Source organism: Eretmochelys imbricata, chromosome 6 (assembly GCF_965152235.1).
Source record: "Eretmochelys imbricata isolate rEreImb1 chromosome 6, rEreImb1.hap1, whole genome shotgun sequence".
In the NCBI taxonomy this organism is placed as follows: domain Eukaryota; kingdom Metazoa; phylum Chordata; order Testudines; family Cheloniidae; genus Eretmochelys; species Eretmochelys imbricata.
Window position 1 is genome coordinate 68,639,711 of NC_135577.1, and position 226,552 is coordinate 68,866,262.

Sequence of the window (226,552 nt, forward strand, 5' to 3'; positions counted from 1 at the left end):
TGGGTCACTGTTGGGAGAGAAAAGGCAAAGACAGAGCACACTGCCTCTCTTTAGCTCTGTCTGAAGAAGAAGAATAGAGCAGGACTTAGACACACATACACATTACAATTAGATTTGAGTTGCTGATATACATTACAGCATTATACACATCAAAAAGTGTGGTTAGCACAAACCACAGTGACACTTTGTGTGAAGGCCACTGTTGCAGACCTATGTTATGGTCAATACTGTCTTTAATGACATCCAATCACACTGAGTGGTTTTGTAGACCCATGTGTAAACACGGAAATAAATAAATAAATAAATAAATAGCAGCACAGTTCCAACAACGCATTATAAAAATCCACTCCTGAATTTTTTCCAATGTTGTAGAATTAGGAATTTAATACATTAAAATATTTTTTCCATTCAGTAATCAGGAAACAATTCCATCTGTCAAACACAAAGGTCCACTCTGTACCACAGTAAACCCCATTATCACAAAGTTCTGAGGCAATTCAGGGACAGCTTCAGATCTTACCATTTAATTGCTTGCGCTGTACTGAAATGCAGCCATACAAACCTGCAGTTCACAGCTTCCCTCAAAAGAACTTTGAATACCTTCATCAGACATTAAGAGCTCTGACAGTTTTTCATCTCCACTATGTAAGTTCGCAGCTCAGAAGAGCTCAGTGTCCAGGTTTTATGGATAAGAGCTAGGGTCAGCACCACCAGCCAGGTCTTCATTGGGGAAAGGAAGAAAGCCAGAGTTCCATAGGTCCGTTGCAGGAAGTAACAGGAATAGACTTGCCAGGCCAGCAGGAGCAGCATGGTTAGATGGATTGGCACAGCCAGGAAGTGCCTGGCATGACAGATATGAGAGCAGAAGCTATGCCCCTGGCATCGTAGTAACAGGCACCAGCACAGGTAAGCCATCAAAGGCAAGTTAAAAAATATCACCTGGAAAGGCAAGCAGAGAGAAAGGAGAATTTAAATGTGTCAGGAATGTTATATTGAGCAAGTCAGACCATGGGAAGATACAGGAGGGCACAATAACTATCCCATAGACTGGTCTAGTAGCCAGCAATAGCATTCCAGAGGTATAATTCCTGGAGTTAGATTCTTCCACAGAAACTATTGCTGACTGGTAAAATTGGGAAGGCATTAAACTCAGACTGGTGAAAGTGGGAGCTCATATCTATTTAACACAGAAACCTACTGACCAATTTGAAGGGTTTGCAAAAAATCTTAACCACTCAGTCCTCCTTGGCTGGAACATGGCTCAAGTGTGATGGATCGCAGCAAGAGGAAGTGGAAAATCCTTTGCTTCCAACTGGTGTACAGAAGAGTCAAAGGAAAATTAAACAGAGAGAAGGAAAAGAAAGAAAAGGTTGAGAGAGAGAAGCAACATTGCTTTTCCTTTCTGCTCCCTCCCTAAGGCAGAGAAGAGGTAGTGTGAATTAATGATTGCTAACAGAAAGCCAAGATTTACTGATGATATTTAAGAAGGAAAACAAAGGAGCATCAATAAGTCAAAACTTCACAAGGGAGTGGGCAAAAATTGATAGAACTCCCTAATGAATGTTCCCCCTTTTTACTATTTGGAGTTTTCTCTTGCCAGTTCTAAACCCTATTCCTTCCTCCACTTTATCTGGCATGGACGATTTGGACGTTTATGTGTGTCGAAATATCACCTCTATAATACATCTAACTACCACTAAGGCAGTGGCAGTTACTCTACTAGATACCAGTTAAAACTGCATTCTGCATCACATCCACTCTCCCTAGGACCCAGAAGTGTGCATACCCCCATGCAAATTTCAGCTGAAAATTTTAATCTGTTGTCTATGATTTCTGTTGTCCAACTACACTTTGAAACAGAGCAACAGGTCCATTGGTCTTCCAAATGGAACCAGAAGTCTGTTGAAGAATTCTGTTTTCTTCTGTGGATAAAAGAGGGCAAAGATGAGGAAGCTGAAGGGAAGAAAAAAGGACTGAAAATTAACCAATTGGTAAAGACTAAAAAAAAAAAAAAATAGAATTTAAAAATTAAAAAGAAAGCAAATAAAGTAGAGTTTCTGGAAAAACACTTGGGTAGGTGTTCTGTTGAGTTTTGTAGAGGAAAACCCATTCATTTGCATACTATGCTGCCAAGCAGTTCTTTTCTATAGTGTTTTTAGTCCCTAAGAAGTGATGTTGTCAGAGGAGGGAACAGTGAGCTTTCAAATGCTCTTCTGGATCTTATAATGGCTAGTTGTATTCTGTGTCATGTGTGAGTTTCAGCACTGACACAGATTCAAAAAGAGATGCTAGAGTTTTAAGAGTCCCTTTTGGCAAATACTTGAGGGCAAGAGCAGGGGAGCAAAATTGGGGTTCTGGTGTGACAATTTCTAGGACTCTGATACTGCAAAGGGGAAGGGAGGAAGGAAAATACTTAAATTTAATGAAAGAAATCCTACCTCACACCTGAAGCATAGAAAAAAAATCTGATGATTAGGAAAGGAGAAACAGCACAGATATATTTAGCTAAACAAACAAACTAGTAAACAGGAACCTTGTTGGCAAAATAGAGGAAATAAGAGCACCAACACATTAAGGATGTTTTCCTAAAAGATATGCTCTAGGAATTATTTTGGGGAAGTTCTATGGCCTTTGTTAAAAAGCCTTCTATCTTTCCTTAATCTAACATCCAGGTTACAATGCCATCTCTCCTGCAGTATCTCAAATGGTCTCCGTATTTCCCAGGCAGAAAGCTCCAGGGTTAGCTCACATTTCTTAACCCTTTGACTCCAGGACTACAGATTTCCTAACAGATATCACAGTCAATAAAGATATGCCCTATAAAACACCTATGTTGAATTGGCTATACAGACAAAGAGCAGAGACTACTAAATGTGCTCCATGTAACTTACCAAATTCCACTTAAACTGTGGTCTCAGTTTGAAAGATCAGAGTTTTGACCACCATATCGTCACTTCTCCCATCTGCCACAACCCTCCTCCTCCACCATTTCTAAAATTCAAAGAGCTTGAAAAAAATCTCACAGGCTAAAGCAGCTTGCCAATGTTCATATCTAAATTCTCACCTGTAAAATTCCAACCACGAATGTCAAGCTGCCTTGCAGGAAATGTCCACCAACAATTACCCCAAAGGAAAAACAGGTGCCCACCTGGCCATCTATCACCTCGCCAATAAACCAGGGTCCTGTAGGAGAGGAAATAAATTCAACAGCAATAGTAAATACAATACAGAGATGACTTACTCTGCCAGCCCAAAGCATGAGCTAGTATTAGGAAAACTACTTGTTTGTCTAGTGATCACTTTAGAATGAACACCATGTATTGAGCCTGATAAACATTCCTGGGTGAAACTAACAAAGCATAGTGCATCATCAACAGATGCCACCTAAAACCCTGCAATGAAAATATTCTTATATAAATCTAATCTCTAACAATTCTTATACCACACAGAACATTTTGCTGCAGGTAGAAATGGTGTATCCATAGAAACTATCCTTCTGAAACACAGATCTTTCACTAGGGTTACAGTGTGTTTATGCACTAGTCTTTCACATGTTGTTTTAAATCTGTCTTGGGTTACAAATGAAAGTGAGCTTGGCACACTCAGTTTTAGTGGATATTTTACATAATTGGTACCATTTTCTTAGGGAAAGACCAGACTAAGTAAGCAGGGTGTTTCGATGTCAAAGCTGAGGTGTCGTCATAAGCTATAATGTGAAACAGACATACCATGTGCTCACACTTTGCCAAGCCATAGCCAGGCCTCAGTCTTTTATTTTAAAAAGAATAAGTGAGTCCTAAGTTAAACAAAGTGAATTTGTTTTAAATGTTCACAGAATACTTTAAGAATACAAAGTCATGACATTCTAAGTTTGGAATACTTAACAAATAAGCCTTCAGTTTTATTGTACAAGAATTTTTAAAGTCACAACTCAGCTTTGTAACCCAGCTAACTTTTTTATTTTGTATATAATCTAAAGTTTTTATTGAGACACCTCTGAACATCTCTGCACATTTTAAAAATACAATGTACATCCTCTAGTATTCTAAGCTACATACCCAGAGCTGTATACAAATTCAGTATCAGAACAGAGTAAAAGAAGATGTTTGTTTTGCTCAAGACGTGAAGTGAAAAGGAGGTCAGCATTACTAATCCTGGAGGTCCTGAACGAAGGAAGCAGTTCAGAAAAATTATTAATTCAGAGCATACAGAATACATATAAAATGTGTCTGTTTAAAACAAATCTACACACTGTTTAAACAGAATATATAAAATAAGAAAAATAAATTAACAGAATATTGAGTAAGTTTTGAGCACCAACACAAGAGAATAAACAGGTAGCTTCTCTAAGAACATCAGAATGATCATAGTGGATTGGACCAATGGTCCAGCTAGCCCAGTATCCTGTCTTCTGACAGTGGTCAGTGCCAGGTGCTTCAGAAGGAATGAACAGAACAGGGCAATTATGAGTGATCCATCTCCTGTCATCCAGTCCCAGCTTCTGGCAGTTGGAGGTTTAGAGACACCAGGAACGCATGGTTGTTGCCCCAACCATCCTGGCTAATAGCTATTGGTGGACCTATTCTTCATTAATTTATCTAATTCTTTTTTGAATCCAGTTATACTTTTGGTCTTCACAGTATCCCCTGGCAATTAGCTCCACTGGTTAACTATACATTGTGTGAAGAACTACTTCCTTTTGTTTGTTTTAAACCCGCCACCTATTAATATCAACATGTAACCCTTAGTTCTTGTGTTATGTGAAGGTGTAAATAACACTTCCCTAATCACTTTCTCCATACAATCCATGATTTAATAGACCTCGATCATATCCCCCCTTCTGTCACCTCTTTTCCAAGCTGGACAATCCCACCCTTTTAAATCTCCTTCTATGGAAGCTGTTTCATACCCCAAATCATTTCTGTTTCCCTTCTCTGTACCTTTTCCAATTCCAGTATACTTTTTTTTAAATGGGGCAACCCAAACTGCATGTAGTATTCAAGGTGTGGGCATACCATGGATTTATATAGTGGCATTATGATATTTTCTGTTCTATTATCTATCCTTTTCCTAAAGGTTCCTAACATTCTGTTAGCTCTTTTGACTGCCCCTGCACACTTTGCAGATATTTTCAGAGAACTATCCACAATGATTCCAAGATCTCTTTCTTGAGTGATAACAGGTAATTTAGATCCCATCATTTTGTATGTATAGTTGGGATTATTTTTTCCAATGTGCATTACTTTTCACATATCAACACTGAATTTCATCTGCCATTTTGTTACGTAGTCACCGATTTTCTGAAATCCCTTTGTAACTTTTTGCAGTCTGCTTTGGACTTAACTATCTTGGGTACTTTTGTATCATCTGCAAATTTTGCCATCTCTCTGTTAACACACTTTTCCAGATAATTTATGAATATGTTGAACATCACATGCCCCAGTATACTTGCAGGACCCTGCTATTTATCACTCTCCATTATTAAAATGGACCATTTATTCATACCCTTTGTTTCCTATCTTTTAACCAGTTACTGATCCATGCCCTGGTCTACACTAGGACTTTAGGTTGAATTTAGCAGCATTAAATTGATGTAAACCTGCACCCGTCCACACGATGAAGCCCTTTATTTCGACTTAAAGGGTTCTTAAAATCAATTTCCTTACTCCACCCCTGACAAGTGGATTAGCGCTTAAATTGGCCTTGCCGGCTCGAATTTGGGGTACTGTGGACACAATTCGACGGTATTAGCCTCTGGGAGCTATCCCAGAGTGCTCCATTGTGACCGCTCTGGACAGCACTCTCAACTCAGATGCACTGGCCAGGTAGACAGGAAAAGAACCGCGAACTTTTGAATCTCATTTCCTGTTTGGCCAGCATGGCAAGCTGCAGGTGACCATGCAGAGCTCATCAGCAGAGGTGACCATGATGGAGTCCCAGAATCACAAAAGAGCTCCAGCATGGACCGAACGGGAGGTACGGGATCTGATCGCTGTTTGGGGAGAGGAATCCGTGCTATCAGAACTCCTTTACAGTTTTCAAAATGCCAAAACCTTTGTCAAAATCTCCCAGGGCATGAAGGACAGAGGCCATAACAGGGACCCGAAGCAGTGCCGCGTGAAACTGAAGGAGCTGAGGCAAGCCTACCAGAAAACCAGAGAGGCGAACGGCCGCTCCGGGTCAGAGCCCCAAACATGCCGCTTCTATGATGAGCTGCATGCCATTTTAGGGGGTTCAGCCACCACTACCCCAGCCGTGTTGTTTGACTCCTTCAATGGAGATGGAGGCAATACGGAAGCAGGTTTTGGGGACGAAGAAGAAGATGATGATGAGGAGGTTGTAGATAGCTCACAGCAAGCAAGCGGAGAAACCGGTTTTCCGACAGCCAGGAACTGTTTCTCACCCTGGACCTGGAGCCAGTACCCCCTGAACCCACCCAAGGCTGTCTCCTGGACCCAGCAGGCGGAGAAGGGACCTCTGGTGAGTGTACCTTTTAAAATACTATACATGGTTTAAAAGCAAGCATGTGAAAGGATTACTTTGCCCTGGCATTCATGGTTCTCCTAGATGTACTCCCAAAGCCTTTGCAAAAGGTTTCTGGGGAGGGCAGCCTTATTGCGTCCTTCATGGTAGGACACTTTACCACTCCAGGCCAGTAACACGTACTCGGGAATCGTTGTAGAACAAAGCATTGCAGTGCATGTTTGCTGGCATTCAAACAACATCCGTTCTTTATCTCTCTGTGTTATCCTCAGGAGAGTGAGATATAATTCATGGTCACCTGGTTGACATAGAGTGCTTTTCTTCAGGGGACACTCAGAGGAGCCCATTCCTGCTGGGCTGTTTGCCTGTGGCTAAACAGAAATGTTCCCCACTGTTAGCCACAGGGAGGGGGGAAGGTTGAGGGGGTAGCCACGCAGTGGGGGGAGGCAAAATGCGACCTTGTAACGAAAGCACATGTGCTATGTATGTAACGAAAGCACATGTGCTATGTATGAGTCGAAAGAATAGTAAATATGGCAGGCGACCAGCTTGGCTTAATGGTGAAATCCTAGCGGATCTTAAACATAAAAAAGAAGCTTACAAGAAGTGGAAGGTTGGACATATGACCAGGGAAGAGTATAAAAATATTGCTCGGGGGCATGTAGGAATGATATCAGGAGGGCCAAATCGCACCTGGAGCTGCAGCTAGCAAGAGATGTCAAGAGTAACAAGAAGGGTTTCTTCAGGTATGTTGGCAACAAGAAGAAAGCCAAGGAAAGTGTGGGCCCCTTACTGAATGAGGGAGGCAACCTAGTGACAGAGGATGTGGAAAAAGCTAATGTACTCAATGCTTTTTTTGCCTCTGTTTTCACTAACAAGGTCAGCTCCCAGACTGCTGCGCCAGGCATCACAAAATGGGGAAGAGATGGCCAGCCCTCTGTGGAGATAGAGGTGGTTAGGGACTATTTAGAAAAGCTGGATGTGCACAAGTCCATGGGGCCGGACGAGTTGCATCCGAGAGTGCTGAAGGAATTGGCGGCTGTGATTGCAGAGCCATTGGCCATTATCTTTGAAAACTCGTGGCGAACCGGGGAAGTCCCGGATGACTGGAAAAAGGCTAATGTAGTGCCAATCTTTAAAAAAGGGAAGAAGGAGGATCCTGGGAACTACAGGCCAGTCAGCCTCACCTCAGTCCCTGGAAAAATCATGGAGCAGGTCCTCAAAGAATCAATCCTGATGCACTTGCATGAGAGGAAAGTGATCAGGAACAGCCAGCATGGATTCACCAAGGGAAGGTCATGCCTGACTAATCTAATCGCCTTTTATGATGAGATTACTGGTTCTGTGGATGAAGGGAAAGCAGTGGATTTATTGTTTCTTGACTTTAGCAAAGCTTTTGACACGGTCTCCCACAGTATTCTTGTCAGCAAGTTAAGGAAGTATGGGCTGGATGAATGCACTATAAGGTGGGTAGAAAGCTGGCTAGATTGTCGGGCTCAACGGGTAGTGATCAATGGCTCCATGTCTAGTTGGCAGCCAGTATCAAGTGGAGTGCCCCAAGGGTCGGTCCTGGGGCCGGTTTTGTTCAATATCTTCATAAATGATCTGGAGAATGGTGTGGATTGCACTCTCAGCAAATTTGCGGATGATACTAAACTGGGAGGAGTGGTAGATACGCTGGAGGGGAGGGATAGGATACAGAAGGACCTAGACAAATTGGAGGATTGGGCCAAAAGAAATCTGATGAGGTTCAATAAGGATAAGTGCAGGGTCCTGCACTTAGGATGGAAGAATCCAATGCACCGCTACAGACTAGGGACCGAATGGCTAGGCAGCAGTTCTGCGGAAAAGGACCTAGGGGTGACAGTGGACGAGAAGCTGGATATGAGTCAACAGTGTGCCCTTGTTGCCAAGAAGGCCAATGGCATTTTGGGATATATAAGTAGGGGCATAGCCAGCAGATCGAGGGACGTGATCGTTCCCCTCTATTCGACATTGGTGAGGCCTCATCTGGAGTACTGTGTCCAGTTTTGGGCCCCACACTACAAGAAGGATGTGGATAAATTGGAGAGAATCCAGCGAAGGGCAACAAAAATGATTAGGGGTCTAGAACACATGACTTATGAGGAGAGGCTGAGGGAGCTGGGATTGTTTAGCCTGCAGAAGAGAAGTATGAGGGGGGATTTGATAGCTGCTTTCAACTACCTGAAAGGGGTTCCAAAGAGGATGGCTCTAGACTGTTCTCAATGGTAGCAGATGACAGAACGAGGAGTAATGGTCTCAAGTTGCAGTGGGGGAGGTTTAGATTGGATATTAGGAAAAACTTTTTCACTAGGAGGGTGGTGAAACACTGGAATGCGTTACCTAGGGAGGTGGTAGAATCTCCTTCCTTAGAGGTTTTTAAGGTCAGGCTTGACAAAGCCCTGGCTGGGATGATTTAACTGGGAATTGGTCCTGCTTCGAGCAGGGGGTTGGACTAGATGACCTTCTGGGGTCCCTTCCAACCCTGATATTCTATGATTCTATGATTCTAATGTTAACAGCAAGGTTTACCCTGAAAGAGTGTAGCCACTGTTTTATAAAATGTGTCTTTTTAAATACCGCTGTCCCTTTTTTTTTCTCCACCAGCTGCATGTGTTTCAATGATCACAGGATCTTCTCCTTCCCAGAGGCTAGTGAAGCTTAGAAAGAAAAAAAAACGCACTCGCGATGACATGTTCTCCAAGCTCATGCTGTCCTCCCACACTGACAGAGCACAGACGAATGCGTGGAGGCAAATAATGTCAGAGTGCAGGAAAGCACAAAATGACCGGGAGGAGAGGTGGCGGGCTGAAGAGAGTAAGTGGCGGGCTGAAGACAGGGCTGAAGCTCAAATGTGGCGGCAGCGTGATGAGAGGAGGCAGGATTCAATGCTGAGGCTGCTGGAAGACCAAACCAGTATGCTCCAGTGTATGGTTGAGCTGCAGCAAAGGCAGCTGGAGCACAGACTGCCACTACAGCCCCTGTGTAACCAACCGCCCTCCTCCCCAAGTTCCATAGCCTCCACACCCAGACGCCCAAGAACGCAGTGGGGGGGGCCTCCGGCCAACCAGCCACTCCACCACAGAGGATTGCCCAAAAAAAAGAAGGCTGTCATTCAATAAATTTTAAAGTTGTAAACTTTTAAAGTGCTGTGCTTAAAATGCTGTGTGGCATTTTCCTTCCCTCCTCCACCACCCCTCCTGTGCTACCTTGGTAGTCATCCCCCTATTTGTGTGATGAATGAATAAAGAATGCATGAATGTGAAGCAACAATGACTTTATTGCCTCTGGAAGCGGTGATTGAAGGGAGGAGGGGCGGGTGGTTAGCTTACAGGGAAGTAGAGTGAACCAAGGGGCGGGGGGGTTTCATCAAGGAGAAACAAACAGAACTTTCACACCGTAGCCTGGCCAGTCATGAAACTGGTTTTCAAAGCTTCTCTGATGCGTACAGCGCCCTCCTGTGCTCTTCTAACCGCCCTGGTGTCTGGCCGCGCGTAACCAGCAGCCAGGCGATTTGCCTCAACCTCCCACTCCGCCATAAACGTCTCCCCCTTACTCTCACAGATATTGTGGAGCACACAGCAAGCAGTAATAACAGTGGGAATATTGGTTTCACTGAGGTCTAAGCGAGTCAGTAAACTGCACCAGCGCGCCTTTAAACGTCCAAATGCACATTCTACCATCATTCTGCACTTGCTCAGCCTGTAGTTGAACAGCTCCTGACTACTGTCCAGGCTGCCTGTGTACAGCTTCATGAGCCATGGCATTAAGGGGTAGGCTGGGTCCCCAAGGATACATATAGGCATCCCCAACAGTTATTTTCTGGTCTGGGAATAAAGTCCCTTCCTGCAGCTTTTGAAACAGACCAGAGATCCTGAAGATGTGAGTGTCATGTACCTTTCCCGGCCATCCCACGTTGATGTTGGTGAAACGTCCCTTGTGATCCACCAGAGCTTGCAACACTATCGAAAAGTACCCCTTGCGGTTTATGTAGTCGGCGGCTTGGTGCTCCAGTGCCAAGATAGGGATATGGGTTCCGTCTATGGCCCCACCACAGTTAGGGAATCCCATTGCAGCAAAGCCATCCACTATGACCTGCACATTTCCCAGGGTCACTACCCTTGATATCAGCAGATCTTTGATTGCGTGGGCTACTTGCATCACAGCAGCCCCAACAGTAGATTTGCCCACTCCAGATTGATTCCCAACTGACCGGTAGCTGTCTGGCGTTGCAAGCTTCCACAGGGCTATCGCCACTCGCTTCTCAACTGTGAGGGCTGCTCTCATCTTGGTATTCATGCACCTCAGGGCAGGGGAAAGCAAGTCACAAAGTTCCATGAAAGTGCCCTTACGCATGCGAAAGTTTTGCAGCCACTGGGAATCGTCCCAGACCTGCAACACTGTGCTTGTTTCCCGAGCCCAGAATCGGCGTTCCACAGCATGAACCTGCCCCATTAGCACCATGATGCATGCATTGGCAGGGCCCATGCTTTCAGAGAAATCTGTGTCCATGTCCTGATCACTCACGTGACCGCGCTGACGTCGCCTCCTCGCCCGGTATCGCTTTGCCAGGTTCTGGTGCTGCATATACTGCTGGATAATGCGTGTGGTGTTTAATGTGCTCCTAATTGCCAAAGTGAGCTGAGCGACCTCCATGCTTGCCTTGGTATGGTGTTCGCACAGAAAAAAGGCGCGGAATGATTGTCTGCCGTTGCTCTGACGGAGGGAGGGGCAACTGAGGACACGGCTTACAGGGTTGGCTTCAGGGAGCTAAAATCAACAAAGGGGGTGTCTTTACATCAAGGAGTATTTCAGGCAGGACTTCACGGAGGGTTCCAATAAGAAATGGTGCACCTAACTTATTGTTCTTATTGGAACAAGGAGGTTAGCCTGGCCTCTGATTGATACATGGCTAGATTTACCTCGCTGCACCTTCTCTGTGAGTGACTGCAGTGTGACCTAGAAGAATGAGTCCCCTAGATGAGGGAGGGGGGGAAGCAAATGAATACAGAACAAATCTGGTCTATTTCTTGTTTTGATCCACTCCATCTATCTTTTACATCTTTGCCTGGCAGCAGACGGTGCAGAAGGACTGCATGCCATCCACATCTCATGGCTGCTCGGCAGAAGATGGTACAGTACGACTGCTAGCCATCCTCATCTCTTGCCTGCCCGGCAGAAGATGGTACAGTACGACTGCTAGCAATCCGTATCGCCTGCCTGCTCACCATAAGATGGTTCAATAGGACTGACTGCAGGACTAAAGAGAATGACCTGGTCAAGTCACTCCAAATTTAGTCCCTGCACCCATGTCTGTCCAGGCGCTCGCAGCCGACGTGGGCAGGAGCACCTCGGACATGACGATGATGGCTACCAGTCGTACTGTACCGTCTGCTGCCACAAGGCAAGGGGTTGCTGCTACTGTGTAGCAATGCCGTACCGCGTCTGCCAGCACCCAGGAGACATAGGGTGACGGTTACCTGAGCGGGCTCCATGCTTGCCGTGGTATGGCGTCTGCACAGGTAACTCAGGAAAAAAGGCGCGAAACGATTGTCTGCCCTTGCTTTCACGGAGGGAGGGAGGGAACGGGGGCCTGACGATATGTACCCAGAACCACCTGCAACAATGTTTTAGCCCCATCAGGCATTGGGATCTCAACCCAGAATTCCAATGGGCAGCGGAGACTGCGGGAACTGTGGGATAGCTATCCACAGTGCAATGCTCCGAAAGTCGACTCTAGCCTCGGTACTGTGGAAGCACTCCGCCGAGTTAATGCACTTAGAGCATTTTCTGTGGGGACACACACACTCGAATATATAAAACCGATTTCTAAAAAACCGACTTCTATAAATTCGACCTTATTCCGTAGTGCAGACATACCCCATGAGAGGACTTTCCCTCTTAATCCCATTACTGCTTAGTTTGCTTAGGAGACGGTGGTGAGGGACCTTGCCAAAGGCTTTCTGAAAGTCCAAGTACTTTATATCAATTGGATCACCTTTGTTCATATGCTTGTTGACCCCCTCAAAGAATTCTAATAGATTGGTGAGGCACGATTTCCCTTTATAAAAACCATATTGACTCTTCCCCCAACATATTGTGTTCATCTGTGTGTCTGATAATTCTGTTCTTTACTATAGTTTCAACCAATTTGCCTGGTCCTGAAGTTAGGTTCAATGACCTGTAATTGCCAGAATTGCCTCTGAAGCCTATTTTAAAAAATTGACATTACATTAGCTATCCTCCAGTCACCTGTGCAGAGGCTGATTTAAGTGACAGACTACATACCAGGTAGTAGTTCTGCAATTTCACATATGAGTTCCTTCAGAACTCTTGGGTGAATACCATCTGATCCTGGACTTATTACTATTTAGTTTATCACTTTGTTCTAAAACAGGGGTGGGTAACCTACAGCCCGCAGGCTGGATCTGGCCTGCCAGCCATCTTAATCCCACCCTCGAGCTCCCGCTGGGGAGCAGGGTCTGGGGCTTGCCCCACTCTGGTATGCTAGCCGGGTAGCAGGATCTGGGGCCACTCTGCACAGCTCCCAGAAGCAGCAGCATGTCCCCCCTCTATGCGTAGGGGCAGTCAGCGGGCTGTGCTCCGCACGCTACCCCCACCCCAAGTGCCGCCCCTGCAGCTCCCATTGGCTGGGAACTGTGGCCAATGGGAGCTGCGGGGGCAGTGCTTGCGGACGGGGCAGCATGCAGAGCCGCCTGGCCGCGCCTCCACATAAGAGCTGGAGGGGGGACATGCCGCTGCTTCTGGGAGCCGCTTGAGGTAAGCGCTGCCTAGAGCCTGCACCCCTGACCCACCCCGCCTGTGCTCCAACCCCTTGCCCCAGACCTGATCTCCCTCCTGCCCTCTGAACCTCTCAGCCCCAGATCGGAACACCCTCCTACACCCCAAACCCCTCAGCCCCAGCCCAGAGCCTGCACCCCCAGCCAGAGCCCCCAAACTGCCCTCCGCACCTCAACCCCCTGCCTCATCCCAGAGCCCCCTCCCACACCCTGAACGGCACATTTCTGGTCCCACCCCAGAGCCCGCACCACCAGCCAGAGCCCTCAGCACCCCCTGCCCCAACCCCCTGTCCTAGCCCTGATCCCCCTCCCACCCTTCGAACCCCTCGGTCCCAGCTGGAACATCCTCCTTAACCCCAAATCCCTCATCCCCCTGCCCCACCCCAGAGCCTGCACTTTCAGCCGTAGCCCTCATGCCCGCCCGCCCCCGCCCTGCCCCAGCCCGGAGCCCCCTCCCGTACCCTGAACTCCTCATTTCTGGCCCCACACTGGAGCCCACACCCCCAGCCAGACCCCAACCCCAATTTTGTGAGCATTCATGGCCTGCCATACAATTTCTATACAGGTAAGTCGCATCATACATGCATTTAACTTAACGCGAATTCAACTATACGCATGCAGCAAAAAAAAAAAGAAAAATAACACGATACCTGTAAATAGTGCAGGCAATTCCACCCACCATTCCACTCAATGAGTGTATGCCCTGGAGTGAGCGTGAGATGGGAGACGTGAATCTGCTGTTTCCGCGTGCCTCTCAGAGTGTGAGCATCTCGCCGCGCTGAGTGTGGTTCTAGTGTTTAAAGATACTGTACGTATTTTTCGTACAACATGGCCCCTAAACGCAAGCCAACTACTTCATCTGGTGCTCAACTAAAGAAACAGCGATCTGTTCCAACGCTGGAGGAAAAACTGGCTGTGTTGGACTTATTGAGAGACGGTATGTCAGTCTCCAAAGTGGTGCATAAATATGGCCGCAACGAATCTAGCATCTGTGCCATCAAGATTCGAGAGAGAAAAATTCGTCAAGCTGTGGCATCAAGTGCTCCAATAACTGCTAAAGTGACGAGCCAGGTGCATGGTAAGACTTTAGTGAAGACTGAAAAGGCATTAAACTTATGGCTGGAAGACATGAACCGTAAACGTGTGCCTATCGATGCCAACACGTTGCGAGAAAAGGCTCTTAGCCTCTATGCGCTGTTCAAACCTCCCGCCGAAGAGGGACAGCCTTCTGATGAGAAGGAATTCAAAGCCAGCCAAGGTTGGCTTAACAGTTTTAGGAACCACTTCAACCTCAAAAACGTGCAGACTACTGGTGAAGCTGCATCTGCCAATGAAGAGGCAGCAAAAGACTACCCCGAACAATTAAAGAAAATCATAAAAGAAAAGGGCTATCTCCTGGAACAAGTTTTTAATGCCGACGAGACTGGGCTCTTCTAGAACAAAAATGCCCAACCGCACTTACACTTCGAAATCAGAAAGACAGGCCCCTGGCTTCAAAGCAGCTGAAGACCGTGTGACTGTGTTGTTTTCTGGCAATGCGGCTGGGCATTTAATAAAGCCGGACTTGCTCTACAGGGCTGCAAATCCCTGTACCCTAAAAGGCAAGAAAAAAATCTCCTGCCTGTGTTCTGGCAATCAAATAAAAAGGCTTGGCAGCATTATTTCTGGATTGTTTCCACAAGTGTTTCATTCTGGAGGTCAAGCGGTATCTCGAAGAGAAAGGACTTGACTTTAAAGTGTTGCTGATCATAGACAATGCTCCTGGCCACCCTGCGGCACTCCGGTTTGCGCAGAACGACGTTGAAGTATTCTTTCTCTCCCCAATACCATCTCCATCCTCCAACCTCTCGACCAAGGCGTGATTCGCTGTTTCAAGGCCACGTACACGAGGCTTACGTTCTCACGGATATGTAGTGCTATGGATACTGATCCCAATCTTAATGTGATGGAGTGTTGGAAGTCCCTCAACATTGCCAATTGCATCACTTATATTAAACAGGCAATAGATGCAGTCAAGCCTGAAACAGTCAATGCATGTTGGTGAAACCTATGGAAAGAATGCATGAATGATTTTAAGGGTTTCCTGACCATTGACAAAGAAGTGAAATGCATTGTTCAGGTGGCCAGGCAAGTGGGTGGTGATGGCTTCGTCGACATCCTTGAGGAAGAAACTGAAGAATTAATTGAGAGCCATAGAGAAGCACTGACTAACAAAGAGTTAGAGGAACTGATAAAATCGTCTACAGAAGACGAAGATGATGACAACGAACAGGAAGAGCCAGCAAGTTTGCTTAAGTGTTCCAAGTGTAAATTTGCTGAAGTGTTCCAAGCAGCAAAACACTTGAATGACTAAATTTCTGAATATGATCCCTCTATGGAACGAAGCCTCAAAATCACATGTAGTATTACGAACGATTTGAGACCGTATGAAGAAATGTTTGAGCAGCTCAAGAGACAACAGCGACAGTTGCTGATCACCATGTTTTTCAAGGAAAAACAACCAGCAGCAGATGAGCCTACGCAATCAACTTCTCAAGCTGAACCAGAGCCAACCATTTAGTCTACGACTCACTCTCCATCCCCCAAGCTCTCCGTCACCTCCGTCTCCTGGACTGACATCAAGCCCTGGAGACCCCCTGTAATTACCCCCTGTAATTAAAAATATAGTACTGTAAAATTATATTTTGCATATGTACTCTATTATATACTGTACATTACTGTATACATTATACATTTATACATATTACTGTACAGGGTTGTATACACAAAACCATGTACAGTATACTGTACTTTATGGGCAATTTAAGGGATTTTCAAGAGTAATTTTGACTATACGCGATTTTCGCCTTACATGCTGACTTTAGAACCTAATCCCCATGTAAGATGGACTCCACTGTACCCAGATATGACTCTCAGGCCAAAAAGTTTGTCCACCTCTGTTCTAAAATCTCCTCTATTGACACCCCGATCTGGGAGAGTTCCTCAGATTTGTCACCTAATGGGGTCGCCAGGGCTGGCTTAGACTTGCTGGGGCCAAGGGCTAAAGCCAAAGCCTGAGACCCACTCCCTGGGACCAAAGCCCAAACCCTGGGTGGTGGGGCTCAGGTTATAGGCCGTCTGCCTGGGGCTGAAGCCTTTTGGCTTCAGCTTTGCTCCCCCCTAAAGGGTATTGGGGCTTGAGTGGGCTCAGGCTTTGGTCTCCTCTCCTGGGGTCATATAGTAATTTTTATTGTCAGAAGGGGTCATGGTGCAATGAAGTTGGAGAACCCCTTGACTAGACCATATTTTATTTGACATTTCAGAGATTCTCTGAGCCCTTCTGGAAACAAAATGGCAGCTTCAAGGGACCGACTCAAGCTGAGAGGTGCTACATGCAAAGCTTGCACAGTAAACAGCAGTATAATTATTATTAGGGTTTTTTTGCTGTCTTGATAGCACAGGATAAATAGTGAATAGAGTGTGGAAAAAAATCAAAATACTCTTAAAAAACACAGACAAAACACTGACTCTTACCTTTGAGCATTGGCTTTCTAAGGTACCTGAAAAGAAGAAGCAAGGTGATCTGAACCAGAACAGTCAGCCCAAACAGTACTCGAGCCTGAAAACAAGCACAATTATTCCAATAAATCAAAACTTTAAATGGTATCTATCTTCTTAGTACAGCTGTGTGAAAGTGAGAAAAATAAATGGTTTAATTAAAACAGGTATTTTGAGATTCCAGGTGCCATCACATTTAAAAGTAACAATGAGACTTCAGAAACAGGGGAACTTGAGAAAAGTCAATAAATTCAGGTTAGTTCTGGTTTCTATCAGAAATACTTTCACAGTGAAACAACACTGACTGCGGTAATACATTTATAATAATTTGCAAATTAGTACAACAGTTGTAAGAACTACCAGTAATTAAGTTTCCATATCAAAGCAAAATGGAAGAGGAATTTTGCAGTTGGTTTCATTGGGTTTCCAAGCTATTGGGATCACACACATGCCTTGCTTTCTTCAATAAACACAAAAAGAAAAAGTAAATTAAAATATATTTCACATAGGAAGACACTTATCACCATATACATTTTCAGATTGCTGTGCTAAGTAAAACTACAGTTTTCTTTTAAGTGACTCTGATGAACATCAGAGTTACAAATTTAGAGAACTAATATCAGAGTTTTCAGAAAGTCACAGGTACAACCTAAAGCTTTCTTCATATAATTCTATTAATACATATTAATTGTATGATTCCATCCTCCTGTTTATTCCAGTTCTGGTCCTTTGTAAGTGTGAAATCCTGTAACTGTTGAAGTCAATGCGATTTTCTACTTTAACAGGGCCAGGATTTCACTTTTCATGTTATCTAGTGTTTGTACCAAGCACACCTTGAGCAGATGATGTACAAATTCTTCCTATAATCCTGCTAGTCCACTTCTGTAGTAATCTATTTTCACTACTCTTCTTTAAATTTAGTTTGGGCTTCACTTTACTCCAAGCCAGACTTGGTGGCTTCACTTTTGTATAACCACTCCTACAAAATACATACCTAATTCATGCACAAAACATGCATGTGTGCAAAATGGACAGCTGTGGATACAAATGTGAGTTTTTTTTCCATGTATAATCAGTGCATGTTCGTCTCTGATTGGTGCAATTTGGGAACTGAAGTCTGAAAATATCTGCAAAGTTTCTTATATGACCCCATCACTGTAATATCTGAACAACTCAAACATTACATAATTTATTCTCAACATGAGGTAGAAAAATGGCTCTGACAGTCTCTAGGAGAAAGAAAGTAGGTATGACCGCTATTTTGGCTGAAAGCACCCACCAGGATGTAGTGGTCTGTAAGGAGAATGAGAGATGACAAGAAGCCAAATCTGAGAGAGAGGTTTTCGTTCACAGCAAATGTATGACCTTGAGTGCTGCTCTTCCCAATGGCATCCTGGTTGGGAATAAAACAGAGAAGTAATCAGATGTAAATTGTGCCAAACAAGCATCTTTCAAACCACTTTCCAGAATAATTCAAAATTTCAGGTTAAGGCTCCTGGCTAGGATTGCTAACTTCTCTGGAAAGATCTCATTAGTATGTACACAGACTGGTAGATTGCTGTACTAAATACATATTATTGCACAGGTATATTCTTTTTAGGTGAATTATGACAATTTAGTTTTATGTTGCAAGCAAATGTTTAGCCCTGAGTTTATAATCAGGAAGTGTTGCATGGGAAAGGGACCCCTTCAGAGACTCAGCAACTTGCAGAAGGGGCTAACTTCAGCCATCAGTTTTTGTTTTTTGTACACAACTCCAGAGACCCTCACCTCTGAAACAAGTCTGGGGGCTGTGTTGTGTTCCATTTTTGATATTTTCTTTAACTAAATTGTAATTGCTGTGCTCTCACCTATAAACCAGAGTATGGTAATACATTTTCTTCCCAGTACTGCTAGTATATTTATTCAACATAATTCCATGATTTTTATTTGTACATTTATAGCACTGAGAACCTGTCTCCCAGGACATAATAAATAGGATATTTATCAAATTGTCAGGAGTATATAGTACATGTTAAAATATAGGTATGATCACAAGGATTTAAACTTTGAACAGTCTCATAAAATTGTGAATATTAAATACTAGACAAATTAGAAAAAATTATGAGAATTCACATTTTCTCCAGCTAAATAATCAGAGTTAAAACCTGACCCCTCTGCTCCTCCACTGGGACATTAGCTTTTCAGAGCATTCAGTTACTGGATGCGTTAGTGATGTATGACTGGAGAGGACCAAAAGTTCATTTTTATACAGCCCCAAACTATTAAAATGGTTGTAAATGCATATATTCGCACACTGTACTACTGGTAGACAGCCAGTCCCACTCAATCCTACTTACATGTTATCTAGTGTTTGTGCATGTGTGTAATGGGGCACACAGGTCCCACACTGGCAAGGAGGAGGGTTAATGAAGGCTTGTAGACCCACTGAGCCCTACCCAACTACACTTGCAACAGATATCAGCTGTGGAGGTGGGAGTTAAAAGGAGAAGGCCCAGCTCAGATCACAGCTGGCCAAGAAGAATAGAGTTTGGCTTGTCCCATGCTGAGGAAAGTTTGGTTTCAGCCAAGAGTCCGAGGCAGCTTGCTGCCTGGACGAGTCTCCTGGTGGATGAGACGACAAGGTCCAGGGAGACTGACCAAAAGGACAGAGTGCATGAAGACAAGCCCTGCATAGAAGGGTGAGGTCCTGCTGACGACTCATCGGGTGGTTTTGAGTTTGAAGCATTTCTTTATTTTTGGATGCAAATATTGAGGAAAGGGTGAGGTTCAAGTGTGTTTGTCTTAGCTGGAGGGCTAAAGCACCATTGTAGTGGGCCTCATGAGAGATGGCAACCAACTGTTGGAGGTCCTGTGACAGAGTGAGTAGTGCCCTATAGAGCCACAAGGGGGCAATCTGGAAATGAGCCCTGTAACAATGGTGGCTTTCCCGCTTCGTTTGAGAAGAATCAGTTCTGAAATTTTAATGCTTTCTTTAGGAAGAAAAAATAAAAGGTTAACAACAAGCTAGGATGTCCAACATTAACAGTACAGCAAGTTGACTACAGAAAATCCTTACTGTCCTTATCTTGCTGTGTGACAAAGAGAGAAAGTTACATATATGGATGAGTACACTTACCCTAACCATTAAAATCTCAGAATCTGAAGTCTGACTCCCTTAAAGAAGAGAGTTTTCTGCCCTACAGAAATGCTGTCTGGCTAGGCAATGCATGGTCATAGTGAGGAAGAAACTGACTTTCTCAATACTATTGATTTCTATGCATAAATGTATACAAAGATGGAAGAGTTTGCTCAGTTTCTATCAGAGCTTCTTAAAGGCACAGTACTAAACTACAGCTGCCAAAAGGAGAACTGTTCCTCACAATGTTATATTCAAACAACATAATGTCAGTAACAATTTGGTGTTCTGTGATATAAAAAACATGTTAGGTGTTAGCCTTTGACAAATTTTTAGATGAATTCCAAACAAACAAACAGTTTACTACAACTTCATCTCCAAGGCCCTTGAGATTTGGATCCTTGCCCTTACTAGGCAAGGATCTGCCTCTTTCTTAACTGTCTAAAAATTTGCTTGAAGAAACATCACATTAACATATTTATTGTCCAAGTTAGAGTGCCCCTCTTTTGAGGCAATCCTAAAATAGCACTTGTGATTTGAAAAACCTTGTTTACCAATGATCTGATCTCCCCTTGTATCTGACATCAATACATTTTCAGTTTGAAGTTTAAATCCTTTTGTACATACCCTTAAATAAAGTCTCAATATTAGGGATTCAGACTTTTTCATTGAATAACTCTGATTTCCATTTCTGATGCCTGGCAGACAAAACTGGAACGTATGAATATTTATTTAAACTAAACTCATCCCTACTTACATGAGGCAGTATGTTGATAGTCTAGGACAGTGGTTCTTAACCTATGTATCACTGTGGGCTGCATATGCGGCCCACAAAGTGTTACCCGGGCCACAGGTTGAGAATCACAGTGCACACCACCTGACCTCCTCCCACACAACCCCCTATGGCCAGCGCCCTCCGCCCAGAGACCCCAACATAGAGTGGGGCCGGGAGTGGAGAGCTGGGCATGGGGCGGGGACCCTGACCCCCGACCCTACTGCAACCCTAGACCTCACTGGGTGGGGCAGGGCGGCAGCCAGGACCTCAGACCTCGCTGGGTGGGGCCGGGCAGCACCCGGGAGCCAGGACCCTGCCATGTAGGGCCAGACAGCAGACAGCTCCCAGGACCCTGGATTCCACCGTGCGGGGCTGGGCAGCAGCCGGGACCCCGGACCTTGTTGTATGGGGCCGCGCGGCAGCCCAGAGTCCAATGTGGTGGGCTGAGCAGCAGCCAGCAACCCAGACCCCTGACCCTGCTGCACAGAGCCAGCAGCAGCAGGCAGCCCGGACCCAGGAGCCCACTGTAGGAGCTAGCAGGAGCCAGCCACCCGGAGCCCGCTGTGGGGCAGGGCAGCGGGGAACACACAGCCTTTGGCACACAACTGAGGTGGGCCACAGCTGTGTGCTAATTGGGTCGCATGCAACCCGCAGGCTGAGAAATGCTGGTCAAGGCATTATAGGTTAAAGTAATGAATGCCAGTAGACAGCTCACCTGGACAGTCACATCTATGTGATGTAAACCTTCACTGTAGTTTTGAGGGTTCCACTTCAGTACGTAGAGAGGACCAGACTCATGATGAGCATCCCCCAAATGAACTCCATCAATACTGACCTTCACAGAGGTGATTAAAGAAGGAGTGAAGACCAGAATTCTAAGAAGTAAAAACAAACAGGTTCATCATGAGATTTGCAGGAAGGTTTGTCATTACCCCTTGGAGACAAGTCATTAGGTTATACTTCCTAATAGCTAAAAGTTCAAAGGATTAAAAAAGGGAAGAGCTGGAGTTATTGTGGGAAATCCTTGAGATATTAGATCCTGGCTGTAATTTACAAAAGAGGTGGGACACCATCCCTAGCTATACCCCTAATCATCCTCGTCAACTTACTGGGAGCCAAGAGTGAAAAGGAATGTGGCAGCCCTCTTCTAAAAAAGTGGGAACAGTCTAGGAGAAGAAGGTTTTTTTTAATAGAGAAAAGAAAATCTTAACAAAACCGTTAATACACAGGGTATATGTAGTTCTGCTGAATCTATATATGACATCAATTCACATGATCTCCTCAAATATCTTTTTACTGAAATAAAAATTTAACCAAAGTCTGTATTGGTGATTTACTGGTAGCACAATGCCATGCAAGAGATTCAAGTACAATTCTCAGCCTGGATTTCTGACTCTCTATATTGGCATCCCCAAGGAGAGATGCTCTGGAAAGGAGGCTTTTTTTATTGTATTCAACTATGTCTACAATTTACCTTTGCCAAGGTCAGATGGTGCAAAACTGGACTGTAGAATTGATAAAGTTATAGGTATCCCTAGCACCCTAACTGGAACAGACTTAGCTAGACCAGATAAAAGCAAAGGGGATCCATTTATGTCAAATATTTCATACCACAATTGGCAGACATGGGTGAACACGCATACTTGTGCACACACATGCATAGAGATTTTGCTGACATTTGTCAGTCCTTTTTAAAAGTTCTTTTTATTTTTTTTCCCCAGCAGTAGAATAATTTGGTTTATATAGCTCAATTTTATGAGAAACATCAACACCCAAGTATTTAAACAAGAGGACGCTATTTTAATGGTTTTCCCTTCAGTACTGTTGCCATTTCAATTACAGCATCGCAGTTTGCTTTTTCCCCCATGGTAATTTTGTACCCTAAAATCTTTCCAAGTTCTTTCATTTCTGGTAATGCAATAGGCAAAGTGGAGTAGGGCTCCCTCAAATGAAGTAGGCTATTATGCACATATGGTGAAATACAGCTGTGTTTTCCACCAGTTAATATACGAGGTACTGTTGGGATGATACTGAGTTAGTTGGATGAAAGGTTCTAACAGGATTGGAAAATTGGAGGGGGGCAGGAATGGACAGCTTTGTCTGGGCATTCCTTTCTAACTGAAGAGGGCAACACATTTCTGTATGTTCTAATTCTACCCATACATGATTTAAATAAAGAACCAAATTCAAATATTTTAGTGCTTTTAAGAGGAAACCCCACTCCACCCTATCAAAGATCCTAGAGTCTAAACTTCAGATAGCTCTTCCTGTTGACTGAATCCTCTGTTTTATTTAGCATATGAATACTGACTAAAATTACTTTCTGCTACAAAGCCTGCTTAAGTTCAATGTACAAGTTAATACTTCCTCAAGTGTTAAGACTACAATTTTCATGCAAATGTGAGAATCCTGATTCAACATGGAGATTGTATTACAAGATGCGCACCTCACTGGATCTCTAGTTTGTTTTTAAAATACAGATTGCAGACAAAGTTAACTGTTGAGAAGAGATTTCTTCCTCAATGATCTAGCTGAAAGTTTTCATAAGATTGTAGTGATTTTGGCAAGTAAGCTTTTGTAAACTTCTGTAAAACTATCTGCTTCAAGTGCTTTCACCAAATTAAGATGAAATACAGCTTTAGAAACTTCAGCAGGTGTAACACCTTTTCATAGTTCCTATTTCTTTTCCTTTGTAAGTTTACCTTTTGCATGTTATTTTATATCTGTTGTTGATTCACAAAATTCAGATGTGTAATAAGACTTGAAACATTATCATACACTACAGACTCGTTTTTTGGATCTGGTAATTCCCCAAATTCATCCAACAGCTCATTAGTTGTTTTTAGAGTTTCTTTCTTAAATTACTAAATGAGAAGCTTTCATGTTTTATTCCTTCAATCAAATTCTCTTGCTTTATTAAACTGTAATGATTTCTTCCTGCCATTTCAAAGTTAATTTTCCTATATTCTTGCCTAATATGAAGTTATAAACATTCCCATCTCTGCGTGTGCATGCACGTGCACGCCCCAAGAAACCCTTAATGCCACCTGGCAAGGGGGTTACAGGAATGTCCTGATTCTGGTTTGTACATTCTTGTTCACCAAATGATGTCATGTGAGGTGTCAAATGAAAGCCAAGGGTCTCAGTGGACATTAATATCATTGTGAAATGTATGTACAGATACTATGCAAAGAGTATGTTTTAAAGTCTGTGTTAAGGCAGAGTTGACAAACAGGTTTTCTGTCAGGCAAGAGTTGTTTATTCACTTCTCTCTCTGTTGAGATGTAAATTAAGCATTGTAAACTAACACAATGAATGTCCATTTACATATAAAGTCAAAAGGGAGATGTGAAATCAACAGGGAAGCAGCACATAGGAAAAATAATCCATGGATGGTTATTCTGACTCTGAGAACAGTAAATATAAGTAGAAGGCAAAAATACACCTCTTTATCTTGCACTTAAGAAGTCAGTATTGATTACATTTATGAAAACAGGATCTCAACCAACTTGGTTGAAATGCTGCAGAGAACTCTGGGGGTGAGGTAAACTTCTGTAGACAGGAGGTTAGCTTGTTAAGTTTATTCTCTAGAAAGCATGTTATAATTTTGTTTTATATGTAACCTTTGGTTTCCATTATCTTTACTCAATACCTCTTGAATCTTTCGTAATAAACTTATCCATGTTTTCACTATAGATATATCTTAGTGCTGTGATATTTAGCAAGGGGCTGATCCTGAGTTGATTCATACAAGCTGGTGTGTACACTGTTCCCTTGGGGACAGCAGATCTGGTATTCCTATGAGTGTTCAGTAGATAAGGGACTGGACACCACAGAGGAACGCTTCAAAGGAGCTCAAGGACTGGGGTACATCTATTGTTAACCTGCAAGGCAGAATAAGGGTTGGCATAGCCCAGAGGAGAGTGCTTGGGTGGCTAACAGACTGGTGGTGTCAGAGAGTTGACACCAAGTTAAACACAAGCAAGTCTCCATTGTAAACAAGGTTTCAGAGTAGCAGCCGTGTTAGTCTGTATTCGCAAAAAGAAAAGGAGAACTTGTGGCACCTTAGAGACTAACAAATTTATTTGAGCATAAGCTTTCATGAGGTACAGCTCACTTCATCGGATGCTCAAATAAATTTGTTAGTCTCTAAGGTGCCACAAGTACTCCTTTTCTTCTTGTAAACAAGGTGACTCTCAGTTCTGGGTACCCCAAGGTGTAGGTGTAGGTGTGTGTGTAGTAACTGGCAATTAGAGATTAAACCATTTATTTCCCCCTGCCTTTTTTTTTTTTTTTTTTGCATCCCCAAGAGGAAGCAGCAACCGGGTATACCGGATCCGCATGAGAAGGTCTCATCACTGCCCTCCTTCTAATTTCTAAAAAGGCTTCTAGGGAAGTAGATACTGAGCCACATCCCCCTCATCATATGGATTTTCTCTCAGGGAACAGCTTATGAAGGTACTTACTCCCCTCAGAAGCCCCAGTTACATTATCATTTTATAACTATGGATGTTTTAAGAGAATTGTCTGTCTGTGGAGGAAGATGGAAAGGGCATCCCCAGGAGAACAGGAGTAATCAGGAAACAAACTGTATTATTCAGTATTCTTATAAAGCCAGCCATATTAACAATTTAAAAGTAAATAAAAATAGAAATAAAGTAGTAGAGGTTTAAAAATACATAAATATGGAAATAGGCAGAAGTAGAGGTTTTTTTATAAAAAAAAAAATTGAAAATAGGCAGATGCAGGCTAAAAAAACCTGATGAAAGCAGAGGCATAAACACACACAGAAACACTCAGATGAATATAAGCAAATATAAAAACTGAAATTGGTAGATGCAATGGTATACTGAGAGATTAACAACTATTATCAAGGACTGATTATGTGCCTAGTTCTGCCCGCTTTGATCACACAAACAGTTCCATCAGCTTCAGTGGAAACACTTGCATGAGTAAAGCAAATGTAACGTGGCTCTATATAGCCTGCTTTTATCATACAATAACCTTCTAGAGAATTGGATTTGGAGAAGAATGAACATATGTTAACTTATGATACATCTACACTGAAGAAAACAAACAACCCAAAACCAAAACATGGCAGCAAATCTCAGAGCCAAGGTCAACTGACTCAGGATCACGGGGCTTGCACTACAGGGCTAAAAATAGCAGCGTATATGTTCCTGCTCAGGCTGGAGCCCAGGCTCTGAGACTTCCCTCCCTTCACCAGGTTTCAGAACCTGAAAGGGAACATCCATACTGCTATTTTTAGCCTTGTAGCATGAGCCCAAGTCAAGTGACCTGAACTCTGAGGCTCGCAACGGGTTGGCTGGTTTTTTGCAGTGTAGACATACCCATATAGACACATCTACATTGATTTAGTCACAGAGAAACACCCAACTGTAAAAGAACTTGTTGAAAGTTTCAAGAGACCCCATGATACCTGATGTGGGTGGAGTGAAGAATTTTCACTAGTGGTTCATGAGTAGAGCTGCTATAAAGTAACGATTTGGGGTTGGTGATGAGAACAGCTGGCCATTTCTCAAAGTTCATATCTGCAAAGCTAAGGAGGTCATGATCAAATGCAAGGATCCGGTACCTGATGATAAGAAGTTAAAACAAGACAATTTTGTTAATGTGGGCTATTGCAAGGGCAGAGAATTCACAAATTGCTCCAAAGCTTTTAAATAAGACTGATGCATTTATTTTCCAATTTGTGTGTGTGTGTGTGGAATGAGTAGCAGGTGATACAGTTTTTAGACTGAGACTTTCAAATTCATTTTACTTATTGTGGAAGCGCCATGTGCAGTCCCATAGTTAAGACTGAGTTGAGTTTTGATCTTGTAGCAGGCATTCAACCATTTTGTTATGTATGAAGAATTATTCTTACTAATTATTTGTATTACCATAGTACTTAGAGCTCTAGTCATGGACAAGGACCCCACTGTGCTAGGCGCTGTACAACCACACTTATCCTCCCTAAAATCACAGCATTTACTTTTTGAGCACAGAATGAATTTTCTGATAATTTACAAATCAATGGGTTAGTTTAGGATTTAACAATTAAAATGGGTCCTTTTGAGATATTTACATCCCATATCACACAGTTTCTGTCTCACAAATTATCTTAATAATAGGCTAAGGTGGATGCTTCACACTTCCGTTATAGTTAAAACTCACTGAAATTTTGAGCATAGGCTACCTGTGAAGACTTAAAAAAACCCCACATGATTAAAGTTCATTCCTCCACCCTCCCCGACCTCCCATTCTTCATAATTGAAAGTTTCCTCTTCAGCAGGATCTGACAAACTATGTTCTACTACAGAAAATTCTATGTAAAACTGCCCACTTTTAAAACAATTGCCATTTCCTGTTGTTCTCAATGGGACTGAGGACATAACTTGCCCACAGTTAGACACCTTTCTGAAATGGCCACAGGCTGCTCATGAGGATGGCTGCTGGCTTCACTCTCACTGGGAACAATGGTAGGCAGTGGCCATTTTGAAAGAGGACACCTTTCATTGTAACAGTACAATGAGAGTAAGAACAAAAAAGAGAAAATCCAATGCATCTTTAAAAGTTAGCTTAAATCTAATCTGAGACCACAAATACTAACATGTTTTAATTATATTGTTATTGCATGGTGTCACTACTTGACAAAGTTAAGGTTGTTTGGGTACCTTAACTGTGTATTTCCACACCTCAACATTTTCAGATTTCATTTAAAATTAACCTGATCTCTGAATTGCCTCAGTTTTATAATGATTGGGTGTTGGGATAATTACAAAATCCATGCATGACAGGGTGTGCATCCCACACCATCCCTGATGCAGGCCCTCATTAAGCCTACGGCCAATTAGGTTACCTGGCGTCACAAGCGAGAGGGAGGTCCAGGGTTAATTTAAGAGTCAAGCCCAGCTGGAGAAGGGCTGGAACAAGACTATAAAGCCAGGTGGCTGAAAGCAGAAGGGGGCTGCAGGGGAAAGGGCTCCAGTCACTCCCTGGGATGAGCAAGGTCATCAAGGTCAAGAAGAAAGTCCAGGGGGAGAGTAAACCCTGAGATCCTGTCCTGGCGTAAGGAGTCTAGCAAGAGGCTAGGAGAGGGTGAAGTAGCCACGGGAAGTAGAGTAGACTCCTGTGGTAAACCCAGAACCAGGCAAGGGAAGTGAGACAAGATGGGTAGGAAGGAACCCAGGGAAACACCAACAGGGATGGGGATTGAGCAGACCTGGATTGTTGTGTACAGGGTCCCTGGGCGAGAACCCAATGTAGTAGGTGGGCCCAATTCCCATGTTAGCCACTGGTATAGTGGCAAAGTGCCCCAAGCAGGGGCTGAACACATCCAGAAAAGGCATTGGACAGTGGTCCTGTTGGACTTTGTAACCCTGGAAGGGGTGGACTGAATGGGGACCTGGCTGGAGGGCCATCATGTCTGCTGACCTCTCCACAAGGAATAAAAAGAAAGGGTCACCACTTCACCAGGTAGTGTCTGTGTATAACATTTGCTTTTTCACTGGAGGTTTACTTACTTCCTATTTTCCATCCAATCTCCCAGCTCCAGTTCCAGAGTGCCCTGAGGGTGCCGACTATGCAGGACTGGCATCAGTCCACCCAGTGTATGGAAGTGCCCACACAAATAGGCTGTGGCAGAGCTAGTCAAAAACAATATGATTATTATTTTACTGGGAAGAAAATGCCACCTCAGAATAGCTGATCGTTGAAGTGGGGTAATGCTGGAAATATGCAGAAAGAGAAGAGAGATCTTACCTCATTACCATTCGTACTCCTGGAGATGGGGAGATGATTGTTGAAGTGGGGTAATGGCCAAACCAGATGGTTTGGTTGCTATGATGACTTTCTGTGGCCAAGGAAGATAGCTCTTCCATTTGACTCTGAAATAGCGGACAAATTGAAAAGGCGTTTCATTAGCATTCAAGCTATTTGGATCCAAGAATCAAACAAGACATACCAGAAATCACCTTTAAACTATAAAGAGTACTTTTTTTAATTCCTACAGAAGCATGCACATAAATGGAACTTTCAGAACTTCTGTCAATATCCCCCAATTCAAACAAAATAAAATGATCAGACATTGGAAAAAATAAAGTTACATAGCACTCAAAGTACTCCTTTCACTTAAGCAGTGGCAAAAGCAGCATAAAGATCTGCATTTGATTTGTTTTTCCCCAAGGAGGTTTTTGCCCATTTTTGCTTCAGCGTAAAGAAGGCATGCAAGTTAAGAGAGGTGACAGAAGTCCAGAGGAATGTGCTAAAATGTTGAGAATCCTTCCTGGAGAGACAACCAAAAAGCAGTGAAGGGAAACTACACTTTCACCACTAGAACCCTCACTTGTGGAGTCCCATAAGGATCAATTCTCTCTCCAGTCCTTTTCAACATCTGCACGCAGCCATTAAGTGAACAGACCCTAGTGTCAGCAGTATGTAGATGACATACAGCTCTGCCTATTCTCTACACACAACCATATTGCTACTGTCAAGATGGCCCATAATATAAATGGGATCAGCTCATGGATGAAGAGCAGCTGGCTGAATCTAAGAAAGACAGAAGTGATGCTAATGGGTAAAGGAAAGCATTTTGGAGAGTTTGCAGCTGCAGTGCTGCTTCTGTTGGTTGAAAGTACACACTCGCAACTGGCCAATTCACTCCATAGTTTAGGACTACACTTGATTCCTCACGGATGCTAAAGCTCTCACACAGCAGCATCCACAACTAGTGCCTTCTATCATCTCCAATTGGCTAGGAGACTCTGATCCATCCCAACAAATGGAGAGCTGGCTTTATTTATTCATATCTTTGACACCTCTCAGCTATACTACCACAATATGATATACCTAGGCACAAAACTTTCAATATTTAGGAAACTCCAACTAGTACAGAATGCTGCAGCGCATCTCCTTAGCAACACAGGCTACCATAATCACATCAAACCCATTCTCCACTCCATACACTAGCTTCCCATAGAATCTTGAATCAAATTAAAGGTCTTGTTCCTTATCTTCAAAGTTCTCCATAGTTTGGGCCCAGGATATCTAAAAGTTCGCCTAAAGCTCCAGGATGAAAACAGTGGTTGACAATTATACTCCTCTGGCACAGTTGAACTCTCTTCAGCAAAAGTAAAGCTTTTCTGTGTGGGGAAGTGTCTTGGGAATAGGTCTGAAAGTGTGGAATGAACTTCTCCAGAAACTAAGGACCATCACTAACCTCATCACTCACCCCTCCAAGATAAATACATCGCAACACATATTTATTAAAAAACCACCCAAGTCTCTATTTGGGGAGAGAACAAAGACATGACAGCTGTTAGTCACATCGCTTAACGCAGTACTGGACAGTGCTCAAATACAATGGTGATGCGTGTGGTATAAGAACCGACACAAAATAAAATAGAAGCTTTGGGTTTTGTTTTGTTTTTTAAATCTGCTTATTTTTTACCTTAGAAGTTTGAAGTCTGGTCATCTTTGGTACTGCCAGGGACCTACTGTAGGGATGAAAGGGCTCAGAGAATGTGCATTGTCAGCTCTAACACCTTAATTGAAGGGGCATAGGTGCTGAATCTTTAACAAAGACATTCTTTCTCCAAAATGTTTGACATTAGAGTTAAAATATTAAACAAAAAGTTTTAAATAGTGACTAAAATTCCTTTCCCTCAGTTGTTCAGCTTTCAACCTCTTGACTCTTGTGATAAAATTTCACAAGTTCCCCAATTATCAGAGTTCAGAGAGACTTCCAGGATTGATAACACCTCAATTTCTAACATAAAAAGGTTAGAGAAAACAAAACAGGGCACAAGTTTTCCCCCTTTGCAAGTGCCCTTTAACGGAGTCCAGGAGGACAGCCAACATATTTTTCTGCCTTCTCACCTGAAGGTAAATGTTGCAACATATAAGCAGAGAGGGGAGAATCTGAGTTATAATCATACAAAAATGGGATGAATTCTGGATGTCAAACTATGTTAGTATAACAATGCTTTAGTAGCTACAACTAATATTTCATTTGCCTTGAAGGATTTGTGTATTTTCTGCACCCATGTTAAAAACCCCAGGTGTACAATCAAGTCACTGATAAAATCATAGATACATAGCGACAGATGTCCACTGATCCTGAACTACCTATTTTTTCTCCATCCAACAGTTTTGTGCAAATGTTTGCAAATGACACTCTTCTTACTCCCATTTGCTTGCTCCTAAGTAAAAGCATGCTTGATTCACAGCAGTCAAGGACAAGAGATCAGACTCAGAAATAAACAGTCTCATCTTGAATTCTGCCTGCAAAGCTAGTGCATCCAGCATTAATTAGAACAAACAATAAGAACAATAATACTGTATTTTTGCACTGCTATAGCACCTTTCCTACAATTATCTCCAAGTGCTTTACAAACATTAACTTACTTAGGGTTTGTCTATACATGGAGTTATTCCAGAATAACTGAATAGTGTGTCCACTATTCTTGAATAGCTTTTTGGCTTTAAATTTATATCCTAAATTATTCCAGAATAACTGGCATGTGTACATGAACCCTTAGCCTCAACACTCATTTGGGGGTCGGTAAAAGTTAGGGAACATTTTACTCATCACTCAACGCAGTCATCTCAGGGGCAGAAGAGGACATCTGTTTAACAGAACATAGCAACACTAAACAATATTTTAGGAGAATAAATGAAAAAGAATACCATATCGATCAGAAACTAGAGAGGGAATTTAGTGAACCAAAATGCAACTATTTGAACTGGAATTTGACCTAAACATCAGGATTAATATTCCTACTCTTTCAAATATTGCCATAGCATCTTTAATGATCACAAGAAACAGGACCTCAGTTTTACATCTTATTCAAATGGTCCAAATATCTATACCTAGGATACAGACCAGCTTTCACATAAGCTTCATGGACTGCAGTACCACATATTCTCAACATAATTGATGATGCTCATGCGCAAATAAGAACATAAACAAAAAAGAAACAAACACACAAGGAACATGTTTAACAAATCAAAAAGGACAGAATCGGGAAGGAAAGCATTTTTATTTTAAAGCTTCTAAGGAGGTGATACCAACATTGATGTGTAACAAAAACAAAAACATAGGAAGTTCTTGACAGTGTCCTTTAAAAAAAAAAAAAAAAAGGCCTCTCAATCTTCGTTTTGGTATCAGAACAATACCAAATTATTTCTTGCAAAAGAGAGAGAGGGAAAAACATTTTCTCCTACTTTTAGAGTATGGTGTAAGAAACATTAATTTTCTTAAGGAAAAGAAAAAACAATATTAACATACAAAGACTATCTTTTAGACGAATGGTAGAGTTTGAAGTGTTGTTGTAGCTGTGTTTGACCCAGTATATAACAGAGAAAAGTAGGTGAGGTAATATCTTTTATAGGACCCACTTCTGTTGATGAAAGACACAAGTTTTCAAGGTACACAGAGGAAAAGCTCCATGAAGCCCAAAAACTTGGCTTGTCTCTTTCATCAACAGAAATGGTTCCTATAAAAGATATTATCTCATCCATTTTGTCTTTCTCATCAGTTTGAGACATTTCTCTCTTTAAAAAACAACAAACAAATACCAAACCATATATTATTTAAGCTCAGTACCAATGTGGACACAAGAACAAATGGATATAAACTGGCCACCAGGAAGTTTAGACTTGAAATTAGACGAAGGTTTCTAACCATCAGAGGAGTGAAGTTTTGGAATACCCTTCCAAGGGAAGCAGTGGGGGCAAAAGATCTATCTGGCTTTAAGATTAAACTCGATAAGTTTATGGAGGAGATGGTATGATGGGACAACATGGTTTTGGTAATTAAATATTCATGGTAAATAGGCCTAATGGCCTGTGATGGGATGGGATCTCAGTTAGCCAGGAAAGAATTTTCTGTAGTATCTGGCTGGTGAATCTTGCCCATATGCTCAGGGTTTAGCTGATCGCCATATTTGGGGTCAGGAAGGAATTTTCCTCCTGGGCAGATTGGAAGGGGCCCTGGAGGTTTTTTGCCTTCCTCTGTAGCATGGGCACGGGTCACTTGCTGGAGGATTCTCTGCACCTTGAAGTCTTTAAACCATGATTTGAGGACTTCAATAGCTCAGACATAGGTGAGAGATTTTTCGCAGGAGTGGTGGGTGAAATTCTGTGGCCTGCATTGTGCAGGAGGTCAGACTAGATGATCATAATGGTCCCTTCTGACCTAAATATCTATGAATCTATTACAAGAAGTACCAGCAGCTTGTGAACTGGAATGCAAATTCTTCTACAGTACCATGTTTAATATCCCAAAGAAATTGTATGGTCTCTTGGGGCCTGGGCTGAGGGTGGCATCCACACAGATGAATGAATAGTTTCCAAAAGGCGTCCTGTGCACATAATGGAAAGAGCCATCCTTATGCCAGGCAGAGTATCTCCTGGCAAAACAAGATGGAAATATTGCAGTCAGAAAAGTTTAGAGCAGTGGCAAAAGAGAAAGGATATAGAACAAATGTAAGATTTCCCATTTACCTCAACAGGAAGACGGAATTTAAGTCCACTCTAAAAATCTAACAGCATTGGAAGGTCTGTACTTCAAAGAGGACAAACATTCTGACCCATGTACCACATACTGGAGTTAAAACCAGATTAGCACTCAAATGGTTAAAACAGGGGTCAGAGTAAGTAAGTTTTCCCTGTGCAAAATGGTGCTCTTTACAAATAAAGGACATGGACAAATGCAGGACAACACCAGGCAGCTCAGCTGAATGACAGGGTAGCAGAGCCACTCGCAACCCTAATTAAAGGAGACCTGCAGAGGATACAAGTTGGGTTTGTATCCTGTGTTTATTTTTGTTATACAGAGAAGGCCTGAAAGAATTTTTTTTTTTTTTTGGCGGGGGTGGGGGGGAAGGGGGATGAAATTGTGCTTACTTCCTTAGAAATACTAGGAATGTCAAGTCTTGTCTTCCCTATGTTACTGGAGTTCTTTCCTAGATCATTCTAATATGGACTATAAAAAAATTTAAGCCATTGCCTAAAAGGATTGGGTATTGGATTGTTAAGTTTCAGAGTAACAGCCGTGTTAGTCTGTATGCTCAAATAAATTTGTTAGTCTCTAAGGTGCCACAAGTACTCCTTTTCTTTTTTGGATTGTTAAGTGTTTTCCAAAACAAAACAAAAACAAAACAGACCACCACACAAAAACTTTTAAACAATGAATAAAAATAACTTCCCCTCTCACTCAAGTTTAACTTTCCTGGTTGCTGTGCTACCATAATCCCATCAGTTCTCCAGTCACCCACAGAGTCACAGGAAAAACAAGACTTGAATTTCTTATGTAAAATACAAGCAAATTTTTTAAAAAAAATTTCAGACCTTATGGGAAGCTTTCCTTTTCACATTACTTAATACAAGTGTTGGAATTAATTTATTTTAAAAAGAGGTTTTTAAAAATAGGGAGAGATGGAAATAAATTTTCCTGTTCAAGGCATTATACTAATTTGTCATAAAGAAATGAGGTATAGAATAAATGTTTCTTCCTGGTATACAGGTGTCCTTAACACTAGACATTGCTGAGTTCTAAATAAAGATCGATGAAAGTGTCATCTTCTTGAAAGATTTTAGTGATTTGCTCCATTAGGACAAGAAGTCAATCTTCCAGCCAATGGCATTTATTAAGATGCTCAAATGAAAGTTGATAAATTCTATATGACATCTAAATTATAATTGTGCAAAATTCTACAATTAGCTGAGTTTTTTGTTTTTAATTCTGGCATTTTCTAAGTCCCATGGTAGGTACAGGGTAAAGTGTCCATCAATTTAAATAAGGAATATAATTTGTTCTGTTCAATTAATGCATCCAGAAAACGGAATTTGTAACCTCCACCAATTAAAGTAATTGTAAAAGACAAGAAAAAAACAATACCTTAAAAATAAGTTTACTGAGCATGTATCAGCACTGCAATTGGAATGATCATCTTCTAATACAACATAAGACTATTTTACCAAACTTATTGTTAAGGACTGCCTTAACACAGCACCTCATGAATTGCAATAAGAAAAATCTGGGAGTTTGATATCGCCACCCTAAGAAGGCTCTGTTTTTCCTCTCACTTAAAGTATGGTGAACAGATTTGAGTTTTACCCTCACTATGTTCATGAGGCAGAGAAATAATAGGCACTGCCATTCTTGAGTTTAAAAAAAAAAATCACATCATTTTGCTAAATCTTTGCATTCTAAGTACAATTGCTGCCTTTTACAATTTTAATACTGAACACTTAACAGAAGCATGTAATGTTGAGAAAAAACATACTCCCCCACCTCTCCCCTATTTTTGTTTTTAACATCCTGCAAGCCATAGTACTATAAGGTGTGCAACAAAAACAATGTTTTTTTGGAAGTGTACAGGGGATTCATCTTCCTTTGACCCAGACAAAAGACCTGTTGTTCTGAATCATTGCCTAGTCCTGTTTAAATAGGAAAATGCCTCCATAATTCTTCATTCTATTCTCCCATCTCCTTCTCCCTCATTCCCCACCCCTTAAGCCTAATATTATTTAATTTGGACACCCGATGAATGAGCCTCATCCTCCAATATACCAGCATGCCTTGTACTGATGCTTAACAGTGTTTAAGGATTTCAGTGCAGTTTTTCAGTCCAATACAGGAGGAACCAGGAGTCTCATCTTTAGGACCTGCCACAACAGCAAGATAACTAAACATAGTTACAAAAATTTACTAAAACAAAAGTAATTTATATTTAAGGATGGAAAACTTTTCCTTCCCTCACTCCACCTCCAACACCGGAGTGTTCAGAAACTGACTATCTGGAATTATAATAGCACCTTTACATAATTTTCTAATGATGGATCCAAAGGAGTTTATAGTGTATGGGCCAAATTAGTCTTGGTGTATAGCAGGTGAGGTCGGAGACATGTATGCTTAAAACATATATGGGAATATCAATCTGCTGTTAAGTGGACTAAATGCAGTTGCTTAATAAGGAATTTACCCAGTGCCAAAATAATTCCATAAAAACAAGTCAGCTCAAAGTTAATGAGCAGAATTCAACATCGTCTCTCCTCCTCTGTGCTTTTCCAATCTCCTTCAGTAAGGATATGTCTGTGACATTGCACTCCATATGATTTTATGAAAATATGCTAATAAGTGTGAATATAATGTAACTGGAATATGCTTCATGCAAAAGGTCTCTTGTAAGGTATCATTACAAAGCTTATAATCTACTGAGTGTGGTCATCCTCCTTTTATAAATGTATTATTCTTGTATCTGAAACTAGAAGTATGAAATATAACTCTGAGTCCTATTGTAATTATGCAAAGTGTGGGCCATTAATGGTGGTTTGGAATCTTGATGGCTCCCATTAACCAGGACAATTAACTATAGATGACTTCTGTTTACTCGCAAGCGAGAGTCAGGCCGGGAAGAATGAAGGCTTGGGGGTCTCACAGGACATGTGACCATATCATCTGGTACTGAAATCCATCTTAAACCTGGTGCTTTTCCATTTAGAAGGTGGGGTGGGGACCCAGAGAGACAAAAGATTCCTGCCTTGTGCCAAAGCTATAAAAGGGGGTAAAACAGAACAAAGGGGACTGCAGTCATGAGAAATCCCCTAGCTACCACCTGAGCTGGAACAAGGACTGTACCAAGTGAAAGGACTGGGCCCAGACTAGAAAGGAGTCTAGTCTGTGAATGAAGCTTGTTGAAACATCTCTGAGGCTGAGATTTACCTACATTTAGTTTCTTAAATGTATTGGGCTTAGACTTGCATGTTTTGTTTCATTTTGCTTGGTAACTTTGTTCTGTCTTTTATTACTTGGAACCACTTAAATCCTACTTTTTATATTTAATAAAATCACTTTTTGCTTATTAATTAACTCAGAGTAAGTAATTCCTGGGGGAGCAAACAGCTGTGCATCTCTCTCTATCAGTGTTATAGAAGGTGGGCAATTTATGAGTTTACTCTGTATAAGCTTTATACAGAGTAAAATGGATTTATTTGGGGTTTGGATCCCACTGAGAACTGGGTATCTAGGTACTAGAGACAGGAGCACTTCTTAAGCTGTTTTCAGTTAAGTCTGCAGCTTTTCAGGGATGTGGTCCAGACCTGGATCTGTGTTTGCAGCAGGCTAGCGTGTCTGACTCAACAAGTCAGGGTTCTGAAGTCCCAAGCTGACAGGGAAAACGGTCTCAGAAGTAGTCTCAGCACATCAGGTGGCAGTCCCAAGGGGGTTTCTGTGACCCAACCCGTCACAATGTCTTTACAGCAGAGGTAGCCTGCATGTTCTGTTCCCAGTTCTGAGCAGCTGGCTTACCCCAGAGGTAAGGAGCAAGACTGCAAAGCTATACCAAAGCTACCAGGTCTCAATGGTGCTGTATCCTCTGTGTGTTTCACTAAGATTTATGAGGACATAGCCCATGTTTTTGTGCTACAGTAAGCTCAGCTGCTCTGATTCTTTCCCACTGAACTGTGGGAACACTCATCTGTCCTTCTGGCACATGGGAGGAATTGTGGGAAGGCCCTGGAGGACTATCTACACTCTAGTGTTTTAGCCTGTGCTCTCACTGCAATGAAGGTGGGTTCCCAGCCCAAGTGAAATTAGAACCCGTGTTCTAACCTACATCCTCCAGCTGTTTCAGCTAGCCCAGTTGAAAGCATCACTAAATTCAGATGAGAGATTGGTGAGAGAGGAAGGACCTGGACGCAACAGCCAGATAAGACCTCAGGCTAATTTTAGCAACAATGAAGACCCTACCTAGAAGGCTGACAGAATCAGAGTTTAAGCACTTATGTATCTTTCACACCTCTAGCCTACGAATGCATTGTTGTCGTCCTACTTACTAACAGAGAATGATTTTCTTCTGACTTTCATCAGTTGCTATTTATAGGGTGTACATTTCCTGAACCATCCCACTGAAAGCTTTATACTTGAATCTCCAATTTATTCCTTAGGGTTCTCTCTTTCTCTCACCTGTGTCTATACTCATTTTCTCAACTCCCTCAGAGCTGATGAACCAGCTCAGGTAGGGTCCCTCCTGTTGTGCAGATGTAAATATTCTTGGGGATGCAGAAGGGAACACTAGAAAATGAAAAGGATGATAAGGGAATCCTTCTAAAATGCCAATGGCACACAGGTTAGTCACTCAAGTGCTCTGGGAGAGAATGATTACATGATGTTCTGAGCACTTCCTAGTTAGGGCAAGAATTGTTACAGGCATTGCTACAGGCACAGCTACAAAACATACAGGAGGGAGATATTAAGAGGGTGGGCAAAAGATACTCTGGCTTTCTGTAGCAGCCCATTCAAATGTTAGTGGCTAATAGGGGCAGATTGGAAGACTAAAACCAAACAGAGCCCTATGCTGGTAAAAAATCAATTGGTCATGATGTGTATTTGGCAGAGGTGAGCTAAAAACAGACTATTCCCTGTCCACAACACAATTCACTTTACTCTTGAATGTATGGACTCAGTGAGGTATTTAAAAAAAAAAAAAGAGTACCTGTAGTAATTTTGGATGCTGTCCAAGTGTGGAATGTTGAAAGAATCTGTAGTGAAAGAGAAAGAAAAGAGACTATTCAAATGAAGCCAACTATTGCTCTGAGTCTTCTATTGCTCACTGTTGGACAGCAGTCTCAGCAGGCTTTGGCAGATTGTACTGACTGTAACTTATCTCTATTCTCATTGAAATTCATGAAGTATTGTTGCTTGCCATGTGAAATCATCTGGATCCAGTAGCCTCCTTTAGCTCTTTGTATATATGCATCTGGAGATACAGATCATACCTTTGACAAGCTCAAACCACCAGTCTGGGTGATAGACTAGCATGCTAGCATTTCACCTCTGGAGACTGGTTAGGTCACCAGCAAATTTCCCTCTAAAGGCTTGTCTATACAAACACTTAGTTTATGACAATCTGGTGTGTAAATCTGTTCAGCACTAGTCTGCCATGCGCTAAGTGTCTGTGTGGAACTTGCTGCCACACACTAATAGTTTCCCAATGTGCTTTAATCTGTTCCCTTTACAAAGCGCGATAGGTCAATGCACATTAGGTGCATGGCAAAACACACAAGCATGCATGGCAAGCACACAAAGTCATGGCAACAAGGTCCAAATGGACACTTAGTCTGCAACAGGCTAGATTTATACCCCAGTTTGCTGCAAACAACTCCTAAGCTACATGCATGCCCAGCTGCAGTGCCTGCCACAGAAAGAAGCTTTCTTCGCTGAGGCATCTCCCTCTTTGCCAGTGGGAGCTCTAAATGCACTGGCAGTCATATAGCCATATAAGTTGGAAGACAGCCACAAATATAGCTACCTTGATGCCATATGGATACTGCTACAGGAGAAAGATGAAACTGAGCAGTTACTTCTATATGAAGTAACTGCTCCTGGAGCAGCTTCACACAGTGGAGCACCACTTTTGAGCTTGGCCAACTATCACCAACTTGCGGGACAAGACAGTAATGCAGAACTAGGATGACCTGCAGTGGTGGCAGAAGTTCAGGATACAGAAGACTACTTTCTTAGAGATTTGTGTAGAGCTCACCGCAGAGCAGCAATGGTGGAACACCAACATCAGAGTTCTCATCAGCACAGAGACATGCATGTCTAATAGCATCTAGTGGCCCACCACCCCCAATTGCTACTGTCAGTAGCTAACCAGTTTGGTATTGGTAGATCAATTTTCAGAATTGCTGTCATGTAGGTTTGTGCTGCTATTAAGAGGGTGTGCATGACCCACATCAATGCACAGAGGCAATGCACACGAGGTTGATGGATTTGCATGACTGGTGCTATGAGTTGTATAGCGGCCACTAATGTGGGATGGTCTGAAAAGGTCTATAATCTTTAGAACTCATTTCCACTTTATGCAATGAAAAAAATGGGGCTTTTGCTCCAAAGACCATTATGGACATTAACAGCGTTGTGATCTCCTGTCATTCTGGGAGACACAGCTTACTGAAGTTATGAAGCCTTTTACTGGACACCTGAATAAGAGAAAGGAACTCCTGAGCAGCTGCAGAACAACAACAGAGTGCACATTTGGAAGAATGAAGGTAAGGTGTTGGTGTCGTATGACAAGGCTGGATCCTTTTGAGAAATATCTGCTTCATGTTATAGTTGCTTGCTATGTTTTGAACAACATCTACGAGAGCAAGGGAAAGTGCCTCATCAAGTCAGGAGTGAAGAGACTTGTAGAATTTTATCATCATCCAGTGATGGTGCCTCTGCAAAATGCCCCAATTGGTCAAAGAGGAATTGTACTCCTACTTTGAGATCAGGATGTAGCAGAGGAAAATGTAATGTAACCAAAGAAATTAATACTCTTTGTGTGATGATATTATTTAGGAACGGAGGTTATTAAGCGGGAGTTGTAACTCAATGAAATTTTCAGCAGAGTTGTAAATAAAAAGCCTTTATTGATTTAAACAAACACAGAACAAAGTTAAAACCATTGGAAATAGGGCACACATGCTCCAAGTGCTGAGTTCACACATCTTTATGCAGATAGAGTCACAAAAATGTATAGGTGGGTTTGTAGCTGTTTTCCTTCTCTTGAGCGATGGAATAGCATGGGAAGGGACTGTCCCTTCTAACCGGAGCCTTGAAAAGGTGTTCCCAATATCCTGTATTCTCAACAGACTGCAGGTTACGGCTAGGCTGGAATATTGGGCATGAGTCAAGCAACACATTGTTTTCCAGTAGATTCGTCTGCTTCTGTGATCATGTCCAACATCTTTTCCTTGACGGTCCCTTTCTCGGTATATAATCCCTGTCCTCTTCTCTCTCGTTTTTTTTCTGGAGCATGAAAATTTCCCTCTAATCTTCTGTCTTTTTGGCGCTCTGTTGGCATGCTGTCACTAGGTCAGCAACTGTCTCCTCCCTTGTCCTCTTTCACTTCCCTCAGAGATTTGCCAGGCATTGAACAACTGATAGTGCTCTTTCTGCAAGGGCAATGGCACATTGGGTGCTTAATGCCTGGGTCTCTGGCTCAGGTTGGGCGTATAAAGAGTTCTTGGCTGTCTTGGCGAATCTCCTTCTCGCAGGATTCTAGGATTGGTTTCCATACTGAAATAACTCATTCTGATATGAAGTTATGTCACTTCCTAAGTGGATTAATTAAAGTGGAATAAAAGGCCAGAAAAACTGTAAATATAACTTGTGTGTGTGGGCACAAGGCAGTTTATGCTGAAAAAAACCTAGTTTTACAGAAAAAACCTTTAAGTGTAGACAAATGCTAAGAGCTCCAGGAACAGCTGCATCCCATAAAGAGATGGCTGGTCAACAGTTGATTTTGGGAGGAGAAGGAAAAAAGAGGACAGAGATAAGATGAGGGAGAATGTGAATGAGGGAAAAGAGAATGAATGGGAAGATGGGAAAATGAGTAAATGAGAGGAAAACAGTGATAAAAGGAGAGAGTAGCGAACATAATGGAATTTAGGAGAGTGGGTAGGAATGGGAGAGATTGAACGAGAACAAGTGAGGAGAGTGAATAAACCAATAAATGTGAACATGGAGGGGGGAAAGAGCAGGTGTTCCTAAGTATTTAATTTGCACTTACACTCATTCCTTACACAGAAAATAAATTAGTCACCAATTAAAATTAATCTGGGTGACCTCAGATTAATCCTTAGCAATGTTCTTGACAACTGAAGAAAAAGCACTGAAAGTCTTCTGAGAGATACATGTCCAGCCCCTCTCAGTGAAGGGAATTCACTATGACAAGGGACCTTCAGGGTTTGAGGACTGTGGAATAATGAGAAGAATGCACCATGCAGTCTCAGTACAGTCCTTTATCAGTGATCAGTATGTTTTTGAATTTCCCTTCACAAAGAATTTCTTGTCAGGAGAGTGATGAGTTGTTGAGACTCCACATCGTAGTTTTCAGGGATATAACCAATACCCTTTCCTAAGAGGAAAGCTACATCAGGTTTCATTTCTAAATTCATTAACTACATAAGACTCCTACCATGTGGAAACAAGGGAATGAGCTAACGTAGAAACTAATGAAATTGTGAGGCTACATAACCAAGTGGATGAGAGGAAAGGCAGAATTCATTCTCTCTCACCGAGCAACGACTCTCATACTGGGAACAGGTAAAGAGACACTCTGGTAACAACCAGACAGAAGATTCACTTCCGTGTAATTTGTTTTACTGGGGTTCAATGTTGTAAAACAGTTTTAGCCTCAGAATAAGAAACTTAAAGAAAACATTTACCAAACAAAAATCCCTGGTGCAATGAACTTTGTAAACTGACCAGAGAGCCTGTCAGTATTTGAAAGTTTAACCTTTTTATTTATTTATTTATATGCTTCCATTTTTGCTGCAGTTAACTTAGCATTGGAAATAATTTGACTGCTAATTTGGGTTTAAGATCAAAAAGAACAAAGTAGTCATAAACTACATGTTTTACAAGTAGAGGTAGAGAAACTAAGGTAGTTTAGTTTTTTAATTGGTCAAGAAGGTATTATCTGTGAAAACTGCAGAAGTGTTTCAAAAACTCCTTCAGAAATCCCTTCTATGCGTCAGGAGCTAGACCTATCTATGTGATTGTTTATTTAAATGAGTTTCTTTAAAAATTTTACTCAGTTATGAGCCAGTCAGCAGCAAGAAGCAAGGGAAAGCCTTCCTCCTTGTTCTCTAAAGGCCCAATCCTACAATCCCTATAGACAAAAACACTTCTACCGACTTCAACGAATTGGGCCCTCAGTTGGCAAGCATATTTTAGGAGTTCATAACATATATCAGTTTATTAATGAATATTAGCATCTTAAAATGGAAGGTTGCCTAGAACTTCCATTTGACTAGGTTAAGTTTCTTCTTTCCTGGGATTATTTGGCTGCTTCATTAAACTATTAGTTTTTTGGCTCTCTCTTACCATGATTCCCTTTGATGTCTATCCACTTGGTTTTCTCCATGACTCTTGATCTCTTCAGGATCAACTGGTAAGTTTGCCACTCCACCTCAATCTGCTCAGAGCCCAGTTTATCTTTTGTTTTGGCATCTGTCAAATCACCTGTAAGGGCACAAGACCAAGACTGAACTACATGCTTCATTCTTCATAAATCACACAGAAGAGCTATATAATGCAAGCATTCAGTGCACATGCCTTACGCTCAACACAATGACAGACCTTCTGTGAACACATTCTAATGCCTACTGCCATTTGGTACTAGATTTATTATTGCAAGGTAAAGCCCTCTTAGCAAAGGCAGGCCACCTATAGTGTATCAGTTACATTCAAACTTGTGTTTAACATGTCATGGCAACACTCTTTAATGCCACATCCTTGCCTACAAGCAAAAAATATTTTACAAGAATGCATTACATTTTGAAAATACTAAGGCAGAATCCTCAATTACAAATAATGAAAACATCTTGTCACCAAGTTAACTGTTACATTTCCTGGTATAGAGGATCAGCCATCGCCCATTTTAGTACTGATTAAAATACGAGGTGTGTCTCCTGTTGCCTTTGTTCACATTTTCATTTTACTTTCCCTAGGAGTCTGTATTTTAAACCCTTCTTCCTTTACTTAAATGATGCACATTGTTTAACTATCTCTAAAAATAGATTAAAATGTTTCTGAACTGCTATAATTTATGCAAAAAGCTGTCTGGGAAGCAATTTTGCTCAACAAATGAGATATTCATTTACGGTACAAACTCTACTTAGTGACCCTGCTAGCACTTAGATTCTGGAGTCTTTCATACAGCTGTTACTGCAAAGTCTCCTCAGACCATTTAACAAATACTGATCCATATTGATAATTGTGGCAGAGCAGTTAAATAAACAGTTTATGTCTCTTTTATTTGTCCTGATATGACATATGGTCAAAAGAACATGAGCAATGCAAATAAGTAAAAATGAGTTCTCACAATTACAAAAAAGTTATATAACTGAACAGAGGTTATTCTTTTTACCCTCAGAATACAGACATAGTAAGCTCCACCACCAAATCTGATGCTTGTTTTTTAGCCTGTGTATGAATGAGTTGATAGGATCTGTACTGAGACCTAGGACTGATGTGCATTGGCAGAACTGTAAGGAAAACTTCAGAATGCACCCAATATGTGCACCACCTAGTTACAGTCAGTGATGATGAGCACTAAAAATTCACTATTAACCTTCTGCTTGCACCCGTAGAATAAATTAAAACAATGCTAATTCTGCTGGGCATAGGAAAGTATCTTTTTGTGGTCTAACAACTGTTTTTTCACCTGCAATTTGATTTTCATTACTTAAGATGCCTTAAGCTTGGACATTTTACTTTGAGAAGCTAGACATTTTACTAACCTGAATGTATTACCAAGGAAGGGGCAATAGGTAGAGAAATATAATTTCTGAATTGCTTACCTGTCACTAGAACAAGCACTGGTTGAATTATATCAATTGTTTCAGAACAGAACTTTTCGAAGTCAGGAACTCGTTTGGGATCCCGAAACCTACTGATGTGAATGTCTGATACCTACAGAAAGAATATATTGGATAAAGGTATTGTATCACAGACGGAGAGACCAAAAAATATATTTAGGGAGAGATCATTGCCAGAAACAACTCTAAATGTTTTGCAAAGCAAGAGCCATCTAAACAGGACTTGAGAATAAATTAGTAGTTTCATACCAGGACCCAAATAATTTTCCAGCAGCTTTACTCAAAGATTTCTAAAAATCACCCATGCAGAGATCAAGTGACAAGTCTTATCTCAAGAATGACAAAGACGGTTATTAAAACAACTAAACAGAAAGTGTACTGGATCAATTAGAAATGCCTTCATCAATGTGAGGGCTACCCAAAAGGGATTACTAGACCTTTCATATATTTTGAAGGCAGCTTTTCTTTTGAACCAAGACATTCAAATAATTCCACATTTGAAAATTATTAGGTTAGATAGGACTGACAAAAGACCAGACAGAACAAATTTGTTTGAATTATGGTTTACTTTTGTAAGCAGAGTCAGGATGAGCTCTACCCTGACATCTGTGGTGAGTTGTGGCGGGTTGTGGAAAAGAACTTCGGGGGCTGATCTCATTTGCATAGGCACACCCACCCCGCCTAGATGGTCACGTTGGCTGCTGTGGGATCCCCAGTTTCTCTGTTATTAAGGCAGGAAGAATAAAGTGTTATTATCCTGATTATGTGAATCAAGGACAGTGGAACTGTACTTGGCTTTTTGTTATGGTGGAGGGATTCGCCATCAACTAAGTAGCACTCGCCAGGCAAGGAACATGGGTTCCAAAACTCAGTGAAGGGAGATAGGCTGGGGACAGGCATTTGTACATTGTGGTATGGGCCTCTTCTGAGAGCCCTAAATGCCAGCTGCATCGCCTCCTCTCTCTACTGTGTAATAGCAGAGCTAATTTTGATTCCACTAGGAACCTGGTTACAGATTGCAGAGCTAAATTCACTTTGGGCCAATGGTACACCAGCACTGGGGCTCCCCTATTATGAGCTGAAATCACTAAAGAACTGAAATCACTGAGTACAGTGTTAAGTAGTAGGGGGCCTGAAGATATATTGGTGAGTGGCTTGCAGGACAGCTACTGGAGAGGAGCAGCTGGAAGAGTGGCTTGCAGGATGGCTACTGGGAATGAGCAGCTGGCGGAGCAGCTCAATGGACGACTAGTGGAGAGGAGCAGCTGGAGGTGAAGGCTGCAGCAGAAACCCACGGAGAGGCGGGGCAGCCGTTTACTCTCTCTCTCCACCCCCCCATTTCCACACAGGCCGGGGGGGGGTGGTAAAACTCTCCAGATGAACTTCTGAACTCTGGACTCACCAGAGACGGAGACTTTTGGGTTGCTGGACTCAAGAACCAAACGGAAAGGATACGGCCCAATTTGCTTGGGGTGGGTTTTTGCTCGGGGTGGGTTTTTGCTCATGGTTTGTGTTATGAATCCTGTTGGTGGTGTTTCCCCAACATAATACCACATTGTTTCTCTCGGTTATTAAAATGCTTTTGCTACACTCAGACTCTGTGCTTGCGAGAGGGGAAGTATTGCCTCTTAGAGGTGCCCGGGGGGTTGGTATATATTTGTCCCAGGTCACTGGGTGGGGGCTCGAGCCGGTTGTGCATTGTGTTATTGGAATGGAACCCCTAGATACTGAACCTGGCCCTTGTTGATGCCAACTCTGACAGGCAGAAGGGTTACATTTTGTCAGCAAAGACTTTCAATCACATTTCTTTAAGCTAGATATAATGGATTACTACACATTAGTCTTTCATCTCAGGAGACCTGTGTTCAAATCCTGAATACCTCACAAATGAAAATTAGATTGTCCATTTCACAGCTCTTCATTTGTCCATAAGGCAGGTTAGGACTGAAGTGCGTTGTTTGGAAGATTACACAGTACTTGACAACAATAAACCGGGCTCTAATTTAAGTTATTAGTTCATTTTTATAAGAACCAAACTCACACAAACACTTATAGCTAATCTAAAAAGCAGCTGAGGTGCAAAACAATAAAAAATAGTCATAGGTTCCTCTCTACTTTTCAGCCATTTGAAGGAAGACTGCAATGATAAGAATTCTTATGTCTTGGGACCTGATTCTGCAGTCCTCATACAAGAAAATCTCCCACCAACCTCTATGGGAGCTCTCTCTATATCAGAACTCGACCTCAAGACAGATAAATGTATATTAAACAAATAATATGTGTTATATTTCATATCTGTTTAAAATATTATGAACCTCACTAATTTGTACTAATGATGGGTATGCTGACTGCAAATGAATGAACTAGAGTGTAAAGAGATAGCACAATAAAAAAGTGAAGGTAATGAATACACCATAAGTATACCATATTCATTATTTGACATGTTACGTTTGATGCTAAATACTAATAAATATTTTGTGAAAATAATGAGGTCTTAGTAATATGAAACCTCACTACAACAGCTCAATTAGACCTTTGTTGAGAAGTGCTGCAAAACTGTCATCTTTGGTGTGCAAAGTAGTGAAGTTCTACTGAATCTGCAATTTGCTCATTTTTACACCTAAATAAAGTGATAACACTAATGAAAATAAGTTGCAGTTTTCCTTTAAATCAGGGATCCAAAAAAGTCATACTGCAAAATGAGAGTTTAATTCAAAGTTCTCTCTCCATCTAGTCCTGTTGTCATCAAATGTGAGATATAACTGATATTAGTAAAATGAAGACTCACTTTTTAGTCACTTATTTGCTGAAAAATTAAAGGTAGGTAATATTTTATTTTTTAAAAATATGCTGATGTAAGATTGACTTTTTGTGTATGTGTTCCTCACATTTATCACACACTGCATTACTGACCTATGGTAAGAAAAAAAAAAAAAGTAGTTTTCCCTACTCAATGTATATATCGTAATGTCCCCCGGAATGCAAACAAGAACCACTCCCTGCTATCTCCTTGAAAATAATCATGAACATATAACAGGGCCTGGGAGCACTGTGCAGAAAGGAGTGGTTTTTTTACACAGCAGTGACATAACCAGGCACCGGAAGGAATCAGTTTCAGTCCTCCTTAGCTAAAAGAAAGTTGGCTGTAATGTGGAGTATGGAGGTTGTTGAAGTAGAAAGATTTGAAAGTTATGGAGAGCCTCAGGACTCCATGAGAATCACAGAAGATCCCAGGGATGGGAGAAGGAAAAATCTCAACATGTGCCAAAATGACAGCTGAACTGGAGGAGTGACCATGTGGACGAGGGAGGTGATTCCATATATTCAAAATATCTATAACATAAGTGACAGTTTAGACTAGTGCACAACTAATATAGAAATGTCAGACATGTCACAGGAAACATTTACAGAACTGCAGGATAGCAGGAGAAAGCAAAGCAGGAAGTGTTCATGCAGATAAAGGAAGGGCTGTAAAAAAGGCCAGAATACTGATCATGTGGATTTATATCTAGACACTGACCTGGTATTAGCCTTGTGGAATCACCAGGGAGCCAGGAGCATATTTCCCCCAAGATCAGAAGCTATTTTGGATTTAGCCTTTGGAAATTAATCAAAGCGGGTTAATGATAAAGCAGCTGTTAAAGATTTATACATGGCTGATAAGATTGCAGATTTAGTAAAGATATATTTGAAAGTCAGGAATATTTCAATATTATTGAAATTAAAGACAAAACTCTCTCTGCAGAGATAACTTCAGTGTAGGTAACTTGAGTTCACACCTCTTTAATTAGCCTAGATTGAGTGAGAGCAGCCAAGCTGCAAAATAACACTCTCAGAAACAAAGGGCTGGAAGGGACTCAAGAGGTTAGTTCAGAGGTTCCCAAACTATGGGTACCCCAAATGAGGTCACGCCATCAGCAGATGGGATCATGCGTCCAAGAGGCCAGAGTTGCCTGAGAGACAATGCAATCTGCCTCTGAACCTGGCCAGACTTTCTCCACAATCACTATGCCAGGAGGCTACCATTTTTGTCTACAAAACTGTGGCCTCTTCATGGTGTTACCTCACATGTATGGTGTGTGCAAGGTCACACTGTGCAGAGGCCACTATTTTGTAGATCAAAATGGCGACCTCATGGGGTGGTATTTGTGGAGCAGTTCTGGACATGCTGGCTATGCAAACACCAGTTTGGACACTTGCACTGTCCAGCTATGCGAGCAGCCAGATGAGAGACTTCAATACAGAAGCTCCTTATCTGTGGGCAGCAGCCTTATCAACAGAGCATCCTCGTGGCTGGAGCAGGCAGGAGCCTTTGATAGCCTTTTCTGAGATGGGAATCTGCAGTGGCTTGTAAACTTCTTAAGGTGGGGCCTATATCTTCTTTTATGTCACGCTGAGTACCCTGCTGGCACTCGATAAAGAATAACTGTAAGTCACTGTCTCTGTGCTGCCCTAGTATCACCATGCAGGGTCTTCCTAAGTCCTGGCCTCATTTGCTTAACAGTGAATTCCTCTTGCTCATTTGTGATAAGAGGCACAATGGACTCATTTTTACACAGAGTATCTGCTTAAACCTCTGGCAGTGAGTCTAGTGCAAAGAAACATGTTTGCAAATACGACAAGGCTTTCTTTGAGTATGGCTTCACCTGTGTTTTGGTCAAGAACGAAGAAATGCCAAAGTGCCTGCAATGTCACACAGTGTCATCTAGCAAAAACATGAAACCTAATAAACTTGAGTCACATTACAAAACTCCACACAAGGAGCACATTGGAAAACCAAAGGTCATTTTTCCAGCGATGGAAAGAATTCTTTCACAACAACAATCACAATTCTAGAGAGCCATGTCAGCCTCTGACCAGGCTCTAGGCTTCCTTTAAGGTGAGTTACTACATCACACATGCCTAGAAGCCTCACACAACTGGACTTTGATTTTGCCACCTGCAAATCAATATGGTGAACATGTGTGGGGAAACAGACACAAACCAAACTCAAAGTCATACCAGTCTCCAACAACACAGTGAAGCAAAGGATTGAGGCAATAGCTGCAGATCAGGAAAACAAACTGGTGGAGCATCTGAAAAAATAGATTTGCTTTTGTTCTTCAAGTTGATGTGAGCACTCAGGGCCATGATGCACATTTCTTGGCTTATGTGAAATGAGAAGGTGCAATTCCCAAAGGCATTCTGTTCTCTCTCCCTCTTACCAGACATGACACAGCACAAGGGATATTCAATGTGCTACATGCAAGACAAAAATATACCATGTTATCGTCTGATGGGCTTTTGCACAGATGGAGCTCCATCTATGACAGGCCACAAAGCAGGTCTGTGTGCCTTGGTAAAGAAATTTGATCCTTCTGCTGTGTGATTCACAGAGAACACCTAGCATCTAAAGCTCTGAGTCCAGAGTTAGGGGAGTTTTGCACCAGGTCATGTCTATTATGAACTACATCAAGATTCAGCCTCTTCGCAAGTGTCTGTTTGCAAACTGTGTGAAGAAATGGGGTCTGATCATGACGTGTTGTTCCACACTGAAGTTCTTGAGAGGACATGCACTGGTATGATTTTTTGAACTAAAAGACAAGCTGCATGCACATGCAATGATCTGCAAAAAGAGTGAATTCACTGATTTTCTATGTGACCAAAGAAAGATGTGCCTTCTTGCCTATATCACAGACATATTTGGGAAACTGAATGAAATGAATACAAGTCTGCAAGGAAAGAACACCCACATCCTTCAGCTGAGTGATCAAATCACAGGATTCATGAAGAAAATTGTTTTCTGGAAGACTAATCTATTGAAGACAAACTATGAATCCTTCCCACAACTTTGCAGGTTCCTGACTCACAATGGAATTATTCAACATCCCACACAGGTGATGACTGAGCTTCTCAGCCAGCAGGAAGAAGAGTTTGCATCCTTTTTCCCCCCGACCTAGATGTGACAAAGTATTATTGGGTGCGAAATTCCTTTCAGTGCAAGCCTGATGCCATGGATTTGCCAGCTCATCTAAATTTCCTGCAATTGATTCTTGCGAGAAACATATGCCCAACTTTCTCTCCCAGAGTTCTGGTTCGCTGTCAAGAATGAATATCCTGCACTCTCAACATACACCTTCAAACTGATGATGCCATTCTCGAGCACATAGTTGTGTGAAGCTGGATTCAGTACACTTGTGTCCATCAAGTCTCGGTACTGATCTACCATTGATGTCATATCAGAGATTAGATGTTCAATTTCTACCACGCCACCGGATTTTGAGAGGCTGTGTCGCAACATGCAAACTCATGTCATATTACAGCATATTAATTAATGTACTTAATATGTAAATTCCTTGGATTCCTCCACAACTATGTTGCTTTGTTCCTGTCTGAGGTAATAGGAAACAGTAAGTCTGAAAGTGGGGTCACACAGGCAAAAAGTTTGGGAACCCCTGAGTTAGCTGTAGAGTGACTACTGAATAGAGTGACTGTGTTAGCAGCTGACAAGTTGTGCTAACCTGAGCTGTAGCGGATACCTCCTGGTAGGCCAATCACCTTGAGTTAAAAGCACCACCAACATTGACTCAAGGTTTTTGATATGTGGATGGGACTTGAGTTGGGCAGCACTTGATTTTAAACTGAGTTAACTCTACAATGATAACAAGCACTGCATGAGTTGAAGAAAAATAACTTAAAATAACTTATCCATAGAAGAGGAGTGGGAGGAAGAATAGGAGGACAAAGTTTGGGAACCGTGGTTATGCACAAGGAGCTCCAGTTGAAGTTAGTAAATTACTGAGCATATACAGGGGCAGATTTTTTCCCTAAACCTACCAGAATAAAAGTGAAGTGTCAAAGGTAGCATATAGCTCAAACAAAACAAAAACACATATCAACAATAAATAGGAAGCTATTACCACAGGAACCTATTAATAGATATGAAAGGTGGATGAATCATTACAAAACAGTCAAAGAAAAAATAATTACAAAGAAGAGTATAACTGAGCAGCAGCAACACAGGACATCTCAGCTGGATTTATTGTAAGTACATAAACAATTGGTGCACATTAAAACACTAAGTATCAATGGATCTAAACATTTATATAATCTTATGGATATGCACTGTATAACAGAGACTTGAGAAAAAATGAAGGCCAAGGAAAGGTTTCAGATATGACAACCCAGTTCAGATGCTATCAATGAGTTTTACACTAAAATCTTAAATTTGGTATTTTTAGAAAGTTTTATATAAAACCCAATATGAATTAAAAAGTGTTTTAACTTTTAATTATATTTAGAACTAATATTCATTTTTTATGCTAGAAAGGAATTTAACCATTTCCCTCAGTTATATAATTCCAAGAACAGCACCACCATTGAGGGCAGAACGCCTCTGATGTCTCACTAGAACAGGGGTGGGCAAACTTCAGCTCGCGGTCTGGATCCGACCCCTCTGGGCTTTGGATCTGGCCCGCGGATTTGCCACCCCCGTGGTACCGTGGACCAGGCGCTGCTCCGGGAAGCGGCCAGCACCACATCCCTGTGGCCCCTGGAGGAGCGGGGGCAGAGGGCTCCGTGCACTGCTTTTGCCTGTGGATACCTCCCCTGATGCTCCCATTGGCTGGGAATGGGGAACCGCGGCCAATGGAAGCTTCAGGGGAGGTACCCACAGGCACGTGGAGTCCTCTGCGCCCCCTCCCCCAGGGGCCGCAGTGACATGGTGCCGGCTGCTTCCCAGAGCGGTGCGGGGCCAGGGCCGGGGCCAAGGCCAGGGTAGCGAGGCAGGGAGCCTGCCCTGGCCTCCGTGTGCGCCGCTGCCACCCCGGAGCCGCTCCAGGTAAGCAGTGCTGGGTCAGAGCCCTCATCCCGAACCCCTCCTGCACCCCACACTCCAAATCCCTGCCCTGAGCCCCCTGCTGCACTCTTCCTGTACCCCAACCCCCGGCCACACCCTGCACCCCAACCCCTTTCCTGAGCCTCCTGCCGCACCCTGCACCCCTCCTGCACTCCAAACCCCTGTCCTGAGCCCCCTCCAGCACTCCGCAACCCTCCCTGCACCACTGCCCTGAGCCCCCTCCCGCACTGTGCACCCCCTCCTGTACCCCTACCTCCTTCCCTGAACCCTCTCGTACACCCCACACTAGGGTGACCAGACAGCACGTGTGAAAAATCGGGATGGGGTGGGGGGGCTAATAGGAGCCTATATAAGAAAAAGACCCCAAAATCAGGACTGTCCCTATAAAATTGGGACGTCTGGTCACCCTTCCCCCGCACCACGTCTGTGCCCCAACCCCTCGTCCTGAGCTCCTTCCTGCACACCGCACTCCCTCCCACACCCCAACTCCCTGCCCCAGCCCTACATTCATGGCCCTGCAAGCAATTTCCCCACCCCAATGTGGCCCTCGGGCCAAAAAGTTTGCCCTAGGGTATTAACCCTTGACTTAGCTGGATGAGTTCCCTTATCTTTCATATCTGCTTCAAACAAAGAGACATAGTCCTCCATCCAGTCTGGTAAACTGGTCAAGCCCCATCAGTTATAGTTAATTGTGAGAGAGACTGGGAACAGGAAAGTATTTTCCAGTTTACCAGGGGAAAGATGCCAGAATTTAGCCTAAGGAAGATCAACACTGTCAACTTGCCAGGAGTTTGAGAGCTGCAACAACTTGCATAAATAGGAGCAGCTTGCAGACACTCTCATCATTATATAGAGGAATAACCCACATCAGGGCCTGGCAAACACCTCTACACGTAACAGGAGGCCATGAGCCACATTTTGCTCACCCCAACACAGGGCTGGCACCTATCCTGATATTTTTGGTAACACGTCAACGCTGTTAAGAGATCTTGCATCCAGGAACCTGGCCTTGCAAGAGTATTAACGCTTCCAGGGCCTGCAAAACTTCAGCATGTTGCGCCATGATGACATTTCAATGCAACATTCCCCCAGTACAACATGAGTGACATGCGCATGGAACATCACACCAGAGGCCACTGCCATTTCACCATGATGTAGGCCATCGCCTCACAACTTCAGGGCAGAATCACCACTAGAACCGGTCAAAAGCTGACAGACATTTTGAGAGACTTTGCAAATGAAATACATTTCAACCAAACACTTCTAATCCCTCGCTCTCATGGCCCTGCATCACCATGGCTATGACATCCCCCGACGTCACACCAGTCGCTGCCACGCTGCTAGCACACGCCACCGCCGCGCCACTCTACCGCAGGGGAACCCCTCTGCCGCCACGGGGAGGCCGCCAAGCCAAGCCAAGCGGCCCCGCTTCCCCGCCCCGAGACATCGCCATGGTAACGCTCAGGCTGCCCCTCCCTACAGGCCTGAGAGCAGCGGCCACCGAGAGGGCAGCGCACCCCGCTGCAACCAGCCGCCCCCGAACGCGGAGCCCGGGATCCTGCCCCGCCCCCACTCACCTGCACCACCCAGAAGAGGTTGGAAGCCTCTGGCCCGGGGGCCGGCTCCCGAGCGAAAGGGCGGCGCTGGCCTAGGCGCTGAGGCCCCGCTGGGCCGTACCAGTCCAGCAGCAGCGCCACCAGGGCCGCCGCCAGCAGCCCCGCCGCCAGCCGCAGCATCCTCCCCGGCCCCACAACCATTCATCCACCCCGGGCAGCACCTGTCGCTGCGGCCACCGCCTGCCCTTCTCCGGGCCACCCTGCCGGCTTCACCGCTTCCGCCCCGCATCGGCCCGGCCAGAGCGGGCCCTCGCGCCAGGGCTTGTCAGGCCGCCACTTCCTCCCATCTATGGTCTTCTTGGAGGACTCCTGTCTCTCCCTACGCTAATCCTGTTCCCGTTGCAGTCAGTGCGGGAGGGGAGAGGTGCAAGTTAGTTGAATGGGATTACAGCTCAACGCATTGAGTCTAGCAGGCCTTGCCAAGCGTCAGTGCTGTGGGGGAAGGAGGCCTCCTTCCTGCGGAGCCTGTTTTTATATAACGTATCATGTTTTAACTCATGTACTCCCCCATTGTCAGGCTGATGGATTTTGCTGCAAATGTTTTATCTTTGATTCAAATATATCACCGATCATTATGTGAAATTTCCCCCACAGGTGTTGGTCCCAGCTTTGTCCCCACTGGAGCCAAGGGTGAAAGCGGGCCGCTACGGCGTACTGGTAAAAAGTGGCCGCCGGTACTGGCCTGTGTGCAGCCAAAGTTAAAGCGCTGTTGCAGCAAAGGACCCTGCTGCACTTTAAAGTCATTGCTCCTTATGCCCCCCTGGGCCACTGACCGGGGGGGGGGGGCAGCAAAAGGGGCATCTGCCCTGGGGCTAGCTATTTAAAAGGGCCCAGGGCTCCCAGCCGCTGCCACCGTGACCACAACAGCAGCCGGAGCCCCTGGTGACACAAGCTAGGCAGCACGGATGGGCTGGCTAGGGGAGGCTGACTCCCAGCCCTTCTACCCAACGCCCCACCCCTTCCGCTTGAGGCTCTGACCCTTCTGGGGGCCCAGAGCCAGGCCCCCATACTGGTAAGAGCTTAATGTTATCTTCACCCCTGGCTGTGCTGCTCATGTACTTGAAGGACATCAGTGTCAACTCTCCTGGTAGTTGGTGATTTTCTTAAAACCTTGTTGATTGTGTTAGCATATGTATTATGACTCTAGAGCCTAGGGCTTGAAGAAGAAGAAATCTCAGTTTACTGCTTTCAAAAAAACTAGTAACTCTCTAACCCTCAAAAAACTTGAAAATTTGCACCCAACAGGCTCAAAAGACAAGAAAAATAAAAAGAACTCAAGATATATTAATTTAAAAATCTCAGTTTTTAAATTAATCTCATGAATTTGGGGGCAGAGGAAGAGACTCAATTTTTAATACTTGGAGTTGGCAATATTAGGACTCACCCCCTCTCACTTCTGTATTACTTTCTTGCAACAACCGTCCTTCAAAAAGGATGGCTGCATGGAGATTCCTTTAGAACTTATTGGCAACTTATTGGATACCCCTTTCTTGGCCCAGGGAAGGAATCGCTTCAAAGCAACATTTGTGGGGACTTCCTTTGCTTGAGTGGCAGATGTGTTGAAGTTGGAATGCTTTTTTAACTTGTCTCAAAAACAATAATATCAATTTAGGGATCTGAGGCATTTGCTGGACAAATGGCCAGATTAAATTCACTTACATCACCCTCCCCAGCATGGTAGTTGGAGTCACTGTGTATTCTGCACATTACTGCAGCTAAAACTTGAATTTTAACCCTTGCTGGATCGCCACCTTTAGAAGTGTCATTTGTTCAGGGCAATTTTGTTGCATAAAATGTTGTCATTTATTTGTACAGTGATACTCTGAAAAAATGGTACATCAAAATGCAACTTCATTGCATGAAGTATGTCAAGGTTCCTTTCCCACTCTGAACTCTAGGGTACAGATGTGGGGACCTGCATGAAAAACCCCCTAAACTTATTTTTACCAGCTTAGGTTAAAACTTCCCCAAGATACAAACTATTTTACCTTTTGCCCTTGGACTTTATTGCTGCCACCACCAAGCGTCTAACAAATATATAACAGGGAAAGAGCCCACTTGGAAACGTCTTTCCCCCCAAAATCTTCCCAAATGCTACACCCCCTTTCCTGGGGAAGGCTTGATAAAAATCCTCACCAATTTGCATAGGTGAACACAGACCCAAACCCTTGGATCTTAAGAACAATGAAAAATCAATCAGGTTCTTAAAAGAAGAGTTTTAATTGAAGAAAAAGAATCACCTCTGTAAAATCAGGATGGTAAATACCTTACAGGGTAATCAGACTCAAAACATAGAGAATCCCTCTAGACAAAACCTTAAGTTACAAAAAGACACAAAAACAGAAGTCTGCATTCCATTCAGCACAGCTTATTTTCTCAGCCATTTAAACAAAACAGAATCTAATGCATATCTAGCTAGATTACTTACTAAGTTCTAAGACTCCATTCCTGTTCTGTTCCTAGCAAAAACATCACACAGACAGAGAGAGCCCTTTGTTTCTCTCCCCCACCCTGAAAGTATCTTGTCTCCTCATTGGTCATTTTGGTCAGGTGCCAGCGAGGTTATCCTAGCTCCTTAACCCTTTACAGGTGAAAGGGTTTTTCCTCTGGCCAGGAGGGATTTTAAAGTGTTTACCTTTCCCTTTATATTTATGACAAAGTATCAAAACACAATTTATGGTGATACCATAAATTCCGTTTTAAAATAACCCCCCTTACTTCCAACAACCTTCAGCCTGTGTGGGCTTTGGCACACACAGAGCTAGGCTCCTCCTGGTCAGTGCCATGGGCTGGAGGCTCTTGGGCTTTCCTGGGGCGCCGGCCCAGCCAAGAGGCAGTGGGGGAAGGAAGGAGCCTGCTGGCAGGCTGCTAGTGAGCTGAGCACTCCAACCAGGGGCTGATTCTCCTCACAGTGCTGGGAGCAGGACATGCTCCGCCGGGGGGCGTGGAGAGAATATGGAGGAGCTGGGAGGCAAAGGGACAAAGCAGGTGGAGGACAGCGAGAGGGGGAACATGTAAAGGCTGGCGCCTGCCAGCACTCACCAGCTGCCGCAGCTCACAGCCAGCACTGGCCAGAAATGGAACGGGGGGTGGGGCCCTGCTGGCCAAGAGCCGGCACGCAACGGGAGCTGCGCTGGCAGACTGGCAGTGGGAGTGGCCTGGCCCTGCACACTGCAGCTTCACCCTGCCACCAGCCTTGCATACCCACCCCCATTGCCAGCCACTGGACACCCCACCCTCCTACTTGTTGCTGGGGGGGGGGGGTGTGGTTGGCTAGCAGGGATCTCACCAGCAGCAGGACTTGCCAGTACTGATGCAGGGAAGGCAGAAAATATGGGACAATTTGCCTGTTTTTAAGAAATAGTCAGGACACTTGCAGGATGGCTTAAATATTGGACTGTCCCTTTAAAAACAGGACATCTGGTCACTCTAACTATGTATACATACAATAGATTTCCAAAGGGGTTCTGTATCTCCATTCATAATTTTTTAGGGGTCTGCAAATTAAAAAAGGTTGAGAATCACTGGACTTGATGACCCTTGTGCTCCCTTCTAATCCTATTGTTCTATGATTTCTACAGCAACAGCTCTGCCAAGCTGCTTCAACTAATCCTTCCACCATTCAATACAACTACACCCAGCTCTGAGAAAGAAGTTGGAGTGCATGCAGATAAGTATTGGAATTCAAATCTGTGGGGCCCACCACAGCCAATGGCGCATTCTCTTAGAACTTCCGCATCTCTCTTTATTAAGGCACCCCCCTTTGGACTCATTCCCAGTAGTGATTTGGAAGCTGCATTGTGAGGGTGGTGTATACCTTATCTTTCTATTTCTCTCCATATGCTGGTAGCCACCAGTCATCACTGGGCAACTTTAACTCTAAATGTTAAGAAAGTTTTATGGAATTTAATGTAGGTTGTCTAACACTTTTCATTATACAAAAGAGTCTTCTGACCTTTTGTGGAAAAGCTGTAACACCTCCATTGTTTGCAGCAGATCTTTGAAATTCAGTAGGTGGTAACACTTTGGGTTAGAGAAATTCCTTTCTTTATCCCATGACATTCCCTTCAGGTTTTGCCTTGGTATCGTCTATTTGAGAAATTTGCAACAGTTTAATTTAAATCTGTTGAAAAGCAATAAAGCGTTTGTCTACACAGGAAAACTATACTTACAAGATGTGAATGCAAATGGCTGATGTTATACCAGAATGACTGTGTGAACACTCTTATTCCAGAGTAAGGGCAGGTCTACATTTAAAATACTGACTAGGTGCAGCTGCACCGATGCAGTTTGCACCACTGTAGGGCTTAAGTGAAGATGCTCCTATGCCAATGGGAGAGCTTCTCCCACTGGCATAGTTAATCAACCTCCACGAGTCAGTAGCTACCTCGACAGGAGTAGCTCTCCCACTGACATAGCATTGTCTACACTGGGGGTTAGGTTGGTGTAACTGTGGGTATGTTTACACTGTGAAGCTGTTGACAAAACTTTTTTGTCTCTGGAGGGTACTTAAAAAAGCCCCCTCCTCCTGCGAAAGACAACAATTTTGCCAACACAAGTGGTAGTGTGAATGCGGCTTTGTCGGCAGGAGCGCTCTCCTGCTGACAAAGCTAACGCCACTTGCGGGGCTGGAAGTATTTTGTCAGCAAAAGTGCCGACAAAGAGCATTTACACATGTTGACACAGCCTTGTCGCGAAAAGCTGCGTGGTGTAGACAAGCCCATGGGAGTGTGGATTTTTCACAGCCCTGAGCAACATCGTTTATCCCAACATAGGTCTGTAGTGTAGTCCTGGCCTTATTCCAGAATATGTGTCCAAACAAGGAGCTATATAACCGTATCAGTTTAACTATACCTATATGACTGGTAAGAGCAGCTTCTTGTTAATCAACTTAATGTAAACCAAAATCCGAGTGACCACACAGGGCTCTGCACTGGTTTATCATCACAGTGCAGCTTCCTCCTATGGACAAGCCCTGACGAGAAGAGCAGCCTTTAGCGCCACAGCCCCTCGGAAGGGGTGTTGAGCAGAGGCACCGTCCTTCTGCCGTCCACCCGCATTCTGGCCACCCGCGCTGGCTGCTTCCGTCGAAGTTCGCTTCCGCCACCACTAGGCGTAGGAAGCTCCATCCCCCCTTCCCGCCCTTCCCCTTCCTCTGCCCAGGAAGCAGGAAACCGGATCGGCTCTGAGAGCAAGTAAGTGCAGCGGCTTCAGCGGGTGTGACTGAGCAGGCGCAGGTCGCTGGCGCATGGTCGGTGGCAGCCAGGTGCGCGCACTGTCTGGAGGCAGATTGGGGCGCTGCAGCTTGGCCCGTCGGCCCCAGCAACTTGTTTCCGATCGGCTCGGTGGCGGAGAGGCGGGGCGGGACTTGCCTTGGCGGCGGTGTCAGTTGCCCTCAAAATGGCGGATGGAGGCGGTGGAGGAGCCGGATCAGGAGCGGCGGCGGGAGCGACTGGTGGGATCCCCGTGCCGCCCCAGGAGCGGGCCATGGTGAGACTCCTGTCCTATGGGTCCTCCCGGGGGGTCGCCCGTGCCCGGCCCGTGGTGACTTGGTAACCTCCGCGCGGACAGGTTGGAGCCTCCAGCGGATGGGAGCCCGGCCCCTTGCCCGCTGGGGGAGTAGCGGAAGCTCTGATTGCCGCCCCTCAGGAGAGGTGAGGGCCCCCATCCGCTGGGGGTTAGCGCCCCGGGCTCAGTGTGGACGCACCTAGCCCCCATTGTCTGGCCTGCGGTCAATGGCTGTTTCCCGGTGGCACCGTCCCATGCGAGGGTGACACCCGTGCGCTGTGTAGTCTACACAGCCTAAGCCTGAGTTAGGTGACCAGCGACCATCGATTGTCTTGTAGAGATGAGCGTCAGTGACAGGCGGAATAAAGTTTTCATTGCGCGAACTTGAGATAAGGGATGATGGCGATATTTTGCTTAAATGCAAGTTTCCCTGGGTTTGTATAGCAGAAAGACTGCTCGATATGCTTTAAACAGCCACTCAGTGGCATGACAAGAATGGCCCTGATGCACCAGTAAAAGCAGAGTTGCAGCTGGGTACTCTCAGCAATGTTTTGGAACAGGCTGTTAAAACAAGCAGTTGCCTAATAAAGGGTGATCTCTTGTATAGGTTTGGGTCACTAGTGAAAAGTAATATTTTCATAAGGTCAGTTGTTGAAAGTGATAAAATTAAATCATCCACCTCATCATTCTGATCTGAAGGTTGTCTTGAAGAATAATAATCTGTTGAAAGGCTCTGTGATTTTTCCATCTTCCTAGATTTGCACAGCTGAAGTCAGGGGAGGGGCCTTTTTGTCAGAGGTAATACATGTCATGAAGTTACATTTAGGTTTAAAATGGAGGACAAATATTCACTGAAGTTCTGGGTTGCTATATGGAATTTACTCTTTGGGACAGGTATGTTTAGGGGCCCTTTATTCTTTATTGTTTGTATTAGTGTCTATATGCCCATAGAACTGGATCTTATTTTCTTTCATCAGCCCCTGGAAAGCTGATGACTTCAAATGAAAATAAAGGGAATGGTATTGAATCAAAAACTTTAACATAAAATCTTGCCTGAAAACTCTAGTTTGAGAACTCTTTTAAAAGCATAATAGTCTACTCTCCTATAACAGGACAATGTTAAGTGGGAGCTGCACATTTATCAAATAACTATTTTACCTATTTATCTTTTTCTTCTAAAGCAGACTTTAGAAATACCCGATAAGGCAGCAGTTCTTAACCAGGAGTGTGGGGCCCTGTAGGGGGCTGCAAGCAGGTTTCAGGGGGTCTGCTAAAATAGACCAGAGAGCAGGGCCGGTGTTAGACTTGCAGGGGCCCAAGGCAGAAAGCCTGAGCCCTGCCGCCCATGGTTGAAGCCCAAGCAACTTAGCTTTGCAGGGCCCCCTGTGGTGTGGGACCCCAGGCTTGCTACCCTCTAACGCTGGCCCTGGCTCTTAATCTACTGGATATGCAGAACAGTTGTGTGGTACACGTGGGCTGTGGAATTTTTATAGCATGTTGTGGGGGAAAGAAAAAGATTCAGAACACCTGCAATAAGGTAGTCAGTGTCCAATGCTGGGAGTCTTCTGAGCTATAGACTGGGCTTCAATGGTCACTGGCTTCTACTTTAACTAGCAAAACAACTGTTTTGTGCACTAAAGTAAAATTCAACCTTGTAAGAGTTTATTTTGAATGTGAGTTGGGAATTCCAGCTGCTTGACAGAATAGCAGGGAAAAGCAGAGTGTTAATGTGATTGGTAAAATGTAGTAGGATTGAACTGATTGATACCATTCAACTCTCAGCCCCCAAATCCACAGAATAGGATAAGAAATAGAAAAATAATAGATATGGTGTCATTGGATTTGGATTAATTTAAATAACAACAAGCCTATTGCAAAGCCTAAATGAGAGGATTTCTTTATCATAGCACTCAGAAATCTCATTTGATACTTTGTGATCTACAGATGAAAATCATTTTATAAAAGTTTGTGTTCCATTTCCATACACACCTGTTCAGATAGCCACAAGTAGCTTATGGAGAGGTGACCGTCCTCTTCTTTGTGCATTATACCATCTTAGTCTCCCTAAAGGGATGTTTCTGTATCCAGACAAGTGCAATTCTCTATCTCCCAACCCCTTCCAAGGTAATGATCATTTAAATGAGGTTTGGCAAAAACATCCACAATTCATTCCCTTCTATTTAGGGCAAAACTGCTCACCATACAATAGAGATTAACTTTTTGAAAGGTCTTAGTACATTTCCATGTGGAAAGACATTTGTCTGTTTTTACAGAAAAAGTGTCTGAATACAACATAAGATTCCTCTCCCAAGGATTCTTAGTGGTGTGTAATGCCATAAGACAACACTTCTGTAATCTTAAAAACCATATCCTTCTAAAGAGACACTAAAATTACTGGTAGAAGAGACCAAATGCCCTAAATAACTGTGGATTCTGCGTGAGCTCTTTTGACAAAAGTTGCAAAATGAGAAATTCCAAAGTTAGTCATTTGCAGCACATTGAGTTCAGGAGGAGTTGCCAAAATCCAAATCCAGATGCTGGAAGAGGAGGAAGTACCGAATGGGGAGGGAAAGAAAGAAAATGATGTTGTAGATGCAGTATTAACAAAGGCCAGGAAATATGGGAATAAATGCCATATAATAATCCTCCCCAGAGACCCCAGCTTCTTCTGTACGCTTAGCCACAGATATCTAAATACAACTTGTGCTGCTTATGCTAGGTGCAAAGTTGTGTTTAAAACTGTGTTAAATTGTGGTGGCTTCTGCTCAAATAAATTTGTTAGTCTCTTAGGTGCCACAAGTACTTCTTTTCTTTTTGCGGATACAGACTAACACGGCTGCTACTCTGAAACCTGGGGTGGCTAATGCATTTTTAAAATAGATCATTTTTTGTAGTTCAGACATTCTCTGTGAACAATTAGAAGGCAAAAATAGTACCTTCACTTCATGCATTTGATAGTACTGTGTGCACAAGCAGTTTCAGTTTCACTGCTTCCCTGTAGAATTGGTCCATTTCCCTGTTTGGGTTTTTCCCACAGCAACAGAGGAGAGAGAACATTTTTAAAATATAGGGAAACATGATTGTAAAGTGTAGGGAAACTCAGGGAGAGTGTAGTACCTGAAACTGCTGAAATTTCTGATAATCTGTTACCACTTTTTTTGTTTTCTTGTTTGACTAGATTTCACATTCATGGTGCCCACTAAACCAGTAAACTGTTCTGAAGTGATCCCCTGCCTTGGCAGGGATATGGTATTGAATTACTAATAGGTCTCTCTCTTTTCTAACTTTTATGACTCCTTACGGCTACTACTCTGATTTTCTTCATTTGCATTACTAAAATTCAGGAACTGGACATGCTAAGTTATGGAATTGGAATCTCTGACAAAGTACAGGGAGGCCAAGAGGATTTGTGCTCAGAAGCAGGAACAGGACTCCATGGGCTCTGAGAGAAGAGATGAGATCAACTGAAAGTCAACATTTGTACTACTATAGTCTGCTTTGCTTTCAGATTCAGTAACTGCAGCACTAGGAAGCTCACAGAATACCTGTTAAATTTAAAATAAAGCATTGATCTTATGACTGTGATTGTGTACAGTGAAAATTGAAGGGAAATCTCTCATAATTTAAACTCTGCTGTGAGAACAATGATGGCCAATGATTTGTTTTCTGCCATGTCATCTAGCTGCAGGGTTAGACTATGAAATGGTAAAAACACTGGTGGTCAGTGTACAGTAGACCTTTCACTACTGCCAGCATTATTGGTGGGAGATCACCTAAAGTTCTCAGTGTGGACAAGGACGTAGATATACTGATGTTGAGAAGATGAGGCACTTTATGGAAATTATGCAGTTTTTAATAGTCCGATGTTAATTATAGGTGGGTCTAATAGCATTGCCTATTATTAAGGTTGCTCAACACTTCTCATGATAAGATCCTGTTCAGTTGCTTAGAACTTTGCTAGTTTTTACCATTCGGCTGAAAATTTCTAAATGGTGTCTGGTTCAAGTTGAATTTTTTAGAAAATTCTAATCAAAATAGTTCAGCTGTTTCCAAGAATGAGGGTAGGGAAAAATGTGTTGTTTATGTTACATTCTTGTCTTTGAAATGCTCTCATGGTTTGGAGCAGGGACTTGACGTTTGCCTAGCGGTAGACTTTGTGTTGTGCCTTTTGCCATCCCTGTGAAAATTTGCCCAATTTTGGCCACATTACAAGCCTTTGAAAAAATTGTAGTTTGTACATGCATAAAGACTTGAGAGATTTTAGCTGTTGAGCTCTAGCAAGAGTCTGTCCTCACTGAGAATGCTCTAGCCCCTCACAGCTCTTAATACTGAGCAGACTGTACATGGTCCATCCCCACAAAGGGATTGAGCATGGTCTAGTTAAAGGCTGTGGGGCTCAGGAAGGACTACATTGTAATAGCTGCTCAGGACCGGGTTGGGGATGAGCATGGGAATAGATAGCCTGTCTCTCCTGTTCTCTCAGTGAATCCCCGTGGGCACCCAGGTTGAGTGGAGAAGGAAGCAGTCTGATTTGAATGCAGAGGGGCCAAAAGCCAGACTTGGGGAGGGAAAGGAGTAAGTAGGGACAAGTAGCCAAGGTGAGACTGGGACTGTGTGGGGGTGTATAGGGGGAAGAGACCTGAAGATAGGGAATTGGAGACAAATCTGACAAGGAGCTTGGGTGTGATTGAGAGAACTGTGGGTGGCTAGGCAAAGAGACTGAGACAAGAAGCCAGGGCAGGGGCAGAAGTGGAGAAACTGAGATTGGATGAGGAGTCCAGGGAGAGAGCCTGGGACTGGAAACCAGTGAGGGATGGAGAGACACATTGGCTGAGGACTCGGGAGCCAGGGGTTGTACAACGAGATTGGGGTGGAAGGATGAGACTGACTGGGCAAGGAGACTGGATCTGGGTGTGGGGAGAGACTGCGTGTCACGGAGATTGGGAAAAGGGACAGTGAGCTCAGAGCAGGAGACAAGTACTGGCTGGGCAAAGAGACTGACAAAAAGCTTGAGGAATGGACACTGGGAGTGGGTATGCAAGGAGAATGGGACTGGGACAAGGAGCCATGGATGGAATAGAGATATGCCTTGGACGAGGACAAGTTGGAGGAGAGAGAGGCAGAAAGTATTAAGTTCGGGGAAAATAGACAAGTCTGTGCCCATCACAGCACATTCCCTTTCAAAGACTGAAATGGAGCCCAAGATTCCAGAGTCTCAACAATCAGCTGCTGTTGGCACATATCTGTGAAATCCACTAACAAAGTGTGGTACCCCCCCCTAATGCTGGCCTACCGAGAGGATGACAACCTACTGCTGCTACCAGTTATTCTGTTAACTCAAGTGGTAGAAGTCTGTGTGGTGAATCTAAATGTTCCAGTCCTGTTTATGAACCATGAAGGTGTCAATATGGTGCCCCATGATTTTTCTGATTTTTTTTCAGTTGCTGGGAATAATTAAGAAAGGGATAGATAATAGGACAGAAAATACTGTGTTGCCTCTATATAAATCCATGGTACGCCCACATCTTGAATACTATGTGCAGATAGGGTTGCCCCATCTCAAAAACAATATATTGGAATTGGAAAAGGTTCAGAAAAGAGCAACAAAAATTATTAGGGATATGGGACGGCTTCCATATGAGGAGAGATTAATAAGACTGGGACTTTTCAGCTTGGAAAAGAGACAGCTAAGGGGAAATATGATTGAGGTCTATAAAATCATGACTGGTGTGGAGAAAGTAGATAAGCAAGTGTTATTTGCTTCTTCTCATAACACAAGAACTAGGGGTCACCAAATGAAATTAATAGGCAGCAGGTTTAAAACAAATAAAAGGAAGTATTTCTTCACACAACGCACAGTCAACCTGTGGAACTCCTTGCCAGAGGATGTTGTGAAGGCCAAGACCATAACAGGGTTAAAAAAAGAAACTAGATAAATTCATGGAGAATAGGTCCATCAATTGCTATTAGGTTTTATCTTTAAGTTAAATGTGAAGTTTTTTTGTCTTTCATGTGACAGATTTTCTTTAGTTGAGTCCACTAACAAGTTGAGCAGTCTATTCCTTCCATGTCAGACTCCCACCCTTTCCAAATTCCAATGGACTTGTACTTTTTGCTTGCTGGCTCGAGAAAATTTTATTGAGGGAGGATCATTTGTGAAAATAACTTGTATTTATGGGAAATATGCGTGTAGCTACCTTCTGACAGATGTATTTTTTTTGGCTTATGTTCACTAGAAATGTCTCCGACTTTAAAAAGAAATTAAAGAGTGGGAATACTATGAAAGAAGGCATGAAGTTCAGAACTGAAGAAAAGAAATTGAGCAGTTGGAAAGCACCTGTAGGAGTCTAAAGAGCTAGAATAGGAGCAAATAGCAGAGATGTGTCGTGGGGCAAAATATTAAAAGTCTCAAAGGTTCTAAAACTAAATATGAACTACTTTCTGTTGTTAATTTATCCTGTAAATGTGGATTTGTATTTTTCCTGGTGCACAGAACTTCAGATTGTTGAAATAGAAAATGCCCCTGGTTTTGTAGTAATCATTGTTTCTCCTTAGATATCCTCATTTCCTTAATTTTATTTCTCCACTGACGTATTACCCCAACTCTAATTTTCTTGCAGTGGTGGGATGAGAGAGTTGACTTTCAGGCTGCCTTTTTACAACAACTGGCAAAGTATGTTCCAAACATCTACTCTGCTGAAATGGACCCCTTGCTGGAGAAGCAGGAAGAAATGGCCCAGATAACCATATTCGACCCTCTGGAGTGGTACTTGTTTGGGGAAGACCCGGATGTCTGCCTGGAGAAACTGCGGCAGTGCGGAGCTTCTCAACTCTGCGGGAAGGTGTTCAAAGGTGGGGAGACTACATATTCTTGCAGGTAAGGCACTAGTCATCATGAATATTTCCTGTGAGGTCACTCAGCAATAATAGACTTCATAAAATTATTTTTGCTGCTAGATGGATCCCGCTAGGATCCTTGAGTAAGTGGCTATGATAATTGTTTTGCTATCACAATCTACTTTAAATTGAGCACAAATTATATTATATGTGAAAAGCAAAAGTTGAAGTTCTCTGGGTGTTTGCAAATCATATTAAGTTTCTTGACTTTAAATTGTCAATAGGTGTGTAGAAGACTTAGTCCCCAAAGTACAAGAAGTCTTTCAACTGCAGCGTGGTTTGATCTACAGTCCTCCTATCCTATCATCTTCTTTTGTCATACTCCCACAATGCACTAGTCTGGGGAGATCCCCATCCCTTTTTATTTTAAAGGCACTGTGCAAGCTGAAATAATTGTAAAATTTAGCTATACTTGCTGATTATTTTTAAAGAAGCTACATTTAATTTAGACTAAGTATGTGGGATGAATCAAATTTAAGATAGAAAAGGGTGAAATATACTAGTTCCATTCAATGACTATTTCATTATATGAGCCGAATGTTATTCTAGGTGAGCTGGGAGCACTGCCTATTATAAGGTTTCCTGACATTTCCCTGAACTTTTCATCTGCACTAAGCATGCTCCATCCATCACCTCACCACTCCTACATATGACCAGACCATCCCAACAGAGCAACTGAATGTGCCCCATCCTGGGATAGGGCAGGACTTTCCCTGCAGTTGTAGCTCTGGGCTGCTGCAAGTCAGGCTGGGGACTGTAATTGAGAGCAGGGAGTCTGTCTCTACTGTGATCTCAATAACTGCCCTGCTGGGCACAGACAGAGTGGAAACAGAAGCTCCCTTATTCAAATGCAGAGGGGACAAGAGCTGGACTAAGGTGGGGGTCAGGGAATGTAGATTGGGACAGGGAGCCTGGAAGGAAGGTGACTGGAACTAGATAATGATGGCTGGGGCTGGGATTGGAAGCAGAGGGAAAATGGGAATTGGGGCAGGTAGAGGCTGGGAATGGGAGATTGTGGTGAAGGGGACTGCTAGCCATTGGAGAAGGGACAGAAATTGGATGAGGAACCAGGAGGGAGGGAATTGAGACTTGCTGTGGGGGGAGAGACTGGGAGTGTGCATGGGAGACTGCAATAGGGAGTCCAGAGATTTGAGGCTACTATTTGCTGGGCAAAGGGACTGGTACTGGGGTGAGAAGCCTGTGGAGTAGAGACTGGAACTGCCTAGGTGAGGAGAATGGGACTGGGCTCAAGAGCTAGGGATGGGGAACAGACAGGATAGGGTTAGGTTAGCGAGTACAGAGCAGAAAGGATCATGCTTTGGGGTAAAGGGCAGAAAAGTCAGTGCTCACCAGAGAACTCTCCCATTCAGAGCCTGGAATGGATCTCATGATTCCAGAGTGTCTCCATTCCTGTGCTGTTAGCAAGTATCTGTGAACCCAGTGGCAAATTGTGTCCCCTCTCACTCCAATGCTGGTCCACATAGAGGATGACAACCGACTGTTGGTATCCATTACTCCTTTAACTTAAGTAGTAAAAGTCTGTATAGTGGATTTAAAGGTTCCAACCCTACTGATGACCCATATGGGTGTCATTATAATGCCAGATGATGGAATGTCAGTTGTTTTTGGTTTTTGTTTAATTTTTTTTTCCAATTTGCTTGTTTAAAACCTAGGAAATTGCACACACAAGGCTATGTTAAGATTGCAAAGTCCAGCACTCAAATATTAGGAAATGCCAGAATGAAAGTTGTCTGTGCAACCTTAATTCCATTCCCTTGTGGGTATGTATTATGATATAGTTTGTTACATGATCACATACTATTTTCTCCACTGGACCCCTTCACTATTCAGTAAATGGGAAGTACAGTTGCATATCTTCCTTACTCAGAATGCAGGGTGAACATCTATTCAATCATTTGTTTTATCCTCTTTGTTTTAATGTGTGGCCCTAGGCCTTATTTACTGCACATTATTAAAATCCTGCTCCGAAGAGACAATTATTAATTTCCTCATGGGCTTTTTCTGTGATGGTCATCACTATAGTATCTGAGTCCTTCACAAACATTAATTTATTTTCACAACACCCTTGTGAGGTAAGGGTTTGATATGTCCATTCTATGGATAAGGAGATAAGGCACAGAGCTATTAAGGTCAAAAGTATCTACTAAGCTTGGGTGCCCAATTTGAGGCACCATGACCTGACTTTTCAGTGTATTTAGCAATATGACGCACTTTGTATGTTCAAAACATAGCTCCCATTGACTTCAGTAGCACCAGTGAGTGCTCAGCATTTCTGTAAATTAGACCCAGGGTCTCAAGTCAAGCACCCAGAAAATGAGGAACACACCATTAATGATCACCTGTGAAAAGTTTGTTTTGAGTGACTTTCCCAGCAATAGAAACTCCGTGGCACTGGCAGAATCTAGTTCTCCAGGGCAGCGTTTATTTGTCTTTACCATGAGACCATATTTTCTCTTCCTGCAGTCCCCTGCCTCATTCCCTACACACCTTCCAAGCTCTGCATAAATGAGGCAGGGTCCTACAGATGACAGCCTTCTCTACACAACAACAATTCATTCCCAGCACAGGTCTGTCCAGTGCACTGAATGAGGCAGAGGTCCTGTGGAAAAAATATAGTATGAGCTCATGTAATTTAAAACTGTATCATAATGTATACACACTAGGGGGCTGAATTCAAGTTGAACTGGAAACATTAATTTTGGCATTTCCGAACTTGAGAGCTTGACTTTGGAACATTAAAAACTACATTAAAAGAACATATGTGTAATTGTATTATAAAGGGACCCTTTCCGTATTATAAATTGTAACTGATGTAACACAGATGTAACATAGCTTTTACATCAACATCTTGCATTGTTAAGATGATTACAACTCTATTCAGAAACCACATTATAGACTACCCAAGAGTAGTCTCTAACATCTTGTTGTTCTTTAAGATCCCTGTCCATGCTAGGCAAGGGAACACCTGTACTAGCAACTATTGTTGGAAAATGGTAGTCAGGCTGGTTTTAATAGAACCCTGCTTATGGATGTTTAAACGGTAGCATTGCTAATATGGTTCAAACCAAATGTGGAAGGGTTGGAACATTCATTCTATATCAGTAGCATGACATAGCCATGCTTTGATGCCTGAAATTGAGTTTGGCACCAGCCGTAAAGGTGTAACTATGGCAGCAGTTCTAGTATATGAATATTTTTCATTATTTTATTTTAGAATGGTATCCAAGTTAGTATTTTTGTTGCAGAGACTGTGCAATTGATCCGACATGTGTACTCTGCATGGACTGCTTTCAGAATAGCATTCACAAGAACCATCGTTACAAGGTATGAAAATCTGTACTGTAAAGTTGTACATGTTGCTATAGAGAAGTTTTCTTGTGTGTAATAGCAATACACACAGATTATGAGAAACTTCAATTCCTACCCCCTGAAAATTACCAATTTGTTGAAATGAGTGCTGGAACAAAAAAGAGCATGTCTTTCATAGATCTAATTATTGTTATCCCTTTTGACCAGAGCAGTTAGACAAAAAAGTGTGGTCTAGTAGGTTGCTCCACTTAGGAGGGGAAACTGGTGCTAGTCAGATATTTATTTGTTTGCAGTTTTGCTTATTTACAAGGCTGTACAAAGCCCTCTGTCTCTGAACAAGGAAGAAATCAAATAGCAGAAAACTGCTTCTTTTGCTCTCAGAACCCGAGAACACTTTTTTAGGCTGCATGTCTGACCCAGAAAACTCTTCCCTGGTTTCTTCCAGGATCAGACACTGTGCTTTCAGCTGCTCCTTCAGGCTGTCTCCCCGAGGGCTTGTCTCCCTGTGGGTTAATATGCACTAACATGTTTGTGCACTAGTTGGTCCGTGTAGACATTGCTAGTGCGCACTGCAGTGTACAGTGTCGTACTGCACTATGTTAAAGTGCACTGTGAAACACCAGCAGCGTTTACATGGGCCGATTAATGCACAACATATTGGTGCACTTTAAAAGTCAGACCCCTATAAGTGCATTTATCCAACCGTGTATGTCTTTCCCTGTTTTTTGTCTGTTCTGTCTTACCTGTATAAAACAATACTCAGCAAAATCTCCTGGGTGGGTTCACATCCTCCTTTTGTTTTAGGTGAGGGTTTATCCTTACTGGTGTGAACTCACCCTTCAACAAACATAACTATCAGTCTCAATGAGGTTTTGACTCAACACATAAAAAGGCTTCATCCAGCGCATAACACTATAATTGCATATTGGGAAAACTAGTTTTCAGGAAACTTTAGTTGCAAAGTTAAGCACTGAAAAGTAAGGTAATTGCAGAATTAAAATTGCAAGGACAACCTTAATGTGGCAACCTTATGTGTTGGCATTGTGATAGCTTTGCCCAAAATCATATACGGTAGACACCTGCAACTAGATACCCACAGGCCAGCCAACTCGGGCTCATGGGCTCCAGCTAGAGCCCGGAAGTCTTCACAGCAATGGAACAGCCTCATAGCACACGCCCAAGTTGGCTCTCACAGGCCAGGTGCTGGTGTCTAGTTGCTGTGTGGACATACCTATAGTAAGTAAATGTCAGAGCTGTGCTCTCTTGTCCTGAATCCCAGTCCGGTGCTTTAAACAGAAGAGCATGTCATCTCCCTACAACTGTCTTACTCTGTCTATGTTGTGCGCAGAGCAAACAGTATGTGATCACATAGTTAATGACTATATGATAACTAAGGCTATGATTTGGTCATGGCAGTCATGGATTGTGTGACCTTACCAGACCTCTGTGGCTTCTTCGGCTTCAGCCTCTGTGACTTCTTCGGCTGTGTGCCCCTGCCTTGTGGCGGGGGCTGTAGTTGGGGCCCTGCACCCCCCTCGTGGCTTCCGAGGGCCATGTGCATCCTCCCTTCCCACCAGTGGCCAGGGCTGTGCACCTGTGGTTGGAGGTGAGGCTGTGAGCCCCTGTCCCGCACTGTGGCCAACTCTGGAGCAGGGGCTGTGCGTGCCCCCGTTGCGGCTGGAGCCGGGGCTGTGGTGGCCCCCCCAGCCACCATGGCGAGGGGGCTCGGCCTGTCAGTCTCTGCCCCATGGGACTCCAGCTGTCATTCCTCCTGCCATACCTAGCTCAGCCGCCCTGTTATTTTTAGTAAACTCACAGACAGGTCATAGTCTCTTGTAAATTTTCGTTTATTGCCTGTCCGTGACTTTTACTAAAAACAGTGACAAAATCTTAACTTTAATGATACACACACACGCGCGCGTGCGCTGAACTAAGGTTGCACAGGCAATAGTAATAATCCTTGTAACTGGTAGATTATTCCAAAGAATTTAACAGACAGGTAGGTTGCCTATTAGATATAGAGGCCAGATTTAAATCTCAGAAATGCAGTGCACATGTTGCACATCTCAATTCCATCACTGTAGTTAGGGATGTGCAGGAGCAGGTTTTTTGGTTTTATTGTAGAGGTGTCAGTTTCCATCTCCACATCGGAGATTTAAATCTGCCTTTGATTTAGTAGAGTACATTAAACATGCAAAATAATAAGTGGGCAGAGGCACTTTTTCCTCTCCTCTTCTTTAGCTCTTAGTGGAAAGAACAGAAAATACTGGAGCTCTCTAACCTCTCTCTTGTTTTGATATGATGTATAACTTTTTGGGGTGTTTATGGCTTTTTGGGAATGTGCAAAAGATATCTCAAACTCTTTCATTTTAATTGGTTTCGCTGTGCTAATCAAGCAACTTTTTAGCAAATCTGAAGAGGATAATTTAATTCATAGAACTGAGACACTTGTTATAACTTACAATTGTTAAAATCCATAAGAGATTACTTGTTCCCTTTGTTACTCTGATTGTTATTTACAATGCTGAAATTTCAGTTAAAAAGCGCATGTTTATCGAGCTTGGTAAAGTACTATAAATAGTACTTAAAAATGACATGTTTGCAAGCTGACCTTGATAAAGAGGTTTCCAAACCCATATTTGGTAACAAAATAAACATGTATGTATGCACAGGGACCAGTACAGTCTTTTCACAAGTCAGATCACTATTGCAATCTACATACTGTTTTTGTCTATTTCTGCATTTGGATTTATTTAGTTTTTTAAACTGCTTTGGGCTTGAGGCAGGGGGTATGGGTAGAGAAATTAACAAATGTGTTAAGTTTCAAATGCAGGAGATTGCTTTAGGCCTGGATTTTCTCTTCCTGACAGCCTTTTGATGGTCTCTGAGCCAAATCCATGTGACCAGTGAGAAATTCTAACTGCTGCTCCCTTATTTGGGGAAGGATCATTTGAAGTAACTCCTCAGGCTGCTCTCTTCCTGAATTGTCCTCTGCTGTCCCCTTTTCTGCCTGACTTCACTGGTGGTGGTTCCCTTTCAAAAGCCATTGCAACAAATGCTCAGTTTTGTGAACTGAGTGGAAGCATACAGGGATCATGAGCCTTTAAAGCTGATGTACCTCTGCAGAAAAGTTACACTAAAGAGCATCTAAACCACCATATATTCAACTTAATTGTAATCTTTCACAGTTTAAAAATGTACTAGGTTTTTAATGAGATTCATTACTTTGGCTGTTTAACTTGCATCCACCTCAGAGGCTCTTTCTACCTGCATCAAATGGCCATGACTGCCCTTTAAAGAGGAAGTGCTGGCTATGCGTGCACCCATGTATTTAGTGAGTGCACCTTCACTGATAATCAAGTCAGGCATGCTAATCTAAGTGTATTATCCTGACCATAGGGTAGTCCAGACAAGGCGGGTGGTGAGAGAAACAAGCTTTCAAACTACACGGAGCTCTTCTTCAGTAGGGTAGCCTGGCAGTTTGGGAATAGGTTCAAAGAGCCTCCAAAATATTAGGGTATGTCTTCACTACCCTCTGGATCGGCAGGCAACGATCGATCCAGCGGAGATCGATTTATTGCGTCTAGTCTAGACGTGATAAATTGACCCCCGAGCGCTCACCTGTCGACTTCTGTACTCCAGCGCCGCAAGAGGCGCAGGCAGAGTCGACGGGGGAGCGGCAGCAGTTGACTCATCGTGGTGAAGACATCACGGTAAGTCGATCTAAGTACATTGACTTCAGCTACGTTATTCACATAGCTGAAGTTGCATAACTTAGATGGATTCTCCACTGCCCCCCACCCTGGTGTAGACCAGGGCCTAGGGAGTGGTAATGAGGAAGAAGGTGTGCTGAGAATAGCCAGATCAAGTACATTATTCTGCACTTCTGTGAAACTCTTCATCTGATGATCTTAAAGTGCATTACAAGTATTCTTTAAGCCTTATGCTATCCCCGTGAACTATATAAATAAAATATATGTAGCTTCCATATATTTTAGCTACATATATATGTTACATATGGATGAACTGACTCCCATAAAGGATACATTAAAAGGATAAATAGAAGCCAGGAGTTGAGTTTCCAGTCTTCTCTTCCTAGGCTCTTGGTAATTTAAGATGGCTTCTTTAAGGCCAAGTAACAGTAGTTGGAACATGAAGATAGCAGGTAAGTGGTTGTGATGTTTCCCCAGTTCGTAAATACATTCTAAACCTTTAAATTATGCTTTTTTTTTTTTTTTGAAGGGGCATTTTTAATAGCAAATAACATTTTAAAAAGTATTTTGTGTGATAAGGCCACTTATTATTACTTCTAATAACTGTTTTATAAGTACTCTTGTAACTGGGATATCAGGGCAAATTATGTACAATTACTGGTCTTTCCTGCACTTCATCTTAACTTTATGCTGGAATCACTAGCCAGTTCAGACTTCTCAGAAAGCATTGTGCAGACTCAAACTTGGGGCATTGCATTTAAACCCTGAACTTGGTTTTAATATCTCACAACACTGGTTAGAGAAAATGCTACACAGCTACTTAGTATACGAATTATATATATTAGTTTGCTAGAATAAGGATTTTAAACAGTACTTTGAAATACTTCTAAATGACTTGTAAATAAAGCTATTAGACAGCTTTGCTATCTGTAATCTTGTCTATAAAGACTTTCTATAGCAGTCTGTTTTTGCTACTTATGCAAAAGGTACCCCTGGAACAAATATGAATAATAACCTGCGTCACAACTGTAAAGGCTGCAGGGCATTGGCACTCCTTTTTTTGATGTGTGTGCATGTGTACGCACTCTGTCTTCCATTCAGAATCTTTTCCAGAGCTGAACTTGTGATTAACTGTGGGACCTAAGGTTTAATGCTTGTCCATGAGTTCTCAGACACTAAAATGAAAACGTAGTCGCTCCACAGTAAAAACAGTTATGCCTTTCCAGCATATAAAAGAAAACTCTAGTGCATGATATCCTTTCAGCAGCAGTTCAGTCTTGTGCTGATGGATGATTCTCTTGCCTCCCTTTCCCTATCTGATAGGAATTCTTGCTTGTAGCCGAAACATTACCTGTTTTGAAACACCACACACAAATTAATTCATCCCTTGGATTTCTGTAGCACACACACTCTGTAGGGTACTATCCTAAGCCACGCTTAGTCAAATAAGGAATCTACTAACCCTCATCTGTTGAGTTGTGCTCTTTTCTCTCACGTTGATCTAGAATCTCAATTTGAAACAATTTATCAGATAACTAAATGTGATTTCTATAGGCTTTAAGGATAATAAAAGCTCTTCTCACAGCTCTCCCTGTAGGCCCACACATCGTTTTTATTAAAGATTTCCATGGTGGCTTAAGGCTGGCATAAACACTTACCTGTAGCTAAAATGTTACAGGCTTTCAGATCTGCCCTGACAGTAGTCACATTCCTGGCCTATCTTCCATCCTTGACTCAAGTTTAATGGGAACTCTCATTAGCTGCTCTAGATATAATATTTCCCTTATCTGCCCACAAGCCCTCAATGGCTCTACCCCAGAGTCAAAGGCATGTTAAAATATGTAGAACTGTCTTAATGGTCACTTATATACTGGCTTCAAGCAGCTCCTGGGAGCTTTCAGAAAATACTGCAGTGTCCCACTCTCCGTTCTGCCCCTCTGGTCACCTGGGGTTCAATACATAGCCCTGCTAAAGGCAGTGCAGGTCCATGCAAATGCAGGGTTCTGCCTACGTGGAACAATTTGCAAGGTTAAGACCCAGCTGTGTTCCCTACTCTGCTCTCTGCACATGTGTAGACACATAAATAATTTCAGCAAATCCCACCCTTCTACCCCACTGAAGTTCTCCCTTTCTTAATTAAAAAATAAAATAAAATGCTGCAATATGAAAGCATATGGGTTACACAATGACACTTCCTACAGGATAGCTATTTATCACTGTGTTGGAGGCACATAAAATGTGCATGTATTGGCGTGACAAATACATACTTTTCTTGTATTCTTGATTTTTTTACATGCGTATTTGTATGTCTGAAATGCCTCTTAATTTTTCAGATGCATACTTCCACTGGAGGAGGGTTTTGTGACTGTGGGGATACAGAGGCATGGAAGACTGGACCACTTTGTGCTAACCATGAGCCTGGAGCAGAAAGCACTACAAAAGCGGTAAAAATAATACATAAAGAAAATCAGAGATGAATATTGTCTGTAAAGCTTCAGGCTTTGTAACATGCTCCCTACCTGTCTAGAAGAGTTACCATTTGCTCTGCGAGGGGCAGGGTAGAGAGGAATGATGGCAGTATGTTTTTCTGCATCTGTGATGATGAAAAAATGTGCTCAGGATCAGGCTGCTGGCTTTTAAAAGGGTAGACTAAAATTTGAGTTTGCTGAATGATCTTTTCTAAATGTTAAAGGACAAGTTTCAATACACTACATTCAAGAAAAACACTCTAGACAATTTTTTGCATCTTGTCTGTCGCTAGTATTTACAACATAATATAAGGCATGCACATGTAAAATTCAGTATCCTTGGGTTGGGGTGAGGGGGGAACCAACCCAAACCCCTCAAAAACCAGAACTTGCAATCAAAAGGTGCTACACAAACTTTTAGACATCTGAGTCTGGGAAACGGAGCCCAGAAAAGCAGATGCTTCAAACCAAACAGTGGCTAAAGAGAGGTTGTTCTGCTCCTCCAGGCTTTCTCAGGGCGTTGACTGCTCATTGTTGCCTTCCAGCTCCAAATGCCCTGCAGAGCTCCCTGGTCCCTAGTATCCCCTGTCCCATGCTCCCAAGGGTAGCTTGCTTCCTACCTTCAAATGCATGTTGTAAATAGTAATAACATTTTTGAAAAGCTTTAAGATCGTTAAATTTGGGTATACATGTCTGTAACTTAAGGGTAAAATCCTTTTCAGGAACATCATAGGGATTAAAAATACCTGACTACTAGCCAAGAAAATCAGTTAGTTTTTAAACTTAAAATCCAAACACACATTTTCGATACTTTCAAATATTTGCATTTCTTAAGTTTTAACCTAAACTTTGCTTTTTGTGACTTTCTAACAGTTCTTCTGGGTGTTTTTTTTTTTTTTAATTTTTGCACTTTAAATTAATGTTAGGCACTCTGTACCTTAATTCCATCTTCATGCAGTTCTTGTAACTGAATACGATATAATATCATTTACTTATTGCCTTTCATCGTCAAGCTTTCCAGCTGTCTCTGCTAACTGATATTTACTGTACAAATTGTTGCAGAGGTGAAATATAGCCACTTCTGAGGTGAAATGTAGCAGTTGTTTCATAAACATTGTGAAGTTAGCATAGGAAGTTAAGAATATTTTGTACAATTGATTACAGGATTGGATTCACAGGTATTTTTCCGGCTTATGCAGTTAATTCTTAATTAACCACAAGCTTTATGGTAACAGTTCTCACCATTTCCCTGAAAGAAAAGAGAGGAACCAAGCTGCCATTGCAGGGAGGGGGGGAGAGAACAGGCCGAACACATCCTCCGTTTCATTCCCTGTAAGTTTGTAATGGGGAGAGAGGAAAAAGATCTTGTCCTTTCTGGGTTTGGGTGTTTTCTTTTTTTGTCCCTTTTTAGGAGCCCAGAGAAACCATTAATTTACCAGGAGTTTTTTGGTATCTATTAGAGCGAGATATGGAGAGAGGTGCTCTATCTGCATACTTTCCTCACCTGAATGAGGGAGGGTGGAGGAAGACAAGGGGAAGTCTTTTCATTACAGGGTTGATTGCCTTTTGTTTGGAATATCCTTGTCTATAGCAGCCTGTTTTTATCCTTTACCAAAGGTCTGTGCTTGGTACGATTTACCCCTTCAGATGCCATACTGTAACTGAAATTTAGCTCAACACAACAGTGCTTCTATGAAGCCCAATTCACAAAGCTTCTGCCTGACACTTATCCTTTCTCCTCCAAATTTAAGAACATTAGTAGTATAGTTGGAGTAGGAAAAAAATTAAGCCCAGATATTTAAGACCTCTAATACCCAGGATCTGTAAGAACCTGACTTCAAATCATCACATGGGTGCAGAGAAAGATATTTATAAAATCATCTGTAGACATTTTAGTTGGCAGCCTTGACTTGGAATTCCTCTTCTAAAGCTCATCAGGACAGGAAAAGTCTCTAGGAACTGTGGAAGCCATTGGTCATTTCACTTCATTACTTGTTTCATTTCTGTTCCAGGTTTCCCACCACATGCACACTGTAGTTTTGATTTCTTTTTTTTATGCCACCTAGAAGCTTATGGGCTACGTGAAACTGCATGCTGCTTTAGGAAGTTTCCAAAGTCATGGTTCTTGACAATATCTAACTATATCACCAATATGTTATACCCACTTCTATCAAACCATATACTATTCCATGTGAATGGAATCTGGATTTGAGATCTTGGTTTTGGTAATTCTCTTTTCTCCCCATTTTCTTTCCCTTTCTCCCCATACAACATATATATTCTGAGATTTGCAAGCAGTTTAGTGCAACCATAAAATTAATGGAAAATGCATCCAGATACACTGGACTGCCTTGAAAATATCAACCGCTGTGTCTAGGTCACAAATCTCTGAAGTTTCTCCATTTACATCTCTAAACATGGATACCAGTATAAGAAGCCATTCCATATATTCAAAAGATGTAGTATTCCCTTATTATTTACGTCCCGCATATTCAATCCCTTCTTTTCACAGGGAAGGGTGACAGTGAAAGAGATCTGTGGCTGATGGCTGTATCTGTATGTTTGGTTACCTAGTGATTCATGAAAGGAAGACTTACAGACATTTTGGGAGAATATGCAAACAGACTGAAAGGATGAGACATCAGGGATTGCAGTTCAGGCCTGGATTTGTCATCTATGAACATCTTCATATGAGTCAGAAGCAATGTTGCCATCCTTTTTACTTTTGTAACCTAAGTTTCCTAACCCATTTAATGAAGCTTTTCACAGCCTGTGCTTAGATCAGAGAAGTTTACATGTTTTTCTGTATCTTATTTTCTTAATTAGTATCTTTAAAAATGCACCTATATCGTGTTTGATTTGGTGGATAAAACTGTTGTTGGATTATTTCTGAGAAATTTTGCAGGTAGTGATAGCAAGGAATTGAAAAGTGGTGTGTTTCACTTTTCCCCAATGTCACAAAGAGGCTTCAGTGGGGCTGTGTTCTTATACAAAAGATATCTTTCTGGTTGTGCAGTTCTCATTCATTCTCCTCAGCTTCATTAGTCTTGCTCCCTTTAGTGTAAAGTGAATATACCAGAGTGTATTGTAGGGCAATATATTTACCATTATGCCTGAGGTCAATATACCTTTCTAATGACACACACACAACTGTAATATGATTTCAGCCTTGCTTTGCATATAATCAAATTCAGTACTTTTATTGTTTCTTTAAATTATATTTATATGGCAAGGATTTTTTTCTGGAAAGGATATAATAATCAGCTGCTATATTACCAAGTTTTTTTCTCCGTTTTAGTATATCTATATTACATATTGATATCTTGTCCTATCTTCTTATAGAATTCTGAATGCCAGTTAAATGAAGAACTAATGGCACAAGCAAAGAAGATGTTCCCGTCGGTATTAAAATACATTGTAGATATGACTATCTGGGAAGAAGAGAAGGAGTTGCCTCCTGTGCTCATGACCAGGTGAGAGATATTGCCAATGATTTCTAAGTATTGGAACTGCCATTCAGGTTTTTTGCTACCCTATATAAACTTCCTAACACCCAGATCTCTAAATAGAACTATAACATTCCTGGACTATAATCTCTATAAAGGTACAACACTTCAGGGAACGTTTTGCATATGTTAGTGTCCAATTAACCACAATAGAAATTGTTCAAAAATCCTCCTCCTCCAAGATGGAAAGAGACCATTCATTTGATTGGTGACGAGAGCCGAATGGGATCCTTAAGTGCCAGCGGGAGAGGAGAAACAGCTACAGGATTAGCAGAGTACGTAAATACCTTGTTTCAGAGTAGCAGCCGTGTTAGTCTGTATTTGCAAAAAGAAAAGGAGTACTTGTGGCACCTTAGAGACTAACCAGTTTATTTGAGCATGAGCTTTTGTGAGCTACAGCTCACTTTGTCGGATGCATCCGATGAAGTGAGCTGTAGCTCACGAAAGCTAATGCTCAAATAAATTGGTTAGTCTCTAAGGTGCCACAAGTCCTCCTTTTCTTTTTTCATAAATACCTGGTTGTACTTGAGCTGGTTTAGTGTCCTAAGTAGACAGCTTGGGTGAGGTAGGATGGGGGAGGGGAGGGCCTTTTTTGCTTGGTTTTCATTACATGGTGTGAAAACCACTTGAGTCTTATCCATATACTAACACTAGCGCTTGCACTGGTATCAGCACCACAGTGTAGCTGCACAGTTTCTGGAAGCACTTACAAAACTTCCTAGGCCTATAGGAGAATGACAGTTTACCGTGCCCTTTAAATCTGTTGACAGTTCTCAAAACTTCACTGGACTGACCTCCAGTTTGAGCTAGGTGTGACAGTGAAGACCCAATTCCTAAATTCCTGAGTGGCATTAACATAAAAATATTGACCTTCTAGTTATCAACTGCAAGGAAAACTAGCATGTAAAAACTTTCCTTTGGGATGGAAGTGTAGTTAGTCTTAAATTTCCAAAACTTGTTAAAGTACTTTGTATCACCAAGAAGATCATGATGCCCCTCTTGTAATCAGTGGTCAGTGCATAGTTATCATGCTCTGTTCTTGTCTCAGTGAGAGGTGGAACTGCTTGCCTTTTTTCAGAACCTGAAGTTGATGAACTCAGTTTTCCCCTAGCATTTATTTGGATATATTTGTCACTTTCTCCCAGGAGTTTGCAAGTGATTTGTAGCCAATATCTGGATAGGAGATGGTTTTTATTTTCTCTTTGCTCATCTAATGAAATAACTGGCTTATCCCCAGTAGAGAGAAGACAGACCACTACTACTGTGTCCTTTTCAATGATGAACATCATTCTTATGACCATGTCATCTACAGTCTCCAGAGAGCGCTTGGTTGTGAGCTCGGGGAAGCCCAGTTGCACACTACTGCCATAGATAAAGAGGTCAGTGCACTGCGTGTGAAATAGAAATTCTCTTTTTAAGGATTATACGCTGGTTCTCTATATTCTCTCTCGTTCTCTGATCGTAGTAACTGTAGCTGTGATGTTGGAGCTTGGAAAGAGACAATGACGGTTAATGCAACCTAATTGTTAATTGGTAGTTGCATGGAATATGAATGCTATTAAAGAAGGTGATCTGGTTTTCATATCATGCTTATTTGTTGTTGAAGACACAAACCAGGGAGAGGAGAAGCAACTGATTTCTTAGCTGAGGTTGATCCACTTTCATCTATTGTCTAACACTGCCAACTTTCTTTAACTTTGTTATAAAGGTTAGTTTTATCTTATCTGATTTGCACTTCTTGGATGAGAAAACGACACATTTCAGACATATCACTAAAATAAAAATATATTGGTTTGCCTATCCAATAGTAGGTTACATTGTGCAAACACTTTTATAATTTTTCTGGTTCAGTTTCTGTCCTGTAATAATCTTTAAAGTTGTGATGCAAGTTATTAAAACCAGGGAAATTCCATGGTGAAGCTGATGTTGACCGTTCCACTTTTTGTTTCTCAGAACAACATTAAACATTCCTAATTATCTGTTCAAAAATTACTTGGGGGCATTCTGTATGCATCACAAAATTATGAAGTGTGCACATGTACGTATGCAAAGATTTTATACATATGGACGGACATATCCTTTATTAAAATTGGAAGAATTTTTAAAAACTTGCTTTTGACCATTAGTGCTGTTTACTTTCAATATTTGTCTTGGTTTGGACTATGAAAAAATTAGTTTATTTTTGTCTAGTCTCACTTTCAGCTTCTCATGTGCTCGGACAATGCTACATTGCTTGGGCTACATACGCTACAGAAGGCTGTTTTCCAAAAATAGTTCCATAGTAACTTTAAAAAAAGGTAATATTTGTGTTTTCAGGGGTATATAAATGGTTATTTCTAATAATAAAACCTAAATTTTAGGTCTAACTTGACTTGAGTATGCTTTTACAATGCAGTGGAAATTGTGGTGTTCGCTACACAAAATGTACCACAAAATGTACTTTGCTTTAATGGCAGTATGTTTACAGGAAGCTATTGCTTTCTCTTCATCTCTTCTCAAATTCTGCAATGTGGAAGGGCCATGTTAAAGGCCACACTTGTATTTTCTTTTCTTTGGAATTTGGGACCAGACAGTTCTTGTCAACGTTGTTCCAGACTCCATTAAGCGTGCTGTTGCATGTTGCTCTGAACATTCCCACTATCTGATCCTCAGAACTAGGAAATCACTTGATAGGCAAAGGTTGAAAGAAAAGAGTTCAGGAAGAGTCCACTTTCTGCTAGGATGAAAACTGACACTGCTTCTGGATGGGAGTATTTTGCAGAAGTCCAGTTCTTCCATTTTGTCGCACCAATTTGTTCCTCTTACATGATGATGCGAATGTGTTGTTTTTAACTTGCTGTTTTAATTTAATTCAAATTGGTAGGGTTATCCAGAGATTGTTTGTTTGTACCAAGTGGATTACTATCTCAGAATTCCTGGAGCACTATATTAAATGGACTCTAGGCACCACACAGAAGATGGGCCAAAAATCAGACCCTTTGTCCAAATTTATGCAATTTTAATATTCTTTTACTGAGAAGTTATAAGGTAATAAAGCAGTGACAAAGTTCACACTTGAATCCCGTATTCTTGTATTAAACCCTAACAAAGGCCTCATTTTTAGGTCAAGTTACCATCAGTTGAATCCTGAGATGTTTTAATTGATTTTATTACCCTTTTTCCTACATCATAAGGTAACTGACCTTTCTAACTATATGAATGTTGTTTTGTTACCTTCAAGAGGACTATATGGTTGTAAGGCCAGAAATAAACAAATGCCTCTTAGTGTCCCCACACATGCCAAACTGTTCCTTCTCCTGCTCTCTTCATTTAAATTTCTGTTTAACACTTTGAGTAAGCCTGCATTAAACTAAAACACTATAACATCAGAAATGAGATGTGACACACCAAAAGGTCTCAAAATATAATTAATATCAAAATAGAGGTTTCAAGTCATCTCCTAGTAAGTGACATAGAAATCTACATAAACTATGCTACATTCAGTTTTTCTGTGTCAATGCAGGCAATGACTCCTTGCTAAAAGGATCAAGATTCCACTTAAAGAAGCTATAGCTGGCAAAGTGAGACCATAAACCTCAGTGTGTCTAAATACACATCTCAAATTGCTTTTGGAAATTTTATTACCTTTGAGCAAACTAAACAATGGTTCCAACACAACCGTTAATGCACCTCTTAGCAATGTACAAAGGAATACATTAATTTAAGTAATCACCTCACAAAATACCCCAATTCAGAAGATTAAGAAAAGTAAACATTCGGTTTTTTAGCCATTTGGAGAACAATAGAATTTTAAGGCCAAATTGAATGACATCTCTATTAAAGCTAGAGGTGTTCAAACAAAGATTTTTTGTAATAGAGTAGGTATTTCTGGAAATATACTGTAGTTGGATAAATTCATATACATGAAGATATTTTTAATAACAGGTTTTGGTGGATACAATCATAGTGTATGCTTATATTAGTAAATCTAGAAATGTATAAAGATTAAGTGTAGCAATTGTAAAATTGTATTTAGAAGATATTATTAGAAGTAGGACTCTTGTTGTGTTTGCAGTTGTTTTGAAGTATCTAAGACCATGCTTAAAATAGCTAGAGTATTGTAACCATTTGGAATTCAAATATTGATTTTATAAGAAGTCTGGAAGTTGTTTACAATAAAAATCAAATTGGGGAAAATTCTTCCTACCCTTAAGAGGAGATACACTTAATTTTTAATTTGAAGAGAGTTTAAGAAGAAAAGAATAAAGCTTCTAGAAGGTAATTACCAAGTTACAACGAACTATGAGAGAAATTTTATTCTGTTAAATGTTTCAGGGATAGAGGTCTACTTGAGCCTAATTAGTAAACCAGACCTGAATCCATCCAACCTGACGTGAGAAGTTCCAGTTGTTTTCCAACCCAACCCATCCTGAATCCAGCACCTGTAGTCAGGTTTCATTGGGTCTGGTCTTGTTGCAGGGCTCTATTCCAGAAGTCACAACAGAAATTGAGCCAAAAGACAGTTCGGTTAGTGTATGCTCTAATTAAACAATGCTAAACAAAGATAAAATTAGGGAATTTGAAGGAGAGGCTGGAAACCCTTGGAAAGGTGACTTTTCTGAAGCTTGGATGCTATCTGCTGGATGGGAGGAAACATGTGATGTCACTGGATCTGTCAGGTCTTACTACTTGCAACCAGATCTGCATACATCCCAAAATCTTGGACTGCCCAATCAAAAGATGTCTGAAGCAATAAACTGCTCCCTTTTTGGAGTTGGGCTAGTCCCCCAAACAACAGAATGAAGAGAACTCATAAAAGTGTTGCAAAATCTCAGTTCGTTGTTCTCTCTCCACTTAAGAGATCCAGCTCTCTTCACCTTGGAGATCGTGTTCATTGCAAGTCCTGAGGTTTTGAATGCTGAGTGTCCAGATTCTGAACCAAGAAGAGCCCTCCTATTCATGTAAGCAGTGTTCAATGACTTTGCTCTCTAAAGAGAGAGTTTTAGTTAAAAGAAAGTCCTTTTTCCTGAGAAGAACCTGGGTTTTGGGACTTTGAACTTTTAAAGTCCCAAATATAAGGAGCCTTAGGGAAGAAAGCTGTCCTGAAGATGAAAGATATCAAGAAGAAATAGTCAGCACACCAGAAGGCTCCCTGGATGACAGAAAGCATAGAAAGATTTAAGAATAAGTATTTACTGCTGAGATTCCATAGGGAATTTCTGGGCTTTGAAGGAAGCCAGAAATTGGCCTTGGAGAGCAAAAATACTGCCTTTCTAGAATCCAGTACTTCCTTGTAGTTTAGATTCTGGTTCCATAAATCTGGACCATTGTTCTGGATCCTTGAATTGACATTCCAAAATAATAAACCCTGTTAAGATGTCCTTATTCCAAATAAATACCAAGAAAGATTATAGTAGAAGTAGGGAAGAAATAAAACTTTAAACTAGCCTTAAGATTTGAAATCTTCTACAGTAATCATGGTTGGATGTAACTTAATGCCTTGTAACAACATGTGCCTAAATTCAGTTGTTTGCTCCTCACCTAGAGGACACTGTAATTGTGAGGAAATTATATTTGCACTTTTTATGTTAAGCTGGTAATAGTTAGATCAGCCTTATTAAAGTTATTTTGCTGTTGCTTAAAGAACTAGCCTTGAGCTTATAGCTGTTTTTACCGTGTATTTCAAGTATCTGGAATTGAACTGTAGATTGTTAGATCTGTGAAAATACATTGTCTTGTTACCTTATTTAAACTCAGTTCCTAATTGTAAGTGCTACTGAGAACTAGTAACATAGTTTAAAATACTGTTCTGCTCTGTGCTGTGTCTTACTCACTCACCCCCTTGTAGCTGTGCTGTGGTTGCGTGTGTGAATGAGTTATTTGCCAGTGAAAGAAGCATCCTCAGATTTCTCTCCCTTCTAACATTACATTGTGAGTAAGAGAAACTATCTTTCTAACTTCAAAAACTCACTTCAAGCCTCATTGCTGTATGTTGTAAATTCAAGAATATTTTTATGGTGGCTTTAATTTTATGTTTCTAACCACAGAATTATCTGATGTGTTAATACCAGTGGTGAGCTGGAGCTGGTTTGCACCGGTTCACATGAACTGGTTGTTAAATTTTGAAGCCGGTTTAGAACTGGTAGTTAAAGGGGTGGGCAAACTCTGGCCCATGGGCCACAGTCGGCCCGCAGGACCATCCTGTCTGGCCTGCCTGAGCTCTCGGCTGGGGAGGCTCCCCTGAAAATCCCTTTTTAATTTAACTCATTCGGCGGTGCTCCGGGTCTCCGGTGGCACTTCGGCAGTGGGTCCTTCACTCGCTCTGGGTCTTCGGCGACGGGTCCTTCAGTGCCGCTGAAGACCCGGAGCGACTGAAGGACCTGCTGCTGAAGTGCCACTGAAGACCCAGAGCGAGTGAAGGAACCGGTTCTTCAGCTTTTGGCAGCTCATCACTGGTTAATACCTTTATACTTTAAACTACTTTCATCTTTGTGTGTGGTAACTTAAATTGTTGCAGGTTTATCTTTGTTTATTCCAATTACTAGGAGCACTGCGCTCCTTAATTATTTTTTTTGTATATCAGTCTTGCTAGTGTTTATACTTAAGAACATAAGAATGGCCATACTGGGTCAGACCAGTGAACTGTCTAGCCCAGTATCCTGTCTTCTGACAATGGCCGGTGCCAGATGCTTCAGAAGGAATGAAAGAACAGGGGAATTATCAAGTTGTGACAAAGTTCCTGCTCTACCTTGGTGGGTCTTGTGCTTATTGGTCGATTTGCTCGCCTTGGAGCTTCACGGCCGGCCTCAGCTTGGCCATTTTTCTGAACCCACAGTCCAGGTCGACGACTCCTGTGTCTGACCAGGAGTTTGGGAGGATTTGGGGGGAACCCAGGCCCGCCCTCTACTCCGGGTTCCAGCCCAGGGCCCTGTGGAATGCAGCTGTCTAGAGTGCCTTCTGGAACTGCTGTGTGACAGCTACAACACCCTGGGCTACTTCCCCATGGCATCCTCCCAACACCTTGTTTATCCTCACAATAGGACCTTCCTCCTGGTGTCTGATAATGCTTGTACATCTTAGTCCTCCAACAGTCCGCATTCTCACTCTCAGCTCCTAGTGCCTCTTGCTCCCAGCTCGTCACACGCACACCACAAACTGAAGTGAGCTCCTTTTTAAAACCCAGGTGCCCTGATTAACCTGCCTTAATTGATTCTAGCAGCTTCTTGATTGGCTGCAGGTGTTCTAATCAGCCTGTCTGTCTTAGTTGTCTCCAGAAGGTTCCTGATTGTTCTGGAACCTTCCCTGTTACCTTACCCAGGAAAAAGGGACCTACTTAACCTGGGGCTAATATATCTGCCTTCTATTACTCTCCTGTAGCCATCTGGCCCGACCCTGTCACAAAGTGTTCCATCCCCTGTTGTCCAGTCCCATCTTCTGGCAGTTAGAAGTTTAGGGACACTCAGAGCATGGGGCTGCATCTATTTCTTTTTTGAACCCAGTTATACTTTTGGCCTTCGCAGTATCACATGTAAACGAGTTCCACAACTTGACTGTGTGTTGTGTGAAGTAGTACTTCCTTATGTTTGTTTTATACCTGCTGCCTTTTAATTTCATTGGGTGACACCTAGTTCTTGTATTATGTGAAGGGGTAAATAACACTTTCTTATTCTCTTATTCACTTTCTCCACACCATTCAAGGTTTTATAGACTTCTATCATATTCTCCCTCAGTGGTCTCTTTTCCAAGATGAACAGTCCCAGTCTTAATCTCTACTCATATGGAAACTGTGCCATACCCCCCTAACCATTTTGGTTGCCCTTCTCTGTACTTTTTCCAGTTGTAATATATCTTTTTTTTTTTTTTTTTTTTTTTTTTTTTTGAGATGAGGCGACCAGAACTGCATGCAGTATTCAAGGTGTTGGCGTACCATCGATTTATATAGTGGCATTATGCTATTTTCCGTCTTCTCTATCCCTTTCCTAATGGTCCCTAACATTTGTTAACTTTTTTGCCTGCCACTGCACCTTGAGCAGATGTTTTCAGAGAACTATCCATGATGATCCTAATCTTTCTTCAGTGGTAACAGCTAATTTATATCCCATCATTTTGTATATCTAGTTGGGGTTATATTTTCAAGTGTGCATTACTTTGCATGATAAACATTGAATTTCATCTGCCATTTTGTTGTCCCATCTCCCAGTTATGTGAGAACTCTTTGTAATTCTCCTCAGTCAGCTTTGGATTTAACTGTCTTGAGTGATTTTGTATTGTCCTCAAATTTTGCTACCTCGCTGTTCACCCCTTTTTTTAGATCATTAGTGAATATTGTGAATAGCACAAGTCATTGTACAGATCCTTGGGAGACACTGCATTTACCTCTTTCCATTATGAAAACTGTCCATTTGTTCCTACCCTTTATTTCCTTTTACTCTGTTGCTGGTCCATGAGAGGACCTTCCCTCTTATCTCATTGCTGTTTAGTTCGCTTAAGAGCCTTTGGTGAGAGACCTTGTCAAAGGCTTTCAGAAAGTCCAACTGCACTATATCTACTGGATCACTTGTCCATACACTAGTTGACTCCCTCAAAGAATTTGAATAGATTGGTGAGGCATGATTTCCCTTTACAAAAGCCAAGTTGATTCTTCCCCAACATAGTTGCTGAACTGACTAGAGGGGATGCCATTTTAGATTTGGTTTTGGTGAGTAGTGAGGATCTCATAGAAGAAATGGTTGTAGGGGATCATCTTGGTTCAAGTGATCATGAGTTAAATCAGTTCAAACTGAAGGGAAGGATTAACAAAAATAAATCTGCAACTAGGGTTTTTGATTTCAAAAGGGCTGACTTTCAAAAATTAAGGAAATTAGTTAGGGAAGTAGATTGGACTGAAGAACTTATGGATCTAAAGGCAGAGGAGGCCTGGGATTACTTTAAATCAAAGCTGCAGAAGCTATTGGAAACCTGCATCCCAAGAAAGGGGAAAAAATTCATAGGCAGGAGTTGTAGACCAAGCTGGATGAACAAGCCTCTCAGAGAGGTGATTAAGAAAAAGCAGAAAGCATACAGGGAGTGGAAGATGGGAGGGATCAGCAAGGAAAGCTACTTTATTGAGGTCAGAGCATGTAGGGATAAAGTGAGACAGGCTAAAAGTCAAGTAGAGTTGGACCTTGCAAAGGGAATTAAAACCAATAGTAAAAGGTTCTATAGCCATATAAATAAGAAGAAAACAAAGAAAAAAGAGGTGGGACCACTAAACACTGAGGATGGAGTAGAGGTCAAGGATAATCTAGGCATGGCCCAATATCTAAACAGATACTTTGCCTCAGTCTTTAATAAGGCTAAAGAGGATCTTAGGGATAATGGTACATGACAAATGGGAATGAGGATATGGAGGTAGATATTACCCATACCTGAGGCAGAAGCAAAACTCAAACAGCTTAATGGGACTAAATTGGGGGGCCCAGATAATCTACATCCAAGAATATTAAAGGAATTGGCACCCGAAATTGGAAGCCCATTAGCAAGAATTTTTAATGAATGTGTAAACTCAGGGGTTGTACCGTATGATTGGAGAATTGCTAACATAGTTCCTATTTTTAAGAAAGTGGGGGGGGGGGGGGGAAAGTGATCTGGGTAACTACAGGCCTGTTAGTTTGACATCTGTAGTATGCAAGGTCTTGGAAAAAATTTTGAAGGAGAAAGTAGTTAAGGACATTGAAGTCAATGGTAAATGGGACAAAATACAACATGGTTTTACAAAAGATAGATCGTGCCAAACCAACCTGTTCTCCTTCTTTGAGAAAGTAACAGATTTATTAGACAAAGGAAACGCAGTGGCTCTAATTTACCTAGATTTCAGTAAGGCCTTTGATACTGTGCCACATGGGGAATTATTAGTTAAGTTGGAAAAGATGGGGATCAATATGAAAATTGAAAGGTGGATAAGGAATTGGTTAACAGGGAGACTACAGCGGGTCATACTGAAAGGTGAACTGTCAGGCTGGAGGGAGGTTACCAGTGGAGTTCCTCAAGGATCAGTTTTGGGACCAATCTTATTTAATCTTTTTATTAGTGACCTCGGCACAAAAAGTGGCAGTGTACTAATAAAGTTTGTGTACGATACAAAGCTGAGAGGTATTGCCAATTTAGAGAATGACCGGGATATCATACAGGAGGATCTGGATGACCTTGTAAACTGGAGTAATAGTAATAGGATGAAATTTAATAGTGAGAAGTATAAAGTTATGCATTTAGGGATTAATAAAAAGAATTTTAGTTATAAGCTGGGGACGCATCAATTAGAAGTAACGGAGGAGGACCTTGGAGTATTGGTTGATCATAGGATGACTATGAGCCGCCAATGTGATATGGCCGTGAAAAAAACTAATGCGGTCTTGGGATGCATTAGGCGAGGTATTTCCAGTAGAGATAAGGAGGTGTTAGTATCGTTATACAAGGCACTGATGAGACCTCACCTGGAATATTGTGTGCAGTTCTGGTCTCCCATGTTTAAGAAGGATGAATTCAAAGTGGAAGAGGTACAGAGAAGGGCTACTAGGATGATCCGAGGAATGGAAAACTTGCCTTGTGAAAGGAGACTCAAGGAGCTTGGCTTGTTTAGCCTAACTAAAAGAAGGTTGAGGGGAGATATGATTGCTCTCTATAAATATATCAGAGGGATAAATACTGGAGAGGGAGAGGAATTATTTAAGCTCAGTACCAATGTGCACACAAGAACAAATGGATATGAACTGGTCATCAGGAAGTTTAGACTTGAAATTAGATAAAGGTTTTTAACCATCAGAGGAGTGAAGTTTTGTAATAGCCTTCCAAGGGAAGCAGTGAGGGCAAAAGATCTATCTGGCTTTAAGATTAAACTCGATAAGTATATGGAGGAGATGGTATGATGGGATAACATGATTTTGGCAATTAATTGATCTTTAAATTATTCATGGTAAATAGGCCCAATGGCCTGTGATGGGTTGTTAGATGGGATGGGATCTGAGTTACTACAGAGAATTCTTTCCTGGGTATCTCTGGCTGGTGAATCTTGCCCATATGCTCAGGGTTTAGCTGATCGCCATATTTGGGGTCAGGAAGGAATTTTCCTCCTGGGCAGATTGGAAGAGGCCCTGGAGGTTTTTTACCTTCCTTTGTAGCATGGGGCACGGGTCACTTGCTGGAGGATTCTCTGCTCCTTGAAGTCTTTAAACCACGATTTGTGGACTTCAGTAGCTCAGACATAGGTGAGAGGTTTTTCGCAGGAGTGGGTGGGTGAGATTCTGTGGCCTGCGTTGTGCAGGAGGTCGGACTAGATGATCATAATGGTCCCCTTCTGACCTTAGTATCTATGAATCTATATTGTGTTCATCTCTGTGTGTGATAATTCTGTTCTTTACTATAGTTTCAACCGGTTTGCTCCCTGACCCTGTAATTGCCAGAATTGCCTCTGAAGACTTTAAAAAAAAAAAAAAAAAAAATTGTCATCACATTTGCCATCCTCCAGTCATCTGTGCAGAGGCTGATTTAACTGATAGGTTACATACCATTTAGTAGTTCCGCAGTCTCGTATCTGATTTCCTTCAGAACTCTTGGATGAAAACCATCTGGTTCTGCTGATTTATTAGTTTAATTTATCAGTTTGTTCCAAAACCTCCACTGCTGACACCTCAATGTGAGACAGTTCCTCAAATGCATCACCTAAAAAGAATGGCTCAGACATGGGAACCTTCCTCACATACTCAGTGTAGTCTGATGCATAGGATTCACCTGGGCCTTGTCTTCCTGAAGTGTTCCTTTAGCATCTTGATTATCCAGTGCCCCCATTGATTGTTTAGAGGCTTCCTGCTTCTGACTGACTTAAAAAAAAATTGCTCTTAGTTTCTGTGCTTTTTTTCTAGTTATTCTTCAAATTCTTTTTTGACCTGCCTAATTATACTTAACGTTTGGCAAGTCCAGTGTAAACGCTACTCTCTATGTCCCATATTAGTATTTTACTTAGGATACCTTTTTGTCTCTAACCACCTCTTTTAGTTTGTTGGTTAGCCATGGTGTGATTTTTTTGGTCCTCTTATTATTTTTTTAAATTATGGATTCACATTTTTTTTTCTTCCTCTGTTATGGTATTTTTAAATAGTTTCTGTGCAGCTCGCACGCATTTCTCTCCTGTGGCTTTTCTTTTTAATTTCTTTTTACCTCACTTCCTCATTTTTGTGTATTTTCCCCTTTCTGAAGTTAAATGCTACTGTGGTGGGTTTCTTTAGTATTGTCCCCTGCAAGGATGCTAAATTTGATTATATTATGGTTGCTATTACTGATGATTAAGCTATTCACCTCTTGTACAGTTCCTGTGCTCCACTCAGGACGAAGTCAGGAATTGCCTCTCCCCTTGTGGATTCCAGGATTAGCTGCTCCAAAAAGCAGTCATTAATTGTGCCTAGAAAATGTATCTTTGCATCCTGTCCTGAGGTGACATGTTGCCAGTCAATATGGGGTTAATTGAAATCCCCCCCTTTATTATTGGGTTTTCTGTTTTTGGAGTCTCACGTCTAACTCAGCTTTTCTAAACTTTTTGCCTTGTGTAAAATTGAGACCGCCACCTTACACAATACTTGGTTAGACTCTGTTACTATCTTTCACCATTTCCGTTTAGTCTATTAATTCAATCAAAACAGAGAGAACCCTACCTGTTCCTTCTTTGGGTGATTTATATCCCAGCTTGCATAGAAATAACAATTTCTAGCTAGACAGCTGTGTCTGAACACTGATTAATGGTGAGCTGTAATTGTCATATGACCTTGAATTCATTTAGTTAAATCCTTTGTTTAGTCCTAGAATTCTGATTTCTTAAGATAGAGTTGAGGAGAATTATTTGTTGTTTTACTAATCTTATTTAAGTTGTTATACTCAAGTACACTATCCTATTTATTTTTCCCAGTTTTATTCTTTTTCTTTAATAGTTTTATAACCTAATTTACTTTAATTGAATTTACCTTGGTTACTTTACACTTAATGTGTTTACTGAAATGTTAATGATGTTTAATCATTAGTCTCTCTCAGTAGGAGAGTAAGGGTATGTCTTCGATGCCAACGGTAAAGTGCTGCCATGTTAACATGGCTGTGTAGTTGTGGCACTAGCACTGTGCTCAGGGGTGTGTTTTTCAGCGCTGTAAAGTGGCAGTGTAGACAAGGCCTTAGGGTTTATCTACAGGAACAACTAGACCACGGCAAGCCGGGGTGTGAACCTGCCCTGCAGTAGTTGATCATGGCCTACGTTAACCGTTCATTGGAATGCAGCTCAAAACATTCTAACAAACTCAACAGATCAACAGAATGCATATGGATGTTAGACCACATTCACAGTAGTGTCAGGGTAGATTCACACCCCAGCTTGCCATGGTTTAGTTGCTCATGTAGAGAAGTTCAAATACCCATTGATATATTTAGTGCCTTGAGTAGATGACTGAATATAGCATGGTTGTTGATTCTTATAGCTTTGAGTTTTATTCTTCTATGATAGAAATTTTGCCAATATTTAATCAATTTTTGTTGTGATTTTTCTCTTACATTTTAGAATGACATAAGTAATTACAAGTTAATTTAAGTATTAATACTTTAATACTCATTTACCTTTTATTTTATATGCTTAACTCATTTGCCTATTCATTGCTGATTGAGTTGTGTATTAATATTCTCTTGTCACTTTATATACTTATTGATTTATTTTGTGTATTGATTTTTCTCTTTATTTTAGTTATTTAAATATTTTCTTAATTTTGAAGAAAATAATTGTTGATTATGAGGCGTCACCTAGTGCATTAAAAGAACCCCTGCTACTAAAATAATAGTCTCCTGAATAGTCTGTATCGATAATTCCATCTTTTGATTTTGGTTTCCCTGAACTAATTTCATGAGAAACAATTATTTATTAATTCCATCTATTTAATTGTTGTTTCTCCCACTTATCAACCCTAATTGAATTATTTTTGTTTAGTAATTTTTAGATAAAATTAATTGGCAGTCAGATACCTGTTTCCTCACCACACCTGCCTTGTGCTGCCTGCTTATTTTGAATAATATCACCTAGCAGGGACCTGGCCGAAGTGTCTTTTTTTTAAATTTAATTTAATTTAAATTATTCTTTTTTTTCAATATTTTATTAATTCATTTCTTATTTAATTCCTTGTTATTTAAACAGGGTCGTAGGGCTGTTAAAGAGGGACCTTATGTATCCTGTCAGGAAGCAAAGGAAGAAATCAAGGTAACTTCCTGAAATCTTTATTCCAGTCTTACAAATTTTGGTGTTCTTTGTATTTTTTTTTATTACCTTTTTTTGTTATTTGCAGTGATGATGTAGCCATGTTGGTCCCAGGATATTAGAGAGAATCTGTGTAAACTCAAAAGCTTGTCTCTTTCACCAACAGAATTTGGTCCGATTAAAATATATTACCTCGCTCAATTTGTCTGTCTATATTTTTGTTATGTAATCTTTATAACTTAATACATGCAGATTTTTTTATAATCTTTCTTTAAACCCCTTGAGATACAATTTATTCCACCATCTTTTGGTCAAGTTAGATACACATGTTAACACTGTCCTAAATCGGGAGTCAGCTGGTTTAGGTGTCTGAAGCAAAAATTTGCTTAAGTGAGAGGAGGGTTCGTGAACGGGTTAAGAAGATTAGAACTTCTGGGCCTTCTCTCCTTCAAACTTTATTTTCTTGTTTTTACCTGACTTGTAGAGGCACTCTGAGAATGTCTCCCAACGACCGCTTCATGTGGAGGTTCTGCATGCTGATGTTATGGCTCATCAGAAATTTGCTTTGCGTCTTGGTTCTTGGTTGAACAAACTTATGAGCTATTCAAGTAAGCATATAATTTACTTTGTTCCAGTAATGGGCTGCCAAAACTTTAGCAAGACGTACCCTCAAAAAATATCTCTTTAGGCAGCAATACATGTGATATTCCCTTGTTTAAAATACTCCCATTTTTCTCCCCTTAAAATAATCTGTTTCTCTCTTCTCTCTTGCAATAATATATCTATCTTTTCATCACTTCACCCCTCAAACTGTTATGGTGTGTTCCCCTCCTTTCCCCGCCTCCAGAATCTCATGTAGACTCTTTAGGTGGCTTTCCTGTCTGTGTGCTGATTCTTTGGGAACATTCCAAACCTAACTGACTAATTTTACATAAAGTGTGTGTGGAGAAGAGATCTTTAAAGTGTCTTGCTGCAGAAGCAGAAGCCAGCTGCTTGCTCCTTTCAGTCCTAATAATGTGTTTCTTTTCAAGATTCTTCAAAATGAAAATGGTTAGATTGTTTTTTGAAAACTCAGATTCTCCTCCCTGAGGCCCAAAGGCTGACTGTGTTAACAAGAGACTCTCAGGTCCACTCCAGACTCGTTATTTTTCCAAATTTAGAATGTTGCTTAGAAAATAAAACAACAAATCCATTCATAGGTCCCTTTCTCTTCTCAGAGAAGTGGGTGCTAGGTTTAGTCCTTATTAAACTGAATCAAATCACCACTGTTTTTGCTTCTTGATTGCAAAATTGCATTGCACATAAGAAACATCTAATATAAGGACTCATTTCCTAATTCTCTTTCACCAATGACTTTGTCTTTAGAAAAGTGGCTATCATACATTCATCCTACTTCTGCAAATAATTTGTTTATCAATAACTTTAAAGAAATATAAGATGACATTTTGGAATCTTACACAAAGCCTATGTAATCCAACTTCGTAAGAGTACCCTGTGTAGGGGCTGGAAGAGATCAAGTCACATCCCAAACTGGCCTGCCCACCTGTGTTCAGATCTGGTGTAGAATTTTCTGTGCAAGGCTCTCTTGACCCCCTTCCTAGTGAAATGTCAGTCCTCCACAACTCCCTAAATTTCTCTCGTAAGTAGGTAACTCTACTCTGTGGAAATTAGGGAAGTTATTCTGCAGAGCAACAAGGTATGCTGAGATCACACTTGTGTAGAAATATTAAGGTTAGTCAGTGATCTGTGATTTTGGTTTTTAAGATCAGAATCCAGAAGTAATTTCTGTATGAAATTATCTCTTAAACAGACTTGTATTTTGTTGGGTGGACCCGTTGATTATTCAATGACATTACACAAACTAATATACTTCTCTGTCTAGGTGACTTCCGCCAGATCTTCTGTCAAATATGCCTCAAAGAGGAAGCTGACTCTGAAAAGCCCTGCCTCATAAGCATGTTGATGCTTTGGGATGCAAAACTTCATAAAGGTGGGTGGGTGGGTAAGTTACTCTGAACTGAAGTTGCAATCCACTTTAATATATTTGTTAAATATGCTAAGTAAATAAATGCCCTAAAATGGAAGCCATAGTAGTATAAGTTAAGTCTTCAATGTAGTTCTTAATTCTAGGGCAGCTGAAGTTTAAGAATATGATTTGAGTTTTGTTAAGTGTTGGCCTCCTTATCCTTTCCTTTCAAATTTACATATTTTGGAGGATGTACTCTGGGAATGTAACATGACGATGAAAACCTGCTCTCAGTTTTCAAATGTAAAATGTTACAAAATAGAAGGTATGAAAACATTTCAGCTACAGTGACATAAGTATAATTGTTTATATATGTATCTATAATGGCTAAGTAAAGGACAAAGGGAAGACACACCTTCATTACTGAGAGTGGTAGGATATTCCATACAAAATAACCAGAGTAGAAAGTGTCTGAAGAGAATGATATGCCTGATTGGCATAAAAGATTTAAGAGCCCAGAAACTGTTCACAAATGGAGACGCAGCCCTGCAGAACTAGAACATTCCTCCTGTTTCCAAACTAAGTAAAACCACAAAATGTCAAAGAGGATGTGTTACCCTTAAGCAGCGAAGCTAAGAAAGCTTAACACGCATGACTTGGATGATTTAAAGAAACCTGTCTGCATACAATTCTTATACTGATTTAATTATCAGTTTAGAAACTAATATAGTTTGGTTGTAATCCTGTCATGTGGATGCAGTTACGCAGGTATATTGGTGCTCATAGCATGTTAGCTTATTTGTTTCTAAATTCTATATAGTGTAATTGCTACAAAAATTGAATGTGGACTGGTCTTAGATCTTTGCTCATTGGCTTTCAAAGAAAGCTAAAAGGAAGTTGAGCTCACTGTGTCCCAAGCGGGTGGGGGGAAACAGAGCCATGTTGGACAAGTGGATTCCTGTATCTACCAGAGTTCTGAAGCAGTTACCTAATGAATGTTGTTAAAATGAATAATAGGCTACTTGCCAGTGGGTTGATTATATGTGTATATGCATAACTGTCTTAATACTTCTAATGATATGGAGTTTCCTTCTCTTTCCACCTGCTCTTTTCCTGCACAAAAAGAAAATAGTGTTTAGTGGAGTAAGAGTAAAACAAATTTTATTATCTTCACAGGGGCAAGGAAGATCCTTCATGAACTTATTTTCAGCAGTTTTTTCATGGAAATGGAGTACAAAAAACTTTTTGCTATTGAATTTGTCAAGGTAACTAGATGTTCATATTTTCTTACATATTGTGGTTATAAATTTTAAACAAGTGATGTCCTCAGCAAAAAACGGGAGAGTAAAAATTATGGATGAAATCTTAAACTGATTTTCATTTCCTAACTCTTCTTGTTTGTGCTTCCATGCCCATGGAATTTTAACTTATAGTTAACAATATATTTTAATTTTTAAAATATATCAAGGAAGATATTTATGAGAGAGTGGAATGGTTACTCAGAGAATACATGGTATGTTTATGCCCTCTTTAAATGTACATTGACTTGATAACCCCATAAAACCGTCTGTTTATGGTGTTTTATAAATATTTTTCATGTTCACTAGCCTAATTTCAGAAAGTTTTTTTTTTTTTTTTTTTTTTTTCCACATCCGTACTGATATCAGTTTTAAGGTAACTTGCAGTTTGTACAGAAATGCAGCATAGGTGCTGTCCATCTGTAATTCAGGATTCTCAATAGAGTTTTGTCAAGGATTATTTAGATACACGTGTAACTTATTCATTATCACATTGTAGCAGTAAAGTTCTGTGGATACTTAGTCCAAAGCAGTTCTTCATGCTCCAACCTTGAAAGAAGTTGCTGAAGTGTCTGAGAAGCAATACTGTATCTACTTAAGGATATAAATTAGTATACAACAAAAACCAAAACATATAAAAAACTTGTAAGCTGTATTCACTAGTTGAGATGGGTGCTAGGCAATTTGGCCCAGAGAACCAACAATCTTTCTCTAATCTAAAATGAGGTGCAAGTTCAGCCATAACCTAATGGAATGGACGATAAAAGCCATAGACTTGCCATTCTGGTATTAAGTTTAGAACTATGGAGAATTGTTTTGATTTTAAACTAATGAACTTCCAACATGGAGTGCGTTAGCAACCCTCCTAGCTCAGCCAAAAAAGTATGAGACTTCAAGGTCCTTGCTTCAATCCCCGCTTTAGACATGTAGATGCTAATGTGCAACTGTGATGAGCACAGTGTGTATATATAGCTTTACTACATGCTGCTAGATTTCTGCTACCATTGAAGCAGTGGGTAAACTATCTGATTTTTTTTTCAAAAAGATAATGCAATATTTGAGAAATGAAACATGAAGCAAGGGCTAGCAGAACATTTCTTTGTTATGAGAGACAATCCATTTATATTACGAGTGAAAAATGTGAGTGACATTGTTCCTCTTTGGACTGGAAATGTAAGGGAAAGAATTATGCTGAATCCTTAGAGCTTTTGGTGGCAGCTCTTCAACAGAACAGTCCATATTCTGTTTTGTGGAGGGGATAAAGACCTATTTTATGATTCTTGTAATTTCAAGAGCTAAGAGACTGACTTTGTGTGTGTGTGTGTGTTTTATTTCCCTCATTGGAGAAGGATGGCAGTGTGGGAAATAAAGGAATTAGATTCCATCCGGCAAAGCACCTAAGCATGTGCTTAACTTTAAAGAAGAATCAGTGGTTCTACTCTTGTGTAAAGTTAACCACATTAAGTGCTCTTCTAGATATGGGGCTTTGTGCAGTTCATGTGTGTTGATCTGGAGCTGTTGGGGAGTGATAAAGACATCTGTTTTAACTGTAGTGTTTCTTCCAAGTGAAATTAAATGTTTTTTGGTTTGATTTAGCTTTAGCTGTTAATCATTTTCCCAATGTTCTCCTTTTCACAGTATTACAAGCTGTTGCAAAAAGAATACATCAGTGATGATCATGATAGAAGTATCTCAGTGACTGCACTCTCAGTTCAGATATTCACTGTACCCACTCTGGTACGTATAGCCAGCACCTCAGTAAATCTATCATGATCATGGAGTGGTTTATCATGATATCATATCTATAGACTGCTGATTCAATTAGTAGGCAGTTTCCATACATTTGTAGCCAAAGCAAAAAGGGTATTTAGAGTTTGCTAAAATAAAAGGGTAAATTGTTTTGTCTGAAGTTTTTATGAAAATTCATCACAGAAATGAGAAGGGATGCAAGTAAATGGAGTTCTGCACAAGGTCATTCTATAAATCAGCTAAATTTCTTTTAGTCTGCAGCTCAAGATTACTTTTTTCCCTGCAGAGGGGAAAAAGTGGGGGGGGGGGGGGAGACCTGGGGGGAAAGAAAAGGATGAAGAAGCCCTAAAAGACAGGAGGCGGCATCTGTGTGTGTTTCGAAGGTAGAATTCCTGCTTGGTTTTCACATGAGAAATTCAGATCTCTTCTACCTTGACTTTCAAGGAAGTCTTTATAGATGACTGGGGAGCTAGTAGTTTGTCACTGCAGCTATTAAGGAAATACAGCATGATCAATTGAAATGAATGATTTTTGTTCAGCTTGTTAACAAATGTTTTGGACACCTGTGTAACTTGTACTCTTGCCAAACACTTAGACTCCCTGGGTGAAAAGAGTTGGCACCGGTCCCTCTTCAACAGAAGAATGAGAGCGATCCCACTCCAGTATTTTATTCCGCTAGTAAAATAAATAAATAATAAAGCAAGACATGATTTGATGTTTATAACATTTCTAAAGTAAAAATAATGAAGTTGTGTGTTCATACATCATAAAGAAACAAAGGACACAAACACATTTTCTTTCCTTTACAGTTTTGCCTTTCAAGTCAGGCACTAAATGAAAATACCAGCATACAGAAAATGAGCCAAATTCCACAGAGCTGATACAGAGAGGGATTACACCTGTGCAGAAGGAGGAATTCACCTTGGCATAGGGCAGTCAGTGTTGTGGTCACACCTTTTTCCTCAAGGTTTTCATGAGCTTTAACTCTCACCAGCTCTAACTTACCTACAGGAGATTCATTGGTAGGAGCCACTGAACTGGCACACATCCCTCCTCTCTGGCCACACACTCTGCCAGCCACAGCCGTCCACTTTTCAGGTGATGGGATCATTAGAGCCCTACTGCCTGGCATTACTGCTATTACAGTAGCATAAAGCAGCCTCAGTCTTGTCCCTTGGCAAACTTTCTACCACAGGAGACTTGTTCTGTATCCCTTTGTCCCCAGATAAAAGGGAATCTCACTTCCCTGAAGAGAATGATATGGAAGTTGCTCAGAGGCTGAAGTTACTCTTTTTTTCACTTAGTGTCTCATAGTTCAGGTCCTGGCATTGCGTACTGTACTAGGGGGTCAAAACTGCGATATGGCACTATACGTTTTTAGACACCATCCTCTTTACTGCAAGTGTGGCTCAGCTGACACACAGCACTAGAGAATGTTTGGCAAACTATAAACCGCTTTGCCACAAGTGTCGAACATCCAAATTATGAATTAATAGGAGCAGAGAGTGTCTACCTATTCTTGCAGCCAGGCAGATTCCTATTGTTGAAACACCATTTCCCACACAGGCACGCCATCTTATTGAAGAGCAAACTGTAATAACCATCATCACAGAGACACTACTAGAAGTGCTGCCAGAGTACTTGGACAAGAATGAGAAGTTCAACTTCCAGGGTTACAGCCAGGACAAACTGGGTCGGGTGTATGCAGTCATATGTGACCTCAAGTAAGTGTACATTTGAGGAGGGAGTATGAAAAACTTCCACAAACAGATTGCCTTGTTGTCACCTTGCTTTAAAGTAGATCCCAACTAGTTTAAAGTATCAAAAGAAACTGCAAAAAATGCAGTACTACAACAAACCCAGTGGACACACATCTTTAATTTTGCCCTCATAAGATGGCTCCACTGGTATTTCATGGTGTCTGATAATGCCAGCATAGTCATGGGGGTAACGGTCATGCTAATTGTGAATTAGTGACACATAGTGGTGATGGATTAGTTTTACATTGTTAATGTATCTAATGCCACACTTCTGGCTATTGAATAGATGTTCAGTGTGTAGTTCAATAGTTGATAGAATTTTGTGACCGTTCTTTGGCGCGTCATTCTTAACATAATTTGTTCAGAAAATTTTGGTTACAACAGTTATAAATGTATGCTTTAAGGTTCTGTTATGTATGTTTAGGTTATGCATCATGTACACTAAAAATAGTGTAATTGGGCAAGTAAGCAAAGAGATTTTAGTTATTTAAATCTCATTGGGTACTGTCTATATATTCGCACGCATGATCCCAATTGTAAATACCCATGACAGTGTATTGTGTTCAGAAATAGATTGATATCACCAGTTAGAATGATGAAAGTAGACCATGGAAAGATACAATTGGTGGATCATTACCAATGGAAAAAGCTGCTGTGAGACCATTTTTGCACATTTAAAGGGGGTCAGTTGCTTTGAATTTTTTTCATAAAACTATTAGAATGGCAAATATTTTTCTTCAATTTTATTTTAACCATAAAACCAAGAATATTAAAGTTTTAGAAGTTAGTGTTACAAAGGCAAGAAAAATGTGAACTTAAAATTGGTCAAGAAGTTCTCCAAAATCCTTTTCTTTTATGTAAAGCAATGAGAATCTCCAGGAAACACTGAGTTTATCAGGCTATCAACTATTCTAGCACACTCGTCATCCTTGGTTACATACATTGTGAGATATATACTAGAAATGAATAACAGAAATTACCTACTATGTTAAGCCCATGAATCTTGCACTGGCAAGGACTTCCCTACAGTATAACCTCCTCGCTAGCAAAAAAAAATGACCTTTTTATTAAAAATGTTCCACTTACTGAGAACCTTGTTACACATCTCACTTCAAGGCCCGATCTAACTTGCCTTAAAATTAATGAGATTATTCTCATTGGGTGCACTGAGAGTTGGATCTTGTTTCTTTACTGGAGGTCTTCTGGTGACAGCAGAAGTGAAGTGAAGGCTTAAATCCAGTATGATTCTTAGTGTAAAAAACTTAATTCAGGACATAATCTAAAATAGCAGAATGAAGAGTGGCTATTATGCTAGTTTTTATACTGATACGGCTGCTTAATGAATGAGGTCAAAGTTCCCTAAACTCAGACAGTGGTGGTACTCCTAACATATCTTTCAGAGTAACAGCCGTGTTAGTCTGTATTCGCAAAAAGAAAAGGAGTCCTTGTGGCACCTTAGAGACTGCTCAATTTATTTGAGCATGAGCTTTTGTGAGCTACAGCTCACTTCATCGGATGCATACTGTGGAAACTGCAGAAGACATTATATACACAGAGACCATGAAACAATACCTCCTCCCACCCCACTCTCCTGCTGGTAATAGCTTATCTAAAGTGATCATCAAGTTGGGCCATTTCCAGCACAAATCCAGGTTTTCTCACCCTTCCCCCCCCCCCCCCCCCCCACACACACACAAACTCACTCTCCTGCTGGTAATAGCCCATCCAAAGTGACCACTCTCTTTAAAATGTGTATGATAATCAAGGTGGGCCATTTCCAGCACAAATCCAGGTTCTCTCACCCCTCCCCCACCCACCCACACAAACTCACTCTCCTGCTGGCATTTGGGGGGGGGGGGGGATGGGATGAGAGAACCTGGATTTGTGCAGGAAATGGCCCACCTTGATTATCATGCACATTGTGAAGAGAGTGGTCACTTTGGATGGGCTATTACCAGCAGGAGAGTGAGTTGGGGGGTGGGGGGGGCGGAGGGTGAGAAAACCTGGATTTGTGCTGGAAATGGCCCAACTTGATGATCGCTTTAGATAAGCTATTACCAGCAGGAGAGTGGGGTGGGAGGAGGTATTGTTTCATGGTCTCTGTGTATATAATGTCTTCTGCAGTTTCCACAGTATGCGTCCAATGAAGTGAGCTGTAGCTCACAAAAGCTCATGCTCAAATAAATTGAGCAGTCTCTAAGGTGCCACAAGTACTCCTTTTCTTCTAACATATCTTGTAATGTTTTATTCTAGCTGCTTGGATGTGCAACCCCAAAAGCCTTCCTCCTAACTAGTTTTGTTTCTAGAAACTATTGCGCTAGGTCAAGCAAAGGGCATATTTTCAGTTGGTATTAGATGAAAATAAATATAAAAATATTGATGCTAAAAAATGTATCTGATTAAATCACTTGTCACTGCCTTTGCTCAAAAAGACTTGGCAAAAGTACATTAACTGTGCAGATGACCGTGATGGATCCTGAGTTCACTAAAAAGTACAAAACTGCAAAATTTATTAAATTATACTTCCAGGCTCTGCCTTATCACTTCACTTTATATTTCAGTATAAAATATTCCCATAATTGAGGATGGGTAATAAGTATAGCTAAATAATATGTTCTTGCAAAAAGCTTTACAGCTACAAAGTGTTAAGTCTTAGAAGTCTTTTAGTTAGTGAAGACTATATGAAGAGAAATTTAGCACTAGTAAAGTATTATATGAACAAACATCTTTTCCTGTATTGACCCTGAAATAGGCTGGGTTGTTTCTATTCAGAAATCTGAAGTGGCACAGTGGATGACTAGAGCTGGTAAAAAAAATTGTGAAAGTTCACCAAAAATTGGAATATCTCATAGAAATATAAAGGTCTAAATGGAAAACAAATGTTGATGAAATTTTCCTGACAACTCCCCTTCCTTGTGCATTTTTAAAAAAATTAGCTCTATGGATAAGAAACATAGTAATACAAAAGTATACCCCCTGCAGTAAGGCGGTCTGGGAAATATAACTCTTTAATCCTTGCCATTCTAGTACACCTGGCAAAACTTCATAATACTCTACATTTGCATAGTACTTTGAATCCTGAGAGATTCCAAGTTACTTTTATGCACAGGATTAATATTAATAATTTAAGAGTAAGATACCTATAGCCTATAATACCTTTGCATTCAAATTACAGTAATTCCAAACACTGGAACCCTGTAGCTGATACCTCTGCTAGTTTGGGAAGTCTTACCGAGCGTTTTTGAGATCAAGGATGGTGGTGTGACATGGTGATGATGCTAATGACTTTAATGAATTTGAAAACATTCTAGATATAAATATGGGCAAAAGAAAATCCTAAACTATGAGCAATACCATTTTTTGGGACAGATATATCTTAATCACTAAGCCTACAGTGTGGACAGACAGACTGAGGGTACGGTTTTTGGAAGGATTCCGGTCTTTCTTGAGAATTCTGACTTGTATGCAGGTACAGTGCATTTAATAATGTTTTTCTCATGTGCCATTGCAAAGATATTGGAATATTTGTCATCTGTTCACATAGTACTCTCTGTGGTAATGTTCTGCATGTTGCAGGCACAAAACTGAGATCACAGGTTCTTAAATCTGTATCTTGCGTGGGTGGAGGTAGATGTAACACCATTCCTATTTTAGCCATCTGTGAACAGCCTGCGTTTTTCCCTCTGTTTATGGGGTTTCCTGTTGCTTGAGCATTTGATCACTTACCTTGGTGAATATTCTATGGGGTTCTTTGTTGCAGGGGATGGAGGAGATACAGAGACAGATTGGTCAACATATCGAGGTGGACCCAGATTGGGAAGCAGCCATTGCCATCCAGATGCAGCTGAAGAACATTCTTTTGATGTTCCAAGAGTGGTGCGCCTGTGATGTAAGGAAATACTATTTGTGGTTCTTATGCATGTGGCTGTTAAGTATATTGTTTAGTGAACCAGAAGCTTTTCTGAAAAGCTGCACTATTGTACAATACAGAACCTTATAGTTCCCCTTCTTTAAAAACCAACCCATGAACAGATTAGTAAAAGAACTGCAGACAGTTAAAAATAAATACATACAGCATGGTTACCTGACTACTTGTTTGTTTGAAAGGAAATTTCAGGCCTGCAGAGACTTGGAGTTTTTGGGGGGGAAAAAAAAAAAAAAAAAAGGTCCCATTCCTCTTCTAGATAGTAATATAATCTGATACGAGAGGGTATGGTACAAGAACCTAGTTAAGGAACATAGTTGTATTTAGACACTAGTTTATAATCATCTGTATGTGTTTATAGGTGTACCTGATATAAAACACCACTGTAGCGAAGTCTGTTAAGCATTTCTATTGTAATCTCTTCTCTTCACAGGTTTATATCTCAACTGAAACTAAACTCGCTTCAGGTTGAAACATAACTTAGTAGGTCAGGAAAGAATTAGTTTCTCAAATAGTGGAGTTTGAAAATAGTCTACTGGAGTACATTGAAAGATGTAGTACATATGGGCCCTTCGCTATTTGTCTGATTTTTATTTAGCGGTGCAGGAAGGGAAGGGGATGAAAAATTAAAGAGAGAGGAAGGAATCTGAAAATGGGAAAGTCACAATGCATCTGTTTCCAAAAATCAAAACCAAATGAGATTTTTAAGTCAAAACAAAATGGACAATTTTTACTTTGAATTGTGGATTTGAAATGAAATTTTTCATTTCAGATTTGACAGTCAAATTCAAGATTTTTATAGAAATTCACATTTTTCCTTGTAAAATTTTGATATGTTTTTGGGTGGGGGGGGGAGTTATGCAGGTAAATAATAATGATTAAAATATAGGTTTAACAAACGGGGGCAAAACTTTGTTTTCTGTAGCCTTCTACATGTACATTAATATATGGGCCTGTACTAAGGAATAAGGAAATAACTGTCATGGATTTTTAGTGACCTCATTAAACCATGAAAACAAATAGCAGGAGGATGAGAGGTGTATTTGTGTGTGGGTTTTGTTTAATGAACTGCATAAAAATCTTTTCAATTCTAGGAAGACCTGTTGCTGGAGGCTTACAAAGAGTGCCATAATGCTGTGATGAGGTGCAGCACAAGTAGCCGTTCACGGGAGAAGACGGTGCTTCAGTTATGTGGCCACACTCTGGAAAGCAAACGTTACAGAGTGTCAGTAGATCCTGTCAGCATACACCTGCCACTGTCCAGGACGCTTGCAGGTGAGAGTCAACATGCTTTACTTTTTGAATTGCTTTTTGTAATTGGAATTTCATCTTCCATCTCCACTTTGTCATTCTTCAGGTATGTTGTTCAGTCTCTGGCATTGTCCAAAAATGTATTTATAGTTGAAATGTGGAAAAGTAGTATAAAATTTGTTAAAATAGCCATTGCTTTGTACTGGGTTTAAAAGTTAAATGTGGTTTCTCTGGAAATTGTTACCCAAGTTAGTGTTTTTATAGCACCAGAGTAAGTATATTGAATAAATCATGTGACTATAGTATATTTTTAAGAGGGGGAAAACTCACTACAAAGGAAATGATTTTCAAATTTTACTGTATTTTAAAAACAGAGATTTGAACTTTTTCAGAGGCAATGCTCTGGTCCCCTCCACCCTGAGTTTGAAACTGCAGAGTGAGTAAGTGCAACTTGCTTATCGCCTGTGGGAAGGAGGAAGGGATGATAATTTCTTTCCCCCGGTTTTGCAGCACCCTGTTTTGTCAGGGAGCCTTTTTTCCTATAAGGTTGCTGTGACACTGAGTCTTTTGGGGAGAGAGAGAGGGTGGTTTTTGATGGTTTGGATGGCAGTTTCAGTTTCCAAATATATTTGATATAGCCCTGTGTAGAGCATGCTGCAGTAGGCTGATCTTGAAGTGACAAAGATTACAGTAGCTATGTCCACACTTAAAATGGAGGAATGGCCAGGCGCTAATCTGGAGAGTGGTGTGGGGGAAGCTATCCTAGGTGCACATAATCATTTAAAAGCCACTGAAAATCTAAGACATCCATATTGCTTCCCCCAGTCTACCATTATCACCATGGCATTCTCTGGTCTGAGCCTTGGCTAATGTACTTCTTTCTTTTCCCCATTTGCTGCTAAACACTGACAGAGATGCTTAATTGCATCCTCTGGGCCATATGAACTGGAGGCGTAAAGCTGGGAATTTTAGGAGAATGGAACTCTCTGTTCATGAGAGCACTTCCTTAACTCCTGAGGGAAGATCCTCAGAACAGATCCCTCACTGTGCAGGGAAACTGCAGCCCTGACTTCAGACCGCATGAGGCAGTAATTAGTCCATGGCATGTATAACATCCAATCCTGCAGTCTCTTATTCTAACCCAAACACCAACTGGCCACGCACAATTGGTCTGCAGACTCTGCATGAATTTGCACAGACAACTACCTGGGATACTCCCATTATGGTCATGGTAGTCATGAAGTTTTGGGCTAACTCTGAATAATCATAATCTATGTGGATTGTAAAATTCCGGGGCACTATTGGCCTTGATGATTTCAACTTCCCGTAAGTCAAGAGGAACTTCATCAACTCATACAGGGATTTTGTGGGGCAGGAGGGCAATCTGTGCACCAACCATTTATACTGTCTTAACTTTATCACAGGATTTACAAGTCGAATAGGCTTACCCTGTCAGACTTAGTTTTGAGGCAAGATTCTTCCTACATTTAGGTTGCATGCAAACAGCAGAGTTACACATCCTTCTTGACCATCACCACCCTTTAGCCCTATGCTGCAGAGTGCCTAGCTGAAGAGAAGGAAAAAGAGTTCAGCAGTGTCAACCACTGCCCTATATCTTACTACCATCAACATATCTTCCCCAGCACTGCCGCAAAAAAAAACAAAAAAAAAAAACCAACCAACCCCCCAAAACCAAAACGACCCACACCATTTTTCATGCCAGTCCAGATTTTCAGGTTGAACATGTAGGACCTATGCAGTGAGTGGCTACTGCTTTTCCTAAAGCCCAAATAAAACCAGATGCTGTTCCTAAACTGTGTTTTCTTGTCACTGCACCGGCCACAAAGGCAACTTGTATAGGATCTTGTAATCTTTAGTGAGAATGCTCCCTTGGTTATGTAATATGTGACTACAGGTTGTAACTTAAGCAAGAAACCATAAGTTTGTAAATACTATTTAGCAAACACTGCTTATAGTTTCTCAGTTTTCCAACACTTTGGTCTAGCATTTATAATCTGATTGAAAAGCCAACTTGGTTGCCTTTGATTTTATCTTGAATTTTCTCCCCTTTGTTCTATAGGCCTACACGTACGATTAAGCAAGACTGAAGCAATCTCAAGACTGCAGGAGTTTGTGCCTTCTGTAAGTGTCTGCTTCAGATGGTAACTGAGCTTGGCTTTTATTGCTGAATTACTTTCTGGTGAGCATCTTAATAGTGAGGGAAGAGAAAAGATGGTTTAACACTATTTTTAATAGTTTGCTAGAACAAATTGCTGTGCAGAAAAAAGAAATGGTTGGTTTGGTTTCTTTTTGTATACGAGAGCGCTCCCTAGGAATCCTCTGCACTAAATCAACATTGTAGGAAGGGAAGGACATACAACCTTACTTTAGAGCAGGGGTCTCAAACACGTGGGGCGTTATTTGCTGTGGCCACCAAGCTCCCCTCACCCACATGCGCCCCACGTACCGTGTCCCTGCTCCTCCAGGTGCTTCCCAGCGGTGCTTAGCACTTTCCAGGAGGGAGGGGGGAGGAGCGGGGAGCTGTGCACTCAGGGGAAGAGCCAGGGCAGAGGCGAGGATTTGGGTAAGGGGTTGGAATAGGGGTAGGGAGGGGGCGGAGTTGGGGTGGGGACTTTGGGGAAGGGGTTGGAAGAGGCAGGGGTGGGGCCTCATGGAAGGGGTGGAGTGGGGGCAGGGGTGTCAGTGATGCGGCCCTCGGGCCAATGTACTAGTCCTCATGTGGCTCTCGTAGTAATTTGAGTTTGAGATCTCTGCTTTAGAGGCATTACTAGTGTTCAAGAGAGAGTGCTAAAACCTCTGTGGTTAACTTGTTCCCTGAAAAATAGTAGAATCCCACCTGTCAACTGTTCTGTCTGTACCAACTTAAAATTCCCTAGATGACATCTGATCCCAGGTTTTCTGTATAGCATTACGATGTGCTGCTGTTGTGACTCGGAGTCCAAACTGTTCTCTTTCTCAAGAGAGATCTGTGATATGTTTTGAACAAGACTGCTTTTTCCCTCAGTGTTCTTATATTTGTACCCCTAGAATTGTCTGATTCAATGCCTAGTAAAACCCTTCCACTGTAGCAGGTCAATGGTATTACACTATTTTCTATTGTGCCAATTGCTGTAGTAACAAATTCTTCTTCTTCAAGTATGTCCCTGGGGTGCTTACACTGCCTGAATCTTTAGAGAGTTTTGATAGTAGTCATGTATCCCATACATCTTTGTGCCCTGCACCAAGGCTATATAGGGCTGCATGGTCGAACTAACCCCAGTTCCTTCTCAACTGCTTCTGTCTGAGACAGAGCATTAGTGTGCCTTTCTGTTTGAAAATACACTATCTCCCACACCCACGCACCCACCCCTTTCTGGCCGAGCGCACACAGAAGTCAAACGTGGAGCTAAGCTGGGATTCACCCAGTTATGCCTTGTTAATGAAGTCCACTAAATCAATAACACCATCCAGAGCCTTTGGCAAATGTTGAGGGATGCAGAGGACACCTTGCAGATGATGTCCACAGCAAATCTAACCTGGAGCGTGACCTGGCTGTCAAAGCCAACTCTCTGTGCATTGATCAGGAGAAACATATGAGAATGCATAAGACCTTCCCTGATACTCTTAGGCTGTTGAGGTGCACATAGGTCAATATATAGCCCTAAAGGGGGTTCTGCACTGATTAATGAAATCATTTGTGGGGGAGGTTACATTGGTTGCATACAGTGTTTTAATAATATGTGATTATATTTTCACTTATTAAAGGATGTACTAAATATGAATCAAATTCGGTCGGTCGGTCTCAGTCATTTCCCACCTTACAGGATGGGGAAAGGGTGGAGCTTTTTCCTCAGATCACTTTTGCGCTCCAGGCTTCAAATGGTGCCTCACTTGCCTGGTCAGTGGTGGGCATTTCCAGTGTATCCACTGCCTGGGGGAGTTGCATATTCCTCAGAAGTGCTCTGTCTGTTCTGTTTTTAAGGGTAGGGTTGAAGAGGAATCCTGAGATAAGTCTCACACTCTTAATGATGGAGCATTCTCTCCACCCAGCTTCAGATCCAGGCCAGGACAAACCCCTTGGACATCGGCCTGGGAGTGAACACAGTGCCCCTTTGATTTCAGCATGTTCACCTCGATCTACTTGAGGTAAATCCTCGGAGAAGACCCATAAAAAGAGTGACCATCCTCCTCAGAAGGAATCTACTTCAAAGAAGTCTTGGTGTCCTGGAACTAAAGAACTGGGTATTGTTGAGTCTCCAGGTACTATCAGTATTAACCTCATGTGCATGGCTCCAGGCTCTTCTAAGAACAGAGGCACCAAACATGCTTTCGTACCAAGACTTTCTATACTGCAGAAGCAGAGCACAGGAGTTTAAGCACTCCTTTTTCTAAGAAGGTGGTACCTATAACTCCTTCGGTAATGTCTGTACTTATGTCATTCTCCAGTTCATTCTCGGTACCAAGTAAATGCCGTGCTTCTCATACAATCTCGGTTCCTTCTAAGACATCCTTATTGGTACCGACTATATCTACCAGGAAAGACCTATTGGAACAGCATATGTCTGCAGTGGTCATGCAGAAAGCATCTTGGCTTCAGCTTTAAGAATTTACAAAGGAGGTCCAAAACACTGTTGCTTATGGTGGAGATGCTTTGTCAAAGAAGAGAGACTTGCATTGTGCTCTGAAATTTTTAGATTCTGGATTAGTTTGATCTCCTGTGTTCGTTCATTCCACAGCTGAATTCCAACAACTGCAAATGTTTTACTTACAGCTCTTACAATCTTCTTGAATTTTATAAGATGCATTGTCTGTGAGGAGTGCACGTATCTTGGGGCAGATCACTGATGGAGACGTAATTGCTGATGTCTCTGGGTCGACTCGATGGCTTGGAAGGTGAAGATCGATGCTTAGAACCAGCGGTGGAAATGTACAGGAACCGTAGGAGGGATCAGAACACTGGGGAGCAGTAGCATAGCTAGGCGGGGAGCAGTCGTTCTCCCACTGAACAGAAGTGGCGCCTTTTTAATTTTTACTCACATGGTGGCGCTCCAGGTCTTCGGCGGTGGGTCAGGCGGTGCTTTGGGTCTTCGGCGGCACTTCGGCATTGGGTCGTTCACTCACTCTGATCTTCGGCGGCATTTCGGGGGCAGGAGGGTCCTTCAGTGCAGCTGAAGACTGAAGCGAGTGAGGTACCCGATGCCGAAGTGCCGCTGAAGACCCGGAGCGCCGTTGGGTGAGTACTAGCGGGTGGCGCCTTTTTTAATCTCCGCTCCTCCTGTTTTTTCCACCTGGCTGCGCCACTGCTGGGGAGATAAGCTTATGGTGACCCTTCCTATTGAGGAGTTTGGCAGATGCATTCTGTATAAGCTGGAGCCTCTGTCTTGCATCCAGATAGTGATTTACAGCATTTTGCTTTAGACATGAGGAAATTATCGACCGCTGTGACCAGATTCTTGTCCTGGAGGAAGGAGTGATGTTCCCTATCAAGGTGCAGGTAGAAGGCACTTTTCACCACTGATGCTGCCTGATGATATATAATTAGGAATGACCTTGAGGATTCACACCACTTCTTTTTATCAATGGGGAGTGTGGAGCAAATGCTTTACATGCAAGCGGAGACCAAAGTCCCAGCTAGCTCTTCAAAAGTTTTTTGTCCTTCCGACCAGTATCTCTTCACTCTTGGATTTAGTTTGAGCCAACTGTTCCCCATCCATGAACTGCTCTCTTGTACAGTCTTGCAATGATGCCAATTACATGTTGAAAGTGAGGTATGCAGCAGGGTGTCACCTGCATGTTGTTGGGACTGGAACATGTGATGGCTTACTACCTTTTAAAGTACTTCCATGTAGACTTTGAAGAAGGAAAGGATTGCTGTGGGATCTCTGTGTACCTTTTAGGTCCTCTTGGAGAAGAATGGTTGGAGCCACTGTACTGCTGAGATACCTACTCCAGACATGAAGTAGGCAGGTCAGTAGTGTGTTGTGATCAACTCTATGGAAAGCTGCAGAGAGGTCAAGCAGTATGAGCATTGAGATATGGCCTTTATCTATTGCCACAAGGAAGACCTCTTTTAGTGCTATGAGTGCTGCCTCTCTCTTATGCCTTGGTTTGAAGCCTAACTGTGTAACATCCAGAATGTTGGAAGATGTCATATATTGTTGGAACTTGATTGTTACTACTTTCTTGATTTTTATTTAGCTGCAAAGCTGGTCTGCGTTAGATGTTGACTTCCTGAGGATTGAGTAGACTGTTGCATTTTTCAGGAAGGTTGAAATGTTCACTTCTTGGAAGATAATGTTGAAAATTTCTGTTGAGTGGGCAATATTATTGTTTCCTGGGTCTCCCAGCCAGAAAGGGAATGGGTCTGCTTTGCAAGTGGTGGCTCAAATATTTCTATGGAAAAAGAAAAGGAGTACTTGTGGCACCTTAGAGACTAACCAATTTATTTGAGCATTTCTATGGGTTTCTTGAACTTTAGTGGGTGTGATGTGACCAAACTCAGGGGTAGGAGTGGGATTTGGTGTTTCCTGGAACAATTTTAAAAGGTCTGCCTCAGAGTTATTTTCCTATTTGGGTTATCTTTCCTATTCGTAAGAGAAGGATTCCTTACAGTGGCTGCTTTGGGGCTGATGTTTGGATTACACAGCTGAATTGATTAGTCAGTTCACTCTACAGAACAGCAATTGTCTCAACGTAACATGGGCACGGATACTGGAGAGAGACTGCAGATACCCTGCACCCATGTGAAGTCCATTTGAACTCACTGAGGCGCCACATAACCACCTACCTGGTTCAGTTTGTTTGATCAGGGCTATGGTGAGCACCAGCGTAGAAAATAAATTATGATGAGATCAGAAGGCTTTAAAAGGGGACACCAAAAGGAAAACTGAATTCAAAATATCCCACTGTGCTAAGAAGTACTATTTTCTTTTCTTTTTGTGTCCAGTTTAGGTCTTTTTTGTATTGTCTTGTAATCATTGATTTTTATTTTTTTTATTCTTCAAGATTTGTACTATGTTAAATCTATTGACAGTTTTAACTAACTTGATTTTTTAGGAACAATTCCAAGTGGAGCTGCTAGTGGAATACCCTTTGCGCTGTCTAGTGTTGGTTGCTCAGGTTGCTGCAGAGATGTGGAGAAGGAATGGGCTCTCCCTAATAAGCCAGGTACTCTCTGTAGTATGTATTAGTGATTTTGTGTCCTGTTAGTTTTGTGCCAACATTTCCCATTGGTACTAAGGATGGCTGAGCCACCTGCTGTAGAAGAAGCTCGTGTGGTAAGCCTGCATAACATAAGTATAAATTACTCCTGGGGGAATTGTGTGCCACTGCGTGTACGCAGAATTCACGTCTCCCACAGATTTCTTTGCTTCCCTGCAGAAAAATGACCCTGACAGGGAAGCAAAGGGAAGCTGCAAGAGTAGTCATGCACCATTCCCTAGCTGTGCAGGTATGTCGTTTCAGGCACCCGGAGCAGCTGGCAGAGAAGTAAATCACCACAGGACTGGGGACCCCCCAGCCAACGGCTCCTACCCTGAGCCGAGATCAGTTGCTAGTCCCAGCTGGGCTGGAGGCAGGAGCGGATGGGACGACTTCTTCCCCTGCAAGGAGTGGCTGAGGCTGTGTCAGACCCACCCCCAGAAACCTCTCCCAGCTGCAGGAAGCTCAGCATCCTCCCCAACTTCCTGCCCCCATTGCTCCTCCGCTGCAGGGGGAGGGGTCGCTGCAGGGGGAGGGGTCGCTGCAGGGGGAGCTGCTCACCTATCCGCCCAACCCCTGTGCATCTGGACCTTCCATACCCAGATACCCCCACCAAGCCTCACTCTGTACACCCAGAACCCCTCTAGCCCTCCATACTCGAACCCCACCCAATTGAACTTCAGCCCCTGCATCTGGAGTCTCCTGCACCCAGATGCCTTGCCTCTGGACCCCCACTCCTACCCTGATGAGCCCCACCCCCCTGCACCACCCTGAGCCCCCACATCCAGACCCCCACACCACTGACCCCCCAACTAGCTGCATCCAGACCCCCACCCCACTAAGCCCCACTGCCTCAGCATCCAGATCCCACTGTTGAGAACCCCACACCAAGGCCCCCCGCACTGAGTCCCAACCACTTTTACCTAGAACCCCCTGCAGAGTCCTGTTGCCACTATATCTGGAACACCCACAGTGAGCCTCTGTGCATCCAGATCCCTCCACACCCAGACCCCCCACTGAGCTGCCTGCACCCAGATTGTCCCACACAGAATCCTCTCACCCCACACCTGGATCCCCCACTTAGTGATCCCCCTCCATACTTGGATCCTGCCTGATTGAATCTGCCTGCCTCACACCTGGCGCAGAGGGGCAGGGCTTCAGGGTGTTTCTGTGGCAGGCTCAGGCCTTGTGTTGTGTCAGGGTAGGGTGCAGCCTCACCACTGAGTCCCAGGAGTGGAGAGGTTACAGGGTGATCTCCCACCTTTGTGCAGCCAGTGGCCTGTGGTCCCTGCTGCCATGCTGGAGACTGTATTTATTTATTTATTTATTTATTGACAAATAAAACTTGATTTTTTTTGTCGCAGAATGCCCTTAAGAGTAATAAATGTAAATACCAGGTACTACTTAGCCTATAGTAGTTGTTGTGTGAAAAAATGTAACATGAAGGTCTGCAAGTCCCAAAGGATTCTTAATGGGGTACCTCTTAATTATCAATAACAAGCACTTCTGTACCGCATTGTATTTTGTAGATGCCATGGAAAACTAAAGGCAACATTCTGCCCTTTAGATACATGGATATAGTCTCCTTTTGCTTCAAAACTGTGGAGCATTCTTATTTCACACTGGAGAACCTGGGATGTTGTTTAACTGGTGAGGAGCAAGTAGTTAATAGCTGAAGATGTTACATTTACCTTATTTTCCCTATTTAGTGGGTGTATGTTAATCTAAGACTATGAATTGAAACGAGAGGTGCGGTATATGTGTAATCTAATGGATTGTACAAAGACTTGAAAGCCACAATATCCCAGTGTAGGCTCACTTTTTAACCTTCTGGGAACAAATGTTTGAAGCTTTTTTTGTGTGAAAATAGAAAGTGCAGGGAATATAAAGGAACTTCTTAGATGACTGTTGTTTCCCTTGTGAAACTTGTTTGTATTATTTGTTTACACAGGTGTTCTATTACCAGGATGTTAAATGTAGAGAAGAAATGTATGATAAAGACATCCTCATGCTGCAGGTAGAAACCTTTTAAATTACTGCCGACACAAAGTACTTCCCAACTTCTTGTCTCATTCATCAAATTTTGTGTGATTTTGCTTTTAATTTTAATTAGTGCTATGTTGCAACACAAATTATAATAAGCGTCCCTATATCTGGATAGTACCGATTGCACAAATGACCCAGCCATACATTACAAGTCATACGATGTAGAAATTTTTCTCTACTTTTTATTGTCATTACTTGTATGCTCTGTCCCACTTTTCCCATATCATGTTTGCCCCAAACACAGATCCTCTATCTTGCCTAGTAGTTGAAAATGATATATTTTGTAAGTCACTTATGAGATGGCCAGATAGGATATTTAAGTCAGTTCTTTAAAACCACACCAAAAAACAGAACTAATGTCTGTTAACCCTTGAAAGGGAGCCAAGACTTCCAAAAATATCAAGAAGCCATGCATTGATTTTTCAACTGAAACACTTTTTAACATTAATTTGTGTAACTCATAACTTTGTGCTTTAAATCTTGAACTGCTTTTGCTGTGTCCTTGCTCTGAATTTGTTTCCTATTTAAAATGGATGTTGGAAGAGGGATATTTTTCATACTTTAATGAAGAAATTTGATGCTAACTAAAGCTCTTGGGATGTGGGGTATCTGGCAGATTGGTGCATCGCTTATGGATCCAAACCTTTTCCTGTTGCTGATACTACAGAGGTATGAGCTTGTCAGTGCCTTCAAGAAGATCATGCCCACCAAAGACCAGGTAAACAGCAAGGAACTATTCATGAATTCTCTTCTTTCAAGGTTATAGAACATCAGCAAGGAAACTAGCTGCAGCTGTTTCACTGCAATCATAAGACCATACCAAAAATAGTAACATAAGTTACAGGTGTATCAAGTGGTTAGCTAAGTGATTTTTTTTTCTCTGTAATAGAAAGTTTCTTGTTCTCAGTGTAAAACAAATAGTTTTTGCTGTCTTCAATGTCTCTGTCCAAATTGCTTGCTAGTTACCATGCAATTCAAAGAATGTTAACGCTGGAATGGCATAGGATTGTATCAAGGAAAAGCAATGCGTCTTTCTCCTATAATTCTCTCCACGTTCTGTGTTAACATCTTGCTTCAGGATGTCTTTGGTTTGCATCCTTTATCCTCTGTATGCATTAAGTAGGATTACTGGTTGTATACAGAGTGGGTGTCTCTACCAGTACTGTTATTTCCTAGGTTGCCTGATAAAAATCAGGAAGCTTTTTCCTCTCAACATGTCTTTGTCCTTCAAGGCCTATTCACATATCTTTTTAGTCTGAATGCAATTTTCCTGGTTTCTCCTGTCAATTCTTCAGGGTGTGGGGAGTTTTCACCTACCTCTTCATTCAGGACACAATTTTCCCAGTTATATCCCTTCCTACTATGTTAATTTTGCATTTTATTCACAGAACAATCCCCACAGATGATAGTCTACACAGTGTCTCCAGACTGTAATGCTTCAGGTTGGAGGGTGTTTTTTCTATTAAAATAGTAAATTGTGAACATTTGGGCTGAGACCAATGTCATCTGTGGAAACCCTTAACTTCAAGCCTGGATTTCCCACTTAACTGCATCATTCCCTGACCCAGCAACCTTTTTTTTAACCCCTATAGGATTTGACCAAGCAATGTAATATATTAATAGAAGAAATGCTGCAGGTTCTCATCTATGTTGTGGGTAAGAAACTCTGTTTACAGTATAAATGAGATCTGATTTTGTGTTTTGGAGTTGCTTTTGCTTTTTGGATTGGCTGTAATTTAGCTGCTTTCCTCTCTGCAGGGCAGTACTTAGATATTTGCTGCTGGAAGGGACAGACTTGATGGATGACCTTTTCTGTTAGACAATTCTCTGTATTTTAATTTAGAGGATTGGGGTTGGTATTGGATAACTCTTAAGTAGATGGTTCTGTGACATGCAAACATGACATCTGAAACCAGTGTGTCTTGTATACAGTTTAGCCTGTTAGATAATTCCACACTTTGTTATTCAGGTATAATAAGAGAAGAATCTATCCCTTAACTTTATGCCTGATGCCCATTATCCTGATGTGAGATGTAATTAACTATAAAATATTTCTAATGTTGTATACATTGCTGTACCATGTATAGGTGACAGTACTTGAGAAAGCAAAGCAAATCCCTATACCTCACCAAAGAAACATTATTATAATAAAACAGTAATAACCCTGAATATTTGGGTTTGTGATGATCGGGAGATAGGGTTTCCCAATTTTGGTTGGATGTATTCCTGGAGGTTTCAGCACATGACATAATCTTTAATTAAAGATTAATCTTTAATTCCTGTAGACTCCAGGGCAATGCTGGAGGGATGGCAACCCTACCAGGAGAACCACATGGTGAATTGCCTGCTGGGCGCAAAGATTGGGGACCTCTCAAGACATCTAGACCGACTTATGTGTAGTGCTGGGGAGGATCTGGTGGTTGTGATACATGTAGGTATCAATACTTAGGGAAAGGTAGGAGAGAGGTTCTGAAGGCCAAATTTAGGCTGCTAGGCAAGAGATGAGAGTTCAGGACCTCCATGGTAGCATTCTCTGAAATGCTTCCAGTTCCACATGCAGGGCCAGTTAGACAGGCAGAACATTGAATGCATGGATGAGAGGATGGTGTTTGGGAGGAGGGATTTAGGTTTATTAGGAACGAGGAGCCATTTGGGAGATTAGAGAGGCTACAAAAACAGATTTCAGAGTAACAGCCGTGTTAGTCTGTATTCGCAAAAAGAAAAGGAGTACTTGTAGCACCTTAGAGACTAACCAGTTTATTTGAGCATAAGCTTTCGTGAGCTACAGCTCACTTCATCGGATGCATACTGTGGAAACTGCAGAAGACATTATATACACAGAGACCATGAAACAATACCTCCTCCCACCCCACTCTCCTGCTGGTAATAGCTTATCTAAAGTGATCACTCTCCTTACAATGTGTATGATAATCAAGTTGGGCCATTTCCAGCACAAATCCAGGTTTTCTCACCCCCCCCCCTTTTTTTTCCCAAAAACCACACATACAAACTCTTGGATTTATGCTGGAAATGGCCCACCTTGATTATCATACACATTGTAAGGAGAGTGGTCAGTTTGGATGAGCTATTACCAGCAGAAGAGTGAGTTTGTGTGTGGGGGGGTTGGGGTGGGGGTGGGGGGTTGAGAAGACCAGGATTTGTGCTGGAAATGGCCCACCTTGATTATCGCTGCACATTGTGGGGAGAGTGGTCGCTTTGGATGGGCTGTTACCAGCAGGAGAGTGAGTTTGTGTGTGTGGTTTTCGGGAAAAAAAGTTGGGGGGGGGGGTGAGAACCTGGATTTGTGCTGGAAATGGCCCAACTTGATTATCATACACATTGTAAGGAGAGTGATCACTTTAGATAAGCTATTACCAGCAGGAGAGTGGGGTGGGAGGAGGTATTGTTTCATGGTCTCTGTGTGTAATGTCTTCTGCAGTTTCCACAATATGCATCCGATGAAGTGAGCTGTAGCTCACGAAAGCTTATGCTCAAATAAATTGGTTAGTCTCTAAGGTGCCACAAGTACTCCTTTTCTTTTTACAAAAACAGAAAATCCAGTAATAATATGGGACTTCAACTATTGCCATACTAACTGGGTATATGTCTCCTCCAGATGGGATGCAGAGATAAAATGTAACACCATTTCAAAAAAAAGTCTCCAGAGGCAATCCTTAAAATTACAGGCTGGTAAGCCTAACTTCAGTACCAGGCAAATTGGTTGAAACTATAGGAAAGAACAGAATTATCAGAGACAGAGATGAACACGGTATGTTGGGGAAGAGTCAACATAGCTCTTGTAAAGGGAAATCATGCCTCACCAATCTATTAGAATGCTTTGAGGGAATCAACAAGCATATGAATAAGAGTGATCCACTGGATATAGTGTACTTTCTGAAAGTCTTTGACAAGGTCTCTCACCAAAGGCTCTTTAGCAAACTAAGCAGTAATGGGATAAGAGGAAAAGTCCTCTCATGGATCAGTAACTGGATAAAAGATAGGAAACAAAGGGTAGGAATAAATGGTCAGTTTTCATAATGGAAGGAGGTAAATGGCGTGACACCCAAGGTTCAGTATTGGGACCTGTGCTGTTCACAGTATTCATAAATGATCTGGAAAAAGGGGTGAACAGTGAGACAGCAAGTTTGGACATGATACAAAAGACAGTTAAGTCCAAAGCTGACTGAGGAGAGTTGCAAAGAGTTCTCACAAAACTGGGGAACGAAATGGCCGATGAAATTCAGTGTTGAGAAATGCAAAGCGTAATGTACATTGTATAGTTGAGATTATTTTTTCCAAAATGACAGGGTCTAAATTAGCTGTTACCGTTCAAGAAAGAGATCTTGGAGTCATTGTGGATAGTTCTCTCTCTTAATGATCAGCTGTGGTCAAAAAGGCTAACAGTATGTAAGAAATTATTAGGAAAGGGATTGATAATAAGAAAAGATAAATCCATGGTGAGTCCACACCTGGAATACTGCTTGCAGTTCTGATCTCCCTATCTCCAAAAATATATTAGAATGGAAAAAGCACAGAGAAGGGCAACAAAAAATGATTAGGTGTATGGAACAGCTTCCATATGGGGAGAGATTAAAAAGAGTGGGTTTGTTTATCTTAGAAAAGAGGTGACTGAAGGGGAATAGGACAGATTGATAAAATCATGAGTTGTGTGGAGAAAGTGAATAGGGAAGTGTTCACATAACACAAGAACCAGGGGTCACCCAATGAAATTAAAAGGCAGCAGGTATAAAACAAACAGAAGGAAGTACTTCTTCACACAACATAAAATCAACTTCTGGAACTTGTTGCCAGTGGAATGTTGTGAAGGCCAAAAGTATAACTGGGCTCAAAAAAGAACGAGATAAGTTCATGGAGGATAGGTTCCATCAGTGGCTCAATAATTGCCCTGTACTGTTCATTCCCTCTGAAGCCACTAACGGGCCACTGTTGAAAGACAAGATACTGAGCTAGAAGGACCACTGATCTGAACCAGTATGGGGTTCTTATGGGCAGCAAAAAAATTTAACAGTTTAAAAAAAAAAAACAACAAAAAAAAACTTCCTCCCTTTTGCCCTCAAATATCTTTTGGGAGATAGTTTCACAAATTTGTCCTATGAAATATCTGTACAGGAGTACGGTGGTTCTTTGACTGATTGCACATGTCCATACTATTTCAAGTGTGCGCATGCCCAGCGCACTAGTGTCAGAAATTTTTCCCTCCGATGTACCCATCAGTATCTTTTCTCGTGTTGCTGTGCAACGGTATAAAAGGTGGAGCCAACCCATCTCTGTTCTTTTTATCGCCTGTGACGATTGTCGCAGTGTTTTACCTTGCTGTTGTAGGTGTTTCCCTTTTTCTTTGTGTTTTGTTGTTTTATAGTCTTAGTTTAATTTTCTACTATTAGTTTTCCTTTTTTAGTAGTTTACTTAGTATAACTGGTTCCCTCTGGATTGGGTTCTGATGCCCAGGGCTAGGGCACACCTCAGTCCCCAGGTTTCAAACTTTGCGATGCATGCAAGAAACCAGTGCCAGTCAGTGACCACACTGTGGGTGCCTGAAGTGCCTAGGAGAAGCTCATGTTAGGGAAAGGTACCAAATCTGCAGGGACTTTAAGCCAGAACTAAAAAAACCACGGAGGTCAAACTAAGCATCTTAGGGAGACAGCTTTGTTCCCACCCTTGGAGTCTTCCTACTCAGGGTAGGCACCAAGTGCCTCTGCTTTGGTCAGGAGCGCTTCCACTGTGATGGGAGAGTCTCAGCGCCAATCTCCTTCTCCGGTACCTAAGAAGCAGCAGTGGAGGACTGCATCTGGAAACCTGTAATCCCAGGTGAGCAAGGTCCCCATCCAGTGATCAAACTGGGAAGAAGAGGAGAATGGTATCTGCACCACAGAGTGCTTCAGCACCAAGCGCACTCTATCCTCAGCGGCAAGAGAGTCTCCCGATGCCGTCAACACCCAAGGTATATGCCATGGCACACAGTCTTCACTGAGCATCCAGCAGACATCTCAACCATTACCGATGGACAATATAACGGATTTGCTGGCTACTAGTGTTCCGTTCCCAATATCATGGGTACCCTGTGGACACTCTGGTACCCCCTCATATGCAGCCCATCTATAATTTCCCCAATGTTGTCCTCTAAGGACTCCTGGGACCACTCTCTGGCACCAAAGAGACACCTCTCTTCCCTAGCCAGATAAGTTAGAAGTGGGATCTTGCATGTCATGGCTGCATCACACAGGCCTTCAATCTCCTCTGAGAAGTTCTCACCTTTGGTATCCAGCAGAGCCTCCCTGTTGGCTGGCCAGTAGGGAGCAATGATTGGGAAGAAATTGGGCTCCAGTGCCATATCAGTGGCTGTATTGGAACTCGTGGGTTTTCTTGCTGTCTCCAAATCCTCTCCATACCCTCCCGCCTCTACATTCTCCGGTAGACATTGTGAACCTGCATGGCAAGAACTGCAGGAAGCCACTCCCAGTGCTAAGCCCAGTACTGAACATGGGGAACCTGCCTAAGTGAGTCTCCATTTGGAGGGATTGGGCAAATCACCTCAACTAGTGTTGGATTCCTCCTCCTCATTGTCTGAGTAGTATCTGGTATTTCCTCACTTGCCCCAGATAATTATTGGGCACACCAGGACCTCTTACAGAGGGTGGCTTCCTCACTAAATATTCAAGTGGAAATAGGTCAGGGGAGCTCATGCAGATTGATTGATATCTTGGGATCTGTGGACCTTCTTGAGCAGTGCTCCCAATAAATGAGGCTGTTCTGGAACCCACTGCAGTATATTATGGCAACCATCATCTTCCCTGCCTCCTAAAGCCCTAAGTGGACTGATTGGAGGTATCATGTCCCCTTGAAGGGGTTTAAACACATGTGTGTGTTTGGTCCTGTCCCGTCCCCCCACCCTCCACCCCCAAGGCAAACCCACAGCAAGACCAGGGCTGCTCTCTCAGCTGCCTAGACTCACCCCTCCAATAGAGCCTGCAGTGACTCATCACTAGGGCTGTGTCTACGCTACTGCGGTAAGTCCTATGCTACGCAACTCCAGCTATGTGAATAACATAGCTGGAGTCAACGTACCTTATGTTGAATTACCACGGGGGGTCGACGGGAAAAACTCTCCCATCAACTTACCTTGCTCTTCTTGTTGGGGGTAGAGTATGGGGTTGGTTAGAGAGCGATCTGCTGTCGATTTGGCGGGTCTTCACTAGACTCGCTAAATTGACTGCCGGTGGATCGATCTCAGAGCACTGATCCTGGCTGTAGTGTAGACCTGCCCCCAGGCATGCTGCAGCAGCTCAGCTTCACTGTCTCATCCCATAAGCAGAGCCTGCACTGACTCAGCCCTCATGTATGCTGAAGCAGTTTATTCCTGAGCAGAGCCCGAATGGTGCAGTCCCACAGTTTGGGGACCATTGGGGTAGAGAGTGGCTCCACCCTTTGGTACCGCTGTGTAACAGTAGGAGGCAGCAGAGGGGGCATGCGCTGACCTGATGGGTACAGCTGAGGGAAAAATCTCCAACACTAGTGCACTGGGCATGCGTGCATCTGAAGTAGAATGGACAAGTGCAGCATATTTTGAAGAAGAACAATTACAGAGCAGGTTAGTAACTGTTTTTCTGTATGAGTGAATCATAAGTGTTTTTTTAACCTTCATGTTTTCCTTTTTCCTCCTTTTTATGGCTTCCTGGTAGGGGAAAGATACGTGCCTGGAGTGAGTAGTGTGACAAAAGAAGAAATTACCATGAGAGAAATTATTCATCTGCTCTGCATTGAACCAATGGCTCACAGTGCTATTGCCAAATCTTTGCCTGAGAATGTGAGTCTTTTTCTCTCCCTCCCTCCCCCGCTTTCTTCCCTCTTCTTTCTCTTTTCTGCTCCCTGTTTCTTTAGATGAAAGTGTTTTTTACTTTTTCTTTTGGTGGAAACCACAGATCTTGGATTTAGAGTTACAGTGAAATATGACTGCATTTCGGTAAGATGACTATTTTCCCCCTTGTTAAAAGTAAATGCATGGTGCTCTTCAAGGGAAATTTAACAGTCCACAGTTACTCTTGTGTCTGTGTCCTTCAGACTGGCACCCTGCAACCAAGAACATCCTAGAACCAGCCATTGTCCTAGTACAATATACACATAGTATGGTTCTAATCTGAAAAACTACTGTAGGAGGATTGCATTTTGGTACTCAGGGAGCAGAACTATTGAGTTTATTCTGAGTCATAGCTACTAACTTCTATGACAAATATCTTTTAAATGATTTCTTCTGTTGGACCTCCAGAGCTAGTGTAGCTGAAAGAGGGGGAGCCAAACTCTATTCCATCTTGTGCATCAACAGTATTTTTTACTAAATTCTAATTGGTTACCCTTGTGCAAATCCACTGAAAACAATTGCACAGGTGTAGTTGAAAGTATAGTTTTGTCCTTCTGATAAAGAACAAGATGGAAAGAATTCATTTTAATTGTCACAGCCCAGACTGATTTTATGGGGTTGGCAGTTAAAAGAAAAAACCATCATTTTTGCTTTCAAACTGAGTATATTATGAAAATGATTGTAAACCCTAAACATAGAATCCACGAATGACATTTTTAGAGACTAACCTTTCAGAATTAAAAACTGTGTGGCCTGCCCTCCCTTAATAGTAAGGTGAAAAATTGCTCTTTGGATGGGGCACATCTCTGATACAAGTAACGTCTGATGGTAGTTCAGTGAGCAAAGGAGTCTTGATGTTCTTTTGGACATCCTTTTACATTTCCCATTCCAGGGGTGGGCGTACTTATTATTTTACTCATCACCAAATTTGTAATTTGAATATCTGAATTTTGGATGAATGTTGACAAAAAAAATTAGTCCATAGGTTAAATATGGAATTGATCTAGATGGCTCTTCATACTTTACCATGCAAACTGTCAGTGGGTTTTTGTTGCATTAATAATGGTGTGTTTCACAAGTGATCAATTTGAGGTGATTTTATTAGAGTAGATACAGGCTGGTATAGATTCTGATACTTATAGGTTAGTCTTGCATGTTCTGAACTGTCATATTTTAGTCCTAATATTCTAGATTGTAACCTAATACTGTAGTATATATGTGTATGTAAAAATATGCTCTGTGTTTAAATGTTTTAACAGGAAAACAATGAAACTGGCTTGGAGAAAGTAATAAACAAAGTGGCCATATTCAAGTAAGCTCTTAATACTGCTTTATAGATGACATGCAGGTGAAGGGATGAGAGCTCCCAAGGGATGATATGTCTACACTGCAATAAAAAAAATCCACAGCACTGAGTCTCAGAACCTGGGTCAATTGACTTGGGCTTGTGAGGCTTATGCTGCGGGGCTACAATTTGCAGGGTAGACACTCGGGCTGGAGCCTAGGCTCTGAGACCTATCCCATTCGCAGGGTTTCAGAGCCTGGGCTCTGGCCCAAGCCCAAATGTCTACTCTGCAGTTTAGCCCCATGCGCCGGAGTCCGCTGACCTGAGCCAGCTGCGACCATGCTGCTTATCTTTTATTGCAGTGTAGACGTACCCTTAGACTGTTGGTCATGCTACACAAACTCCTCTCCTGTTTTGTAAGCTTGAAATATATTTGCTTTCATTTTTGCATAGAAAAGTAAGTGTAAAATAGGGATATGGAAGTCCCACATACTAATGGAAGAGATTTTTCAAAACTCACTTTCTTTTGTAGTAGCTGTCCACCATACTGCTATCTGCCTTTTTTACCTTTTGAAAATCTCCTCAGTGTTTGGTTTAGACTGCTCTTTACTTGTTTACTTGCTTTTCTGTCAGAAAACTGTTGACTACCAGCTGTAGGTAGAAAAGATCCTTTTCATAGGCAACCAAGGAAACCATCGCTTTGGTACTTTGACATCTGAATTGGTTTTGATCAGTTAAGAAACAAAAAACACCACACAACAAAAACTTCCAATTCAATTGTTGTAGTCTCCCTTATTTTGAATTGCTTGTGGCTTGCTCCTTTTACATTTAACCAAAGGGAACCATAGATATAGCTAGGATTTTTGTTCTGAGGGTAGGATGGGGGTTAAAAGAAGAGACCATTCAGTGTACTTCACTGGGAAGCATATCATTATGTTTCTTAGATTAGTGCCTAGCTTGAAAAGGAACTGCAGATTATACAGTGAGGCACCATGCAGGCCAAATGCCTGAAACTCGAGGAGAAAGTCTTAATTAATTCATCTGTGAATAATCTCCTGGTACCATGTGTCAGAGACGCTCCTGCAATGGGCAGGATCCATAGGAAAGTGTATTTCTGGTAGTGAAAAGCTGGTAACTGAATTTATCTGCAATTTGTAATGTAATGAAGTTGCCATCCTTGTTTTAAATATGCAGAGCCAGGTCTCATTGTGTTCCATTTCACTCTTAACATTTCCTTAGGAAGTAATTGCATTACTTGCAACTTGTGCTATAAATAAACGCTGAGGATTTGTTGTTAATCCATGTACTATAAATGTTTTTTTAGGAAACCGGGTGTGTCAGGCCATGGAGTTTATGAATTGAAGGATGAATGCATGAAAGAGTTCAATATGTTCTTTTATCACTATACCAAGACTCAGCACAGCAAGGTAGGCAATGTGAAGGGAAGAGGAGAGCACACACTTTTTCTCTGCCTAAACAAACCTGGTGTACTGAAGGTAGGGATATAATGGAGTCTCAAGATGGTAGAGTGCTTAATAATATATCTCTGATTTATTTCTTTTAATGTATTCTACTTAACCCTCAAACCATACTCATAAGGAAGCTAACTTTTGGTTTTTTGACAGAGGAGACAGCGAAGACGTTTTTCATGTGACAAAAACTGTTCTTCTGTAATTAAGCTGTAAAAAGCTACCACCAATCTTCCAGTAAAACATTATTCAGATTCACAAACACAACTCTACTAATACACAAAGAGAATCTTGATAATCCCAGCTTCTGTGCCGCACAAGAAAATACCAATGTCGGGGTTTTTGGTGTATGTGTAGCTTTTTTTTTTTTCTTTTTTTTAAAGAAAAAACAGTTCTAATGCATCCTGTGAGTTCAGAATATTTAAGCTGGGAATTTTGATAGGTGCCTAAAGCATTTAGGTGCCTGTCTCCCACTAAAATTCAGGGAGAGTTGAGTGCTTAACTCACTTGGATCCCTTTGAAAACTCCAGCCTAAATTTTCAGCCTTTTAACAACAGGTGACAAGCAATGTAGATTAATAAAAGCACTATAAGATTGCATACTGGAGACAGACTCCAACTAGGGAACAAATTATAGAAAGTGTAGTGAAGACACAGTGGGACAGCTCCTTTGCCAGTGTAAATCCATGGAGCTATGGTAACTTACACCAGCCAAGGATCTACCCCAAAGCATTTTAAGAGCAGTACCTGTGTGGTTTTCCCTTCCCCATCCCCACATTACAGTTATTTTTTTCCTCTGTTTCTGCTATGAAGTTTGAAATCTCCATTTACTCTCTTCATGTTTAAGTTCAGCTAAACCTTTAGTTGCACATTATAGCTTCCTTTTGTGTATGGCAGTAAAAGGAATTAGATCTCTTTGGGATGCCAGATGTCGCACAAGACTGTTAAGCTCTAGTAAAAAATACCCGTTTAAAAAAATAAGATGCCAGGTCAAAAAAAGACAAAATACTAGCTCATCCAAACGAGAAAAAGCATAATTTGGCCCTAAATAAATGTGCATAGTTCCACAGTGCATTTAAAAGATTTAAAAAAATAAAAAATTGTCTTGTCTTGTGCCAGAGGCCCTCAGAGTATGGGGCGTGCTTCGCTAGGTGGGTGTGGAGGACTGTCCGGGGGGTGTGGCGGAGAGGGAGCAAGCCAGCGCCACCCAGCCCCTCCCCCCCAGCTCTGCTCCAGTCCCGCTCCCGGCCCCACACAAGCCCCCAGCAGCCGCAGCTTTGTTCCTGGCTCGGGGCCAAGGCTGGGAGCAAGGCCAGGAGTGGAGCCACAACTGGCTGCAGGCCCAGCTGCCAGCCTCCACTTCAGCCTGGCTGTGGCTCTGCCCCAGCCTTGGTCCCGCTCTTAGCCCCACCCCAAGCTGCAGCCCGAACCTCAGCCCCCTTAACCCTGTCTACCCTCCCACCCCGAGCTGCGGCCCCACTCCTGGCCCTGGCTCCAGGGGTGGGGGGACATGGACAGAGGTAAGGGGGGGCAGGGCGACCCTCAAAAGTTTGGGGACCGCTGGTCTGGGAAAAGTGAAGTAATTGCGTTGCTTATTTGTAGTATAATATGAGTCAAAGCAGATCTTTACAAATCATTTATCAATTTTTTTGTATCTTTTAGGCTTCCCTGGATGAGCAGTATTGTATCGAAGTTTTAAAAAAAAATCAAACTAATATAAATTTGCAAAATATATTAAATATGGTTACCCATAAAGAGATGTTCACATTTTTTTTCCCCCTTCTTTGAGATATGCAGATCAGAAGAACTACTAATACATTTTTTACATTCTTGCAATAGGGGAAAGTTTAAATGCATAGGCTCTTTTTGAAAGAATTGACTTCCTCATAGATGTTCACAAGAGAATATGTTGAATTTGTATTTGTATTAATGGATAGGTACTATACCTAGAACTTCAAGGGAATAATTGTAGTTTTCCACACACTGTTATAAAATGTACTAAGAAAAATTAATCTTATCCCTACTATAGGTATACTGTCATGTTTGCACTGGCTTTATTATCCAGGCCCGCAACATGTTTTCATATGCTGATGTATTATACAGTGTGAGTGGAGTGTCAAAGTAAATCTCAGTGGATCTTCCAACGTTTATTAGTCTAGTGTCCCTGATGGTTTCACTAAAGAATCCTCCTTTGCTGTTGGTACAGTAACGTAGGCCAACTTTCTTACAGGCTGAACATACGCAGAAGAAGAGAAGAAAACAAGAAAACAGAGATGAAGGTAAAAAGTTGGACTGGATGATAGAGCAAGTGCTATGGTTTGGTGTACCAGTCTTTTTGTGCTTATAAAATAAAAATTTTGGTATGTGGCTCAGGGATTGACAATGGGATAGAAATTGTATTGAATCCAGGGTCACAGGTTGGAAATAGACTTAGGTCTTTAGTGACCAGAACTTGTTACCACCAGACATCTTTTTGGTGATTATTGTTGTTTGTTGTTGTTTTTTTAACAATTGGGAGGGCTGTCAGTTTAGTTTTTTAGTGGACAGATGCCCACAAATTCAACCCACCGTCAAAACAGTCACACTTGTTGACAATCTAGAAAGACCAAGGGGACTAAAGTAATTTTTCTCCTTTTTATAGGTGGTTCTTCTGGGATAGGGTTGGTGGGGTAGTGTAGGGAAGATTGTACTGCTGCTGCCAGTGCTGTGCCTGTTCTATGGATGACTTCATTTTAAACTATCATAAATCTGATATCTTTCACAAACAATTTAAACTCACTTTAAAAGTCACAAACTCCATGTATCAGAAACTTAGAGATAAGACAGTAATGTTTCAGTTGTAACAGAACTATTATCCCCTCTTTCCCTAACCTCCCTTTTTAATTCCACAATCACCATTCAAACCTCACTCACTCACTCACTTGGTAGCAGCGTACCTGTTGTCTCCACTTCCTGCTCACAATCTGGTAGGAAATATTAGGCAGTTGTTAATATGCCTGCATGTGACTTCTTTTCTAGCACTGCCACCTCCTCCCCCTCCTGAATTCAGCCCAGCATTCAGCAATGTGGTGAAAATTCTGAACTGTGATATCATGATGTATATCCTCAGAACTATCCTTCAAAGGGCAGTACAACTGGAGACCCACTTATGGACTGAAGCTATGATCCAGATGGTATGGATTGCATTAGTATTTTCCTCCTTAATTTGGGTTAACTATTGATGCTAAAACACACTCTTGTGCGTTTATATGTAAACACACAGCACACGGCAGTAAACTGTAATCTTGCATATCTCTTGAACATTAGCATAACGTAGTAGACTTGATTTCAGAGTAGCAGCCGTGTTAGTCTGTATCCGCAAAAGGAAAAGGAGTACTTGTGGCACCTTAGAGACCAACAAATTTATTTGAGCATAAGCTTTCGTGAGCCACAGCTCACTTCATCGGATGCATGCAGTGGAAAATACAGTGGGGAGATTTATATACACAGAGAAAAAGCACAAGAACAAATCCGCACAAACACACCCCTGGAACCCTGACCAGGGGTATTCTGTCTGCTACCCAAGATCCATAAACCTGGAAATCCTGGATGCCCCATCATCTCAGGCATTGACACCCTGACAGCAGGCTTGTCTGGCTATGTAGACTCCCTCCTCAGGCCCTACGCCACCAGCACTCCCAGCTATTTTCGAGACACCACTGACTTCCTGAGGAAACTACAATCCATAGGTGATCTTCCTGAAAACATCATCCTAGCCACTATGGACGTAGAAGCCCTCTACACCAACATTCCACACAAAGATGGACTACAAGCCGTCAGGAACACTATCCCCGATAATGTCACTGCAAACCTTGTGGCTGAACTTTGTGACTTTGTCCTCACCCATAACTATTTCACATTTGTGGACAATGTATACCTTCAAATCAGCAGCACTACTATGGGTACCCACATGGCCCCACAGTATGCCAACATTTTTATGGCTGACGTAGAACAACGCTTCCTCAGCTCTCGTCCCCTAATGTTCCTACTTTACTTGCGCTACATTGATGACATCTTCAGCATGTGGACCCATGGAAAAGAAGCCCTTGAGGAATTCCACCATGATTTCAACAGTTTCCATCCCACCATCAACCTCAGCCTGGACCAGTCCACACAAGAGATCCACTTCCTGGACACTGCGGTGCTAATAAGCGATGGTCACATAAACACCACCCTATACCGGAAACCTACTGACCGCTATGCCTACCTGTATGCCTCCAGCTTTCATCCAGACCATACCACATGATCCATTGTCTACAGCCAAGCTCTACTATACAACCACATTTGCTCCAACCCCTCAGACAGAGACAAACACCTACAAGATCTCTATCAAGCATTCTTACAACTACAATACCCACCTGCTGAAGTGAAGAAACAGATTGACAGAGCCAGAAGAGTACCCAGAAGTTACCTACTACAGGACAGGCCCAACAAAGAAAATAACAGAACGCCACTAGCCATCACCTTCAGCCCCCAACTAAAACCTCTCCAACGCATCATCAAGGATCTACAACCTATCCTGAAGGACAACCCATCACTCTCACAGATCTTGGGAGACAGGCCAGTCCTTGCCTACAGAGAGCCCCCCAGCCTGAAGCAAATACTCACCAGCAACCACACACCACTCAACAGAACCACTAACCCAGGAACCTATCCTTGCAACAAAGCCTGTTGCCAACTGTGTCCACATATCTATTCAGGGGACACCATCATAGGGCCTAATCACATCAGCCACACTATCAGAGGCTCGTTCACCTGCACATCTACCAATGTGATATATGCCATCATGTGTCAGCAATGCCCCTCTGCCATGTACATTGGTCAAACTGGACAGTCTCTACGTAAAAGAATAAATGGACACAAATCAGACGTCAAGAATTATAACATTCAAAAACCAGTCGGTGAACACTTCAATCTCTTTGGTCACTCGATTACAGACATAAAAGTTGCAATTCTTCAACAAAAAAACTTCAAAAACCAGACTCCAACGAGAGACTGCTGAATTGGAATTAATTTGCAAACTGGATACAATTAACCTAGGCTTGAATAAAGACTGGGAGTGGATGTGTCATTACACAAAGTAAAACTATTTCCCAATGTGTTTATTCACCTCCCTCCCCCCAGTTCCTCAGACGTTCTTGTCAACTGCTGGAAATGCCCCACCTTGATTATCACTACAAAAGGTTCCCACCCCACCCCCGCTCTCCTGCTGGTAATAGCTCACCTTAACTGATCACTCTTGTTACAGTGTGTATGGTAACACCCATTGTTTCATGTTCTCTGTGTATATAAATCTCCCCACTGTATTTTCCACTGCATGCATCCAATGAAGTGAGCTGTAGCTCACTAAAGCTTATGCTCAAATAAATTTGTTAGTCTCTAAGATGCCACAAGTACTCCCTTTTTTTTTTTTTTTTTTTTTTTTGTAGACTTGATTTGAAAATCTTCCTACATTACACCTTAATTATATGGCACTGGATGACACTTTAAAGTTAGTTATTTGTGGTGTTTGGTAGATTAGCATAGGCTTGGTAAACAGAATCTTACTTTTTCTCTCTTATAGTAATACCATTTCCAGTACATTGTATAGCTTTATTTTAAAGGCACATTGTGTTAATATTTCCGAACTTATAAATGTGGTTAACCAATATTTTAATTGGAAGAAAGGGATCTCTTTGATCCAAAAGGCTGTTTTTATAAATTTTACTGATCTAGCAAAAGGTTTCCCATTATCTGCCTCCTCTATAAACTTTAAATGTAATTTACAGTAGTAATAAGCACTTCGCAAAAGTAAGTATTGCAGTTACATAACTTGAAGTGTCTAACAGTCTTGCCTTGTCTCATCACTGAAAGCTGTTTCAAGACAGTTGCGTTGTCTGGTTTTCTGACTTACAACTACATGTAAAAACATAAGCTTGTTAAAGAAGCAAGGTGAGATAACTTGGGCTCTCTAACATTGCTACTGATTATGTTGTGATTGAAGTGGGAATTTTCCGTAATATTTGTATGACCTGTGTCTGTACCTCCATTTTCTCTGTGTGCTGCATTGTTACCCAGTGTGTGGAAAAGGACTGTTTACTCTCAGGGCAGACCAAGAGACATTGGTATGAATGTCGCCTCACTGTCTGAGCCTGGATGGGACATCTAGCGATCAGTGACTCAAGGGTGATAGATTTCTCCACCTCTCAGCAGGGAAGTTGAGCACTATCCCCCAGCTTGAGAACAAAGGAATGGGAAGGTGTGAGCTGGGGGGGATAAGAATTGGTTGCTGGAAGGAGTCAGACAGCTTGAACAGTGAGGTTCACTACAGCTTGGCTGGGCTGTGTCCTAACCAGAATGGACTTAGCCAATGCTTTAACTTTCCTTTCTCTATGCTAACCTAAGGACTTCCTCTGTTGTGTTCAGTTGACTAATAAACCCTACTATTTTAACAGTGCTGTATGAGCATCACTGCAAATGCTTTGAGGCACATTAATTCATTAAGAGTGTACAAGTCATCAGCAAAAGTGCAAAACTTGTAGATGGCTGATGTGAAACATGTAAGGATCAACTAAGCTTAATGCAAGGAATAAGCAGGGGCCATGCCTCGTTAAGGACACTAGCATATTCTGTGTATGGTTATTGAATCTTCTGTGTGAGATCAATGCACTTTTGCACTGTGTGATATATTCCTTAAGGTCTTCTGTCAATATGTCCAGTTTTACAGCCATCTGGTAGCAATTGAGTTTTATCACTTCTGTCTTTCACAGGTACTTCACCTCCTTTCTCTGGGCTTACTGGAAGAGAAGCAGCAGCTAGAAAAGGCTCCAGAGGAAGAAGTGACCTTTGACTTTTATCACAAAGCATCAAGTACGTTTCACTTTTTCTGAAGCGGGGAGTGAATTATGCTAACTTCTTATTATAAGGACAATATTAGACTCAAAAGAAGAGTTAAATCATTGTGTTCAGCAAGGATTTATCCTGTCTTTATTTTCATCGTAGCATTCAGAAACTAAGTGAGACTGCTAGAGTTCTGCTTTGCATCAGTAGAGAAGCCAAATCAGGAATTACATGTCTATGCTCTGGCTTGACAGGTGTAGTGAGGAGAGGATGTGCTGGTTTCCAAAGAAAGTGCTAAGAGTAATATTGAAGATAGTTGTGCCCATCTGTGAGGGTTACAGAAGAGGTGCCATATTGGGCCACACTGTTGTCCTGTATCCTATCTCAACAGTGGCCCATACTAGAGCTTCAAGGGGAGGGTACAGAAAATGGCAATTATGGAGTGATCCACCCCTGTTTTCCACTTCCAGCTGCTGGTTGTCAAAGGTTTAGGGTCACCTCAACCATGGGATTGCAACCCTGACCATACTGGCTAGTAGTCATTGATGGACCTGTCCTCCATAATCTTATCCAATTCTCTTTTGAACCCAGTTATACTTTTGGCCATCATGAAATCCCATGGCAATGAATTCCACAGGTTAGGTGTGCATCATGTGAAAAAGTGTACTTCCTCTTGTCTGTATTAAATCTGCTGCCTGTTAATTTCATCAGATGACCCTGGGTTTTGTTTTGTGGGAAAGGATAAATAACGCCTCTCTCTCTCTCTCCACTTTTTCCAGACCATTCATGATTTTATAGACCTATCATATCTCCACTTAATCTTCTCTTTCCTAAACTGAACAGCCCTAATGCTTTGTTTCTCCTCTTTTGGAAGTAATTTCATAGCCTTGATAGCCCTTCTCCAATTCCATTATATCCTTTTTGAGGTGGAGCAAGCAGAACTGGACACAGTATTCAATGTGTGGGTGAACCATGGATTTATAAAGTGGTATTACGATATTTTCTGTCGTATTTTTTTATCTCTTTCCTAATAGTTCCTAACATATTGTTAGCCTTTTTGATTGCTGCTGATCGTTGAGCAGAACTTTCAGAGAACTATCCACAGTGACTTCAAGATGTCTGTCTTAGATGGTAACAGCTAATTTAGAACCCATCACTAAATGCGTGTAGATGGGATTATTTTTTCCAGTGTGTATTACTTTGCACTTATCAGCATTGAATTTCATTTACTATTTTCTTGCCCAGTCATCCAATTTTGTGAGATCCTTTTTGTAACTTCTTGCAGTCTGATTTGAACTTAACTATCTTCAAACTTTGCAATCTCTCTGTTCACCCTCTTTTCCATCTTATTTTATTAATATTTTGAACACGACAGGTCCCAATAAAGTTCCTTGGGGGACCCTGCTGTTCATCTCTCTCCATTGTGAAAACTGATCATTTATTCTTAGCCTTTGTTTTCTATTTTTCAGCTCGTTACTGATCCATGAGACCTTCCCTCTTATCCTCTTAGTTTACTTAAGAGCCTTTGATGAGGGACCTTTGTCAAAGGCATTCTGAAAGTCCAAATACACTGTATCGTGTGGATCACCCTTTTCCACATGCTTGTTGACTCCCTCAAAGAATTCCAATAGATTAGTGAGGCATGATTTCCCTTTGCAAAAGCCATGTTGACTCTTCTGCAACAAATCATGCTTATTTCTGTGTCTAATAGTTCTATTCTTTACCATAGTTTCTACCAGTTTGCCTGTTACTGAAGTTAGGCTCTCCAGCCGGTAATAGCCAGGATTGCCTCTAGAACAGGGGTAGGCAACCTATGGCACGCGTGCTGAATGCGGCACACAAGCTGATTTTCAGTGTCACTCACACTGCCCGGGTCCTGGCCACCAGTCCGGGGGGCTCTGCATTTTAATTTAATTTTAAAAGAAGCTTCTTAAACATTTTAAAAACCTTATTTACTTTACATACAACAATAGTTTAGTTATATATTATAGACGTTAAAATGCATTACTGGCACACTCAACCTTAAATTAGAGTGAATAAATGAAGACTCGGCACACCACTTCTGAAAGGTTGCCCCTGCTCTACAACCCTTTTTAAAAATCAACAATACATTAGTTGCCTTCCAGGCATCTGGTACAGAGGCTGACTTCAGTAATAGGTTACATACTATAGTTAGAACTCTTGGGTGGATACCATCTGGTCCTGGTGACTTATTACTGTTTAGTTTATCAGTTTGTTTTAAAATCTACTCCACAGACACATCAGTGTAGGACAGTACTTCAGATTTGTCACCCAAAAAAATAACTCAGATGTGGGTCTCTCCCCCACATCCTCTGCAGTGAAGACTGATGCAAAGGATTAATTTAGCTTCTGTGCAATGACCTTGTCTTCTTTGAGCGCTCCTTTGTCATTTAATGGCCCCACTGGCTGTTTGGTAGGATTTCTGCTTCTGATGTATTTAAAAAAAAAAAAAATGCTGTTAGTTTTTGTGTCTGTAGCAAGTTGCTTCTCAAATTCCTTGTTGGCCCGCCTCATTGTACTTTTATATTTTACATGCCAGAGTTTGTGCTCCTTTCTATTTTCCTCATTAGGCTTTGACTTCCAAATTTTAAAGGATACCCCGCTCCCCGCCTCCAGTGAAAGAGAGGCTTGCGTTTAACTGGGTGTCCGTTCCCTGACTTCACCAGCCTGTTAGCTACCCAGTCTCCTCTGGGCTATGCCAGCCCTTACTTTGCCTTGCAGAATTATAGGTGTACTCCAGTCTCCAAGGCCCTTTGAAGTGTTCCTTTGTAGTGTCCAGCCCCTTATCCACTGAATGTTCACAGAAATACCAGCTCTGCTTTCCCCAAGGGAACAGTGTACACACCAGCTTGAATGATTCAGCTCAGGATCAGCTCCTTGTATAACATCACATCACTGAGATATATTTATAGTGAAAACAATGATACATTTATTGTCAATGGTTTGAGATTCAAGAGATAGTGAATAAGGATAACAAAAACAAAAAGATTACATATCAAACTATTTCTAGCAACTAAATTTAATTTAGCAGGCTAACCACCTGTCTTAAAGAATTTTCTCACCCCAAATGTGTTTTGCAGTATTTCAACCCAGCCTGGTTTTGATCCTGTTTTCATGAATGAAATAAGTGTCTTCTTTCCTTCTACTTATGTTGCCCAAAGTTCATTCTGTCCTCGGGACAGTAACTCCTCCCCCTCCCCTTGCTTGTTTTTACTGAGTCCTGCTTCTTCCCTGTTGACTTTGTATGTTAATAGGCCATCCATTATGTTGGCTTACAATGCTTAATTTAAATGCTGTCAGAGAATAAAGTGAATAAACATCTTTTATCTGACAGCAAATCTGTTTGTCAATTCTGCCTTGATACAAACTTCAGGAACATATTTTCAGCATACATACATAACTCCTTTCATAGTATCTGTACGTACATTTCACAATGATATTAATTACCTGTGTGATCCTGGCTTTCATTTAAGATCTTCCATAATTTTCTTTGGTGAACCAGAATGTACATACCAGAATCCGGATATTCTGGTAAGCTGTTTTGCCAGTTGGTATTGAGGGCATCCTGGGTCATAGTGTCCTCCTTCCACTACAGGACTATCGTGAAGTAGAAGAGGGAAATGTGAATAAGAATTCTTTGAGAAATGACAAATGCCTATGAATGAGCAATGTTTAAAAAATAAACTAACCACACATTTTGGTACCCTTTGACTTGGACAGATCTTAATTTGCCTCCAGATTAAGGGGTTTTTATTACACTAGTGACAATAGTGTAAAAAGGCGAGATTTCACTTATAAACTATATGCAGCATGGTCTTGTGCTCCTTTCCCTTGACTCTAAACCTTATCATTTTTATCTAGAAGATCCTTTGGCTTGCACTAAAATATGCTTAGGTTGAAGGTTGAGTCCAAATCATTTGCATATTTAATCTTCTATTCTTTTTATCTTGTGTAGAATTGCTGCTACATTGTGTAAGGATAAATAGAGAGAGTCCCTTTTGCAAGCTGAACATTATTAGCTCCTGTGATATGGATAAAAAATGAGAAATATGAATCCAAGCCACTGAAGTTGCTTTTATTTAAAGCTTTTGAAAACACTGACCTTATGAATAAGGTAATCGTGGGTATTTTTAGTAAAAGTCATGGGCAGGTGTCAAGGCTGATTCCCCACTCTGGCACTTGGAGTGCAGAAGGTGGGGGCCTGCAAGGATTCTAAAAATTAATACTGGCCACTCCAGGCTTCTATTAAACTCTGAAGGTTACAGCTTCTCTCTGAGCTTGGATGGGTAGATGCTGCCACCACCCAAATGCCAAAAAACCCCTTTTGAACGCAGGAAGATGCACTTGGGAATTCCTCCCTATGGGGTACCCTCAAGCCCACCCCCTGGGAAGAGCTGAGAGAGAAAACAAAGGAAATCAGCTGTTGCCACCAGCTAATTAAACAATATATGCACAAGCCTCTTAGGACACAAAAACTCAATCCTGTTCTTAAAAAAGGGTAAAAGGTAAATTTTATTAAAAACAAAAAGAAAGAAAATACACATCTGGAACTTAGGCGTTTGCTAGATGTTAAAAGATTTTAAAATTAAGCCTCAAGAATGGTTTTCTTGAGGTCCAGCTTAATGGCTACAAACAAAGCAAAAGTCTTTGGGGGTTAGCACAGAAGAGTCCACAAACCATAAAGAGATAAACCTAATCGCGTCTTTCTAGACATTTCCTGGTCTACTTATGTGTCTGGGGTTTCAAATGAGTCAGTTCTAGGTATGATTTAATGATTTTTCATACCTTGTTTAAAGCTTTTTACAGCATAGTTCCAGCCCTGTTTTTGCTCTGTCCCCTCTCTCCGGAGAACAACAGACAGACAAAAGGGGAGTCTTGTTTCAATTTTTAAAAGTTCTAGTCTTTCCATTGGCTCTTTTGGTCAGGTGCCCACTCCCTTCCTTTTATCTATGGGCTTTTTTAACTCTCTACAGGTAAAGCAAGTAGAGAACAGCTACTAACAGGGATTTTGTAGCCAACTGGCTGGCTGGGTGTACATAAAAGGGAGCTACCTTCCCCCTCCATTTATCACAACAGGTCACAGGCAATAAAAAAAATTAATGGCTTGTTACCTGTCCATGACTTTTACTATAAATACCCATGACTAAATCTCTGCTCCTGCTGTGGAGGCTGACTGTCCCCAATTGCCTGCTGCTCCAAGGCCTCTGGGGACTACTCTTACTACAGCCTCCGAGGCCCCTGCTCCAGCCTCCCCGGGGCCACCGCTGGGACTGATGCTCGGGCACTCCCCAGGGCCACTTATCCAGCCACCCCGGGACCGCTGCAGCTCAGGCACTCCCTGGGGCCAGCCACACAGCTGGTGTGGCCCAAGCAGTTGCCATGGGTCTCCTGAGCAGCTGGCCCTAGGGTAAGCTGCACTGGCCGCTACAGCTGTGGAGTTACGAAGGTTGCGGAAAGTCACGGAATCTGTGACTTCAGTGACTTCCATGACAAAATCGCAGCCTTACTTATGAACAATATGCAGTAAAAGGGGATATTAGGGAATCTGAAAAGTACAATCTCTTAATCCCCATTTTTTATCATTCATGTCTTTCTGTTTGTCAAGCAAATTAAAGAGACACAATCAAATTGAACATCCCACTTCTGTGTGGAAAATTTTTTACTACTGTAATTACAAATTCACCAAAGATTACTATTACTGGAAAAATGTCAGTGGACGAATTCCTTGTCAGTATATTTTTGTATATGACAGCATTTTTTGTATAGCGAATTCTGTTGTTTTCCCCTGCATGATCAATTAGGTTGTGATCCTACAAACTGCTCCAGCATCCACATTGAACACCATTAAAGGCAGTGGAGTTCAGTATGAATACAATAACAGGAAGAAGCACTAGAGCATAGATCTGAAAGTCAGGTCTGTGTTACCTATACTTCTTCTTTTGGAAGGAACCTAAATGAAAGCTTTCAGAGTAGCAGCTGTGTTAGTCTGTATTCGCAAAAAGAAAAGGAGGACTTGTGTGTATTGCCAGTATTTTAAATCGTGTTTATAGCAGCAAAAATGTTAGCCAGTATTTCTGAAAACCTGCACATTTACACTTCCTTTCTTTGTAAAGGAATGGGAAGCTCAGCCTTGAATGCTCTGAACATACTAATGCTTCTGGAAAAATTAAAATCGGTTCCTCAGTTAGAAGCGCAGAAGGATATGATCAACTGGATACTGCAGGTAAACAAGGCAGAAGCCAAGTGTAATTTGGCTTTAATAATTCAGCATTTTAAAAGAAAAAAGTTTGACTGCTTTAGCTAATGCAGTAGACACTGTTCACACCTGCCGTGATCTCTTCAGTATCCTACTGTGTTGAAAAGCTTTTTTTTTTTTTTTTTTCAGTTGCTGAGATGAGGTGGGGGTTGGTTGGTTAGTTAGTTAGTTAGGACACCACGTGCTAATACAGAATCCAGTGCATGAAAGGGTTACTACTTAAAATTTTGTAAGTCAAAATTTTAGCTAAATAATATTTAGTCGTGACTTTAAAAAAAAAACAACTTTCCAATTGCCTTAAATAACTCAGTATTTATATTTATATAACTTCATTATTCAAGATATTTTAAATAGTAGAGAAGTAAAAAGAAGCTTTGGTGACATCTGTTTGTATTAGTAAAATTGGAAAGTTTTTAAGGTCTGCTAAAATCTATATATATTTTTGGAGAGGGTTAAACATTTTGTAGACTCAGTCTGCAAATTAAATGGCTAAAGTGGAAAAATTACTTTATAAAAAGCACAAAGTTTTAAATGGTATATAAATTAAATTTAAAATGTTAGAGGTTTTCAGGATTTTCTGATAAAATAAGAAAATTGTTGGAACAACAAATCCAAACTTAAAAGCACAACCTTAACTTTCACAGTTTTTTTTTGTTTTTTTTTTAATGGGATGTTGGATCAATATATGGGGGTTTTGAGTTTAATTTTCTATATTTTTTAGAAAAGAGGAAAATCTGAAGCTGCAGTTCAGAGGCAGTTTCGAACTATAGACTTTTTTGTTGATGCCTAGTTCACCTTCAGTCAAATGCCAGTCTCTGAAATTGTCAGACCAAAAGACTAATGTGTCCAAGTTAGGAATATGTGAAATTGAAGAGGATCCTGTCCCCCCACCCCACCCCACCAAAAAAAACCCCAAAACAAACAAAAAAAAACCAACCAAACAAAAATACCCTACTATAAAAAGTCATTTAACATAACATTAACCTAACCTGACATTCCACAAAAAGGAAGCAGCTGGTATAAAACTTTTTATGAAACTGAGTAGCAAGAAGAAATATACATCAACTTTCATAAAGGGAAAAGTGGTTTAATATTAAGGTGTGCTGAGGACATCTATCAAATTATCCTTTTTGATAGTGTTGATATTTAAAGTTGAGGCTAATTCTCTAAGAGTGAATAACTGAAATTACTATGCAAGATGAGGATTAGGAAGGAAGTTGTCTTAAGAAATTTGTCATGGGTTAGAGAGCCTTTCACCTCTGGGTTTGCTAATTTAAATAATGCACTGGACAGTAGTGACTGAATACTATTACCACATGATGTCCCTTTTTAGTAGCCTATATGAAATGATTTTGCATTGGTGATAATATCTTAGTGAACAGAGATTCTTATGAAAGAACATCTCACTAATTTCTACTAATTAGCATCCTTAGTAGTAGTTTTAGCAATGGCTAAGGACTGAATAGACCAGAGAAAGTGAACTACCCTTTCACACCTAGGGGTGCTCCTTACAGTTGTGGGGTTGGGGACACATTGGTATTGTGGGAAACTTGCTCTGGCGCAGTATAGGCTTTCCATACTTTGATAGCTCCAAGTACATTTTTACCAATATGAAATTCTCAAAAAATGTTTAACCTTTTAACAGCCCTTAGGTTCAGTAATACGGCATGCACAATGCAGTCACATTTTATATTCTCTTAACACCTAAATCTCTATTCCCAGATGTTTGACACAGTGAAACGATTGAGAGAGAAATCAAGTTTGGCAACAGCAGCAACTACATCAGGATCAGAAACTACAAAAGGCAATGAGGTAACAACAACAGGGAAGGAACTGAAGAAATGTTCCACAGGGAGACATTTGTATTTGCAATCTTAAGGAACAATTTTCAAACACAAGTGCTTAAATTTAGGTTCCTAAATCCATATTTGAGCATCTAAATACCAGTTTTAGGCATTAAGTGATGATATAGTGCCTTAAACTGGTATTCTGGAGTGTATTAACAGGAGTGTTGTCAGTAAAATATGAGAGATAATTGTCCTGCTCTACTCAGCACTGATGAGGCCTTAGCTGGAGTATTGTGCCCAAGTTTGGACGCCACACTTTAAGAAAGATGTGGACAAATGGGAGAAATCAAGAGAGATTAAAAAAAATGATTAAAGGTTTAGAAAACCTGACCTATGATGAATGGTTAAAAAAATGGATATATTTAGTCTTGAGAAAAGAAGACTGAGGGGGGACCTGATAAGTTTTCAAATTCATTATAAAGAGGAGAGTGATAATTTTTCTCTATGTCCACTGAAGGTAAGACAAAAAGTAATGGGCTTAATCTATAGCAGGGGAGATTTAAGTTAGATATTAGGAGAAACTTTCTAACTACAGTACAAGGACAGTTAAGTACTGAGAGAGGTTGTGAAATCTCCATCTTTGGAGGTTTTTAAGAAATGCCTGTCAGGGATGGCCTAGGTATACTCGGACCTGCCTCAGCCCTGTGGGCTGGACTAGATGACTCCTTGAGGTCCCTTCCAGTTCTATGACTCTGTGGTTTAAGTACTTAAATCCAAAGTTAGATATGCGAGTTTGAAAATTGGGTGCTTACTGTGCACTTGTTTCACCCTGATAATGATAGCTACGTGGTTTCCATAGAGAATTTGTTACAGTACAACAACTGCAAAAGAACAAGAAGAAATCTCTTTCCTCTTACCACTAACACTACTGCATGCCAACATTTAGTTGGAATTTAGTAGATATTAAATGTGTGCTTCCTCAGACCATAGATGGCAGTATAAGGGTGCGTGGCTTGGGGGCATATGATTTTATGCAGTGTTGTTGTAGCCATATTGGTCCCACGATATTAGAAAGACAAGGTGGGTGAGGTAGGATCTTTTTATTGGACCAACTTTTTTTGGTGAGAGAGAGAAGCTTTCAAGCTTACACAGAACTTTTCTTCGGGTCTGGAAAATGTTCTCAGAGTGGCACAGCTAAATACAAGGTGGAACAGATTACTTAGCATGATAGTTAACATATATTTCAAGAGATCATTCAAGATGAAGTGGCCCGCTGAAATCCCTCCCATCATAGGGAGGAAAAGAGGGGCAGGGGAAGCAGCTGGGGATTTGTTAGTGGGTTATAGATTGTTGTAATAAGCCATAAATCCAGCATCTCTCTTCAGTCCATAATTTTTAGTGTCTAGCAAGTTTATGAATTTAAGCTCCTAGGCTTGTTTTTTGAAAGTATTGTGAAGGTTTTCTTTGAGGATGAGGACTGATATCTCAGATATAGCATGATTACTTTATGAAAAATGTTCACCCACAGGTGATGTGATGGCTTTTGTCTTTTATCTCTTTTGTGTGTAAGTTCATTCAAGATCATAGTGCTTGTCTGTTTTTACCTACATAGTTGTAATTGGGGCATTTAGGGCAAAGCATGAGATAAACCACATGTTGTGATAGACATGTGCAGATCTCATGGATCTTGAATGGTGTGTTGTGGGAGGTAGTCTGCAGGTTTTGCATCTATTCTGGCAGTGTCTGCCTCTTTGAGTTGGTGTGTCCTGGTCTGTGGGGAACTTGCTTCTAATGATGAGCTTGGAGAGGTTGTTCCACGATGCAATCTACTTCTCTGGTGGATTGGCCTTTGGTGAAGGTGGTTTTGAGGGTGTTAAGGTGTATATCCTGGACTTTCTGCTCAGAATGCCTAGCTGTAGATATCTGATTTCTTGGGGTGGTTACTGGACCTGTGAAGGTAGGTGTGGTGATATATGGGTTTCTTGTATATATTTGTCTGTAGGGTTCTATTATTGAAGCTGATTGTGGTATCCAGGAAGTTGATGCTCATGTGGAAGTGTTCAACAGAGTGTTTAATGGATGGGTGATGGTTATTGCAATTTATGGTAGAAATTTGTGAGGGAACTTTAGTCATCTGTCCAGAGGATAAAAATATCATCAGTTTTCAGAGTAACAGCCGTGTTAGTCTGACTTTGCAAAAAGAAAAGGAGTACTTGTGGCACCTTAGAGACTAACCAATTTATTTGAGCATGAGCTTTCGTGAGCTACAGCTCACTTCATCGGATGCATACCGTGGAAACTGCAGTAGACATTATATACACACAGAGACCATGAAACAATACTCTCTCCCACCCCACTGTCCTGCTGGTAATAGCTTATCTAAAGTGATCATCAAGTTGGGCCATTTCCAGCACAAATCCAGGTTTTCTCACCCTCCGCCCCCCCCCCACCCCCAAACTCACTCTCCTGCTGGTAATAGCCCATCCAAAGTGACCACTCTCTTCACAATGTGTATGATAATCAAGGTGGGCCATTTCCAGCATAAATCCAGGTTTTCTCACCCCCCCACCCCATACACACAAACTCACTCTCCTGCTGGCAATAACTCATCCAAACTGACCACTCTCCAAGTTTAAATCCAAGTTTAACCAGAACGTCGGGGGGGGGGGTAGGAAAAAGCAAGGGGAAATAGGCTACCTTGCATAATGACTTAGCCACTCCCAGTCTCTATTTAAGCCTAAATTAATAGTATCCAATTTGCAAATGAATTCCAATTCAGCAGTTTCTCGCTGGAGTCTGGATTTGAAGTTTTTTTTGTTGTAAGATAGTGACCTTCATGTTGGTGATTGCGTGACCAGAGAGATTGAAGTGTTCTCCGACTGGTTTATGAATGTTATAATTCTTGACATCTGATTTGTGTCCATTTATTCTTTTACGTAGAGACTGTCCAGTTTGACCAATGTACATGGCAGAGGGGCATTGCTGGCACATGATGGCATATATCACATTGGTGGATGTGCAGGTGAACGAGCCTCTGATAGTGTGGCTGATGTTATTAGGCCCTGTGATGGTGTCCCCTGAATAGATATGTGGGCACAGTTGGCAACGGGCTTTGTTGCAAGGATAGGTTCCTGGGCTAGTGGTTCTGTCGTGTGGTATGTGGTTGTTGGTGAATATTTGCTTCAGGTTGGGGGGCTGTCTGTAGGCAAGGACTGGCCTGTCTCCCAAGATTTGTGAGAGTGTTGGGTCATCCTTCAGAATAGGTTGTAGATCCTTAATAATGCGTTGGAAGGGTTTTAGTTGGGGGCTGAAGGTGACGGCTAGTGGCGTTCTATTATTTTCTTTGTTAGGCCTGTCCTGTAGTAGGTGACTTCTGGGAACTCTTCTGGCTCTATCAATCTGTTTCTTCACTTCCGCAGGTGGGTATTGTAGTTGTAAGAAAGCTTGATAGAGATCTTGTAGGTGTTTGTCTCTGTCTGAGGGGTTGGAGCAAATGCGGTTGTATCGCAGAGCTTGGCTGTAGACGATGGATCGTGTGGTGTGGTCAGGGTGAAAGCTGGAGGCATGTAGGTAGGAATAGCGGTCAGTAGGTTTCCGGTATAGGGTGGTGTTTATGTGACCATTGTTTATTAGCACTGTAGTGTCCAGGAAGTGGATCTCTCAACCTCAGCCTGGTCCAGTCCACACAAGAGATCCAGACGTTCTGGTTAAACTTGGATTTAAACTTGGAGAGTGGTCAGTTTGGATGAGTTATTGCCAGCAGGAGAGTGAGTTTGTGTGTGTGTGTGTGTGTTCCCGGGGCGGGGGTGGGGTGTGAGAGAGCCTGGATCTGTGCTGGAAATGACCCACCTTGATTACCATGCACATTGTAGGGAGAGTGGTCACTTTGGATGAGCTATTACCAGCAGGAGAGTGAGTTTGTGTGTGTATGGGGGTGGAGGGGTGAGAAAACCTGGATTTATGCTGGAAATGGCCCACCTTGATTATCATGCACATTGTGAAGAGAGTGGTCACTTTGGATGGGCTATTACCAGCAGGAGAGTGAGTTTGGGGGGGGAGGGCGGAGGGTGAGAAAACCTGGATTTGTGCTGGAAATGGCCCAACTTGATGATCACTTTAGATAAGCTATTACCAGCAGGACAGTGGGGTGGGAGAGAGTATTGTTTCATGGTCTCTGTGTGTATATAATGACTACTGCAGTTTCCACGGTATGCATCCGATGAAGTGAGCTGTAGCTCACGAAAGCTCATGCTCAAATAAATTGGTTAGTCTCTAAGGTGCCACAAGTACTCCTTTTCTTTTTGCAATATCAGTGTATCTCAGGTATATCATTGGTTTCGTGGTGTATTTGTCCAATGCTGAGAAATACAGGTCCGCTTAAAAACAAGAGCTGTAAAATTTTTACACTAACCATCAGCAGGTCAAGCTGCTTATCTATTTCAGACCATCAAAATGTAGCTCTGACTTGATAAACTGTAAGATCTACTCAACATTTGGCTAATGCTGGTAAAAGGGTGAACAAGGATTGGGCTGCTTTGATTACATTGTATAAGTCAGGTTATTTTGATTATTTTGCAGGGTATTGTATAACCTTGAATTTGGGTCTTAAGAAGTAAATAAAGGACAAATGGTGTTTCAGATGTTTTAATTATAACTTTCTGTATTTTTGAATTCATAAACATGCTCTACTAATGCCTTGAGAGCCTAATCAGCTTTTAAGATTTTTTTTTTACAACTTTTAGATTTTTGTTGTGTTTTGTTTTACAATCATGGGATGCCCAGTTCACTGGGGAATTTGATGGGAGAAATTAGAATTCTACTTTTTGAGAATACTTCTTTGTATTTTTTAGTTGTTGTTCTTAGTCTATAATTTTTACTACTCTTTCCTAATAAGACTCAGAGCACTCAAGACAAAGAGAAGGCTGAACGGAAGAGGAAGGCAGAAGCTGCCAGGCTGCATCGCCAGAAGATAATGGCCCAGATGTCTGCTTTACAGAGGAATTTCATTGAAACTCATAAACTCCTGTATGAAAACACACAAGAGACACAGGGAAGAGAGGACTCTGTTATGGAGGAGGAGAGGTGAGATGAGACAGATACCCAGAGTTCTGATGGAAAAATTAATTTCCTAAAAAGTGGTTATAACTACATAAGGTTTAATAGTACAGTTGATAGGTAAAGTGCATCATCCCAATCAGTAGCCCTGTATCTCTTATTACTTATATTTTTCAATGTCCTGGATTAGAGAATTCTGTGTAAACTAGCAGCTAAATACTAATGTCAGAAGGCCAAATCAGTTTGGGGGACACCAGACCTGCTTTTATATAAGATGAACTCTGGAAAAATATTCTTCAGGTAAAATATTCTTCATGTAACCTACCATTTCAGAAAACAATGACTTAATTATAAAACACCCCTAGTTGATATTACTATAGTTTAGGTAATAATGGGCTTTACTTTTTGAAGACCTAATTTGAGTGTTTAATTCAGCAGAATCTTAACATACAAGGTCCTGCCCAGAAGCTGGTATGTTTGAAAATTAAGTTGCAAAAAAAAAAACTTACTGCGCTCATAACCCAAACTGTTTTTTTCAGAATGTGATTTTGTATATCATTAATCCCCCAAATTGTTTGATCTCTTTATAATTGTAGAAGGAAAAGAAATAGATTTGTTTAAAGTCATATTTTAAATAGCTGGATAATGTTATGATCAGCAATTACATGTAATTGCACATCCCAGGATAGAGTTACTCAAATCCTGTGCTGTAGTGCACAGACTGTTCACTATAAGGTTCAGGGGAAAAAAAGTTCTCTTATACAGCATTTATTTGCCTAGGTGCATTGTGGATTTATTTTGCCTTCCTTTGAAGCATCAGATACTGGCCACATTAGTGTCTTAACTTGATGGACTAATGGTCTGACCCAGTATGGCAAATCCTGCTTTCACTGCACAGGGCAGTAATCCTTTGTTCCACGTTTTGTAGTATTCATAATGAAGACTTTGTACATACCCATCTCTTTTAGTCCCTATGTTCTCTTGGCTATCTGGCTATGTTATAGTCCATCTGCTAAATGTTAGTCATGTGAAGTGTGGGTTTTTTGTTTTATTGTTTTAAAGCTGGTCTAGTGGGAACAAAATGTGCTCCAATTCAGGGGACTGAAATACAGATTCAGTCACAATAGGAAGTGTCTCTTGTCATTCATGAGTGGCTATGTCTAGTTGATGCTAGGTGTAGAATTGTCAGGCTTGAGTAAGAGCAATGGTGACTGTGCATGTGCAAGAGAGAGTGTGCTCCAAGTCTGCACTACAAAATTTGTCAGTCTAGGTTGTGAAGAGATGTGATTTATGTCTGATATATCTGTGCTGGGGAAAGTTCTTGCAGTAGATGCAATTAAACAGTCAAAACTATGTGTTAGCCAATGTAGCTTATTTTGCTTGGGGAAGACGGGCCTGGAATAAACTACGCAAGTGAAAATACAATTTTGCTACTATAAGCTGTGTCCAGATCAGGAGCACTTTTATAATATTACCAGTATAGCTATATTGACAAAACAGTCCTACTGTAGACCAGGCCTAATATATGATTTGTGAAAAAGGGGGTGGATAATATCAAACGAAGAGAACAAGATAACAGATGAATGACTAAAAACCAATACAGGAATTTCTGCCTACTTTGTCATTTAAGAATTCATGTTCTGTAAGACATCCTCAAACTTGTAAATGCGGGGAAGCACCCTCTTAACTATTTCTTATTGCATGTTGCCTGAAAAATGGAAGTAAACTTGTGGCATCATCAAACAATAAATGGAATAATGGAATTTATTTCAATATACCGTAATAGATAGTTGCCACATTCCGTCTTAAAGATGGTTGTATTTCAGTGGTGACTGAAGTGATTCTGGTACATTTATGTAAGGGCTTTTGCAGTAAAGTTACTGTTAAATATAAGCAGTAAATTATAGTTTTAGATCTCTTCGAGAGGATCTTTATTTCTTTACAGGGAGTCTGGTAATTGTTTGTTGATACTTGTCATTTAATGTTCTTACAGCATACCTTTGGCCATTGAGTCTTCCAGAGTTGCCTTGGGACCCAAACGAGGTCCATCTGTTACTGAGAAGGAAGTGCTGACCTGTATCCTATGTCAGGAGGAGCAGGAAGTGAGGCTGGAGAGTGCTGTGATGGTATTATCAGCTTGTGTCCAGAAATCCACTGCCTTAACTCAGCACAGGGGGAAAACTCTTGAACTCTCAGGTGGTAGGTGTACCTCTTCAGCTAAGAATATCAGCTGTTGCTGTTCTCTTCTTAGAACTCACTTCAGTTGTATTTAATTAACACTTTCAGCTAATCAGATTACTGAATGGTTACTTTTTTTAATGAAAGTTTAGTTAAGAATTTTAGTCATGTATTTTAGATGGTCTTAAAATCCTTGCCATAAAACTAAAAATCAGACATGGAGGAGAATTTACTGCCATTCTCCCTTGTAAAACAAAGATGAATTCCATGTGTACATGACTCCTACTCTGAGTAAATAAAACAGTACACATTAGTCTTCCAGATTAATTTTCTGAAGCAATTGAGTTTTGTTCCTTAAACCGAAGAGTGTGTATTCTAGCACAGAAGATACAAAATGAGTGGCTGTTTCTCTCTGTTGCATATTGATCCAACTGTAGAAATTGATTTTTAATTAGCTGTTCCTGTCTTGTTATAAACCCCAACCAGGCATCTGTACAAATCCTGCTCATTCAAGTTTATTAACATAACATAAACAAGAACGGCCCAAACATTGGAGTGTGTAGAAAGATGAACCAAAAACATCCATTTTTCTATTGTTTTTTCTTTATTATTTGTAATATGCTAGTGCCTAGGGACCCTAGTCATAGATAAGGACCACATTTTGCCAGATGCTGTACAGACACATCTTGATACCAAAATTTAGGTTAAATCACAGATAAAGATGCCATTCATAGAATCATAGAATATCAGGGTTGGAAGGGACCTCAGGAGGTCATCTAGTCCAACCCCCTGCTCAAAGCAGGACCAATCCCCAATTAAATCATCCCAGCCAGGGCTCCAGTGTATCCAGTGAAGCTCATCTCTAGTAACTTTTCTCAAATCCTTCCTGTAACAGTATGCCAGGTTACCAAAGTAGCTGGGGAAAGAAGGAAACAAATCTTCTTCACTTGCCGAAGGCCACTTGCAGATAGATATTTTAACTCCCCTTTAGCAGCATATTCAGTTCTTCTGTAGCTCACCTAAAGGAACAGGTCTTTAAGTGATTCCCTTCTCCCCCCACTTGGAGAGCTGCATGAGTGGGGAAAGTGTATGTGCCTGTGTATATGTTGACACCAGTATAACAGTGGTCTGACGCCAGGGTGCATTATATTACATTCTTCACTTGACTTTTAGTACCTGTAAGGTATAATTTACTATTACATGCAAACAGAGGTCTGTCTTTAAATTCTTTTCTACTTTCTTTGTGTTCATGTTATAATACAAGCATATTTGTTCGAACAGAAAGTTCTACCCAGCTTACATAAGGAGTTCTATTGCCATTCAATTCTGTACTATTCAAGGCCACCTTTTGTGAAAAATTAAATCCTGTCGACTGCATATTGCAACACAACAGAATCTGTTAAGTTTTCATAATGGTTGCCAGTGATTTCTTGTATGTTAAGAATTAGTCTTTGCTTTTGGATTTGGTACAGTAGTTCTTCAAATGCTTGCTCATATCAGTTCCAGTGTAGGTGTGTGCTCACCCCAAGCATCGCCACTGGAAAGTTTTTCCCTCAGAGGTATCCATCAGGTTGGCTCTGGTGCCCTCTGGAGTTGTGCCCTCATAGTTCTGGTATATAGGGCCCCACCGCCCCCTCAGTTCTTTCTTACTGTCCGTGACGGTCGCTGGAACTGCTGCTTGTCCTTACGTTTTCCCACACGTACCTCTCTCAGTGTATTTTGTTGATTATCTCAGTGTATTTGTTGATTAAATAGCTGTTTATCTAGAGTTTAAGTTTCAGTTAGTTGCAGATTCTGCTTAGCAGGATTAGCCCTTCCCTGGCACTGGGGTATGCCTTCGTCCCCCATATTCAAGCAGTGTGTGTTGTGCCATAAGCCAATACTGGTTAGTGACCCACACTGCAGCTGTCTCAAGTGTTTGAGGGAGGCCCATGTGCAGGAGCGTTGCAGGATTTGCAAGAGCCTCAGACTTCGAATGAAGGAGGACAGGGACACTAAACTCAAATTCCTCCTTATGGAAGCAGCACTTCGTCCCCCTTTGGAACCAAATCACGTTACCTGGCACTGAGTACTTCGGCTTCAGTACGAAGCGTCCTGGCATCTCTAAGAGGGATGCAGCTCAGGGATCATTGGATGTCACAGAGGTCATTGGATGTCACGGATTCCACAGATGTCACATAATCTTAGCCTTAGTGATACCCAATGACTGAAATGAGCGAGGGCATCCCACCAACAGTCTGGCTACTGGGGCAGTGGCAGATGCAGCTACAGTGACCATTCTGGAATTCCTGGGTTTTTCAGCCAGTCCAGGGTCCACACTCGAGGAGGTCCTACTCGGTTGCATTGGAGTCAAGAGCTCTCGCATCACCTACCTTGGAGCAGGGACCAGTCCTCAATCCTGAGCCCGGTACTGAAGTGCAAGACCCGGCATCACAGGACCTAGCTGGTGCAGAGGATGAGGAAGAAGGCTCCTTACTGGTAAAGGCATCCCCTTCCTCCTCTCCTGACAAGGCAGTGGTGGGAACAAGTATAGTACCTTCCCAGGATGACTACAAGGCACACCGGGAGCGCCTCAGGAGGGTAGCCCAGAACCTGGGTATCCATGCCTTGGTGGACATCTTAGTGGCTTCAGGGCCATTGTGGGTGGCTCTGCCTTTGAACTATGCCGTTTTGGACCCCATCAAGGCCTTTTGGCAGATGCCTGCATCCCTCCAACCTACTGCAAAGAGGATGAAGAAAAAGTATTCTGTTCCTCCTAAGGGGTATGAATTTATGTCCACTGATTTCTCTCTCCCGCCGCCCCGGGCTCAGTTGTTTGAGCGGCAAATGAGCAGGAGCAGCAAGGGTTGGCTCCCAAGGCCTAAGATGCCAAAAAAATAGACCTTTTTGACAGGAAGGTGTACTCAACTGGTAGTCTCCAATTCAGGATAGCAAACCAGCAAATGCTCCTAAGCTGTTATGATTTCAACTCCTTTTGCAATGGCAAAATTCAAGGAGCTTTTGCCGCAGGAGTCCAGGGGTGAGTTCTCTGACTTAGTTGAAGAGGGGAGATCGGTGGCAAGAGCATCCCTTCAGGCAGCTTTGGACATGGCAGTTTCTGCAGCCTGATCCCTGGCTTCAGCTGTGGTCATGAGAAGAAGCTCATGGCTTCAGTCCTCGGGGTTACCCTATGGCTTGCAGCAGACTGTGCAGTACCTTCCATTTGAAGGCAAGTCGCTCTTTTCAGAGCAAACAGACTCAAAGCTGCATAATCTGAAAGACAAGAAGAACCACCCTGAAATCGCATATACCAGCTCCCTCCCGGAAGCACTATAAGCTCCAACTGACAACCCTCTTCTACTCGCCACAGCGCAGACAAGACTATAGCAGGAGAAGCAGTAGGGGCTATAAGAGGAGGCTTCTGTACCGGTGCCAGGCCTCCCCGCCAAGACACAGTGTGGTCTAAGCAGGCCTCTTGATGGGATGCTCAAGGGCGACATACCAGGACAATGTGTGGATCCAGTTTCCCCTATATTTGTGGTCCAGTTATCCCACTTCTGTCGCGCATGGGCCCGCATTGCCTCAGATCACTGGGTGCTATGCATGATAGAACTGGGATACACCCTTCAATTCAGTTGTTCTCCCCCTTCCCACTCTCCCTCCTTGTCCCTCTTCAGGGACCCTGCTCACGAAAAACTTCTGGTCCAGGTGGTGCGGTTGCTCCTCAGGGTTGGAACCATGGAAGAGGTTACATTGGAGCTAAGGGTCCAGGAGTTCTACTTCCTAATTTCAGTATCCAACAGGGATCTCAGACAGATCCTGGACCTGCAAAACCTCAACAGATTCATGAAGAAACTGAAGTTCCACATGGTCTCCTGGGCCCCCATTATCCCTTCTCTGGATCCAGGGGATTGATATGCTGCCCCAACTTGAAGGATGCGTATTTTCATATTGCGATCTTTCGGGGACACACAGTTCGTATGATTCGTTGTGAACCACATGCACTACCAATTTACTGTGCTCCCATTTGGCTGTCAGTGGCCACTCAGGTGTTCGTGAAGCACATGACAGTTGTTGCAGCCTTCTTGAGAAGACAAGGGGTTCAGGTCTGCACTTACGTCAACTACTGGCTGATCAAAGGTCAGTCCAAGGGCCAGGTGGAAGCAAATGTGTAGTTAATACAGTCAACTTTCCAGGATCTGGTGCTGTCAAGGTTCCTTCCCCACTCTGAACTTTAGGGTACAGATGTGGAGACCTTCATGAAAGACCCCCTAAGCTTATTCTTACCAGCTTAGGTTAAAAACTTCCCCAAGGTACAAACTTTGCCTTGTCCTTGAACCATATGCTGCCACCACCAAGCTTTTTAAACAAAGAACAGGGAGAGCCCACTTGGAGACGTCTTCCCCCAAAATGTCCCCCCAAGCCCTACACCCCCTTTCCTGGGGAAGTCTTGATAAGAATCCTCACCAATATGTACAGGTGAACACAGACCCAAACCCTTGGATCTTAAGAACAATGTTAAAAGAAGAATTTTAATTAAAGAAAAGGTATCACCTTTGTAAAATCAGGATGGTAAATACCTTACAGGGTAATCAGGTTCAAAACATAGAGAATCCCTCTAGGCAAAGCCTTAAGTTAAAAAAAGACACAAAAACAGGAATATACATTCCATCCAGCACATCTTATTTTACCAGCCATTAAAAGGAAATCTAACTCATGTTCTAGCTAGATTATTTACTAATTTAACAGGAGTTGTAAGGCTGCATTCCTGATCTGTTCCTGGCAAAAGCATCACACAGACAGACGAACCCTTTGTGTCAAACCCCCGCCCCCTTCCAGATTTGAAAGTATCTTGTCCCCTCATTGGTCATTTTGTGTCAGGTACCAGTGAGGTTATCTTAGCTTCTTAACCCTTTACAGGTGAAAGGGTTTTGCCTCTGGCCAGGAGGGATTTTACAGCACTGTATGCAGAAAGGTGGTTACCCTTCCCTTTATTTTTATGACAGGGGCTATCAATAAACATGCAGAAATCCACCCTTCCCAGGTTCAAAGAATATAATTTGTTGGGGCGATCCTTAACTCAACCTAGGCCAGAGCTTTTCTTCCAGAAAACCAGTTCAGAACTCTGGGGGTCCTCAAAGAGAGCCTGAGGAATCACCCCATGACCACAGCAAGGAACTGCTTAAAGCTTCTGGGGCATATGGCATCACATAAGACTATGGCTCGGATCTCTCCAGGCTTGGTTAGCGTCTGTTTCAGCACCAAGCCGACACGATCTGGACAGGGTGATCTCACTTCCCCCATGGGTGATTTTCATCTTCCTTTGGTGGCTAGACTCCTGGACAGTATGTGCAGGAGTCCCATTCTCGAGACCCCAACTGTCAATGTGTCTTGTTACAGATGCAGCAGTGATGGTAAAAGGGGCTCAATTGGGGATGCTCAGGGCCTCTGGTCCAGGGAAGAGCTGTTGTTACACATCAATATGAGGGAACTGAGGGCGTGCACCTAGCCTGCCAGGCATTCCAACCCCAATCGGAGGGCAACTGCATGTCGATCCTTACAGATGACACGACAGCAATGTTTTACATAAACAGACAGGGCAGAGCACACTCCTTTCCCCTGTGCCAGGAAGCTCTTGGGTTGTGGGAATTCTGCATAGCCCACTGAATCCACCTCAAAGCCTCCTACCTCCCAGTGTCTTAGAACGAGTTAGCGGATCATCTCAGCAGATCCTTTTCCAAGTGGTCCATTCATCGAGATGTTTTGAGCACCATTTTCCAGAAGTGGGGCACTCTCCAGGTAGACTTGTTGACAGTGGTGCACAACAAGAAGTGTCTTCAGTTCTGCTCCTTCCTAGGCCACAGCACGGGGTCACTAGTAAACACATTTCTCCTCCCTTGGACGGACCATCTCTTCTATGCATTCCCTCCCATCGTTCTTATACACAGGGCCCTGCAGAAGGTCAGGAGGGGCAGGATGTGCCTTATCCTGGTAGCCCTGGCCTGACCACATCAGCACTGGTTCACCACCCTCCTCGATCTCTGTGGACACGCAATCAGTCTGCCCCCATTTCCAGACCTGATCTCTCAAGACCTTGACCATCTACGTCATCTGAGCCTGGAGTCTCCATCTCATGGCATGGAAGCTCATGGCTGAACCCCACACAACAGGCATGCTTTGGACCTGTTTGTAAGGTGCTTTTAGGGAGCAGGAAACAGTCCACTGGAGTAACTTACCTGGCAAAGTGGAAGAGATTCTCAATCTGGTCAGCACAAGTGTGTTTTGTGTACTCAGTCGACATTGCCTTTCATTCTGGATTACCTACTACACTTGAAACTGTCAAACTTAACAGTAAAAAGAAAAGGAGTACATGTGGCACCTTAGAGACTTGTGGCACCTGTTGTGTGGTGTGTGGTTGCTGGTGACTATTTGCTTCAGGTTGGGGGGGCTGTCTGTAAGCTATCAAGCATTCTTACAACTATAGTACCCACCTGCTGAAGTGAAGAAACAGATTGACAGAGCCAGAAGAGTACTCAGAATTCACCTACTACAGGACAGGCCCAACAAAGAAAATAACAGAACGCCACTAGCCATCACCTTCAGCCCCCAACTAAAACCTCTCCAACGCATCATCAAGGATCTATAACCTATCCTGAAGGACGACCCATCACTCTCACAGATCTTGGGAGACAGGCCAGTCCTTGCTTACAGACAGCTCCCCAACCTGAAGCAAATAGTCACCAGCAACCACACACCACTCAACAGAACCACTAACCCAGGAACTTATCCTTGCAACAAAGCCTGTTGCCAACTGTGTCCACATATCTATTCAGGGGACACCATCATAGGGCCTAATCACATCGGGGACACTATCAGAGGCTCATTCACCTGCACACCCACCAATGTGATATATGCCATCATGTGCCTGCAATGCCCCTCTGCCATGTACATTGGTCAAACTGGACAGTCTCTACGTAAAAGAATAAATGGACACAAATCAGACATCAAGAATTATAACATTCAAAAACCAGTTGGAAAACACTTCAATCTCTTTGGTCACTCGATTACAGATGTAAAAGTTGCAATTCTTCAACAAAAAAACTTCAAAACCAGACTCCGAGAGGCTGCTGAATTGGAATTAATTTGCAAACTGGATACAATTAACTTAGGCTTGAATAGAGACTGGGAGTGGATGTGTCATTACACAAAGTAAAACTATTTCCCTATGTTTATTCCCCCCCTCCACACCCCACTGTTCCTCAGACGTTCTTGTCAACTGCTGGAAATGGCCCACCATGATTATCACTACAAAAGGTTCCGCCCCCCCTCCTCCCCACCCCCCGCCCTCTCCTGCTGGTAATAGCTCACCTTAAGTGATCACTCTCTTGTTACAGTGTGTATGGTAACACCCATTGTTTCATGTTCTCTATGTATATAAATCTCCCCACTGTATTTTCCACTGAATGCATCCAATGAAGTGAGCTGTAGCTCACGAAAGCTTATGCTCAGATAAATTTGTTAGTCTCTAAGGTGCCACAAGTACTCCTTTTCTTTTTTCGAATACAGACTTACACAGCTGCTACTCTGAAACCAGACTTAACAGTACCATGTATTAGGTTTTACCTAGCTGCAATCTTGGCCTTTCACCTGTGGGTGAATGGCTGGTTGATCTTCTTGAACCCAATCTGTGGTCGTTTTCTTAAGGGTTGAAACAGCTATACCCCCAGGTACACAACCCACTCCCTCCCTGGGACCTCAACTTGCTGCTGGCAAGGCTAACAGGTACCCCATTCAAACTGCTGGCAAGGTGCTCTTTGCTCTACCTGTCCTGGAAGGTGGCCTTCGTGGTCCATTAGTTCTTCCAGAAAGCCATCTGAGCTCTTACTTCAGAACTACCATACACTGTAGTCTTCAAGAACAAGATGCACACCCAACCTTCCTGCCAAAATTGATCTCACAATTCCATAGTAACCAGGATATCTTCCTACAAGTCTTCTACTCGAAACCACATGCTAACAGGGAGGAACAGAGACTCCAAGCATGTGCTAGCATTTTACACAGAAAAGACTAAACCCTTTCCGAAATCCACTCAGCTCTTCGTAGCCATTGCAGACAGAATGAAAGACTGTCCAGTCTTGGCCCGGAAAATCTCATTGCAGATCACTTCCTGTATCCGCACATACTACGACCTTGGGAAGGTCACGGCTCCTCCCCTGACAGACTATTTTACAAGAGCTCAGGCATCATCGGAGGTGTTTGTGGTGCAAGTTCCCATTCAGGACATCTGTAGGGCAGCAACGTTGTAGTCAGTCCACACTTTTGCGTCCCATTACACCAGGGTTTTTCAACCTTTTTCTTTCTGAGGCCAACCCAACATGCTATAAAATCTCCACAGCCCACTTGTGAAACAATAACTGGTTTTCTGCATAAAGACCAGGGCTGGCATTGGGGGATAGCAAGCAGAGCAGTTGTGTGAGGCCCCACACCACAGGGTGGCCCTGCAAAGCTACATTGCACAGGCTTTGGCTTTAGCCCTGGGTTGTGCGGCTCAGGGCCCTGTGTTTCAGCTTCATGCAGTGGGGCTCCGGCTGTCTGCCTTGGGCCCAACTGAGTCTAACAAAAGAATGGCCATACTGGGTCAGACCAAAGGTCCATCCAGCCCAGTATTCTGTCTACCGACAGTGGCCAATACCAGGTGCCCCAGAGGGAGTGAACCTAACAGGTAACGATCTAGTGATCTCTGTCTTGCCATCCGTCTCCACCCTCTGACAAACAGAGGCTAGGGATGCCATTCCTTACCCCTCCTGACTAATAGCCATTAATGGACTCAACCTCCATGAATTTATCCAGTTCTCTTTTAAACCCTGTTATGGTCCTAGCCTTCACAACCTCCTCAGGCAAGGAGTTCCACAGGTTGACTGTGCTGAGTGAAGAAGAACTTCCTTTCATTTGTTTTAAACCTGCTACCCATTAATTTCATTTGGTGGCCCCCAGTTCTTATATTATGGGAACAAGTAAATAGCTTTTCCTTATTCACTTTCTCCACACCACTCATGATTTTATATACCTCTATCATATCCCCCCTTAGTCTCCTCTTTTCCAAGCTGAAAAGTCCTAGCCTCTTTAATCTCTCCTCATATGGAACCCGTTCCAAACCCCTAATCACTTTAGTTGCCCTTTTCTGAACCTTTTCTAATGCCAGTATATCTTTTTTGAGATGAGGGGACCACATCTGTACGCAGTATTCAAGATGTGGGTGTACCATGGATTTATATAAGGGCAATGAGGTATTCTCTGTCCTAGTCTCTATCCCTTTTTTAATGATTCCCTAACATCCCGTTTGCTTTTTTTACTGCCGCTGCACACTGCATAGACATCCTCAGAGAACGATGCACGATGACTCCAAGATCTTTCTTCTGATTAGTTGTAGCTAAGTTAGCCCCCATCATATTGTATGTATAATTGGGGTTATTTTTTCCAGTATGTATTACTTTACATTTATCCACATTAAATTTCATTTGCCATTTTGTTGCTCAGTCACTTAGTTTTGTAAGATCTTTTTGAAGTTCTTCACAGTTTGCTTTTGTCTTAGCTATCTTGAGCAGTTTAGTGTCGTCTGCAAACTTTGCCACCTCACTGTTTACCCCTTTCTCCGGATCATTTATGAATAGGTTGAATAGGATTGGTCCTAGGACTGACCCTTGGGGAAGACCACTAGTTACCCCTCTCCATTCTGAAAATTTACCATTTATTCCTACCCTTTGTTCCCTGTCTTTTAACCAGTTCTCAGTCCATGAAAGGATCTTCCCTCTTATCCCATGACGACTTAATTTACGTAAGAGCCTTTGGTGAGGGACCTTGTCAAAAGCTTTCTGGAAATCTAAGTACACTATGTCCACTGGATCCCCTTGTCCACATGTTTTGTTGACCCTCTCAAAGAACTCTAATAGATTAGTAAGACATGATCTCCCTTTACAGAAACCATGTTGACTTTTGCGCAACAATTTATGCTTTTCTATGTGTCTGACAATTTTATTCTTTACTATTGTTTCAACTAATTTGCCCAGTACTGATGTTAGACTTACCGGTCTGTAATTGCCACAATCACCTCTAGAGCCCTTCTTAAATATTGGTGTTACATTAGCTATCTTCCAGTCATGAGTACAGTAGCTGTGTTAAAGGACAGGTTACAAACCATAGTTAATAACTCAATGTGAAACTGCAGAACTCTTTCAGAACTCCTGGGTGAGTGCCATCTGGTCCCGGTGACTTGTTACTGTTAAGTTGCTCAATTTAATTCCAAAACCACCTCTAGTGTCACTTCAATCTGTGACAATTCCTCAGATTGTCACCTACAAAAGACGGTTCAGGTTTGGGAATCTCACTAACATCCTCAGCTGTGAAGACTGAAGCAAAGAATTCATTTAGTTTCTCTGCGATGACTTTATTATCTTTAAGTGCTCCTTTTGTATCTCGATTCGCCAGGGGCCCCACTGGTTGCTTGTTTAGCAAGCTTCCTGCTTCTGATGTACTTAAAAAAACATTTTCTTATTACCTTTTGAGTTTTTGGCTAGCTGTTCTTCAAACTCCTTTTTGGCTTTTCTTATTACATTTTTACATTTAATTTGGCAGTGTTTATGCTCCTTTCTATTTACCTCACTAGGATTTGACTTCCACTTTTTAAAAGATGCCTTTTTATCTCTCACGGCTTCTTTTACATGGTTGTTAGGGCACGGTGGCTCTTTTTTCAGTCTAATGCTGGCCCTGCTTGGCGGACCCCCTGAAACCTGCTCTAGGCCCCCTAGGGTGCCCTGGAACCCTGGTTGTAAACCACTGCATTACACCATCACCCAACAAGCCAGAGACAAATGCGGGTTTCGGCTGAGTGGTGTTGCAGTCAGCATGCCAATGAACTCTGAACCTTCCACTGGCCCAACTGCTTGGTAGTCACCTACTGTTGAAAGTGTAGGTGATCATTAGGAGAATCTTCTGTTGCTGACCTCAGTCAGCAAATCACCTCCATCACCAGATACTGGAGCAAAGACAGTACAGCTGAAATCCCAGGCAGATAAAGTGATTGAACACACTGATGCCTTTTTCCAAAAGATAATTCAACAGAGAAGGATTTCATTTATTGACTGACCATTGATTTCAGATTTCTTTTTTTTTTTTCCTTTGGTAATTTCACATTAAGCTAGGACTGGATAGAACAAGGGGTGGAACTGTAGCAGCATAGTTATGCTTGTGCTCCCCTGTCAGGGCATTGTTGTGAAGAAGTTTGCAAAATCAGATTTCTAACTTGAATGTGCTTACTGTGGATAAATGAAAACTTAAAGGGGTTTTTGTCTGAATTGACCAAATGTGTACTAATATTCTTTTAATTTTTTTTGCCCCCCCCTCCCCCCCCCCAATCTTTCCAGATACATTAGATCCTCTTTTCATGGATCCAGATTTGTCATGTGGAACCCATACAGGAAGCTGTGGTCATGTAATGCATGCAGCCTGCTGGCAGAAGTAAGAGGATATCTTTGCAATACTGTTTCATGTTTTATCTCAGATTGGTGTCTTAAGTATCTAAGAGTATACCAACAATCACTTAAGACACCAATCTGAGATTGTTGGTATACTCTTAGATACTTAAGACACCAATCTGAATCTAAGAGTATATCAACACAGCAATACAAAATATTGAAGTTCAAATAAGAAGTCAGCCAGTCCAAGTACTCAACCAGAGAAAAATCAAAGAAATCTGGTACAAGAGCCATATCAAAAATCAACAGAAGGCAGTACCAAAAGGAGCCAAATCTCCATTGGCCTAAAGAATAGTCTAAGTGGGGTAAAACTGGTCAAGAGCAAGAAGCCACCTCTCATAGATGGGACCTGCATCATGCCCTTATGGTATGCAACAAGGGACACTGATAAACGTCCAGGAGAGAGTGAATGATCTTCGACCATGTATGCATGTCACTAGACCAGGGCTGACTACACTTAAGGACCAAAGCAGGCCTTCCCCAACCAATCATAACTGTCAAGTGACTGCAATTGCCTCTGGACAGAAATACTTAAGGACTTGACTACGAAGGGCTTTTTGTCTACTAGTGCTTTTATATCACGAGTGACATGTTGGTTAGAAAGAGAGACAAATAAATATTGACAAAAAGCCTTAGATTGGTTTAAGCTGTGAAAAGTAAAGTTAGACATTTCTTCACAGTGAGATATCAGAAAGATATGAAGAGCAGGATCAACCTATTATAAGTTACTTTGTGATATCACATGATACAGACACTATCTTGGAGGCTTTTTGATTTTTATATTTGTATGTGTCAGTTGGCTATAGTCTAGTTATACTTTCAGTGCTTATTATCTATTTTTAACATATGTTTTTATGGTAAATATCAACATAAAACAAATAAGCACCCTAAAAATCATACAGAAAAATGTTTCTTGAGTATTCTACATGAATGACTTCTACTCTTGGTAGATCCTATCCACATACATCTAAATAGAACTACATTGAAACCCGGTTTCCATGCCCTTATAAAGAAAAATCTAACTTACTCTGTGAGTAGATAGGATTAAAAGAAATGGACAGAAGACTCTCTTCTCTTATACTAGATTTTGCAGAAGGTTTGAGTATAATCTTTTGTTCATTACATAACTGATATGTTAATGTTTTAGTTTTACTCAAAAGAATGCCTGCCACTTACATTTTAAAGGAAAATATATACACACACAGCAGACAAAATACTGCAAAACATACTTTGTCTAACAGACTGTTTGGAATGAATGGAATACCTATGTAACTTCTATTTTACGTTTATTGCAGCTCTTCTGCCTGTTATATTGTATAATTTGGAAATATAAAACGTGTTTTGATTTTTGTAGAGTTTCATAAACATTTTGTATGTGTAGACCATTTTTTCAGATATCTTTGTCATCTTTCTTTTGTTAGATTTGCTTGCCTTTTCCTTCATTGCTCTTAAAATATTATCATTTAATTAGAAGATTTTAGTTTAAATTTAGACCTAAAGTTAGACAGACAAATACGTATATAAGCTGCTTGTGTATCTGGTTTTCACATATGTGCTGATTTTAGATGCTCAACTTTGAGCAAATAGATTTGAAAATTGGGTTTCTTCTCTACTAATGGAGGTATCCAGGCCATCGAGACCATGGGTGAAATCTCCGTGCTTACTGCATGGATAGGGAAAATTAACAATGAAACCTGGAAAAGATCACTCTTATTACACCAACTCCTATTTTAATAGACTGTCTCAAAGTATTCCCATACATATTGAAAAGTAATCTGCTCCCACCTTTTATTGGGAAAACTATCTCAATTAAACTGATTTTCTTTCCTTTGACCACATATTTAATGTGGGTTTCATTGTGGTTTTTTGTTTTTAAATTTACTTATACCACAGTTCTATGTATCCAAGGTGAATTTTCTGTAAGGATGTTTTTGAAATGTAAATTATCCCCTTCCATTTTACTTCAGCAAAAACAAGGATATATTTTTATATCTGGTGGTGAGACTGGATCCTCACAACAGATTAGTCACTTATGGACATTCATCCATGAAATGCTACTATTAGTTGTTGTTAAAATAGCATTTATAGGATATTTATGTATTTACCTTTGCTGTGGCTTAACTTTAAATTTATAATCTAGGAATATAATGTGTGTATGCTTGAGGTGCTTTAGGATGTAACATTAGTTTAAAATGTTGGGGGCGGGTAGGTAGCAAATTTCAGTATTGCTTGAGTGTAAATATATTAAATAAAATACACACTTATATGGAGGTTAAAAGTAGGGAAATCTCTCTGCTGTTCTTGCCTGGAAAGTGCTCTGAAATTACCTGGTTCACATATCTGTTCAAAGATTTAATTTTGTTTTGGTGTCCAAGCATGTGCAACATCTATGTATTAGTTGTGTAGCAGAAGAGGAGTCTGGTTGTTGGCATAGAAAAGTACACACCAGATATACCATTTTGCCATTTGAATTCTTATTTCTGTGTTGCACAGAGGCCATTTTCCTTGCTAGATGATTTTTCTTTTCAATGTTGCAGGTACTTTGAAGCCATGCAACTGAATTCTCGACAGCGTCTTCATGTTGAACAGATTTTTGACTTGGAGAATGGAGAATACCTTTGCCCGCTCTGCAAGTCTCTGTGCAACACTGTGATTCCCATTATTCCTTTGCAGACTCAGAAGATAAACAGGTGAACTCCAGGGACAGTCTTATTTCATGATTCTAAGAATAAAAGCTGTCTAGTGCTTGTAGGGGAGTCAACCTCTGATGGAAAATTTTGAATAATCTTTCCAACTGCTATATAGGGCTGCTTAAATCCTTATTGATCACCCACCCTGTTGTCTGTCCTGGAATCCAAAATCTATTCTTGGAAAAAATTTCTACTACCATGGACCACTTAGGTTTCTTACCAATGAGAAAGTATTTCTAGTACTTAATACAAATTCTAAAGTTTAGTTAATGTTTGCTTAGGGTACCTAAATACTTGTGTAAATGCTAACTGTGAACTTGTTCTTTTTCACAGAGATGTACTATATGTTTTTCAAAGATTAGGCTTCAGGTCACTGTTTACCTATGTTTTAACATAAGCACTGCTTTTTATTTCTATTCTCAGTGAGGATGCAGAGGCAGTAGCTCAAGTTCTGTCCCTGGCTAGGTGGTTGGAGATTGTCATGGCCAGGATATTGGGGTACAGTCTGAAAAACACTAAAGGTTTGTTATCTTGGCTTTTGTACTTTACACGAAGATCATTTCCAGAAAAATACCCTTTGAATTTTTCATTATAGTAAGAAAATTTGAATCTTTTTATTTAGAACAGAAAGTATTCTGATTCTAAAACAATCAGCTGGTGTTTTACGTACAGAGTTTGCTGCTTGATTCTTCAGTCAGGTAGTCTCACTATAAGGAAATACATAAGAAATTTAAAGTATTCGTATACTTTTCCTTTGTGAATGGAGGATTCAAACACATTGTACGCTCTCTTCTTGTCTCTGAAGGCCTCTGTTCCAAAAAATGGTGATCCAGGGAAAAATTTTCAAAAGTGCTTAAGTGATATAGGAGCCCAAGGGCTTGTCTACACTTGAAATGCTACAGCTGCACTGCCGCAGATGCCTCGCTATAGTGCTTCAGAGTAGACGTTACCTACACTGATAGGGGGAGTTCTCTCATGGGTGTAAGTAGTCCACCTCCCTGAGAGGTGGTAGGTAGTTAGATGGAATTCTGTGGTCAAACTAACGCTGTCTACATTGGAGATTACGTCAGTTTACCTACCTCTTTCGGAGGTGTGGATTTTTTGTATCCCTGAGCAACACAGTCAAGCCATTTTAATTTTCTGGTATAAACCAGGAATCTTACAGGGGATTTAGGTTCCTAAGTCATTACATACTTTTGAGAACTTTACTCTTAAGCTTTAAAAATAGCTCTAAATAAATGAGCAACTACATTAAATCTTTGAACAAGTTTATTAAAGTGGCTGATTACTTTTTAAGGGAAAAAATGTCATTATTCAGCCAAAAAAAACCCAATCATTTTCAGTTAATTTTCTAGGCAGTGCTAATCTGAGCAACACTTCTGTCAGTCTTATTGTGCAACTGTCATGCATAAGTTGTCAGTAATATACAACAAACTGTTTTTAGATACATTCATTTCTTATGGGGGTACTTTTTCAAAGTACCCTTAAATCAGTGACCTTTTTTGACACAGCCATGTGTCCGCATTAGTTAACTGAAGCATAAGAAGAGAGCACCAATACTGTGCTGTTAGCTGTAGTCATGGATGCCTGCTAGCTATCTCAAAACCATTCAAGGAGATGATGGTCTAGGTCTAGGCATCTTTGGGTTACTCTCTTGCAGTGTGAGGTACGTTTCCATTTATTTCCAGATATTTATGCTCATGACATTTCCAGGAATTTAATAACTCCTTTCCCTGACCCCTTGGAAGACCGTAAAACGTGCACTTGGCAGGATCAGCAGGAACACAGCCCAAAGACCCTATTAGGCTTTTTTGGATTAAAATATTTCATTGAGAATTATATAAAAATGAAGAAGGGAATTTTAAAATAAAAGGCCAAAAATAAATCTATCTATGAATATTGCAGGAAAGCATCAATATGCTTAGTTATAGAATATTGACACATTCCAGGGATTCATACTTAGCAGGAAAATTCTCTTTGGCTGTTTCTCTCACTGTCTGCTTACCAGCCAAGCACTGCTTTTGTGTCCCAAATTTCTGAGAACAGAAGAAAATGCTATTTAGGGAGGTGGATTAGAACACAGATTAGCTGGTGAGAAAGCAGTGGTCTGTTACAATTTCAAAAGCAATTTAAAAGAAAAAGGAAGTCTGTGTATGTTACCGCAGTTGTGTTTAATGTGATCTAATTTTTTTTTCTGGAAGGAGAGAAGCAAAATATTCCATCTTTAATCAGCAAAGGAATGGGAGACTTTACTTCAGAATTCCATTCCATCCTTAGTTTTGGAGTTCAGCCTTCGTAAGTGTTGCCAATAGTTTGTATTTTGCTGGAGGAATCTGAAAGTTCTATGTTCTGTGTTATTTAAAATGATTTAGATGTGTCTCAAGATTTTGGAACTTGCCTTCAATCTTTTTATTAAAAAAAGATGTGCGTTTGTTCTGAGCACAGAACTGGGAGCCAAGAACTTCCTGACTTGTAACTGCAGCTTTGCCGCTGACTCCATGTGCATTTAACCACTCTGTGCCTTAGTTTCCTCAGGCATCATGTTTCTCTGTTTTGTAAGAATTAATGTTTTTAAAGTACTTCGTTGATGAAGTTGTTTGTTACAGATTTACTGTGGGGAATAGGATTGGGATGTCTAATATTGTACGGAAAAGAAAATTGCCCCTTGGGATAGAGAGATTGAATAGACAGATTGAATAGACAGATCCTTTGGCTTTGGATCTCTTTACAGTATGCCTTGGTCTTTTCCGTCTCCTCCAGATACTGCTCCAGCTAACCTGCCCACTGTACTTCGACTGCCCACAGCATGCTGAATAGGGTGGTAGTTCTTCACCCCTTGTGTTCTCTGCTATCCACGCTTAGTGTGGTTATACTCTGAAAAATGTAAAAAATTGCATCAGTAGCTCTTTACTTCTGTTATGTTGTTCCATATCAGAATTGCTTCAAGCACAAATAAAAGCTTTTTTCCCCAATTGCTGCTGCAGCAAATGTATTCTGGTCAAAAAGCTAAATTGGGTTCTTTGTCCGGCTCAGGCATCATCTTCAGGAAGAAATATTCTGTTTGGAACTTAGTTAAACATTCTGATATTGATGTGTGAGCCAGAATAGAGTCCAGTTCATTGTGTCATAGCTGTGTTAGTTGAGCAGGAATTGGCACTTATACTTCGAACACACACAAAGCAGATCTGTTCTTTAAGAATGTGCTGGTTTTGCACAGTCACTTTTCTGATCAGAGTTGTCCCTTTTAAGGAATAAGCAGGTACGAACTTTAAGGAGCTCCTTTCTTTTAGCAAAATTGCAGAATTATTCAATTTAATTTTAGGTTTGAAATACTGTCTCCCATTGCTAGTCCTTTATGAGAGATGGATGAGAGGAGATATGTTTTCAATGTGACAATTAAGTTTCTCTTTCCCCACAGTGTAAGTTCATTTCCCCGATTTATCACTTTCTGTAATAAAATAGTTGTTGGTGCTCTTTTCCTGAATATGGGGTATAGTATGCCATGCATACTGAGGCCTATATTTTCCCAAATTTGCCCCCAGCTTATTAGCTCTCACCGTTCTCAGTTCTCAAACATTTGCTTGTTGAGGTCACTAAACCAATGCACGTGTATACCAAGGAGAAAACCGAAGTGCAAGAATCTGTACTGGTTCTCCACGATGCATTAGGACTTGTTTTATGGATTTATGGATACAGTCTCTTCCTTGTTTCTCTTACTGCAGATAAATGGTCTTGGTGTTCAGGAGTTCTTTCACAAGGAAACGTTTGTCTTCTTATTAATGACCTTGTTAGCCACTGACCTTTAAGTTGCAAACACTATTACTAGTTCACCAGCTGAAGTTAACCTTGCCTTTCCTTCACAGAGCCAAATACTCAAACAGTATTAAGGAGATGCTGGTTTTCTTTGCCACCACTGTTTACAGAGTTGGATTAAAAATTGCTCCCAATGAGGCTGATCCTCGCATTCCTCTGATGACTTGGAGCACGTGTGCTTTTACTATCCAATGTATAGGTAAAGTAGATGTTTCCTCTTTCTCGTGACTCTGAACATTTCATCTTATTACATTAATTTGAAATTGAGATGTTTTAGTTTGGATAAAGGTTTATTCAAATGTGAGAGCTGGAGTGCCAATCATGATAAACGTCTAAGGTGATCTGCCAGAGTACAGTCCCGCCCACAACTCTGTGTATGTACATTGGTGGCTAGCCTGTACCATCCCCCGTGGTGCTACAGCTACACTGCTATTTTTAGTAAGCCAGCTGAATCAAACCTAGCTCAGATATTGCGTGCACATGCTACAGTTGTGCCTCCTGATTACTGTGTAGACCTGTGCTATGTGACAGCTGTCCAACAGGGTTCATTAAGCTGTATAGTCTCTCGTCGTCCTTAGCAAAATGTCTCAGAATTAAAAATGAGGTTGAGTGCTCTTCACCTCGATTTTGCTGAAAGGAAGAATTTCATGATGGTTGCCTTTATAATTTAAAGAAATTGTGGGGATGACAGAGATGCCTAATTGAATTGAAATGACGGGGAAATCCCGAGGACTCTTCATTGGACCAGTTTTTGAGTAAGGTTGCAAAAAATGCCCCTTAATTATCCCTGAATGAATTGTGTGGTATTTTTCATTACTTCCTCAGTGTTCGTCCCAATGGAACTTTCTCAGAATTGGTAGAAGCAGTGTGAACTTGACTTGACTTACCTTGAAACTGCTCTCTGGCAAAGATGCTAAGAGGGTGCCTTGTAGCGATTTAAAAAATGATTTCTAATTTCTCCCTGGAGGAAGATCTGTTTTTACAAAGATGAAATAATCTGTACCAATAAAAAGTATTGCATTGCTTAGCTAATGTATTTGTTGTTTAGCTTTCAGCCTCACTTCATCTGTTAGCACTGTTTGCATAGCTATAATCCCACGTAAATGTATTTAGTTGGATGTGCCATTTTGCCTCAACATAGCTGGCAAGATGCAAATTCAGTTTTGTATAGATATATAGTGGAGCAACAGCATTTTGAATGTGAAGCACTGGGAGCCCCGCAACTGGGTTAGAATTAATGTGCCTTCTTAACTACTGTGCATGTTGCATTCAGCTGATCTCCAAAATAGGATTGTGGGCTGACACACTCCATATAGGAGGAAGCATGTTACTTGTCAACAGAGAAATAAAGTGCAGTGGTAGTTGTTCACAGGTGTTAGCAGTAGAACAGGCTATGGAGTAAAGTGAGAAAACCAGATGGATGATCAGGCAAAGCAGGTATAAATTTGTACAATCTTTCTGAAAGCTCTCTCTCCTCCTTCTCATAAATCCCTGAAGATTACTGTGTGTGGGAACATCCAGTAGTAGACCACAGGGAAACTACTGCAGGCCTCCATGCAGTTGTAAAAAGAAAATTGTCTACTTGGTTTCTTGGGACCTACGCTATTTTTGAACCTAGTCATAACATGCATTTTCAATGAGTGATTGCACACATGTATTCCACGCAGCTAAGTGCATGCTGGAGCCAGAGAATTTTCTGCAGATATTGTGTCAGCCGCATGTGTGCCTTGCACATACTTGTGGCCCCTCCGAAGGCTATATAAGAGTAGCCACCACCCTGAATCCCCTCAGTTCCTTCTCATCACCAGTAACCAGAGCTAGAACTCCCCATATAGTTTTTAATTCTGCATAGTCAGCAAGTTTAGCTCACTACTGTACCTGTAAATAGTTAATCAGCAGTTAGTGACCAGTAGTTAGGTTTCGTCTTTTATTTTATTTTATTTAGTTATTTTAATAGTTATCTTTTGGTGCAAGGCACTGGTGGCATCAGTGCTTGCTGGGTCTTTAAGCATTGCCCATCATGTGGAATGTCTATCTTGAATAGTGACCCCCAAGACACACACACACACACACACACTGCATTTTGTGCCTCAGCATTGGCATATGAAGTAGAGGTGTAGTATCTGCTATTCTTTGATTAAAAGAATACAGATTTCCAGAGATTTGTGCCTCAAACCCCATCTTGTGCAGCAGGTGATGAGACCTGCTTTGGCCCCAGGGCCCTTGAGTGAATGTTCTACTGCACACATGCAGTCCATTACCGTGGCTGCAGTGGCCTCGGACAGACCCCTGGACTCAGACGCCTCTCTCCAGGGAAAGAGGAGTCAGTCTTCTCCATGACCTCCCCCAAAGAGGACCCATAAGACAGACCGGAGCCACTCAAAGTTTAAAAAAAAAAAAAAAAAAAGGCTTCTCCTCTTCAGAAAAGGACTTGGAATGTCGTGAAGGGTCTTCAGGCACTCAGACTGGCTCATCAGCCCGCGCCTCAAGTACTGCGGCAGGAAGATATTGGTACCATCCTGACCACTCTGTTACCATGTGCTGGTGGATAGCCATTGAGTACAGTACCAGTGAGGACACAGTTTCAGCGCCAACATTATTGGTACCAGTGGCCGCGCAAGTTTATGAAGCAGTAAAAGACTTGCTCTGCCTCTTCATCCTGGACTCTCCTATGGTGCAGGAGTCCACTGCACTGGCAGCACCTTCTGCTGTCCCAGGCCCATCTGGCTCTTCCGCTCCAGTGCAAGCAGAGCCAGTGTTAGTATTAGCTAAGAAATGTGGCAAAGTCTCTGCCCCGGTACCATCTTTAGCATTGGCACCAGTACAGTCTTTGACCTTGGTATCAGTTATGCTACCTGGCTTGGCGTCTGTGGCTTTATGCTTGAATGTTCAGCTGAGTTGATACCGACCATAGCCTGTGCTTCAGCCCTGATTATAAGATCTTTCCCAGCACCAATTTATGGCACCTCAACACCTCAGAACACTTTTGCAGTCCTATCTACCTTCCCTGCCTCAGTACTGAGGTTGGCCTCTTCACAATGGGCTATAGATAGTCACTACATCAGGCTTTGCACCTCCTGATGCCCACTGGATACTCTGGCTCCTCGAAGTCTGTTTCAGAATCCTCCAGTACTTTGCCAACCCCTATTAGGTGCACTTGGTCACCTCCCAGAGGAGAGCATCAGTGAAGTGAGCTGTAGCTCATGAAAGCTTATGCTCAAATAAATTGGTTAGTCTCTAAGGTGCCACAAATACTCCCTTTTTCTTTTTGCGAATACAGACGAACACGGCTGCTACTCTGAAACCACCGAGAGTGGGACACATCGTTGTGGCCTGGTACCTACTGGATACCTATGACATGTGCTCTCCCTCAGTGACCTTTTTGGAATTGCTGGGGTATTTTGAAATCCCGCAGGTCTCAATCACCTGCCCAATTGCAAGAAAGGTTCCCAGAAAGTTTGACAGAGCAGCTTCCAGAACCACCTAAGTTGGAAGCACGCAGAGACACCATTCCCTCTGAGCAGCCAGTGGTGCAGGAGGAATCACCGGAGGAGCAGCCAGCTCTTCTACAAGAGGATCCATCCTGTCTTTCCCATCATCTGATGACTCAGTGATCCCTGACTCCAGTTCCCAGGAATTTTTAAGCCTTATCAAGAACTGCTGAGGAGAATGGCCATTGACTTTAGGCACTCAAGGTGAGCTTGTGCGAGAGAACATTCACAAGCTTTTTGGACATTCTCCAGGATAGTCCTCCCAAATTATGAAGCTCTCCTAAACCTTATGGCACACACCAGCCTCCTTAGCTAAATGAACTGGGATATGATATCATTTATCCATGCAAGGCTTTGAGTACTTTTAGTCCCATCCTGCCCCAAACTCCCTGGTAGTTACATCTGCCAATTGGAGATCATGTCAAGGGAGATGTAAATTAATTTCCCCCCCAAAAAGAGACCAAGAGAATTGATTTGTTTGGGAGAAACATTTATTTCACCACCTCTCTCCAGATGCTGATAGCGAAATACAACTTTCTAAACCAGGTCATAATGTCCAAGTTTATTGACAGACTACCAGAAGATGCAAGGGAGGAATATAAGGCTTTCTAGGCAAAAGGTTGTATGGTGACCTAGACATTGATCCAGTCCACACTTGATGCGGTAGACGCTTCCAGAGCAGTGGTTTTCAACCTCTTTTCATTTGCGGATCCCTAAAAAATGGAGGATCCCCTAACGGAGATGCAGACCCCTTCGTAAATCTTAGACGCAATCTGTGGACCCCCAGGGGTTGGTGGACCAGAGATTGAAAACCACTGTTCTAGAGTGATGGCCTCTGCAGTAACACTGAGGATAGCCTCATGGATCTAAAGGCAGAAGAGGCCTGGGATTACTTTGTCAAAGCTGCAGAAGCTATCGGAAGCCTGCATCCCAAGAAAGGGGAAAAAATTCATAGGCAGGAGTTGTAGACCAAGCTGGATGAGGAAGCATCTCAGAGAGGTGATTAAGAAAAAGCAGAAAGCATACAAGGAGCGGAAGATGGGAGGGATCAGCAAGGAAAGCTACCTTATTGAGGTCAGAACATGTAGGGACAAGTGAGAGAGGCTAAAAGTCAAGTAGAGTTGGACTTTGCAAAGGGAATTAAAACCAATAGTAAAAGGTTCTATAGCCGTATAAATAAGAAGAAAACAAAGAAAGAAGAAGTGGGACCGCTAAACACTGAGGATGGAGTGGAGGTCGAGGATAATCTAGGCTTGGCCCAATATCTAAACAGATACTTTGCCTCAGTCTTTAATAAGGCTAATGAGGATCTTAGGGAGAATGGTAGCATGACAAATGGGAATGAGGATATGGAGGTAGATATTACCATATCTGAGGTAGAAGCGAAACTCAAACAGCTTAATGGGACTAAATTGGGGGGCCCAGATAATCTTCATCCAAGAATATTAAAGGAATGGGCACATGAAATTGCAAGCCCATTAGCAAGAATTTTTAATGTATTTGTAAACTCAGGGATTGTACCATATGATTGGAGAATTGCTAACATAGTTCCTATTTTTAAGAAAGGAAAAAAGTGATCTGGGTAACTACAGGCCTATTAGTTTGACATCTGTAGTATGCAAGGTCTTGGAAAAAATTTTGAAGGAGAAAGTAGTTAAGGACATTGAGGTCAACGGTAAATGGGACAAAATACAACATGGTTTTACAAAAGGTAGATCATGCCAAACCAACCTGATCTCCTTCTTTGAGAAAGTAACAGATTTTTTTAGACAAAGGAAACGTAGTGGCTCTAATTTACCTAGATTTCAGTAAGGCGTTGGATACTGTGCCACATGGGGAATTATTAGTTAAATTGGAAAAGATGGGGATCAATATGAAAATTGAAAGGTGGATAAGGAATTGGTTAACAGGGAGACTACAGCGGGTCATACTGAAAGGTGAACTGTCAGGCTGGAGGGAGGTTACCAGTGGAGTTCCTCAGGGATCGGTTTTGGGACCATTCTTATTTAACCCTTTTATTACTGACCTCGGCACAAAAAGTGGAAGTGTGCTAATAAAGTTTGCATACGATACAAAGCTGGGACGTATTGCCAATTTAGAGAGAGACTGGGATATCACACAAGATGATCTGGATGACCTTGTAAACTGGAGTAATAGTAATAGGATGAAATTTAATAGTGAGAAGTGTAAGGTCATGCATTTAGGGATTAATAAAAAGAATTTTAGTTTTAAGCTGGGGATGCATCAATTAGAAGTAACGGAGGAGGAGAAGGACCTTGGAGTATTGGTTGATCACAGGATGACTATGAGCCGCCAATGTGATATGGCTGTGGAAAAAAGCTAATGTGGTCTTGGGATGCATTAGGCAAGGTATTTCCAGTAGAGATAAGGAGGTTTTAGTACAGTTATACAAGGCACTGGTGAGACTTCACCTGGAATATTGTGTGCAGTTCTGGTCTCCCATGTTTCAGAAGGATGAATTCAAACTGGAACAGGTACAGAGAAGGGCTACTAGGATGATCCAAGGAATGGAAAACCTGTCTTATGAAAGGAGACTCAAGGAGCTTGGCTTGTTTAGCCTAACTGAAAGAAGGTTGAGGGGAAATATGATTGCTTTCTATAAATATATCAGAGGGATAAATACTGGAGAGGGAGAGGAATTATTTAAGCTCAGTACCAATGTGCACACAAGAACAAATGGATATAAACTGGTCATCGGGAAGTTTAGACTTGAAATTAGACGAAGGTTTCTAACCATCAGAGGAGTGAAGTTTTCGAATAGTCTTCCAAGGGAGGTAGTGGGGGCAAAAGACCTATCTGGCTTTAAGATTAAACTCGATAAGTTTATGGAGGAGATGGTATGATGGGATAACATGATTTTGGCAATTAATTGATCTTTAAATTATTCATGGTAAATAGGCCCAATGGCCTGTGATGGGTTGTTAGATGGGATGGGATCTGAGTTACTACAGAGAATTCTTTCCTGGGTATCTGGCTGGTGAATCTTGCCCATATGCTCAGGGTTCAGCTGATCGCCATATTTGGGGTCAGGAAGGAATTTTCTTCCATATTTGGGGTTGGGAAGGAATTTTCCTGGAAGAGGCCCTGGAGGTTTTTCTCCTTCCTCTGTAGCATGGGGCACGGGTCACTTTCTGGAGGATTCTCTGCTCCTTGAAGTCTTTAAACCATGATTTGAGGACTTCAATAGCTCAGACATAGGTGAGAGGTTTATCGCAGGAGTGGGTGGGTGAGATTCGGTGGCCTGCATTGTGCAGGGGGTTGGACTAGATGATCGTAACGGTCCCTTCTGACCTTGATATCTATGAATCTCTGGGTACAAAACTTGGGCATAGCCTCGGACAGTGTCCATTTATGTTGTTGGGTTTAGTGTGCAACTCCTGAGTGGTTTTGGTGACTGTGTTATATATGAGGTCAGACTAGATGATCTAGTGGTCTCTTCTGGCCATTGACTCTGACGTCCAGCAAACCGTAGAGTAGTGCTTCTTAAACAGGGATACATGTACTCCTGGGGGTATGCAGAGGTCTTCCTCTGGAGTATATCAACTCATCTAGCTAGTTGCCTAGTTTTACAACAGGCTACATAAAAGCACTAGCAAAGTTGATACAAACTAAAATTTCATACAGACAATGACTTGTGTATACTGCTCTATATACTATACACTGAAATGTAAGTACAATATTTATACTAAAATTCATTTATAATTATATGGTAAAAATGAGAAAGTGGGCAATTTTTCAGTAATAGTGTGCTGTGACACTTCTGTGTTTTTTATCTCTGATTTTGTAAGCAAGTAGTTTTTAAATGAGGTGAAACTTGGGGATATGCAAGACAAATCAGACTCTTGAAAAGGGTACGGTAGTCTGGAAAGGTTGAGAACCACTGCCATAGAAGACCTCCCATTTGATACGTTCTTGTGTTCAGATAAAACTGATGAAACTTGACAGTCATTTAGACTCTTGTGCTACCCTTTGTTCTTGGAGGTTCTATACTGCAGCCTCCAAAAGGCATCCGTACAGACTCCTGCAACAATATCAGCATCAGTATTATAGGTAGCATTTATACGCACCAAGGCAGCATGATTTTTTTTAGAAGGAAACATAAATCAGAGAGAAAGAGGCACTCCAACTCCAGCTTGTCCTCAGTCAGCTGTGGGGAAGCAGCCCATTTGACTGTTTCTTTCAGAACAGCAATACAGGTGTCAGTGATCTTCCTATTCTCTCCTCCCTCCCCTCATATGGGGACATATTGTCCCATTTCTTCAGTGCTTGGGAAACCATAACAGTGGACAAATCTCTCCTAAGCATTGGGAAACTAAAATATTGTATCCAATTCTTCTCCACACCCCTTTTCCACTCTCCTACCCCATCCCTTTTCAGTGACCCATCTCACAAGTCAGTGCTCTTTCAAGAAGTTCACACCTGCTCACTCTAAGGGCCATAGAAGTTCCCCTTCAGCACTAGGGAAAAGAGTGTTAGTCTCAATTCTTGCTGATCCCCAAGTCCAAGCGGGCTCTGAGACCCTTGAAATCTCAACAAGTACATCATGTATGTAAGATTTCGTATGATTTCCTTAGCATAAGTCATACCTTCCTTAGATTGCAATGACTGGGTTTTCTGCCCTTGATCTCCGGGGAACCTACTTGCATGTGGCAGTACTGCTAAGTCACTGAAAGTCTGAGGTTTGTAGTAGAGGGCCAACACTATTAATATACAGTACTTCCCTTTGGCCTGTTATCAGCCGTGACTATGTTCACCAAGTGCAGGGTGATGATGATGGCCTACTGAGGAGAACGGGAATTCACATCTTCCCTTACCTAAGGATCGACTGAACAGATATTCCCTTGGACAAGTTGATCCAAATTCCTCCTGCAATCCTAGGTTTCCTAGAGTGGTGGATGTATCAGAACAACTTATGCCCTGGTGTACCCTTTTCTTCCCACTTCCATCCAGGACAGTTATGCCACCAATACCTCTCTTGATAGGTTAGGATGCTCACTTAGAAGGGTTGTGAACACAAGCATTCTGAACAGAGCACAAAGTGACTCTTCATATCCCTGTACCTGAGCTCCAGGCAGTTCACAAAGCTTTGCTGTGTTTTTCTTTCTCACATCAAGGACTTGTTGGTCCAGATACCAACAATACAACTGCAGTGTACTACCTAAACAGATAGGGAGGAGCATAATCCAATCATCTTTGTCAAGAAGCTATGAATCTGTAGGACATTTGCATCCAGGAAGCCATTACTCCCATTGCCACTTGCATAACTGCTTCCTAGAATCAGTTGGCCGATCACCTCAACAGGAGATTCTCCTAGAATCAGGAGTGGTCCCTCAAGAGCAGTGTATTCAGGACCATCTTCCAAGTTGGAGGTATTCCAGCAGGCATCGTATTTGCAACAAAAGACAACAAGAAATGCCATCAATTCTGCTCTCAAGTGGGTCACAATCCATGCTTACTGACCGGTATCTTTCTTCTGAGATGGGGATCGAGTCTGACTTATGCATTTCCCCTCATTCCACTTATCCCACAAGTTGTCCTCAAATTGAAACAAGATCAGTTCTCACTGCACCAGCATGTTCAAGATAGTGTTGGTTCTTGGATCTTCAGAGTCTCTCAATTCAGATTCTATAGCTTGTGCCTCCTCTTCCAGGCCTGCTCTCCAAGCAACATTGATGGATATTGCACCCAGATCCCAACAAGCTGCACCTCACAGCTTGGCTGTTGAGTGGTTAGATCAAGTGGAGGAGAACTGCTCAGAAACAGTTCAGGAAGTGTTTTTCAATCTGGTCCGTTCCTCAGTGAATACAGCCAGTAGAAGCTAAGATTCAATACATTTAAGAGTACCTGTAACATCTCAAATCCTCAGGTCTTTCGTTAAATTCCTCAGAATTAATTTAGCAGCAATCTCAACAATCCATCCTCCCGTTCAGGGGCAATTGGTTTTTTCCAGTCCCATGGTCTCTAGATTTTTGAAATGGTTGTTCAGCTTTTTCCTCCCATTAAAGATACGGTATCACTTTGGACCTTAACATAGTGTTAGTTGCTTTGATGGGTCTCCCATTTGTGCCTTTGCCCACCTGTTCATGGCACCACCTTTGTCAGAAGGTAGACTTTCTCATTGCCATTACGTCAGACAGAAGAGTGGGTGAGGTTCAGGCTATGATGGTAGGACCTCCTATATAAACTGATTTTTAAAGATGAATTAGCTTTGAGACTGCATCATAAATTTCTTGACTATAATAGTATTGGCTTCTTATTTGAACCAGACAAACTGGGGGGTTTTTTTTGTTTGTTTTTTCTGAAACCGCTTTCAAATAGGGATGAAGATTATCTGCATACATTGAACATAAGGTGAGCATTGGCCTTCTATCTGAACAGGATCAAGTCTTTCAGGCTGTCTCCTCGGCTCATTGTTTCGTATGCTGAAAGAATGAGAGAGCAAGAAGTTTCACCACAGACAGTTTCCAGATGGATTATTTTCTGTATTATAACGGTGTATGGGGAGGCAAACAGCCCTTCTCCACGGACTATAGGCCAGTTCAACAAGAGCTCAAACTACTTTGGTAGCTTTTCTAAGCTAAGTCCCCATACTGGATAGTTATAGGGCTGCTACTTGGTCCTTCATGCATAACTTCACTCATTATTATATAATCATAACTACTTCAAGATCTGATGCAAACTTTAGGTAAGCAATATTGCAGTCACTGTTTAAATATACCCCAAGCCCCATCTCCTAATGGTACTGCTTGTGAGTCACCTGAATGAAACATGTGTGCAACCACTTGAAAAAGAAAAAAAATCTGAATTGTTAACTTTGCAAGGTCTGAAAGATGTGTGGTATTTTGTGTTTATTTTTTTAACTAGTTTTACTTTTAAACTAAGCACATTTATGTGGAAATCATGGAGAGACAATAAACATGGAACTTCACAATAGCAATTTTACAGAGTTGCTTGTCAGAGTAATGCTGCCTTTTAATAGCAGCCCTGTAACTGGGAACAGGTTGATATTGGACTAGCATAAGTGGATGGAATATGTAAAGACCAGATATGCAGACTACTGTAGCTGCTTTAAGAGCCCATGACTTACCGCTTACTTTCTCTGTTTTAATTTTAAGAAAACCTTCTAGAAGATGAGGGCAAACCTTTATTTGGATCTCTGCAAAATAGGCAGGTATGGATAATCCAAGAAGCAATTAATGTTAATAAACACTGGACATTTGGAATTGCTGGCACCAAATACAGTAGTAATGTCTAAAGAAATTCTCTGTCATGATCTCTGGAGTTTTTAAATATTTGTGCTTTCCACATGGACTGATAACCGAAAAATGGGTCTTGATGTAGCATACATCCCTAACTCTTGCATAGAAGTTCATACTTGATTCATTTATACTTCTTCAGTTATACTGGACTTGAAGGGGGAGGTATTCTAGCACTATCGTGATTCATTAATCATTTATTTCCCTTTCCCCTGTCCCACATTCTCTTCTTGTGCTCTAGCACAGTGGCCTTAAAGCATTAGTGCAGTTTGCAGTTGCTCAGAGGACTACATCACCGCAAAGCTTGATTCAGAAACATCTGATTCGTCTCCTAGCAGGTAACACATTCTTCTTGTTTCTTTCTTCTCCACCTCCTTCTAGCCAGTCCCTGCAGTGATTTTAAGTAATGTTTGTGTAAACTTTCCTTAGGAAATGGCAAACACCAATAATATAGCATAGAGAAGAAGGATGTTCTAGTGGTTACAGTTCTAATCTGGAACTCTGGAAACCTGAGTTCAATTCCCTGCTAGCCAGACTTCCTATCACCTAGTCTCTTGTGTGTCTCCTTTCCCCATCTGTAAACTGGAGATAATACCATTTCATCTCACAATTGTGACAATAAATTCATTAAAGTTTGAGGTGCTCAGATACTACAGTTATGAAAGGTTGATAGTTACACAGTTCAGAAAATGTGCCCATATTGAGTGGGTATGAGGAGGCTTTTATTGCTTTTGTAGCTGACTAGTCAGAGCCCATTAGGATGGTAGAGGTTCTATAAAAAATGGCCTCTCAACCTGCCATTGTAATTGCAATGAAAAAAACAATTAACATTTTTAATCAAATGTGTAATGAACTTTTGTTCTTGTAGTTCTTCTGCCAAACTTAAAAATGGAAGACACGCCGTCCATTCTAGATGTAGATATGTTTCACATTTTGGTAAGCATGTTCAGTTTGTTTTTGCAATTAAGTGTCTTGCCTCTGATGCATTATCTGTGAATACCACTTTAGATTGTGAATACCATTTTAGATTGTGATACAGCATGGCCAGAGGGCAGCGGGAGAGTGTTAGAAGGGAGCCTTATTCCCTGTAGAGGGAAGAAAGTTTTCTAAGATTAATTAAAGCACCTGAAGCCAATTAGAGCACCTGAACCAGTCACCTGATAAAACCCCCCTGCTTCAATCAGACAAGGGGAGGAGTTGAAGCAGAGTGGATTGGTGTTGGAGCAGAAAGCAGTTTGGAGGAGTCGAAGCAGAGAGCACTTTGGAGGGAAGCAGAGGAGAGTTTGGAGAAGTGCTCCAGTGGGCTAAGAAGACCAAGACCCTAGGTAAATGGACACCTGGTTTGTGCAGAGGTAGGGCAGGAAGCCCCACAAGCTGAAGGGCAGAGGAGAGGGAAGTAGCCCAGGGGAAGAACCGCTAGTTGAAGCAGTTTACCGCTATCCTTAGGGCCCCTGGGCTCAGACTCGGAGTAGAGGGCGGGCCTGGGTCCCTCCCTCTCCACTCCCCTCCTCTAGGACACTAGTGGGGCAGTTAATACCCCAGTTCAGGGGCGAGAAATGGTGCCCTGAACCCTCCCCAATAAGAGAAAGCGTGAGACCCATCAAAGGAGTGCCGGCAATTTGCCACAAGATCTACATGCAATTGCTGCTCTTTGTAATCAATTAATAGGTATTTTTGTGTCACCTCGTGAGTAGACTTTGTTTGTGACTTAGAGCTGAAAAGATCATCAAACTAATTTAACTGAAAACATGGTCTCAGATGTTACAGGTTAGTGCTAAATAACTATACCACCATTAGAGGATTAATGAATAAGCCTAGGTGATAACTTATTTTCTTGTTATCAGGTTTGTGGTGTTTGTTTACCCCTGAAACTACTACTACAGAGTCTGGTATTCCACCAATACTTCTGGCTGTTTTGTCTTTTTCTACTCTAGGTAGGTGCTGTGTTATCATTCCCATCTTTATATTGGGAGGATACTGTAGACTTGCAACCTTCATCTGTTAGCTCTGCCTATAATCACCTCTACCTCTTCCATTTGATCACTATGGCACACATAACACAGATCCTTCTGACTTCTGCAACAGGTAAGGGTACTTCCACCTTTAGATTTTCCAGGGATTTTATCCAGTTTTTGCAAAATGACTTTGTAAACATTTTAGTGGAAAACTGTTAACGCCTTCTAGTTGTAAGAGCTTCATCATAATAATAAACATTCAGTGTTAACTGTTTCCTTAAAAAAACAAAATGGGAGTCTTTTTTCACTTGCCTAGCTCTGTTTGTGCATCACTTTTGTGCCATTTATATACCTGTAACTAACTGAGGCAGCCATACGAGACTAGTAGCTTTCCACATACTTTTGCTCTCTAGAAAAAACAAAGCATTGACAAAGTACAGACCACTCAGAGCTAAAGGTTTAGAAGGGACTTGGGGACTCTGGTTTTCTGGCACAGTGGCAGCCTGTGAATTTAGAGGTGAAATATGGTACTTGATAATCTGATTAGGATGGGAATTACACTACTCACTGCTATGGAACAGTACTAACAAAAGCCTCACAGGATGCCTCTCATTATGTTTCCCAAGAAACCCCACCCCCATTTAATGTCATATCATAGAACAAGAAGATATGTAGTTACTAATGTAAGGGAGTAATGTCAAAAAATAAAGGGGAGGAAGCAGTTCTGTAATGAGGATGAGCAATCCCCACATTTACATCATGCAGTTTTGTGGGGGGATAGTCTTGTTTGTTGGGTTGGGCACAAATAGGAAATGATCCAATAAAATGAAATGTTAATTTTTTTTGTAACTTGTCTATAAAAAGTTTAAAGTAATAGAGATTGATTCTATGTATATAGAAAAGAAATCTCCAAGTGCATTTACAACCAGGTTAATGTTTTTGTGCACAGAATCCCCCACTGCTCAATCACAAGATAATAGTGAGGAGACTCATACTGCTGAGTCTTTCTGTAGAGAAGTTTGCCAGTACACAAGTGGGTAAGTAACACTTCAGTTGTAACAATAAATGTTTTATAAGATGCATTGAAAAATACATGGAGATTCACCTAAGAAATACAAAAGAAAAAAGGTTAGACATACTTTATAGGGGGTTAGACCAGGAATCCATGTGCTGCGTCAGCAGTGTCTCCCACACTCCTAAAAATTGGAAAAGATCTAGATCTTCTGTCTGAATGTGAAGTGTGTTTTTCCCCAGAAAATATGGGTATTGTATACATTTAAAATGGATTGTGGTGTATCCAGACTAAATTTTGATAACCTACATTGCAAGAATGTTAGTAGTGCTGATTATAATCCATCTTTTCCATCACACATGATATCAGTAGCCTTTCCATTTTTGTCTCCCTGTCTACTACAATTGTATTGTCAGTTGTGGCTCCCCGTATTTGTTTAAGGTATTGATTTCTTCATACTTATTCCCAACTCTCTCTAAGAAAATTTGAGGGGTTTTTGACAGAATTTCAAAAAGTTAAGTGTCTGCATATGAAAGCCGATTCAATTTTGCAAAAAACAAACATCATTGGCTTTCCGTAAGAAAAGGAAAACTATATGATTTAATTGCTGTATATGACATGCTTTGGAGCTGCCAACATCCTCCTAGGTCCCAGAAAAACAAAGTGAGGAAACTAAATGAAACCATCTTGAGCCAGTTTAGAGATGGACATCTGCTTGTTCTTAATAAAACTGAAAACACATTTGGAGAAACAATAGCAAGTACGTGAAGGATAACAAAGATGTTCTAAACAAATTTAACACTCATGAAATTAGAAACTAGGTCTTGGGGGCTGTGTCTGACTGAGGATTTCAGGCAATTTCCTATTGTTGCGCTAACACTACTGCAGCTCCACCAGGGTTAACAATGGTGAGAGCTAGGGATGTAATTAACATTTTTAAAAAAAGTAAACATTTACACCATTAAAATTTTACTGGTTAAAAGTTTAACCGTTAGGCTCCGCTGCCGCCCTACATGCCCAGGATCCCGGCTGCAGCCCTAACTGCCCGGAGACTCTGCTCACTATGGGTCCTGGCTGCCAGCCCCCTGCCAGCAGGTCCAGCAGCTGGGACTTTGGGGGCGGGTCAGCACCAGAGTTCCACAGCCAGAGTTTAAATGTTAAACGGAATATCTTACTGATAAGACTGATGCTTATCGGTTAATCAGTTAACCGGTTAACATTTTACATCCCTAGTGGGAGCACTAGCCATAGAACAACATCCAGAACTGTTCAACATGGTGATTACCTTGTTTTGAAAATTGCCAAAAACGTTCAGTATAGTTGTGACCCAGGAGGGTATGCGCGCTGAGCTTTTACAGATATTTCTGATTTGTGTGTTATAGCTGCTTTAGCCATGATGTTCCAGGCTGGCATCTGTGGGACTGTGTTAAGAAAGGGATCACACCTTACCTTCGTTGTGCTGCTTTGTTTTTCCATTTCATGCTGAGAGTGTCTCCACCTGAGGACCTGCTGTTAGGTAAGTAGAAGAAAGTAATAGTTTAGTTTTACTTATTTTCCTTGCTGAATAGTGGAGTGCTTAAATGTTCAAGGTACAAGGTATATATGTTTTTACAGTAGTTTTTAGCATGTTCAAAATAGAACCTTAATGGTATAACTAATGTTAAGAAATCATTATAGTATTGCTTTGAAAAGAACAAACAAAACAGTATATATGGAAGGGACAGAAGCAAGGAATAGGATCATCTGGGCATTGCCTATATGGAAAAGTTTTTCTTTTTAGTGTAAGCAAATCTGTGAATTTAAATTGGTATAGTTATACTAAAGAATGTCAGCTTGTCTCTCTTGGGAAGGAGTTTAAGGTATACTGAAAAAAGCCATCCTTATATCCAAAAAGTGTCCACATTTTGGATTTTGCTGGTAGATCTGTTTACTATAACCTGTAAGGCTTTCCCATGTAGACTATCCTCTAAGAGGTGTGTGGATAGAGCAGAATGAAATCCAATAAAAAGATATAATCTTACTTTCTAGCTTCTTTATTCCTTTTTGTTATAAAAGTGCTCGCACCCTCTCCCTCTCCCAAGGATCCAAAATCACTACACAAATGTAATATAGGGATTACATCATCCACCACTTAAATGTAGTGAAACATGGCAACAATCTTAAAAGCATGCAGTGGTGCCACACAGCATTTTGAAAAGAAGTGAGGAACGAAAGTGCTATAAACGATTGAAACTAAGTATAAAACCTTAAACGGATTTCCCCCTGTAATGATCCAAGTTTGAATTTGGCTAGGACACTGTGGTTAGCATGCTGCCCTATCAAATACTGATGCTTGTGAAAAAGATTATATAATGCCTAGAATTCAGAATCTCAGCTTTATGGTACATTCCATTGCCTCATAACACCAGTCTGGAGCCCTGGTTCAGTAGAAAGGAGTGTCCCCTGGTGAATCATGAGCATCATTTTCTGGGGTCCCTGAGCATCACTGGGCACTTTTCTGTATTGCAAGAGAGTGCGCTCTACTGGGGCGTGATTTTTAAAGCGCACTAACATGTGCGTTAATTGGTCTGTGTAGACCCTGCTGGTATGTGTTGAAGGTTCTGTAGTGCACCTTAATGTAGTGCTGTTTGAAACAGTTAAAGCACACTAGGAAACCTTTTATGCACACCAGCAGAGTCTACACCAACCAAGGCGCAATATGTTAATGTGCTACAGAAATCTTATTTCCCCCCCCCCCCCCCAGTGTACATTACCCCACTGTGTAGACAAGCCCTAAGAAATCTCCCAATCAAGTACAGATCTGACACAGCCTCGTTTAACCTGTAAATTCTGACTGGATCATAAGAAAATTGAATATGATTGCAAGCCAAAAACATAATGAAATATGATGATTAGAAACACAGTATAAAGTTCTTCTTTGAGTAGTGTCCCTATGGGTGCTCCACTGTAGGTGTGTCTGAATCCCTGTGCTGCTGATCAGAGAACTTTGGTAGCAGTGTCCATTGGGCCTGCGCATGCACTGTTTCCCCTCCTGCGTCACAAAGCTAGTCAGCGCGCATGAGCTAACCCTCCTCAGTTCCTTCTTAATTGCCCATGACTAGAGACAGAGCCATTAGCAATCCATTAAGACTAATTGTTCTTGTGTTCGCATTCGCACTTAGTTTTCCACAGTTCTCATTGTAGTTTTAGTTGTTGTTTTTGTTCTTTTCCCCGCCCTTCCAAAAAAAAAAAAACAACCCTTCCTGCCTTTCCCCACTGGGGACCCTTCCCCTGCATGGAGTATGCCCACCTTCCTGGGCTTCAAGAAGTGCCACACCTATAACGAGGCAATCCCAGTTGTGAATAAGCACTTTCAGTGCATCCCCTGCCTTGTCAAGGACCACATACAGCAAAAGTGTACCCTCTCCCAGCAGCTCTGGCCAAGATCCCACAAGGACAGAGCCAAAAAGTTTTCTTCATGGAGGCAGCTCTCTGACCTTAACCTCCTGACAGACGTGCGTCTTCCCCATGACCTTCAACTTCTAAGGCCAATGGGTCAAAGAAGCAGGCTGGTGACTCTTCTCACAAGTCTAAAGAGAGAGTGTAAGTTTTTAAAGATAGCAGAAAGCGATCACCATCTCGCTTGGTATCCTCTGCGCCGCCAGCACCAAGACCACACTCCAGCACCCATGCCTCACCATGACTATCAGTAACCGGTACTGCTGACAGGCCCACAGATCCTTCGGGCATGGGCACCAAATCTGTGGTACCAAGAGATAAGGGCAAGCACCCTAAGAAGACACTCCTGGTACTCGAGTCGTCCTTGGTACTACCAACAGCAGCCTGTCCAGCACCGGAAATACCAGTGCAGACAAGATCTCCATCTCCCTTGGACCACCACCGGGACACTTGGCACTGGCAGAATTCCGTCAAACCAGAGCCTTCTGCATGACAGAAGCACCCGAGTCCCCGCCTCTCAGTACTGACATTGTGGCTCTGAGCCTTTACAGGGCACCGGATATCCCCGCAACCATGCCCCTCCGCTGTCTAGCGAGCGGTTGGACAGTGAGCCAGAGGAGGTGGTCTCACAGTTCACCTCCCAAGCTCCATATGAGAGCCACTACAAACAGGGTTGAGACCGTACCCACAGATGGCTCCACCACCACTGCCATTAACTAGGACACCACTGCCATCTTGGTATAGCCGCCCCTGGGCGCCTCCACCGGGCCCTATGCCACCACAATGGCCATATTGGGACACTTGGGCGGCACACCAGCCGCCTGTCTCACGAGCTTCAAGCCTCCCCTGAGAACCCTCCCAGCACATTCCCTCAACAATGGCATCTAGGGCCTCAGGAGATGGAGGATCAATAAGCTGGTACTGAGGAGGATGCTACACAAAAGGCCATCTCCTCCTCCTCCTCGGATGAAGCAGTCATCCCTTCCCCACCTTCTCTGGTAGACTATTTCCCTCTTTTTCAGGAGCTGGTAAAGTGTGGCGGACACTCTCCACATGACACTAGAGAAGGTCAAGGACACCCACCATCAGTACCTTGATTTTTCCACTCTTTGTTGTCCTCAAAGATTGCCCTCCTAATTAGTGAAGCCATCTTAGCCCCGGCTAAAATGATGTGGCAAACCTCGGAATTGGTATCTCCAATGTGTAACGGACAAAAAGTTGATGTCCATGATGTCCCCATATAGGAATCGGAGTTCCTTTTTTCTCTCACTGCCATCCAGTTCTATTGTGGTGGACGCTGACAATTCCCAGGGCCGACAACACAAATCCAGGGCAATGCCCTACAACAAGGATTGGAAGCGCCTTCATCTCTGACAGAAAGTCATATTCCTCAGCCACCTTACAATTCCATATTGCCAACTATCTGACGCTCATGGCCAAATACGATTATATAAACTACAACAAATCTGCCCAACAACCACAACTCTTCCACACAACTTGGACTATGCTCAGACTCTTAAAAAGTCAGGATTATCCCTAAACTCTCTTAAGGTCCATCTAGCAGCTGTAACATTCACGAACCTGTAGAGGGATATTTGGTGCTATCACACCCAACCACTAAAAGGTTCCTCAAGGTTATAATAAACCTCTTCCCTCAACCCAACTTCCTAACCCTATATAGGACCTAAAGCAGGCACTGAAAGGGCTGACTAGGCCTCCCTTTGAACCCATGGCTACCTGTTCACTGATGTACCTATCAATGAAAACGGCTTTCCTGATACCATTTACCTTGGCCAGATGAATAGGAGAGAGAGCAGCTCTGATGGTGCATCTCCCTTACACAGTATTCTTTTCAGACAAGGTTATGCTCAGGCCACATCCAGAATTTATTCCCAAGGTAACCTCTCCCTTTCACATGAATCAATTAATTAATTGCCAATCTTCCAACCCAAGATTCACCAAGACAACAGGAAGGCTATACTTCACACTCTAGATGTCAGGAGAGCCCTGGCCTTCTACCTTCATAGGACAAGAACCTTCAGGAAGTCCCCTAGACTTTTTCCTATACATTATGGAAAGATCTAAGGGCTCAGCAATATCAGCCCAAAGACTCTCTAAGGGATCTCAAATTACGTCAGACAGTGTGACCAAATTCCCCTCCAGATTTGATTCATACACAGTCCACAAGATAGATCTCCTCTGTTGCCTTCAAGAATGTCCCTATCTCCCAGAGATCTGTAGAGCAGCGACATGGGCGTCAGTCCACATTTTTGCAGAACATTATGCGATCTCTGGGGACACCACCTCAGAAGCCATCTTCAGCTTCACCGAGAGTGCGGTTATCTGTAATTGACCTAACTCTGAAGCCCCAGCCTCCGGAAGGGATACTGCTTGGGAGTTACCTACAGTGGAGCACCCGTAGGAACACTACTCAAAGAACAGGTTTCAGAGTAGCTTATGCTCAAATAAATTTGTTAGTCTCTAAGGTGCCACAAGTACTCCTTTTTTACTCAAAGAATAAGAAGTTACTTACCTTGTGCAGTAACAATAGTTCTTCGAGATGTGTCTCTCTATGGGTGCTCCACAACCTACCTTCCTCCCCTCTTCGGAGTTCTTGTCTATGTCTCTGTGGTAGAGAAGGAACTGAGGAGAGTTAACCTGTGTGCACTGACTAGCCTCGTGGCGCAACATAAGAAGAGAGCGCATGTGTGGGCCCAGTGGACACTGCTATCAAAGTTTTTTCCAATCAGCAGCACAGGGAAGCAGACATACCTACAGTGGAGCACTCATAGGGGGGACAGCTCTCAAAGAGACATTGTTACTGTACAAGGTAAGTAACTTCTTCTTTTCATACTCAAACAGCATAATCCTGCTGCTGTAATGTATGTACAATAGACTGGGTATTCTACAATAATCCTCAGCCAGATCCTTAACTAGTGTAAATTGCATAGCTCCATTTAAAGTCAGTGGCGCTACATCCAGTTACAGTAGCTGAAAAGTTGCCCTAAATCTTTAAAATAGTCATATGAATAAGTTGTAAAAGGAATCAGAAGAATTCTGGTTTTCTGTTATGTCTGCTGCTGATTGTGTGCCCTGTTCAGAGAGACCTTTAGAGAATGGACTGGCTGAAACTGTTTGATGTATTCCTAATATTTCCTTCTTCTTTTGCAGTTTCCGAGGAAGGAGAATTCAAGGCCCTCTGTAGTTATTTATCTCTACCCACAAATCTGTTCCTGCTTTTTGAGGAATATTGGGGCACTGTAAGCCCCTTGCTCCAAAGGTACTTACTGGAGATGGGGGAGCAGTGGAACCAACCTTCCATTTTGTGATGGCTGTAAGGGAATTTCAGATGAAATTAGTGAATAATTGGTTACACTCTGTCCAATACCATATTGCAGTTGCAAAAGAGTTGGCTTGATGAACAGAGTGTATATTGAACCACTTAAGGAGTTTGGAATTCGGGGGAGAGATTGGGAGGTGTTCATATAATCTCCACACCTGATTCTAATATTGACTGGAAAGAAAATCAAGAAAGAGAGAATACAGCAGTGGGTATAAGAAAGTACCAGTACCAATGATGCTAACAGTCAGGTAGGCGATATTAGCTGTAGAATGACTGTACCTAATTGGGTGAGGAATCTGGGCAAAGCTAAGCAGAAACAACTAAAGTGTTTGTACACCAATGCAAGAAGCCTCAGTAACAAAATAGAGGAACTAGAACTACTGGTGCAGGAAGGGAAACCAGATATTTTAGGGAGAAAATAGTCATGACTGAATTACAGATATTGAAGGGTATGTGCTGTTCAGGAAAGACCAAAATAAAAATAACGGTAGTGCAATAGCATTGTATACTAATGATGAGGTAGACCATAAAGAAATTAGAAGTGATCCAATGGATAACAGAGTCTAGTTGGGTCAAAATCACTTTGGGGGAAAAAAACTACCAGAGGCTTTTTGTATGTTACAGACCCCCCCACCCCCCCAGGATCCAATTTGGATATGAATAGAGACCTTTTTATATTTTAATGAAATAAATACTACTGGGAATTTGTGAGATTATGGAAAGGGCAAGTGCTACTAGTAATAGTAGGGCCCAGATTTTCCTGGATGTGGTAGCTGACAGATTCCTTCCCTAAAAAGTCACCAAATCTAAGAGAGGCGATGCCACTTTAGATTTGGTATTTATTGGTGAGTAGTGAGGATCTCATAGAAGAACTGGTTGTAGGGGACAACCTTGGTTTTAGTGATCATGAGTTAATTCAGTTTAAACTCAATAGAAGGATAAACAAAAATAGATCTGCATCTAGGGACCTTGATTTCAAAAGAGAAAACTTTAAAATATTAAGGGAATTGGTTAGGGAAGTGGATTGGACAGAAGAACTAAAGAATTTGAATGTGGAGAAGGCTTGGAATTAGTTTCTGCAACTTTGACTTTAAAATATCTGAAGACTGTATCCCACGCAAGGGGAAGAAATTTTTAGGGAAGGATTGCAGACTAATTTCAATGAGTAGGCATCTCAAACAGGTTCTTAAGAAAAAGCAGAAAGCCTACAAGGAAAGGAAGATGGGATGGATCAGCAAGGAAAGTTACCTCTTAGAGGTCAGGAAATGTAAGGAAAAAATGAGAACTGCCAAAAGCCAGGCAGAGTTGGATGTTGCAAAGGAAATTAAAACCAATAGTAAAAAGTTCTATAGTCCATCTAAATAAAAAGAAAACAAGGAAAAAAGAAGTGACCGCTAAACACTGAAGATGGGGTGGAGATTAAAGATAATCTAGGAATGGTCCAACACCTAAACGAATGCTTTGCCTCCATGCCCTTTACTTTGGGGTTCTGCCCCAGCAGGACCCCCATGCTCTGGGTCCACGCTCTTGGTCTCCCCTCCCAGGGGACCGCCCCCAACCCTCTTAAACCCACCTTGTCTCAGTGGCTACTGCCAGTCGTCATCTAGTCCCCCGCTCACTGGGGCAGACTGCAGTCTGTAATGGCCACTCATTATTGGCAAGGGGTTAGGACCTGCTGCCCTTGCCTATTCCCAGGCTATATCTCTGCAGCCCCAGTACCTCTGTAGGCCTTCAACAAGGTCTGCAGCCTGGGGTTTTACCAGGCTGGAGCTCCCCAGCGCCCTTGCCCTATTCCCCAGCACTGCTCCAGTTCAGGTACCTTCCTCTCAGGCAGCTAGCCCTTCTCCCTCCAGGGCTGGAGAGAGACTCTTCTTGGCTCCTGGCCCACAGCCCTCTTATAAGGGTCAGCTGGGCCCTAATTGAGCTGGCCACAGCTGTGGCTGTTTCCCCAATCAGCCTAGCTTGGCTGCTTTTAACCCCTGTTCTCCAGGAGTGGGGCATCCGTGCCACTACAGGGGCCAATCTTCTTTTAACATTTGTATTAATGACCTTGACACAAAAAGTGGGAGTGTCCTAATAAAATTTGCAGATGACACAAAGTTTGGCTGTATAGCCAATACAGAAGAGGATCAAAATATTATACAAGAATATTTGGACAACCTTGAAAACTAGTGTAATAGAAATGGGATGAAATTTAATAGTGCAAAGTGCAAGGTCATGCACTTAGAGACAAACAACAAGAATTTTTGCTATAAAATGGGGACTTATCAGTTGGAAGCAACAGAGGAGGAGAAAGATCTGGGTGTATTGGTTGTTCACTGGATGGCTATAAGCTGCCAATATGATGCGACTGTGAAAAGGCTAATGCAGTCCTAGGATGCATCAGGAGAGGTATTTCCAGTAGGGACAGGGGAGTATTAGTATCATTATACAGGGCACTGGTGAGACCTCATCTGGAATACTGTGTGCAATTCTTGTCTCCCATGTTTAAGACAGAGAAAACCTTGTGAGAAGAGACTCAAAGAGCTTGGGTTGTTTAGTCTAATCCAAAAGAAGGCTGAGGGGAGATATGATTGCTCTCTATAAATACATCAGAGGGATAATTTGCAGGGAGGGAGAGGAGTTATTTAAGTTAAACCACAGTGTTGACACAAGAACAGATGGATATAAACAACTCATCAACAAGTTTAGACTTGAAATTAGATGACGGTTTCTAACCATCAGAGGAGTGAAGTGCTTCCAAGGGGAGCAGTGGTGGCAAAAAGCTAACTAGTGTCAAGACTGAGCTTGATAAATTTATGGAGGGAGTGGTATGATGAAACGACCTACAATGGCATATAGCCGGTATGTGACTGCTAGTAGCAAATAACCCCAACAGCCGGTGATGGGACTCTAGAGGGGAAGGCTGATTTACTACAGAGAATTCTTTCCCAGGTATCTGGCTGGTAGGTCTTGCCAAAATGCTCGTGGTCCAACTAATCGCCATATTTGAGGTCCCCTGGATCAGATTAGCAGAGACCCTGTGTGGGGGTTTGCCTTCCTCTGCAGCATGGGCACAGGTCACTTGCAGGTTTTAAACAAGTGTAAATGGTGGATTTTCTGTAACTTGAAGTCTTTAAATCATGATTTGAGGACTTCAGTAGCTCAGCCAGAGGTTATGGGTCTATTACAGGAGTGGGTGCGTGAAGTTCCGTGGCCTGCAATGTGCAGGAGGTCAGACTAGATGACTGTGATGGTCCCTTCTGACTAAGCAGTTTGAGTATCTTAGAATAATTTATCATGGCTGTATTAAACCAGAGTAAATGAGTCATTTGGAATTGGTGCATGTAGAGAGGATTACATTCATGAAGGAAGTTATTCTGGAGTGTTGCTTTTGTGTTATATGATTCCTTGGTCTGTCCTGTCTGCCCTATCTGCCCACAGGACAGGTAGCGACTATGATGATATCTGAAAGCAGGGTTCTTAGTATGGCATAAAGTATAACCTGCCATTTCTGTTTTTGGGCTATACCTGCCTATTTCCAAAGCAGAGTCTGATTAGGTGCTGTAGTTGACCCTACTAGTTAAAAGTAGGGTACTACCCCGACAATATGGATGTAGAAATCTATCTGTAAAGGAAGGATTGGTTAAAACTAAGAAAAACTACTTAAACTTCCACATCACTGTCTTGAAGAATGTCCACATTCAGCTGAGTCCATTGTGTGCAATATTAAAGTTAACATTTTGTTGTAGTAATTGGTTTTCTTGGTTCCTGGTGAAATTATCTTCTTCATCACCAGTTTTTCTCACTTGCCCTCTGTCATCATGAGGCATCTGTGTTGTCTAGCATACTTCAACCAAAGAGACATTTTGAGCCTGTTGACTCCAACCTTCTGTCTCAATGCTGTCTCAGATTATCCCCAGATGTACTGAATATAATTTGGTTCATTTTTATTTGAAGAACAACCTCCAGTAAGCAACTGGGTTTTTAAGTCCCTTAAATGATCGCTTATCAGAAAAAAAAAATATATATATATATATATATATATATATATATTGTGTGTGTGTGTTTTTAAGTAACACAAGACATTCCTTCCAGCTGAGGCTGAATACATTATCTCCACAATAGCGCTCCCAGCCCAAAGCATAGGGATTCCAAATGGGAGACCAGATCTTTTATGTAGTAATAATGCTAGTGTGTGTGTTTTTATTTATAAAATCCGTTGTTTCTGAGAAATCCTGTTGATACAGATCAGTTAAAATGACCAGTTGCTGGAGGTCCCTCTTCTCTTCTGCTTTGTATAAGTAATATAAAATAACTGTATCAGCAAGAATACCAAAGCAGTCATTTCATTCCTGTGATTAGCAGCTTGGCAGTATAGTAGCTTACTACACTGTGGAGATGGATATGTTCTTCCATTATAAACATAAATACAGTAAACATTTTCAATGGTGCATTTTAAAAAAGTGTTTGAAAAGCAATCACTAGAAGCAATAAATACTACATTTAAAATGTAGGATATTTTAATGTACAACCTTCATCAATAGGTATTCCAAGGGAAACAGCGTGTGATAGTCCACGTTCACATTCTGAGAAAGTCAGCATTTGCAGATGGTGCAAACATCTTTTACATGTGTGTTTCATTCTAGTGAAATCTTTATAATTTGTGTTTTTAAAAATAGATTTCTCTCTTGCATAAACTTTCAAGAATTTTCACTACTTTTTGTATCTGTTTAGTTACGGTTATTAATTATATATAGTGTTCATACAATGTAATCTATCAATATTTGTCTGATACAGGTGGTGTGCTGACCCTGCTGTACTAAGTTTTCTTAAAGGGAAAAACATTTCAGTAAGGTTAGTTTCATTTTTTTTTTCTGGGCTTTGTTTTTGATCTGTAACAGTTGAAAGAGCTGGGCTCTGAGTAGTTAAATGAGGGCAAGTCTTGCATAAGTTTTTCTTAGGGATTCCTTGCTTCCTTTTGCACCTTTGCCATAAACCCACCCGCCTCTTGAAATGACTTTACAGGATTCCTTTATCAAGACTAAACAATTACTATTCCCTCAGAACATCAAACATTTTACCACGCCAGTCAGACATCAGCGTTTTTCTGGGGTAGGCTAATGTAATGATTGGTAACATGAGAGAACCTTCATTGGGTTGTAAAATGTATGCCCATTCCATGCAAACTCAGTTTGCTTACCTTTTGTTGTACATTTACTGTGGAAACATTTCCTGTGTGGTTTGTCTTATATCCCTTATTGTAGCTGCTAGAGGTTGTGACATGATTCTGGGCCCTGAGAGTTTGAAAGAGAGGACAGGGAGTTTACCAGCGTGGTAAATTATTGGCAGTGTGTGTCCATTCTGTTTGTTGTGATCTTTGTGTGGCTTTATCCTTCATTAATATTTTTTACAGTATTTCTTCTTCTACTCATTTACTAGATATCCAAGGAAAAGAAATAATTTGATAGAGCTTCCAGAAGACTACAGTTGCCTCCTGAATCAAGCCTCTCAGTTTAGGTAAAAAGTAGCAGTTTGATCTGCCTTCTTGTCAAGTGTTTTTTCCTTTTCATATCCTTGCAATTAGTGTAACCCATGTGAAACGTGACAGAACTATTAACAGAAACAACTCTGGAATGGAAATCGGATGCTGCCACTTCACCAATCCAGGAAGAACCGTTGTCTGTGATGTTCAAGTCTGGGAAGGGTATTGCAAAATTTGTAGTGAACATACTGTTTTGTTCCCAACCATCAGTAACCAGCAGTCCATTTTAAGTATCATGCTACTTACTTTTAACATAATGACCATATATAAAACTATTACAGCTTAAAGCACTGACGCACTTCAGTAAACAAATGTAGGTTTGATATAGCTGACATTTGTTTTCACCATTGCCCACTTCAGGACCAGAGGTTTGGCATTGGCTTCGAGTAGGAATGCTGAACCTGGCCCACAGATGAAGTGTTGGTAGCAGAGGGGACCGTGTGAAAATATATCGTTTCACTTCCTGTGGAAAAACATGGAATCATGGATATAGTCCAGTGTGCTTTTTAATTCTTTCTACAGAGAATTTTGCTCTTGGAAGTTTGTTTTGAATTTTAACAGTAGTGAACTTAATGCTCATGAATGAACCACTTGTTTGATCTGTGAATAGTGAGGTGGCAGGCACCGAGCAAGTTATGCTATGTCGCCCTGCCAGTGCTGCTCCTGACCTACATCACCTTACCCACTTTGGCATTCTAGTACTGTGCCTGTATGTCAGTTTTGTTATTTGTATAAATGGGCTAGAATAACATCACCAAATTTACTTCCACTTTTGACTTGACTCAGTTCCTAATCCTGCATTTCCTCAGTTTAGTTTTAATAAGGCACATTTCTCAAATTGGGTATCTGCGTTCATGATTTACTGAAGAGAGGTACATTATTCATGGAGAGGAGGAGGTCTTCTCACTCCATTCGTGCTGGTTTAATATGCATTTTAGCAATCTTTGGGTCCTGTTGGAATCTATACACTGATACAGCTTTCTCCTTTTGTTTGTTTCCATTAAATATAGCAGGAGTTTCTCAACGTGTATAGTGTGATCCACATCTTAGCAGAAAGATGGTTGCCGACCATTCCCTTCCATTCACCATTGCGTGGGTCACCTTATCTGCCATTTGCAATTGAATAAGATTGCAATGGCAACTAGAGCCATTGATTACATGGAAAATTAATAGGAAAATATTAAATGTAGTTTTAGTTGTGTTAGCAGTTAGGAAATGAAAAGGAGAATTACTATCATGTGAGCAGGCCTGGACTTGGAGCAATGCTTTGCAAGACTGTAGCTTGAGAACCTCTGGAACATCACTTGGTAGATGTAATGTTGGGAAGAATAATGTCCCATGTGATCACAAAATTGACAGTTACTTTAGAAAAGCTTTCACTGAATTTATACCAAATTTCTCCCCTCCCCAGCTGATCTATACTAGAGGGAAGCACCTCTTCCTTATGGGAAAAACTAGAACGAATTTTACCAGATAGTTTCAGAGGAGGCGTTGTGATCGACGGTGCCTCTTTTCTGAAAAAGGCCTTTGCGTCAAACCAGCATGACTGACTGTATTTTTTAAAATCTTTTCAATGTATTTGGAATAAATATTTTGGTTCCATACTGCACTTAATAATTACCACCTTTCTCTTTACAGGTGCCCACGGTCTTTTGACGATGAACGAAAGCACCCAATGTTGTGTTTGTTCTGTGGAACCATGCTGTGCTCCCAGAATACCTGCTGCCAGGAGTTGGTGAATGGGGAGGAGCTGGGAGCCTGTACCTCTCATGCTCTCCATTGTGGAGCTGGAGTGTGTATGTTCCTCAAGTAGGTAACTGATCAGTATGTAATTTTTTGCAGAGGAGAATAATTTAAGAAGGCCAGATGACACAGAAGGGCAAAAAACCTCATACTCTTTGGGATTGGGGAGAAAGAGCCAGCATGTTGACATACACTGTAGGCCAGTAGTTCTCAACCAGACTGCTGTATCCCTTTCAGGAGTCCGATTTGTCTTGCGTACCCCCAAGTTTCACCTCACCTTACTTAAAAACTACTTGCTTACAAAATCAGACAAAAAATACAAGTGTCACAGTGCACTATTACTGAAAAATTACTTACTTCCTCCTTTTTACTATACAATTATAAATCAGTTGGAATAGAAATATAAACTAGTCATTGTCTGTATGAAACTTTAATTTGTACGGACTTCTCTAGTGCTTTTTATGTAGCCTGTTGTGAAATCAGGCAAATATCTAAATGAGCTGATGTGCCCCCTGGAAGACCTCTGCATACCACCAGGGGTATGTGTACCCCTGGATGAGAACCACTGCTCTAAGCCACCAAAAAGTTAAATCACCCTGCAGTAAAACTGCAGTGTCGATCAATGGGCAGTGCTATAGTCTGAAGGTGTCCAGTCAAACTGCACCCTTTGTCTTGTGTTTACAGAACACCACAAAGCCAATAAGTCTATATTAACAGTAACTACTTTTCAGGTAAAATATCAAGTCTATGCTGCAGGATCCTGTACTTGGCTTGCATTTTCAAAGTATCATAAGGGAGTTAGGCACCCTACTCCTTTAGGTTCCTTAGAAAATCCTAGCCTTTTATGCATGTTTATTGTCAAGTTGTTAATGTATGTGATGGACAAATTACTTACACCTTTAAAATTACTTACAGCTTTTTCTGCATTGTTGAGTACTGTAAAGGGGCAAAATCTGATATTTGTCTTAATTTTGTTCTCTGTGCCTTAAAAATGGCTGAATTGACATTGGGGTGGGACCAACTTGTTCCGAGGGCTTGAGGCATGGGATCGAGTGGTTTTGGAGGGAGCAACATGCATACCTCCTCTGTATCTGAGAGGTTTGCTGTAGTGTGGAGCTCTTAAGGGGGAGAAATAACAGAAGTACAAGAGCATCTGGAGGAGGAAGAAATTATTTCCTGGAGGTTTCAAAACAGATTTAACTGTCATCTGAGCTTTTACCTCCTTGCGCTGCCCATCAGGAGTGAGTTTGCTCACACGTAGACACAGAAAAGGAAGGAGAGCGGTATTTATTTTTTTTAAAACTCCAATAATTAACTAAAGTATCTCAGTTTTAATAAACATTGCTAGCACGTAGCACATTCTCTGTATATGTGGTATCTTCCCGGTTAGTGAAGATTAGCATGGGGTCACTATGAAATGTCAAGAATGGTCTAGCTCAGAGGTTCTCAAAATAGGGGTCGGGACCGCTCCAGGAGTTGCAAGGTTATTACATGGGGGGTCACGAGTTGTCAGCCTCCACCCTAAACCCCGCTTTGCATCCAGCATTTATAATGGTGTTAAATATATTTAAAAAGTGTTTTTAATGTATAAGGGGGGTCGCACTCAGATGTTTGCTACGTGAAAGTGTTATACCAATAAAATAAAAACCAGTAGGATCTTATTAAAGGGGAAAAGGCAAAATGACACATTTATTGTGAATACAGAAAGAATCATAGTAAACAGTTAGTTATAGCTATAACATTCCATTCCATTCAATTTCATATTTATTCACACATTCATTCATACACACACACACAAGTTCTGCAAGGTTGTTATCATAGTTACCAGCCTTAGAGTTGCTTATGCCAAGCCACTGGCTAGGTGGCTTGGACATGAGGAGGGAACAGGGCCTTTTCAGATGCTCATCTGACGCTCCTGGAAGTTGATTTGCAGAATCAGACCCCAAAGTTCTCAGTTTCTAGAGTCCATTTTTATAGGAATTTATTCCTATGCCAGTCTATGGGAATTGCTTCGTCATGCTGTTGCTGAATCAATCAGCAGATGGCACATTCCTGACGGCTCCATGTTGTTCTTCGGTTCTCCCACCATTGAGGCTGTTGGGTGGATTCCGGTCTGCGGGCCAGGGGTCCTCTGGTTGTTTCCACTTGACGCCTTTTTCGGCCGATGGACACTGGATTCTTAGGCTGGCACCTCCCTGATCATTCAGTTATTATCCACACCAAGCATCCATCCACGTACATCCTCTATCTCTATTTTAATCACAGTTGTTAACAAAGCGAGGTAAATACAACAAAAGGGCTGGGAGTCTCTGTGTGCTGTTTCTGTTGTTACAAAGTATTGCTTTGAGAACAGACTTTGTCTTAGGATGTACTAACACAATTAGCAGCTTGCAAGTTTCACACAGAGAGGGAGAGAAACAGTACCAAAAACCAAGAGACCTCTTAATTAGTAATACCCTGGAATTTAAACTATGAGGAATCAAACTCATTTGTGATTTTAATACAGAACTTCTTTAATATAATCCAACAAAAGGGGTCATCAGTACAAAACTTTGAGAACTACTGGTCTAGTAGCCAAGTGAAGAGGCAGTTGACTCTGACCATATCCAGATAACAGAATAGCGCAGTCCACAAAATAAAGAAATTTAATAGCTGATTTAATAGCTGATTATTCTTCAAGTAATTTCAATGTCGTTTCCACTCTTGGGTGTCCGTGTGCCCAGCATACAGCCGTCAGAAACTTATTCCATCAGTGGTACCCATCAGCTCAAGTTCAGCCTGCTGCTGCACACCATTGTGCAGAGGTGTAAAGGGCAGAGCTGCCCCAAGCCCCGCTCAGTTCCTTCTGACTGCCAGTCATTTGAACTCTACGCTACCAAAGCAGTTCTCTTTCTTGGCCTTTGTGAATATTTTGTGTGTGTATTGTTAGTCCAGTCTTCAGCATAGTTAGGATAGTTAGACTTCTTTTCAGACTTGTTTTCCTCATTTGTCCGGTTTTCTGTTCACAGTACCAGAGTATGTCCTGATTATTGGGCTTCAAGCTGTGCGCTTCTTGCTCAAGGCCTATGTCAGTGATCGATCTGCATAATAGTTGCATGAAGTGCTTGGGGAGGCATAAAGGACTTGCGAGGGGATTTCAAGCCTAGGACAAAGAAGGATAGGGAGGCTAGGCTGAAATTCTTGCTCATGGAGGCAGTGCTCAGGCCTCTTTCAGAGCCGTCCCAGTCTGCCTCAGTGCTGAGTGCTACAGCTTCATTGAGAAGAGCACCTCCAGCTTTAGAGGAATCCTAGCATCATTCTACCTTGTTCACACTGAGGAAGAAATGCAGACTTCAGGAAAGCCGCAACCAGGGGAAGGTCTCCACCTTCTAAGTCTGGTGAGAGGGGCGAGAAGGAGTTGAGTAGAGTACACCTGAAACCTAAACACTCCTCCAGATTGGTGCCTAACTTGACTGAGTTGACTCCAGCAACACAAGGAGCATTGTCAAGCCTGCCACAAGAAGCGGCACTGTCAACTTCTTGGGCACTGCAACAGGAGATCATTTCCATGCCAACTACCCCGGAAGCACTTGCAGCGGCAAGAAATCTGCTCTGCCTCTCGATGACTGTCTCCTTCCTTATAGGAGTCCAATTCCTCTGCATTGCTGCCCTGTCCACCAGTGATTTAACCTCCAGTACCCCAGTTGCTTGCTTTCTGGATAGGTGGGCCCTCGGTACCCTCCAAGGGGAAGCATGCAGTGATGGTGTCGCTTCACCCATCGCCAGATTCTTGGAACTGGTCAACAGCACTGACTGGATCAGCCCTGCCATTGTCAGAGGAAGGGGAATCGTTGTCGTTGGGTTTAGAGGTGGGATTTGATGTCTCACAACCCCAAAACAGGACCCTCTGGGCCCCTCAAAGATCCTCTCTTCTGACCTACCACCCTGATCCCTGAGTGGGACCTGCCATGAGAATGTGGCCAGGACAGTGGGGCCTTGTCCTGTACCAGTGCTTGTTTTGAAACACTTGGAGGTTTCTCCCAACTTTTAGATTTTACCCACACCGTGTGTACTTGAGATCCTCATCTAGAAGAGCAGAATCTGCACACAGAGAGGCTCCGTCCCCAGAGTCCAATACCAGGCATAGTACGAAGAAGAGGTTCCAGAACCAGAGCAACAGCCATTAAAAGAGATTCTACCCCATCTGGTCTTGGCTTCCTCTCCAGATGAGGCTGTTTCATCTGGGATAACTTCTCTTCCTCCCGAGGATTTTAAAGTTTATCAGAAGTTGTTAAAGAAAGTGGCTGCAGATTTAAGTGTACAGGTCAAGGGGTTAGGGAGTCCTCACATCACCTGGTGGCCAATCAATGAGGCTATACTAGAGCCTATAAAGGCTTTATGGTAGACTCCATCCTCTGTGGCTCCCACCTCTGAAAGGGGAGGGTACACAGTACTTTCTTTCTGCCAACATTTTGAGTACCTTTATACACCCCCCCCCCCCCGGCTCATCAGTCATCACAGTGACTAATGAGAGGGCATGACAGGGGCACCAGGCTGCCATGCACAACTCAGAAGATGCTAAGAGGCAAGACTTATTCAGCAATAAGTGGTGGACACATCACCTTCATATTGGTGCACATAACAAAAATCATGTGGTGGGGGTGGGGCCGAGGGGTTCTTGTGGGAGGGGGCTCAGGGCTGGGGCAAAGGGTTGGGGTGCAGGGGTCTGGGGTGCAGGAGGGTGCTCCGGGGCTACTGCAGGGAGAGAGGACTCCCCCCAGCACTTTCTCGCTGCAGCAGCACCTGGGCTTCGGGGGAGAAGTGCATGTCCCCGCTGCAGGAGTGCTGGGGCTGGGGCTGCAGGAGAGGTGCCCCTCCAGCAGGTCCAGGCCAGGGGAGGGCCATGCCTGGGGCTGGGCCGCTCTGGCTGCAGCAGGTCTGGGCTGTAGGGTGAGTTGGGGCCAGGGGAGGGACGCCCCTGCCCCGGCCGCAGCAGGTCCCCAAGCGGGTTCCCTAAGTGCCTGTGTGGTGCTAAATAGGCTGCTGTGCGGCTGTGCAGCTTACAGGGAATTTAGGTTTCCAGCTCCGGGCCCTTCAAGATAGCCTGGAAGTGCAGTCATTTTGATGGCCAGTTGAGACAGACATACCAGTCTCCATCTCTTCATACCCAAACTCCCTCACCTTTGCAAACTGTCTGTTCCACTTTCACTGTGCTTGGTCCTGAGTTACTTCAGACCATAGGGTCTTTAGCACTGTGGAAGTGGAATATACTCTCCAGTTTGTTTCTGCCCCTGCTCCCACCTTCTCTCCCCGTCCTTCAGGGACCACTCTCGCAAGAAACTTCTTAACGAGGAAGTACAATAGCTCCTTCGCTTTGGAGCCATAGAGGAGGTTCCATGTGGTCACAGAGGGAAGTGGGTTTATTCCAGATATTTCCTAACCCCAAAAGTGAAGGGGGATTTCAGATCAATCTTAAACCTGTGTCCACTCCACAAATTCTTAAAAAAGATAGTTTTGCACAGCCAATTCTCATGCTAACGACAGCTGCTTCTGCTCTGGGGTGGTGACCCCACCTGGATTCTCATTGGATAAGAGCTCACCTGGATAAACATTGCTAACACTTAGCACATTCTCTGTATATGTGGTGTCCTCCCAGTTAGTGAAGATTAGCATAGGGGTCACTATGAAATGTCAAGAATGGTCTAGTTCAGAGGTTCTCAAAATAGGGGTCGGGACCCCTCCGGGAGTTGCAAGGTTACTTAGACTTAGAGTCCGTGGTCCTCAGAAGACTCAGCTTTACACATCCGTGTCAGAGAACTGAAACCTGTCGGTCTGGCATGCCAGGTATTTCTGATGTAGATCAGCGGAAGCAGCTTGTTAGTCCTCACAGACAAACAATGGAAATGTTTTACCTGAACGAGCAATGGGGAGCCTGCTCTTCTCTGCTCTGTCCAGAAGCAACTTTACTTTGGGAGCTCTGCATTGCCAGCTTGATAGATCTAGAAGTATCTTACCTGCGAGGAATACAGAATGACCTAGCAGGCCACCTGAACAGATCATTTACAAGTCACCACAAGTGATGTCTTTGCCAGATGTGGCCAGATACATCTTCCAGCAGTGGGGGCTTCCCCAGATAGACCTATTTGCAACAAAGTCGAACAGAAGGTGTCCACTAATTCTGCTCCCTATGGAGTCACAGCCCAGCTTCCATAACAGGTGATAGGCTTTTCTGTGCTTCTCCACCAATTCCATTCGTTGACAAGGTGTTACTAAAGATAAGACAGGACCAGGCCAGAATCACAAGTAGAGTCCCAGCAAGGACCCATATCAGCACAGGTTCTCCACTCTTCTGGCACTATCCGTGAAACTTCTAATTTCACTTCCACTAGACTTGGACCTAATCTCCCAGGATCACAGTTGCCTACTCCATCTGAGCCTACAGTTCCTTCACTTAACTGCAGGGATGCTCCATCGCTAGGCACTAGAGAGCAGGCCTACTTGAAAGACATCAAGAGATCCTGCTGAATAGCTGAAAGCCTTCTACAAGAGTAACTTGCCTCTGTCAGTGGAATGGTTTTTCTATCTGTTCTTGCCAGTGTGGATTATTGCTGACAAGTTCTTCAGTTCACCAGATTCTAGACCTGAATTATTATACCTGAAACAGACAACCAGGGTTTGGGGGTCAGTTCCTTCAAGGTACATAAAACAACTATTTCAGTACTCCATCCTAAAGTGGACAGTCGCTCTATTTTCTCCAGTGATATGTCAATAAAGTTTTGAAAAGGCTTAGTCAAATTAAACCCTTAGGTGCAAGACCAAGTTGTCCTGTGGGATCTAAACTTAGTATTGTCAAGATATATGGGTTCCCCATTAAAGCCACTAGCTACTTGTTTTCTGCTGCATCTGTCAATTAAGGTGGCATTTTTGGTGGCCATTACCTCTGCTAGAATAATACGGGAGCTGTGGGCATTAATGCCTTCATATCTGATCTTTTTTAAGGACCTGCATTCTCTCTCAAAGGTGGTTTCTTCTTTCCACATAAACCAGCCAATTTATTTGCCTGTAGTTTACCCAAAGCCACACATGAGCAAGGAAGAGGAGCATCTGCATACCTTGGACATCGGGAAAGCCTTAGCGTTTTACCTGGACAGAACCAGACACTTTCTTAAATCATCCCAACTGTTCATAGCAGCGGCAGACAGAAAAGGAGGTCAGTCTCCATCCAGAGAATTTCTTCCTGGATTGCATCCTGTGTACATATGTGCTAGGCCTTGGCTAATGTCGCTCTGCTGACAGTGTCTCAGCTCATTCGGTGAGGTTGCAGTTGACCTCAGTGGCCTTTCCAGCACAAGTTCCATTTGTTGACATTTGTACAGCAGCAACCACCTCAGTCCACACATTTGCCTCCCACCGTGCTGTGGATCAAGACTCCAGAAGGATGCTAGAGTTGGACAAGTTGTTCTCCAATCTTTATTGAAATAGACTCTGATCCCATCTCCTGTTCTTATGGCTTGTGAGTCACCAAGATTGGAGTGCACGTGTACAATCACTCAAAGAAAAACCGGTTATTAACCCGTTTTGTAACGGTTGTTGCACATGTCTGTTCCATGACCCACCCTTTTGTCCCTCTACATTGAAGTTCCAGCAAGAAGGATCTGAGGGGGGGAGCTAGGGGCAGCTCTGCTCTTTATACCTGCATGCAGTGGTGCACTACAGCAGGGGGAACTCGAGCTGCCCAACAGGTACCACTGAGGAATATGCGTGAGGTGGCTGTGCAATGGGCACGCCAAATCTCAAAAGTGGAATTGACGTGTGCAGCGCATCTTGAAGAACAGCTACAGAACAGGTTAGTAACCATTTTATTCTTATTGATGATAAGGCCCCTTGTGTCACGGGTATCTAATACTATACAATCACTTACATATTTATTGCTTTTGTGAAAGTCTGTAGGGGCTTGTCTGAACACAGAAATTTAACCAGTTTAGCTCAAATAGATTTTTAAAAGTTATTTAGTTAAACTCTTGCAACCCCCTGAGTGGATGCTCCTTTATGTTGGTTTAGATCTGGATTATATCAGTTTAACTTTCAGATGATTTACAGATGTATGTGATATACTAAACCAATATAAGACAGGTTTAAATCAATATAGGAGTGTCCACACAGGGGGTTACACTAGTTTAGCTAAATCTGTTTAAAAGAACACTTCTAGTTAAGCCAGTGCAACTTTGTGTGTAGACCTGTCAAAGTTTAAGCTTTTTTTTAAGGTTGCTTATAAATAGTACCTGCAAAATTATATGGTTAATAATATTTTAAACGTGACTATTTTTGCCTTAAGAATCAGGGAGTGCAAAGTAGTCCTGATAGAAGGTAAAACCAGAGGCTGCTTATATCCTGCTCCCTATCTTGATGAATATGGAGAAACAGACCCAGGCTTGAAGTAAGTGCATGTTTAACTTTTTATTTGCTAGGAGTCTTAATTTTGTTCCCTTTCTTTGTTGTTCCCCTTATACTGCGCGCAGTTCCTGCATAGTTCTGAGCAGCCCCATTTTTGATAGACTGGAAGTGTGATTGGTAACCATTTTTCACCATAATTCAGTATTTTCCATGGTTATACCATGGGTTGTTAATGTGGGACTGTTAATAGACACTTTGTCAAGTGCAAATAAGTCTAGGCATAGCCATAGACTCAATCAAGAAAGAGAGAAGAAAAGAAAACAAAAGGCCCAAAAATGGGGATATATAATGTTGTAACATGCCTAATGAATGTTCTCATTATTTCTTCCATGAAGAAGAGGGAACCCTCTGCATTTATGTCATGAACGTTACCGGAAACTCCATCTTCTATGGCAGCAACACTGCATCATAGAAGAGATTGCCAGGAGCCAGGAAACCAATCAAATCTTCTTTGGATTCAACTGGCAGCTGCTCTGAGTCCTAGCTTTTAATTAAATCCAGATGACTACAGATGATGTTTTGACAAAGGAAAAGGGGGTGGGGGGTATTACAGAGCCTTATCTAAGGGCTCAGACGTATGACTGATGCATTGAAACAAAAATAATTCTCATTTCATAGGATGTTTTTTTTGTTTTGTTTTTGTTTTTTAAAGATAAACCCTATGTGGTGACTGTTGTAGAATATTCAGGGACAGAAATATCTTTTTCCAAAGGTTGTAGGCTCTACTAATTAGATGAGGGTAGCTTCCCACATTCACCTGCCTTCCATATGCACACACCAAAAATCCCAAACTGTCATTTATTGGCACTGGGAATACACCTGGAGGTGTGTTGCTAGGAAAGAACCAAGTAAGAGAAGCTGTTAATATTTCCAGTCATATGGTACAATAGGCATATCAGGGTTGATGTGATGTCTGAAATTGTTTGTCTTGAAATCTAGCTGGAATTTTCTACAACCCGTCCTCGTCCTTACTGTGTGTCTGGGTTCCTAGCCCTGGCTTAGAACTTAAAATGGCCAAGATCTGTGGCATATTTTCAGAGGGAGAAGTGATGCCAGGCCTCTACTAATCCATAGCAACAGGCTCAGCAAGCATTAAGTGTTGCAGCAGAAACTTGCACTGTGCCAGACCCTGGGATTTATTGGAGAGTGCTTTCAGAGGAATAATGTTTCCACTAATCCAGTCTTTAAAAGAGGGGCAGAAGGAGTGAATTGTGTGGGGGCGTTTCCATCTTGCTTGGTACATGTAAAATTAAACAGTGTGTGCTTATTGCATTGCCAGTACTGCACCTTATATAATGTAGCTTTAGGCTACTAATTCTGGAGACTACCCCAAGGAGTCCAGCACCACACTACTGTGGTAAGGCTGTGATCAGATTTACTATGTTTGTAATAGTACCCAGAAGTCTGTGCAGAGACAAACTCTAGACTGCTGATCCAGTGGTTCTGCACTCTATTTAGCCATCTGTCAGCTACAAAAAACATAAACTGCAGTAAAATGCATTAAAGTTGAATTAAAAAGCAAGACCCTCTAGAAAATAGCATGGCAAGATTATCTATTTAGAATCACTAAACACAGGCATAAATCAATACTTTGTATCTCCATGTTGGAGGGGCTTCCCACTCTTCATTCTTGTGTTATCTGTTTGGCGCCGTCCATAAACTATCTGTTTCTGGAGTCAAGCCAACCAGATGCTCATTGTAACTTAAAGGAAAAAAATAGTTGTCTGTCTCTTTTTCAGAAACTAATGGCATTCTGTGACTGAACCATTTCTCATTAACTCATTGTTCTGTTTCCCAGATTTTAGCCATAATAATATACATGAAGGGATCTTGTGATGTGACAGGTAAAAGTTCTAAATATACAAAGTCCCTATAACTATTACTTTTCCAGGCAGTGGCATTTCTGTCTGAAAGCCTGAACTATCCTGAGAATGCATTTTAGATCTGTGTGTTCTGCTTTCCCCTCTTGCTGTTTGTGTGTGTGTATTGTGTGTGGGGGGGGTGTTTTGTTTTTTAATGCTTTCTTAAGGCTTAGAAAGGGAGGGCTATAAAGAATTTTGTGACCTGCTGTTTGAGAGAGTGTGTGTGTGTGTGTGTATATGCGTGCATATATATAAAATACACACACACACACAAAATGTTTGCATTCTTTTCTTAATGGTGCAGTGAGGGGACATGCCATGTGGGAGGCAGAATCACAAATCATGATTTCATGCTTAAGTATAATTTCCTCCTAGTTTCTTGAAGTTCTTAATGAACAGCAGTCGCTACTCCATTTAAAAGTGAAATTCAAATAGGTTGGAATATCAAATCATTATTTTCTAGCATTCAGATAGTCCTTAAAATTTTTGCTCATTTTTCATCTTATTTTCCTCAGACAGTGTAAATAGTTGTCTTCAGTATCTTTTCCTATCTTCCTCTCATTGCAATGAAGAATTCTCTCTTCATTTTGATATTTTCAGGTTTTTAAACTGAAGGTAAATCCCTCTGCAAAGAAACAATGGTTTTGTTCGTCTTGTTTAACCAGCTCCATGGAGATTTGCGTGCAGTGGCCAGTTCAAAGGTTACCAATAATACTGCTTACCAGCCAAAGCACTGTATTGAAATTAGCAAACATGCTTCACGGAGTTTAGCACTGACTTTATAGCTGTGTTCACTTACTGTTTCCCTGTAATTTATCTAGTCATGTATCGGATATTTTCAGTACTCCTGCGCTTTCAATGATGCAAGAAATTTGTACTCATGAAATTCAGCTAACTGACATGAAGCAAGATCACTTTATTTTGTGATGTTGGTAATGAGCAGTTCAAACTGTGCTATACAGAGACAGGAGCTGGTTTGAGCAGGCAAACTCTCTTGCTTAACATTCCCAAATGTCTTTCTGTAGTTGGGAGAGGTAGGAAAATGAGGGCAAAGGAAAAAATGTTGCATCATTTTCAGTTTGTTTTCACTTTCTATTCTAGCAAATGGGCTCCCAGATCATCACTAATGAGTGTGGTCATTTCTCATTTCATAAATTACTATGCAGTTTGGTTCACTGTGAGTATTATCTGTATTTAGTGATTGCAAGATACCACTGATTTGAATTCCATCCAAGATAAACTGAAGAAGTTATTTGAATAATGCGTATATTGGTATCTTTAATTGCAAAAATGTAAATTTGAAACTTGTATAATGTTCTTGTGCTTTTGAAATAAAATATCTTGTATATGTATATTTAAAAGAGGAAATAAAGTAACTTCTCATACATTGTTGGGCTTTTATGGGGAGGCAATTTAGTATTTTACATTTCTCTTGCAGTGATGCCACCAGTATGGAAGGGGAAGAGGTGGCTAGTAAATAATTGGCAAACAGTACCAGTTACCACTATGGCTGATTAGTACTAGTTAACAGCTAGTTGTACTAACATCATAATTTTTGCTTCATGTTTAGAGAAATGCTTCATTCTGAAACTCTTCCTGTTTTTTAGCATCTAAGCTGCTAAGTCCTTTAGTACTTCTCTCAGTGCAGAGAAAAGGTCTTAATTATACAACTTAATTTTAAACCAGCTATTCATCTTAATGATACTGAGAAACTTGACAATCTAAATCAAAGAAAACCTACTATACTGTCTGCTGTGTATATATAGTAGCTGAATATCCTTAAAGTCATTGTCTTTTGTTTGGTTGGGTAATATTCAGGTTCACATGAAAAGTGGAAATATTTAAAAAAAGAAAAAAAAACCACCAGACACAAACATAGCCAGAGAAATGGGAGAACTGGCATTCTGTTTCTTCCGGACTTGAATAGATGCAGCCTTCTGTAGCAATTTTCAGATTAAAGTAAAGCTCTCAAATTGTCTTTTTAACAATATGTGCTACCAGCAGCTAAGCATCACCCCACTCTCACTGCTTTTAATGTTTGCATCAGTCACCATTAAGAAGCATAAGAAGATAATTTTGAATTTAACAGTGGCCTATGTGACCTTTCGTGATTGGTCGAAAAATTACAAATTTTTTTAGATTCAAGCTGGGAGGTTGGAAGGGAGATGGGTCTGTAAGAATCTTCTGCAAAAATGGTCTGAAGTATATTAAAGGTAGAGAGCTGCTGGTTTAGAAAAAGCATGGCTGCATTTCTTACGGAATAAAAAATTCTTACATATTTCACGTATCTTGGGATACAGCTTGTAAAATTCCAGCTACAAGGGCTTAGCCAGCACACACTTTGATTTAGTGGTTGAAGTCTCTACTTTATACTCTGGACTTTAAGATTTCTGGACTTTATGGAGTATAATTATAACAGTCTCTTCTTTGAGGTATAGGATGAAAACCTAAATGAGTCATCCAACTCTCCTAACTGATTATTTGCCTAGTTCATATTTATAGTCTTCTTCAGAGAAAGTATTGGTCTTATTCTTCCATTCAGTCTCCTAATTGTGTTGCATGGTCGGTTTGATCTATTTTAACTGTATTTTGCTGTTATACAAAATGTAATTTTTGAATACAGAAAATATAAATTACCCTCCAGGGCAGGCTGCTACACTCCTTTTCTGTGGTTAGCTATATCCCTTCGAAAGTCATGTTTTAGGGTGCCTGGGCTGGTAGAACAGTGAAGAAATACAACCCTGAGGAAGGGGGGTTAAGTTGGGAGTGCCTTGGTACATGTAGTGATGAGGCAAGATGGAAAAGTGTTAAAAGAGGTGTGAATTAGGGCTGAGATTGGTATGTAGTTTCATTGATTTTGCATCTCTCAAGAGATTGCGGTGTCAAGGATTCAGAATTCAAGGTTTCAGTATGTGTTGTTTTATACCAGGTTGGTGATCAATATGGCTTCTACCAAGTTTAATTTGAGGAGGAGGCTTCAGACTTTGCACTTGGTTGGATGATACTGCATGGCATGCTGTGATTTAGCTGGTGCTGACTGGGCATTTGATGCAATATGAGCCATAATGGGATCAGCATTGAGGGGCTGTGTCAATGGTACAGAACAGGATGTCTCTGTCCTCTAAAATGCATAAAATATACTGTATTGATATTGTGTGAGTCCTGGGATAAGGTGAGAATGGGTCTAGTTTTCGTGCACAGTTCACCCCAATGCATTGTAGAATTGCTGCTTGAACTAATGTCTGAAGTAGGAGTCTTTCGAGTTCTTATCCCAGAGTTCTTTCTGCAAGTCATGTTTCTCATTGGTGGTGACAATGAAATTAAAATGTCTTAATCAGCTATCAAAATGACCTAGGCATATGTATTTCCCTAATTCAGTGCCATGTAGAAGCCATGGTTCTGCACTGATGGGTGTGTCTGCACAGGAATAAGAGTCCACCTGTGTGGATTGGAATAAAGGATCATCCATCTAAGTGATCCAGGGCCACCTTACAGCTGAAGACTCCACCTGTACTCAAGTACCCTTTACCTTTTATCTTCCATCACTGGATGAAAAATACCTTCATATGTGAAACTTAAAACATTGCCCTGGATGTATTTTTATATAAAGCAAATGTGTATTAGTAACAAGTTGCTGCAAGCTTTTGAACTTTGAATGTTTCATTTGTCTTGAGGCAATGTATTATAGTAAACAAAATTTTAAAATTTTAAAAAATTAAGAGATGTTGCTAGATCCTAAAGAACAAATTGGTTAAAAACTTTGTTCCTCATACCCTCTAATAAAGAACTACAACAAAAATGTCCTTTCCAACTAAATATATTGTATTTTATATCCAGGAGGTATATTCACATTTTAAAAAAAAATTATTAATCATGTAAGTATTTTTCTTCCATTTCGTTATGAACCCAGAGCAAGTTTGAAGATGGATTTTTATTACAGCATCCTCAGTGATGACCAGAAACATTTAAATGGCTAAAGATCATCATCTTGCAGCTTATTAGGGAACTGCTGTAATTCTTTCATCAGAAGTTGAATATTAAATCACTGCTTTTGTTTTTAACTATATTAAGAACGGCACAGATTGGGGTCTTTTTGAGGCAGAATTGAGTTCCTAACCCAAGAAGTTTCAAGTATTTAATGCAGAAATATATTGTCCTTGTTAATTCTGATTGGATTAAGCATTGATGACAAATAGGATAAGTCCCCTGCAAATCGTATTTATTTTTGTACCTGAGCAGATGCCATGGTTTACAGGCTTGGCTTGCTAATGCTTTGTGTCTTTGTAAATTAATGAGAATTAGGGAGAGGGTCTGTGCTGCTAATTTAGTTTGTTTTCCTTGGTACAGTAGTTATGATATTAAAAACTCTGGGAGAGCCAAAACTACTTTGCCAGCAGGTTGCAACACAGTAGGTTAGATCTGTGGGATATGACAGGTTCACTGTCTAGCAAATCTAATAAAGAGAAAACAAATAATACATCGTGAGGTTCATGAAATTAATCTTCAAAGTAATGAAAATGTTCATTAAAAAGGTATATCTTTGTCAATATGTGGTTGAGGTTTTCAAATTAGTGCTGGAGATTCATCCTAAAGTCTTCAGGGCAGGGTCCATCTTTTCATAATACATACGTACAGTGCCTAGCTATACATGTATCTTAATCCCTGACTGGGGGCTGTCAGTGTCACCGCTGTACAATAATGAATAATTTCTGCAGCCCAGCATCTCCCAAAGTTCTGGACTCATGGAGTGCTCTTCTCTTTCTAGCTTCATGGAGGTGAATCAGTGTTTTGGCACTCCACGCTCTGGCCACACATCCTCTGTTCCTGCTTGCCACCAGATACTCTGCCTTTGCAGCAGCAGACAGTGCCAGTTTCTGTTGCTCCCACTCTGACTCTTCTACTTTTAGGGGGGGTTTTCTGCTCAGTTTTTGGGCAGTGGGGAGCAGCATTCTCTTTCTTCAACATTATTCCTCCTCCCTGGGTCAGTTAACTCCTCCAGAGAGATTAAGACACTGCTTTCATCTAGGATAGTATCAACATTAAAAGCATACTTTTTATCTAGTCCAGATTCTGGACGACCCCAATGCAAAACCTGGAATTCTGACCATTCTGGACATCCTCCACGAAGGCACAGACAGAGATTTTCAGCACAGTACAGTTGCATGTCAGCTATCTGCTCTTAGTAGTGTGCTATTTGCAGGATCCTGAGGCTCCTTGGAAGACAATCCACAGATAGCCAGATTCTGTCGAGCAGTTTGATTAGCGAGACCAGTGGTCAGACCACTGTTTCTGCTGATTTTGAGAACCTGACAGGCCATCCCTTTGAACCTTTGACTTCAGTGTCAGCCTTTTATTTATCCATTAAGACTTGTTTCTTAGTAGCTGTCATGTCTATTATGTGAGTGTTGGAGCTGGCAGCCTTCTCTATGTAGGATCCTTACTTTGTGTTTCATGAAGACAAGGTGGTGCTAAGGACACCAGAATTCTTAGATTTTCAAGGCTCTTCTGTTATTTATCTCGAGTACAGAAACCATTAGAAAATCAGCCTCTCTATTCGTGTCCTTCCACTCAAAATGGCAGGGACTTAGCGTTTCCAAGTCCCCCATATTTAGGTGGATTAGACTATGTATTGTGGAAGCCTACAAACCATCTGACGTTCCTGTCTCAGAAGGGATCAAGGTGAACTCCACAAGATCCTTAACCTCATGGGCGGAGCATGCAAGTGCATCCACTTTGGAAGTCTGCAAAGTGGCCACTTGGCCTACAGCTAAGCAGTTCAATGTGGACTTTCTATCTTCTGCAGAATACTTCTTTGGCAGGAAGATGCTGCAGTCAGTGGCCCAGAAATAATATGGACTTTTTAAACAAATACATAAAAAAGCGGTGGTACTTTTGTACCAAACTCGTGTTTCATAATCCTCCCTACATATGATCATTGCTTGCTACTTTCCAGACATCCAGAACTGTTGGAGACACTGGGCTGTAGAACAGAAAACTTCTTACCGAAAATTTCATTTTTGCAAGCAGCGTCTCCCACAATTCTACCCACCCTACATGGCGGCTGAGCTACAGGTCAGATACAGTAGAACCTCGGAGTTATGAACATCAGAGTTAAACTGACCAGTCCACCACACACCTCATTTGGAATCAGAAGTACATAGTCACGCAGCAGCAGAGACACCCCCTCCCCCCCCCAAGTCAAATACAACACAGTACTGTTTCTTTATTTTTAAGTAGTTTACATTTAAAGGAAAGTTTGTTGTTTTTTTAAAAATTGACAAAGTAACAAAACTGTTTCTGTGTTTGTTTCATTTACATTAAGATGGTTAAAAGCAACGTTTTATTCTGCATAGTAAAATTTCAAAGCAGTATTAAGTCAATGTTCAGTTGTAAACTTTTGAAACAACAACCAAAACGTTTTGTTCAGTTAGAAACATTTCAGAGTTACAAACAAACTCCATTCCCAAGGTGTTCGTAACTCTGAGGTTCTACTGTATTCTTGGTCTAGTGTAGTTATTTCATTGTCTCTGGAATATTTGTTAATGATATGCATGTTTTACATCTTGGGAATAACTTGGATGATGGCAAGGAGAAGCAGAGGGGATGTGGCCAGAGAGTACAGTGCCAAAATGTGATCCACGTTGGGAGAGCAGCCCAGATGCCCAGAATTGTGGGGTTAGACTGCTTGCATAAAATAAATGACCAGTAAGAAGTTTTCCAATCTTTACCAGTAGTGATCAAACGTATTGGCATGTGGCTGTTCATGAACGGATCTCTGTGAAATGTGTACTGATCCTCAGTTCCATACCCAGGTGTTCACATCACAAAACCATTCTCACACCTGGTGCCATTGTTGGCATCATAATCAAAGAGATGAAGGATTAAACCATGAAGTATTAACTAGACTTTCCTCCCAGAGCAGGTTCTGCTAGTGTAAGGCTAAACCACAGTGTCCTCACTGGAGGATGTTTGCACTACTGCTCACACTATGCCTCTGTAGATAGAGGACAGAATAAAGTAAAAGTGTGGTGTGACTATGTAAAATGGTACCTTTATGCTAAACAATCTTCTCCTTACATGTAATGAGTCATATTTGCTGGCTTTAGTAACCAAAATTTGATGATTCTTTACTCCTGCTAGCCTTGTAGAGCCAAAAACAGAGAGAGATGTGGATGCAATTCCTTCTCCTGAATCAATAAAATTCTTTACTTTATTCCAATCTTTTGTGTAAACACACTGAAGGCAGTGGAACTATACAGGTGTTACTGAAGACATAATTTGAAAACAATGGGGCTGAGCAAGTGATAGCATCCAAAGGTCTAGGTCCCCATTGTGCTCAGTGCTGTATAAAAACAGAAAAGAGACCATCCCTGCCTTGTGTTTTAGATTATTTCCCCCAGATTTAATATATTTTTTTAATATTTATATTTTCCCAAACTGAATCTTACTTTATTTCTTTATCCTCAAGGGTATGCACTCTTTGTCCTAAGTTAGTAACAGTTAAGTAAGCCATTGCCCAGAAAGGCTAGACTAATATCTCTATTGTTAAAGCTGTTTTAATGAGGAAAAACTACAATTTTTTCACTGAACCAAATGGCAAATTTCACAGGGATCCATTTAAATTTCACAACACATTTTAATGGTCAGTGTACAATGATGCCTTTTATAAAGTGATAAATTGTTTCAGTACGCACCTAAAGAAAAAGAATATTTTCTATGCTTTTAGCTTGTTGGGTTTTACTTTGAAAAATTCCAGGAATCAAAAACTAGTTCAAGTATAATCTGTTTAAAACAAACTTTATTCAAATCAATTTAAACAAACATCCTGGAGTTTGTATTGTAATAAGGTTTTTGTTCAATTAAGATAATTTAGCTACAGCATGCTGTCTAGATGCAAATGATCTGGTTTTATGCCTCTACATTTCTCATTAAGCAATGCATTCTAATCAGAAAAGGAATTTTCAGCACTTGCACTGAGGATTGGCACACAGACAATCAACTGCAATGTTTGCCAGTTCTGGGAAACATTATGTGGTGGCCTACTAAAGGTGAATTATAGTTTCACTCCAACGGAGCTGATTTCTTGAATTTCTCAAATGTAGATCCCAAGTAAGTAATTGTTACAGTAAATGAAAAACTGGCAGAGAATTTGAATGCCACCTTTTCTCCAGAGATTTTGTTTTTAACTGCAAATGCTCATTTTAATGTTTTTCATTATTTTATTTTCATAGTCATCACTCATTTAGTTTAGCACAAACTATGGACATTGTAACTTGAATGTCATGTTTTCAGAAAGGATGCACTGATGTAAATTGCTATGAACAATTATTCTAGGGATCCTCAGATCTTTGGAGTCAAGGATTAATCATGGCTATGTATAGTTCCTCACTGATGAAGGAGAATGGTTCTAACTAAGGCCCCAATTCAGCAAAGTACATAAACCCATACCTATCATTTAAAGCATTTGAGTAGTCCAATTTGAAATCCATAGACATGTGCCTAAGTATCTTGCTGTCTCAGAGCCTAAATTACCCATAAGATACATCTTATCTACAGTACATCCTTGTTTAGTCTAATGTTATAGGAAACATTGAATAAGTTTGGATAATCAAGGGAATTGTTTCACTGTAACTATTGTACAATATAACAATGGGATGCATGGCTCTGTTTTGGCAGCAGGGAGATACAGAAAATTGTTTCTTTATTGTATTTGGTTATTTAAATGAAATGTATGAGGTGCCCAAAGACAAATTCCAACAAACAAGTTAACAAAAAAAGTATGAAGTAAAAATGTTTTATTTGGCCTGTTCTGTATCTTTAGCTACATATTAATCAGCTTAGTATGTGTTGTGTACAATATATTGTCATGCTATTGATGAACCTCACACCAACATTCAAAGGACTAGGCTGGTCGTCTAGGAAAGTGACAGAATGGGAAAGAGAGTGCCATTCTGTCTTCACTTGGCCCAAATAATCTCCAATATTTCACCTCCCGAATCTGTAGCAGTTATTTGGACAGAGTAGGGGATTTTTGGGGGTTTGGGGGCAGGAAGAAGGGATTATATCTTATTCTACAATACATCTGTTTATGAGAAGTGCTGTTTGCTTTCTGTTAGTGTGTTTTGTTTGTTGGTACAACTCTAATTTCAACATTTTAATATTCTTAGCATTAAGCTTCCAGTTTATTTCCTGTATAAAATTTCATTGAATGGGATTTCTTCTTGCAACTTCCATTGACTTTTGAAAGACTAAAGTGTGAGAAAGAACAGTCATAGTTGAAGACAGATTTCAGGGTTTTTAAAAAAAAATTATGTAAAATTAACTTGCATTTTCTTACTCTATCATTTCAACTTGATTGCAGTTGGCTAATAAATTTCCTTTGAAGCTCAGTAATATGCTGGGAATTTGTCCAAATTTAGCAGGGTCACTTGGATTTTATTGTAGCAGCACTTTCATTTGATGATAGTTTGTCATTTCTTAAAGAACTTTATAATTCAAATGTAGAAAGACTGAAATAGTAGCTCCTTCATAGGTGTCCATTCTGACTCTCCTCTGCTATATAGTCTTCGCTCTGATTTTCATGTTTTTCAGACCACGTGAGGAATATGTGGGGCAGGGTGCAGTGAGAGATGGGGAAAAACTCTATTAATCCATGCCATATCATTTTATGCAGTATTAAAAAGCAGGGCTTTCACAAGAGTGAGTAAAGAAGCCAGAAGGACAGGAACTCTGGCGTACAGAAGCTATATCCAGCCCAAGGAGTCTCAGCTTTTGGACTTGCCGCCACCACGCTGTGATTTGTCCAATTACCCAGTTAGTGTTCCCATTTTGTCCCCACCAGTGAAAAATCTGGTAACTTCAGGATTGCAGTTAAGGTATCAAACCATATTTACGTCTTCAATAAAGCATCTGTCATGTCTAGCTAGCTTTGGGGATGGATTTTGATGGAACATTGTCTGGACCATAGTTTGCAGTTTGAACATCCATATTGGGATCATTCGTCTCTGAGACAGTAGAGATCTGATTGGCTTTGCCAAGGTTCTTAATGATGCTGAAGTTGTATTTGGCAGTTTCTACAAAGCTGTTCTCCAGTAACCAGCCATCTGACTCACACTCTGGATCACCCAATAGGAGAACATTCTTCATTGCCGTTTGCAGGTAACGGACCCCAATAAGTACAGAGATCTGTAAAAAAGGATAATAGTTAACTATGGAGTGCATATTACAGCCTGAATTCCACTGGTGACAACTGGCTGTGTCCTTTAGACATTAGTGTGATTATTAGTATTGGGTAGAACTGCTGAGATCCAGTAATAGATCTAACAAGTCTCCTGAAAGTGTTAGAGAGAATACCACCATAGAGAGTTTTATTAAACCCCTGTACTTTAGTTAGAATTCTCACTACAGCAAAGGATAGGACAGAATTTCTTTTGAGTACTTCAGCCTGAAGTGCTACCGTTACTTACTGGCACCATTAGGCACGAGGGGTGAAATCCTGGACCAAATGAAGTAAATGCAGTGAGTGGGGCGTGGGCAGTTAGACCTAGTGGTTGCGGCTGAGTCACGCCTAGTGGAAGGCAGGGGAGCAGGGACCTGGAATATAGCAGGAACTGGGAGTGATCAGGAGTCTGGGATAGGAAGACCGGAACCAGGAGCAGGTGGGGAAACAGGAACTGGGATCAGGCAGAAATGCAGGGCTCAGGAGTCAGGTAAGCAGGAGGGGTCCATAGTAGCAGCCAGCCAGGGATTCCTCTAGTTAAGTGGTTCTCAACCTATTTACCATTGTGGGCCTTAGGAGGAAGAGGTGGGGCCTCAGGTGTCTGGTTTCCAGCAATTAAAAAGGTGGTAATCCTAAGATTAGGCTGCAAGCAGATTGCAGGTTGAGAACCACTCCTGACAACTTCCTGTTGTTACTTCCTGGTTTATATAGAGTCCCTCAGCCAGTTGGGGGGCTGGATGTTCCCCCTCTCAGGAGCTTTAGGGGCAGGGCCCTCTATCAGCTAATGCTTCACTGGATCTTTCCGTAGTTACTCTTATGAGCCACTGAGAGGCAGTTGTGGACTGGACCCTACCTGGAGACCCATGGGCCTGGGTTTGAGGCCTGTGATTCCTCTCAGTAAATGGGAATTTTGTCAGTCTCATCCATGGAGACCCAGTTTTATTCAATGAGCTTTCATCATTCAGGATTCAGTCATGTACCTACATTTCAATGCAGGAATTGAAAGGAGATAGCCTACACTGTAGGCTAAAGTCTAATCTTAGGGGAAAAAGCTTCCCACCCCCATAGATCAATGACAACCTGGAGGGTAGTTTTCCTAGTGGATTCCAGAGACTGAATTTTTCAAAGTTTCCAAAGGTACATTGGAATGAGGTGGTGGCTGTTTAAAAGGCAAATGAGTGCTGGTTTGGCAGGAAGAGCAGTACTGATGATTTCTGGCACCTTTAAAATGCATAGTGAACTTTTCAGTGGCAGATCCTTCCCCAGAACATAAATACATATTGCATGAATGTATTTCAGTGAAGATGCAAGAATCTGTCTGATCTGAAAATTGTTTCTGTATAATGTTTTAAAACAAAATGTTTAATGCTTATAGAATAAAGTTACAATCAGAAATATCAAAGTACTGTTAAAGAGGGATGAAAACTGCTTTTTAATCTCTGCCATTGGGCTCCTTTGAATGTGGATCAAAGCTTCAGTCAGTTTTCTCTGCAGCCCACAACAGCATGAATGCATTTTTGCAGATGCAAACAGTTTGTCTACATGGCTATTTTGGTTGCAGATCTGGAGGCTGCAGCTGAACATGTGTTCCATAATGGTATTTTCTAGCTGTATGATAACCCCCAGCAGGGCACTCTGAGATACTGATATTAATCCAAAGTTTGATTCATAGATAAAATTAACAGTTTATTTTAGTCTCCCTCTCTTTCCTCAGATTCCTTCTTAAAATTCACTTTTTCAAGCCATTTTTTCTCTTTTTTTTTTCCCATCTGTAATACTTACACCTTCCTCACCTAATCTGCTATCCAGTGTCTTGTCCTGTTTGTCTCAGATTATAAACTCTTCAGGGCAAGGAATGTCTTAATCTGTTTATACATTTACAGTGCTATATACATGATTTCTTGTAGTTATAAATTTCAGGGAGATTTGCTTATCCTTTTATGGACTTTGAGAAAACTGCCTGTACTCAAGAAAGTGTTTCTGGAATTGTATTGGAGACATTAGCTGACCAAGTCACTGGATGATTGCAGATGTGCCTCTTGCACATTACACTCTAGTCATTCCCATTCCTATTTCCAGAGGTGAGGCAGCCTGGAAGTGTTCATCTCCCAGTTCTGATATAGGAATCTCTCACAAACCACCACCTCAATCCTTACCTCAAACAACCAGACGATGAGCACAGTAAGCCCAATTGACCTCATAATACCAGTGTAGTAATCCAGCAGGGCCTGCCTGCATCCCTTCATCCAGATATTGAGCTCCTCCATCAGAAAATCATAATTATAGTGAGCGGTGTTATTTGTAAGCTGGTATTGGATACAAGGCCGTGGTGAATTTGGATTGCAGCAGCTGAAGGGCACTCCATCCACCAAGAACTTCCCATCAACATTACTTTTCAGACGGCTGCAACAAGATGGAAAGTAAAGGTATTATAGAGCTGGTAGTAGCAGCAATAGATACATTGGCAATTTCTGCTGCTGTTGTTTAGAAGCTACGTCCTAACTGTGGATAGCTGCAGACCTTTCAAAGGTGGAATAGGGAGAATGAGAATACATTTCCCCAATATGCCAGGCTGTTCAATGTGGAAAGGAGAAATTTCTGCTAAAGTGTTTCCTCAAGTGTAGTATCAGTTCTGTGTTAATTATGACCTCTGATGAGGGCCTGTGTCCTGCATTTGCAGGGAGTGGATTCAATGATGATATGGAGAATCTTTCTAGACACCTGCACTGAGAATATTAAAAAAGCAAAAACTATAATTTGGTTTTCTTGGTGCAATTCTAGTGCAGGACAGAGCATTATAATGCTGTGTTTTGCTAGCATCTCTGCTTCTCTAGTGTTTTTTGTAACACAAAAATGTCTACAAAACGTCAGCCAATACAGGAACAAATGTGAGCCACAGTAACCATGAGAGATTGCTTATTGACTGTTGAACATTGTATCCATCTGACATGGCTGGAACAACATGTATTCCCTGACCATTTACTATACATGAATGTCCCCTCTCTTTATTTTGCTAGTGGTCCTGTTAGAAATACTGAATAAGGATTTCTAACAGGACCACTAGCAAAATAAAGAGAGGGGACGTTCATGTATACAGCTATAAAGTTGTTTAACATCCTGTCAAAATTTTATCTCTCAGTGAGCTACCACCAAATCTCAGGGAGGTTACCTGCTTTATCAGCTACAGGAATAAGGTAAGCATGAACTCCTCTGTCTTGTAGAGTCTCTACCTTAATTTTGCTGCTCTGATTCTCTGAGCTATTCTACTCCTGCTAATGGCAGCAGAATGAATCGGAGATAAAAGAACCTCATCAGTCAAGTGCCTGAAAGTGCATAGAGTATAACTAGTGTAAGTGTCAGAACAACAAATTGTTAGGAGAACAGGAAGGTGAACCAAAGAGACACGGAACTGAGGCCAGGAAAGAAACTGTAGTGGAGGGGAAAGGAGAGGGTGGGCAGATCAAATGGGGAAGTAAAAAATTCCTACCTTGGCCTGTAGTTCCCCTTTACTCATGATCCATACTCCCAATGTCCCCCGCCCCAACTCTAAAATGACAGAATAATGGCCCCTGTATGTCAATGACATGACTCCATTAGCTACATGGTGATTGTTAAAACTCACTCATTTTCTGGGGCCCTAAGCATTCTTTTATTCCCAGCCATTTTTTTTTTCATTTCCTTGTTGCTCACTCCAAGTAGCTGTGGTGAGAAGGGTACTCTATTTCTAATATCTGTAACAGAAGGTTCAAAAATCTTATGGGTGTCTCCCCATTGCCATAGTATTTCCCTCAGTGATGGCAAATAGCAAATTCTGACAGTTAATGTTGGAATTTGCTACTGCTGTACCAGTGGCAGAAATGTTATGGGTAAGAAGACTGGGCAACGTGGGGAGATGCTCATTAGAATTTACTACCTTAATTTAGTGTAATCAAATTACAGGGGTTCTTGCAGCAGGCATTTTTATGGTGAACAAAAACAGGTAACCCTGTTTACTTTTACACTCCAAGGATGTGCTTGTAACTAACCAAAGCAATCACATGATCTTGTTGATAGCGCCTTTGTCCCCCTTCTACAACTTCCAGCGTTTGTTACCATTTCTTATCCTAGTGTGGTTTAATGTAGATTGGAAGCTCTACAGAGCAGGGACATTGTTTTATTTATCTAAACAGTGCACCATGTGCATTAATGGTGTCGTATAAGCAAATATTTTCTTGATGAGATGTGACACAGAACAGCATTTTTTCTGCAGGACTGACAGGAATGACAAAGCAATTCATTTTACTTTTATCTCCAAAGGTCAGCTGATATTCTTGGGAGCGCCTATGGAGAGCCGATCTGCTGAGTATAACAGTTATATCACTTTTCAAAGTAGAACCATGCTTTAAAACACCTCTTCAATCAATCTGCCCTCTCTTGTCAATACTTCCCCCACACTCCTTCTCCTACGCAGTTATCCTAAGCCTTATTTTATTTACATGGTAAACGGCTCTGGGCAGGAAAGATGTCTTATCTATGTGTAACACCGTGAGACCCTGGTCATCGGTGGGCAAAATCTAACCTAGAACCTCTGGAGCTTTGTGCATGAACCTCGACTGTATGAGCTAAAAGCCATATGGCTTGTAGTTAAGGCTACAGAGCAGACTCATTAATCTCTCTCTAAGTGGTCTCGGTGCCACTAGATGGGACAGAATACCACACCCAGGAGGTGTGTGCTTTACATATGCTCTCTGAAGACCTTGGTAAACCTCCAGCACTATGTAAATGCTTAGTAGTAATAACTGCAATTTCAATTTCCAAGCTTTATACAAACTGGATCTTTGGTTTCACATCACCTGGGTTCATGCCCACTGAATCTTGAGTTCAAACATAGCCAAAAACTCACTCCAATCCAATTGAAGTGTATTGTTTTCCTTAGCTTCATGTTGAAATGATCAAAAGTTGTGTGTTTTGAGTAGCTTTGACATCAACCCGCCAATCAGTCCAGACTTGCTCAGATCTTGGGCTGAGGTTTTCCTGAGAGGTTTTCAAATCTTTTGACAAGCCTGGCCCACATTCTGACCTTGATATGAAAGCTGAAATGAGGCAGGTTTCAATAACATTTGCACAGCCTTGGCTAACCTTTCTTAGTTCTTTCATCAGAGTCCTGCTCTCTCCCCACCAACCATGCAGGTATCTCACAACACATTTTTCTCTTCCTGCTGCTTGTGTATTAAAGAAAAACTGCAAATAATGTTGATTTGCTTGATACAGTGAAAAGCATAACTTGTTTATTTCTTTGAAGAGTCATATATAAAATAATTAAATATACATAATAAAGCAGGAAGCAGCCAAAGTAACAGTTTGATGACTTGTAAGAAGACAGGAAGACGAGAAAAGCAGATTTTCCCCCCTGCCCAGGGTTCTTATGCAGACTTTCTAGACTTCTGGAAAATGAAATGGGGAGGGGAAAAGATAAAATTTCCTGTGTCTAGCTGCAGCTCTGATCTTTCTGTCTTGATACATGTCTTTAAACTTCATTTCCTGTTGGAATTATCATTAATGTGGTTAGCTCTCAGAGGTTACACAGCTACACAAATCTCCTTAGTGAAGATTTTTTAAAACCTTTTCAAGAATTATCACATACTACTTTGTCAGGTGCTTCTTTAACATTCTGATTGTTACTTTTTATGTTATCTAAGAAAGAATTACTGCGGTCTTCTTTTAAGTGCACCACTTCACTCTTCATGATTTTCATGGGAAACTAGCACCAACACATACAACTTTTCTCCTGAGTTTCCCTCCGTCCCCCATCTTTTTATGTAATGTATATGGCGTGTGCAATGTCATTAACTCTCCAGGGTGGAAGCGCAATGAGCCTTGAACTTAGATTTGTGGAGTCGTGTATGTGAAGGAAGAGCTTTCAATTTTTTTAAAATGCAATTAAAGATGACCAGACAATGTGGTGGCAGCACAATCAATGGTTTTCCTTCACTTCCAGAAAACTCACGAGCAGACTGCTCCAGGTAGCTGACTTGCCACCTGACAGAGGGAGCGAACATTTCAGTGCATTGTGTAATATACCAAAAAGTTTTTTTTAAAAGGCAACTTTTTAATCATCCACATAGTTAACACATTTTGTTGTTAGAATGATCATTCCAGATTTGACTCTACAGCTCTTATTCAAAGACAGACATCCAGGGGACTTAGGGCTTGTTTCTGCTCCCTTTATAAATCCATCAAAACTCTCAGTGAGCAAGATAGTGCCCTTAAGTGCTACCACACTAAGCTTATGTTCATCCTTGTTCTTAGGGTGACCATGTGGCCGAAACAAAGTGCTATTACTGTCATTGTCTACTTGGCTGATACCATCAGATGCATTACGCAGACTCTGCATGTGTTATGTTACATCTCTGTGCTGATCTGATCACAGAAGTACTTCCTTTCCTTGAGATGGACACACCACCAGAATTGATCAATGTGATCTTTGGAAGAACTCTTCTTTCCCTCACTCCCAAAATGTCCTAACCCTAACTACTGGAGTTTGATCTTCAAAGGCAGGTGCAACAACCAGCTTTGCCCTGCTTTCCCCACCCTTCAGTGCTTATCCTCGCATATTGCTTGTCTAATATGCCTCTACCTTTTGCTCAATGCAAATTCTTTTTGACTGGGGTTTTTGGGGGTGGGGGTAAGATTTGTTCCTTCTCTAACTTTCTATCATGACCAATGAATACTTACTTCAAAACCTCTTTGGAGGCCATATTCAGATAACGAACAGATATCCACTGAATTTCAAACCAGTCTCTGAAGCCATTGTTTCCACAGCACTGGAAGCCAATTTGTAATAGGTCTATGGTTTTCTTTAAGAAGCACCGTCCAGGGATGTCTGTGTCCTTGTAGAATTTAATAGCATCTCTCAATCCCAGATAAAGAGACTCCTCCAACTCATTCCTCATGGTGTAGCACATGACAGCACCCACCAGGATGCAGAAGGTGAAGCAGAAGGTGCACACAATGTAAGGGAGCATGACTAGCCTCCATCGGGAGAACTTATTGGTGTCCGAACAGTCATAGCAGATTTTGCCACCAAGGAAGTTGATGATGCAAGCTATGACCCCTACTGAGATGAGCATGTTGGGGACAGAGTTAATCTCCCCTTTTGCCATTACCTCACTGCGTTTCTTGATCTCTATTTTCAGAAAGAGACCCAAACTGAAGAGAATGACACCAGTTGCTACAGAAACCCAGTTGAGGATCCACAGGATCTGAGCCAATTTGTCTCTCTTAGTTTTTGTGAATTTTACTTTTAGGACAGCCATGGTCAGATCAGCGTTGGAAAAAGAAGTGTAGGTTGGGGAAGCTCATAAGCAGATTAATAGCAAGTATCTAGAGTGACGAAGGCATGCTGTAGAACCCTGTGAAGGAAAGGAAGAAAGATTACTGTCTGTCATTTATTGTATATTTATATAATATGTGCAGGGAACTTCCTATACACTCTGAAGCTCCATTGGAGATCTGCCAGGAGCACCCCACCTCCTGCTTGAATTTCCTCCAGGAAGGTGGAATTTAGAAAGATATAATTCTAGGGAGAGATTGGAAACACTTAAAACAAAAATAAAAAAATAAAAAAGCACTCCAACCAAACAAAAAACACAGTATACCAACAAGGGTGGCTTTAAGATTTTCACTATGGGAGAGTGCTCCCTTTATGTAGTGAAAATATTATTTTGTATGCCCAGACCTGGAATACTGTGGTCAGTTCTGGTCACCCTGTCTAAATGAGGATAGAACAGAAACAGAAGGGGTTTAAAGACCAGCAACAAAGATGACTTCAGTGCAGTTACTCAAGGAATGAACTTGCTCTGTTTTGTTAAAATACCATTTACACTGCTGTTTTTCTATGACCAAACTTCTCCAACTTTTTTGAATATCTAAAATACATTTTATTTGTATAGTGTGAAAAGCTGAATGAATTCCTCATGAAAGATAAACTCCCCTCCCCCACAATTTTTTTAGTAACTTGATCTGACATGAAAACTCTATTTCCACCAGCTGAAAAATACCTGTCACCCCAGAAAGAATAAACAAATTCTCACAAACTAAAAATGAAACCAAATCATCTAAGATGCTCTAGTCTTCTATATGTCTGACTGCCTTTTCTCTGCATTTCAAGGTAATTATTTAAACTGAGTGTTTGGAACAGTGCAGTATATTAGTTGTCTACCATGTCTTCTCACAACCACCACGCTATCCTTTCCCTAGACATTTTTTTAAATGAGTCCCCCTCCTTCCTGTCAAAGCCCTAAAAATCCATCCCAATTTTACTTAACACCCGTGCTATCTTCACAGCCCTTGAGAAGGGCTTCCATCTTTCTGGCAAAAGAAGACTGGAAAAGTCTGTCTTCAGAGGCCACCCATATCTTAGTCACAGAAGTTGCTGTTTTGATCAATGTAAGGAACTCACTAGCTACTTGATACCCTATATTTTGCCTGTACCACTTTCTTAGTTTTTGATATATTATTTCCCTTTCTTTATTAACCTTCATTATCTAATTTAAAGAGGACATACATTGAATTATCTTTTGGATGAAACCTAAAATGAAGGTCCTAATCACTTGTCATCAAATATTCTATTATACTTTCTCCAAGAGCAGCGTTTTTATAACCCCAGTGTCATGGCCAGATTTAAACTAAGGTAATTATGTTCCTCCTATCTCACCTGCCCCTGTAGATTCATTTAGATAAAGAATTAATTTCCCTTCCCAGGCTGTTGTATAGTGGTGGTGTTAAAAAGTTGCAGTGCTCCAGGAGCAGGTTGACTGAAGTGGAGCCTGGATCCTCCATGGATTCAGCACCTCGACCCAAATTCTAGGATCTTTGCCTACTTCCCCCCCAGCTCTTTCTTTCTCCTGCCTCCCAGTTCCCTACCTTGTGTAATAATTTTCCTTTTAGTTAGTCCCTTTTCCTCCTCCTCTTTCCTGTCCATCTTGCTGGTTTGCTACTCTTCTGAATGAACTCCTGGTAGTGTGGGAATTGCTTGGAGCTGGACAGGCCCACGGCTGATGGCAGCTTCCTATTCTCTGGCAGGTGTGGGCCCTCTTCCACAGCTGCTGCCACCTGCTGGGGGTTCTTGGAGGAGTTTCCACACTGATTACAACTACTGCTACTACTGCTTCAATCTACTGGAGATCCCTTGGTCTTCTCTGTCATGATGCCTCCAGAGCGTTTGAACTCAGTGCTACAAAGCATCAGTATCTAATCCAGTTTAAGGTCTTCCCCTTCAAAGCCCTCAATTTCTTAGGGCCAGAATGTATCTTCCTCTGCGCCTCTCTCATAATATTATTTTCAACAGCTATAACTAAGCTGTTGGTGCCCAGGGACAAAGGTTGCTGGAGAAGAAGACAACGGTTGTGGCTGTGGAGCTCTGCTGAAGCAGGTTAAAATCAGCTCCTGTTTTACCTCCTTTAGAGCACAAGACTCAACTGTTTGCAATAGGCTTTCCTTTGCTTAGGTGATGACACTGAACTCTCTCTTTTCCTCCCCTCCTGCAAAACAGTCCCCCCTGAGGCCTGGTCTACAAACAGTTTTTGAACTGATTTAACTAGGGGTGAGATTTTTATACTGATATGGTTAAATTGGTGCAACCCCAAATGTGGATGCTGTTATACAAGTAGAAAGATGTTTATCCTAGAATTGATTAATCCCATAGATTTATAGGAATACGATATGCTGGCGCAAAAGCTTTTATGCAGATATAACTGCATCCACGTAAGGGGCTTGTATTGCTTTAACTATACCAGTTTGAAACCAGTACAGTTACAGAAGTAGAAAAAACACATGTAGGAAAGCCCTAAGAAACTGACAACCCACAGAACTAGAATGCCATAGAGTAGAGAATATAGATGTGTCCTGAAGCTTAAGACATGTATTTAGTACCTAGACACCATTGCGATTGATGCATTATAAATACTTATGTACCAGTTAAAAAAACATAATGAAACAAACTAATTGATGATACTCAGTTGACTTCAGTTGCACATGTGAGAAGAGAGCAGTTCTGTTTGCACATCCATGGAGTGGGTTGCTTTGTTTGTATTTGGATGTGGGTGGGTGTCCTTATGATCCTGAATACTAGCGTGATGCCTTAATGTGTGTGAGATCAAATTAATTCCTGGTGCAACTCTATTAAGTTACACTAGGGATGAATTTGGTCCCAGGATTACGCATCTCTGTAATTTTCCTAAAAAGTTAAGGGCTTGATTTTTCAAGGTGCTGAGACCTGCAACTCCCTTTGACTTCAAATGGAGTTGTACCTGCTCAGCATCTCTGAAATTCAGGTCCTAATTTTAATACTCATGAAAGGTGGCAGATTTTCACAGGCCTGGAGATTAAAGCTGTTTGTCCACAAAACAGCTATCCAAGGAGCAGCAGAAGAGCATGCTTCCCTCACACCATTCTCCAACAATGTGCCTCAACACTGTTCTAACGGGATCATCTCTACAGGTGAATGGATAGTTTAGCTTCTGTATAAGCTGAGTACTGGGCCTGTCTGCTGAGCCGGAAGACCGTATCTTTGACTGTTTCACCAATTAAGCTGTTCATGACCTGAACTTAAATAGCTGTATGCAGCTGTTGCAAATGGGTTTATCTCCCAGTGATACTCAGATCTTGCAAACACAACGTCAGAGGGAATCTGTTTTAAAATCTCTTCACTGCTGACCTGCAGTGCACATTCAGGGGCCAGGCTATTTTAATGCATTGCATTAGTTTCTATGAAATGTGAGGAGGCACTTACATCAGCCCACACAGGCGCCTCTTTGCTGGCGGTATGTAGTGTATGTCTGCAGCACTGGATAGACAACTTAAAAAATTTTCTTTAACATCTGAGCAAAATGTGCAATCTAAACTTCAAAATTTGTATTCTACCTTTCCCTTCGCCTTCATCCACTTGAGTTGAGATGCATGGGTCAAGGTGAAATAATTGAACCAAAGTAAGTGTGTGTATTATACTTCACCAGCCATAGATGAACTCTGGCTGAAATTCACTGCGGTGCAGGACTACTACTAGAGGCCCTGTGTAATGGGGTGACTTTAATCTTATGTAGCTACTGACACATCACTTAATTTCCTGTTTTTTCATCCCTTGAAGTTGTTTATAATAATACAATGAAATTTTCATATTAAGGAGTGACTCCACTGAGCAATTCCCCTCCCCCCCAAGTAACTGTCTCCCTATAAACTATCCCCAATGTTTCTATTTGATTTTAGTTGAAGGGTTCAATTCACTGTATATTTCCACTTGCATCTGCCAGTGAAACCCATGCTGCAGACTCCCAGCAACAGAATGTCTGCCTGTCCTGAGGGCTCCAGTGTGAGCTATACTACTCCGGGAAAGAAGGGGAAAGACCCCACGGAAGAGTGCAGTGGGCTGTGTGTGACTGCCCCTCTTCTCCACAAGTGTTGTAAAATCTGTGGGGTTTCACCACAGATCTTGTGGCTATTCCTGGGTGTGTGGAGGCTCTGGCTTCACCTACTCTGGAATTGGGGGACAACCCTCCCATCCATACCTGATGGACTGATCTGCAGGAAACTTCAAACTGAAAGTCAGAGTTTCCTTGACCCTTTGTGGGTATTTCCCATATAGGAACAATTTGTTCCTATGCTAGTCATTTATTAAATTCCTTAGGGGGTTAAACTTTTAAACCAGGTGATGCTTTCCTAGCATTCCTCTCCTCTGTAATAATTTGTGTAAACATATATTTTATTGTTATACCTCCACTAACAGTTCAATTAAGTGGTGTATGCAGGCATCTAGCTCAAAATGGAATACAGCATTAATAGTGCCCCATGGCAGCCTTTTTTAATGCATCACAGTGAAAGACTCATTCTCCAGCATACAAATTTAAGTGCAATTATGGTGTAAAAAATGAATGCAAAAATTATATTGTTTTACAATTCACCATCAGTTCCTATGCGTTTTCAAGTTACATATGCAAATTTTACTACTATAAATCAGCTTTTATTCCTTTTAGCTGTGCAGAGCCCACACAACTGTCTGTCTAGACGATGGAAATACACATCACTGCTGATTCCCTTCCAAAATTATAGATGTGTAGACAAAGATTTATTTTTCTCTCTGTTATGGGAGAGCATTCTGAGTTCTGTTTACTGAAAAAGAGTTCTCTTCCAACAGCTGAAACTCAATAAGCATGGAATCCCCATGATACCATTGTCACACTTCCCCTATTTTGACTAAAACTGCCTTTAAAAATGGGGCCCTCTGCAGTGCATTACACCTTCATTTCAGGATGTCCACTATATACTACTTGTGCTATGTCAAACTACAGTTGCCTGTCACAGGACAGGCACTAATTGTTTAGTTTTAATTTATTTATGGAATGGAAATCAACATAGGAAACTTGCCTCAAAGTTATGTTACAAACTAGCTATGTCTTATCTCACAAGCTTCACTAAAACCTGCCTCTTTAGTCACACGTGTCTTCTTATTTATCGTTACAACTGTTGCAAAGGAAACCACTAACCTGTTTCAGACCATTGAAGACCATCTCAAAACTGGCACCTTCCTGATAAGGGTAACCAGTTATAGGGGGTCACTGGATCATGCATCCTGAGGAAGAGTCAGCCACCAATATCCAAGCATTTAAAATCTCTACACAGCACTTACCAAGGGAGAGGGGGAAAGACTTAAACTCTCCTGCCCATACTAATCCCTGTTGCATTCCTAATCATGGCTAAGAGATTTATTGCAGGGTTCTTATGCCACCAGGTTAAATCCTGCAAAACAGGCCACTTAACCAAACGTAATCTGAGACCTCTGTGACATACTGTACTTACGGCAGCTTCTTTTATCAGCGACCTATAGGCCTGGGGCAGGAAGCAATTAATATTGCCTCTTCACATAGAGTACCCTGATTCATTTACCATCTCATGAACCACTTCTACACACACATTCTCTCTCTCTCTCTCTCTCTCTCTCTCTCGAATATAAATATGCCCCAAAGCTAAAAGGCTAGAGTAATGAAAGTCTCAGCTCTTTCTAGAGTGG

At 41.7% G+C, this 226,552-nt stretch overlaps 3 protein-coding genes across 12 annotated transcripts; 1 reads left to right on the forward strand and 2 right to left on the reverse strand.

Moving 5' to 3' along the window:
* Positions 1-354: 354 nt before the first annotated feature.
* On the reverse strand, positions 355-53,804 carry TMEM62 (transmembrane protein 62). 9 transcript variants are annotated; one of them, XM_077818795.1, is made up of 14 exons: positions 53,728-53,804; positions 44,096-44,207; positions 42,618-42,755; positions 38,236-38,281; positions 33,006-33,147; positions 28,499-28,623; positions 28,261-28,383; positions 26,175-26,330; positions 21,450-21,609; positions 18,121-18,234; positions 16,818-16,902; positions 4,059-4,163; positions 3,065-3,183; positions 355-939 (listed from the first exon to the last, which is right to left on the reverse strand). In XM_077818795.1, exons 3-14 carry the CDS (start codon positions 42,655-42,657, stop codon positions 613-615), a joined length of 1,542 nt encoding a protein of 513 aa, XP_077674921.1. In that variant the 5' UTR covers positions 42,658-42,755; positions 44,096-44,207; positions 53,728-53,804; the 3' UTR covers positions 355-612. The 9 variants fall into 9 exon arrangements, with proteins under 9 accessions (XP_077674921.1, XP_077674918.1, XP_077674920.1 ...); XM_077818792.1 differs by having other exon boundaries at positions 53,528-53,787; XM_077818794.1 differs by lacking the exon at positions 33,006-33,147 and adding an exon at positions 30,186-30,231 and having other exon boundaries at positions 53,528-53,786.
* Positions 53,805-58,922: 5,118 nt separating this feature from the next.
* On the forward strand, positions 58,923-204,676 carry UBR1 (ubiquitin protein ligase E3 component n-recognin 1). Of its 2 annotated transcripts, none has more exons than XM_077818803.1 (47): positions 58,923-59,056; positions 65,695-65,951; positions 69,238-69,316; positions 75,348-75,458; positions 78,825-78,955; positions 80,226-80,367; positions 93,162-93,224; positions 93,706-93,829; positions 95,104-95,211; positions 96,364-96,452; positions 98,124-98,222; positions 99,801-99,958; positions 103,364-103,463; positions 103,755-103,883; positions 105,014-105,194; positions 107,251-107,312; positions 112,227-112,337; positions 114,322-114,387; positions 115,033-115,134; positions 116,009-116,072; positions 122,117-122,241; positions 123,552-123,604; positions 124,902-125,004; positions 127,276-127,324; positions 128,064-128,218; positions 131,834-131,933; positions 138,038-138,147; positions 139,903-139,992; positions 144,862-145,049; positions 147,016-147,221; positions 158,600-158,693; positions 161,248-161,400; positions 161,824-161,921; positions 163,602-163,695; positions 165,264-165,412; positions 175,841-175,896; positions 176,223-176,319; positions 176,850-176,917; positions 177,916-178,066; positions 178,886-178,973; positions 180,331-180,464; positions 185,558-185,666; positions 190,509-190,565; positions 191,151-191,228; positions 192,892-193,062; positions 201,311-201,412; positions 201,765-204,676. In XM_077818803.1, exons 1-47 carry the CDS (start codon positions 58,967-58,969, stop codon positions 201,904-201,906), a joined length of 5,286 nt encoding a protein of 1,761 aa, XP_077674929.1. In that variant the 5' UTR covers positions 58,923-58,966; the 3' UTR covers positions 201,907-204,676. The 2 variants fall into 2 exon arrangements, with proteins under 2 accessions (XP_077674929.1, XP_077674930.1); XM_077818804.1 differs by having other exon boundaries at positions 80,229-80,367.
* Positions 204,677-212,929: 8,253 nt separating this feature from the next.
* On the reverse strand, positions 212,930-220,805 carry LOC144266757 (photoreceptor outer segment membrane glycoprotein 2). The gene is made up of 3 exons (XM_077820257.1): positions 220,225-220,805; positions 215,667-215,913; positions 212,930-213,476 (listed from the first exon to the last, which is right to left on the reverse strand). Exons 1-3 carry the CDS (start codon positions 220,803-220,805, stop codon positions 213,210-213,212), a joined length of 1,095 nt encoding a protein of 364 aa, XP_077676383.1. The 3' UTR covers positions 212,930-213,209.
* Between the last annotated feature and the right edge of the window lie 5,747 nt (positions 220,806-226,552).

Excerpts from the sequence above, each read along its gene's own strand:
- TMEM62 (XM_077818792.1), bottom strand. The coding sequence starts at position 53,707 with ATGGTTGTGGGGCCGGGGAGGATGCTGCGGCTGGCGGCGGGGCTGCTG. Across the intron at positions 42,756-44,095 it reads AGTGCTTGTTCTAGTGACAG|GTGATTTGACAGATGCCAAA; the intron begins GTAAGCAATTCA and ends GTGCCCTTACAG. Across the intron at positions 940-3,064 it reads TCGTGGTTGGAATTTTACAG|GTGATATTTTTTAACTTGCC; the intron begins GTGAGAATTTAG and ends TTGCCTTTCCAG.
- UBR1 (XM_077818803.1), top strand. The coding sequence starts at position 58,967 with ATGGCGGATGGAGGCGGTGGAGGAGCCGGATCAGGAGCGGCGGCGGGA. Across the intron at positions 161,922-163,601 it reads CAGTCTGAAAAACACTAAAG|GAGAGAAGCAAAATATTCCA; the intron begins GTTTGTTATCTT and ends TTTTTCTGGAAG. Across the intron at positions 163,696-165,263 it reads AGTTTTGGAGTTCAGCCTTC|AGCCAAATACTCAAACAGTA; the intron begins GTAAGTGTTGCC and ends TTTCCTTCACAG.
- LOC144266757 (XM_077820257.1), bottom strand. The coding sequence starts at position 220,805 with ATGGCTGTCCTAAAAGTAAAATTCACAAAAACTAAGAGAGACAAATTG. Across the intron at positions 215,914-220,224 it reads GCCTCCAAAGAGGTTTTGAA|CCGTCTGAAAAGTAATGTTG; the intron begins GTAAGTATTCAT and ends ATCTTGTTGCAG. Across the intron at positions 213,477-215,666 it reads TCATCGTCTGGTTGTTTGAG|ATCTCTGTACTTATTGGGGT; the intron begins GTAAGGATTGAG and ends CCTTTTTTACAG.